Source organism: Boleophthalmus pectinirostris, unplaced genomic scaffold (genome assembly GCF_026225935.1).
Source record: "Boleophthalmus pectinirostris isolate CB_2022bp ecotype Guang Dong unplaced genomic scaffold, ASM2622593v1 HiC_scaffold_9, whole genome shotgun sequence".
In the NCBI taxonomy this organism is placed as follows: domain Eukaryota; kingdom Metazoa; phylum Chordata; class Actinopteri; order Gobiiformes; family Gobiidae; genus Boleophthalmus; species Boleophthalmus pectinirostris.
This window is the reverse complement of record NW_026571541.1, coordinates 16,760,457-17,005,700: the sequence shown is the minus strand read 5'-3', so window position 1 is coordinate 17,005,700 and position 245,244 is coordinate 16,760,457. Positions and strand designations below refer to the sequence as shown.

Genomic DNA, 245,244 nt, shown 5'->3' with positions numbered 1-245,244 from the left:
CCTCCAGCTCCTTCTGTACACGACTCACACTCTCCTCACACTTCTTTAAATTACTGCAAAAGAGAAAATGAAAAGAACATGGAGCCAAAGACAGGTTAGACTACAGAATCATTATACAGGAAACCCTAAAGTTATCCAGGTACAAGAAAATATTTTCTCACAAACAAAGCCACAACAACAACAAAAAAAAACACTATTCAATACCCATTTCAGGTTTTTAGAATAATATATATATTTTTTTCCAATAGCTAAACCAATAACCCTTGATAAATTGTGTAAAAATGTGAAATAAAATGATTGGGAATTGGGCAAAATCATAATACTTAAAGCTTTCCTTACAGACAAACGTTGAAATTTAAGGCCCCTTTTGTTGAGAACATGGATAGCGGACATATGTTGCTCAGATGGGGAGTTATCAAATGCAATTTTTACCCGCTGTATACTCCAAGAATACAGTAAAACCACTCTCACCGATCAGCCGTCTTAATGGCCACCTGGGCTTTGGTAATGATGGAGGAGCATTCATCCAGCTCATTGTTGACTTTGGTGAGTTTGTCCTGTTGAGCCTTCAGCTTGTGACTATTGATTTCCACAATCAAATTATGGAGCCGCTTCACTTCAGCATCTACCTTTCCAGCTTTACTGGATGCTGCCTCAAAATCTGAAACACCCACCATCAAAGTGTAAATAAATAAATAAATAATATCACATCATAATATGATATATTCACATTTCCTGATGAAAAGTCGCCAAACCTCCTAAACTGACTAATTTATTTCAGGATATTACCTTTTTTGAAAGCCTCCAGGCTCTTCTCCAGCTGCTTCTGTTTGGTTTTGTCAGGAGCAGCAGCCAACACATTGGCCTCAAGTTCTTTAATCTGAAGTTTTAGATGAGTCTCCTGATCTGCTAGACTCTGAAATAGTTGGATGAAAAATATTACATTCAGGAGTAAACAGAGGACCAAGTATTGTGTATTGTGACTGGTGGGTATCATACAGTCAGACTGTTGGCATATTTCTCCAGAGTGTTCTTCATGTCTCTGAGCTCTGGCTTAAGGCGCTGGATGCTCTCCTCCAGCTGCAGCTTCCTCTCCTGACAGCCCTGGAGCTTGGTCACCTTCTCGTTCAGTTTGCTTTCCATTCGGTTGAGCTAAGGAACAGTTGAGAAACTTGATTTTACTTCAAGAATGGCAGTACATTTTAAGTTGTACATAAAATGTACTAATCTATATTAGTGAAATCATCTATGATGCAACATTCAGATACAATATGATAGTTTTATAAACTAAAGTCACTGTCCAATGTTTCCCACAGACCAAGTAGCATTGTGTGGCACCCCCTCCCCCGATCAAACGGCAATGCATTTTGACTTCAAAAGTGACCTTTGAGAAACTAAAGTATACCTCTTCCTGAGAGACCTCTGTGCTGATAGAAGAACCCATTCGTCCCTTCATCACTCTTCCTCCTCCAGTCATAGTGCCTATGACACACAGCAATTGTCAAATCTTCAATATTTGAATATTGACAATGTAAAAACTAAATGGGGTGCCTACCAGCCATTTCAATGATTTGTCCCCTGAGTGTAACCACTCTCCAGCGCTTGTCTTTCTGGAAGGCCATTCGAGTGGCTTGCTCCATGTCGTTGGCCACGAGCGTGTCCCGAAGGGCAAAATAAAAGGCTGGCAGTACACTCTCGTCCTTTACTCGCACCATGTCAAACAGCCTCGGGCTGTCCTCTGGTGTCTTGATGGGTACCATATTCTTTTCCCAAACTTTCATCTAATAATCAAGTAAAAGGGCATCACTAATGGATATCCCAAAAACATCACATCTTTCAAATTATTCACCTTGTCAAGCCCAATGAAAGTAGCCACTCCAATGTTTTGTTCCTTAAGAAATGTGACACATTTTTGAGCAGTATCAATGGTGTCAACAACAATGTTGTCCAGAGCACCACAGCTGGATGAGATGGCCACATCGTATTTCTCCTCAATGGCACCGAGATCACCCTGCAACCACATGCATATTTAACAGTAACACACAAGGTTGCTTGACTGTGGGCCAACACCTTTACAATGACAAGACATATGCAACAATGGGATGAATCTCACCAGTCTGCCCAAGATGCCGGGGATTTTGCCACTCCTTTTTTGCTGCATAAGAGCATCCAAAACTTTCCCACGGCTGCGGTTTGAAGACAAGGAGCTTTTAGCCTCATCAACTTTTTGTCTCATTTCCCGAACACACTCTCGGGTCTCATTATCGACCTTCACAAGCTGCTCCAGCTCAGCCTCATCCTGGACAGTCATGACAAGAGAAACTCAAGTCTTCTCATCTTAACACCATTGTCCACAAGTGTATTTATGTTTTAACCTTTCTAAGAGCCTCTTCTTTCTGTGGTATTTTCACTTCCAGGTCTTTAATGGCCGCACGTCTCTCACGCAGTGTGCCAGAGGTGGTCTGGAGGGTCTGCTTGGCAGTATTCAGCTGGGTTACAGCAGTGTTGTGGCGGCTCAGATAGATATCCAGCTCTGACTGAGCAAGGTCCATGCGAGAACGGGTCTCATTTACAGCCTTATTCAGCTCCATAAGCTCCTTTTCTTTACACTGAGAGATGAAGAAGCATTACACACAGAGTCAAATGTGTTCTTTCAAGTAATAGTTCAGCATGTTTCACACCTCCTTGTCTTGTTGCAAACCACTGGTTTCTTCTTTCAGGCTCTCCATCACCTCCTTTAGTTTTTCCTCTTCTTTTGCCTTCTTCTTCTCTAGCTCCTCTTTACGAGCAGCTGCTTCAGAGATGGCCTTTTCACTGTTGGCTGGTACTTTACGCACTTCCTCCAACTAAAATGTTTTTAAACACGATTCATTATTGAATTTATGATCAACAAATACAACATTTCTTCTTTTGCATTTTGTGAATTTCTCAGCACAAATTACACATCCTTCACTATCAATAAGAACAGAATTGATAAAGTGCTATATACAGTATGTGATTATTAATTTTAAGTTAGTAGCAGCTTTAGTTGAAACATGATTTTGCTGGTATTCACAAATCAGACTCAGTAAGCCCATAACACCAGCAGTGCCTGTGCATTGTAAATGTATCTAGTGTTAGAGGGGAACCATCACATCGTTTGAGTGTGGTTGAAGCAAGCATTGGTAATATTAAGGGCATTTAATATTAGTGGCCACACACCAGTTAATAACCGTTACGTCACAGCCCCCTAGTGGTCTATTCAACCACCCCATCCAGCTAGTAAACTTAATGAATGTTGCTTATGAAGAAAAGTTAGAATAAAAAGGCCAGTAGAATAAAAATATATCAAATTAATAACATTGCATAATTAATTCTACAGTGACATAATGCACATTAAAAGTATTTAAGATGTATTGTCATAAAGATAATTTAAAAACCTAATGTAAAACTTTATATGAATTTAAAAAGCACACCAAAATCTGTGGTAATTCCTGGTAAAATAAATAAAACATGCTGCTGTAGCAGATTCGGAGTTTGCCTCTCCCTTGTAAAGAACAGATTCCTGTTACTGAAAACCATTGACATCATGTGTTGCTGACTGGGCATTGAAGGAAGGTGACAAACCTTTTCTGTGTCTTTCTCCAACTGCTTCTGTAGTTTCTTGTTCTTAATTTTGGAGTGTTTAATCTTTTCACGAACTTCTACATCCTGAAGGTCCAGCTGGGTGAACTTCTCCTTTTGAGCCTCAATGTACTTGTCAAGTTTATTTTGTTTTCTGAAAAAATACATTTAAAAATGTTTCGCTTTTTACCTATTTATATTTTTGCTAAATGATAAAATATATATATATATATGAATAAAAATAAAATACAATATATACTATTTTTGAAAATCTACAAACTTTTCAACATTCTTAAGCTCTTGATTCATTTTCTCAATCTCTTGAGATATCTTTGCATTCTTCTCTGTAAGTTCCTTCGTATCATCTTGAATCTTTACTTTTTCTTGCTCTTTATCCATCACACGCTTTTGCAGGTCATGTCTAAACAGAAATAAAATAAATACAAATAAAATATTATGATTTGATATCCATAAAGTAAATACAATCACAATAATTTTAAAACATTATAGAAGGATACGGATTTAAATATTAAATATTTTGTGTACTTACACATAGTACTGGCAAAGCTGGCCCTTGAGTTTGAATATGTCATTCTCCAAAGTAAGAAACTCAACTGCCTTGTTCTTTTCCCCTTCCAAAGCATTCTTCTCCTTTTCCACCAGCTTTACTCGATTAAGCTAAAGGGATTTTTTTTAAATGCATTAAAAATAACAATAAACTTGGTCAATTTTAATGTCATTACTGGGTTTAACTTAAATTCAGTGTATTTAATATAAAAATTAAAAAATTTACGCTGAGGGTACCTTCTCTCCTCTCTGCTCATTCAGCAGTTCAATGCGACGGGACAGGACTTGGATGGGCTCCTTAAGTCGACAAGAGCCAATAATGTCCTCCAGGTACTCGAGCATACCCTCATCATGCTCTGTCTGTCCTTTTGGCTTCATCATAGCAATCTGTTCCACCTCACCCTGATTCCAGCACCAACACACACAGTGCAGTCATTGAGGGGGGGGGGAGCATTATCATTTTAAATATAAAAAAGGATGCTTGATAGTGGAGTTTACATGAAAAGTCAATCAAATAAAAAATGTTTATGAATACTTTTCATCAATTATTGGTACTTGGGATGGAAAAAAAAAAAAAAAAAAAAAAAAAAAAACACACTGCTGTTCACAGTCCAGCATACATGCCAGAGGCTTACAAGAAAGGCTGGGTTAAAAAAAAAAAAAAAAAAAAATATATATATATATATATATATATATATACACACACACCTATCAGACCACCCCCTGCTTTTATTTATCATCACAGTTTTACTGGATTATATTTGAGGAAAAAAACATTTTATATTTCTTCATCCAAGTCTGAACTCTACTCCAAACCACTTGCTTTTAATGACAGGATGGCTGAGGATCTCTCAATTAAAATTACTCAATGACTGAATCTCAATTATAATTTGACATTCTCTACATACTCTTGCAAACAGGACAGACCTATGGCTGGCTACGTCCGTCAGTGACATTAAGCCTCTACATAAATACATCTGCACACTCAAGCTGGACACATGTAATACACAAACTAACTACAATAAAACTAATAACCAAATAACACAATAATAAAGTGGCTCTAAACTGGAACTTTATGAAAATCTCAATTTAACAGGTAATTTTGCTCAGCTTGAATATGACTGAATTTACTCCATCTGCCTCAAGTTTTTCAGTAATAACACACCACATGTATTTTACCAAAAACAGCTCATTTGCAAACATTCTCAAAATAAAATAAATAAATAAATAAATACAATAAAAAGAAAATATACATACATATAGTAAGAAAAAAGTCTTAATGACAAAGTTTCGAATGTCTTGAATGAAAATGAATGGTGTTTGATCCCACCACATTGAAGCAGCAATGCCAATATTGGGGTCTCACTTTTGCACACCAATATTTACGTGCTGCTACAGCGTGGGAGGAACTTTAAAGAAGGAGGGAAAATAAGATCAAATTGTTAAAACAATAGCACCCACACCCCTTAAAGTCACCAAAAGTTTTTCCTTAAAATTCTAAAGCAGCAAATAATGGTTCGCACCTTTTCCTCATTGTTTCAAACCATGATGCGCTGCTATAGCAGTCTAAGGGCTGGCAAAGGCACATCCTTTTCAATCCACAAAAAACGTGAAATAAAAACAAAGCAACATGTAGAAATTAAAGTGATCACAAGTGCAGTGATAAAAACAAATTGCAATTACCTGTAAGATCAAAAATCTGTTGTGGTCTAGGTCAATACCATGACTTCGAAGTAATGCGCCCACATCTTTAAATGTGGCCTTTTTTCCATTAATGTAATAGGAGGAAGAATTATCTTTGTTGGCAGTTCTGGAAACATAGAACTTGCTGTTGGGGATGACTTCGTAGTCATCTCCTTCCTGGCTCAAAAGGGGGGAGGGGCAGAAGACAGAGCAGCTTAGAGCACACCACTTCATATGAAACCCAATACAACTGTTCACACTAAATAAAATCGACATTGTCTCTTCAATATTCATAAGGTTAGGGATATTTTCTATTTTAAAACAAACATTAATATTTTTTTCCTGAAAAAGTAGTCACTAAATTTATATTAAAAACAAAAGTACATTAAATTACACCACTTACACCCTGTATATAATATTTAACTAAATGTTTTAGTTTTTAAAATAAAGTCAAGGAGATGAACCTTCTTACAGAAATAGCCACACTCTGCACTCACTCATCTACAAACACACACACACACACACACACACACACACTTACTACTCTAATCTCAAGTCTGTTAATGTGCCATTTCTTTTACACTGCATTTGCATTTTTTTTTTATTCATTTTAGCCTTTCAACAAAGTTGACATGACAATTTTAGTTTTTTTACAAGCAGCCTTGTAAAAACTTAAACTCAAACTGACTATACTTTCAAAACAATATACATCAAATACCACTTTGCTTAAATCAATTTCATATCAAGCAGTAATTTTTTTTTTTTGAGAGAGCGTGAAAATAAGTTCATAATTTTTTATTTATTTTTTTAACATCAATATTCAGTGTTAACTAACATGACATTTATTCTGCAAGTTTGTCAAAGCCCAAAGTGAACTGTGTGATTGAGTGTATTGTTTTCCAATACCTTATCAATAATCTTTTGGAAGTGCACCTCCACAGTGCAGCTTTGGACGTCTTTGTGTTTGTCAGAGCTGTGAATCAGTACTGACATCTTTTTGGACCGGATCTTTTGAGCTCTATATCCGAACACAAAGAGCATGGAGTCTATCACATTGGACTTGCCACTCCCATTTGGGCCAATGATGCAGGAAAAACGCTGAAGGAAAAATAGGTATAAGGTATATGGGATGAATAGTACAGCTTGAAATCACAGTAATTTACCAAAGTCATTTACTTTACATGATTTTGAATAAGCTTGTCAGCTAACAAATCCCAAATGAACATACTTACAGAACATCTATTGGTTGCAAAATATTGCTTTAAGTTGAACTTAAATAATAACTGGTGACCACAACTGACAAGTTACAGTGTAACAAATATAATTCCATATTTGGGATGTATGGTCATACCTTGTGAAAAGGTCCCAGTATCTGCTCGCCTGCATAAGACTTAAAGTTGCGATTGACTAAATGTGTTATCATGAGCCGAGGAGCGCCAGGTTCATTGGTCATTGCTGGGGGCGGGGGTGGAGAGATGCTACCAAGAATCTCCTCCAAACTCCGATTGTCAATCGCCTCGACAGGCTCTCCCTGAGAAGGGTCTGTGACACACACACACATACGCAGACACACACAGACACACACACACACAGTACAACTTTAGCCGTCACTTTCAGGTGGAGGGGGCGAGTGGTGCATGGGGGAGGGGTACAACGTGAAAACAAACAAACACCAGTGACAAAGTCACACAACGGCACTCGTACAATGACCTCCGAGAATTAGTTTTATCCTACTTCATAAAACAAGGGTTCAAAACAAAGACAGAATGCTATCCGCCTACGACACAGCGTGTTATGAACGCTCTCCCCAAGAAGACACGTAGAAGCGCCACTTTCATTCCCCTGGAGGAGAAATAATTAGATTATTTCAATCGCATGCGTTGCACTTCACCTGTGAAGTACCGCACTCAGAGCAAACAGAGGAAAGTTTTAGACACAGAACGTGGCACACAAACACTCGTCGAACTGTCCAAAATCTATTGTGCTCACGATCACACTAGTGTATAATTATGCAAACTAGCACTCCCAGATCAGAACCTAGTACTTTATTATAGCGTTTTCTTTCGATGTCTAAACTTAATGTTAATAACCAGTGGTCACAAATGAGTAAAGTATTCTCAAGCACACCAGCCGTTTACATCTTTACCTTATAGCCAGAGGTAGTCCATATAAGAATTTCATCCATAAAATAGTAGAATATGCAAAAAGATGAAAACGTATGTATTGAGGAGTGGTGCTTAAAAATACCGGACACTCATGAACGTACATATGGAGTTTTAGAGCCTCGCAATCCAATCCATTCAAGCGGACTATGTCAATGTGCAAGAAAAGACAGCACAGGACGTAATCTCCATTTCGAGAAGCAGACAGATCCAAAAGCATCATGACCGTGTGTTACTTGCCAGTTGTCGGTGCCTCCTCTTGGCCATTGGCGTTGGTTTGTGGAGGGGGTACATCCAGCTCGTCTTCGGAGTCATCCCGAGGCTGCGACCCTTTCCCTCTCGGCTTGGCAGAGGCAGTGGAGCTTTTCGCAGTTTTAGACGGCATGATTTTAAATCTGACGAGGATGGTAAAAAAGACCGTGAGTGTTTTTGCGCTTTATGTCTTACAAACTTGTATATTATAACAGCATTTTCTACAAAATCGTGTTGATAACATTGTAGTTATTTCCAAAACAAACAAAAAATATCAAAACAACAATTTGTGACCAAGTTTACCCACTAACCTGAACTACTTTTGCAACGTGGATGCATGTCACCAAGTATATTTGTAGTTTACACCACAGTCTATTAAGATTACGTTTGTATTTAATTGTTTTTAAAACAAAGAAAATATCTACCCTTTCTCACTCGTCTGATTTATTCTCCAGACTGTAAACAGCCTCTCTTTTCACATTTGCTCCAGTCTGACTTGTTCTGTTACGGTGCCCTGTGTTGGACTGACCAGATATGTGCACTGACGTTGTGACGCAGCCTGTGGATGTATGGCACGAGTCTATTATACTGCCATGGTCTACGGTGAGCATTAATAAAGTTCCAGTAAGACACCTTCAAGCTAAATTAAATGTATCTTAATTATACAAAAGGCTTGTGGTCGAGAACACAAAAGCTGTATCATTAGATATTTTTACTTTCTTACTTTTTTTTTAATCAAAAATATTTCTTAGACTTAAATTATGCCATGTCATCCTTCTGTTCTGAACACACGAATTTGTTCAGCAAATAAAATCCGATTGTTCATTCTGTAAAAAGTAATTTCAGTAGCATCATAAAAAATAGTAAGAACACATAAGGGAATAACAGTGCACCGTCTTGTTGTATCTTTATGTCTATTACATTGCAGGCATAGTACAGTAGTATCCTGAGAGCATCTTGTCTTTGTACTGACTCTTTGACTTCAACAGAACATCAATGTTGGCGCTTTTTAGCTGTGTTATTGCTTAAATCTAAGACAACTTCTAGTGTGAAATACCTCACTTTCAAAAATGTGATAAAACACAATCCAGTTTCCACGAAATGTATCTAAGTACCTTCTACGATGACCACAGGGCTTTCCGAAGTCTTCTTGTATAAATCCCGAGGAGTAAAAAGCTGTTATTCCAAATGCTCGTGACAATAATCCACAATATTTAGCTCCGTAGCATTCCGTCAAACACCCGCGCTCAAAAATCTTCTTCCTCTTGCTTTTAGTGGCGATAAGCAAAGATGAGATTCAAATAAGGGTGGCTCGAAAAGGTTTACTTGTAAATGGCGCCTAAACTCTGCCGTCAAACCAAATTCGTTACAAACTGACGCAAAGCACTATGGTACGTTCAAAGGACAAGCGGAAAAAAATTCAAAAGAGGGAACGAAGCCCTGCCCTTGTAGCTTCAACACAACATACACAGCAAGAAATGCGTAAATATGAAATCACTAAAAGCAATAATCAGAGGAAAACTCTACATGTATTTAAAATTGTATCTTGCTTTACGTATTTGCGTCGTTGCTTAGTTACTATAGAAAGACCCACCCACAAGTGCAACAGATCAGGCAACAGCGATGCTACATGCTATTTATTTCAAAATTTAAACTCATTTTTGTTAAGAAATTCCCCAAGTATATTTAGCTAAAGAGTTTTTTTTTTAATCGAGGTTAAAAATATCAGCGTTGGAATCTAGATTGAAAGTTTTAGTTGCAACAAATCTCCGCTTTAAACGATGACCTGGATTATAGCTACTTGGCATAGTTAGCTTAGCTGTCATCTTTGGTTTCATAAAAATAAGCTTGTTTCATGATAGCGTTACAAATTCATACGGATGCAGCTAACTGCATTTATTCTTCATGGAGTCATTTTTTTATGTGCGCTCTGTTAACTTGCCCTGTAGGTTTAGTTCAGGCGAGCTAGGGACACCTAAAGTTTTGCATTAGCAACCGATAAGGTACCGTAGCAACTGAGGACGCTCTTTGTTTCATCTTTCAGTACCTGAGCATGCCAACCACTGATTCTGTGATTACTGAAGGTACGTTGGAGTTTTGTTTATTTTTCGGGATATAGTTTGTGTAACGCGTTTCTCATAAACTCCACAGGATCCATCAGTATTCAACATGAGACTAAAAACATCACTGTTAAAGGAGCCAAAACATATCCTTTTACATCTTAATATTAGAAAATCATTGTAATTACGTAGATTTTAAGGTAAGTAATTAAGAATCAAGGGACAGCACAATAATAACTATAGTAACATTGCCTCCCTTAACGTTTACACACATAAAGAACTTGTGAGTTGTGTTGGCTGGACTTCAGCAGATGAAGTGTACTCCTGCAGTGAAGATCACCAGATTCTGAAGTGGAACCTGCTAACTAGTGAGACTAGTTTGGTTGCCAAGCTTCCAGATGACTTTTATCCGATTGAACTCCACTGGTTTCCTAAAACTCTGGGCTCCAAGAAACAGAACCAAGCTGACATATTCGTTCTTACTAGTACTGATGGCAAGTATTCTTTGTGACAGCATTTTTTAGCAGTTTTCATTTGCTTGTATCTATTAAAGTTACATTTTCATAATTACAAATTCATAATTTCCCCACAATCCTATTATATTTATAATGTTTCTGTTCATACATTACATTACATTATCGCACCACTAAGGCAAACCATGTGAAATTAATTATGTCCTTTTGCACATATTTAAAATAATTTTAAAAATACATTTTTTAAAAACGTTATTAAAACAGACTAGATTGGTATGTCACTATGCTTAAGCATAACTGTGCTTTGGCCTTTATTTTAGGAAAGTTCCACTTAGTTTCTAAAAGTGGGCTCATTGAAAAGAGTGTAGATGCACACAATGGAGCTGTGCTATCTGGAAGATGGAACTATGATGGTAGTGCTCTAATTACAGGTATGTTTAGTATGTTTACATTGAATATATACACTACAACATAAATAGTTCATAACAATGTGTTTACATCTTAATTTGTCCCTTTGTAGCTGGGGAGGATGGCCAAATCAAGATTTGGTCCAGGAGTGGAATGCTGCGATCTACACTTGCTAGCCAAGGTACAAATATTGTAAGAAAGACTGAACTGTAAAATAATAAATGTAATGTAAGAAAAGTTTAAGATTTAATGCTAAGATTGCAGTGCACTGAATGCTTGCATACATGGATCAGCTTTGAACTCTGATGAAAGCAATTTAAGTTTTGTAGTAATCTGTTTCCATTCATTTTGATTTTCATCAGTTATTTTTGAACTTTATGACCTTATACTTTACTTCATTAAATTAGATAATAATAAAACATTCATATTAATCTATGTTTAAGTTAACCTTGCTTGGTGCAATCCTACTTAAATATCGTGGTTCAAATGTCAAAAGTAACAACTAAAACCTAAAAGGAAGATGTGGATAGTGGATGGTGGCGTGAGTAGAAGGTATGTGCAAAACCTATGGCCCAAAGACAGATTTTTTTTTTTTTTTTAACGAAGGAACAAAAACAAATCACCATGTTCTCCCAACAGGGATTTCGTTTAGAATTTGTACAAACTTGTATTTTGGGCAATATTGATCCCTTGTACTTTATTTATCCAGGTACTTAAAAATTTAACATCAACATTGTTTATGACAGTTGAGATGCACTTTTAAAATTAAAACATTAAAAACATTTAAGGAACAAGTAATTCTAAGTATTTCTGACCATACTGTTATAGACTGTTAAACACTACAAAACTTCTCACACATAAATTTTGATGTACAAAGAAAAATGTTGAACTAGTGAGTGCCTCTTATTCGTAGTTTTTGTCAGTTTTAGATCATGTGACCACTTGGCATTTGTGAGAAACCGCATGCACCTGGAGTGGGGTTAAGTGTCACCCCCCACCCCTCCTTTAACACTCTAGCTCTGAGCACATACACTCTAAACACAGACTTATGCCTGTGTACAACTGCACTGCAGAGCTTATGCTGGTTAGCCAGGTGGTATCCCTGCAATTCCATAGGATGAATGAGTTGAAACCAATGAGGAAAAAGGAAACCTGTCCAAAGGATAGAATAAGTTGCTCAAACTGTTTCAATTAAGTATTCACACATTTTTTAAACTAAATTGTGAAGTTTTTCACAGTTGTATAATATTTGTTTTGTTTTGTTATTGTTAGGTTCAACAGTGTATTCTGTTGCTTGGGGCCCTGACTCAGACAGAATTCTGTACACATCAGGAAGGCAACTCATTATTAAGCCATTGCAGCCCAGTGCTAAAGTCATACAGGTACACCTGTCATCATGTTATTACGTTTATGTGTCTGTACATTTATACATTTATATTCATTTACATTAATTATATATATTTAATGGGCTTGACAAGCATCTGTTCCTGTACAACATTACCATATTAACCCTAATGGAATCTGCTTGACTTTTATTTCTTTTCACTTTTGATTTTTATATACTTTTTGCAGTGGAAAGCTCATGATGGCCTTATTTTAAAAGTTGATTGGAATTCAATCAATGACTTGATAATATCAGGGGGGGAAGATTGTAAATATAAGGTAAGGAATCCTTTTGATAAGTTTTGCAGTTGAGCGTGCATTTTAAAAAATCTTGCTTTTCCAATAGGTGTGGGACAGCTTTGGTCGGTTGCTTTACACATCATCTCCCCATGATTACCCAGTCACCTCTTTGTCCTGGGCTCCCGATGGAGAGGTGTTTGCCATGGGCTCCTTCAACACACTACGACTTTGTGATAAAACTGGAGTAAGAGAAAACCATATTCATTACATCTATGAAATCTACCATTAAAATCATCTTATATATTTTCAAAGATAGTAATAACATAGTAGAATTTGGTATTATAAGCATACACTGGACAATGTGTTCTTATTTGCTTGGCAGTCATTTTATTAATTAACAACATTGCCATATAGCAATTAACATTTCGAAAAGTAAAAGACAATATGTTGCAGTCTTTATTTTACTCTATTAGTGTTTTTGTGGCTAAACGCCTCTTAAAAACATGGACACGTACTGTTTGTATTCATTTAATATGTTTTATGCCACACTGTGGAACATTCCAGGCAAAGCAATAACATCTCCATGGAGAGTACACCCCCCCCACGGTCATTCACAACACTTATTTAAACTACATATGGCTCTAATGTATAATCATAAGATAAGCAATCATTTGTATTTTAATTTGCATATTTGTACTTTAGCCACCTTTGCTACTTACTACTTAGAAAGCTCAGTCTTGTTGGTAATGGATAAAGGGTTAACCAGTGCAGTAAGCAGTGAATCTTTTTCAGTTACTAGCATGACTAATGGGAAAGAGTTTCTTTCTGTATCTGCTACAATGAAACCGGCACTTTAACATATTGCTGCTGGCTCAGCAGGATCAGCCCTGTGCCTTTAACTCTTTCACCTCCAAACTCTGTGGATTTCTCAACTGGTCTTTGCTTTTTATTTTCTCTGTGTTTACCCTGACACCACTGGCCAAGTGCAGTTTGTCTGCATCTGCGTTCTCACAATGGAAATGGCAAATCCTAATGCATAAATGCACTAAAGTCCAAAGTTGTGAGTTTCTCTGACTAAGTTTTCTTCAACTTTCCATTCTGTGGATTTTTCAGTCTAGTACATACAGTATATAGTTTAACTCTATGATTAGATTTTACATTCACTTAGAGGACACAAAGAACTTCACTGTCCCTTTTACAAGATTTGAAAGAGACAATAAGTTACTGTCTGTCTGTGTGTCTAGTGTATGCATGTGCCCACATGCCTAAGTGTGCACTTGAGTGTGCAGCCAGTGCCGTGCAAATGTGGCTCGACACAGCAGTCTATTTACGAGGCGCTGCAGCTGGTGTCTAGCGTCTGGACCCTGTCACGATCCCTGACACTGTCACTAGCTAACAAGTAACAAGTAGGACCCATTGTGCTTGGCAAGTACCCTGTTGCTCTGCCCACTCGATCCCCGCCCCCTTTCACATATTCTTTTGTTTTCCATCACTGATGCGGAAAAATAAACTGTTCTTTACCAGTTACAGTTATCTTTTTACACCTCCCAGACCTTCAGTATTGAGGCTTTTCTGTCTGATTTCTATGATATCACAACATTGATCTCAAACACCTTGTGTCAGTGCAGTGGTGTTAAATCTTTTTCTTTTTCCTTATGAATGAATTTTTTTCTCCTATTGGCAAACTGATCGGACTTAAGATTGAAATTGCTGCAACTCGGAAAGCATACAATTACACAGGACTCATTTTGATCTCAATCACAGAGCATGAGAAAACAAATGTATTGGCTTTAGATAGAAGAGAATTGTACTGTACTGTTGTACAGATGTGAACAAACTAACAGTGTGTTGGAGCACTGTTGGTTGAAGCAGTTAAAAAGGAGGTGACTGTCAGAAAAAAAGCACACAGAGTTTGAGAGCGAGTGTGAGGGAGTATTGTTAAACAAAGAGAGTCCTGAGTCAGCAGCAAAGCAGTTTCTCTCCAGTCAATGGGCAGGGCTCCTCGGCCTGCCTCGGCTTCACTACCTCCTCCTTCTGCCCTGAGCCCCCCTCCACCCCACTCCTACTCTACGCTAAACTCTGCTTCTACCCACTCTTTCTTGCTTTTCTTTTACTGTCTTCTCCACAGAAATACACATTTGTTTGTGCCATCTATGTAGTGCGTGGGATTAAATTAAGATGCTTGTTGACAGGGTTTTAATTTGGCACATTGCTAGGTTTTGCGTTATTGAAAACCAGAAGGCGGGTTCAGAGAAAAGAAGCTAAAATGGTGGGGGCAAGCAGGGTAACATGGAACAGTCCTATATATCCTGTTAAGTTGGTTTAGACATTGAGTATTGGTATATTGGTCTTCATAAAAAACTTTCCTCTCTCCCCTTTAGTTATGACAGTGAGCCTGGTCTGTTTGTCTCTCTGGCAGAGTCATCACTGTTAGTAGTCCTAAATCACTGAATTCGTTCTCGAGTTAAATATGTCACATTCACAGAGTGATGAGGAGGTGGAGTAAGAAAAGAAAGGCAATGGACTGGAACTGCATGGAATTAGGATACTACTATGTGACTGGGGAAGTATTGTGAATTACTGGTCACTTTTGGTGTATTTTAGTGGTTTAGTGGTAATACTCAGCGTTACTTATGCCACAAATGCATATTTAAGGTTAGTAACTCTGCTTCAAATATGAAATCAATAGCAGTAAAAAGATCAGTTTCAGAGGACACAATCTGAACCTGCCAAAAGCACAGCTTTCTTTTGTCCATATTTGCGTACAGTCAGAGTGCCTTATACCCTGCAGCTTGCCCAAATCCCACAATAACCTGTGTGTTTGTGTGTACAATCACTGTATGTTTATGCACACATGGTTGGTGCTAATAGAATTCTGCTGTCCAGCGCACAGCTGTGTCCTGCTGATGAGTCCCAGGAGGCCCCAGCATGTGTCTATGGTTACTATGAGGAGGCTCCAGCATGAAACCATGTGTAGACCATTACTCTCTCACACACACACATGCACGCACACGCACGTGCACGCACACACCCCCACACACTTTATATTCCCGTTTGTCTTTCTCTCCCCTCCTCTCACACCCCTTGTGCTCTCACTTTTTTGTTTCCCTGTGTGTTGCCAAAGATTCAACTTGTGCCACTCCATACTCATCACTGGCAGAGACTCCACCAGTACCTCATCGTAGCTGATAAATCTAATTTGCTGCAACAGATTTTTTTTCATTTGTTTGAATGTTCTCATGTGACTACTGAAGAGATGAATAATATAATGTTGTTATGGTTACCTATATACCCAGTTTGTGTATTGTGTTAATAGTGTGAAGGGATTTACATTTTGTACCTGTGCTGCCAGGTCTTGTCCTGCACTCACAGGGAAACTGAAGCCAGCTGGCTCTGCACAGAGTCTGCCAGCTGTTCTGATTTATGCAAGACTGTTAACTCAGGACTTGGTTGGCGCTCTCTGTCCCTCTTGTGCACGTGCTTGTTTGAAAAAGATATGAGTGTATCTTTTTTACTCATTCAAGTGAGGACACTAATTTTAATCGCGTTGAATATTTTAGTGTTTGACTGAAACGGTTGATAGTTGTATATTTGGTATGTGATGTGATAAATGATGAATACTGACCACAGTAGGTGGATTTGCCCAAAACCATGTCAACCTTTTGAACCTACCATATTTATGTTAAAAAACTAAATACTACCTCCTCTTGATAGTTTGTGTTGTAATAAATAAGATGAATACGTAAAAGTCCACATTTAGAGTAGATCTTAGTAAAAGAGCAGAAAATAGTCATGGCAGATGTCTAGTATTTAATACTTGTGAAGTAATGCAGCTGAATCAGCAGATAGCTCCATAGGGAGCTATTAGTGCAGACATATGTCATTAACCCTTTCGCTGTTTAAAACTCTGCCCCCACAGTTCCCCAAGGCCCCGCCTACTTCTTAAGTCAGGTCCAAAGCCAAAGCTCTGTTTCAGGTGCATAGTGGGAGTTATTATTTAACCAAATACACTCACTATTCATTGTCTTGTATTCACAAGGAAACAAGTTCTTTCACATCAGTGTCAAAAATTGCACTAATGTATAGATGCACATTTTACGAGAGTTTAATCCTACCAATATGTAGCTAAGATCAAGACTATAGTATGGTCAGGTGCCATACTGCCAGTCATAGTGTTGTCTGAACAAGTTGTTATTTATTGGATCGACATATGCACAATCTATACGCTCATTGTACATTTTAAGGTCTCCCACTTTCCTTTCCGAGCTCAGCTGAAAAATATACGTCATGTCTGTCACCTACCTTCTGGTCACAAAGATGCCCATTATAGACAGGCAGGCTTTGGTGACCAGAAAGTAGACTCAAGCTTAATGAATGGCCAGACAGCTTCCTTAGTTTTAGACTTACTCATTGACTTCACTCATTAACTTCAGTCAGTGACGTCAAACCATAACATTGATCCAAGAGTCATTGACAACTACAGCACATGTTGCATACAGCATTTAAACTAAATGGTACACAGTACCTGTTAACCAAAGCGAGTACTCTTGCTGTGTGGCTCAGGTGTACTTATTATTTTGGTTCAATTCAAAATGCTGTATTCAAATAAAATTTACATGAAATACATTGGAGAAAAGCTCTTGATTTGACATTCCTGTTGGGTTCTTTTAGTAGCCAAAAGGCCAAGTGTGTTAAAGGCATCAGAGTAGGGTAGATCCAGCCTTACTCCTTGGGCTGATATCAAATGTCTTGCTTCATTACAGCTTGGTTTATATATTGGGTTGCAGTTGCTTGACCCTCCATGTAGTGTCTTTGACTCCCCCAAGCGTCCTTTTCTCCCATAGTGTAACACTGCAAAAAAAAAAAGTCAGTGGAAGAACTTAAGAAAGTTGTCAGAGATGCATATGGCAAAAAATGTTTGTTAATATTTCCATGTAAAAATACATGTTGTTTATTGGTGAACTTAACCCCTTGGTTATTGCAATTTGGTTATTTTTGTTTGTTTTTGTCTGGAGTGGTCCTATGCCTTGGAGAAGCCCAACACTGGAAGTGTGTTTAGCCTGGCCTGGTCTGCAGATGGCACCCAAATGGCTGGTTCCTGTGGTAATGGACATGTCATCTTTGCTCACATTGTGGAGCAGCACTGGGAGTGGAAGAATTTTGTGATCACCCTCACCAAGAGAAGAACCATGCAGGTAGATGGATTAACTAAACATTTTCCTGTGTGGTAGGTAAACGATAACTAAGGAAGATTGATTGGTCAATTAACAAATGTGTGCAAGGCATTTGACACTTTGTATTCAGTCTACAAATTAGGTTAGTAAAGTACCAGGTAATATATGAATTGTTCTTCCCTTTTATCTTCAGATCTGCAGCTTCATCTTGTTAACAAATTTATATAAAATATGTATGAGTGCCAACATATGCTCATCTTGCATATCTATACTTATGTCAATGTCTCTCCGTTTTCCTTCTCCTCCTTCCAGTCCTTTTGAAAGCGCACATCTGCCAGTGATTTGTGAATCAGCCAGCTAAATTTACCACCTTGTGGTCAAAGGGTTTTATTCTTGGTTGTGTTGCATGTAAATTTAGCTTACTGGAGGAGCAGAGGAGGCCGATTTGTAAAGCTGTAAAAATACCCCCACCTTTCACCTGGTACTTGAAAAGACCTGTACTGAGTTTCAGAGGCAGAGCTTTACAAACGTATTCATCAAAGCATAAGACCAGCATTCACATACGTATTAGTGTATCACAACATTATCTTGTTGCTCTACCAAAGCTATTAAACCATACTGCAGTATTTGATGTGAAAAGGTTTAAATGTCAAATTATTTTTCATCTGCCTCACACTCTGCAATCCACCTCTGCTGATCTGCTGAAATTATGTAATTTGAATTTACTTAAAACTTACCCACTGCTCTTTCTAACCACAGACCTATGTATAAGAGACCTGTGTAGTCAAGTTTTTTGTGCAGTTATTTGCATCTCTTTGCACTGAAGTGTGTAAATAAAGCTTTATGTGGATTCTTTACGCAGCTGGTTGGCCCAAATAAAATGTCGGCCTGTGTTGGAAATTTGAGGCCAATAGTCGATATGGTCAAATTCCAAATATACAGATGTGGACAAAATTGTTGGTACCCCTCTGGCAATGAAAGAAAAATCAACAATAAGCACTGAAATAACTTGAAACTGAGAAAAGCGATAATAAATAAAAAATTACTGAAAATTGTCCAACAAAAATTTTACCTGTGGTTCAACAGAATTATTAGAAAAAACTAAATAATGAAACTGGTCTGTATAAAAATTATGGTACCCTTAACTTAATATTTTAACAACCTTTTGAGGCAAACTCTGCAAGCAAACGATTTCTGTAACTGTCAATGAGACTTCTGCACTGGTCAACAGGTATTTTGACGCATTTCTCGTGAGCAAAACGCTCTAGTTGCCTTAGGTTTGAAGGGTTCCTTCTCCAGACAGCATCTTTCAGCTCCTTTCACAGATGTTCAATAGAATTGAGATCTGGGCTCACAGACCACTGCAGAACAGTTCAGTGTTTTGTTCTTAGCCATTGTTGGGTATTTTTAGCTGTATGTTTTGGGTCATTATCCTGTTGGAAGACCCATGACCTATGACTGAGACCAAGCTTTCTGACACTAGGCAACACATTTTGTTCCAAAATACCTTGATAGTTTTGAGATTCCATTGTATTTTGCACAGATTCAAGACACCCTGTGCCAGATGCAGCAAAACAGCGCCCGAAAACATAACCAAGCCTCCTCCATGCTTCACAGTAGGGACAGTGTTCTTTTCTTGGTGTGCTTCATTTTTGCGTCTGAACATAGAGCTGATGTGTCTTGCCAAAGAGCTCTAGTTTTGTCTCATCTGTCCAAAGGACATTCTCCCAGAAGCTTTGTGGCTTGTCCATATGCACTGTGGAAATTCCAGTCTCACTTTTTTATGATTTGTTCTCAACAGTGGTGTCCTCACATGAAGTCCACTTTAGCTCAAACAGTGACAGATAATGTGATCTGACACTGATGTACCTTGCCCTTCGAGTTCATATTTAAGATGTTTGTTGGTTGTTCTGGGCTCTTTGGTTACCATTCGTATGATCCATCTCTTCAAATTGTCATAAATCTCTTACAGCCATGTCCAGGGAGGTTGGCTACAGTCCTGTGGACCTTAAACTTCTGAAGAAGCAACTATAATCACAGGAACATCAAACTATTTGGAGATGGTCTTATTGTCTTTATCTTTAACCTGCTCGTCTATCATTTTCTTTCTAGTCTCTTGACACAGTTCTCTTCTTCTCTTTCACTGGTCCATGTTCAGTGTTATACCCATCATGTCTCCAAACAGCACAATGACAACATGTTCTCCTTTAAACAGGCAGGCTTGATTGAGGACAAGTTTGAAGACACGTGTAATGCAAATTAAAGGACACACCAAAGTTTAACATGTCCCTATTGTTCAGTTATTTACAATCTTTTCTAGGGTACCATAATTTTTGTCCAGGCCAGTTTCATGAGTTGTTGTTTTTTTAAAAAATTATTATTCTGTTGAACAACAATTCATAAAAAGTGTCTGATTTTCATTGGTTACTTTTTAGGAATTTTTTATTTATTATTGCTTTTCTCAGTTTCAAATTATTTTAGTGACCACTGTTGATTTTTCTTTCCTTACAAGAGGGGTACCAACAATTTTGTCCACGTCTGTATGAAATATCGAACAACCAATATCAGTCTATCTCTAAACCTGTCCCTGACTTAAAGGAGTAGTGAGTTGCCACATCCGCATTCCTAAATGTGGAGAGTCCAGACAATCTCTTAAAGTCTGGTAGAGCCAGGTTCTGTGTGGAGAAGAGTTCAACTTGCTCTAGCCTTCCACATGACCTCAGATTGGACTGTGAATGTCCCTGAATGGCACCTGGATCTCTCTGGACTGGCCACTTACAGCTGCTCTGGCAGATCCCACACCACTCCTGGGGTTGACAGACTGGCTCCAACCCCTGGGTATTCAAAGAGGGGCAGTTGGCTACGTCATACATCATTATATTTTAAAAATTAACATTCTCCATTGTGTTATTGTAGGTGCTAAATGTGATCGATGAGGCAGTGGATGTGTTAGAGTTCAGGGATCGGGTCATAAAAGCCTCACTGGCATTTGGGCATCTTGTCGTTGCCACCTCACTCCAGTGCTATGTTTACAGGTAATACGTCTACTTTTCACCTTTACTGCCCATCTCTTATAAGATTAGTTTGACGTGTTTTTATGTGCGTTTTCTCTATCAGTTCAAAAAACTGGAATACTCCTCTCATCTTTGACCTGAAAGAGGGAAATGTCAGCCTTATTGTTCAAACAGAGAAGTGAGTTGATCTCATTGCTTTGCTTATTTGGATTGATTCTCTGATTTGCAGTCTTATAACATTTCATTTTATGGCAGTGTTTAACCATTAGAATTCTGACAATTATCTAGATTGTAACAGAATGATAAAAATGAAATTGGATCTGGGGACAAGGAACAGTAGAGAATGCTACTAAAATGCAACTTTAGTTTATTTTTTAAATTTCTTTAAATCTTATTTTTATGTGAACCCTGAAAGGATTAAGCTGAAGATAAATTTGCAAATTAAGTAATTTCTTCTTGTTTCATAAACCCAGACATTTTCTGCTTGTGGATGGAGCGGGCTTGTATATATTCTCATATGAGGGTCGACTTATATGTTCTCCAAAATTTCCTGGGATGAGGGCTGATATTCTCAATGCTCAAGGCATCTCTCTTAGCAACGACACAATTGCTCTTCGAGATAAAAGTGATGAGAAAGGTTAGAGGAAGCCAAACTTATCATTAGTCTAAGTTCCTATAGCCTGACTCTGTCTTCTGTTTTTCTGTTAGTCATATATCTCTTTGATGCCCTGACGGGGAAAGCCTTTGGTGATGGTAAACCATTGACTCATAAGGTATGTGCTCAAAATGTTCTACAAGCTGTTTTTACAGTATAAAAATGGCTCATATCTGGGTGGGCTTTCTAATGGTGCTCTGGTGTTACCCTTGCAGCCTCATGTAAAACATGCATAATTAGCTTATCTTCCACCTTTTGTACTTCTAATATTCAAGTTCAGTTTTGAAACGGTTAAATCACCTTAATTGTCATGATGAGTGTCAGTGTTTTACTCATTTGCTCAGATTTTCTTTCTTAAAATTTGTTAAATTTTTTTACACAGAGTTTCATTTTGGCCTTCCAATATTATTTTTAAATGAAGGCTGTTTGTCTGTTTTTCTGTCAAGATGGAGGTGGTGGATGTTGCCCTGGACCAGTGCGGCCCCTTGAAGGAGCGCAAAATCGCTTTCATAGACAAGAACCGTGACCTTTACCTGACCTCTGTACATCATGGACGACAACCCAAAATTTGCAAAATCGGTAAATACTTTTTGCCAGTCTGTGACTTTTTCTGACTCTATAAAAATCTATGAAGATGTCTGACAGTGTTTTATGGTCTTCCAGGTAGCATGGTTCACTGTATGCAATGGAATGATTCTTCTAACATCTTGTGCGGTATTCAAGACAATCAGTTTACGGTGTGGTACTACCCAAGTGTGGTGTTTGTTGATAAGGACCTTTTACCGCACACACTTTATGTTAAAGATGGAAGGTGAGGAATGAATGACAAGGGTAAGGGCAATAAATCCAGTTTATTGTTACAGGTATCTTTTAATGCCAGAAAAATTGGACATAGAATGATTTATGATCATAAGTAACAAATAAAAGCAGCATTTATCCTGGCCTTTTAAACAAACTGTAAATGTAAACTTCTCACTCTATAAATTAATATTGCAAGTTTGAACACATTTTTTAAGCATAGCAAAGAATGCCATTGGTTTTATAGATTTATGATAAGTTAATAGCAAAATGTCACATGTTTTCTGTTTTTGTTAGTGAGTTTGCCCGGACACCACATATTTTGAGCTATGTGGGCACCAAGGTGACATTGCGCCAAGGGGATGGTTCTTTGGTGTACAGCACTGTTACACCTTATCCAGCCATTCTCCATGACTACAGCTCCTCTTCTCGCTGGGAGGATGCACTGCACTTGTGTCGCTTCGCCAAAGTAAGATTTGATAATTTTCTATGTTCATTATCTTATCCTTAAAACGAGTCTTTACTTTATCTTTCTGAACCAAACCTAAACTTTTACTAAAAACAGCGTATTTAACACATTAAAACTTTGTTGGCACTCCTCCACTGATTTACTTTTTAGAAAAGAAATTAAATGGCCAGCAGAGGACAGCAGAGTCTTGTTCTGTTGTGATGTTTCAAACATAAACAAAAAAAGTTGATCAAGATGAATGAAAGTGTTATCAGCTTTTAGTTACCAGAAAAAAACAATAGCAAAGATTAAAACACTCTTGACAATTCATCTCATATTGTCAGAGTTTATGAGACCAGTTCAACAAGAGCCCAGATACACTCTCTGTAAAATATGAACGGTAAGTAGCAGTGATGAGTAATGATGAGCTTGGGACTAAGGATTTCAGATTTTAGGGGAATAAATGTATTTTATGGTTGTTAAAGAACCGTGACTATGATCATGAGTTGTGATAGATCAATATGTGGGGAAAAAACTGTGATTCATTTAGTATCATAACACTTTTATATAATCTACCATTATCTCCATATTTATATTGCATTTCTTCCTTCGTTGAAACACTAAACGGCCAGTAAATGGCTAGTTCTTTATATAATCATGAAACATCCATCTTGGCCTGTTTTTTCCTGTTTTCTCCATTGTGTAGGACCAGTCTTTGTGGGCATGTCTTGCTGGAATGACTATGGCTAGTAAAGAGTTAACAACGGCGGAGATGGCCTATGCTGCTATTGGAGAGGTATGGGCATGAATCTTTTTAAAACCACACTTTAACTGGCTAAAGTACCAGTAGTGTGATGTGTTGTATTTCATGTATTTTATTTTCTGTTTCCATTCAGTTACCTCGTGTGCAGTACATTCACTTCATAAAGGAGCAGGCATCTAAAGAGTCCTCTCTTGCCCATATGCTGCTGTTCAGTGGTCAGGTCCAGGAGGCTGAAGCAGTTCTGTTACAAGCCGGGCTTATTTATCAGGCTATACAGATCAACATTGACCTGTTCAACTGGGAAAGGTACAGAACCTTGATTTGGGGAATGGGATGGTGGAGAGGGTTTTGGGAAAGGTTTTAGTCTGTGCATTATTATACTGTCTGTTGGCATTTTTAAGGGCACTGGAACTAGCAGTCAAACACAAGACCCATGTGGACACTGTGCTGGCATTCAGAGAGAAGTTTCTCCAGAAGTTTGGCAGAAAAGAATCTAACAAGAGATTTCTTCAGTACGCAGAAGGGGTAAGATAATGTTTTTATTTGGTCAGGACTGTGCATTTTAATAAGCATACATGTGTCATACATGTATACACACCAGATTGCAGCCATTTGTTCTCTGGTATTTATGCACACAAAGGCACTCTTATTACATTCAAATTACAATGAAGGTGCTGGAGAGACTCATCCTGGCTCAGCTCGACCCCTGGTTGCCCACTGCCCTGGACCCTCCACAAATTGAATATATCGGCCTCAAATTACCAGATGTGGACAGAGTAGCCGAAATTGTAATAAAGTAAGACTAATGTTACTTCAAAATAATTTTATGCAAATTTAAGTAAAAAATAGTGGTCCAAGAGTAAAAGTAATTGGGAAAACTACTACTCAGGTAGAGCAAGTTAAAGTTAACTGTCGGGAAGTGCCATCTGTACAATCTATACAAAAATGTATGTACTTTGAAGGACACAACATTAAATAATGAACAAAATCTGGTGTTTTCAAAGCATAGACAAAAAAATCTGAAAAAGTAAATTATATCTGAAGGAGCAGTTCAAGAAATACAACTGTTCAAATTATTTATATTGTCAGCATAAAGCTTTTGTCACTTGCTCACAGTGGGAAGAGTAACCAAACGTAAGCTGCTAGAAAAGTATTCTGGAAAGTAAATGTAATTTATCTTCTGCAGTGCCATTCTCACTTGAATAGTGCTGCGTGAGAAAATTATACTTTAATTTCTCCAGTGCGTTTAACACGATTCAGCCCCTCCTGATGAGAGAGAAGCTGCTCAGAATGGGCATCTGTCCATATACTGGCTCGGGGATTACTGACTACTTGCACTCTCCTCAGGGTTCTGTCTTTTTTGTTGTTTTAATCTTTAAAGCGCTTACTTCCAGTACAGCTCCAGGTCCAACTCTGATAACTGCGCTGGTAAGATGTAGATATGAACAGGAGCTGGAGTCCAGTGCAGTGACACTGAAAGCAAATGTGAACATGTGAACAACAAGCTGGACTGAAGGACAATAGCAATGCTGTGTAGAAGAAGAGCATGAATAAACTCTACTTACTGAGAAAGCGCTTTCAATGTCACCAATCTGTGGTGCCTACTGCCTTGTACGTTGATGTGGTCTGCTGAGGAGCAGCACCAGCTAAAGGGCTATATGTATCAACAATCTGATCTGTAAAGCTGATCATGGGATTGACTGTGAGCTGTAGACATTTGTTACAGTGAAGCAAAGAAGGACAAGCTGCTCTTCATTATGGATACTCCTGATAACCCACTCCAAACTCTAGGGCGCTGAGGAGCTTATTCTCCAACAAGCTAGTACTACTCCACTCCCAGAAAGATACAGGACCGCATTTCCCTGACTTCATACAACTGTACAAGAAGGGCATTGTTATTACTCCGTAAATTTCTCTTGTGGATCAATGGAGTCTAAGTCTAAATGTATTAAATACAGTAGTTGTGCAGATAACAAAGAAATGAGAAGCTCAAGAGAAATAAATGAAAATAATGTTGCTATAATGAAAATTGCGTATTTTGACTAAATACTTATAATAAGCATTATTTGTGCCTTGCAGGTTGAAGTGGACTGGGAGAAAATCCAAGTGAAGATTGAGATGGAGTTATCCAAAGAGCGTGAGAGGGCAGCTAATGCATCTGTCAGAGGCAGCATGGCCTCACGTCGATAATGTTTGTGGGACCTCAGCATAAACTGTGTAAAGCTGTGTGTCTCTGAAGGTTTGTTGATATTCAAGTTTGGCACTGGGTCATATATAGACTGGTGAGAGATTTAGCCACTTAGAAGCAGCTGATGAACAGAGCAGTAAGGGTAACCAAGCTTCTCAGAGAATACTGTATAATGAGTAATGTAATGTAATGAGTTCTAACCCTGAATGTCATTGAAAAGGAAAAGTACCATTTCTGCATCCTCAAAGGGCATATGACATGGTTTCAGATTTTCAAATTGCAACTGTTTGGTGGTATAATACATGGGGAAAAATGTTAACATAATTGTAAACCAGGCAAGTGGTAGTTTGTGAAGAACAGCTGAATTATTCAGCAAGTACAGCTGAGTTCTAAAATGCTGATCAGTAAATAACAAAATGATCCATTCCATTTTCTTCCGCTTATCCGGGGTCGGAAAATGAGCCAAGTTAGGTAAAATATACGTGCAGAAAAAACTGTTATGTTACTTTTGCTAAATCTTGATTATAATAATGTTAACTACGTTTTAGTGAAATTAGTAGTCTAACCTGTCATATGCACTTTAAGGCCTTTTGTCACAAGTCAGAATGTGTATGTAAACATGTCCTTTTTTATTTTTATTAGTTGTGTTGATTGTTTGTTTTTGATTTTCTGAAAGTGTTATGTAAAAATCTTTTTTTTTTTTCCACATATTTTTGCACCCTGCGTGTACATAAAAATACTAACTGATAGATTCTAAACAACACAACAACAAAATATATTTTTTTTATACAGTGTGTGAATATAATGATTTCATGCTCAGTTCTTATTTCAAGCTGTCCCTTAACCCACAGCTCCACCCCATGGTTGGCTATAGGCCAGCGCATGTAAGACCAATGTGGCACTTCTCTAAATCATGTGACCAAAGAAAGCGCTCAAAAGATTTGCAGTTATCCACACAGAAGCAAAACCTTATAGGTTTTACTTCACTTCACCTGAGGTGAGGTGAAGGTGGACCAAGTGTTTCTTTTTCTGAGGATTTTGTGGGTGGTATAAAACAACAGCAATGCCTCAGTCACTTTTAGAAAGGCCTCCTGATTGCTCACTGTTAATTTATGAGCACTCTCAGGACATGTGGGCTCAGGTTTCACAATTAGTGGCTACACTAACTACAATATTCATAATTTACCTTTGTGGCTGCTGCTAACTCTTCTATTATGTGAGCATTCTAGGGAATCTTACCAAAATTAAACCATATAAATAAATAAATACATTTAAAATGTGTGTTGTTAATATTCATTGTAAAATGTCCTGACTCTTGCTTATCATTTTTATTTTTACACTTTTATTGGTACTTATGAATTAATTGATTGTTGCTTCAGCCATTGCTTACATAACATTCATTAAAGTTAAGTGTGCAAAGTTAAGCTATTATGCGTTTGTGTAAGGCCTATATCTTATCCTCTGTACTTATGAGCACATTATTATATTGATGTTGACTGATTTATGCTTGCGACTAATGTTACTGCTCTTGCCAAAAGAAATCATCCTTTGTTGTTCTTTTGTCAGGGCATGTACACAGTCTTGGGGTCACTCGTCTTGTCTCACCTCTCCATCAATGGGTTTGAAACATGGATTTAAATGCTTTTAAGTGCACACTCCCTCCACTCCTGTGGGGATAGAGCAATCAGTGTTCAATACTGGCCTAGCCATCATGGAGTATTGGGTTGCAAAGCCACCACAATCGGAGTCAGAGCCAGTGGCATTTGAGCATGACGACTGGTTTCCATCAGGTAGACTGCTTTACATTTGACCCCATGTGGCATCTATTCCTAATCTACTCTCTTGGCAAAATGCATCAAATCCTTGTTCGTCTTATTTTCTTCAAGTTCAAGAGCGAAACAATATGTACAACATCTCCATTTGGATATTAACCATTTGAAGCTAGTAATGCCCTGAGAAGAGTTAAGTCTTCAAAAACTCTTCATGGCCACTGCGTGTGTTCAAAACGTTCGGCTCAAACTGAGTTTCGAGATGTCCGTGGGCTATGCTGCTGTCCCACCTCATACAGGACATCCCGTCTGCGCTCCATGCCGTCCCCGGCTCCGTCTCTGTCCCGGCTGCCCGCATCGCTCTCACAAAGTAGATGCTCATCAGAGTTGTCCCTGTGCATCTCCTGCATGCTCTCCTCGTAGGTGGGCAGGTATTTAACCTCCTCGTACGCAGGTAGATTCGGAGAGGCGATGTCCCCCAGGCTGTAGGATTCCGGGTATCGTTCCAAAAGAGAGTCTTGAGATGCAGAAGCGTGGCCGTAGAACAGGGAGGGCTCCTCGCTGCGGTCCTGTGGGGTTGGCTGTCTGCGTGGCCGCGGGCAAATGATGCGCTGGATGAAGTAGCCCATGGCAAAGAGTAGCAGCAGGATGAGAATCCCGGAGAGTTTGCGCGTGAACCAGCCCACGTTGTCGAAGAAGACATGGATAGGCAGTTTGCAGCAGCGCACGGTGGTGCCGGCGGTGGCGTTCCCGGCGCCTGTAGGGGAACAACACTGCTGTCCAGCGCCACACTGGACGTCACCGCACGTCCGCAACGCTTCACACGCGGATACCAGACACACATACACCACGGTACCGACTGTCCCGCCGCCAGGCAAGCGGGGCATGGTCAGGAAATGTCTAGCGACCTGGAGCTCAGCGTCTGATTCTCCGGGAGGTCAACAGGATGTCTGCTCAGGTATTACAGGTCTGCTTGGGCGTCCAACCGCTCACTGAAGAGACGCTGCAGCGCACCAGCGGGACAGCAGGTGCCCCCCCACCCGGCAAGGACCTGAACGCCAGGGCACTGAGCCGAGCGCACTCTTCATCTGCATCACTATTACGTGAAGTCTTGAGTCTTGAGGAATTTCCAGTAGCAATGTGTCGACTTGTAAAAAGTAAACAAGAGCTTTTACCCCATCATTATTCATTAACATTTCGAAATTCTCCTCAAAATGTTGCCTATAACAGAATGCTGAAACCCATAAATTGGGCCAACACAAAAATGATAATTTTCTAGTTAGAATGATGTTGTTTATTGAGGTAATCTTACTCTTAAGCATCCTACCCCATGGGGATCGCATATAGCCTACATTTGTGTTTGCACCTAAATAGACCCCGCCTCTCCTGATCATTTATAGGCCTGTTTTTTTTACCTTTCGTTTCATTATAGTCCATTTATTTGAAACTTTTAGAGCAGTCGCTCTCATTAAATTGCCTTGTGGCCTGCAGATAGAGCTCACAGTTTTTTCAGTGCCCTCATGGGGCTATGGGCTTTCCCAGCAGAGTGGCTATTCTGCCGCTTATTGACATTTACCGTGGAAATAATAGCTATTTTTGATCACAGCTTTGCAATCACTCAAACAGTAAAGGTTGCATTGTCATTAACGCATTTACACTAAACTGTGAGAAGCCGTGTAACTCATAATGTATGATATCCAAAATGATCCTATAGAATCATCATAAATTTGTCCAAATATCAATATGGTTTTGTCTGTGCTGCGCCACCACATCCTGTCTGCCTCATTCCTTGAAACCCACCACACAGAGCTCCTCTGATGTCAGTAGAATTATTAAATAACACTCAGCTCTAGCAGCGTCTTTATGAACGAATGAAGATAAGTCTGATATAAATGAATATGAGTATGAATGTTTACAGGCCTTCATTCATCTAATCATTTACTGAGGTTTGTTAATTTGGCTCAAATGTGTTTTCAGATGTTTCATGGCGCTCTTGGGTCCATTAGGCTGCATAATGGAATTTATACAGGCCTTTTCTCATACAAAATATAGATGCTAAATTTTCCATTGTTTTGTGAAACAGTAATTACAGGAAACATAATTTCATTCTGTTTTAATTTTTATTCCTCGCATTAACAATTTCCCTATTGAGTTAGTTCTAAATGCTGTAATGTACTACTGTATCAAAACTGTAATCTATAGCTGCAAGTCAGCAAGTACTGGCACTGGCAGATGTGAACCTGTTTAAGCCTATGTGTATTCTTATTATCTTGGACTCAATAAAAATCAGTGTCCACAGTCTGAAGAAGTGCCACACTACAGCTAAAGCACATCCACTCGCATCCTTGTCTCATCTTAAACAAAGCATGTTTATGGCTTGGTGCAAAAAAAAAAAAATCCATACTATTTTATATGGCAATTTACACATAGCAAATCTGTAATTTTTTTTTTTTTTTACTGTACTAAATGGCTTATTTTGACCTGATGCCACCAATTTCTCCTTTGTTGTATCTTTCAAACAAATAAATCTGCATACTTGGCTGCATTCAAAACCAACACTGAAAAAAATGCATCTTTTAGAAAAAAAAAATACATCTCATGGGAGTCTGGCAAAGCTTTTAATAATTTTGTTGAGTAGGAAAAATTTAGCTGATCTCTGCATTCTTACAGTATGGGTGGACAGTATAAGTTAGCCTTTTGACAGTCTTATGCAGTGCTATCACAGAGACAGGTTGGAAAGAGCACTAAGTGATTTGACTCAGCAGGCAGGCTTTCTATTGAAATGGGAACACCCAGGGATTAATGCAAATAATATATGCACCATCCCTTGTTAGCCACACTGATGTGTTCAGACTAAGACACAAAATATACCTAATGTTACTCTTTCAGATTCTGAATTATTTATATCCTTAAGCCTATTGTTGTACTCTTTAATATGTCCTAGCACAATTCACTACTGTACAAATTATGGGTAAGATTAAATAAAAATACATTATGTGTTGGTATTATGGTTTTTTAAGATATTAGGTGGATAACTTTAAAAAAGAAAGAATAAGAAATTAAAAATTATGACCACTGGAAAAGCCAGCCTATCTTGGTTGGAGGGTTCCTGTCAGAGGATATGCACAATAGCCATTTTAGCCTAATATATTCACCAAATGAATATAAAACTTTGAATCAAAGCTACAACCAATCTGTCACAGACTCCCCCAAACAATGCACTTCTGATCTAATAAGCTATAGTAAATCTAGTGCACTGGAATGCCAGGTTTACACAAAACTTGTAACTTGTCATGTCCTGTGAAGCTCATGCATGTTAAGATGAGCTACTAGTCGTCTTGGAATGTTAAAAAACAAGGGCTAAAGGAAGCAACATTTTCATATCCAGGGTGATCCTGTATTCCTTTCAGTTTTAGGGGCCCTGCCAGTATAGGCTAAATGTGAGAACATTGCTTTTGTGCTCAGAGCATTAACCAAAGATAATGTCAGGAAATTATGATGCTTAATGTTTAGATATTTATATATTTGAATGATAAGGATACATTTGATACTAGTGAATGCACATCATGCATAGTGCTAGGCGATGGTTCATATCATGCTTCATTGACTTAATAGAGTCTGTGAAAGATAATGAGAGCTCATGTTAAACTCTCTGGGGTCTATGACATCATCCTTTCCAAAACAGTTGCTTGGTTGGCTATAAAAAGACAGCAGTATTTGCTGCCAAATGTTTGAATACGTTTGATTTTAAATGAAAAGACAGGGACAGCCCATAATTATGTATGCATCCAATAATTTAATATTGTTAATACAGAAAGTGAATTAGACATCATGTTTAATAGAGTAAGTAGGCTTTTGCAAAGCTTGAATTAAATTGTCTAAATTGTGTCTATTTGACCTTTACTGTCCTCCATGTATTCTTGCCCATTTCCTGGGATTTGGGGGTATCGTTTAGCCACTCAAAATGATGACAATCTCTCCCTTCGGGCTGTGGCCCTTTCTCCACTCTGTCTCCTCTCTGCTGCATGACGAATATAGCCATTAGTTTAGCCCAGAATAATATTAGTCTTAGTCTGATTGTGTATGCATGCACACATACACACACACACACGGGGGCCGTCTCATTAATGTACTTATGGATCTTGGATGTTTCATCCTGGACAGTGGTTCCTACACTCACTAGTCTTCTGCTCGCATACAGTCTCAGAGTGCTGGATTTGGGATGGAACCCTCCATGTGTGGTCAGGAGCTTTCGTGTCTTAACATCTGTGGTCTGTCTCCATCTTATGATTCCTGCTGGGTATCTGATTATTGGTAGGGTTTATTGCCCAGAACTTGTTTTTGCCATTGAGCTGACTTCTTCGGAATCGCCACAAACAACAAGGAGAGTGGCTACGACCAAATACCTACAATGAGTGAGTGAAGTCATGGCAGGACAAGTCCCTACATGGGGCGTACCACTGAAACATAACTGAAGTGGCTGATATCAAGAAATCCTACCAATGGCTTGAGAGGGCTGGTCTGAAGGACAGCACAGAGGCACTCATTCTGGCTGCACAGTAGCAGGCCTTGATCACCCAGGCAATAGAGGCCCAGATACCACATTAGACAAGATCCACAGTGTAGGCTGTGCAAAGAGGCTCCTGAGACCATCCAGCACATAACTGCAGGGTGTAAGATGCTGGCAGGGAAAGCATACATGGAGCGACATAAACAAGTGGTGGGCATAGTGTACAGAAACATCTGTGCAGAGTACTGGCTGAAGACCCCAAGATCAAGGTGGGAAACATCTCCATAGGTTGTGGAGAATGACCGTGCCAAGATCCTCTGGTACTTCGAGGTATAGAATGGTGATGGTGAACCAACCGCACATAGTGGTGTTGGATAAGCAATAAAACAAAGCAATGGTAGTGGACATTGCAATACCAAGTGATGGGAATGTCAGGAAACAGGAACACGAGAAACTAGAGAAACACCAGAGGCTCAAAGAATAGCTGGAGAAGAGCTGGAATACAGAGGTGCCAGTGGTACCTGTGGTCATAGGAGCACTCGGGGCTTTAACCCCCGAAATGGAGAAGTGGCTACAGCAGATCCCAGGAAAAACAACAGATATCTCAGTCCAGAAAAGTGCAGTACTAAGAACAGAAAAGATACTGCACAAAACCCTCAAGCTCCCAAGCCTCTGGTAGAGGACTTGAGCTGGATGAAGATTTTTTTTCACATTTATAACAAAAAAAAAAAAGGATTATTATATTGTTCTAAATGAGGTAGACAAGGTAGATGGTAAATGGGTAGATTATTGTTAGATGTGTGCAGAGTGTATTCAAGTAAACTAAATGGTACTGGTCTGGTTCAGCATTCACTTTAATAATAGTATATCCAGTGTTGGGAAGTAACTAAATACAAGTACCAAAAATACGTATTCTGAATACTAATCTTTCATTTGGTAGTATTCAGAATACAGTAACTTACTTTTTATTATTTTTTTTTAATTAGTGGAATACCTGGAGGTATTTAATCACTTCATTTTGGCTTTTAACAGGCGCCTTATAATTGAGAAAACAAAATGATAGCGCTGCTCTTGAAATGCATGATTGCGATATTTTCGTCTTTAGTTAGAAATAAATGCATAACAAATATAACAAACAAATAAAATCAAGATGGCTGTGATTACATGTCATGTGTTTTACACTAGCCTATACTAAAATGTAACTGTGTGAAAGTATTCAAATATAATATTCAGAATACTCTGACTGAACCATGTGACAGAATAAGTTACAATGTTGCCACACGGTGGCTGAGTGGCTAGCACTCATGCCTCACAGCAAGAAGGTTCTGGGTTCAATCCCTGGGTTGCCTGGGCCTTTCTGTGTGGAGTTTGCATGTTTCTCTCCATGTCTGGATGGGTTTCCTCTGGGCACTCTGGTTTCCCCCATCAACCAAAAAAAACATAGGTCTCCAAGAACAGTTGATAGTCAAGGTCAATTAAAATACAATCAATTCAATCATTGTCTGTCCTTAGGCAAGACACTTCACCCACATTGCCTGGTATGAGTGATGGTGGTGGTCGGAGGGACTGATGGCGCCGAATGGCATGGCAGCCCTGCTTCTGTCAGTGTGCCCCAGGGCAGCTGTGGCTACAATAGTAGCTTACCATCACCAGGTATAGAGTGAATGAATAATGCTGAATAATGCTCTGTAAAGCATCTTTGGGGACAGAAATGTCTGTGAAAAGCGCTATATATATAAAGACTTACTTACAAAATACATATAATTTTTTTAAATATACATTTTCAAAGTATTCTTCCCATCACTGTAGCAGTCTGCATTGACTGTGACTGACTTGACCTGTTTTTTTTGTGTTTTTTTTTGTCTGTAGAGACCTCTGGTGGTTCTTTCCGAGCATTGCAACCTCCAAACTTTGGAAGGATAGCCTTTCGTTTCCCGCCCAGTTCGACTCAAAAGCATGTTTGCTTTAGACATTAATTAGGCTAGCTTCAATGGACGAAATTATCAATGTAACATTTGTAACAAACCTAACTGTGTCACAAACACTTCAGCTTTTTGTTTTCCTCGTGCTCACTGTTCACTATTTAAAGTTTTAGTTTCTTTTTAAATTGCACAGCGGAGAGATGGGCGGGATGTTGCGCAGACCCGATCCTCCCACGCACATGCGCGACGAGCATACCGGCCGCATCTCATTTCTCTTTCCTCGCCTCTTTCTCCTTGATTCCTCTCCTCGATTCCGCAGGAAATGGGTGAGGACGTCTCATTGACAGAAGAAACATAGAGAGGAGCGAGGAAAGAGAAGTGAGACGCACTCACGGTGATTCCCAGATGCAATGCCCTCGACTGCCTGGTCCCGCTTTTATTCTACGCATGCGCAGTTGTAGAAAAACAGATGGAATTTGGCTCGTGCAAAAAAAGGTCATTAGTTAGACTTCCTTTCTAGCAGCATTTCTGAAAATCAGATGGATTATGAATGCTTTTCAAAGGTGTGAAGATCATAGGTTACCAGCTTGTCTTCTTCTCAAAGCCTTTATGTGAAAAAGGCATGCATGCTCTGCACCAGCCTACATGAAATAGGTTCGATATTGCTTGGCCACTAGGTGAATGATTATCAAATTTATAGCAACAACAACACAACGGTATCTCCATACTGGGATCGAATATCATTCGAGGATTTTACGCGCACCCGCCACTGGATAAAGAGAGCAACGCGATTTGGTTACAGTCAGGATGGTGGCAGAGATGGCGAGCTGCGGCGCTGCTACTTCAAATGAAGACTGGTATGAGTTCCTCTTTTTTGACTTACCTAACCATCAACCATAAATCCTAAAAATACAATAATAACAGTGGTCATAATAGGTTAGGTTTTTACGCTTGGTGGATGCGCGCGTGGTGCCAAAACGAAGCACCAGCACCTTCCCGCGCCACTGAGGCTTTAACTGTGTAATATTAGTGAGCATTATTTTAAACGAATAGATATTCTTCTTATACTAGACTAGATACTGGAAGAGAAAGTGGAGTTAAGCTGTCTTAGTAGGGCTGTTACATACACGCTACAGTTGTGTGTGTCACTTCCACTATGACAACACAACAAAACCTTCGATCCAAATAATTATGATCACAGTGCTCATATCATAATGAACTTGACTTGAGTTGTTTCATTCACACGTTTGTGTAATCCTTTATTATTAGTCTGTCTACATTTCCAGGGTTTGTGTGTAAAACATGTCTGAATGAAACAAAACACCAGTCCAGACATATTTGTGATGAGAAAACATTATAACATAAACCAGACAATGGCCTAATATGTGCCCTTTAATTCAAATGTATTCTACTGTAACAGAATTATAAATATCACAGCTAACACACTTTTTATAGGCAGTTAAAACATTTTTAATAGAGGAAAAGCCACTATTGTTGCATGCAGCATTATTTACATTGTAAGCCACAGACAAGTGACCTGATACCAGTGGTGACTCATAACTCTAGTGAATACAAAGTCAGGTTGCCTGGTGTCAGTACACACGCCAGGAAAAGTCCCACACGCATTTACAAAAGTCAGGCACAAAGGGCAAACAGCTCATCAGGTGCAGCCTTTCTTTCTGTTCAGGTATATGTAGCGTATACGCATCTTGCTTTAATGTAAACAATATTGTGGAGACAGTAATTGTAGTCATGTGTGACTTCCTGTTGCAGACACAGAGCTGCAGAGACTCAAATGGAGGAGTGAAAACAAACCGCCAAATGTTCACAAAGAGAAACCACTGTCGTTATCATAACTCACAGACAATATAAAATGACTCCTCAATAACCCTTATCTACAAGTCTGCAATGAAGTTTTAATGATTATCGGCACACACACTTCTATCAACAGCCTGCTCATTTGTAACTCATGAAGGAAAAGCAGGAAAGGTTTGCATGTGACCTACTTTTAAGTCCTCTCTGGACTTGACAATAAAACGTGCTGCATCCTGTTCAGCCTGCATCAACAGGTCTCCCCAGTCCTCTGCCAACTGACAGCTATTGCCTCTCACCCAAATATTTATTTTTAGTTTGAAGTAGTCTAATTACAAAATATTATTAGACCTACATGAAGATGATGAATGTATCCAGAATCTTAATAAAGACTTTTTTTTATAAACAAATGTAACAACAAATCTCATAGTAAGCCAATATGTAGCCAGCTGCTTTATATTTCATGAAAGGTGTTTCCACATTTTATCAGTCACTTTAATGTATGTATCCTTACTCCATAAATAACTGTTAGCTTATCTCCCACAGCGATGGTGATATCCCTGCCCCTCAGGACCAAGGTAAACACCTCACCGTTTTCTGCTCATATTTCATAGGCCTCTAACTCTAGGTCTTTAGTTTTCATTCCATGTGCGTGTGTTGCTAGAATGAATTTCCCTATTTTGAATATTGTGGCAGTACTATTGCTTCTGCTATCTTCCTGTAAAAAGTAATTTGAGATTTTTTTTTAAATTACAACCTTGCCAAACCCATATTTTAAAAATATTTGTTGAACTGCCAACAAATGTACTGAAAAGTGCAAAGTTAATGTGTAAGTGTAGTATGTATTGTAGTGATTAATGGTTATTTTGAAAAAAAAAAAAAAAAAAAAAAAAAAAAAAATATATAATATATATATATATATATATATATATATATATATATATATATATATATATATATATATATATATATTATTTTTTTTCTTTTCTTTTCTTTAAACAAGTTAAAATATTGAGATAGGAAAATGAAAAATAGGAAATCTCTGATTGTTACTGCCTGTGCCATGGAGTGCCAGAAGATGGCAGTCTGCACCCTCCATACAGTGTTATACTGTAGTAGTGTTTGAATGAATCTGTTTGAACTGTCTTGGCTCTCTGTGCCAGAAGATTCTGGCTTATGGGTGCACAAAACTTAATGGAGAGAGCAGAATAAGGGAGGGTACAAACTGGTGAGGCTGTGGGTAGGAGCCAAGCCTTTGCTGCATTTGCTTTTACTTTAGCCTGTGGAGATGGGCTCTGTCCATTAGACAAACAGGCTCTCTGTTAGATGCTGTGGTCCACACTTTATTGCCGCTCAGAATGAAAGCATTAAAAGAACTACTTAAAATATTATGGCTTTATATTATGGTACAATGTTGCACTATGTAAGACTTCTGTACTTTTGTGAAAGCTAATCTCACTTCTTGGCTTAAATTTGAAATGTTTTATGAGTCTAGACTAAGATTTATTTTCACAGCCACAAAATAACTTCTCTATCTAACTTATCTGTATATATCTTGAATCATGTGAAATTATGTTTCAGATAACCAAGCAGACAGTGACAGCACCAGTGCAGGTGAGCCACTAAGTCCTATAAATACTTGTTCCCAAGTTCTAGACACATCTGCACTTTTGATTGAAAAATTAATAAGAACAACTAAATTTGTTGGTCTTTGAAGATAACACAGAGTCATCCAGTGAAGACAGTTCAGAGGACGAGGACAACGATGAAGAGGAAAAGGTGTCAGGTGAGAATTCAAGAGCTGTTCTCAAAAGCTGTCAAGTTAGGCTCATGAATGGAATCATAATTTCTAGAAATACACTGCAAAGATGTAGTAGTATTATTGTTTTGGATTCATGTTACCATGGCGTATGTGCATTTGCCATTTTGTGTTACAGTTATACTATTTTGTTATTGTTATATATTTCAATTCAAACAATTAGGGGAAGTGAAAAAAACCTTTCTTTCTGCCATTAATTAAGTTCTCTCACTTGTCACAGAAACTGAAGAGTGCTCTGATCAAACAACTGCTGAAATTTATGCTCAAATTTATGCATAAAAATCTTTACCTGTGTGTAGATATTGTAAACTATTGTGGAGTTATCATATCTTTTATATAAGCAAGCATGTATTTATCAATACATATTTTGGTCAATAAAATATGTATGGTGTAAAGTAGTTCATTGCACTGTATGAACAAGGTCTTTCTACATAATAGTCATGCTTCCCTTATATTCATCTTGAAAAATTTTATTCAGTGTTTGTGGTTCAACTGTAACTGTAACTTTTCATTTTGTTACAGGTTCAGCAGATGGTGATGATCTTTCTTCAGAAGCAAATGGAGACAAAGGCAAGAGAGTTCACACAATCCAAATTATGCTATACGCTAACTAATGACAAGATGCAGATTTTGATTTATTTATTTACTTATTTCAGAAGATCGACCTTTCAAGTTTTGCTGTGAAAAATGCAAGGCAATACAACAGGTGAACGAGCATGCATATGATAATGGATTCTGTATACATGCTTTGACAGCATACTTATTCATTGTTTGATTCTGCAGAGCCATGGAAAAGAACTTGTGACACCCATAAGGATAGCAAAGGGGAGATTACAGTATGTAGCACAACTCATGTATGCTCATTTTGTTCTTATTGGACATTTTTTATTTACTTACACTGTATGATCAGAGTCGAGCTGGATGGAGAGGGCACATATGAATGCAATGTGACTGGACTCGTGTTTGAGGCATCTGAACCAGTCGTGGTACGATACTCAGTCTTGTCCTGGACCAAATTTGGGGCGTTTCTGGAGAACTCCTGGAGGTTTGCTGGTCCCATCTTTAATGTGGACACGGTGAATAAAGATGCATCTGTGCTCAAGTCTATCCAGTTTCCGCACTCTGTCTGTCTTGCAGGTAAGATCTTGATGATAAATCATTTGTAAAAAAAAAAAAAAAAAAAAAAAAAGTGAAAACTACTGTCATGAATTTACCTTTGTAAAAGCTACACAGTCTAATGGTCAAGTATTTATTCAAACTGACACAGAAAAGTGAATACTCCTTTTGAATAAATGGAAACTGCATAATTTTAGTATGTTTATACAAATCATTTTTAATTGTGCAAATTAATATTATTATTTTACAAAACTTTTTTTTGTTAGATCCAGACAGTGACCGGACATTCAGTGTTCTGCACATAAAGAATCAGCGTCCCTTCATTGAGCCCACAGTGGACCACTCAGGCAGTCATGTAAAGTGGCATGTGACCTCACTGTCCCCCGTGGGTCCCATCATCCAGACCAGCCAGCCGGTGGAGCACCACGGGGTTGTGCTCATTTACAAACAGGTTGCCATCAGTGACAACTGCCACAGTTTCCACATCTATCTGGCCACCAACAGTCCCTCTGACATTAAGGTAGGAAGAGAAATTGTGGTTTCAATGGTTTCAGTCTTGCAGTGTTCAAATTGACTTTCCAGAATTTTCATGAACAGTTTGTCAACAGTCACATTGAGTGTTCTTGTACCTCAAACATAGGTTGGACTTGTAGGGCATTACTCAACTTTGTGTTTCACTCTAGTAATTGTCAGTCTAGTTATTTTGTTGTAGTTGCAGATCCCCATTCATTTTTTCATCTTGTGTAACATGTATTTTGTGAAAAAGCCAGGGCTTTTTTGCTTTTCTAAATGGATTTGTGTTTTTACATTATTACATTAATCCTCTAGATATTCATTTGCATTTTTGCAGACATTAAGTATAATTTTGTCCTGGAATGCTCAAACATTTCTTACAAATAATCATTTTTATTTGATTGAGAATATGAGCTAATGTGAGTAAAAGTAAAAATGTACATGATCATTAGGCAGGGAGCTATTTTGCTCAACTACATGTTGTGTTTATTTTGCTAGGACATTCGCAATCAGGTACGTGGTTACAAGAACCGTTACATCAGCATTGAGAAACCTCCCACTTGTAAACTGGATGAAGGCACTTACCGTCTTCTGTGTGAGCCAGAGGGAGAGGTCAAACCTCAGGTCAATTCATAGGTTTCATTTGATCATAATAATAAAATCGCATTGATTTCAAATAATCTTTACCTGATTCATGTTCAAACAGGAGCTGAAATTCACTCTTGCAGTGACAAAAATGAAGGGTTATTTTGAGGCTTTTTTTGAGCAGCCTCCTCCGTTTAAAATGTCTCTTATAGAGACGTCTACTGATGCAACAGTCTGGTCTGCTACCATCAGAGAAGGTATTTGCACGGCATACATTAACACTATGTCACTTCTATAATTATTTTAACAATTGAAAATATGCTCCAAAACTTACCTGTGCTAAACAATATATTCTTTAGGTGACTGTGTGGATACAGAAAAGAAGCCTCGAAAGAGAATATTCAGTAAGATTGTGTTTTCATTCATAATCTTGGTTCACTTTAATGGGTTCAACAAACATTCATGTTTGCTCAGGCCAACGGAGAAGCAGCAGTCCATCTGAAGAAGAAACTAATGGTAAAAAGTCACGATGGGAGGATGAGCCAGGTAAGCGCTTCATTTCTCAAACATTTTTCTCCCACACTGTCCCTCACTGTACATGTGTGTCCCACTACAGATGGATGTAAACCTACCAAGACTCAGGCCCAAGATATGTCAGAGAGGCAGCTGCTGCAGGTGGCCAAACAGCTGGGGAAGGAGTGGAAACAGGTGGCCATATATTTGGATTTGAGCTCTCGGGACCTGGATGATATTCAGACGGTGGAGAAGGATGTGACCATGCAGAAGCTGAAGATGCTGGTGGAGTGGAAGAGTAGGAGGGGTCCAGGACAGGCCACACCCTCCCATCTGTGGAGGAGCATCAAAGACCTGGACGACTTACCTATTGAATTCATACTGACACTGGAAGGTAATAGTACCAGTATTGAAAATGTCAATGTCAAAATACCATGCAGCACTTTTGATATCCTACAAAATTCAGTGCTGCCACCTGCTGTTTGAAAGTTGTTTTTGTTTTTGTTGTTAGTCTGTCTGAAATGCAAATGCTTTCCTCTGTATTGCCATTACAGATGAGAATGTAAAATAGACTTAAAGAGTTCAAAGTAGCATATTTCACAATCTATATGCATAAAACCAAAGACAAGCACATCCATTCAAGCAAGTGTACAGGGTTCAAGAAGGCAACACAAAATTTGAAAATATGTGGAGAATAAGTGGACCAACTTATTTTTTTTTGTTTTTTTTGTTCACAATGTGAACGTCAGAGTGAGATTTTTGTAATGATAACCATTGTTCTATTTTTCAGGTATGATGGACTGTCACACACAAAAATAGGGAGTTACAGTTGCTGGGATGTTACTGTTTCTCAATCAGGGATAAAAATCAGGAGGAAAAACTCCAGTGTTGGACCAAATGTTTTCCTTTTTGGCACTGTCTATGCTCCAATACAGAAACATGGTGTTAGTTTGATTTTTATAGTTTCTGTAAAAATGTTTTTTGTAAGGATTGTAGATTGACCAATAAATGGTATCTAGCGATAGGTACTGGGGGTAGTAATGACATTGCCACAGGGCAAATGCCATTGTGTAAGTAGCTCACTTTGTAGCCAGTATATTACATTCTAATTACTGCAGTGTTTTAAACTGCAAACTGTGGAAGCTATTTTGTTTTTGTTGATACAGTTTTTATTGTAAAATACTCCTTACCCTCCTCGCAATGTACTTAATTTTTTATTTATTTTTATACTTTTTTACATCATGTGGCATTTCTGTCTTTGTGTCAAACTCTGACTTAAGTACAAATGTAGATATCTATACTTAACTTAAGTACATTTTACAGTGGATACTTTTGACTTTTACTTAACTACATTTGAGAATGTGTATCTGTACTTTCTACTCCACCACATTTTACATCTGGACTGAAAAGTAAAAGGTTCTTGTTTCTATAGTTTGTGACCTGCTGAAATGGCCGCGACTTATTTTTTAGCACATTTAATTTGAGTTTCTGTCCCAACTTTGAACAAACCAAACACATAAATGACTAGAAAAATGGCTAGAAAAATGAAGAAACCACTGAATCAGTTAAAATCAGCAAAATTCTAAATGTTCTAAAAATAAAAAATTTAAAAAAAGTACATTTTTAAAATAGTACTTCAATACTTTTACTTAAGTAGTTTTTCATGTGATACTTTTACTTGAATAACCTTTTGCCCCAGTATCTGTACATTTACTTAAATAACAAAATTGAGTGCTTCATCCACCACTGCTTAAGTGTCGTTGGTTAGTGCAGCTACATGAGTAGTTACACAATGTGTAACTTTGCTCTTATGTGTCTTAATCTCAGTGGATCTTGGGGTGCTATAGCTGTCAAGTGGTTTTAGCTCTTTAGTTGTACGGTGTTTTATTCTATTCATTTACAAATAAAATATATGTATGTATCATGTATATGTTTTTAGTACTGCCTCTTGAGGCTTCTCATTTTCTTGTTCCATAGTCTGCACTCATTAAAATGTGAAGCTATTTGGAATATGGTTCTTTTATGTATGAATATAGTATATCGTTTACGTCAAATCCACTGGTTCCTTCTCAGTGCATTATTTCAGGTTAGTCCTTCCAAATCTTTGTAAATAAAATATATTGACTGAACAGATTTTTATTCTTGGTCTTTTCTTGCTCTCTTGGGTTAAGACATAGTAGAAGTTAAAGAATTAGAGCTATTACAACCATGAGGACATGTTAGGAAATAGTATGAAAAAAATATATATATATATATAAAATGCTTTATTTAATAAATAGAATAAATAATAAATAGTACATAAATATGTGATACATTCCTTATAGTCTTTCCAGTGTCACATTTAACTAGCTTATTCTGTCTCAGTGTATCTGAAGGTAAATGTAGTACTGTCAACAAGGGTCTTGGGTTCATTTGTGTTTTCCTGATGCCATATGGCCCACAGCCCGGTTAAATGTGATGGTTCGGATGTGGAAAGCCCTCATCATCATCAACATCTGCTGTCTGTTTGAGTATGAGTCCCTGGTCCACAAACGACTGACATCCTGAGACAAAATATAGAAACAACATAAACAAAAGCATTGACAATGAGAGAGATGCACTGACAGTTAGTTCTCACCTCCTCCACAGATGCGTCTTTAGTTGATGTACATGGACAGGACTGTAAGAATAAGAGCAACAATAGTTTAGGATGTGTGTATTTAAGTGCACTGTTTTTACATGTTGGATGCACACCTTGAGCAGATTTTGTATAATTTGCACTGTTTTTTCCAAAGGTGGAACCTCCTCCTGTGGACGTCTGAGGTTTTCTAGTTTAATATAAGAGCTGATCATGGCTTCATAGTGGGTCAAGTCCTTCACAATGTTCTTCCAACATTCATTCTAAACAGATTTTACACAGAAATTGAATTTTCAGTTAAATTATAATTTACTAGATTACAAGCATTTAAATTAGCTCACCTTATTAAATGATCCACTTCTTTGTGTGCGGCACATCGTGCTCTATTGAAATACGAACACTGGATTAAACAAGAAACGCGCGCGTACACACACACACACACACACACCCCCCCCCCACACACACACACACACACACACACACACACACACACACACACACACACACACACACACACACACACACACACACACACACACACACACACACACACACAGTATACAGAGTATGTTAAACCCTGGGCGTCAATCACCTCCTTCAAAGGCTCGGGCGCACAGGCCAACACGGTGTCAGAAAAATTCGTTGGATGGATTCTGTCTGAAATCACTCCATGCCACAGAACGTCCTGCAACAAAACATGCAGTTTTATGAAGGACCATTTTTATTCCTAAAAATCTAAATACATGTAAGCAAGAGGCGTCAGCCATCGGCTATTTCCTACTGTGTACGCTATTTGTACTCACGTTTTTTAGGAGACCGGAGACGTCAAGCAGTAAACTTCTGAAGAGCGTAGCGCACTGGTCACTGTCTCTTGTGCCATCAGTGCGCACTGGATGCGCGACAGATATGCGATAATTCCGCATCAGCAGGAGCAAGCAGCCTGTAAAGTCTAAACACAGGATGCAAACAATAAGTCTATTCACTGCCATGCAAAATACTTCTATTCCAATGAACAATGTGTGCTTAACTTACAGATATGAAGGTTAGCCATGTGTAAGATGCAAATATCGATTCCTCAGCTCAGTTCGCTATCCATGCCTGTCATCTCTTTTATACAACAGACACACCGCTGGGGCATTCCCTCTTCCAGCCCACTGAAGGATTTACTCTGAGCTAAAAACGTAACTAAAACGTAATATGTAATTTCCACTTCTGTCCAATCACAAGCACTCCCGCGCTAATTGAGAATTTTTGTGCCAATTGCAAAACGTCACCAGGGTGCTTTTTTAGACACTAGGCTACATTGTGACTGATTTGCAAACCAAGCTATACATTTATGCTTCCTTAAAGGAACTGTAGGTCAATGTAAGATTTAGATTTAACTGCCCCCAGATACGAGGTAACAAATTCAAATCAAATATAACTCGCTGCGAATACGTTTGAAATCTGAATATTGTCAGATTTTTTGAGTTATAAAACTATTACATTGATATTTTAAACAAAATCATGTATATTCTTTCTGATAATTTCCTCTGATTATTCACATCAGATTTTGCGATTTGCATGCCATTTACTCCAGCCTATAGGCTATAATCTTCAAGGTCCAGAAATCAGATTATAAGAAGATTCTGGTATGCATGTTAACAAAGCCACTGAAAACATTTGTAATGCTGATATACTCATTGAACTCGATGCCCCATTTATTTATGTGCTAATTTGGTTCTCAAGATAATTATGCAATCAGAAAGCAGAATGAGCATCACGGGTCTTTCATTTCGGTTGCCTGTTTTGACGCTGAAATCCAGCATTTTATGTTTAAATAAAAGGACTTCTCTGAACCGAATCCTCACTACCTAAATCCCAGCACCTGCAGCCAGTCATCAGTCAGTGCTAATGTAATACTCTGTAATGATTCATATTTAGTAATATATGCTGTCCATATACTGGGAATGAGAGAAACTCGCAGCAGAGGATTGTAAGGAAGTAAAAATAGTCAAGTACTGCACTTAAGTAAAGACTTTAGGTATCTGTACTTTACTTTAATAAATTTTAAAGTGGATACTATACACTTAGGATCGGATATCTCCACTATATTTGTAAAGAGGACTGAAAAGTAAAAGTATTTTTTTATTATAGTTTGATACCTGCTGAAAAGTTTGAAGGGGGTATTTTTTTAACACATTTGTAATTTGAGCAAACAAAAATATACAAATAAGAACAGCTAAAAAAAACAAACAATAAATGTAATTGTTTCTGTTGAACAAAATTTTGCACAAATCTTTATCAAAGTCAATACATTTGAAGTTTCATTAGGTCTGCACAAAATACTTTTACTTTTTACTCTTCAAGTAAATGTTTAAACAGGTACTTCAAAACTGTCACTTAAGATGATTTACTTTTACTTGATTATTTTTTGCCCCAGTATCTGTACTTTTACTTAAATAACAAAATTGAGTACTTCTTCCACCACTGGAAACTTATATAGTTCCTCCTCTATATGCTGGTTAAGGCACCGGCAACCCAGGTTCAGTATTGTGTGAATGAATGATACTGGCTATAACAACAATGTCAGTGCTTCGATGTTGCTATGATTAATTGCATGGTTAACTGCTGTTATTTGACTTTTCTTAGGGGATGAGATATTTCTGAAAGTGATTCACTCACTACAGTGACAGGAACTCACTGAAACTATGAGACAGAGTGGTTTATGGGTTTTTTCTGGCCTTTCTGTGGCTGCACATTGGTTCAGCATCAGGGTGACCAATGAATGAAACTTGACATGACTCTTGAATTAGCTTAGCCCAGTAGTCACCCAGTGCCCCTGGCACTACAGGGGGAGTTCTCACAATACATGTGGCTATCAGCCACTTATTAGTAATTTGAGTAATCCTAAGTGCTTTGTTAGTCAACATGAGACCAGTGCTGGGGGTCTACACTTTTCATCTTTGTTTGTAGTAATGTGTTTTGGTATATGACATAGTTTCACTTTATAAAAAGTATTGAGACAGTAGTGACTCAGGCTGTGTCCAGTGTGGTCATGATTTCTCTAGTGAAAGAGGAAGCTTATTGAAACCCAAGATTCCACTCAACAAACAACCAATGTATGAAACAAAGTTGATCTTTATTTTACATATCTGTACATAAACATCTCTTCCCTCAAATAAAATTTCTCAATACAGTAGGATGAAAACAATATTAACACACTTATTTGTTTCAAATGACTGGTGTCCGAAAATCAACATTCACAAAATGTTGAAGAGTGACTTACCAAAAGCTACGATTTCACTACAAGGCAGGCATTGTTCCTTTACACTCTTTTAGCACCTTCAAAAGAACATTTCTCAGTTGAAAACTACCATTTGTGCAGAATAAAAACAGATTGACTTGAGAATACTTGAAAGTTATTTTCCAACTGACCATGGTGTCAAAAAAATCATCTTTTATTTCTATACAATGTTGTTTTTTCGCATGACTTTCAACTAATTATTATTACACTAGTATTTTTTCCCACATATTTGCATTGACAGTTATAATTTAGTGGCAAATGTATACAGTTGAAAAATAAACTAGAGCAAAGCAAGGCTGATCACTGCACAGGAAGCTTGGAACATTATCCATGACGACACACGATTTCCTCTTCTCCCAGGAAGTAAGAAGTGCCCGACTGTCTTTAGCGGTGCTTGGATAGACCACAGAAGCAAATGAGAGGAGTGCTGTCTACCTGTGCTGCTTCTGCAATATAAGGAGCATTGGGCGGACAGGAAGGAGGAGTGGGGGACAGCAGTGAGATACTGAGGACAAGCCTGGAGGGTGGAGTGGATACACATGGGACAGTTGCAGACAGGGCGGGCCAGGGCACAGCTCAGATGAGGAGAAAGGGTCAGAGGGGCCAGTTATTTGGATAGGGTCCTTTCAGCCAAATGTTTCTGCTGACTCTCAGCATGCCTACAAGAGAAGACATGTCTTAGTTGCTTTGCTGAAATATTCTAAGTGAATCATTGTCATTTTGTTTATTCTGTTTACAGCTGATTGTACTTTCAAGGACAAATTTCCTTCTGGGACAATAAAGTTGGTTCGGATTCTGATAAGAGCAGGACTGTCTGATACATAGACTATGATGGTTGCATCTGACCCAGAGGTGCACAATGGCTTCACTTCACATTTGTCTAAAAGCCACAAAGGAACACTGGTTCTCCAATCATGACACAGGGCCCTAATTGAATTGATGTTGTTAAAAAAGTAGGACTGTCCTGTCACAGTTAACACTAGTGATGCACCAATCAGAAACTGGTATCTAATAACGGTGCAGATACTGAAAAATTTCCTGGATCAGATATCAACTTCCAAATATTGGTTCAGTTGATAACCTAGTTTGGCATAAAAAATCATATAATAAGACTGTTTACTGGTCATAATATTTATACTTTTATTTATAAAAAGTTGTTCTATAGTATCGTGAAAAATAGATAACAGCTATATAACACATTTGGATCAGTTTTGTCTTGTTTTATTTTTGGGCAAAGAAAATAAATACTGTTTTCAGTCTCTGCACTAGTAACAGTTGATAAAAGCCATATAATTGGGAATGGCCATATAATTACAGCTGTAGTATCAAAATCAGTTTTAGAACTGAAAAAGTTGGATTGGTGCAAACCTATTTAACACCTGATGGGTGATATTTCTTTTTGATACTTTCTGAAATCCCCATTTATATCACATTATAATCATACTAAGTCATGCATACAGGTAAGGTGGTTTCTAAACAGTCTTGTTATGGCTTGCTAACTGAGCAAAACATTTTTTGTTTGCTGTTCTGATCTAGGATTGGGGGCCTAAAATGGTGATAGAAGTTAGCTCTGGCTCTGATCAATATATCTTTAATTACAATAGATTCTATCATTTTGTTGACGTATTGGATGTGCATGAAATCACCTGGTAAGATCCTCTATGTCCACTAGCATTGCATCTTGCTCCATGTGCAGCTCATCTCGAATCAGCAGCAACTGTACAAGCTCTTCATTCAGACCTGGAATTAAAAAAAAAAAAGATAAGCATTTTCAAGTCAAACGTACCTGGTCCTTTGGTATCAGGTGTTTGATGACTTATACAATACAATAATACATAAACTTTAGAACAGTTTGTGGAATATACCTTAAGAAATTATCATTTTGATTTTTTATGTAGATTTAAGTTTAACAAAACAACAGTAGTTCAGCATAGTCATGACACACTTCTCTCAAACCACACACAAAATTTCCAACCTAATTACTGTCAAAGTGCTATCACCATATAGGGTTCATACTGAGAGAGTGAGAGAGTTTTTCTTGGCATTATCAGTGAACAATGATTGTGTCTTGGAAATATCAAACAATATAAACAAATGATAATAGTAGTAAAATATAATAAGAGGCGTGCATAAAATAGGAAAAAATAAAAATAAACTGACTGAAAACAACTACATTTACAAAATACTATACTCATGTATTTGCAGAGAGGGATAAAGGTGAGCTGGTGGATGTTTTGGACTCACTCTCGATCTGGGAGTGCAGGTCGTTGACTATGACCTGGAGCTGTCCCACAGTCATGTCCCTCAGGTCAGTGGGTTTCAGGCTCCTCTTCATCAGACACTCACTAATGTGGGGCATGTGTGGAAGCTGCACATACACAGAATTTAACATGCAAACATTAGATGTTTCATACAGCTTAGCATAACCTCTTTAAGTCTCAGTAAGTTGACTATCATGACTTAAGGTAGTGTACTAAATAGGATTTATTCAGTCTTCACATCCTGGCACACAAGATAGTGTAAATACATTTTAATAAACAGAATATCTCTTTCTTCAAAGTTACAGTCTAGTGTAACATGAAGGGATAAAATGATAACAGCTGCATTTGTTTTGTCACAACAAAAGGGGAATGAAATACACATTTTTCCCTCAGTGCAGCACAACAAAGTGTCCTGGAAACTTTGGAGATTTCACCACAAATTGTCTTGAAAATTTTATTAAATACTTTCACTTTCCAAAATGAAACAGTAGTCTCCTAATCACTGCATAACATTTGTTATTGTTTATTTCAAACCTCCCATCTGGTTGGTTCACATTCTTTTTCTGTGTCTCATCTCAGATCCTCCTCTCTTTCACTTTCATAGCCTTTGTGGTTCACCACAGCGCACGGAGCAGCAGGATGTTACAGTTACTGTGTGTAGGTGTTTACTATGTTGTGTTACTGTTCAGTCAGCTGAGGGGAGGGTGAGTTTCTGTTTGTTAACTCATACTACTACCATGAATCAAGCAGATACCAGGATTAAGTCACATCATCTCATGTAGATATTGCAAAAATCCCAATTTGTTCCATATATTCTGTTGACTACATTTTTTATAGTGAAACAAAAACTTAATTTGGCACGCATTTTTATTTTCTGTACATCAATTCAATTAATCAATCAATTAATTTTACATGGCTACCCGGTAAACCCATTTTGAAAACTTGTTGTTAAACGGTGGTATTTAGTTTCATTACAACTTCTGCAATTTCTGAGTGACTGAAATAGACAGTAACTGTGATGTCTTCTGACTGCTAACATCCCTAAACACTAGAGTTGATGCTTTACTCTGTATGAATTAATTAATTAGTTGTGTGACGTTGCTAGTGCTTACTAGGTCAGCCACGGGGGACTTCTTGCGGTTCTGCTTCTCCACCTCCACCTGCATTTTGGCCATGGGCTTGGCCATAGCCAGGGCCAGTTTAGCTTCAGCCTGAAGTTTCTTCTGCCTGCTCAGGAAGTCCATGTCCTCTAGAGACTCTGAGTCCTCCTCTGTGGTGTCCCTGTCCGAGTATGATGAACTCTGCTTGGACTGAACAGAAGAAGAGAATTACTGACACAGATAGGTTAATCTTTCTAATAATCCAATCCAATCCAATCCACTTTATTTATATAGCACATTTCACAAACAAACTGTTTCCAAAGTGCTGCACAAATACATAAAAAATAACAACAATAAGATGATAAAGTAAATTACTAAAATAATACTAGTCTTAAAGTAATAAAACTAGTAAATAATATAAAACCAGTAAAATAAAAATAAAACTATATCATAGAATAGAAATAAATAAACCAATAAATAAATTAAATCAGTAAAACCAATAAAAACACATAAAAATAAATAAAAGACACAGAGTCACAGTTTTAATAACTTAAAACTAATGTCAAACAAGTCATGTTGTAATGACATATTCAATACCATAATAACATAGCACCTCAGGAATGTAAACAAAAAAGGCTATTTCACCAATTTGTATTATTTTCTTTTTAAAATCCCTTTGAGCCAAAGATTGCTCTCTGCCCATACCATGGGGGACAGAGGAGTGTCCAGGCTGGTCTCTGTCTTGCTGTCATCTGCATCACTGTCCTTGTCGCTGCCGCTGTCATTCACAAAACATATCTGGAGGTTCATCCCACTCTGCAGCCTGTGGACACACACACACACACATCCACCCACCCACCCACACCCACACCCACACACACCCACACCCCACACACACACACACACACACACACACACACACACACCCACACACACACACACACACACACACACACACACACACACACACACACACACACACACACACACACACACACACACACACACACACCATGTGAGGAGAGGCACAAGTCAAAGCAGGTTAAATCATTATGGATGATGCACAGAAGATTGAGTATATACAGCATAGAGAGGCTAATGTAATCTTTTCTCCAATCACTGCCACAATTTTTAAGCATTAATAATACCATAACCTTTTCTGGTACCGTAGTGGTGCCTTTAACTGAACCCAGCCCAAATACTGTATGAGCGGTTATATGAGGAATAAAATGGTGTTCACATTATGCATCCAACTTCTACATGTGCCACTACAGTGATATTATCTGCATCACTCAGTTCACCTGTCAGTCATTACTGTTTTTTTACAATGTGTGAAATGACAAGTTCAATAACGACCAGACGACAACATTGCAATAGTTTGTAGTAGTAGTAGTTTTGTGAAACTACTTTTATCCACTCTACATCTGAGGGCAACATTGGCTACAGTGTTGTTTTTAATCATTACTCTTCTTGTCCCTGACCAGGATCAATGCATTTCACTGGCATGATCCAGCAGGATGCTGTAGGTGTGTATCCTGCCCACAGCTGCTCCAAAACCTGCTTATGCAACACTGCAATTACAAGCCAGGCTGATTGATTACAGTGCACAGATCCAATGTGCTGTGATTAAAAAGTGGTCGATTCAGTTTTCAGTTCAGAACCAGTGTTAAATATAGTACCTCCATTTTAAAACTATTGTGCAAATACAACAAAAATACTGTCCACTTTCATATTTTATCTGGTGTATTTTAATAACATTGATAACAGTAAATGACTATCGTAATATCCGGTACAGTTACAGTAATGTGTGATGTAGGATTCTGTTGTAGTATTACACAGAATGCATGTGACTTCTTTTAGGAAGTGAGAGGGCCTACATTCAGTGACAAACAAACTGTTTATTATTGGTCTTGTACTGATTCACACGTGCATCATTGATTCAGACAGATCCCAGCAGAAGCATACCAAATGTATACTTCCTTATCACTGTTAGAAATGATTGCAGCGTTTTATATAGCTGGGTTTTATATAGGCCATTAATCTTGCATACAGATGTGGGACAGCTAAAATTAATATGGTGACAATGCAGTAAGTTGTTGTAATAAAAGAAATTCTTGGATTTAGTCACTAACAGAAATCATCTGTGAATTTCCCTAGATATTCATTACAAAGTACAATGTTAGCAGTAAAATCTGCTCTTGGCCTCCATGTGAAAGTGTGACATCATCACATCCAAGAATCTGAGGCACTGATATTAAAGTCAACAAAACTACATAATAAATAATGGTCTGTACACCTATAGATCAATCAATAAACGTGATTAAACGTGTCACTGAATTATCAATTTAGAAATATAAAACAAGTTTAATTGAAAAAATAAAGTCATTTAAATTCAATCTCCAAAAAGCAACCCTAAATGTAAAGTACGTTATTGCTGTTTATGTCAAAATAACTTGTAGCCTAGGTACTGGACCATATGAATGAAAGATTTCAGTGTACTTTGGTTAGAATGCCAAGAATTGTGAATAACAAAATCTTGATGTTTATTCCTACAATACACAAACATTGATATTGTGACTTAAATCTGGTATCATGACTCCAGCTAAAGGTACACAAAGGGCATTATCCTGTCTTTTAGTAGGATCATAGTTCTCACCGTGAGGACAAGCTTGGTTTGCCGCTCTTGCTGCAGCTGGTGTAGATTCCCGGGCCATCGTCAAAGAAACTGCCCAGCGCCAACTTCTGCCTGATGGACTCTCTCTCATTCTTTTGGGCCTGCAACAAGAAACACAGCACACATTTTTATACAACTGAACCAATCAAGGACTAAGTCACTTGTCGTCACAGCAACCTAGAGCCAATGATCTAAATATACTTTAGCACATACTTCATAACAGTCTCTCTTGCAGACAGCAATGTGCAAAAATAGACAAGCGGTTACCTTGGGAACTCTGACATTTAAAAAGATGCCTGCATAAAAATAGCACTGGCCTCCTTTTATATCTCAGAAAGAGGCTCATTTGAACAAGCATTGGTAAAAAAATAAATGCTGAGTCAGCTGAAGATGGTAGATGCTATGCTTCGAGTTGTTATCTATGACATGACCACCAGGAGGTGGTGTTGTCTCAATGAATGTTCTACCACTGAGATACTAGATACATATTCAGGAGGTCTCTGGGTGTCATAGCTTGGGGGGACTGAAGTTAGTCAGAAATTAAAATATAAAGTGGAATTTTCCAGTACATTTTTGAGTACTTTTTAATCATTGGTTTTAAATAAATGAGCAAATGAATTAGTTGCAAAACAGGCTTGACAAAGTAGCAGTAAACATTTTTTTTTCTACAAATAAACCTACCTGTAGTTACATAAAACAAAACAAAAGACATTTGAGGATATTTAACAGACATTTTTTTGTTTTTAAGAGAGGGAACAAAGTGGTTCTTGGTTGGAATTAATAATGCTATAAGTTAAAGAATATCTTTGCTATAACTAAACAACTCCATTAATTTACAGATTAATGTTCTCTACCACTTGTGATGGCTGCTTTGTGACGATATTGGATTCTTCCCTAAAGTGTTGCTTGCACCTCCACTGTTACTCCCACTCATTACAGTCATCTCCTTCACTGAATCTTCTCACTGCTGGAGTGACTGCATCTCTGGACAATTGTGAGGGGGCATTTGGTGTTTGTGAGCAAGCATTTAGTGTTTGGAATACCTCCAAACAAGGACACATTTACATAATTCACCCCAACAATACTGGCTAAATTTAATTTAAAGGACTGTGTAGCCTTAATACTTTGTCATCTGTTTATAGTATACGATTACCATCACAAATACCCTGTGAGCACTTTTAACTGGCCTTTTATTATTCTGTGTTGTCCTTTTGATAATGTTTTAAAGTTGTCTTGTCCTGTATTACCTGTCTAGGGACAACAGATGGAAACTAGCATCGTTGCTATTCTCTGGCATATTTACACTATGATTATGGGTCTTATTAATATGCACTGTCCCTATACACTAAAAACCAATAGTGAATGACACCAGCATCCAAAAATATTTTGCATGGTTAGATCTATATAAATAAATATCCCTGATCTTGTGGAATGTAATGCCTGCTGCAAACACTGGCAGGTCTTGACAGTTGTTTTACACTACCTACACATTAGCATTGACATTAACATTACACACACGCACAAAAATCGAACTGGTATCACGCAGCAATTAAAGCAGCATAAACCTTCAGTCTGCTGCCTCTTGGATTTTAAGTCTAACCCCGAGTCAAAGCCATTAGATTATACGACACTGCATATGTCTCTGTAGTGATTAAAACACAACTGGTAATGGTTCATAAGGATTCTAAAACTGAGATCAAAAACACGTGACAAGTTTAAACTTGTGGTGGACAGGTATCAGAACATTTACCTGAGGAATGTTTTAAAGAAGTTTTCTGATGCCACTCTTGACAATATTTTTCAATAAAGTAACAGTTCTCTTACATGAGTAAAAGTTTTGGTTTTGGTTCCCACTGTGAGTAGGTGTATGAGATCCAAGCTTTATATTAACTAAAGGGTTTGAACAATTGAGATATGATTTATTTTATTCAGAAAATTGTTTGTGGTCATTTAAAAAATAAAATTAAATTAAAATATTCATAAATGTAAAATTTTCAAATTTTTACATTCAGATTTTATGTCCAAAACTGTAGGATTGTTGTAGCTTATATAAAAGTCTCTATTTTAAAACTATATTCTACATAAATAGTTCAGAGCTTCTTACATAATCCAAGATGGTGGAGTATGTGACACCTGCCTGACAACAGTGCTTCCTGTGTGTGTGTGTGCATGTGTAAACATCATCTGTTGTACTGTTAGCAGTTTGTGTGGAGAGCTGTGAGGTTAAAGCAGCTCTGATGGAAGTGCCATAAAACATTTATGAAGGCGCGAAAGACGACACACAGAATGAGGGCCAAACTAAAGTCAATGCAAATGGCTTGACTGGGATCGCACCAGTCAGTGAAATGTACAATATAGCTAACAGGACAGGAGGCATCTCATCAATGACCTGCTAGTTACTCAAACATCTGTCAATTTATATCTATTTCAAATTGCTATAGACTGAGACTTAGACAAACTTTACTGATCCACAAGGGAGCTCATACATCACAATAAGCATAATAATAAATAATATAATAATAAAGTGCAAAAATATATATAAACATCTAAAAAAGTATTGTAATTAATTGACTGATGCTGTCACAATAATAAAACTTGATTTAAATTCAGGATAAAGCTCAATAAGGCTTAATATGCTCAATACACTATATCACTTTAAATATCAGAGAGATATTTTAGACAATATAATGTAAACAAATTTATATTAGTTCCTTTAATATTACTATGTGGTCTTAGGCTAGTTGTGATTTAGATCAAGGTCTGTCTAAAACTCTTCAGGAAAGATCCAGATTTGTTCTAGTTCAATCTCAATCCAATATCATTTTTAGCTAGATCTTTTTCTTAGACAACCCTAGAAAGATGTTTACTTTTAATCGCCTGAATTACATTTTGCATGTAATAAGATCATACTCAACAGAGAGACCTCAAAGAAATAGACAGGGCTTTTTCATTTTCTGGCCTCAAACACCAGCGGCTGTTGATCTCCAAATTAGATTGGGGGCAACACAATTGGCCTAATTTGTGTTTTCCCACAAATTCACCAGGCAATTTCCTCATGTGAAAAGACCTCATTGACAAAGACATTTAGGCTATGCAGCACAAGTGCTCGTTTGCCGGCTCACGGGGGCCATTTGGTCCTGTCAATGTGTGGACGGGTGCTGCTTTTGAGCCCTCATATCATCCCCTTAGAAATCCATATTAGAGAAAAGATGGGTGTAATTATGTGTGTACTGTGTCCCAACCCCTCTTGTAAAGAAATATTTTTGGGTTTGAATGTGTAGCAAATAATTTCTGCCCCTAATTATGTTTCATGGTTTAGTTCAGTTTTGGTTTCAAGCTTTGTGATTTACAACATTTTGAAAAGGTCAATTTAGGTATGTCCAAACTTTGGACATACCTAAATTGGCTTTGAAATCGTAATTAAGCTGGTGCAAATATGAATTCGCAATGGCTGCAATTATTTAGATATGAATGTACTCTGCAAAAAATAAAATATCCTGTTTTTTTTTTATAGAAATATCTTGTTGTATCTATAGTTTGGACCTCTACAAACTTAGGATACTTGTATTTGTATTATCAGTTCGTATTTCAGTCTGCTCTCAATTGTAAATGTTCCTGGAGTTAATTAAATGTGCACTATATGCATGCTTAAAGGTGCACTGTGTAACTTTTCTGGTGGAGGGTCCATCAAATGCTTTTCTCTAAGGATACGATATTGCTTTGTCTGGAATACTACACAGTATGGGATTAAACATTTCTATCTTCATGGAGACCAAACCAGACCAAGTTAAAGGTCTGATGCTTGTTTTTCTAGGTATTTTTGAGCTCTAAAACTGCCTGTAACTGAATAAATATAAGGTAGAGCTGTTTAATGTCATACTGCGGAACATTCCAGACAAAGCAATGACATTTCCATAGAAACAAGCAGGTGATGGACCCCCAACCAAAAGTTACACAGTGCATCTAAGTAATGAAAAGAAAAACAATCGTTCTAACTACACCATTGCACCAGGGCTGGTTTGTAGCAGGCTGGAGGAGTGTGTTGTGGAAAACGTGGAGAGGACGGCTCAGATTTGTTTTCCAGTGTTGACAGCAAGCTGCAGTTGAGGGCACAGCTTTGCAAACAAGGTCAACGTGTCTTTGTTTTTCTGTTCTGTCTATCCTCACACTCCGAAAACCTACCCAGTTCTCCTAGGCATTTCGGACTGGACCAAATATATATCTCTTATTAAAAATCCTATTATTGTATTCACTCCTCCAATTGCAATCAAGTCAACGTGAAGTGCTCTATCTGGCAACATGTCTGTCTATGCAGCACCGCATTCCTTCCCAGATAAGGGGCCTGACCTTTGACCTCTGGGACGGTTCAGCGTCAGGTCATTGTAAGGCTGCTCCTGTCACTCACATTAAAAAAGAAAAACTGCATATTGCACCTGTGAGTTGTGTGTAGGAGAGGGGGGTGGGGCATACATAAGAAGCATGAAGTGGGTTTAGACAAGACAATGAGACTCCCCGTGACCAAATTTTCCCGAAGTGTGGGTGGAAGGAATGTCTATTGTCCCTTCAAAAATACAGACATTTTTGGGATAAGCTTACCACAGTGTGTCATGACATTGCTATCATAATGAGAATTGCATGAGGTTCCATACATAACTGCTCTGATCACACCAAAACCAATTACAAATTATGATGATCTAGTTAGGCAACTATGAAAAACAATGTTCTCTTCATATTCTTACTTGTATGTTGCTTTCCTGTCAGTTCTCCCAGTCAAGAAGTGTTAAAAAGTTTGTAAGTAAAATTGCTGTACCTCTTTGTAGTCATCGGTTAAGAAGAGCCCTGATGTTTGACTTATTACGTCGTCCACTCCACATGCCTCCTTCGTGTCCACAACCCTCATCTTACCCCTCCTCATTGGGTCCTGTCTGAACTTCAGCTTAAATCCACTTTACATCCAAACAGGCTACATTATATTCCATTCATTTGTTTCCATAGTCCAAAATTTGACCAACACATTCACTGGTATTTTGGCTTCTAGTTCATGTTGTGATCAAAATTCTCGTCCACTTGCATAGCTGGCTGGTCTGGCTGTGCTCTGTCTGCATGCCTCTCACAAGGCTGAGAAAGCACACAGTGACCAGAGGTAAGCCCCCTTTAGACCCTCCCAACCTTCCACCCTTAGCTCACAGCCGCCTCTCAGGTTGAGTTTTTACACAGTTTCCTGGTCTGACATGAGGGCAGCAGGTGTGCACTGACAGTTCAGGCACAGGGTCTGCACTCAGGTTAAGAGGCTTGAATACAGCCACAATACAATGCACTGTGCAGAAGCCAAGCATTATATGTTACATTCATTATAATTTTTATATTGTAAAAGAACTAGAGAAATGGAACATTTCCACAGTGCTAAAGACAGTGTCCAGACATTACACTGCCTAAAGCTTTCCAGTTCAGGGGTAAATGCTCCCAAAAAATACCTTAGATGTATAAAAACAAAGCAAAAAAAAAAAAAAAAAAAAAGTTTGTGTTAAAAGATCACTACAGATCATTTACAACTTAAGGATATGAATAATAGCACATATTTCCTCTTCTGTTGCACCCCAAAAATTAGCACAATGACTTATGACTCATTGTTTTTAAAATTTTATTTTAATTTATTTATCAAAGTTGTAATACACTTTCCAACGAGCACTACACCTTTGCACAGTCCTGCAGATATATTGCAAACATTTGTATTTTGTATTTGAGAACTGTAGAGCAGAGTTGGCATCAACTCAGTGTAAACCTTCATAACTTAGCAGTAACTGTGCTGCCTTCCTGTTCCTGACTAAAAGAATGCATTGACTCTAAAGACAAACCTGGGGCCAGTGTGAATAAACCAGTACAATGGTCCATTAGTCAGGGAGTCAGTGGGTTTCTCACATGCACACAACACCCGGCCCTTCATCACAGACTTACATTTTCAATCTGAGTTCTCCGCGCCGTGTAATGATCTCATCTTTGTGAGACGCTATCGACCCATGACTCATATATTTGTCATAGCCGCCCAGACGGAAAATTACCTCTACAAATGACCACCGAGTCAAAAAACATTACACACATCCACATCAACTGTGATTAGTTAATTTACAATAAATTAATGTATCAAAGTCATGACTATGACTAAGTATGAGATCTGTCCTAGTGATGGAACTAGAAATATTAGAAATGTAATCGCCAGACCTAGAATCACAACACAAAATTGTCCAATTCAGGTCCACCAAAATTCTGAAATAAATTATTAATATTAATATAAAATGAATATTGCGATCTCATCATAGCAGATGTGTTGTTGATGCACGCGACTATATTAAAGTTCTTAATTGTCCAAATATTTTTTTTCCAGAATGGTTCTTTAGTAAAAATCCACCCCTTTAACACCTACTGATACAAATTTCTTTTCTAGACACACAATTAAATAATTTCATACATAATTCATTTACTCTATTTCTGTATCCAGACTGTCAAAAATGACAACAGCAATGTTTGCCTGTACCTCCCTTACATAGAGCTGCATGTATAGTTTTGTCCAAGGACACAATGACAATAGAGGGAGGTATGCTAATACATGCTTCACCAAATGACTAATCAAAGCAAGAACAAATATTCTGACAATGATTTTCAAGTGTTCTTTTTATGCACCTCTAATGTATATACAACTATAATGTAGGCTATTACTCTAAAAAGCAAGTACGCAAATGGCTAGTCTTTTTAGCACACTGTTTCCCATTTTTACATTTACAGCGACACAGAACCACAAAGGCAATATAAAAACGCTTTCAACATCACCAACTTGCACTACATTTCATGCAATATGCAAAACTCCAACATCCATCAAGCCTTTAGAGACCGCAAGATTGACAGAGGAAAATAAAACAGAAATCTGATGGGAGCCGTATCAGATAAAGGGTATAAATAGGCTGCCAGGAACACAGGGCTACGAGGGAGATGAGAGAAGAAACATGAGAGGAAAAAGACTGCCAAGTGATCCTGATGGTGAGTCACATTCATCTGTTGGGAGAAGCAGCTAGAACAGAGCCCGCAAATAATAAGAAAAGATCCCATTTGCACAACAACTTCAAAGCTCTTGCCCCTCTTTACCACAAACATGGAAAGGCCCACGCATGAGGGGTTGCACCGAAGAGAGGAAGTAAGATGGATTGAGAGTTGATCCCACGGGATTATGGGTGGACTAGAGTGAATTGTCTAGTCGAGAGAGACTCTATAGGATGGGGAGCAATTTGTTATGGGGAGCAGAGCGGTCCATTTGGTGATGCAGGTTCATTACACAGGCTGATCTCATACATACAGTTAAATCAGGAGTTTTGAGATTTGGGATACTTGTAAAATATATGATGTCAAGTTGCATTCTCTGGTTACAAAGTTGGTTGAAAAAACAAGCAAACAAGCCAACTGCAGTGTTTCAATTTAGACATATGTATACACCAATTTGTTATTCACAAAATTATTGTCACTATCTTGAACTAGAAGCAAAATACTTTCAAATTTCAATTCAACAAATGCTCAGACTACAATAAACATTTTCAAATGGATTATTTATGTTTTCAATATGACACAGTTAAAAATATATCAGATACTGATCTATACTAAAACTAGAATTGCAATTAGATAGTAATTAAAACATTATGCATACACACACACACACACACACACATATATATATATATATATATAGAGAGAGAGATAGAGATAGATAGATAGATACATACACACACATATATTTAATTAATTTATATAATTAATTACATTCTAATTAATCAGAGTTAGAAATGACATTATATTATATTATATACAAACATTATATTATTGATATAAAGGTGGATTTCACAGTATAATAAGGTACATCAATGCATTGCATGATATGTTAATAAATTTATTTATTTATTTTTTATAGTGGCATATAAGTTTAGCTTTTTTGTTTTACCATATAATCAAGTATAGTGAAATTTAATTATCACAACAACTGTAATGGAGGGTATTTCTAGCTGAACATTACAAGTAGTATCTCAGAGAAACTGCACCAGGACAGTGGTGTATTGTTCCAAGTGAACAGAGGAAGACTGTGGGAGAGGGTTCCTGGCACCTCCTGTGAGGCAGCTCTGAGGCCAATGGGACTAACTCTGTGCCATGTTTACTTCTAATGCTCCTCTACTTATTCACTGTCCATAGACAGACGGCACAATATCTCCTGTTACATTCAAGTTATTTCCCAGTGCATACAAAAAGAAACATTTTTATTTTGGGTAATGGACAAAAAAAGAAATGGTGGTGCTACTATGGCAACGTGGTGAGAATTTTGCCATGGTGATGTCCTGTGTTCTAAACGAATTGGGTAGTAAAAGGAGCAGAGGGAGGGCAGACCACCAGGAGCACAGAGAGACAGGGGCTTTAGTCTGGAAAGCACAACACTGGCTCAAAGAGATGGAATTCCACTGTTACTTTTAGTCAGAATAGAGATTGGACAGTTCATGAAGTCATGACAAACTACTGAGAAGACTTAAACCCAGACATACTCATATTTATGTTGATCACAGTGGTCCATCAAAGTTTGGGAACTAAACTGAACAGTTATGAAGCACATCTTAATTTCATTTATATTATGATTTGCAAGTCATTATTTTGAGCACATTTTAGAAGCATTATGAGACAAACTAGACAAACTAAAATATGTTTTCTTTCCTAACGTACAGTTTATTTATTTATTTTTTTACACAAGATTACCATATTTGCAGATGACATTACTTAAATAATTATAACCTTTGTGACTATTCAAACTGCAATTTCACTTCTATATTATGATTAATATTAACAAAAAACCAACAGAAACGACAGCAACATTTTATTTTGTTATTCCATAGAAACTATTGACTCTTTCGATGTGGCCCTGCTGTTGTATCTAAGCTTATGCTCATTTATAATTCATAGGACCACACCTCACACACACAGCTCCAGCTCAGATCAGCACCCACGCACTCTCCTCGCTCCACATTCAGCTCCGGTAGGCTCCTGCTCTAATGTTCAGGCTCCCGCACATGACAAGGTGTGTCCAGGCCTGATAAATCTCCCCATCACTTCCAGACCTGCTGTACCACTGCAGCCCGCTACTCACAGATTTATACATTTACATGAGAATGTGAGAGAGGAACTGGCTGACATATGGAGGCCTGCAGGAACACACCAATTAATTACATCAAGTGCACAATGAAATATATGCCTGCCTCTTCATGGTTTATGCTCTTTTGTTAACACTCACCAGGAGTTTGACTTTTGGCACTGTTAGTAGCTGCTAGCATGATAGGTACATATCACTAATCTAATATGCCCTTTGTATGGGGCATTGGACTATGCAACTGAGTTGAATTATGACAATTATGTTGAACGAAATGTAACAGATCAAGTTACAGTTTAAGAACACACAGAATGAAATACTACCAAATATTTTTTATTTGTTTTCAGACTTTATAATAGATAGATAATATATACGTTTTATCCATCATATAACAACAATCTACAACCCGAGTATCTTTAACTAAATGTCATTTGTCTTCAAAAGATCAAGCTTCAATGTAATTAGCTAATTATACTGTATATACTATATAGATGGAAGCAAGGTGTAACCAAAAGTTAGAAGTCATATTTTATTTTTCTCTTTTACCTTTAAACATGAAAACCTATATTAAAGTACCACACTTATTTCATTTATTTTTCTCCTATATAAACCTCATATATCTACCTCGTTCCCCCTCTCTCCATCTCGGTGTGTGTATGATTTAGTCTTTGCGTGTGTGAGGGGCGCTGTCTACCCGTTGCCTAGATACTGCTCTAATTGAGGGCCTCCGGAGAGTCAGTGTTATCTCAGCTTCAGCCCTGCGTGCAGCTCTTTCTTCCACCCATTCTCCATGTTTCCAACAACTTGCTGCGCTCTCCAATACACTCAAACTTTATCTGCCATCAGCCCGTATTTCTATTCACCATAATTAAACTCATGTCAAAGATATTTTTACAATATCACAAAGTACAATGTAACCCAGGGTGCTAATTTATAAAGTGAGCAAATACAATGGGTACTTTTGCTCCTATTCTGAGCTTTCACAATCTTGCAGAGAAACATTCTCGTGACTGATATCTCTCTGCACTGGGATTTACATGAAAATTAAATCAGGAAATACTTATCTGGTGGCACACAACTATTGACAGATTTATTCCAGAACTACAGATTATAATTTGGATTTGGTAATTGGACAAAAATCTGTGAAACAAATTAATTTCTTCTCACCATTGATTATATCAGATTCCCGTCCTGACACCCTTCTCTCCCTGTAGATGTTTATAACTTTATATCAGAACATTTGTGCTTGTATTCTTGACAACTTCTGGATACTATAAAGGACATAATCAATATAATACAATAGTTTGCATTAATTATTTAAAGTTGTGTTTCTCAGTTTCAGCAATCTACTAGTCAATGATTTATTTAACTCAATACAGCTAGTTTATTTTTATTTTCTAATACTTTATTGTGCCAAATACAGCTAGTTTAAAGTCAATAACCATTTGTACCTGCCCCCAGCCTTGAAAAAGTAAAAACTAAACCAAAACAATAGGCCACATACTTGGATGATTTCCTGTGATAAAGGAAAAAGCAAAAAGGAAAGATATACAAAAATGAAGGGGCAACTTCATGGTCATAGACATTATTTTGACTAAATGCATGTTTAAGTTTGACACTCCAAGGATTCCATGCATCACTCCTTTCATGCTGTCTCGCTCTCTTGATGCAGTTTTTCCACGTTTCTTACAACATTCTGCTCATGTTTTCCTGCCCTTCATCACCAGAGCCTGTTTCCACACTCCCTCTGACTCTTCCACATTGGCTTCAGAGCTATAATCCAAACACACACAGCTCCATACTGTTGCAATATGGTTTAGTCACGACTTGAATTCACTACAGATTAAAAAAAAAAAAAGGAGGACGCTATCAGACATCGTTGGAAGAGCAAGGCAGCCACTGAAAACAGGATTTAATTTAACAAGATTTCAAAGTTTCTGATCCAATTGCATTACAGAGGTATGAGGTAGGACATAATTCTTCTAAGTGCTAGGTCAACCAATGCATCAAAGGAGCAAGCCAACTTTCTGACTAGAGAAACGAAGAAGACGAATTCCCAAAACCACAAGATAAAATTGCAACATATATCAAACATAGAAGCAACTACCTGATAGGAACAGTTTTCTTGGTGGACCATCGTTCACAGCATCCTAAAGCAGAGCTGGCAGAGCGTATGTAGATGGATTAGGACTCTGATAGAATTCCCAGCCCTGCGGTGGTATTCCGGCAGTGAGGAGGCGGGGGAGGAGGGAGGGAAGGAGAGAGGTTCCACCCAGTTCTTGATCTAACTCAAAATCACTTCTCCTATCTGTCAAGTAGTCCAAGTCCAATGCTGTGTTGTCTTTTTGGTTGTATTTTTGGTCTGCGCATTTGTCAAGAGGAAAGGGAGTGTTTCAGTGCAGCTTATCCCAAAAGCAGAGAGAGAGGGCGAGAGCGAAAGAGTGAGAGAGAGGGAGGGAGAGCAGTGGGATGTGGGCGGTCCTGTCTGGTGGTGGCTGGACAGGAGGCGGGGCTTATTAAGGGACTGTGTGTGTAGAGCAGAGGGGACAGGAAGGCTATGGAAAATAAAAGAAAAGGGTCTGGGAGGGGGGAGGAGCAGGTCAGGGTTAGGATGGGACTCTGGAATGCTGCCAGACAGAGCCTCTGGAAGCAAAAGGAAAAAGGACATTGTTTGATGCGAATCTTTCTGTGAAGGGATGCAGGGAAGTCTAGTATCCACGTTTGATATGAAATGACTCATAACTATTTCATATGATAAATACATAAAGAATTGGAAATATGAGGATATGAATAACAGAGACAATTATAGTGATGGAAAACCATTTGATTAAAGCAAAAAATTATATATATATATATATATATATATATATATACACATGTTGTAACCAGTCGTGCTGTTTAATTATAAAGCAGAGTTTAACTTTGATTGAATTACCAGGAAAAGTCATTCATAGCACAGCATTTCAGTCTTTTTGGCACATATAATGAATTTTACAAGCAGGTAATGCCTTGGTAGAAGTCTAGGCTTGGTGAGTTATTCCAGCATTTGTTTGGCTCACTCTCATGGGTTTGCTGGATTATCATCTGACTGGGCACAGATGGCTGGGTTACGTACAGTATAATCCACAGACAGCCAACCTCTACCATAATCTCTGCCAGCGTCCCTGTTATTGTTTGTGTCACAACACAAAAGTTCATCCCTCTATTGGAGCTGTATCACATTGCATTACTGCTATTTAAAATGTACCAGCAAACTTAAATCATTTGGAAAAAGCACTGCAAGTGTTTTATGGGCTCTTACTCTATGCCTGTGATTGGTTACACCTCAAATAATGCTAACTATTTACAGTCTTAATGAAGACCTAAAGAAAATGAATTGTTAATAAACTATTTGTTCATTGTGAATAAAGTCTTCCGTCATGCTTTTAGACTAATTAAGGTGTAGTTATATAAAGTGTTACACATTGTTATGATACACACAGAGAGTACAGAATTCGACTTTCTATTGCACACACAGATCAGATCTGCTGATGCCTTTTTGGCAAGATGGCCACCCGCCTCCTGTTTCCTGCTTTCTCCTCTTCTCTCCTCAGCCCAAATCCTTCTGTCCATTATTGATCTGCTCATGTGACGGAGCATTTCCGATAAGACCACTCCAGGGTTTAATGACCTGGAAGCTCTGATCCTGCCCTCACACACTACTTCTCTCCACTGTGTCTGTGAACCACCAAGATACCAAGGCTGTAAGACTAGAGTTTTTAAAGTAGATTGGGCATCACATAGGATTTCTGAAGCTTATCCGGAGCTTACTAATATACGGAGGATAGAGGTGAGAAATTGCAAATGCCTGAAGCAAAATAGATTCTCAGACAGCATGTAATGGTTGTCAGGACTCAATTGTTGTTTTTGTGTATACAACAGGAGGTGCGAGATTTCCGACTAGTGCACTGAGAAGAGAAGCAGAGTGGACTTTAAAAACATGGAGAAAAACTCTTAAATACCACAAAACCATACAGTGGAACAGTTCTGAGTTGTGTTAATGCACCAAAACCTAATTCAGTGTATGTCATTTATGACTCTAGCCTAAACCTGAGAAAGTGTAACATAGGGCCTTTTGGAATGGAAATTATTTGTTCCTGCTTACAATAGTACAATAAGATAATATAACTGGTTACAGAACAAACACTGCGTATGGGAGGTCTCTTCTTATGAATACAAATAGGACTAGCTCCTTAATCTCAGTGAAGCGCATTAACTCTCTATACACATACTGAGAAACTTTGATGTCCAACATCTGTGAGCCATGCTTTGATACAAGAAACCACATCATCCCCCTCCTCTGCTCCATCTCCATGGCAGCACTCAGTCAGAGACCCCCTGTGACCTTCACACAAATGTCAAGGTGACTATCTGAGTCAGAGGCCAGTACCTGCCTGTTTATGCACAAGCTCAACAGTCAAATACAAACAAGGCTGGACCATGACTGTTGTTTGTCAGAAATAACTTAAACAGACCAATCTTTTTGAGTCCAGTGAATTTACAGAAGTTCTGGTCCACAATGATAATCACATTGTAGGATTAATAACCACTACAATATAATGTCAAAAAATCCATACACGTCATAATGTTTTCTTTACAGACTCTAACATCACGTAAACATCAATTAAGAGTCACTGAACAATATTATAACCTACTACGAACCACTAGGAACACAACGATGCCAACCGCATAAAGTGATAATGCAAGTGTCCTAAAATCTGAAGCAATATTGAAGAAAGATAATAAAGTAGAGATGGTGTATGCCTCCTACATACAGCCCACAGTCAGTTCCTCTGCAGAGAGGCGGTGAAACCACTTCAAACTAACGTCATCTCAACATTCAGTGTAAAAATACGGTTGTTACGTGCCACTGTTACTCCGAGGGGGTTGTCGGCTCTGATCCTTCGCTGCACATCAGAACCGTACTCATGAGGGCCTGTGTGTATTTTGCTCAGTTTGTGCATATTTATGAAAGCAATAATGAATAGCGCATGAAAAGTCTAGAGATCAGAACATGGAGCAAAGGGATGGATTGAAACGAACCACATTTTAATTTGACAAAAGTACACAGCAAAAATATCTAAATTACTCATGAGAACCATTTTCTGACTATTGAGAGTCGACTAAAATTTAACACATGCCTCAGTATGCCTAATAATAAACTGTTTGTGTGGGAGTAAAACAAATTCTATACACGCAAATACTGACCACAAACAAATTGGGCCAGAAGACTAAGAAAAACAGTGCAGTTGGTTACAGATGCCACAGCTTCAATTGCACTCAAAACTTAAATTATAGTCCTTGAAAACAAAAATGAACTTAATTACAGTCATTTGAGTATTATTTCCTAATTATTATTTTCACCTCAAAATGCCAGTCACGCAGCGCCACCTCCCTCTAACACTGCCTCTTCTGCCAAGATGCTCTGCCTGTCCAATCTCCGTGCATGAGTCTGGTTCCTCCCCAGCCCCTCTCTGCCCCAGCAGGGCCCGTGGTGCACAGATGCTTTTAGTGAGGTGACATTTGCGCGCGCAGAGGAGCCGTGCATAGAAAAGCAGGTTGTGTCAGTATGAGACCGGAGCTCGCCAGTAATGAGCCAGGGCTGACAGGAGGGCTCCGAGAAGGGGACTGTTGAATATTCTGCCATCACAAATTGCATATTTACTTGGACAAATTTATCAAGCTTATTTTCTTCCATTCTTCAAACAATTGCCTGAAATAATAACCACTGTTATTTTGTAGTGAGAGAAAAACTGGCTGTTGTGAAAAATATTCAGGTCAAGTTTGATATGGAGTGAAAATAACTTTACTTTTCAATCCAGTTTCTGTGAATGTTTAAATTCTTGCACTACATAACTTTTTGGTGGAACACTTACTTCTCTCCATGGCAATGGCATTGCTTTGCATAGAATCTTCCACACTATGGCATTAAACACATCTATCTCCATGGAGGCAGCAAGGAGGTCAAGCCAAATCACTCATAGTAAAAATGCATGATTTGATTTTTTTTTTTTTTTAAGCAATTAGCAACCTGCAATTTCATAATTCAAGATACAGGGTTAATGATATAGTGTGGATGGAAGATTATAGGTAAAACAATAACAACTAAATGGAGAAAAGCAGGTTGTGTATGAAATGGCCCTTGGACATTTTAACGTTTTTATTTACTTTATTAAATAAAAAGGGCCTATATTATATATGTAAATAAAACAAAACACAACTCTGGGTACATTTTTGAGGAAGTAACAGCATTTTAACTTGGCTTAAAGCTCACAAAAATCTTTTTTTTTTTTTTTTTTTTACATAATACATATAATATAATTTACTAAAATCAAAGCCTTACGTCAAGACTTAAGTATCATAAATGTCCAAAAGAAGAGAGCCATTGTGTATCATATGAGGAAATATTTGAATTTTGTAATCAATGTAGCCCCTTTTGCTTGTCTTGTTAGCATCTGTCAGTTGTATTTTTGCAGTACTGGAATGCTTATCTTGTAATAATTGGTCATTTTTCTCATCAGAAACAGATGAAGCTCATATGAATTAGAACAGGTCCTATGTCTCTCTCTGTCTGTCTCTTTCCCCACACACTTACAATAAAACACACAAACCTCAGTCTCATGAAGCAGGCCTATGGACACAGCAGGACCCCTGTGGTGCTGCAGTGAACAGGTTTTGAACATGGTCTGTATTTAAAATGCAGGGCCCTCTTCTCAGGCTCCCTCACACCCAAGCACACTCTATAATTAGCAGGAGCAGAGATTTGTTTCATGTTTGTGGCCACAGTGCTCCACCCTGTAAATACACACGCACTTTCATATATACAAAAGGCATATGTTTCAGAAGGTTGCAAAAGGACAAATGTAAAAAGGAGAAACTATGGATTCTATCATGGTGATTTTAGAAACTCAAGGTTATAGTTAAAAAATCTTAAAATATCCTGAAACAACTGCATATAAAGTAGAGCCTTGTCTTTGTTATGGCTTGCAGCATATAGAGAGCAATGAGCAGTGGTTTTAATGAGGACAGAGGTTTACAGCATAGTCCAAAGTGGAAAGTGAGCATTATAACAGTTGCATAACCTATTGCAATACTACTACTATTCAATAATTAGTTGAGTAGTTTTTGCTGAATTTAGCGCAGAATAACTAAAATCTAACTATGATCAGTTTCCTTATTTTATTTTAGAATTTCATGTGCTTTGCCCATTTGTCCTGAAAAATTAATACAAAATAAAAATATAAAAAAAAATAGAAAGAAATGTGTAAAAAATATTTGGAATGTTTACATTGTGAAGGAAAGAAAGTTACAGCCACTACAACATGACACATGAACTGGAACTAGACCATCTATTTTGTTTTTGCCAATTTCCCAGCAACCTCCTTCTATGCCCCTTTCTCCTCGGCCATGGCCTTATTTATACAGCCGGACATGGCAGTGTGGCTATTGTGGGTGTGTGTTTTTATAGTGATGCTGGGCTTTGTAGACTGACAGAGCTTTAACATTATGGTCGCCTTGTTGCAGGCTTCGACATAAATCGTGATTTCATTCACAGCGTGCTCTGCCACTCACAGCCCTGCTCTTCTGTTTGAGAGTTTTCTTTTGGGCCAGAGGGGCGCCAAGAAAATAAGCCCCTGCTGTATTCTAGGTGTGAGAACATTAGAGCAATAATATTTTGTGACAGCATGAGGATAAGAACAATTAGCAAGTGGGGAAATGTAAATGGCATCAGCTATGTTATGACCGCCTGTCTGTTATTGGTGGTCAAAACATGCGTCTTTTTTCAACGTTCCATCAAACCTAACAAGAACTAGGCTAAAAATATGAAATTAAGAGGTAGCCAACTACCTGCAGCTCCAGAGAAATTACACTTCATGGTTAAAATCTACATGTCACTTATTAAAAACACAGGGTGACAAAAAGGAAGAGTGAGTTGAGAAAATTTTTAATCATAATATGACAATATTGCCAAAATATTTAGTCACAGGGATCAGATCACGATTCAGTTTGTATCACTATTTCACCCATCCTTACGACTTGGCATCTTATCTATTCACTGGTTCACAAAACCTTGATCCAATCCTTCACTACTGACTTTTTATACAGTAAATTTATAGTAAATTTGAGGGCAGTCTATGGTAATTTATTGGTCACCCATTAACAAGAGCCACTATAATAACAACAAAAAAAAGTCTTGTAAACTTATTCTGCCTGATTAGTACAGTCAGTCTCTGGGCATGTCTCAGGATGAATCAGCCGAAGGGCGTGCACACACAAATATAAGTATGTGTACCTGGAGGCTGTGTCTTTACTACTATCTAACAAGCAAATCCAGATTTCTGATTTTTAGTGTTAATTGTTAATGACAACATTCTACACAAATGATTTAAAACTTCTGGCAACATCATAGAAACTGCAAATCTTTACTCACATTCAGTATGACCTGTATATCACTGTAATTAGACACAAATGACTAAATTGTACTTTGACACATGATAAGAACACATGACTGGTTGTTTGGACAAACACTGCACTTCCTAGGATCTACTATAAGTTAAGATATACAGTAGTTTGCATAAAGTGCTCCAAACAATCCGACTTCAGCTTTCACAGTGAATAGTCCTTATTCTCTGTGACAGAAACTAACTTATAAGGCAAGAGCAAGAACCATACCTTGTGTTCATCCTCTGTGTGGGTATAGCCTTTTATGGGGCTACTCCTGCCTATAACGTTCAAGTTTATGAAACATGTTCATGAAAAATACTGAAGTTAAATGTGTGTTTTTGATGGTACCAATTTGTTTTGCCGTTTAGAGTTCCTTTATTAGATTTGATGCAGCTTTAGTAGTAACTTTTAACAATGGCACACGTAAACCTCATGTACACGTGTATTAAAATCTATATTCAAATGAACATTACCACAAGCCATAGTAATATGCATTTTGTCCCTGGACAAAGGACAACCAAACATGAGGTGATGAGATTTGTGCTAGCTCCAACCTGCACTACCTATGGGTCAAACAGAGAAAAACAACAACATATGCAGACAGATCCACAGCTGGTTCTACTCTGCTTTATGCATAACTTTTCTCTTGGACACAGCAGAAATATGCACTATAATCAGAATCTGCAAGAACTTTTAGAATTTCGCTTGTGGGCATAAATGTACTACAATACATTAAAGTAAGACAGTGCAATACCTGAGTTAGATGCCCAACTTGCTGTAAAGAATCCAACTTTAAGCTGAGTAGTCAACCCTCCACATAAAACCAAAAAGGAGATTTCCAAACATGAGTTCACTGTCCAAGCATCATGACTGTAAAAGAGTCTATGGTGAAGGCTGACTGGGCGTGTGGTGTTTAAACTTGTACCACACTCGCTCAGAGCCAAAGGGGCAGAACCAAAACAGCAAATGTCTACACCTGGTCCAAGCCCACACTGTAACTCCTCCTACTTCCTGATCATGAATACCTCCCATGTATTCACTTCCTGCCACCATTACAGAAGTGCATACCCCTTGTTTTTATTTCCAGACTTGCTTTTTTTAAAAGAATAGTTTTTCCTATTCTGTGCCCCTTTTGGAATCACTTGAGAGTGTATTTATAGCAGCAGTTCCCCTCCTCTTGGCCTCTCCTACGTGGCACAGTCTGAAGGTGGTAGTTATATTGTTAGACTTCAGTGGCTGGACTCATAATCACATAGTGCACAGTGACGTGTATCCTTCTGTCTCTCCTCTGAATCTCTTTCAGCGATCTTCCCTTTTACTGTATCTCCTCTGTTCTGTGGTCTTGTAAATGTTCAATCTAATAATTTCACTGATTGCTGAGGTCAGTTTGTATTGCATATAAATGCTGTTTGCTCCTTTGGACTTTGGGAAAATTCGGTGCTTGTGTACAACTAATTTTACTTTACATTTATGTTATGCAAGCCACATTTAGTGCGCTATGTAACATTTTGGGTGAAGAGTCAGTCACCTCCTTGTCTCCACGCAAATGTCAGTCATGTCCAGTCAAAGCAATTACCTCTATGGAGACAAGGAAGTGGCAGAAAAACAAGAAAAGTTACATAGTTCACCAAAACATGCCAGTAATATTTGGAACCTAGAACATACAGACTTTGCAGACTTCAAGCTTCTTAGAGCCTAAAATTACATTGACTTTTGTCAATACTGGCTTAATTATACATATAGATTGGTCTCCTCATTAGCTTAAAGTTTGGATATGGTAACCTCTGAGTGCCATGTCATGCTCAGATGTGCAGAAAACAGCCAGTGACAACAGCCTGTACAGAAGAATGAGTGAGCTCCGAGCCTACCTTTTAAGCACAGTTTATACCTACAGGCTGTTTTTGAATCTAGACGGGGCAAATCTGGGTGTGTGCTCTGTGAGACTGAAAAAAGAATACCCTGCAGCAATGGATTTAATCACTTCCCAGCATGCACCTCAGCAGGTTTAAGAACAGCCGTGCGTGGAAAGTGACCCTCCCTCATTCTCACCTCTGGACTGTCTTGAAGGAATAATGTTATTGTTTAGCTTTGGGGGTGCACAGTTAATGTGAGGTTAGGATCAGTGTTACCTCTGGAGTTTTTAAGATCCCCAAGGGCCCCTCTGTGCCACGTGCCTCCAGAGTTCATTAGGACAAAATTACACACAGGACTTTCCTCAGGTCCCCTCCCTGGCCTCCACCCACAGCCGGTATGCAGATGTTGAGATTGCACTAGAAAAACCCCCTTTCATAGAGCGACCTGCGCTGACATGTCTGACTCATAAATATAAATGGAGTTTCATATTTTAGAGCATTTTAACCCTGACCTTAAGCAGGCAGTGGAAATGTTTGATTAAGAACCCACACAAAAGTCACCTCTGTCATTCAAAGCACAGATGTTTTAGAAGTTCAAATCAACCATGAATATTTCTCCCTGGTACCCTGAGATCAGACAGACCCACCTCTCCATGCATCAGCACTCTCACCACAAAGCCCAAATGGACTTTTTAAATATTTAACAAGGTTTAAATCCATTAGTCGTGTTTCTCACAAGTACAAACTAAGTCTGAAAATATAAGAGTTAAGTCAAGCAGGCAAAAAACAAACAAGCATTGAAAGGCCTACTGGCTGCCACTGACCGGGTTAGCACAAGGTCAATCAAAAAATGGTTCTTCTGAACTGTGGTGAAGAGGTCATAGAGGAATAAATGCCAGGCAAGATCAGACATGGAGAAGTTAGATATAAAGGTAGGCATAAAAGAGATAACACAGTAATATCAGTCTGGAAAAAAACATTTTCACAACGGCCGGAAGTTTAGGTTTGCAGAACTTCTGGTTAAATGTTTTCTATGGTAAAATATCTGTGGAAATGTCTCGCATATTCTCTACCAGATTAATACATCTGCCTGCCCCATCACCAAATCTTCAACCAACAAGGTCCACAAACGGTATACACGCTTCCATGAAGAATTTATCTATCAAGGTAAGAAAGACGAAAACTTCAACACTAATAACAACTAGCATTACTAAACCACTGAGCAAAACTAGCTTTATGTTAATGAATAAAACATAAGTAACTTTTTAACTCAGACTGATTCTACAATAAAATTAAAAATTGATTTCATGATGTAGATATTAGCATAGATACATTTGTGCAGTTCAAATGCTAGACATCTCTAGCATACCACAACTCTAGTTAGTTGCTCAGTAGTTCGCTAATGCTAGTCGTTGTCAGCCTTTAAGTTTTCGTCTTTCTTACCTTGATAGTTGTGGATAAATTCTTCATGGAAGAATGTATATCCTTTGTGAACCTTGTTAATTGAAGATTTGGTGATGGGGCAGGCAGATTTATTAAGCTGGTGGAGAATATGCAAGACATTTCCACAGATATTTTGCCATGGAAAACATTTAACCGGAAGTTCCGCAAACCTACAGCATGGGACTTCTGGACGTTGTGAAAAAGGTCTATGGCTCCAGTTGAAATAATCTGTGAAGCATAGTATTTAAAGCTTTATAAGATGTGAACTTAACATTTACAGCAAAATGCATGAGGACTTATCATTAATCATCATCATTATCATAAGTGTTAGGTCCTTACATATGATATCTGTTAGTGTTCATTTCTGATGTTGGTTTGACAAACACAATGGCCAGTCTTTACTTCTTCCCCAGATATCACTCTATCTAAGCTGCACTACACTAACAGTGACACTGGCACATATGGCTTTATGGCCTAGAACTGTTTGTTTCTTAAGATATCTTCTTTCCTTCCGTGTGCCCTCCTCTCACCCCCCACTCCTCCGCTGCATTCCTGACATGCCTCAAGGAGACAGAGGGGGCCTCCAGGCACAAAACACACCAAACATTTACAATGACACCAAAATGCCCATTGTCTTTGTGCACAGAGCATGTTACTTGAATACAAAAGAATAGGCAGAATGGTGAGCAGTGAAACTGTTAATTTTTTCTCTTACCCTCTAGGAAAATCACAAAGACAAAGACTTAAAATCAAATGAAAAGCACAGAAGTAGTTATTGTATTATATATGACTTGTGGTGTCATCATATTACACAAGGTTTCAGGATACTGGGCTTTCATAGTACTGTTACTTAAAAGCAATGAAGGCCTGTGCCTCTACTTAAACTGGTGCAACAGTGACCTCTTCTGGTGGAAAAATTACATAGCCACAACCCTCCATATGTTCACTGTAATAAAATAAGTTAGTTTGTATGTGAATTGGAATTTATTTTTAAACCTTTCTCTACACTACAGTTTGCCTTATTGTTTGAATTCCTGTATACTTTGTACTTCCTGTTTGAGTCTTGCTTCATTGCAGTAAGAACAACTCAATCTATATCCTGTCTGCCCCCTGCTGTCTCCATTTCCCTCCAGCTGGGTCTCCAGGCCTCATGATGGTCAGGGTAATAGCTGTGCTATAGCTTAGAGCAACATTAACAGACTAATCCTCACTTATTTCAGCCAACATAACCTCATGTTTGCGGAGCTGTCTGACACAGATAACTGTAGGATTAACAGTCACCATAGCATCTGAACACTGATACACACATCCTCACAGAAGCTTACAGAAGGTGTACTGGAGCATGCAGACTTACTGAGGTGTAGTTGGTTTTGCCAGTGGTGTAGTTATAGTTGTGGTTGAGGTTCTGGTTTTCCTGCTCTCTGCACTGCAGACCAGCCAGATGTCTCTCCAGAGCGGCCCAGTCCATGGTGGGCAGAGGCTCCTCCTCCACCCCCGGGTCCTGCCTGTACCTCCCTGTGTGCCCCCCAGTCTCTGCTGCAGCCCTGGCATAGCGGCTCACTCGGGCCTGCCCAGAGCTGCGCTGTGAGGACGTCTCTGTGCCCTCCTGTCCTGCTCCAAGAGGCTGCAGCTGGCTCCTGCGTGGCACAATCGTATTTCCATTCTGTTTAAGTTCCTCTGGGCTGGAGTCGCCTGAGGCAGTATGTCCACTGGAGGTCAGGGAGTCTGGCACACTCTTCATACCATGCAGTTCGTCTACAAGGCTGTGACTGTTCACGGTCTTTCTGTAGCTCCCCTCCTGATCATTGGCCCGATCACCACCTCCTCCACCCTCCTCTGGACCAGGGTGCTGTGAGGAACTGTAGTTACCTCGGTACTCGCTCTCCCACTCCTCAATCACCTTCTTCTTGTAGTGCTGATAGTCCTCGTCCTCCTCGTAGTCCTCCAGAGCAGCCAGGTCAATGGAGGGGGAGCAGGGCGTCACCTTGTTGGAGTTTGACTCAGAGCTGGAGCGACTGGAGGCGTCGCTGCCCAGGTCCATGCCATCCTCCCGGTAATCCTGTAGCAAAGACAGAAGGACAACAGTTGGACAAGGCCTCACAAGAGTAGGTCTACAGCATGTAAAACAGAGATGGCAACTTATGTGGGGAGGTCAGAAATGGCCAATCCAACAACAAAGCACATCCTGTTGAAGAGGAAACTCAGCTTCCTTTAGCAATGATTTTATCCACATTGCCTTATTTCATTAATGTTATTACAGCTTGGCTCACTTTTCACAATAAAACAACAACTGCTTATTATAAACATTTGTATTTCATTTCTTTCTTTTAGTAAGAACACATCAATGAAATCCAAATTAGGTTGGATTCTTTAGCCAAAGAAACATGGACAAAACAGGCAGTCAAGTTGCTTGCATCAGTCCATCCATTTCTAACCTTGACTTGAGCTCAACCATAGTAAATGATTAGTTCACAGCTAATGAAAATGTCAGTAGTTTACTACCATCACAAATCTCCATATGACACTGGCCCCTTCTCAAAGAAATCTGTCATTATTTGGAGAGTGGACCATTACAAAGATTCATATCACTTTTGATGGAAAGCAAAGAGTACTCACATGCCTACAAGTAAAATTTACTTGTAGGCATGTGTGAATACTAGCAACAATATTCTAACTACATTAGAAAGCAGTGAGAAGCACACAATTTTGTTTTGCAATGTGAAAAATATTATTGTAATATCTACATCATAAACCAGCAGCAATTTTTACAGTGAATACACAAAAATACACAAATTTTGAGTCACATGACATAGCTGGCTGAACATATTACGGTCATTATATAGCTCTTTTTCCTATTATCCTACTCAGTCGAATAACATGCAGTTTTTTTTTTTTTTTTGTTCTTTTCATTTTTTTTATCTGGACTACTGTGTTTGCACTAGGCTAGACAGAATGAAAGGGTGGATTACAAATCCCTCCTGAGATTATTTTCAGGAGTATGATGGGGTATGTCTTTGACATAAAACCCCCACAAGCCCTCGAGGGAAAGAAGGGGGTTTAGGGGCATATTTAGCACACAACTACTCAAGTCCCAGTGTTTACAATCAGATGTCTTAATAAAGACACTTTAGACAGTAGTAGTAGTCTCCAAGTCCTCGTATCTTGATCTTTCACTGTGTGAAACTACAGCGTAAAACCATCTTACCCGAGTGTTCATGAACCGAGCCGGATCACTACGCGGTCACCAGTCTGTGTGGTACGTGCACCAGCCTTTCATTCCCCTGTCTTCCTCTCTCCTCAACCACTAAAAGTCAAATAAAGTGCATTCACGAGCGGGCTCGTCCCTCGTTAAGACTACGGATCGTTTCACGCACACTCCACACAATCTCGTCGTCAGAAATCCTGTTCTTTTCTGGATAGTTTTCACAGATTCCAACAACACAAGCAGCGCTAACGTTGTTCCAGATATTATCGTGTAAACACGGCGGTCGAACAAGGCCGATTAAAAACAGTCTAATCATTTCGAGTGAACTGGAGTTCGTGAGGAGAGGGGTGGCGAAGGCGCTGCAAAAGAAACCCCGGCAGGAGACTGCGCGGTGCGTTAAAGCTTATCCGCTGTGGGATTAGCCAGTGCGCAGGCAGGCAGACCATACAGGCAGAACTCGGCCAACAAAATACATGCAAATTGACAGCTGCGTGGTTCCCCACCCTTGCCCCTGCCCCTGCCGCTGGGGTGCTTCGGGTGAATTGGGGGGATGCTTAATTTATGTGACTGGCTGCCCCCTCAATAGGGTATCTGAAGGGACGTACATGCACACGCCCAGGAATTGCGTGCAAGTGGAATTTCTCTATTGACAGTTGCACGATTACATCTGGAGTGACTTACGGGTAGGCTACTTAAAGTATGTTAATGCACTGATTCCGTTTTTGGTTAATGTATCTGCCCAAAAACGCAGCGTTTTATCATATTGCAGAGTCATTCAAAGGCTACTCCTAATGATGTAATGTTTCTAAAAAAGTCCCAAAAGGGAGGACGCGCTCATATCCTCCGGCAACGAGAAACGCCCAGCTATAGCCTACACCTTTAAGCCGTGACTTGGCACACTAGAACCCGTGTGCGTAAAATCTGTTAATGCAAGCTAAAAGTGGCCGGTAACACCGGCGTATTTACTTACTGTCATCATGTTGGCACCTTTCCTCGTTTCAAGACATGGTAACGAGAACCCCAGCAGCTACCAGCTGTAACGAGTGGCTTCACAGCGTTGTTGAGTTGACTTAAAGACGTTTAAAGTGTTTGCAGAGGCTGGTTTTGCTCCTTAGACGGAGAAATGACAAGATGCCGGTGGATAACTCACTGGCACCATTGCTGTGAGTGTCCGTCTGCCCACCAAGGAAGAAACAACAGAATGATAAAAAATATATATATTAAACGATCGTGTTAAAATCCCAGCAGGTCACCTCTGCCTCTCCTCGGCTCTATACAGCGCACTGACGCGTCAGAGGGAAATAAATAGGATGTGAGTTAAGTGCGTCCTCTTATATTGTAGGCTAGTTCACGCTCCGTCGCTCTCATCCAACCAGACAGCCTTAATAACTCCGCTATTACACTGGAAAGGCGACTCAGAAGAAGTGGGCGCAAGGAAAAGCGCTGCTCCTTATAGCCGCTCGTGGTGGTGACTTATAAGCCGCTGGTGTGTCTCTGTCGCAGCCCGAGGGAAGAAGCAGAGGAGAAAGTGACGAGGACAAAACAACGAGAGCCCAGCCTCCCTGCACCCGCTGACCTTGTGAATGGCAGCGAGGAAAAAGGGAGGGAGATTGATGAGGAAAAAGAGGGAAATTGGTAAATTATTAAACACACCCCTGGTTCTGAATTTAGAAGATGGTCACGAGGACGTCCATCCGAGATGTGAGAAAATGAGCTCTGAAGGTGTTCACTTGATTAATGAAGGTGTTAGACCAGAATATGGTAGTTTATATATGGGCTTAACATTATAAAGAGAGCAATTTTATAAGCTTTACAAACTACAACCTATGAGTGCACAGCTTCACAAACAAGAGACACAAAGCAAAACATTATGACCACCTGGATCCTTTATGTCTACTGCTAAAACGAACTACCATCTTAACACAACTTTGTGTTCAAACTATTTGAAGCCATGCTTAAGTGTTAGTTTGAAGCATAGCAAACAAGTCCTTCAGTGTCACCTGTTGATCTGTCGCCCAGCAACGGTGCATATTTGCAGAGTAAAAAAATGTTGAAAACTTCTTTTGCTGTAGGCACCTGTTGATGTTTTTCAGACAGGAATTATCAGAACAGTCGGGAACATTTACAGTTACTTCCAACCTGAGACCAAAAATAATGCAAAATGTCTGTTTGGAAAAGCTCTGTGGTCATCACACATTCATGAGATTGAGCCACTAACTTTTGGATGTGAGAATGCTGCAACCACTCACCCTCTGCTGCCCCATCAATTCTGTATCTTCTTACTCTTTGTGGACATACAACATGTGTTTATGTGATCCATTATGAGTGTATTTCTGTCATCTGTTGGTGGTCACAATGTTTTGCTGGATCAGTGTACAACACCTTATACTGCATCTACAGCACATGGTCGCACACACATGTCACACACAAACACACAGATGGCAGCTGCAGAGCTTCAGCACAAGTGGGGTTAACACCAACATGCCTCATATCTTCATGTAGCTTTCTGCTTCCTCCTCGAGCAGCTGCTGATTTACATATTCTAAATACGACATCCATTTAAAGTCAGTCATAACCCAGACTCTGCTACAATAGCACTAAATGGACTCTAAAGAGCTCACAAGTGATTTTTAAACATTTGCAGAATCAGTGACTGTTGCTATTTGCCACAGTTGCGATGGAGGCTGGGATTTGTAGTGAGTCACAAGCATGTTCAGATGTGTATCTGATTGACTGGTGGGAGCTGTTTTCATACTGGTACACTGGATGTATTATAGATGCACAAAGGAGTTGAGCCATGTAATAAGAGAGCAGGACTTCAAAGACCCCCAACTGTGTAGCTCCTTACACTATAGAGTTGCTCCATGGGGCAGCACAATAGGAATCTCCCATAGAGGAGACAGCAGGAGCTACAGACTCTGCTACAGACCACATGCCCACAAATTCAACTGTTGAATTCACAATCTCTCCATACCAATATACTATATTAAACTGTTAGTATGGTCATCCTCATGCAATAGGGCTTCATGAAGTTGAAACCTATTACTAAAAGTCAACAATTCTACTGAAATCCCTACTGCCTATAGAATTATTAATGGCCGAATACTATAGTTACTCCTACTTATTTGGGAAAATATACTCTAACAAATATACTGAGACAAAAAAAAACAAAACCTCAAGAGTTTAAAAAACAATACAAAACAAAAACTCACGATCCATCAAAATTCCCGATGGAAGAGGTGGTTGCAGAGTTCATATCTCAATATGGTCCACTCCAGGCAGCTGACTGTATCATGACAGCAAGGGGTGGTGCTTGTCAACCTGTCAGTCACCATGAATAACCAGGCATAGAGAGGCTTAACAGGGAGGGAAACCTGGTCCGAATCCTCAGGCCAGACTGTGCATGAGGAGTCTGTAATAAACAATCACCTAACCTTTCCAGTGTCAGTTTGATCATATCTTCAGCTGAAGTAGTAGACCTGTAAGTAATATTAACTTCACATTCAAAAAGAAAACAAATAAACAAAACCAATGTGCAGAGCCGATTTAGGTGATTTTCCCCAAATTATCAAATTAAAATGTATTACAAACTAATACAAACAAAGCTTTATGCATATATTTTTCATGTACATTTAGACTGCTAGAGATTTATGACCCATATGCTAAAAATATTGGTCGATATATCAGTCTATTCCTACTATTTAGGCTTGCACACATGCAACTAAGTAAAAGTGATACAGTAACTGCATTTAGAGATACAGATACAGATTTTCACATATAACAACATATGCCACCACAACACACATTTTTGGTCAGTTTGAAGAGAATGATGGTCTTTAGACAGCAACACCAGCAGGAGGCATTGAGTGCAGAGATGAATAGAGATTTCAAATTGTCAGAGCAGAGGCCTGGTATTTAACTGCTTGTTTGACCTGTCACTCTTCATAATATTACTGACCAAACATTTAATTCTTTAATCAGTCGCCAGCAAAAATACTAAAACCAATTTCCCTGGTCAAGAAAACTAAGTAAAAACACAGTGGATGTTTTGTATTCATGCTGATTCTAGGCTCATATTGTGTGATAAATATTTACAAGATTATGTGATTATGTGTGCATGACATGTTCAAGCCCCATGTTTATATTGGATTTCTTTATTAATTCCTCCCTTTGGTGTATTGATCCTCCTCAATAGCATATATCCAATTTCAATCACTAACAAGTGTGAAATGAATTTAATGTCATTGTATACAGAGCATCAAGGTCCAATTAACAGCTCTATTTTGAGGTGTATGCAATGCTTTTAAGGAAAAAAATACATATTTGTTTAATCTTGATTATGATAATCCCTAGTTTGGAAGCAACAAAGAGATTTCTTCATTTGCAAGTCTTTTCTTGCAGGTGTGGAGTCACATCACAATTCAGGTTTTATGACGATTTATGTAAACTTAGTAGCTTTAAATCGCCTTGAAGAAGTAACTAAAGTAATCTGCATCTTCTGAAAGTTCAGAGCATTGCTGAGGCTGACCAATAAGAGGAGTGGGTAGGAAAAGGTGCATTTGTGAAATTAGTGACTCAAGATTTGGTGATTTTATCGAAAGAGCATATCCTAAAGATATCAGATTTTTAAATTTATAGTTAGCTTTTTATTGCTATCTCCCAGCTTTATACTCAACCTAAAATATTACTAGGGATGTAACAATATCTAAATCACTTACTAAGATATTTTCACAATATGCATCTCACAATATGATATTTATTGCAATATTTTATGGTGGTCCACCAAACTGTAAATATGCTTTTTCCTTTTAAAATGCATTGAAAAGCTTTTGGTACTGTCATAATCCAAAAAAATAAGGTTTAATAATAACTTAATAACAGTTATTTCTTCATGTACACTGCACTAAAAGAACAAAGGATCATGGTCTATGTAGGTCCCCATTTTTTTTTTTTTTTTTTTTAGCTATCGCTGCCCCATAACTTAAGCAAAGAAACTTGATATATTGTGATGGTCCCTGATATTATTATGGGACTTTTGATGATACAATATCATATTATATTTTGGTTACTGTTACATTCCTAAGCATTAAAAGCAATAATTCTAGCTACTCATGCAAAATCCCAGCTCAAATCTGGACAAGGGCCCACCATGTTGCCCTAATCACCACAAGGGTTTATGAATGACACATTTCCCCATGACAAAGACAATTAGTACTATTAGGAGTACTATGACCTTAAATTCTAATTTGAAAAACCATTAGGCACAAAAACAACAGGCAAGCAACATGCAATTACAGACCTCCAAATTAAACTCCCCTTAAGCAGTTGGAAAAAGTTCACCAACTTGTTAATAAAGTTTTGAGCAGAAGACCGCTGTGAAGATGGTAATGGTGCACAGGAGAAGAGGCCAGGGCTAACTCTAAGGCCATTTGGTTCACAGCACTGACTCTCATTAGAGCAGATAGGGAGGTGTGTAATCTGTTCAATTAGTCCAGTCTGAAGAGGGGTCCAGAGGGGAGCAGAGGTCCAGGTGCACTGTCCCACACACCATTTCTATAAAGCACATTTTAGATCCATGCTTGTCCCATCTCAACTATCTCACTATTCATTTGAACTTTCCACACTCCAAGGTGAATTTTGGGTCAGCCTTTTGTGATTTCAGGCATACTTTGAGTCTTTACGCTGTTTTTGCAACGCAGCAGAAGCACAGAAGTTAAATAGTCCGAAATAGATAGACTTGGAAACGTGTCATCCGCTAGTACCCTGAGTAGCCTCCCCGTGTGCCCTGTCAGCACTCTCCCCCAGCAGTGGAGATATGTATCCAGACTGTCCCATGAGCACCAGACACGCAATTTACTGCTCCCACCAAATTGGATCAGTTTTGTGGCTTTGTCCGCACCTGCGTCACCTTCTCTCATAAATGGCTAAACATCAAGGTCTGGGGGCTATAGGAGGAGTAAAACTGAAGGAGTTGATTTAGGGGCATATTAAAGCAGGAAAGGGAAGACTTGGCGTGTTTTGTTTTACTTTCGAACATAAACAGAGCAAAAGTGAGAAAAAAAAAAAACTGCTATTGGAGTTACAGGTTTCCATAAGCCCAGAATGCGTGCCGTTTGACCTCTCCACAGCCCTTTGGAATGTTGTGGGGGTTAAAGCCACTGTGACATGTGATCAGCTAAGATGTGGTTGAGGGACAATTTCTCTGTTTAAGGGAAGTAGAGCTGGATACATTTCAGACTTTGATATCTGAATGCCGCTCACCCGAAACCATGCACATATACCGTGGCAGGTGTCAGCACATTGTCAGGTTCTATTATTTATGCTCGCCTCACTGTCAGCTGTGAGGTACTCAAGCAGGCTGGATATGGTGCCCTATGGAGAGGGCAGGGGAATTTTACTGGATTGTTAGAGCTCGTATACTAATATATTCACCTAAATGCATTAATAAATTGAAAAAGATTGAAAAGATTGTGCTTAAAAGTTAACTCTTCTAACACATACCCAGAGTTGTGTTTTATTTCATTCACACATGTTTGAATACTCCTGCATTATTAGGCTATCTTCATCTCCAAAGCTCAAACTGCTCTGTTTCACCTTGTGATGTCATGAAGCGGTAGTTTTCAAGTTAGCCTCTACCTTCTACCTTTAGTTCAGTAGAGATGGCCAATTACAGAGGTGACATTTTCCTTATAGCGTGTTTTCAATTTGAGAGAAGAACTCAGGTTTTACATGTTGAACATGTGTGAATGAAACAAAACACAATTCCAGGTATGTTTTTGACAAGTAAACAACATTATAACTGATCAAAAGATAGTGTAATATGGGCCTTTAAATAGAAAACAAATTTCATGAGCTACTTTGTTTTAAAGATATAAATTTTATGCTGTATTATAAAACTGATAGGGACAGTGCATTTATATCAAGGTAAGTAATAAAATGTTATCTGATAACATGGAGAGGTGGGAAAGGGTTGTTTAGGCAAAAAACAGCCTTGGTACAAAAATGGACATCTTCAAGTGGTTGGCTGCAGGTTCCACAGTGACAAACCCCCATAAGGGCTTGTATCAGACCTCCCTCCATTATGGCAAATTCTCAATGAACCTTTTGTGTCATCCTTATCAGCACTGGAGCTATTCCCCCTCATTTTTCTGGGCTTTTTCTTCTTCTTTCTTCCCATCTCACAGGCTCCTGTATTTCAAATGCTCTGCACAGCTTCACAGACAGAGGCTGAGAGGCTAAATAGGCATGAGGGCATCGGGCCCAAAGCTCTGTGGCTGAAAGCAACCACCAGAGAGAGGAGAGGAGGGAACATCAATGGAATATTTAGAAAAGCAGCTCAACAAGAGGAATCAGACAGCAAATGGACTGTAGAGAGTGTTGAATCATTCACAAGGCAAACAACAGGCCCAGGCATCAATACAGCTGACAGGTGAAGAGACTGTGGAGGTGTTGTTAATGTGGCTCCACTGGTACTCCAGAGCCGACCATTAGGAAAAGAACATTTCACTTCATTTTGTTGCTGTGTCTGACACTGAGAACATTGTTGTGTAATTAAATCTGACAATGGCAGAAACAAAATTTTTATTATTTTTTGAATACTGCTTTTTAGTTAGGGGAAAAGACTACATGTCCTACACACTGAGCATGGCTGCTTAAAAAACTAGTTGCACCCAGTTGATGATAGGAATGCACCAATGCAGCTTTTTCTGTTTTGATACTGATATTGATACTTTTGACTTAACACAAACTGCATATGGTAAATAATTTTTTTTTGTCATTGTTAACATTTAAAGTAATTAGAACAGCCAGTAAAGAAGCAAAATATGCCAATTTACAGACCAAAACTACTGACACTGACTGAACCGTTATCTTGGGGCCAATACCCAATCTACCAAAATTTTGAATATTTGCACTGGTATCTGATACCGGTGTAGTATCAGTGCATCCCTAAGTGATAATGTCTGCAAGTATAATATGAACACACAATTAAGATAAATTTCAACACTTAACCTTTGCCTCCTTTATTTCTATGGAGGCTATACAGCCTATCTTGGCATGTCATCGTAATAAAAACAACAACATTCATTACAGACCTCATGTATTTTACAAAATATCTTTCACTTTAATCACAGCACTTCTTGACACTTTTATCGTCCAAATTAAAAAGCGCTGGATGTGTATGTGCGTGTGTCATGTAGGAGGGTGAGATGAGGTAGGAGGTAAATACAGCGTGAAAACGTCACTTTATGCAAACATAGTGCAATTTTAATGGCCTCCCTGGTACTTAGGCAGCTCCTATTAGGTAAGGAGAAGCAGCCAGGGGAGGGAGGGAGGGTGTAGGAGGCTTTTTAGACCACTTTACTCTTTGAAGCTGTCAATTTGAACCATGCTTCTGCCATCCTTCCTCTCTCTTCTGCATCCTATCTCCTTTCACCTCAGCTCTGCTCATGCATGTTATCACTAAGCTGGCAGCGACGGGAGGCTACAGAGAAATCTTTATGCCCAAAATGCTCCCCTGGTGGCATCCGAGAAGCCACCTATCCATCTCCATTTTCACCAGCACGCGCTCTGCAGCTGTCCTCCTCTCTCACTATACTGTTACCATTATGCCATTATCTGTACATCACCACATCCAAGCCAATGTGTGCGTGCCATAAGTAATGACTTCCTAGTGATGGGTAGCTGTGTCTCCTGAGTCATATAACCTGCCTGATAACACAGAGAGCTTCAGACAGGTTTTTGTCTTCGTCACTGACACCTTCACCTCAAGCCTAACAGAATTATTGTGACAGAACAATGTACAGGCCTGCTTTGGCCCTTACAGCACATAGGTGAGCAGAGTGTACAAAGCTGCTGGATTGTTTTGAACATGTTTTTGTAGCTTCTGTTGTCAAGCTTTACTAGATCACAACTTGTTTTTAAAGTTCCTGGTGTGCAATCATCTGCCAAACATGGTCCAATGAGGGACGGTAGTAAATTTTGTAGAAATCTGGTTACAAAGTCCTAGTTGGTTTGATGTCCACCAATATAAAAAACATATACCTTAATTCAATCCTGTTAACCCTAGTACATTTATGGCAGTACAAACAACTTTGTCCCCTTGTTTGGCTGCCACAGACAACAGTCCATTCTGCAAAGTATGTTTTTATAGTTTTCTAAACTATAATTTCAACACAATGTCTACTACAGTTCAGAAGTGAATACATGCTTGGTGCTGAAAACCTATTGTCCGTATCTCCTACTGTATATGAATATAGAGAGCACATGACCCTAAACAAAAGAGAATGTATCAGCATATTGGTTTGCTGAAAGCAAGAAGCTCTCAAAGATTCATGTGACTTTTTTACACAATACTGTACCCAGCAAGGGGTAAGAGATATTGTAGTACATGATTTAAGGAGGACATTGTCACAGTAGTGGTGATACAGACTTTTTTAAAGAAGGATGATGCAAACATGTTCTAGACAGAGAAACTTTGTTTTTAAACTTTTGGCTCTGACTTTTACTCAACATATTTCCAAGTCTTATTAAAGAGAGCTATAATCAGGACTAATTACAATCTGCATGAGAATCCCTCAAAAATAAAATAACTGCTGGGATTGGGCCAGAATAATAAAAAGATAGATGGTCCTGGAATGTCAAACAGGCAAATTACATCATCCAACCCACTACACAGTTGGAGATTTATCAAAAATTTAGTGAAATCCATTGAACGAGCTGAGTTTTCTTCTTAAAACCTTTCTCAGAATTGTAATCATGACAATAAGGTCACAAGAGTAATCCCTGCCTGCTAAAATGTCACGGCTCTGACACGACTCCCCACACGCTGCATCACAACAACACACCATCGATCACACACTAATTAGGCCTGTATACTCCAGAACATGCATGTGCAGAAGCACCACACTGACGCATGAAAACATCACTTTCAATTAGGCACTCAGCGGGAACTGGTATGAGAATTTGTATTTTGTCCAACCCCTGCTGTATGGAGAGCAACATAAAGACAGTGAAAGATTGGTGTGGGATAATCAGATGTAGTCATGTGGTACATTTTATTTAGCTCTTAAGTATGTTTCTGAACTAAAATAATCATGAACATTAAAATCCAGTGTGCCTTTAAACTCTTAAAATTTGAATTTTTTTGAAAAGTTGATGATTGTTTGGGGCTCCCTCTCCTTTTTTTTTTTGTTTTGTTTGTTTATTAATGTTTATACACCCACAGACAATACCTCACTCTTATTACTGGGGAAACATTTTAACATCTCCTCTAACAGTGTTTGTGTTAATAAGTGTTACAAGTCACCATGGAGAGGCAAAATTAAATCTCCACTTATTGTGTTTAACCTGTTCACTTATGTAATTGCTGTAATTAATGGATAAATTGGATGATGAGAAGCTCCACTAGTTCAAAAATTATCTTTCAATATTTGACCCTGTAGCATTTTACAAATCTCATAAATAGCAGTGTGTTATTTAGGCAAAGGTCGAAATAAGTGTGACTCCCCACTGTGTCTGTGTTCTTGTCAGCACTATAGGATCTCATAAGAAGGCATGATTGATGAAAGTGGCTGCAGTGACATTATTAAATGAGCCAAGTCATTAACATTTTAACTACCTGGGTCGTGAGGCTAAAATGAAGGCGACACTAATAAGAAGCTATATGTTCAATCTGCAAGATGGTATTTTCTTTCCTCCCTCGTAATACCCTATATCACCTGTCTCTCACCAGCCAATCACAGCCTGCCACCTTTGCCACTCAACCAATCACCTTTCAAGCTTTGGATACTTCAACATCTGAGCAACAGAGCCATGAAAATACAGAAAACACGGCGGATCTTATGCCCCTGATTGTATCGCTGACATCTCTACCTAACAGAATCTAAGCGCAAAAGTTTGTGTAACTAACAAAAGTGGTAACACCTGATAATAATGTTATATTTTAATAAGCTGTAATAATGCCAGACTAAAGAATTGAATCATAATGGACAAATAGTTTATGAAGAATGATTTTGTTGCTTCTCTAACCTAGTAGTTACTATGCCTGTATCATTTAATAAACTATTTGTTCATAATTTATTAAGGATAATTAATGTGTTGCTATTACAAAGTGCCACCCAAGAAACTATTAATGCACATCTCTCTCATTCTCTATTGGTTTTAAAGAAATATATTAAAAAACTTGATTCATTGTGCTATGAATGTGTTTCCTGCCCTTGTCACACCTTCTTTCACCCAATTACCTGGACAGTTTTCCAATATAGGCTTAGAGTGTGCTGACTTCGAAACACATTATCTATGCATCCACAGAGGATAACAAACAACAGCTTATTGCTCATAAAACTCACATAGCTTATAGCTTGGCACACATGCATTAAGCTGTACACACCCTCCTACACAGTACCAGGATTCTCATTCAATTATCGGCATGTATGTGCAATTCAAAACAGCTTAAGAGACAGAAAGCGCATTGTAAAAATGAGCTGTGAAATCTGGGCTCCATCACCGTAGCTATCCCTGTAACACCAAGCACAATTACCACCCCCGTCTGACTCTGCCACCCTCAGACAAATTGATAGGTAGATTAGTTTTGCACTTGGCTGGTTCTGGCTGGCAGGCAGGGTTCATGTCACTCGGCTCTGACAAGTCCATCGCTACATTTGGTCACCACCGTAGACGACCTCATTGGCTTGGTGGCAGGACTGGCATCATTCTGCCTTTTGCACAGTGGAAATACAGAAATGCATGGCTGGGCAGGAGAAATGTGTATGATGTGAGGGTGAGACAAAAGAGTGATAGATGGAAATAAGCATGTGAGAATGGAGAGAAGCAGGCAGCCATACAATAGATTTTAGCATGATATATGGAATGAAAAATCTAAATCATGCACCATCAACATAGTGCGTATAGTTAATAGTATTTTACCACAAGAAAGTGACAGTACAATTTACATGTGCACTGCGCAGCTTTTTTGGCAGAGAATTTGCTTGTCTATTTTTTTCATTATTTGTCTCCAAAACCAGAAAAAAAAAAAAAAAAAAAAAAAGGATAACGAGTCAGTTTTTGATTTTGTGCTTATATGAATAATGGAAAAAAACAGCTGTTTTCTGTTTCTGTGACTTCAACTGTGATTTTGGACTTTTGCGACATATATGGACTGAACCAGGACTAAACCAGGTCTAAACCAGGTCTAAACCAGGTTTAAACTGGTCTCAGTCCTGGTCTCAGTCCCAGTCTCAGTCCCGGTCTCAGTCCTAAACCAAGACTAAACCAGTACAAAACCAGAACTGAACCAGGACTAAATCAAGACTGAACCAGGAGTGTCGGGACAGGCAAGGAGGTGTGCCCGAGTAGACTGTCGGGTGATCAGGAAACCGGGACCAGACCGGGACCAGACGGGGACCAGACCGAGACCAGACCGGGACTGAGACCGGGACTGAGACCAGGACTGAGACCAGGACTGAGACCAGGACTGAGACCAGGACTGAGACCAGTTTAGACCTGGTTCAGTCCTGGTTTAAACCTAGTTTAGACTTAGTTTAGTCCTGTTTTAGTCTGTATGTGGTGCAAAAGTCTGGCATCGCAGTAACGGAAAAGGGAAGCTGCCGTTAACCGTTTTTTTCCATTATTCATTTAAACACAAAATCGAAAACTGAAAAAACAAATCATTATCCATTTTTTCATTTTGATTTTGGAGACAAATAATGAAGAAAATAGTTGTTTTTTCATTTTCTTATTTTTGGTTTAATTTAGAAAAATGAATGAACGAATGATACATGGATTATTCATTATGGGTGTTTCCATTGCTCAAAAATACAGTAATTCCTTCTGAGAACAGGGACGACTCTCCACAGATCTGAATTGTAATGTACTGTAGCGCTGTAACCTGCTTGTCTCTCTTGTGATAAGTAAGTTTAATCTATGTGAAACATTCTAAACAAATAACAGTAACATTTATGGAGAATAATATTATAGGTGGCGAACTTTGCACCTTACGCATTGCACCTTTAAGTGTATTATTATTATTATTATTATTCCTTGGTAGTAAAAATTATATTTAAAAGAGATTCCGTTTTTCCCACTGTCTTCAAGAACACATTGTGCTTTTGACTGCTATATAGTTATAATTTATGACACCCATAGATTTTTTTTATCATGTGGATGTTATAGTTTGAACATTTTAAATCACAATAATAATCTAAAACAACTTGCATTATCAATGTAAAAGTTGAAATGTGAAGCCATTCACTAAACAATCATATAAACTCAGTTCTTCCTTTAAATGCCTGTTTCTGTGTGCTGTGCTCTGGTCCCAGGACAGACAGGTGTAGCTGCAGTAGCTAGTATTTCACTGTTATGTCTCTGAGCTAAGAATAGTCACTGGAACACTGACTCCCTCAGAGAGACTAACCCCATGACCCCCACTCATATATGCACATCTAAATGTGTAAACAACATCTGTCACCACATACACCATACATTTTCTCTTGTCAAACCTCCTTATATTGATTACAGTTTTAATTAGTACCTATATGTACTACTGTCCTGTTTCTCCAGCAGCACCTTGGGGCCCTGGGGGACATCTTGCTGCTTGGTTGTCAGGCAAGAGCCCCCTAGAGATGGGACACATGACAACACCCTTCCCCTTGAAAGACTGTCCTGGGGAACAGGGAGATTTACGGGAGCAGGAGAGAGGGATAGTAAGGAAAAGAAATAAGAAAAGAAATACAGAGTTACAGACTTCAGGGTGATTCAAGCCCGCAAGGTAATAGACAGGAAAGTAAAGCAGGCCTCTCCCAAAATTTCTACCAACCCCAGTTCTTTTCTGTTCACAGTGATATATTCTCAGATCATCCCAATGGAAACAGAGCACACATAGAAGCTATATTGTTCACTTAATGTTATCTCTCCTCAGATACCCGGTTCAGAATGTGGGGCAATGAAACTTTATTGAGTGAAGACAAAGGAGTTTTTGTTTCAGGAGTCGGTTATGTTCTATAAAAACTGAAGGCACTGTTAAACTGATCAGGTAAAACATTATGACCACTGACAGGTAAGCTATCACAGGTAAATGAAATGACAAACACTACTGCTACAATGAATACAGAATGAGACTTGTTAGGAGATTTCCTTCTGCTACTTATTTTTTGCAGTTCATGTATTGTACATTTAGAATAGTTTTTTGGTATAAATTTGTTCTTGGGTTATTGTCAGTGGTATAAATTTCAGTTTCATCATTTATGGTCTATAGTTACTTCAGCAATATATTGTGCTTCAAAATTTGTTATCATGACAAGCCTAAGGTTACATTTATATGATGATGTCTGAACAGAAGACGCAAAAGTGGCGTCAAGTCTTCACTTTTTATTCCGTGTTTAGACGAGCATTTTTGGGAGGAAATCTGTGGGCATACAGTGACGCTGGTGATGGTGAACGTGAAGTGTGTGGAATTCGATTGGGTATGCTTGTACTTAAAGCAACAAGGGCATCTTTGGACATACGGAAGTTTTCATGCCACACATTTTCATCAGCTAATCCTTCTACAAAGTTGTCCCTCCATCGACTGGTTCTCCCAGGTCTCGCCCACAGTATCTCTGCATATTCTGTACATTTGTTGGGATGCCTCCTATAAGTTTATTAGAGCTGCCAGAGCAGCTTGAAGGTCTGACGCATGGAAATTATCTGACATGTTTGTTTCTGTGTATGTGAGTAGATCTGAACAGAGTTTGGCGTCTTGGGCAGTGTAGACGGAAATGCTACGGCAGAACGTATTCAACTTTTTGCATTCTGGAGGGTGCTTTCAGATTTTGTGTTTTTAAGCACCAAATAAAATATAAAATATTTTGTCATCTTTATCTGCAAGCAGGCTGTTCTGCTCATAATTTTTAAAAACCCAGTAGAAGTTAAAAGAAAGCAAAAAACATTTAATCTCATTTCATTCCCTCTTAATTTGTTTTTGTTGTTGTTGCATAGATTTTGCTAGTTCAGGTATATTATATGAAATGTCCCACACCTTTAACAAGGCCTCAAATCCCATATTTGTCAGAGTTGGTGGGACAGATCTTTGGGTGAACATGTGCCTGTCTGATGTGTGAGAGGTGCCTCCAGCCCAAGAAGCTTCTGGCTGGACCACTCTCTGGGGCCCATCTGTGTAACCATAGTGATTGAGCAGCCTCCATCACTGAGCTAATCCAGATCTCCCCGTGGGCACTGTGCATGTGTGACACTCATTCAGACCCAGCCCACTGGATGGCCATGCACTCATTATCGTAAAAGACTTAAAAAGCTGCTGCCAACTGGGGTCATTCAGGAAAAAAGTACAGAACTGATAACTACATAGTTTTCCAAATATTGGCATGGGATGTTAAGGTGTATCATCAAATTATTTATTTAAAAGAAAGAAAGAAAAATAGGTCAACCTTGTCATACAGACTAAGCACAAGTGGTCAAAAGTCAGTAAACTGTTTGCACCAACCCCATATGTGAATGTGTATTTATTTATATTCTTTCTGAAGAGCCCCTCGAGATGCATAATTTCTTTTCAAAGGTGTAAACACATGCCTTTCAACAAAGCTAAAGACAAATAACTCCAGTCTACGTACACATTCACCCAGAGAGGATTGAAAAACAGACAGGGAAAATACACAGCATTTATCAGATATTGTGAAATTTGACAGAGCGCCCTCCAGACAAGTCGGTTCAATGGGTCACAGGAGGCCCAGTGGGGTGCATTGGAGCTGGAGGAGCCATGTGACAAATCAGTCATCCTTAGTCTGCATGGAAGAGACCTCCGTGGCTCCTGGACCTGAGAGGCGGCCAACACACTGCCTGACATATCAATCACCCATATCCCACAAGACTCAGTCCCTATAGGAAGACACAGGTGGCTGAGAGACGTGGTCATTCAAGAGGCTCTGCTGCTTTCGCTGGAGGGACTTAACGCTTTCTATTAAACTGAAACTTCCAAACAGATTTAAACGTTGAGCGATACAGTTACACATAAAATGAAACAGGATGGCGGCCATATGCTTCCGGGCACTTCTTAGATAGTGGACTCAAGGGAAATTAAACTTCAGTTACTTCCCTCTTCCTGTTCTCAATCAAACTCCCATGACTGGATAGACAAGATTTAATATGTCTGTGAATTTGTAACAGTGAAAAATGGAAGACAAGATGGAGAAAGAAAAGGACGTGGGCAGAAGTACGCCTGCAGACACATTTGGAACTGTATACTGGATGAATATGTATTTTACTAACAGATGGGCTCAGAGCAGAGTCAGGGCCCGCATCATAATTTGACAATGACAAGTGTGTAGTCATGGTTTCAAAGTGGAAGTACATGTACTGTCTAATGCACACTGCAATTTTACACCACAAGTCAAGTATAGATAATACTTTCACTTAAGTAATATAGCGATTACTAGGCCTACAAGGAAACATTTACAGGAGATTTGAGGTATGTAAGTAATTGAATGACTAAAATAATTTGTTACAGTCGGTTGAAGTTCTAGTGATGACAGCAGTATTAATGCACTACCGACAGTAATAACTGAATTAATTACTTCACCAGACTGTTTGAATACAGCCTAGGTACTAGGGATGCACCAATTCAGTGTTTTCTGTCCCAATACTGATGCTAATACTTTGCAATTAAATATCTGCCAATACCCGATATCAACCGATACTACAGCAGAGTCTGAAAATATAGTTTTATTTCCTATGTGTGAACTGAAGAAGAAGCTTGGATGAGCTGCGAAAGATATTTGACCAAATAAACTTTTGTCCAATCCATAAATTTAATTTCTCCTTTGCCATTAATTTCCTATATTTTAATCTAATGTTTAATTTAAGATTTTTTGGGCCAGGAAAGTCTTTTTACACCAGTTTACAGACAAAATTGGGACTGACTGAAGTGATATCTTGGAACTGACTTCCAATCTATAAAAATGTTCAATACCCACGCCAATATCTGATACCAGTGTCGTATTGGCGCATCCCTTCAAGATATATCTCATATTTACTATATATTAAAAAAATATATATATATTATATTGTAATTTCTGAGCTACTTGTTAATTTTTGATCCACAAGTAACACTAAAACAGCTTAACATGCAGTGAATCCTTATAACCCAGGTGCGTAGCTGCGCTTTCCAAAACACACTGGTAATACACTGAGTCAAGTTAATAGCTGCTTTCATTCATTTGACTCTTTTTTAATGTGTCCAAATAAGAGTGGCACAGTGTTGGGGATTAGGGCTCAATAACAGGATGGCATTATAACTGCCTGTACAGCACCCACGTGAGGATTAGCTGGGCGTTAGCATTGTATCCCCATAAAATAGCCATCATACACAGAAGCATTTAGAGGCAATGAATAGCAATGAGTGAGTACAGAAGACATTGAACAAACTGGCAAATGAAAGCCATGCATCACAGTGACAGAGTATAATCCATCTGTGGGCAGACTGGAGCACAGCTAGAGTCCACACATAAGGCTTTCTTCACAATTCAATGAGGTGGACCACGTGTAGTTTTAAATAGAGGAGCGAAATGTTAATGCATTCATATTGTACACACCTCTGTTAATTGGTAAGATTAATTGGTGTAACCGCTGTCCAAATCCGTGAAAGGTCAAAGAGTGATAAATTAAAGACCACCAAGGTACGGAGAGCCACTTGTGAAGGAGATATTTGTTATTTACTCAGTGAGGTTTATGTGGCACTTGAGTAATGATGTAATGAGAAAAGTTTATGGAGAACTGGGGAGTGTACAAATGGGATCATATAGTAGGTGATTTCAAAGTATTTCCATATAATTACATTTTTTCTTTGGTTCAAGTGGTGGGTCAGCTGGTGTCCTTTATATCTTGATTTATAAAACAATGTCCAGATTCCTACCTTTAAAACTTATCATGGACCACTCCTTGACAAATGTGGCATTGCTTCACTAGTTTCTAAAAGATATGGGATAATATTATTATAGATAATAATAATATTATAGACAGCATTATTAGTATAACTTTTCTAGAATCCATTATCTGCTTCTCTCATGGAGATGCTGTTTTGCCCAGAATGTTCCAGAATATGGCATTAAAGAGTCTTCTATTGATTTGATTATCAGTGATTTTATTGCTCTGAAATACAGTATAAATACATGCTTTTTAAGATAAGTGGGCTTGCCTGACCTGACCTGTAACTTGGCCTGGTGGTGTCATGCACTTGTCTTTATAACAATAGTTATAAGGTTATATAATACATACTGTGCAACATCTTGATAAAAACAAGCAGATGGTAGACCCTCCATCAGAAAAGTTACACAGTGCACCTTTGAGAACACTACATTGACTTTACACAAGGGGTCTTTTGTAATATACTATATGACTTAATTAACCTCAGTCTGCTTAGATTTCAACTTTCAACAGCATGCTAATTAAGCCATTATGTATAAACCAGTGTCAATCAACATGTTATAGTTGAACAAAGATATAATACCACATCTCTTTCAAACCAGGGTGGTGCTGAGGGGTCTTGCCTGAGAAGAGACTTTAGAGGAACAGCAGAGTGTGTTGAGAGGAGATGTGTGAAACAGAGGGACAGTGATGAGTGTGGCTCAGCTCTCCTAATAGTTCTGCCCTGGCTGGCCATCTCTCCCTGCTATGCCAAGCCTAAATGATTTATGGGCTATTTGGATATGGCTGGGGTAGTGAATGTACACAATTCTTCAAATACTGCAGAGAAAGAAGCAAGACTTAGAGACTACAGGGAAAAGTGGGGATGAGATGGGCGTGGACCGCTGATCACCTAACAAAGAGAAATGTGCTTTATGAATTATGGAAAGTCAAATAATGTGTTTAGCCAAAATAATAACACAATACTTGGATGGCGACCAAACCACTTTTTAATACATTGCATATGCGCCTCATTTGGGCTTGTGGTGGAGTCAGAGACACTTTTTTGCAATCTCATTTGTTAAGAAGAAATACACATTCGCATATATTGTAGATAGATTCTTAACTGCTTTTCAAAAACAGTTTTAATGGGGTTTCCAGTCATTAAAAATGGGATAACACATTTAACATGAGCTGGGCTTTGTTCATGTAGTCTGAAATTATGACAGTATCATAAGCTTTCTTACTTGCTCTAATCTTCTATTTTCTAACTAGGGTGACATCATTAAGCAATACAGAGTTTTAGAAATTATGTGAACAATTTCTATAGACCTATAATGACCTATAAATCTGTGTGTACCATTCTACATGACAAATACATGTGTCTCACTTTGAATTCAGCATCTCAAATAAAGTTTGTTTTCCATTATATTCAAATTCATGTAAATGTGCACTTTATATTTCCTTTGTATCTTTTGTGTGAACGTAATTGTATTTTCTGTTTCATTTCTCTTAGCCTTGTCTGTTCCTTTATACCACAAGATGCTATCAGGAAAGCCTTGATTCTAACAATCGCAGTACATCACCATTGAGGCTGCCACAGTGTTTACCGACCATGGGCACTCTCTCTTCCTCCATTTCCTCCCAAATAACACTTTGCAGTTTACCTCGGCCGCTTTTGCCTCATGTCACTTCTTGAAACAATAACACCTCTCCTGCGCTGGCACCTTGGCACCACTTCTCTCAATAACACTACTTTCAGAGTTCGAATTTTGGCTTTGATTCAAACACTTCGACACAATATATATTATGCTGCATCAAATTGTATATTTTATGGACATCAAGGTGTGTTTGGATGTAAATGTCTTTCATTTGCTTCTGACTCACACAGAACTCTCATTTTGGCCGGTTGCCGTTTGTCCCTTACACAACAAAAGGAGCTTTACATTTATATGCTTTATATATTGTTTCACTTCATGAAACAAACACGTCCAAAAAAAACAAGAAAAAAAAACAACACTATTAATGATTTTATTAAATGGGATTTTGTTTTAAAGAGGACAATACCCTTATTAAAAGTGAACAAATTATAAGGTGAAGGGACTGTCATGTGTGTCTCAGGAATGTTTAACAGTCTGACATTAAACATATGTACCTTGCATTTACTCAATTATACATGTTTATTATTGATAAGGAAACACCTTGAAAAAGATGCACTCTTGATGTGAGAAGGTCTGTCCACAGATCTGACCCGTAACTAGGCCTCATGGAGTCACATGGTGTTGGCTGTTTTGATCACAACTACTACTTGTAGTCAAAATGAGTTGCAGTTAAGCTCAACAAATAAATATTGATCAGGAACTCGCTAAAAGCATGACATTACTGGTTATCTTGTATGCACATTAGAGTTGCACAAATTTCAGACCAGATATTTTATGACCTTCATAATGTTACCTATCTCATTCAGTCTTGAAAGCACTTGGATAAAAAATGTCAAAGGTTAAGTACTAAAAAAGTAAAGTAATTCAGAGCATTTCCATAAAAAAATAAATATGCAATATTAAAACCTGGTTGATTAACACTTGACTCAGCTTTGATTCACTGTATTTTATAATCTTCCATCATGATCAGGAGCTATTAGCAGTGGATCCTTACAAAGCATTTCTTCAAGTACCAGTGGGGCTGAGAGTGACGAATTGCACTCTGTCAGAACCTGTAGGGAACAACAAAACCCTCATCTTATGAAGACAAGCACTAAAGTAAATGATTTTGTACTGTTTTATAATGTTTTATGCAGCAGTCCAATTTATACTAGCCCCAAGTGATCCATTTCTCCACCTGCCATATTTGTTCTGTCTAATATAACACTACAAAATTTAAGGTGTAGGTGGTTTGAGAGTATGACTGATAGGAACATCAGTGACAGTGCTGAAACCCCTTTTAGTGTAACATTTTTTAGGCAACATTCGTGGGGCTATAAACATCCTTTGAAAAAACAAATAGTCCTGTGTTAGCAAGTCAGAAATATATGGTAAGATCCTATTTAGACATGGAAATACAACACAGTATATGAGGTGAGTTGGGGCCGGAGTCGATACTAGATAAAGGCATTTTACTACAGATTGACTAATCTAATACAATACAAGCACATACTGTATACTCCACACAAACAGCATTGGCACTCGTAAAGTGATTCAATCCAGTGCCAAAACCAACCAGGGCCTCAGAAACCTGTCATTTGACTCTAGGCTTCTTGCCATCTCATTGATTCCTATGTCACACAATTGCATAGAGCAAGTGCAGTGGACATGTGCCAGGCCAAACGGCACAATATAACGCTGTGGATATAATGAATGTCACAAACATCTCAGCTGTATGCGTTAGCCTGATGGAGGTGAGGACCAGTGGTCAGCCCCGTATTTGGGTGTTATACCAGCAGCCCTCTGTCAGCCTGTCACAAAACTGAATCCTGCCAGCATTGCCATGTGCACCTACTTTCAGAGCTCACATCAGCCTCTGTGTTTGTGCGTTTGATTTTGACATGGGTACAGCCTGTTCTGGTGCCAACAGCCTAGCGTTTGCCAAGTCTTGCCTCTCCATGTGACACCTGCTGGCCAAGGGCGAGAGCGTGGCACGCCAGGGATAGACCGACAAGGTGTGTGCGCATGTGTGTGTGTTTCGTGTTTGTGTGTATGTGTTTGTGTGAAGACAAATCTATCACACATGTACAGCTTCAGACATCAGGGAATGTATGAATGTTTAAGCAGCCACTGGAGGGTGTCTGCATGTGGAGCAGGAATCTGCATGTGGGATCCCAGGGAATTAGGAGAGTCCTGCACTAAGACAGAACAGAAGGAGGGCAGGTGAGAGGGAAGTCCCACATACTTCATGCCATACCCATTAGAAAAACACTGGACAGATTATAGACTAGACATATACTGACCTATAAAATATGTTATAGCAATCAAGTTTAAATTTAGAAACCAATTATAAAAGCATAAAAGAAAAGAGGTGAAATGTTTCAAAGTAAACAATATCACTCGGCTGACAAAAAATATCGAGTGACTGAAAAATAATGGCCATATATACCCAAAATTGACTTGGGCACAAAACAAGTTAATGTTTCAAAAAGCCATCCAAGTGATGAAAACTTCCCCATCAACATAAACATCAGCCTGATGCTGCTTCTCTAATCATATGCGACCTTTGCTAAAACCATTTACTCTGAGTCGAGAAGAGCTCTGGTCCTGTCCCTTGCTCCTACCTCCCTGTCCCAGTCATCAACTCATTTCCACTATCAGTCAATATTTCCCTCCCACCTTCATCATCCTCGTCTTTCCACTTTCTTCTCACGAGCAGCTCTCTCCCTGCTCTTGTCTCCAAGCTTGGCCATTGTTTCCTTTCTCCATGCTAATCTGCCAGCAGCAGACATGCCGCTACTCACACACCAACAGTCAAACTATACTATATGCACACACAGAGGACTGCCATGCTTAAACACCAGTTAATCCTTTAGCAATGGGGTTTGGTGTTCCACAAGGCAACGCTGGGCTCACAGCCATCCACCACAAGTGTGTCTTTATCTGCCAGACATTCCTCTAACACACACAACCCCAGCATCAATACATGCCTCTTCAGAGAGCCACAAGTCAGAGGATAACAAAAGCATGGAAAAGACTGACTTCAACATGCACAACAAAAAGTGCAACAGCCAAAGTAGAAAACGCTTCAGAAGTCCCTTGTATTTGATATATTTCTACCACTTTCCCAGTAATCTAATACAATTTAAAAGGCTGCTATTTAATGCTTTTCTCAGATTGCACAAAGAACTATATTTGTTACGAGTGACTCCAGGAACTATAACTCTAAAGTGGGGCACAGCCAGGGAATGGTAAACATGAGACACATACAGACAGGCAGCTTATTTCGCTCATTTAGATTGTATGGTACAAAGCAAATATAAAGTGGTGTATATGTTTAAGAATACAACATAGTAAAAAGCATTGATTTGATGACACCCGGTGATGAACCATACAACAAACATTTCAATCAGAACAAACACACCCAATGCAATTATTACAATGGGAGAAATGTGTGTAGCATAAACATAAAACCAGTGCCCACAATGTGTTTTAAATGCGCTTCTAACAGGCAGAGAATGAGGAGGGGAATCAGACACAGAGAAAGGACTTAACTCGGTAAACACGGCTCTTTGGAGTTCTGGCCAAGCAGACAGATTGGCTTCACATCAGAGAAACACCACATGAAAGACGGGATCTTGGTGATTTCTGTGTTTGCCATGGAGTGAGACCATCACAAATGTACCCCTATCAGCCCCACTGTTCAACTCGAGGAAGTTTCCTTTGAGTGTGCTGGGTTTATAATAGTCAGGTTACTCTTATTTCCTTATGTTAAACCAAATAAATCTGATGTGCTCTCTTTATTGGAGAGGGGACCATGATTGATGAAGAGAGACTGAGAAAGAGACACAGAGAGACACAGAGAGAGAAAGAGACACAGAGAGACACAGAGAGAGAAAGAGAGAGAGAGAGACACAGACAGAGAGTAAGAGAGAGAGAGAGAGAGAGAGACACACACACACACACACACACACAGCGACAGAGATAGAGACAGCGAGAGAGAGAGAAAGAGAGTGCTTTGCTCATTACATTTCATTTCAGCTGGCCAATTTGCCGAGCCTGACGGGAGGAACAGTTGGCGATGATCAATTGGCAAAAGCATATGCTTATATCTGAGAGTGGATCTAAGTAAACAGCAATATGTGGTAAGATGATCTTCTAAGCACTAATGGATGCAAGGGTTTAAAATGATTAGATGCACAGAAAATGCAACAAAGAAATATTTTATTTGTTAAAATAAATTCATTCTTTACAATTCATTATGTTATTTCAGTGACAAGTGACAACGAAGGAGCTCATTGGTCAAAAATTTTTATCACCTCAGGTTAATAGAGTTAACTGCAATCTGAAATCTGCAATGCTTTTCAGTCCCTTGTAATATTTTTCATTCTTTTTCCTCATAAGCAGCCTTTAGTTTTGACAGACAGACACAGCGTGCCCCTGATTGGCTAATCCACCTGTCAAACGCACCCACCTAAACTATGGGAGATTCACTGGTGACCTGGCTCATATCTTTATAAAGTACTGAAGAAGTGTGCATTTTGGATCCAAGGCAATTTGGCCATTACTTTTTCTACTCTAGATAGGAAAGAAGCTATTTTTGAAGACCACCGATTAACAATTTACAGACTCATTTACTTGTACCCATTGCAAAGAGAGCAACACAACCTTTAGGCACTTTAGACAGAAAAAAAACATTTTGAAAATATATGTGATTCCTATATTTGAGTCAAAATGTTCACCTCTTATTTGGGTGTAAGGCACCTTGTTAAATAGTATCTGACTGAGAAACAGTGCCCTGCACTTGACCCTTGAGACTCACACATAGCTCCTCACAGTCTAATTCATTTTTCATTTGTTTGGGTTTGATATCACAATGAAAGTACCAAAACTCTGCAGACTGATAAAAAAAGCACTATAAAGAAGCACTAAAAAGCAAAAGTAGCAAAGAACCAGGTACAAAAAAGAGTTGAAGTGAAGCATCAGTCAGAAAGATGAGAGGAGAGAAGGAGGGGATTAAGATGAGTTCATAAAGTCAGGTCCTCAGTGGCCTAAAACAGGGATTAACCCAGAGGTGAAAGCAGCAGAGGTCACCATTGATTGGCACATGGCTATATAGATAAGACAACTGTTTAGCATTAGCACCAGGCAGCAGCATTAACCTAAACAAAACTCAGACTATAATATAATGTAGAATGAATGTAGAAAACAGATCCTTGTAGAGACAGAGAGTGTTTTATGCAGGGTGATACAAGTTAATGGTATCAGAGTTTAACACAACTATGGTTTGTTTAAGACATGACTAAAACACTGACACTATTTGGCAGTGTTCATTAATAAGTGTAGTGTTGCTACAAGTGATTTCAATACTAAAGAAAAGGATTAAAACTTGATGCCAAGTTTTATACCCCCAGTGAAAATAACATAATATAAAACATTTTTTTTGGACAATACAGTGTCATTTTCTGTGTTATTTTATACCAGTTCTCATATTGAAAGAAAACTAAAGTACTAATACTGAAGTATTCAGGAAAGGTCCAATTTTGTAGTATCTTGTGATTTCCTTCAATATCAACAACCCAGGAACCCTTCGCCAAGATCCTGGACTGAGCTATGCTTTATCAGCTCAGCTAACTGGCACTAAACTGGCAGCGTCAAACTTACCATAAGCACAACAACCCTACTGTATCACTGCACTCTTTACCTTAGCAGCATCAGATAACTGTGTTTTATTAGAAATTAGTTAATGCAATTTCTGTTTCTTTCCACAGCACTGAATGTTCTTTTATGAGTCTCTTAGTCTGATAAGTCCGTCACATGCTGACATGCTGCAGCCAAAGGCATATTGCCTCTAACAGCACTTTGCTACAATATCCCTCCCTGTAAAGTTTTATAAGAGGGATCTGCACTATGGATTTTAATGAGCTGTTAATTTAACCGCGCTACTATCTGCTCACACCAGTGCCAAGATGGCTCTATAGCTCACACAGTAAATAACGCCACTACGTTAATGTGAGAGAGGAAGCCAATTTAATAACCGCGCTGCAGTGTACTTGGAGAAAGCTTTGTAAAACATAGATCTTAATTGTAATGAATTTTGTTTATTTTTAAATAAATAAAGTTTTCAGTATTAAAAAAGCTAGTCCAAATGATGACAAAGGTAATCATTTTAAATGCATAATACCTAATAATTGTTTCATTTTAAAAAATATGACAGTGACAAATAACATTGGCTCTAACCACATCCTTAAACTACCAGAAGAGCACAACAATGCTTACGCAATGTATAATTCCTGAAAAGACACAAAATAATCAAATAGCTTTATCTTGAGGGGCCCCGTAACAGCAATGTCCGTGTGATTCTGTGCCTCACGTGAAGGTGAAAATAATGACAGTGGCTGTAATCAATCATCAGGACAGATCAATGGTGAGAAGAGCAGCTATGGGAGCTGGGCTGTGCTGCACTAAACACACACACTATACACACATATACAAGGCTCTGGAGCAGTTATATTAGAGGTTAAAAGAATACTATTACAGCCTGTATCACACAGGCCTCCATATCAGATCATGTGCTCTGCCTCCAGAGAGCTGCATTTGACACAAATGATAGCCCAAGAGAAAGGGAGTTTTTGTTTTTTTTTAAGTATAGATATAACAGATTTTTTTTCACAAAAATAAACAATGATTAGAAGAAGAACTCTTTGCATGAAGTAAAAATTGTTTCTCCTAACCTTGTATTGTGAGATCCTAAGGCAAAATACTGTTAACACTGTGTAGTAAATAAATCCAAAAGAAAAATGATATATAATGTGTAATTTTTAAACCAGTAGGAGTGCATGTAAAGCCATTAAACTTAACCTCAATTTCTCACAAACTAACACTTATAAACAACACCTTCATATTTAACCAAGATTACCATACACACAACTGTCTTTACACTCCCTCTGGCTTTCTTCACTTTTTGCACTTTTCGAGGTATAGTACTTTGAAAAGCGGCAGCACCGCCTGAGGAAAATGACCAAGAGCAATTTCATCTCAGCTTTACGTTCTACCTCTGCACACACACAAGAAACACACTTAGAAAAACAGCAATTTACCAAGGGATTTTCATACTGCAATAGGCTGCCTCCAACGCTAACTTTAATTAGAAACCAGGCAAAGTTCAAAAAGAAACTCAAGCAATCAATAATTCAGAATGAAATCGCATTAAATCACTGACTTTAACGGCAGTTAATAGGAAAAGAGGAGGATTTTAGATGAAAGATAGATGAAAGTTTCAAGCACAATACAGCAAATATTAAGTTTTTTAAAAACAACAAAATTCTTACAAAATTAATAGCCACTTTACAAGACAGGTTTTTTGATTGCCATTGCTCTGCTTGCAATATTCCACAGTATGACATTAAACATCTCTACCTTTACATTTTACCTTACATGAAGATAGAAAGGTTTAATGCCATACTTTGAAACATTCTAGATATAGCAAAAACATCAGAAAAGCAATTGACCATCCACCACAAAAGTTACACAATGCACTTTAAGAAATAATGGTATGGTATGGTTTTAGTGCACAGTGTTACATTAACCAAAAAAGAAAAGACACCTTATGCCATGTTATAGCAAGACAATAATTTCCACGTGGTAACACATTATTAGCCATAATAAAGCATGAAGAAAGTTAATTCATAATGAACACATAGTTTAGTAACTACTTTAAGTCATCATCTGTAATCAGACTGGCTGACTTGCCCCTTTTATATTCTCTCTGTCTGATAGTGTGCCAGTTTTAGTCTGACAGAGGAAGACCAGAGCACAGGTGAGCCTGGACAAAGACCAGCGGAGGGGAGGGGGGAGGGGAGACCAGGTTTCACATCTGCCATCTACTGGTGCAAAAAAACAAACAAACAAAAAAAAATTTGAGTTTTAATTCTGCCCACAATACTAACCATAATCCCTTCATTAAGTAGTTACTAAGCCTGAATCATTCTTAATAATCCATTAATTCATTATAAATTTAATTTCTCTTTATGCCTTATCTAAACTGTAATGTAAATAGAATCTAAATATTATTATGTGCATGTGGAATTATGTATATAAATACTAAACACACTCAACCCTTTAGCATTCATCACCAGTGACGTCAAAATGAAGTAGCATCAGTCACCAAAATGTAATCAGCTAAGAGCATGGAGATAATGTCACATTCAATATGTGACATCAGTGTACCACTTTCGTGCCCTGTAGGCACCAACACTTTTGGCTCATAACTTCTCAGGACACTGGTGAAGATGCACACGAACATGGACAGCTTGAACACTTTTTCATCAAAGCCCTGGCACCTCTATACAGCAGAAGATGATGCCCACGCCCAACAGGGGGCTTTCAGAAGCCAGCTGAGACCCAACTGGTGTCTCCCAACATCCAGGACTCCTCAAACCCTGAGGGAAGAAGTCTGGTCCAGGAACTAACACCCCTGGAGGACAGTGCCCTGGTCAGAGAGCTGCGAGAAGAGTTGGAGGGACAAGGGCCCAGCTTGCAGATCAGGTCCAAAAAAACTTTGTTTTGGACTGCAAGTTTAAGACTGAGGGGAAGATGGCCAAAGAAAAGGCCCTGGAGTTCACTAATGCTCTTCAGAAATAGGACAAAGAATTCTAAGAGCTATTTACTACCTATGACATGCTCCAGTACCTGTATGAACAAGAAAATGAGCAACTTAAACAAGAGCTTTCCGACTCCAAAGAAGTCATGGGAAAGGAGTTGCAAAAACTAATTGATACTCTTCAGGAGAAGTACAAGCAACTACAAGAAGAAGTTAGCGCACATAAGGGGCTCCGTGACCTGCATAATTCTATAATACAGGCAAATGTGCAACTAAAGAAAAGTTTGCCAACTCCAAAAGATTCAGGGAAAAGATTAATGAAAAAAACTTGGAGTTGAAAGAGCTCAAAGCTAACCTCCTGAAAAGAGAAAAAGCAGGAAAACCAAGTTAGTGCGTACAAAGAAATAAGGTATCTGTATAACAAGACAGTGGCAGACACTGTTCAGCTCAAACAAGATCTGGCCAACACCAGGAAAGTCAATGAAAAGTTGAAAGAAACCAATAAAGAAAATGAGGAACTGTCCAGGAAGGTGCAGGAGCTGTCTTCTGAACTCTTCACAGCACAAGAGGAGCTGCATTTACTGAAGCTTCATAATGAACGTCAAAGAGCACAGCAATCCAGTCCCCCAAAACGAGCAGCTGTAGTGGAGCAGCAGTGGAGGAGGCCCAGGCATCAACAGTAGGGCTGTAATGATATCCAAGTCTCACGATACGATATCGTCACGGTATGAACCTCGCGGTACGATATTTATTGCAATATCGTGGGAAAGCTCATGATATGATGGGGAGGCTCATGATTACGGACATAACAATATCCAAATCTCTCTATATGATATTTTCGTGATAGATATCTCATGGTATGATATTTATTGTGATATTTAGATATTCACTAGATCTGTAGCTCATTAGATCTAAGATCTTCATAGTTAATATGGTCTGGTCCCGGTCTGGTCCCGGTCTGGTCCCGGTCTGGTCCCGGTCTGGTCCGGTCCCGGTCTCAGTCTGCTGGAGGATTGGGTGAACCCAAAAAAAGGCACTGAGCATGCACTGGTTCACGTCTTCTCCACATTAAATAAAGCACCGTAACCCCCGTAACACCATTCAGTTGATCCTTCTGGAGCAAACACAGCGAATAGAGTGGATTTACTTGTGCAACCACATTCCCAAACTCAAGCGTATTGGATGTGCAAATAAAGCAAATAACTCAAAAAAGTCAAGTGGCAAACTAGTGGAGTTTGATGCAATTTGTTCGCACCAGACGCTTCCTGCTTTAGAGGGGCAGAAAGCGCTTCTACTCCGACTTTCAAACTTACTTCAACCAAGAAATGGACACTAAACACGTGGACTATGAGAACAGAAGTTTCAGAAACAGGCAGGAGAGACTGTCAAAGCCAGAAGGGCAGCCTGATGAGCTAAGGCGACAGGAGATGGGGAGAGAAGTAGTTTACCATCACACTTTATTAATATCTACTCAAAGGTTGATGGTTTGTTGCCAAAGTGTCTTTGCAGAAGTCTGCAACTGAAAACAATACAGACACTTTATAATTTAGAATACTGCTTAAAGCTTGTAAAAAAACATGAATATTATTTTTATTAATTATTATTATCTTAAATAAAAAACAAGTCCAAAGTTCTCTGCATCTAAATGCTTGTTTAAATGCAGTGGAGGCCCACTGCATTTAAACAAGGAGCTACACTACCAAAGATTCCTATTAGTGATGCATAAATTATTGTGATTTTGATGCAGCAAAGGTAGACTTAGGACAAGTCTGATCAATATTCAACACAACATTTGCACAGCACATAAAATGACCCTCAAAAGGCCCATTGAGAATTACAGAACAAGATCAAGGTGAAAAAAGAACATATTGAAGTTATTAAATCAAATACAATCCACTAAACCCCATGGAGTGAGAAATGTGTTATAATATTCATAGCTCACAGACGTGATTAATGTAATAAAGCACATTAAGGTCAGAGATAAGTTAAGGAAACAGATGTTCAGCTTTGGAAAGGTCCTAGTGAAGAACATGGATTAGAAATGTTTTATGAACAATGTCCCAAGGCTTATTCCGACTGGTTAATCCTTTTAGTAAGATGAATAATGCACTCAATACAGTCAAATCTGAGAACAAGTACAGAATATTTAGAGGTATAATACAATAAATACTATATTGACTTAACGTTCAATATATATTAGACGGAACAATACATTTTGGGGTCAATGTTTATTTACTACTTACTTTATCTTAGCACTAGTCAGGAACATTTTATTATTTTTCCTGCTCTACGATTAGATTTGAGCTGTCAAGAGATTAAATAAATCACTTTTATCATACAAACAAACTACAACAAACAAAAGTGTTTAATTCTGTTATTGATTTATTGCAGTTAGTGTTTTAAACCATATTGTACATAAAGAATTTTTTTGTAGATAATTCAGCTTTAAGGTTATTGTGTCAGTGGCATAAATTAGTTTCAAAATGATTGTTTATTGTCTATATTTTATTCAGCTATACAGTATATCACAGTTCAAATTTTGTTATTGTGACAGGCCTAAATACATTCAGCAGAATAGTCCCGCAGTCACTACTAATGAATGAAGTGCACTTTACTTTACAACACAATGATGGCAGTAGTAGTTATAGTAATGAGATGGGAATAGCATAAAAGGATAAATGCATGTTACCAAACAAAAGAATGTCTATACACTTTTCATTATTTATACTTGGTTAGAGACAATTGGTCAAATCAATATAAAATAAAGTAGAATGAATGAGGGACGGGATGAGACAATTCCCACAAGAGAAAGAAAAGATACAAGATTGGCTCCAAGAGACAAGACAAAATTGGACAAAAAAGGGTTAACATATAGAAAAAAAAATCTCACTAGATAATTTTTTTCATGTGTGCACAATCTTGTAGCAATTTTGCCTCGTGAGATCTTGTGACACGAGATCTTGCCCCATCCCTAATGAGAACAATGTGATGATAACTATAATGACAGTAACACCATGCTGTTTTCATACCATGCTATTACACAATGGTGGAAGAAGTACTCAATTTGTTACTTAAATAAAAGTAAACAAAAATATTTTAAAGTAAAGGTAAAAGTATCACATGAAAAAATCTACATAAGTAAAAGTATTAAAGTGCCCATTTAAAAATTTACTTAAAGAGTAAGAAGTAAAAGTATTTTGTACATATTTTTGATTTTGAGAGTAATAAATCTTCAAATGACTGAGTGATGATGAGTGATTTTAATACAGGTTTGTGCTGAATCAGTCTTTTATTTTCCTAGAAGCTTTGATTTGTATAATTTTGTTTGCGCAAATTATGAGCTTGATAAAACAAACCCTTTTCAGCAGGTCTCAAACAATAATAAAAAAATATGTTTACTTTTCTGTCCAGTTCAATAATGTAGTGGAGTAGAAAGTACTGATGCCTGCTCTCAGATTTAATGAAGTAAAGGTAAAAAGTAAAAAATCTACTTTAAAATCAGAAGAGATACCTAAAATGTATACTTAAGTACAGACTTTACTACTTGTACTTTGTTACGTTCCACCACGGTGTTGTAAAGTCCAACCATGGAATTCTCTAGATTTTTTCCTCACCTTGCTCCAGTGTACTCCCTTGATAACACTCATAATCTGTATTTCCTCAGGATTATAAATGTGTATTTTGCTCATGGGCTTAAGAGGAATCGATATTAGGAGCCGTGGAGATGGAGCACATTTTCAGGGCTAACTTTCTCCTTTTCAAAGTGTTTCTTGGCCACTGTCAGTGAACAGACACACAATATTGATTTGGCTCTGACACATCAGCAGTGACTCACAGAGAGAGGGGGAGTGCGTGTACTTAGGGGTGTGTACAAGTAAACTTCTGGGGATAGGAGATTTACAATAGTACCCAATGTTGGTGTGCGCTAATATGTTTGTCAGAGATTCTCACAAAAACTATTATGATAGCACACTGGTATATCACATAATGTCTTTACAACACTGGTTTGGTTGTGGGTGATAAGTTGTCGAAAACTTGTAATCATTTGGTTTGAATGAGAATGGCACGGCAAAATTAAAACATCTAAAAGGGCAACAACTAGGCATGGGACAATATTGAAATTTGGTGTCACAGGGCCAAAATAATTATGATTAATGATTATATCAGGTTAATTATTAACGCTGCTGACAGTTTAAAGTGTTATGGATATGAATAATTAAATTTCAATATTATAAATAGGTTCCATATTCAAACAACTGTTATAGACTTGTATTTTGTTATAAGTGAAAACATTAATGAATAGAAGTTTTTTCAGCACATTCTGGTAATGTAATAATAATATATATATAATATTTATGTTGTAAAGTTATGTATTTATGTATAATATTTTTGTTGGTGATTATCACAATTATAAAAAATATCCCACAAACGATGATTGCCTACCCTTTATTATAATGATAAATAATATTATTTCTTGTCCCATCCCTACCAACAACATTTCTTGTGCGGTCTGTTTCCAGTCTCAAGTATCTATTAAAGGTTTAATGAAGAACCACTGTTGAACTGACGACAGCTAATGTGCATGGGGACACAAAGTTGTGGTCTAATCTTGTGCTTTTTCACCATAAAATAAATAACATACATCAGATAAAAGGTCATCCCGGTTTAAAGCCTTTATTTACATACAGAAAGATATGTCATGGTGATGGGAAAAGCCGCTTTGTTCTTCGAAAACAGCTTTATAACAGGAATTAAAAGCTTTTGCTGTAGACAAAGAGCTGGTGGAGAGAAAGGAAATGGAAAAAGTACGCATGGAAATTGGAAATGAGAAAAAGGAATAAAACCAAAAAGGGATGGGAGCAGTTATTTGAATGGTCTGGAGAGGAGGGGAGGGGGGCACACTCTTTATTCTCACGCAATTTAACAATGCAAGGTAGAGCTTGGGAGCAAATCACAGCCGTGCATACTAATAGATGGATAGACCAAGTGAGTGCAGCAACTATCAGCACAATTCTAAATATTCCCCTATAGTGTATCACAGATATAGTCCCCCACACAAACGTTGTTTGTGTATAGGCAAATATGTATGGAGTTAATTGGCTGCCATGGATAACAAAGCAGAGACATGTTCCGTTGAATAACCAGGTTTGAGAATAAGAATGTATATTCCAATTCAGAGTGGTAATATCATAGTCCACCAAGCAGCAATGTCAGAAAATTAGCAACAGATAAGGAAATTATAATTCTTCTACACAATCAGAAGAAGCATGGGTTTACATGTCAATTGAGAAAGCAATTTGGACTTTTGGGTGTTTTTCTTATTAAAATTGTGTGTTCTTACTATGAGTGGGCCCCCCCTCCACAAATCTGACTTGTATCTTGGCCTGCTCATGCCAACTGCAAGTCTTGTATTTTTAATGCCAGATTGTTGAATATTCCCAGTAGAGCAATAGCATTACCATGGACAACAAGAAGCAGATAATGGTCCCCCTACTAGAAAAATGACATGGTGCTTGTTAAAGGGCAAAAGAGGATTTTCTCTGAATAAAAAGAATCACAACAACGATCAGCGCACCCCTCACCTAACACTTCACTCAGCCATCACTGCTTGTTTTCATTCATGAATATTACATAGAAATGCAATTGGCTGCCAGATCATTACACTGATGAGGGAGAGCAAGCCATCTGCTGGTGGTGAGAGGGCTATCACGACTAACTAACTGCCCACACTAGTGCCTACACCATTTAACATGCAAGTCCATTTGGGCCTGTGGATTCTGATAAGAAAATGAGCACCAGGCCCTCCGATTCACAAAGTCTATAAACTGTGGAGCAAAAGAGGTGCTTTCAGAGTATTTTTATCGGCATTCTGGCCCTCTTCTCTGGAACTAGCCTCTCACACAAGTGTTGGGCTGAGGTGGTCTAAAGCTGGAGAGGAAAGTTGGCAGGCAAGTTGAGGAGAAGTAGGCGAAACAAGATAGTGGGTGGTGAAACTGTAGCTAGAGAAAACTAGAGAGGTATGGGGTAGTAACAAAAAGTTCATTGACTATAGACAGCTGTGGAGTAAATGGTCCCAACTTAAATGTCCTATAAGCAATAAAACTAACTTCAAGACCCAGCATGACTTGATGTTGACTGCACAAGAAGTTAGCTTAATTGAAAAACAAAATGCCCATGCCCATGAAGTAAATAGCTGCAAGTAAAGAGCTGTAAAAGTATGCATTCATTTGCCTTCTGATTATTCTTGTTAGAGTCAAGTTAGTGATGGAGAGGACAGCATTTCCCAGTAACCTCTGGGAGGTCACTCTGGTGGTGAGGTCTAATGACAGCTAATGTCCTGGACAATTCTCCATTAGCTTCTTTCACTGTTTACTGCTGACACTGGCCTGTGGTTGTTTCATAGTTTGATTTGCAAAGCATTTATCCGTTTGATCAAATCAAATATTTCTCAAAAGCCACGCAAGACTGCTGCTGTAATGTTGAACTGATAAGCCTGAGGTGAAACACTGAATAACGGCAACAATTTCAGCATTGTTCACTACAGAGTATATTAGACTGAACATCAGTTTACCAGTTACCAGTATATTGTATATAATACAGGCTATATTGTCCTGAGAAATTATTTAACAAAATTCTAAATATGTTGTTGTTTATAATGAAATAATACCCTATATCAAAATTAGAACAATTTTCTACAGAACTCACCCTGCTTTACCCATAAGATTCCTCTGCCTTTCTCTCAGTTCTGCCCCCCTCACTCTAAAACAGGGCTGTGTGTCTCTTGGGAACAAAGAAATGAGAAGTACTATGCGTCTGTCCTGCTTTCACATCCCGCATGCACGCTAACCCTCTGCACACTCATTCACTATTTAACAAACTCCAGGGTAGAGGAATAACAACAACTGCTTTCTCCAGCCATTTGGATTTACACTCCCACACAGCGCTGCCATCTTATCAGCCTGGGCTTACTTGACCATTCCACTAAAATGTGTTTTTAATTGAGCCTGAAATGAAAATGGTGATAGCATATGTTGAAATATCTAAGCCAATATAAGAGTGTTTGTTGACAAAGCGTAAATACTAGAAACTCCCTTTGGAGAAAGTGTTATCGCTAAGTGGGAAACACAATAAGCACGCTCACTCCCATGATAATTTAGCTGAAGGGCAGTTTTAGTTCTATTAAATAAACAGTAATCAGTGCGACTTGTCAAATGATTACTATTTATGAATGTTTAGTGAGCAAAAACACATCAGTTAACCAAATTACTTTATTGTACAAGAGCCAGATTTTTACATTAGGGACGTAACATCATGTTCACCTACTAAATACCTAGTGTATGCAGTGCTATTGATGGTCAAACTACAGGTGCATTATTTATTCTTCAGTCATATGGTCAACTACACCTCTTTGGTATAATAGCCAAAAGTGGCCCGAGAGTGGTCAGCACTTTAACTTACAACAAGAAGGTTTTATGGTAAATTATCCAATTGTGTGGGGTTTCCGTGGGTGTTTTGCAGTCACTCGCTGCTACTTAGAGTGGCACTGAAATATTATGATAAGTTAAGAGTCTTGAGAAATATGTTTTCACTTCTATGATCAGTGGTCATCATGTTACCAGATCAGTGTATTGCTAGTAGCTTAGGGAATGCTAGAGAGTGCATCAGTTGTTTCAAAACCCCAAGTTTCCAATGATTTTCCAATGATTTTTTTTATCCCAGTCCAAGAGGAGAGCAGTAAGGCCCCGCTCATGTGCCACTGTTTTCGCATGATTCCCTCATAGCCTCAAGGATGGTCACCTAATCTACAAAGCCCCCACACTCATCCTCATGGATCAGTGGATCACCCAGCAAATATTAGCGCACATCTCCCCTCAGTGCATCTGCCTGTCATGCTATCACAGCCTCCATCTGTACAGAGGAATTTAATCTGCTCAGGAACTGCGTCCATGTCCAGCAGCTGCACGCCAGTTAACCCAGACTCACAGTGCTATAGCATCTGGCTTCATCCAGACAGCACCAGGAGGCATAAGGCAAATCCTATAATTTCCTACATAATATGTGCAGTAACTACCTTATGCATGCTTCACTGGTTGTACTGAGCAATACAAAGGTAGGCTTTTGACCTGCCATTTCACCAGCAACTATCAACTACTTCTAATAACTATATGGAAACAGTTAGGATTGATTCTGAGAAATAATGCACTATTTTAATGATACTGTGATACAGATAATGGCATGTGTGGGCGACAGTAGCTCAGTTGGTAAAGCGTTTGTCCACTGATCCAAAGGTTGGCGGTGGGATTCTAGCTCCCACAGATGAATGCTATGGTTGTGTCCTTGGGCAAGGCACTTAACCCACCTCACACCCAGTATCTGTGTACATGGATGTATGAACGTGTGCGACCATTTACCTTGTTGTTATGGTTATCATAACATTTCATTTTTTTTTACATGTAGACCCCACAACTCTCTGTACATTAAGTTACGTGCTGAATAAACTCCAAATGTACTAATATATAAAGGTAGTTTCATTATACTCCTGGTATTACACACTAAACTAAAGCAACATAACACTCATTATATTTATAATGCAGAATCACATATTTGTCCGTAAATTGTGTATAACTATATAGCGTCTAGTCTAGTCTCTCCATCTCAAAAGCTACAAATAAAGTTGAGCTGGAACAATGTAAAAGAAATCCCCCAAACACGAACTTAAATGTAAATCTTGTTTTTGAAAATAAATGAAACTGATTTAAATAAACAAAATGTGTTTTGCTTAACCCAAAGTGCCAGTTCTGTCAGAGTTTTATTGTTTTGTTCATATTTATTCAAGTGGTTGTTCTGAATGTAATACACAAATTATAAATGAACAACACAACCTACGTTAAAAGTTAGTTTTTTATCTTCATTTTATTCCTAAACCCCTGCTTTAATGTTTAATGTCTTTTGGGAGACATATCATATTTCTTTGTTTGGGTGCATTGGTTTCTTGTGTGTTCCATGTTTTTACTGGCTTCAGGGGGTGTCACAAATATGGGCAGAGGAAGACAAATGGCTTTACTTTACTCGGATCGTTTTTGTACCATCTTTCTCCTTCTCTCCATCTCTTTCTTTTCTCTCTCTCTCCCTCTCTCTCTGTACGCATGGTTAGAACGGCTGTCTTCTTCACCCAGCCCTGTGGTGTGATATCGAACATGTTGTAAAAATATAAAATCACAAAATCACGCCCCTCACATTACAGCCCCTAACACACACTGGCATAGGGAAGGTGTGAGTGTACGAGCTGTGTGACTGCAGGGCTGTCCAGGGCACTGGTGCAGAGAGGCCAGAGGAGAGGATCGCGAAGCTTTTCTATCCTGCTTTAATTTTCCAAGGGGAGGATTTGAGGGGAGGGGGCCATCAGAGCACACTAATCAATAGCAACGTTTGTCTCTGTCAACACAAGGTAAACAGGAAGAGCAAATAAAAAGTTTCAAAAGTTCAACTAATTTAAAGGTGCACTGTGAAACTTTTCTGGTGGAGGGTCCACCACCTGCATGTCTCCATAGAGATATTACTGTTTTGCCTTTATTATTCTACAGTATCGAAGGCTTGAAAAAGCAAGCCTGCACATGGAAAAAAAAAATCATGTTTTGAAGGTATTTTTGAGCTATAAAACACCAGTAAGTGAACAAATACAAGGAAGATATGTTCAATACCCTACTGTGGAACATTCCAGGCAAAGAAATAATATCTCCATGGAGACAAGCAAGTAGCGGAATCTCCACCTTAGAAGTTACACAGTGCACCTTTACAGAGGAAAATCCTATAAAAATATTCATGTTGAAATGAGACTAGCCCGAGTAAAAGAAAGCAATGACTTAGAGTTCATTTCCGGAGTTAATAGTACAAGATTTTGTTCTACCTTAGAAATGCATTACCCGATTCTCAAACTGTGTAAGGAAGAAAATGTATTTGCATACATCTAACTAACTAGTTCCTAGCTCTCACAAACCCTTTGGCACATCGTTGATATTCATGCATGAATTTTTGGGCTCGGTTTTAGAACAGCTTTTTTCATACGGAGAAGTGAAACAGAGGTGAACTGCCAAAACGCAGTCAATCCTAGCGCTGCTCACAGCTCTACTTCCAGCGAGCGATTTCTAAAATAATTTATTAATAGATGCAGACAGTGCACAGCAGTCTGATTTTGTCACAAAGCGATGCTTTTACAATATACCCTTGAGGGGAAAACTCACAATTTACTCATTTACAAGAATAAAGTCAGATCCCTAGCTTTAAAATATGGTTGCAAATTAGGGTGACACACATCATACTTTAACTGTACCTGAGTGTACTCAATCAACTACAGCCTGCATAGTTATAGTTATAGTTAAAATTAACTAAAGGCTTTTTCCATGTACAGTAAGTATTAAAGGTCCAATATTGCTCAGAAAATACTTTTGTGAGCTTTAATGTTGTTATCTCATCAGAAACACACCTGGACTTGTGTTTCATTCACACGTTTGAGTAATCCTTTATTATGAATCTGTCTATGCTCTGTTCCACCTTGTGATGTCATGAAGCAGTAATTTTCAAGTTAACAGCTACCTTTTACTTTTAGCTCAGCAGAGATTGGCAATTCCAGAGCTAAAATAATCCAAATGATTCTAGTAAATGTGTATGGAGTTTAAAAACACAGTATTACCACATGATATCACAAGGTGGAAGAGAGTGTTTTCTGTTTAAGAGAAACACATCTCAAATATTCAGGGTTTGCATGTTAAAGATGTGTGAAACAAAATGAAACTCCAGGTATGTTTTTCATGAAGAAACATTATAATCTACAGCAGATCAGAAAATATCATAATTAATAGTTGTCCTGCTGCATTTTCAAAGTAAGTGAAAAAGTCAAGTTGTTCATGCTAAGAAAGAGCCTGAATAAACAGAGTCTTCCCTCCCTGTCGTGCTGGTTTCTTTTTACGCTGCTCACACTGAACGTCTCACCACCCACTACAGCCTCCAGTCTCTGTGTGAACTCTGGCGTGGTGCATCTCATTACTGTCATGTCACTGAGGTGCACAGACAATCAAATGATACAAATTCAATTTACATAACGCAACCTGGAGGTGAAATGTAGCAGCTGATTGTACAAGTGAGTGAGTGCCATTATTCACTCCCCTCTGTGGCATTCTTAATCTGGCAAATTTAAGGATTAAGGGATGGGTGATCCAGTAATAACGAATGGCACAAGGAAAAGATATTCACCCTGATGTCTCTATCCCTCATTTGTGTCAATGGGCTGTTTTGCAATCAACAAAAATTCTCAGAGGACCATTAGTTTTGAGCCACAGACAAATATTTGGATCCTATGTCCCGTACAAACTAAAATGCATTGTATACTGAGCAAAATATCTAGCAGAAACACTTGTAACGCCTGATTTGGATCCAGTATTGCCTTGACAACTTCCAGACAAATTGTGGAGTATTTCTAGCCTTTATTGTCCCTGTTGGGGAAAAAAGCCCTTTAACCAATGTAAACAGTCAGGAGCAGTGCTTGAGGTCCCATTCTTCAGATTTTGGCCCAGGATTTAGGACCTACATACAAGTATTTCCAAATAGGAGAGCAAATGAGAATGCACTTCCTAAAAACCAGTGAACCGCTATTTGTCCCGGGCATCAGGGTATAGAAAGAAGGGGATCCTGAACTCCACCACACCTATAAGAAATGGAAATGTTTGTGAAATTGAACAGCCAAATGGAACCTACAGTTTGAAAATGTGACTCTGAGGTATAATAATAGATATTGTGAAGCCAGTGCCTGCATGTCTTTTCAAATGAAATAAAAGAAGACCTGAGAGAGACATAGCGTTACAGAGACGGTTGCCGGGAAACTGCTTTTATGTGGCCTGGTTGCCCTGTCGACAGCAGCATGTCCTATATAACAAAAAGATGTATCACTTGCCCTTATCAAAAAGCCATCTGCCAAGGTGAGTGTGATCTGTGCTGTCAGGACGACTCTCCCAACTGACAAGTACAAGCACAAGGAATTAAGTGTCCAAGAGGAGAAGAGAAAAACAAACCAAACTAATTAACTGTCACTAGAAAATGCACAATAGGTTATCTTAAAAAAAAGTTATTATATATTGCTGCAACACTCCATATTGTTCATTGTGGGACAAATGCAGGTTCTTATCTAATTGTTAAAAAACAAAACAAAAAACATTTCAAAGTGGAGATTAGAACCTATGCACAATCCATCATTTTAAACTTGATTTGGAGATCTAAACTATTTCTGCTTGTTATCCACTCAAAGATCCAAGCATTATGTGAGTGCTAGTAAAGTGCCCATCCATGAACAGACGAGAGGGCAAATCCAATCAGTTAAAAAGCCACCACTTCAGGTCAGTCTACCACAATCCTGCACTTGACCCAAATATGGTTTCAAAATGGCAGGGATGGAAGAAGCTTTCCTTCAGGGACACGCAGGTTTAAAGGGAAAAAGAATATGTTATATCATATCCCAGTAAAAACAAGCAATATTGAGAGAGTGGAATTTCCCCAGTTCAGGGCTGAATATGTTGAGGTGATGACCTGGGGTGGGGTATTTATTATATCAGAGAGGAAAGCTAGGGATGTAGTGTCAAAGTTAGTGCGTTTGACAAAAAAGGATTGAGTGACCAGCCAGGATTCTGTCTGAATCCAGAAGGGTCTGAAATTGAACCACAGAGCCTGAAAAAGCTCCATCCAAACTTGAGATGATCCAACCACAGCTGCTAATTTGCGTCATGTTTCTTTCAAATGCAAAAAACATCTTTTGAAAATTCTCGTACTCTCTTAAGATTAAGATCAAAATATATTACTCAGTCCTTTATGTTGCTGGGGGGCACATGGTCAGTTTGTTTTTGATGTAAACTGACCATGTGTCTCTCTGATTGGTTAATCCACCAGTCAATCACTTTTTCTGAAATAGCTCCAGATCCACTTGTCTTTGCAAAGTTTTGTCAACACATGTGGTTCTGGCTGGCCAGGTAAAAAAGAGAATGCAAAAGAAAAAGGAAGCAGAGGTCTCTTTTTTGAGCAACACAGCGAAGACAAATACAAAAAAATAAGTTGCTTTACTTTCACTACAGTTAAAACACTTCATGGGTTTATTTGTTTTGCATTTTAGAAACTAAATTCCAAGGGAGAAAACATCTTCACTTGTCTCATCCCTGCTCTTTCTTCAATGATAGTGCCTCTTGCCTGACCCAGTCACAGGAAGTTTACCTCTTTCATGCTTCATATGTGGTACTTATGACTGACAGGTGATGATGTCTGCGACCCGGTGAACTCTGGTGGCCCCCGGAGGTACAGACAGGTAGTGCGGTGATCAAAGCCCTCCTTAAACGGGTGAACTTTTGTACCCGCATACATCAGTGTCTACCCTCGCCGTCACCTACTTGCTAACTTTGCGTCCCTCTCTGTGGAAGTGGCAGCGTGGCACGGCTTGTTTGAGTCTGACGAAAGCTTTTATCAGTTCAAATACAGACGGAGGGAAGGTGGGAGAGATGAGAGTGAACCAAAATCCAGCAGAGAGCCAGACAGAAAGGAGACATAAGAAGGAGAAACAATGGCATTTCTCAAGTCCATTGTGAATTAAAAATGCATAGAGTAAAGGTAAAGGCAGGTTTCTTTGGCTTTTATCGCTGCAGTGTCTCAAAGCTTATCTTCTCTGGGACTTGTGGTGGCTGTGGGATTTTAGCTTTAGAGTAATAACTTCTTCTGCTGCATTCTTTCAGTGTATGGTGCAATAGGCATGCAGAACTTTTAGTGTTTGTTTGAATGACGCTTACATGCTGTCCTATAGTCTTTTCCTGGGACACAAGTCTTAACTCCAGATCTAAAGAAGGGTCCCTCCAGAGGACAAATTTGTAATTGGACAAAAATATAAACAAAATGATAAATTAGAAAATTATATTTAAACAAATATAATTGCATAATGGGACACTTGTTCTTCTCAGTCATTTTGATAACACAGCAAAAAGTATGATATTTATAGCGATATCATGGGAAAGCTCATGATATGGTGGGGAGGCTCACGATTAAGGATGTATCAATATCCAAATCTCTTGGTACGATATTTTCAGGCTATACATCTCACGGTATGATATTTATTGCGATATTTTGTGGAGGCTAATAAAAGTGTTAATATGCTTCTTTTTCCTCTTAAAATGCCTTGACAAGACTTAATCCAAAGAACTAAGACTTAAAAGTGCTTAGTTATTTCTTCATGTAGTCTACACTGAATTGGAGCAAATCATGGTCTATGTAGATCCCTCTGTCTTTTTTTTTTAGTTATTGCTGCACCATAACATAATTTAAGCAAAGAGACTTGTAATTTGATATATTGTGAGGGGCCACAATATTAATGTGAGAACTTTAATGATATGATATCATGATATTTTGGTTATTGTTACTAGTTTTGAATCAGTTTTTTCCATGTTTTTTTCCAACATACTTTAACTACTTCCTGCTAATTTTAAGAGAGCTAACAGTTCGTTAATTTGACTAGAAGCACAGGAACATACGTCCTGATACTTCTAATTGTGTTTACTTTTGCACAGTCACGTCAGTGTTTCAGTGCAATCCATGAATTCTCCTCTCTTGTCGTCCATCTATAAACTAACTTTGTGAACAGCGGGCCAAGGGTAAACGAGAGCGCGTAGGTATGTGGCATAAGATATTGGCTGGCTGGCATCTCTGACACTGAACTGCAGTCTGTTTGGATTACATCACATCAATCTCCCGGAGCCATTACCTCTTGGACTGGGCGATGGCAGGAGACAGCTATCCAAGGGACTGAGTGGGCGAGCACACATAGGAGGAGATAGAGGAGAGAGAGAGAGAGGGTAGCAGGAAGTAGGGCAAAGTGGCACAGCACATTTATTATGGTTCCCTATTCACTTGGAGAGAGCCCAGAAGCGAATCGCAACGTGAAATATTCAGAGCGGGACCTATGAACAGAAACATGGAGCTTACAATGACGTAACAGAGTAGCAATACTGGAACAACGCCCACAGAGTTATCAGCATGCTGTTTATATCTGTGTGTGGCTTACTGATCTATTTTGAAAGTGATCAAACAATGAGACTAAATCAGATGCAGGAGCCACAGAGAAATGTGGTCCAAAAATATCTCATCTGAATAAACAGTTAATGAAAATTCATGATGTCTTCAATTCAAGATACAAAAACATTTCAGAAGATTTTGACTGCTGTGAAAAATATTAACAAGTATTGAATACAGGCCTACAGGGCACTTGAGGAATTATAGTGCTTGTTATAGCCCAGGTTGTAACCACATAGAACAATGGGGACGTGTCTGTTTGGAATCAACTATCAACCTGCTGCTCCTTATAGGTTCACCAAGTTCAGCTGGATAGAATATTTGGTCAGTCGTACAACAATAAATCTCAGCTAAACTTCACTCACTCGCAACCATACACCGATAAGACCTGAGAGAGACATAGTGTTACACTGATACATACTGCTAAGATACTCAATAATAGATGGAGCTTTCTGGAATTAAACTTGATTATATATGTTAAGTTTGTGATCTTGGGGACTAAACTTTTGTGTGCAAAGAGCCATGTTGAGTATGTTTTATCCCTACATACACAAGTAAGAATTACTATTAAATTGAAAAAAAGATGACTCCAGATCTTTTAGTTCTGGGATGAAATCCTTCCACTCTCTCTTGCTCAGTAGCATATAGTTTCTTCCTTCTTTCCTTTCTCGGGCACAGTGCTGCCTCATCTTTCAATCTTTAATCAAACTCTACCTATCCATCCTTTGTCCCCTTCTTTTGCCCAAGGTCACTCACTCAATCTCCTCTCTCCTTATCCAGTCAAATTTACCTTTCAGCACCTGCATCCCAGTGGACTCCCACTAACAATATGTCCTGGGGCAAACAGAGGAGAATGCCAGGACCAATATGTGTGTGTGTGTGTGTGTGTGTATGGGCCAAGAATATGGATGACTTCATTTAAACTGGGCTATTAACGGAGCATGTCCCTGGGCTGGGAACCTTTCACAGGAGCCCTCCCTGGAGAATGTTGCTGTGGAGAATAGAAGAATACAAAGAACAGAGAGGTTCAGAGATGGATGTCGTCCAATGAGTGTTTGTATACAATTTAAAAGTCAGATTTGATAAGCGTGCAGTGAATAATGGACAATTTTTATCCACTTACAGAAAATTGTGACATGGAAAATCCCAAGACTCTGACTGAAAGCATATTGTGTGGAATAAACAATAAAACCTGGGGCCTATAAGTCTGCAGCGTAGCATGTATAAGTAACTTATGAGATACAGTCTATTGCTAATATCTCAGCATTATTCTGTTTCCAGGCAGCTCTGTATCTGACAGTTAGTCCTCCTCATATGAGTGATAGATCTCATAATGGGACACTGATGTTGTGTGGCCATCAATCATGTGACCCACATGAGGAAACAAGATCAACCCCTCCCTTCTCTTCACATGTGATCATTTGTTGGCATTGTTGGGGTTAATATGCAGCAAGAGTGACATTAACACATATTTTATTGCTGGCAATTGTGCATATACAGTGAATGTCTTTGTATTTGATCTGTTCAAACATTTCATGTATTTTGCTCCAGATGTGATGTAAAATGTTCAGAATTGAGTGATAATTAGAGTTAGATTACTATAAATGTAAATAGATCTTAATTGTATAGCATGTTCACACATTTGAGGGATCATGTAAGTAACAAAACAAGACTAACATAATAGAATAACATTAAGTCAAGATGTCTATTCATAGGGCAGTGGGAGAATTTGATTGGCAGCTGGAATAGTGTGCCCATGACTCCATGCATTATAAATCAATGGAATAATCATGTTGTGCAAAGGTTTTGCTGTGGATGTACAAAATGTGTGTGGAATGGACTATGTTGCCTTGACTCCTGCATGACGCATGTACCTAAAGGGGTAAATAAATATATCTGCTATATTTATGAGCATAAAAAATCTCCACTCAAACGCGTCAAGTGAAATATTGTACAAAATAAACCCCACAAGTTAGCTAAAATGTATTTATTTATTGGATCTTCATTGGTCTTTACAAAAGTAAAGACTATTCTTCCTGAGGTTGAAGTTGGCATTCATTAAAGATGATATCAATAGAAGATAGAACAGATTCAGAGCAGGACAGGAGACAAGGCAAGAGGAAGCATGTGAACAATAAGATATGTGTAGAAATGGTGTCTGCACGCATGCTGGGGCTCTTTTTATTATGCCGGCGGGGTGGATGACAGTGCATGGGCGTGGGTAAATGAGAATCGATAAAACCAAAGAAGAATGGTGCAAAAAGCAAAGAAGCGCATTGATTGGTGACTCCTCTGGGTAATGGCCCAAATGTTGTAGGCTCTGACCTCACACACAGCAACTTTAATTAAGACTGAGACTTCACCGTCTTATAGAAAGCTCTAATCTAATCTTTATGCATCTACTAGCCTGAAGCAAATGAGAGAGAACATGTCTGCAAGCTTAAGTACCAGGGATCCTAGCATTACTTTAAACTCTTTGCAGAAGAATGCTAATTGAATAGTACCCAATATAATATTTATAAGAAAATTTCTCCTCTGCATTTGACCCAATGTCACTGGGGCAACCTGGGTTAAAATAAAATTGTGCGCTGTCCCTGTCTCAAATAAATAAACAAATAAACCTATGAACATTGGGTGCCGCAGTGCAGAGACCAGTGGCCCATCTTCAGATCTTGGCCCAGGATTGGACAAGATCTCCAAGCTGAAGCTGCAGGATTTGACCTATTGGTGTTGATGAAAAAAAAACAACAACAGAGTGCTTGAAGGAAACCCACCCAGATACAGAGAAAAACATGCAAACGCCACACAAAAAAGCCTGTGTAGTTGGTAATCAATCTGCCACTAGAATAGTATTAGATAATGCTCACTAGTACCACAATTCTTTGAGTATTTTCCACCATTACTACTAATGCAACTGTAGCTGACTTCTCACTGTTATCATGGTCAAAAATATATTACAACTAGCAATTTATAGACTAAAGATGTCCTTGAGAAAAGTAATTTGGTTAAATGCCCATCAGTGCTTATAAAAAGTCCCTATTCAAAATGGTACAAACGTCAATGGGCACAGATGCAAAAGGATCCAAGCCAATCTTGTTTCAACAGCATGTCCACTCTTGCTTTTATGAGGCAGTAGCTTTAGCTTGCAGTTGGCACAATCCTCATAACCCCTGACCCAAACTACAAATGGATATCGGTCCCTCTTTTTTGGGAGGAAATTAGACAGACATATTGTGTTAAAAGCAATTGACCTCTGCAACTGGCAAATACACAAAACCTCTACAGCACTAAGATAAAATGGAGGTTATCCAACACAGTTTCTCTTTAGGTCTGAGGTAGATAATGTCATCCCAATTAAAAGTGTGCTGAGGCCTGTCACTACACAAATTTTGAAGTGTGCGTATTGCTGAAGAAAATTATAAATGATAAACGATAATACTGAAACTAATTTAAAGTAGAATTATCCCCAAAAATATTCTATATGTAAAATACAGAAAAAAAACACAAACAGCAATAAATAAATAGCAAAATGAAACTCTCTAGTCCTTAGTTTGCATCTGTAATGGACCATCATAGTTATGAATTCAACCTTCTATGGTTTATATACTTATCTCCCCGCAGTGCAAAGAAAATAAACAAACTGTTCACAATGACCCCAAAAAATATTGTTCCATATATTGAATGCTAACTCGATACAGTCATCATCATGACAGGCCTAGGTGTGCCATATGAGATTTACACATATTGTTGCAGCAGTCAGTTTAAATACGAAGCTCCGTGCATACATTCCTCAGATGACTAAACTAATGTTGACAGTGAGGTATAGAGTGCTCCTATAGACCGCCTCCTGTGCAGTAAATGAGTGCAAATGAGAAGCAATAAAAAGATGAGGTGAAATAACATTCAAAGGTTATGTTTATTTTCCCGCTATTTTTATCATTAAGTGCGCTACAAAAGCCGTGAAAACAAAGAAAGTTAATGTGGCTTTAATAAAGTTTCTAATATAGACAAAAATAACACCTCAGCAGTAGAGGTGTGAGAAGTAGGTTGATCCATATGTTTAATCAAATACATTTACTTGGCAATGTACAGGTTTTCACTATTACTTCTTTTTATCTGGAAGAACAGTGGCACATAGTTGTACCACTACTGTTGCGCAGTCCAATCTTACAAAACATACACAAACAAATGTGTCTGTTTAGAGGTTTAAAACATCAAATACTATATAATACAAAATGTCCTTTCCTTTTTTTTTTTTTTTAAACTGATATTTCCCACCACATTCTTTTGCACAGAATTTAGATTTTAATGGAGTGCATTTGTGTGCAGTTAGCAACACATGTAGCACTGACATCTTCACAAGGGGAGGAGCTGCTGGTGCTAAATATCACATGACACCCTCTGACCCAGCCCTCACTGCAAATAGGCCAATTTACATAGAAACCTTTGATACAACCTTTACCTGGGCTCTCAAGGCCACACAAGGCCACACAAGGCCACACCATTCCCCCTATTAACTGCAGTAATGGATACAGCCGTTTTCTCTAAAAGATTTCTTTATATGATCCAGTCTGGTCCAATTATTTTCCACATGTGAAGCATTGCTGAATCTTAGAACAGCTTGTTACAACTGACCTTTGGGTAGAACAAATAGACCACAAGGGACATTTTCAAATGTTCTTATTGCCTTTTTATACGCCTCTGTTGAGTGCATAGTTTTGGCAAATAATTGCAGTATTTGTCTGTATTCCAACACAATAATGATAAAAGAATGTTATTAAAAAGAAATCTAACAGCATAAAGGACAAAAGAGCTGATATCAACAACTGCAACTCCCAACTGTATTGTTTTAATTGAAAGTGCCACATGGAGGAAAGGTATAAATATTAATTTGCTATTAAGCCTAAATGTGGTCTGGAGAAAAATAAAGCGATATTACACCAGCTCTGTGAGATTTTATGTTACCATAATTAGTTGTTAATTTGTTTGGAAAATAAGGAAATGCCACACATACAAATGCGGCTCTGCTGATATCGACTTCTCTGTTCTCATTCGAAAAGATTCAGGAGACACTTGATAAGAAATACAATAGTAGTTAAAGTCAAACAGTCACATTATGCCAATACAATGAATTATTCCTCTTATTAACACAGTGAAAGTGCTCACTGGAAGACAATGTTTTTGACTACAGTTTGTGTTGGCATAAAACATCTTTAGAAATTGACAGTGACTAAAATTACTATTCTTTCTTGCAACAGTACCACAAATACTTTTACATTTTTCCTACGTACAGTAATGCTAGTATGGCTATGCTAAACAGTAAGTCCTTATAGGCTCAGGGGTGAATAGGCTAAACCCAATCTTCCAATTCTCTCTCCTTGGTCATTTTCCCCTCTCACCGCCCTCGCCCAGCACCAGCTCATTCTTATTCCAAGGCCTTCTAACAAGTTTCCTCACTGTAATTAGCTTGGGATGAGGACATGATCTTCAGTTTCTGCCCCATTTGAGTCCGAATGTCAGAGCGCTCACTTCACAGACCGCTGCATTTACCCCTAATTCACACGCGCCCCTACTCTAGACAGGCCCATTGATTTATCGCACTCATAATTCCCCACCTCATTTACTTGCATATGTGTACAGTGAGCACTTGGTTGTAAAAACACTATTTATTATGATGACTTTGTGCTTGACATATTGTCCAACAGTCGATTGAAAACTCGGTCGATAATTGTCGCTTCTTAACAAGAAGCATCTGCAGAGAGGCATCTCCACATTGATTTCTCTGTGTTGTATAGTATGCAGCTTTTTTCTTTTACACAAATATCGGATCTTCCTCAAGGGCCGAGGTGTCTAGGCAACATTAAGCAGCATTGTAAAAATAGCAAGTTAATTTAATAAAATGGGAAAACAGATTGCACCACGTTTTACTATCTATTTAACTCAAAATATTTATCATCATCAGAATCTGACACGAAATTTGGATTCATAATTCAATTGTATCTTCAAGTTCAATTTAATTAACTCAAGTTGTCTTTAGTTATAATGTAAGAATATATGGATATAATATGAGTCCCTGGAAGGGGTACTAGACAGTGCACCAACCGGGGACTCCGTTGTTCTACTGGGGGACTTCAACGCCCACGTGGGCAACGACAGTGACACTTGGAGAGGGGTGATTGGGAGGAACGGCCTCCCTGATCTGAACCCGTGCGGTGTTCTGTTATTGGACTTCTGTGCTAGTCACAGTTTGTCCATAACGAACACCATGTTCGAGCACAAGGGTGTCCATAAGTGCACGTGGCACCAGGACACCCTAGGTCGGAGGACGATGATCGACTTTGTAGTCGTGTCATCTGATCTCCGGCCGCGTGTCTTGGACACTCGGGTGAAGAGAGGGGCTGAGCTGTCAACTGATCACCACCTGGTTGGGAGTTGGGTTCGCTGGCGGAGGAGGAAGCCGGAAAGACCTGGCAGGCCCAAGTGTGTAGTGAGGGTCTGTTGGGAACGTCTGGCAGAGCCCTCTGTCAGAGGGGCTTTCAACTCGCACCTCTGGGAGGACTTCTCCCGGATTCCGGGGGAGGCTGGAGATATGGAGTCCGAGTGGGCCTCATTCTCAGCCTCTATTGTCAATGCGGCCACTCGTAGCTGTGGGCGTAAGGTCACGGCGGCAATCCCCGAACCCGGTGGTGGACACCGGAAGTAAAGGATGCTGTCAAGCTGAAGAAGGAGTCCTATCGGGTCTTGTTGGCTTGTGGGACTCCTGAGGCAGCTGATGGGTACCGGCGGGCCAAGCGTGCTGCAGCTCGTGCGGTTGCGGAGGCAAAAACTCGGAGCTGGGAGGAGTTCGGAGAGGCCATGGAGGAGAACTATCGGACGGCCTCAAAGAGATTCTGGCAAACCGTCCGGCGCCTCAGGAGGGGGAAGCAGTCCTTCACCAACACTGTTTACAGTGTGGGGGGAGAGCTGTTGACCTCGACTGGGGACGTTGTCCGGCGGTGGAAGGAATACTTTGAGGATCTCCTCAATCCCACCGTCACGTCTTCCGAGGAGGAAGCCGAGGCTGGGGACTCGGAGGCGGACTCATTCATCACCCTGGCTGAAGTTATTGAGGTGGTTGACAAACTCCTTGGTGGCAAGGCTCCGGGGTTGGATGAGATCCGTCCTGAGTACCTGAAGTCTCTGGATGTTGTGGGGCTGTCTTGGCTGACACGCCTCTTCAACATCGCGTGGCGGTCGGGGACAGTACCCTTGGACTGGCAAACCGGGGTGGTGGTCCCTCTGTATAAGAAGGGGGACCGGAGGGTGTGTTCCAATTATAGGGGAATCACACTCCTCAGCCTTCCCGGTAAGGTCTATGCCAGGGTACTGGAGAGGAGAATCCGGCCGATAGTTGAACCTCGGATCCAGGAGGAGCAATGTGGTTTTCGTCCTGGCCGTGGAACACTGGACCAGCTCTATACTCTCCATCGGGTGCTCGAGGGTTCATGGGAGTTTGCCCAACCAGTCCACATGTGCTTTGTGGACTTGGAGAAGGCATTCGACCGTGTCCCTCGTGGTGTCCTGTGGCGGGTGCTCTGGGAGTATGGGGTTCGGGGCCCTTTGCTAAGGGCTGTCCGGTCCCTGTATGACCGGAGCAGGAGCTGTGTTCGCATTGCCGGCAGTAAGTCAGACCTGTTCCCGGTGCATGTTGGACTCCGCCAGGGCTGCCCTTTGTCACCGGTTCTGTTCATTGTATTTATGGACAGAATTTCTAGGCGCAGTCAGGGGCCGGAGGGGCCCGGTTTGGGGACCACAGGATTTCATCTCTGTTGTTCGCAGATGATGTTGTCCTGTTGGCTCCATCGAACCAGGACCTGCAATGTGCACTGGGGCGGTTTGCAGCCGAGTGTGAAGCGGTTGGGATGAGGATCAGCTCTTCTAAGTCTGAGGCCATGGTTCTCGAATGGAAAAAGGTGGCTTGCCCTCTCCGGGTGGGTGGGGAGTCTTTGCCTCAAGTGGAGGAGTTCAAGTATCTCGGGGTCTTGTTCATGAGTGAGGGAGATTGACCGAAGACGAGATCGCGGATACAAGCGCTCATCGCGTCCTGGGCGCAGGGTGAGGAGCTCAGTCACACGGGAGGAGCTCGGAGTAGAGCCGCTGCTCCTCCACGTCGAGAGGAGCCAGCTGAGGTGGCTCAGGCATCTGTTCCGGCTCCTGAAGGGAGGTGTTCCAGGCATGTCCCACCGGGAGGAGGCCCCGGGGAAGACCCAGGACACACTGGAGGGACTATGTCTCTCGGCTGGCCTGGGAACGCCTCGGGGTTCCCCCGGAGGAGCTGGAGGACGTGTCTGGGGTGAAGGAAGTTTGGGAGTCCCTGGTTAGACTGCTGCCCCCGCGACCCGGCCCTGGATAAGCGGAAGAAAATGGATGGATGGATGTTCCACAGTATGGCATAAAACTTCCATGGAGACAAACAAGTAAACAGGTGATGCCACCACGCCAAGTTGGAGGTCAGATCTGTGGAGGAGCAAACCTGTTGACAGTAAGCAATAAAAACACATGAAACTAATGCTGTGCTGTCATAAATTGCTTGCAAAGAAATAACATCTTCGTGGAGACAACCAGTTAGCAAACCCTCCACCCAGAGTTACATAGTGCGCCCTTAATAACATGTAAAATGTAATACATAGAGAGTGCAACAGAGCTTATTAGGGAGCATACGTCTTGGCTGGGGCCCACGGTCACACAGCCTTTCACACATGCACATCTTTATTTAGCAAAATTAGAAATGCATGGGTGCTTAATGTGTCCTAATACTTTTACTCTTTACACTTAATTTTACCTTTGGATCAAGTACTTTAATATGAAGCAATTTTTCCTATTCTAACAAATGACACACATCTCACACATTTAAGCGCTCAATAGTCTTTCACAAATGCTGGTTGACATATTTCTTTATCCCATAGATAATGTTATTACAAATCGACTGTATGTTTGGAGGAAGGAGAGCCATAAATCAATGTGTCAAGACGCATATGGAATACAACAGAGGGCAGCTTGGCCTGTGTATTTATTATTGCAACTTGAATGTGCAAATAGCTCTCCACACGGAAGTTAACCCCAGCCCCTTCCCTCTTTGACTTACTCACACAGAGCTGAGAGGTCATTAGTCATGGAGCCACTTCTAATTGGCCTTTTCGCTCTCATCCAAGTCCTGGCTGTCCTCTGTGCCTGCCACAAGCTAACACAATGTGATGTTTTTGCCACAGAGAATATGTATTTAAAGAGAACAATGTAATGTGACGTTAGGAGTTAGAGCAGATGAAAGTTTAATGATCCCCGAGGAGAAAGTGGGTCAGTGCAGAGGAAGATGGAAGATAGATTATAGACCAAGCAGCCATTTGAATTATGATGTGTGCAGTACTAATGCATGTGTCACCTTAAAATAAATGATACATTGTACTAGAATTTACATAAAACAAAATGAGCCAAATAAAATGATTCGAACTCACTCCTCTAGAGAGCGCTGTAAACAATAAAATACAGTTTTGGAGAACATCAGTGGTCTGTCATTTTCAAATTGTATTTCAAGTAAAATCTTTCTAAAAAGAAGGGTTAAAGTAGTTAAACTTCATAATATAACATTTATTCAACTTTTTTCTATTTTCTAATAGTATGTAAATAAGGAATGCAAAAATTGTAGTATGCAAATTTACAGTGCTATTCAAATGACATATTCCAATTCCAATTTTAATATTTTACAAAACAAAAACAAACATTAAGGGAAGACTGAATTATGAAGTGTCACAATATCAAATGCATTTAGGTCAAATTGCAGCCTGCTTTTTGTAGCTATTGAATGTAGAATTTTGATTCAAATGTGGTTTATTGCAATTTTCTGTAAATATAAAATTCTATTAGTGTCACGTAAAATGACAAATCCTGCTATTGCTTTACACAAAACATGATAAAGACATTGCAGTGTGCAATGAGGAAAAAAAATAAAACAAAATGTATTAAAAAGGAGGCTAGAGGGCTGACAGGACACAGATGAAGAGAGACAGCAGTCATGTGTTAAATAACCTCTTGAGTTTTCTCTGCTCTCTGCCAACACACACAAACCTAAAATGTGATGGACAGGTAAGGGCTGAGAACTCTCTTCTTCTTAACTTCAAACTACATGAAATCCATCCCCCACCTCGGCCATTTTTCCTCTGTCCCTTTGGGGAATACACCTGATACATTGGAAAGTCAAACAGTGTGAATAAAAAATAGGATTTGAAAAAAAACTACATCTCTCTCGGTCTCACTGCTGATCCCAAAGAAGTGCCTGCCAAGCTCATTTCACAGCTACAAAGCCAAGTCCAATATGAAGCTTTTCCACAGAAAGATTTCATTCTCATTAATTTCCATTTGTCAACATTTTACACACCTGCTTCGTGGCTCTAGATGTGTGTGTGTATACGTGAGTGTGTGTGTGTGTGTGTGTGTGTGCGTATGTGAACTAATCTTGTTCAGCTGAAAGGAACACTAAGGCTTTCAGTGCAGTAGCAAATTTTCAATTAAAGGTGACGACTACTATTGCAGATTCTCAATCGGAATTTTTCTCTTGAGTGACAGAACCTTTTTTCAGTGATTCTTTAAGAGAGAATCATTCAGTGCAGATTTGTGCAATTTGGGGCATTTTTTTAAAACTGAAAATTATGCCAGATTAAACATGAAGCACATGAAAAAGTTTCAACTGTATACCTCTAATTTTACGATTTTTTTCTAGTTAACCTCTAGTGTCCTTCTTTAAAAAAAAAAAAAAAAAAAAAAAGCTTAGACGTGGATTGATCCACAAGGGAAATTATTTGAATACAGTAGCTCACACATCACAATAACTATAATAACAAAGAACAAATATAAATGCTAATATAATACATTCAAAATAAGTAGCAAAAATAGCAAGAGACTGGTGTCAAAAAAGGCATAATTATAGCATTTAAGGCATAAAAATATATTAAATCTATTTCGACTATATACAAGAGGCCAGAAGGAGAACCAGTGCAAAGATTAAATAGTGATTGACATAGGGTTATCTGTTAACTAATATTGAGTTGTAGTACAATAATATGGAGTATGGCTTTTGATAGTCCAATAAGACCCGATAAAATTCCTCTTTAATGTACTGACAAACTAATTATATGGATGTTTTAATGAACAATATGTATTATTTATGAATTTGCAATAACTATAAGACTCTCTGTAGTCACATGGTCATCTCATCCGAACTCATATCTTGAAATCATGGAAAATACAGATGGAGATGGGACACAATACTATACTATTTGCACAGTGTATGATTTATGTTGATATAGCCCCTGTAGGATATGCATTTGGGACGATAGCAGAGGCAGACTGAGAATACATGCACCGACCACTGCTACTGCATCATACCTGATATTTGTAGGTCACAAGAGTAATGAAAACAAAATAGAAGAATCCACACACATCATGAAGCACACATGAACAGCTTTACCCCTCCTCTCTCTCTTTTTTTGTATTATTGCCATTACTTATCCGCCACAATATTCTTTTATAACCTCTGCTTCCAGCTCTCCATCATTTTAACGACCTGTAAAAGCAAATGGGCTGTATGTGCCACTTACAAGAAGGAATGGGTAAAATGAGGAGGGGGAGAGGGCATTCATTAATTGATTACATGATCAATTATCTGCGTCTGTGGGCAAGTGTAATTAAAGCCTGCCATATGCGCTAGGCTGATGTGACCAGATCCTTCACTCAGATGGCTTCACTAATGCCCATACAGAGTAATCTTTAAAAGGGGAAAAATATTTATGCAGATCTTTCATTTCTTTTTTCCGTGAGCAACACATCATTAACAGATCACTAACAAGGCAACATTTAGCATCACAATTTTGTTCAACTGATCAAAGTTGTTTATTTACCATCTATTTTTCAGACAGATGACACTGTGTGGTGCTTTAGACCATGAATTAATTAACTCATGAAGTGCTAATTATTATAATACTAGATGCACCGCTGCTTAACAAAATGAGAATAATGAGTCCCTCCCCAAGCACTGGAATATGGGGTCATAGATTTAGGCTAATTCAGAGGAAAAAGCACTGGCCATCCTAATGATACAAAAATAATTGGATTTTTTTTTGTGGCAGTTTGTGGTTGATTTTTTGGTTGATAGGTTGAAGATTGTTTTTTTTTTTTTTTTTTTTTTTTTTCACTTTTGATTAAGATTTGAAGGCTGAGTAACTTTACTGATAGAGGGTCACCTCTATCAGTATCTCTGTTTGCATCTATGGAGATTAGTTGTTTTATTCCTTTGGGTAGGAATGTTTTACTAAAGTATGGCAATAATAGCCCGATTCATTAGCCAGATTCACTTTGTGGAAACCGTCTAACCTCACAGCATTAGGATTCGTTCGCTCGAGGGTAGGCGGATACTTTCTTTTTAATTTAACCAAGTGCTGCTATTTGGTTGTGACGTATGTAATGCACCGCTAATGGAGCTAACTGGAATATTAACCTTTTCCCAAATCCCATAGGAAGAAGGGCAGTAACGTCTTTCCTCTTGATAAAATTCACCAAACGTTGTCTTTGTTCAGGCTTTAAATCCTCAATTTTGGGAATCGTTGCCAACACATAATATATGGCTCTTTGCTGATTGTCTGATGCCTGGACTCGCATTTCCGGGGTTCTTGCAAACCATCATAGTGTATTCTGATTCCTGACCTAGTTGCTGGAGAGAAATTAAATTGAGCAGAGGCACTAGATGGCGTCAGACTGGCTATGACAATACAAACAACCACAGTAACAGAAAGAATTAATGTTTTCAAGGAATCTTTTTCCATTATAAGAGATAATTAAATAAATGCTACTCAGACATTTAATGCTATACTGTGTAACATTCCAGGCAAAACAATAACATCTCCATGGAGACAGGCAGGTGACAGACCATAAAACTTAACCAGTGCACCATTATGTTAAAAACATGAACAATGATTTTCTGTGCCTATGCCTTCTCTAACCATTGACACAGACCACATTCGCACAGGTCAAAGGAGTTTTGACAGCACTGACTAGAGCTGGGATTGAACCACCAACCTTATGGCTACAAGATAATCGCTGTACCACCTGAGCCATTGTTTGCAAATACTTACTGCAATGTACATTTATCAATGTTACCTACTTATGTTTTAATTTCAGTTTGTCTATTGGATTTGCTGTGTATTGGTTTTAATCTATGCAAGGCTGATAAAGACTTAAAGGTCAGGTGTGGCCTCTTATTTCTCTCTCTCCATGTAATTACTGCTCTGTTCAAACCACAGGCTCCACAGCTGCATGAGGAGCACACTGCTTTAGAGACACACAATGCAGTCTGAACACATGGGTGAATAAGAGAAGTCTGCCCATCTCCTCTATGCATGTTCTGTGCCAGGGAGAGTAAAATGCCTTTTGGTTAATAGTCAAGGCTGTAAAAAATATTCCATCCAAGCATCCTGGCTCCTGGGATTCACAATGCGGAGGAGCTGATCAATACTTCAGAGGCAGGGCACTGCAGTGAGGACACATGATAAAAAATGAACAATAAAGCAGGACTTATAGGCATGAACTGTAGGTCATTAGAATAACTAAAGGCTGGAATACATCAGGCCTGTTTCAAGGCTAGATAAATAAACAACATTCTCACATCTACAAACTTGTGGGTGGTATTACTTTTTTGGTTGGTGAACTTGCTTGTAATTTGTGCTAATAAATCCTTCTTCTCAAATGACTGTGCTCTTTTGAGTGAGGTTAACTGAATAGTTAGTTATTCAGTTTTTACATGAATTCCAATTCCATGCTCCTGGCTAATACACATGTTTTATGTATCCTTTAAAAAGCACTTCAATGCTATACATTTTGCACATGGACGTCTGCTACAAGATGATGTTATAACAAATGATCTATCTATATGCAACTTCAACCACCAAAAAATACAACCGGGGAGCTATAATTTACTCTTTGTAAAACTTTCAGACAAGTTGTCCGAAGTGCTCCTGGTTGGAGTTGCTCATGTGACCTACTCTAAATCCTATGAAATTTTCAAGGACAGAAGGCGGACATGATGAGAAGGTGAAGCACCACACCCTGATATGAGTGTGACATCTCTCTGGCAGCTCCTTGTCATCCTGAAGTATCATCAGAGCCTCACTGCCCAATTAACCCTGTTAATCATTGTTATGGCTGACACGTGCAAATACTCCACACCTCTCCTCAGTCCGTGCATGTGCTGTCAGAGCATCTGTCAGCAGGACAACCTGTCTGCACAGAAGTGGCCATGCATGAAGCCAGTCTCACATGTGAGAGCAGAGGGAGACAAATCAGGCACAAAGTACAACCAGTGAACTCATGACAGAAAAAGCTTTGCTTCTGACAGTTTCAGGGCTGGGTGGGTCAAATGATGGATGTGTTAGAGAGCTATTTGAGAACCAAATAAAAAGCAGCTACAATTTGAAATGTGCCATATTTAGTCATAAGAACCATTCCTGTAATCTGGTCCTAATCCCCCATTCATGAATATGAAGGCACAAAGATGGTGTCATCTCAAGTCCCGCCCGGTTCCTGTTCTATCAGCGCTCACACTTAACTGAATATTTGGCAGTCGAGTCAGCAGCACACACTGATGTCTCAGAACAGTGCAGAACTACTTACCAGTATGGTACTCAAGTGTCACATATGACCCAGCAACGACAAAAACAACAGAATAACAAAAATATTACCACAAAATAAAGGTCCAAATGTTATGAAAAACTCTGTGCAAAGACAGGCAAATGCTGTTTTTGTTGAGGGAACAGGTGCACAGCTTTATCCGAGCAGAGGGTTTAAACTGCACACAAGTACATTACATGAAAATAACAGAATCCATCTATTTTAGAAGTTGGAGGTGGTCTGTTTGCTGCACACCTGCGTTTCCTCTGTCATGGGCCAGGAAGATAAAGAATAGAATATCTTTATTGTCTACTCGGTAGGAATTCATCTATGGCTCACTGCCACTTAAAAAAACATCACAAGGACAACATGAGAAGACTTAGTGGTAGTAGCCATAGTAATTAAGTACATGTAAAACATCAGCTCATTTCTGTGGCTCACACGTTTCCATTGGACCTGCATTTAGCATGTCCACAATACATGTCATTTAAAAAAATTTTTTTTTTTTGCAGTGGAACTCTATAGCTCCCCCAGAGTGCAGAAGAGCAAACCGCAGTCTGTGTCTCTACCTGGACTGTCTGCTTTGCTACTGCGCAAATTTACCTAATGTTAATCTATGAAATTGTTTTATCTTATTGTTATCCTTCTTTTAAAGGGGGCTTTTGTACATCTTGCACTATAGATGTTAATATGGTAAGTCTTTATTTATATAGCGCTTTCACAGACATTTTCTGTCCCCAAAGACACTTTACAGCTTTACATTGCTTTACATTCAGGATTATTCATTCTCTCTATACCCTGGTGATGGTAAGCTTCTATTGTAGTCACAGCTGCCCTGGGGCACACTTACAGAAGCGCAGCTGCCATGCCACTTGGCGCCATCACTCACACACTAGGCAATGTGGGCAAAGTGTCTTGCCTAAGGACACAATGATTGAATTGATTGTATTTAACTGACCATGACTATGGGGGAAACCGGGGTGCCTGGAGGAAACCCATCCAGACACGGGGAGAAACATGCAAACTCCACACAGAAAGGCCCGGGCGACCCGGGGATCGAACCCAGAACCTTCTTGCTGTGAGCCATGAGTGCTAGCCACTCAGCCACCGTGCCGCCATTATGTATATTATGCAGTTGTCCTGTTGGTTAACATACACTGTCCTTGTTATAAATAAAACATACAGAAAGACTTTTGTTACTTTTCTTCAGCTCACTACATTTAAAGGTTTTCCACTGATAAACATTTCTGTTCTTCATTTATTGTCTTCCTGTGAGTTCACCAAAATATACTGCAATAAAAAAAAAAGAATTCAGAGTTGATCTAATTCAATAATAAATATGGGTCAATGATACTGCAACAACATTTCTGTGGAGTTTTCGATGTAACTAAAATTGTAATCCATCACTTTACTAGTTATACATTACATTTGTGCCCACTAAGGAGTAAACCAATACACCATTAGCTGTGTAATTAGCCGAGGACTAGCAGAGGATTCTGCAGCATACAAAAACACTATCACAGCCACAATTAGCCAGTAAACTTTAATTAGCAGTGTGAGTGAAGACAGAGAGGCAGAAAATCCTTTAGCAAATTCCTCCAGCACTTGCTCCCGCCCAGACTCCTGACAAGAGTGTCCGAGTCGCTGCGTCTGCGTTTTACTAAACAAATATGTGTGGAGGCCTGTGGTCTATATGGACTTAAACCAACACAACTCAGCACTTACTGCACTCCGAGATAGGAGATTCCGATAAGTGGAGAGAGGGCTGGATACAAGACTATATAGACAAAGAACGGATAAAGAAAGAAGTATCAAATTCACGTAAAATTACTGTTTACATCTGCTCTACCACCAGCACTGTTACTTCTTCATCACCATCATCGCAAATATTACAAATACTAGTTATTATTCTACTGCTATCATTACAGTTATTGTGTCCTCTGATACTATACACAATTTGTCACTGATTGCAAGCCCTGTACGTGTTTAACTTCAACATACCAAAACACTGAGAGATTTACTTAAAGTGTAAAAATCCTTCTGAACAAAGTTATCTTGGACAGAACAACTGAAGCCACCCGATGACACAGCCCTGTCTGCCGTCACCGCTGCAGGCGCAATGATTCATGGGAGAATTCATCCCAAGATGGGCTGGTGGGCCATAAATCACCTTCACTGCACGACACGAGCACGTGCCCAAACCCGGCCGGCTCTCCTCCTCCTCCTTTGTGTGTGTCTGTGTGTGTGTGTGTGCTGCCAGGGCCAGAGAGGGGCGTGGCTCTCCATATATCTCACTGTGTTTATCTGAATATTTAAACCTTTAGGCATCTTTTCTGCTGGTTTGGGTCCAGGTATTGATTTGTGTCATACTTGAAATATCACCTAGCCTATTAGAAAATATTTATGCTGGATAATAGTGTGATGTGTTCCATGTAAATGAGACACCTTATTTTCAGTCACAATTTGCTTTAAAAATAATTGTTAAATAAATGTATAAAAATATTTACAACAAATAGACAGTTTGTGAGTGTTATACAGTTTTGGGGGTCACAGTGGCTCAGTGGTTAGAGCAGTGGTCCCCAAATTGAAGGTCAGAGGATCGATTCAAACTCAGAAGTTCTGTAGTTGTGTCCTTCACTTCACCCACCTACCGCCAGAAAGTGGTGTGTGATGGTCGTTGGAAGGGGTCAAATATGGAGAGACTGACAGTGTGTAAGTGAATATGATGCTGCTCTTCTCCCCATGATGTCTACCTGACTGCACTGTGGACTGTCCATCATCAGCGGGCGCCATTTAAAGCTGCATGTTTATCTATCTGGGACATCTCTGTTTATCTGCATACTGGGACATGAGCAGTGAGCACAGACATGGAGGGAAAAAGAGGCAGCATAACCATCGGCATTCACTTACGGTAAAATCATGGGATGATTTTAGTCAGGTAATATATGGTTTTAATCAAAATAAAACCCCTCTCAAAGTTTTCACCCCAAATACCAAAGACTACTTTCTGAGTACCACCAGAGCTAAACCAGGTCTAAAATAGCACTGTAACATTGCTAGTAGTAATCAGTGAGAGAAAAAGATCTCTAAAATGCATGTTAATTCCGAAATGAAATACCCGCCAAAAGAAAAACATGTCAAAACAAAATATTCTTTTGTATTTGCAACAGATTTTTTTAAAATGTAATTATAGAAGAAGTCCTGTCATAATTCTCTTGTTTCTCAAGTTAACAGTCTCTTATTTAGCAGTCATCTTTTGTCTCCATCTTCTTAGTAATAGCAACTGTATTTTTGGGAGCCTAACAGACTTACTGAGAAAGTAGCACATTTTTCTTGTATAACGTTGAACAATGTTCAAAGTTAATATTAATGTTTGTCTTTTTAATAGAAAACCTCAAAATAACCACTCATGAACTTAATAAATACATAATTACATTATATATATAAATATTATATTATATATATAATATTATTATATATATATATATATATATATATATATATATATATATACACATACAATTAAAAAAAAAGACTCATATGAACTATATTCACCCTCATGACATGAAACTGTTAGAATTGCCAATAGTGGATTTACCAGATGGAAAGAGGAAAATTCAACCCTAATGTGGACATTCATAAACAAAACAAAAAAAGATACTTTTTGGTTGTTATGGTTCCATCAACTGATGATGATCCTGATCCTGATTAATATTTATTCATGAAACACCGCAACATAATTCCTTTGGGCATTGTGAGATAAAAGTAACACACTGACTTGTAACTATTCCTAGATTCTCAAGTCAATAGCCAAATATATTTCATTTTGCTCTAAAAAGTCTTATCAGGCCAAGTGTTTATCTGCCACTCTGGCAGTCTGTTTGTATTTTGCGTTCTTATCTCCTGAGGTGTTGTCTGTCAGTCCTAAAAGATAAGAACAGATATCTCTGTTCAGTTGGAAAAGGAGAGTCTGGACTTCTCTATTACTGTGAGAACAAATGGGGTTATGAGTTTATGCCCTTATCTCTCAAAATGGAGCAGTGGGCAGAGCAGATTAGTTGTATCACAAATATTAGCAGTCTGAACATGTGTCTATGGTCCAGTGTCAGTAAAAGTCCAAAATATAGTTCTTCCAATTATTTTTGTCAACATGAAATAAGCCAACAAATTGGGCAACACTGGGACTGTGAGGAAATAAACCCAATATAGACAGAGACACATTCATGCAAGTGACGTTTAGCCCCAACCAAGAAGCTAGCGAAGGGCAGTGTTGCCAATAAGTGGTTTTCCTGTAGAATTGGGCAGCTTTTTAAAAGCTGCTGTGAGTGAAAAATATTGTCTGTGGATCTGGCCCGAGCTATTTTTCGTGTAAATCATACAGATTTTAGAATAATCCTATTGAAAGTCCGGAATTTATGTGGAAAATCTTCATATCCAAGGCCATCAGTGCTCTGTGGAACTTAAATTTGTAAGAGGAGAGAAGAGAGGGCGGGTCTATGTCACCGCAGGAGTTTTCATAAATAAGCTTTCAGATGCTCTTGTACTGGATCATTGAAATCTGGCAACCCTGGGGAAAGGTAGTAGCAGTCTATGCTCATAGACTAATTGTCAGTTCCTTACTGATCCAATGTAACTTTTATCTTTGACCTTTGATCTTGCAATGTTCTTAGACGAATACTTACCCTGCTTCTCTGGCTCATAATTCTTAAATAAAGGGTAGATTATCATGCTAAGATTGCTAAAACTCTAACAATAAAATTCTTCACAATTATGAAAACATGATGGTTGAAGTAATGATCACAAACTCTTCTTTATCCTCAGTATCATATATATAAAATTGAAAACCAACGTGCATATACCCTATACCTTCTGTACATCCTAAGTGCTGTAATCTCACTAAACATGTTAACGAGTTTCTGTTTAATGACAGCTCATAGGAGTATGGTTTCCATCATGTATGTTAACCTTTACAAGCTCTGGTCCTGCTATGTGCTTGTGGGGCATTACACATTACATCGCACCTCGCACTCATTCTCCATTAGGCTCCTCACGGGCTTCTCTCTGTCCCACATACGCCATCATCATCAGTCAGCACCGGCTTAAGCACCCATATAGAAGCAGTGTTTTGTCTCCTGGCCAATTAAGTCCCCGTTATGAGCCAGGCAACACTGCTCTGATGGGACAAATGATGGAGAATCAGACATGTCCTGACCAAAATGAGCAGGCCGAATGGAGGGACATGCTGAGAGGCACTTGGAACAGAAGAGGACGTTAAGGGGCTGTTACACTCAGACACACAATATAGTTACTGGAATAAGCAGGAGGCTCGACTAGATGGGAAATTCATGTTAATTGGGGTTTATTAGTGAAGCTGAGGTTGTGAGTGCTTAGTTGTGAAAAGTTTGCTTTAGTTCAGTCTCAAAGCAATAGCACACTTTCACAGACTAGTGTTTCGGAGGACTTCAGAGGAAATCTCTTTTTTCAACTTACACAAAAGAAGCAAATGTCTAGAGCTGGGTACATTTTTTATTTATTGAAAATTTGTTTTCGAATATATTTGCAATGGGATAATGGGATTTGAAAATGACTCAAAACAGTATTATAATATATACTATTTTTACATAACTTACTGAATGTAACACAGTGCTTGTTTTCTTCATGCATTTCAATGAGGAGAACAGAATGACAGAAACTGTGTTTTCTGATGGCTTCAGACACATTTTAAGCACTTGGTGCAAAACAGTCTTTCTCTTTGGGGTACTTGGTTGGCATGGTAGAAAATAAACAGCTTTTACAGCTCTTTTGTGTGTCCTTGAATGGCTTACGAGTAGCACCTCCAAATACGAACTCTTATCAACATGAGGTGTGATTTGGATAAGAGCCAATGAACTTTACTTGAGTGAGGTGCACACGTAGAAGGCCAAAGGGAGTAGAGAGAAACTCAGAGTGTGAGGGAACTGAACATTTCATCATCAAACCTCCAACAAGCAGCAGTTTGAAAAAAGAAAAAACTCCCTGAACCCTGTCGATTTGTTTGGGAGTGAGAGAAGCCCGTTGGTGAGATCAAACAGGCCTTTGATATTTGTGTCATGTAGAAAGAAGAGCGTACACTTGGGAGGATACGCCACTGAACACGCCTTTCTTATTTTTACTGTTTATCTTATACTGTCTGCAAAATGTATACACACACCAGTATTATTGTGTGCTTCAGAATACACAAAGCTTATCTTTTACATATATGCATGGTTGGGTGCTTTGGTGAGATTGTGTTTCTGTGCAGGCTCTGTGAGAGGTATTACAACTCTACAACTATTCTATTGCTTTCTTCTTACAGTGTTTAGGGGATGCCTCGAGGGCTCAATAGTAGCACGAGAAGCACGATAAAGCCAACTTTATTTCAAATACTTTGTTACTATGAAGATTTATAACCAGATTTAACTTGGAAACTGTCTAGTTCTGGGGTAAATGCTGCTTTAAAACAATGGTGTATGCAACGTTCCTTTGAAAACATAAATTACAACAGATTGTAAACCACGTTTGAGTCATTCCAGAATCTACAGGAATTGGCCTCTGACTGTGCACATCTATGTAGAGCTGTTGTTACTAGATTGCGACCTTTATATACATTTTTAATTACTATAAAAACTTGAATGAATGCATCAAAGGTATACACCACATTTTCCTGCTGAAGTTCTACTTTTAAGGTTTTTAAGGAGCGCTTATTATGCTATTTCTTGACATATGTTATAATGGTGTTTCCTTATCAAAAACATACCTAGAGTTGTATGTTGTTTCATTCATCTTAAGCTGAAAACACTGTTCCACATTGTGATGTCATGTAGTAATCATAGACTGTATATATAAATGTACATAGCTAACGTGCTAGCTGCCGCCTTCCAAATAGGAAGTTTGCATGTGACTCTTCTGGCTCCTGCTGACTGTGGCTCCCATTGACTTACACTGGAATATTGTGGCCCCTCTCTCTGTAACTGCTGGTGTGAGCCTTGTCATTTTGGTCTTAAAATGTTTGTATTAACCCGCTCTACATGATCATGATGTTTCTTATGCTATTTTGTTCATTAAAGATATCCTATTCATAATATAGAGCCTGGCTCCAAATTCGTAACCACTCCATATAGTCTATAGTGGTAATACAGGAAGTGCTCCACTGTGTTTTTAAACTCCATACACCTTCACGAGAATCATTTGGATATTTTCAGATCTGGAATTTCCAATCTCTGCTAAACAAAAGGTAAAAGGTAGCAACTACGTCATGACGTCACAAGGAGGAATAGAGCATTTTGAGCTTTGGAGATGTAAACAGACTTATAAGCAGGATTACTAAAACACGTAGAATGAAACAAAACACAAGTATGTTTCTGATGAGGTAACAATATTATGAAATAGCTTAAAGCTCACAAGAGTCAATTCTGCATAATATAGGACCTTTAAATTCTCAATTCATCGCACTACAATTTTCACAGAAGCCATTGAATGCATTCATAGTTCAGTTAATTCCCATTGCTGCTGGCAAGACTTTAAATAAGATCCATCTAAACGCAATTGAGAGGTAAAGGAGACAAAGTACTGTGTCATATCATTTGCTATAAAAATAATTAGCACTGATGTGATATTGATGGAGGTTTACGCCAGGCTTTCTGCATTCCTCTGTTCTTCAATATTTCTCTTACAAAGCTGATAATGAAGAAGAAGCACTTCAAACAAAATCTATCATGGCATCCTTCAACTTTGAAATCAAATGGAAATAAGGATATAAAAAATACATGACTGTCAAATAAGTTTCAACAATGTTATTTAGTCTAAATGTAATCACTTCTGCCCATTCCACCCAGCCAATGCCCAATCTCATCAGATCTCAAAAGTTAAACAGGGTTGGGCCTGATCACTACATGGATGGGAGACCACTGGGAATGCCCAGGTGTCAACAGTGAGGCAGCAATGGCTCTAGTGGAAACTGTTGTTGTGTCCCTAGGCAAGACACTTCATCCTAAAATAAATGTGGTGTGTGTGAGTGTGGGTGTGTGAGTGTGAGATTGTTTTTGGTGGTTAGATGGTGCAGATTGGCAACCTTGCTTCCGTCAGTCTATCTCAGTTGATCTGTGGCTCAATAGAAGCTTAACATCATCAGGTGTGGAGTGAATGATTAATGCAATGGAAAGTGCATTGTAATTCAATGCATTAGTACTTATGGGATATAGCATGATATTAAATTTATTTTTTTATTTAATCACAAACTTTCTAAAAGTGCATTTCCTATCAAGTTCTTCTACCAGAGCAGCAAGACCATCAGTAATCTCAGCCTCTCCATTTACTCCTCTTTACTCTCACCCGTGTCTAGGCTGCGCGAGGTGATATTATCTCAAATTATATTGCTCTACCTGTCACTTTCTTCAATTATTAAGCTATTGGGTCACTCCAAATTGAAGTAAACCTGTTGGCTAAGTTTCTGTTTATATATGGAGTATTTCTAGCTTGGGTATTTGAACGGAACCACACTTTCTGTAGTAAAGGTCATATATATAAATAGAACCAGTTGGAGGCAAAAATCTCACAGTGCTAAAACGACTGTTAGAAATAGGGCCCTGTCATTGCTATATATCAGTATATGAGACTCACTCTGCCCAAACGTCACCCAGGATTAATTGATTTGAGCTACACACCATCATCCAGATTTCATTTCCTTCTAAGAGAGATGTGCATTCTAGCAACAATACACACACACACACACACACACACACACACACACGGCCATCTTTCAGCAGCAAGAACCAGGAAACTCCAATCAACATCATATCCACCAATACCATCCGTTTAAGCATTAGAATTCACTTTGCACTTCCAGGACAATGACAGACTCAAATACCCAGCTGAAGGCCCATGATCGGATATTACATAAATGCAGTGATTTATGAGAACCGTCAGAGGGAGAGTGAGTCATCAGCCAGTCCTGTTCATTTGCAGCATAATATTCCTTTAGTATTGTAATGCATTCCAAATCATTTACATAAAGCAAGACAATAATGCATAGTTATTGCCATGCATCTTATTCAAAACTGTATATACAGTATATTACATGTCAAAAAAAGTTTATTTGTTTTCAGAGACTGGGGCCAATATAAGGAACTACATGCCTAAGGGGGGATATATCCTGAGTTGAAAATGTGTGGATGATTACTCAAGCATTATTTTATACAACTGACAGTTCAAAAGAATGACATATTGTTACCTCTTCAAAAACAAAGTTGGAGTTGTGTTTTGTTTCAGTCAGATATGTTTGAGTAACTTTTTATTATTATCCTGTCTACATCTCCAAAGCTCAAAACACTCTGTTCCACCTTGTGATGTCATGAAGCAGTTTTAGTTAACAGCTACAATTTATATTTTGATCAGTAAAGATGGGCATTCCAAATTATTTCAGTAAAGGTGTACACTTCCTGTATTACCACATGACATCACAAGGTGGAACAGAGTGTTGTCTGTCAGCGTAAATACTGTATGCCAGGTTTGTGTGTTTAACGTGAGAATGAAACAAAACAACTCTGGCTGTTTTTGATGAGGAAACAACATTATAGCATAGATCAGGAAATAGTCAGTATCTCTGCCATTAATTGGTTTATCCAAATGTGAAAAAATAAATAAAAAAATTTAATCTGGCATAAATTTCTATGTCTGCTTATTCAGCACAAGTATTGCTGAACTTATTTTTGTCTAGTGTATAGATTTCAATTTGGTAATAACTTACAAAAACAGTGAGTTAGCCTTTATCCATTCATTTTTGGGTGGTGAGAAATTTGCACCTTTGCCATAGAAATTAGCAAGTCAAAAGTGAATTTTATCTCATTTGAATGGTGCTCAAAATGGCCCCTATAAACACAAACCTAAAGCCCACAAATAGACCACTGCCCTCCATGTAAAATTATCATCCAATTCTTGAACGCTAATGGCAAAATAAATTCACATATAACTGCGGTCTCTTTCGCCCAGGCCACACTTTTCCTTACATGCTTTATCCTCTTCTAAATATATGGTCCAGACAAAGTGCAGAGGGGGGCTGTCTCTTGTGGTAGGAGGCCTGATTACATCTCAGACCCATTTGGCTTGAGCTGAAAGTGTCTGTGTAAATCCACTAACTCCTGCTCTGTCCTCACGGAGCTCATTTGGTTCTGCTAAAGGATGCGTTCATGTCACGTTAAAGCCAGGGAGTCTGCAGCTGTAGCTCTCTTCTGCGTCCTGACAAAATGGGCTGGGCATTCTGGGTTGCTCTACTTGCGCTGATCCTGGGAAAAACTGGACCTGTGGGAGACATTGACGGTCTTACAGCCGACTGCCTCCATTCTGTACGTACACAGCTCTTGTTGTGGTTTAATTGGAGAGGAAAGTATGATGTCTGTAGACTGAAGTGAAACATGATGATTCTCCTCTTTTCTATTGTAAAGCTTTTCTCTCCCTTTGGTTTGTTATCTTCTTTTACTCCTTACTGTCTGGGGTAGTTTTTGATGGCAGGTACAAGAAGGCAATGGTGCAAAACATTTTAAACATACTTTTAAGACAACAAAATGTGGATCAATGTACAAGAAAACATATAGACAAAAACAACACACTGCCTCTGCCAAGGTAATGAGTAGGGGTGTGCAAACATATCAAGATATCGATATATTGCATTGTTTAATGTGATGATACAGTATCTATATCGCGGGCTGCTGTATCGATATATCAGCAAGAGTATTTATTTTTTTTGGTGTATTTTACTAAATTATTTTGTTAAAGTGCTACAGTTTTGTTTCTTGTTCAGAGGAAGGAAATGTGTTTATGCAACATATTTTTGATGATTAAAATGGGCGTGTTTCATGTTAACTTTTGCACAAGACATGGTTTACAAAGACTTTTTGTATCATATAAATGATTTTTTATTGAACCATATCGATTCGATGTGAAATATATCGTATTGAATTCAAAGCTCACTGTATCGAGGTATGTATCGTATCGGCAACTTCTTAACGATACCCAGTCCTAGTAATGTGGCAATGATGGTGTTCAATAAATTCTGGACACATGCATTTTTTTGTTCAGCATTCCTTCCTAGAGTCTTTGCTGAAAATTAATTACATTTCTCTTAATTGGCAACCTTTCAATACTAAAACTTTTACACATAATTGAAAAAAAAAACAAAAAAATTACATCTCAATAAGCACATGTGTAAGAATGAAAAAACAGAGCACACAGCGCATTGGGTTTCACTGTATACTCAAGTAAGCTTAGGAATCCACCAAGGAGCTTATTATTTGAAACAAGGACTCATCTGTATAGCGTTTAGACATAATTGCCAGAGGCGCAGTGCCAGCAATATTGCAGCTGCATATAGAATATATTAGAGTCTGCCAAATTACCACATTATTTATTCCATATAATGGCCTCCTTCAGTGCAACAAAGAAAACAATAGCATATATACACCGTCTGTATGTTACTGATATAAGGACAGCAAACATTTACTAATTAATATTACCTGTGGATTATACACCAACTAATTATCCTGCTTTGTTACATGATACTGTGGAGATTTGGAAGACCTTGTAGCCAATATCCAGGAGAAGTCCCTGGATAAATAAGATGCTATGCTTTGTTTTTATTCTGACAGATAATACTTTTTAATTATCATCAATGTAATTTATTATAATAGGATTACAATGACAGCTGCTTCTACAAACCAGACACGATTAATGACAGTGGTGGGTGGGATTAATTAGGGCCCAATTGAACATTTCCTACTCAAAACGGATGTCTTAGAAGCATCCTATTGTAAATCAAAATGCTGAAAAAGTTAGCACAAATAAATATCTCAACATTTTTGGAGTATCCCAATAACAATAATCACCAGATGGCAATTCAACAGAAATATGCTGAAATGTCTTTTTAACATATTTGTTGATGTATCAGACAAATGTGAAAGAATTACCCACTGAAGAGCAGAAAGGCAACTTTATGCTATTGATTGAGCACTTACAACATAAGTTTGTTCCATTTACCTTTTTAATGATGGATAGATTCGACAGATAGAAAGACAACATATCTCCACTACCAAGCTGATACTTTGTGGTCACGATAATTACTATACCGAGATATTGTTCAATATTTGATAGCTGGAACAATAATTTTTGGGGGTCAGAATATAATGTGGGTACTTTTTCTTTGTACTAGTGGGGAACCTTTAATTATTATTCTGTACTACAAGATTAGACTTAGATTTGAGCTGTGGAGTTTTGAATTCTGAACTTCTGTCACTCATTGTAGATACAAACCACCTACTAAAGTGTTTCATTCAGACATTTTATTTTTTGCAGTTTGTGTTTTTTAACCATATTATACATTTAGAATACTTATTTTGGGTTCATTTTGGTTCAGATTTACTGTGTCAGTGGCATAAATTAGTTTTAATATTATCGTTTATCGTCTATATTTTCTTCAACAATATATCATAATTCAAAAACTGTAATTGTAGCCTATGTAATACCTGATTGTTGTTTAGCATCATTGCATGAAGTGGTGAATGGTCAGAAGAGAACATAAGCGGACAGTATTGATCTGTTCTGCGAGGAATAAAGTATGTGTTTAAAATGAATGGAGAGAAAATAAGTATCGACACCTATTGTCCTTGGCCTTCTCCAGGACAAGCACGTCGTATCCTGAGAAGACCACGCTCCACCAGACAAGGACAGGCTCAAAGGGATGCGTCTCCTTTGGGTGCTTCTCTGAGTGGATGTCCATCAGGCTAAATGAGAGATGAGAGCTCTGGCATACTTGAATGGGATCCTAATGACTGGAGACCTGGCTGTTGCACAGAGAGACGCATGCACAAAACAAAAGGGCAAAAATCCATGACTATTGGCAGCTGTCAGCTTCAATCAAAACAGTTTAGGCAGGTCCGAGGAGACACTGAGATGACGACTTCAAAAAGTGACCTCAGCTCTCCTCTGCACCAAAGAGCACAGAGCTTTGGATGTAAGTCACACAAGCAGAATGACTCACAGACTCCAGCCAACAACATGATTTTCACAACTGTTGTACCAGGTGTGGAAACAATAAAAAGTGGCATTTCCAAACACTCCACAAACAAGAAAAGACTGGAATTTGATTTGTATGATTCTAGCAGATGAATAAACAACACGAGCTCTCCTCTAAGCCTTGCAAAAGAATAGCCTATTTCCTGTTTAGTGTTATGTGCATATTTAAACTGGAATCGCAGGTGCATTATGGGAAGGAAGGACTCACTCTGGATTGTATGGGCTGAGTTTCCATGTGCAAGTTTAACATCAATAATTAAAGGTCCTATCATATGTAAATTTGATTCTTGTGAGCTTTAAGTTACAATGTTGCTATCTCCTCAATATATCTGGAGTTGTGTTTTGTTTCATTCACACGTGATTAAGGAAATCTTTATTATTAGTCTGTCTACATCTCCAAAGCTCAGAATGCTCTGTTCCACCTTGTGGTGTCAAGTAGTGGTAGTTTTCAAGTTAACAGCTCCTTTTACATTTAGTGAAATTATCCAAATAATTCTAGTAAAGATGTATGGAGTTTAAAAACACAGTGGAGCTCATCCTGTATTACAACACCTTTAATATGGAAACCTTTTAGGACAAGAAACTTGGTTCAGCGTTCAGGCCAAAACAGCTTTAGAGACAAAGGAATCATGGACATCTAGCTCATTGTGAAAGTTAAACATTTTGTTCTGTTACCAATGCATTATTTTACATTACAAACTAAAAACTGAGATTATTAAAAGGGTTTTGCATAATGATGATGTTTAGACTTTGACTATAATCAGACAGTGTATTATTAGTTAACATCTTTTAGTTATATGTAGAACATAATGCAATGGCTGCTAATGAAATATTAAATATTCTCAAAATTATTCAGCTGAAATTACAGTCAACCAAAGCCAAATTGGAACTCTAGTCATTTGTCTTTATGCTCAATTGGCCCCTCTCTGACTAGCTCTGCCAGCAGTAATCATTATTTAGAAAATGATTGAAAAAAGCAAATCATTAGAGTAAAATTACAGTTATTAGAATGACATTGGTTTCATTTGAATTGATATTTCTTTCAAATTACTATTATAGATCTGTTTAATTTTGTTGGACAACTTCAGAATAATTTTCCTTAATGGCCCTTCTAGAGAAAAATGCAATAAGTTTACAAACAAAAACGATTTAAACATTTGTAGGTAAAATATGACATGAGGGCTACCAATTATGATCATGGGTTTTTAGTCCATTTCATAAAGCAGTGAGTAAAAGCTGTTTAGTTTGAATGCTAATTTCTTTATTATACTGCATAGCTCCAAGCACTCTGTAACCATGAGACCATTTTCACAAAGTGCTGATTCCTCTCTTAAAAGGTGACTGCATCAAAAGCACGCTCAGGCGTTAAACAAATAGGGAGCGAAAATGAGACACTCTTAGAGGAGTAAAAACCAGAGGGCACATCATCACTGGGTTTAGAGACGTGACATTTGAAGTCATTGAGAAGAGATGGAGGCTGATGGGAAGACTGGGAATTTTCCAAAGGGTCAGAAGGTGTATTTAGTATCCAGGACAGAGCTCAGGACACGAGGAAAGAAAGGGTGAATGCCTCTGCCTTTCGCTCACTAATTATCTCCACTTGTATTGACCTCCTATGGGGATCTTCATTTTTCATGCTCTGTTCTGATGCAATTAAAGTCGACTAGAACAGTGCTCTGCCTCTTCACACACATATTACTACAGACTAACATACTGAGACTGTTAAACACATATTTTCAGGGTTGCTGATCCACCTTAAGTGAATGATTAGTGCTTTGGAAGATTAATTAGGGGTTATCCATTCTCTGTTCCAGGGTTAAGGTCTATAGAGGTGTAATAGTCTTGACCGAAGAGTAGCCACCACAAACCAGTAGGCCAACATTTAGGCAGGGAAAAGGAAACTTTTCTGAATGCTACAATTTCTAGTTCTTTTTAGACAATTTCAAATGTTTCAGTTGATACAAAACAATAGCATTGCAGTTAAAAATTCTTGACTTTTTTTCTTTCTCTTTGTAAAATATTGAAATCTTTGGTGTCACTTAAAGTTCATGATAATTCTTAAATGTGTGGTGACTAAGAAAAGTTTGTTTTTCTGGAGAAATACAGTTCTTTTTACAACATAATATTTTGTGATTCTCTATACTTTGTTGATTGTTTCAATCAGTTCAATCACTTTTTGTAAAAAAAAAATAAAAATAAAAATCTAGTTAAATAAAAGATGTAAAACTATACACCGCCTACACAACGCGTCTGCACCAAGCACTTTCTCATCCTCATTTATCAAGTTTTTTTTTTGTTTTACTACTTTTTACTTTAGATACACAAGGTATCAGCTATATGATGGAAGATATATGGAATTGTGATTAAATTCCTCAAAGTAGCCATTTGCTTTGTTTACAGTGCTGCTAATGATTTTCACTTCATATAATGCGTTGTTCTACTGGGGGACTTCAACACCCACGTGGACAACGTCAGTGACACCTGGAGAGGGGTGATTGGGAGGAACGGCCTCCCTGATCTGAACTCGAGCGGTGTTCTGTTATTGGACTTCTGTGCTAGTCACAGTTTGTCCATAAAGAACATCATGTTCGAGCACAAGGGTGCCCATAAGTGCACGTGGCACCAGGACACCTTAGGCCGGAGGTCGATGATCGACTTTGTCGTCGTGTTACCTGACCTCCGGCCGTGTGTCTTGGACACTCGGGTGAAGAGAGGGGCTGAGCTGTCAACTGATCACCACCTGGTGGTGAGTTGGATCCGCTGGCGGTGGAGGAAGCCGGAAAGACCTGGCAGACCCGAGTGTATCGTGAGGGTCTGTTGGGAACGTCTGGCGGAACCCTCTTTCAGCAGGATTTTCAACTCGCACCTCCGGGAGAGCTTCTCCCAGATCCCGGGGGAGGTTGGGGACATGGAGTCCGAGTGGGCTCTGTTCTCCACCTCCATTGTCTGTGTGGCCGCTCGTAGCTGTGGTCTTAAGGTCTGTGGTGCCTGTCGCGGCGGCAATCCCTGAACCCAGTGGTGGACACCGGAAGTAAGGGATGCCATCAAGCTGAAGAAGGAGTCCTATCGGGTCTTGTTGGCTCGTGGGACTCCTGAGGCAGCTGATGGGTACCGATGGGCCAAGCGTGCGGAAGCTCATGCAGTCACAGAGGCAAAAACTCGGAGCTGGGAGGAGTTCGGAGAGGCCATGGAGAAGGACTATCGGATGGCCTCAAAGAGATTCTGGCAAACCGTCCGGCGCCTCAGGAGGGGGAAGCAGTCCTTCACCAACACTGTTTACAGTGCGGGGGGAGAGCTGTTGACCTCGACTGGGGATGTTGTCGGATGGTGGAAAGAATACTTTGAGGATCTCCTCAATCCCACCGTCACGTCTTCCGAGGAGGAAGCAGAGACTGGAGACCCAGAGGCGGACTCATCCATCACCCTGGCTGAAGTCACTGAGGTGGTTGGCAAGCTCCTTGGTGGCAAGGCTCCGAGGATGGATGAGATCCGTCCTGAGTATCTTAAGTCTCTGGATGTTGTGGGGCTGTCTTGGCTGACACGTCTTTTCAACATCGCGTGGCGGTTGGGGACAGTACCTCTGGCCTGGCAAACCAGGGTGGTGGTCCCTCTGTATAAGAAGGGGGACCGGAGGGTGTGTTCCAATTATAGGGGAATCACACTCCTCAGCCTCTCCGGTAAGGTCTATGCCAGGGTACTAGAGAGGAGAATCTGGCCGATAGTCGAACCTCGGATTCAGGAGGAAGAGTGTGGTTTTCGTCCTGGCCGCGGAACACTGGACCAGCTCTACACTCTCCATCGGGTGCTCAAGGGTTCATGGGTGTCTGCCCAACCAGTCCACATGTGCTTTGTGGACTTGGAGAAGGCATTTGACCGTGTCCCTCGTGGTGTCCTGTGGGGGGTGCTCCGGGAGTATGGGGTTCGGGGCCCTTTGCTAAGGGCTGTCCGGTCCCTGTATGACCGGAGCAGGAGCTGTGTTCGCATTGCCGGCAGTAAGTCAGACCTGTTCCCGGTGCATGTTGGACTCTGCCAGGGCTGCCCTTTGTCACTGGTTTTGTTCATTGTTTTTATGGACAGAATTTCTCGGTACAGTCAGGGGCCGGAGGGGGTCCGGTTTGGGGACCACAGGATCTCATCTCTGCTGTTTGCAGATGATGTTGTCCTGTTGGCTTCATCGAACCAGGACCTGCAATGTGCACTGGGGTGGTTTGCAGCAAAGTGTGAAGCGGCTGGGATGAAAATCAGCTCCTCCAAATCCGAGGCCATGGTTCTCGACTGGAAAAAAGGTGGTTTGCCCTCTCTGGGTGGGTGGAGAGTACCTGCCTCAAGTGGAGGAGTTCAAGTATCTCGGGATCTTGTTCACGAGTGAGGGGAGGATGAAGCGTGAGATTGACAGGCGGATCGTTGCAGCTTCGTTGTATGGGACCGTTGTGGTGAAGAGGGAGCTGAACCGAAAGGCAAAGCTCTTGATTTACCGGTCAGTCTATGTTACCACCCTAATCTATGGTCATGAGCTCTGGGTAATGACCGAAAGGATGAGATCGCCGATACAAGCGGCCGAAATGAGTTTCCTCTGCAGGATGGCTGGGCGCTCCCTTAGAGATACGGTGAGGAGCTCAGTCACACGGGAGGAGCCGCTGCTCCTTCACGTTGAGAGGAGCCAGTTGAGGTGGCTCGGGCATCTGTTCCGGATGCCTCCTGGGGCGTCTCCCTCGGGTGGTGTTCTGGGCATGTCCCACCGGGAGGAGGCCCAGGGGAAGACCCAGGACACGCTGGAGGGACTATGTCTCTCGGCTGGCCTGGGAACGCCTTGGGGTTCCCCCAGAAGAGCTGGAGGAAGTGTGCGTGGAAAGGGAAGTTTGGGAGTCCCTGCTTAGAATGCTGCCTCCGCGACCCGGCCCCGGATAAGCGGAAGAAAATGGAATGGAATAGTGCCTTGAAAGAAATGCAAAGTAATGATCACAGCAAAGGGTATCTAGTTAAAAAGGGTAACTAGTTAAAAAAGTTAAAGTTAAAAGTTATTTTTACTATATTCCGTACGTGCTCAATGTAAATCAGTCATGGAAATGAAATAAAAATCTAAAATTTGTCCAAACTTTTAAGTGGTAGTGTATATAATAGTACGTACTACTGGAGACACATTTTAGTCTAAGTAATAATGAGACAATTTAAAGTGAAATACAACCACCTTTCACCTTCTTTTTAAACAGGTCATGTCTCCATTGTTTTTGTAGCCTACTGTTCACTGCACCGTGCACTAGGCGATCCTTCTGTTATGACGACGTGTGGGCACATGTGAACAGTTCATAAAGACACAGATTCTCAGCACCTCCCATTATAATCTTTCTGCCTGTGTCTCTCCCTCTTATTTCATTAGATCGCACTCATCTGATGCCGCTCAGACAGGAGGCCAGATCGCACACCAGATATACTGTAATTAAGTCCACACTCACTCAAGTCCTTCTGTATTCATATCTCCGCCAGAGGGACTAGCCTATCATTTTTTTCTTTTTTTCCTTTTTTCTTTTTAGTGATGGATTGGGCTTAACTATGCAATCTGGCAGCTACTGGTGTCACTGAGATTATTCATAACATATTCCATAACTCATTTTTTCTCCCAGGCTTCTATTTTTTTGAATAAGCTTTATTCATTTTGGTATCGTGACCCTCTTTGAACATTTGTTTTCATCTTTGTCGCACGTGTAGTTTTAGACAGTCTATCTTCTTAATTTAGTACATTTACGTCTCTTTTGTGACGTAACGCAATCTTACTTTCCGCATTTGTCAGGTGTACTGTTTGAATAAAGCATACACAGGAACAAGAATAGGATGGACTGCATTGAAAGATAAGCGCTGCTACCAGGAGCACAGGGATTATATTGAGCTTGTAAATGATAAATGTAATTCTTTGACACCATTCAGAGCAGGCTAATCCCAGTAACATGTGATAGTGCCATTTTAAACAATAGTATTAGGGCTTTTGCAGGTTAGCAGCAATGCAAAGCTGTAGCTAATCCTGTAGCCTTTGTGACTTGTGTTGTCTAAACCCACCAGTGACAGAGAAATATCTGGTTTTAGACAGCGATTATAAATGGTGTGTTGATATAATCGTAAACCAATAATACATTTACATTAAAGCTGCATTATATAACTTTTCAGATGGGGTTAGTCATCTTCTTGTCATTGCTCTGCTTTGAATGTTCCACAATTTGATATGAAACTGGTACCTTACATGTATTCAATTACAGGTGGCTTTATTGCTCAAAAATACATAGAACGACAGGACTGCTGGCAGAGGTTGCGTCTACAGACATCTGACCAGTAACTTGGTTTGGTTTGATCTCCATGATAAAAAGACTTAAAGCCACAGTGGGAAACATTTCTAACAAACAATAATATGTCCACTGAGAAAAGCATTTGATGGACCCTCCACCAGAAAAGTTACACAATACACCTTTAAATTAAAAAGTCAAGCTCTTGCAGTTCCATTTAGAAGTTATTAAAATGGTGATATGTACTGCATCAGAGCAAACTGTTCAGTAAAAAAGTTAAAAAGCATCCCAATTTGTGGTGTTTTGGAACACAACTTTTAATCTAATTGCACACACTTTCAAGGTTATGTAATGTCTTACTTAATCTGAATGCATTTCATGATCTTTATTTGAATTCAAATAAGATCTGAGGCTGTTACATTTGATCAGAATTAACTATGGCCTCCAACAGAGCAGTGAGCTACAAGTTTGTACACAGTATCTCACACTGCAATATAGTAGATTGCATCAAGAATCTGCATTCTCATTTGTCATTTAATTACAGATCTGAAATATGACATTGATTCGAACCACAGAAACTTCAAACTGTGAGAATAAGATGGATCTTTATTGGAAGCCCACACAGCTGAGATGAACAAAGCATGAGGTCTGCACAGAATAATCCCACATTGTACAATGAAAGAGACTCAGCATTGAATTTGTACAGTACTTTGAAATGTATGCAAATCAGGCATAATAGTAGAGAAATACAGAATGATAGATGGTCTGCGGTTGGAATAGTGCACCAACGAGAACTTGGTCATTTTCATTTTCCTATTTTTATAGCAGGGAGACAGCTGTCTACTACTGGGAAATGGAAATTATCTGATGAAATATGTATTCATATTCAAAAGCTACACAGCTGCTGTGCACACAAGAAATAGACAATAAATTAATAGCACAAATGTATGCGAGACACCACACACAAGATGGTTTGCAACAATTACAGGCAAAACATACCAAATAGAAGATAAGTACTTCATCTTTGCAAGTTTCTGCCTATTGGTACCCACTGAACTTTTTACCCATACTCCCATGTGACTCCGCCTTACTACTACGAGTTTAAATGACTATTTTAAGAGTGACAGGATGTTCTTTCTCAGCTAAAGCTCAGCCCTCTTCCCTACAGGAGCCGTTGAAAAAATGTCCCCCGATCAAAGCTTTACTGGAAGCATCTTTTCATCTTACCTCTCATGTTCCTGCCAACATATAGCATCTACCCATCATCCATTGCTTTTTTTCCATATATCTCTCTTGCCTCTAGTTTCCTCAGAGTTCGTGAACCCTAGAAGTGGTTTTGAGAATGCAGAGGAGGAAAGCTGTCAAATCAAAGCAGTGAATACAGCGTGCGTATTTTTGATGAGAATATGCGTAGTAGTCTGGTTTGGTGTCATTCATGAAGTTGTAAGAAAACACAATTGTCAGCATTAGAAGCAACATGTGCCACAGAAGGGAACTTAAAGTGAACCAAAACGTAATAAAAGAAACTGATATTGTGATGAGGTGTAAAGTTTAGTGTGATACTCTGCCCAGCCTAATGAATATTACATCTCCAGCTCTGGTGTAGATGATGAAACAACTTTATGGCCATTTGGAAGATATATTTTGTGGTGCTATGGGGCGTTTTAAAGACACCTTGTCCCATTTACATTAATGAAGAGAGACCAGGCCGAGTTTTGTGGGACAGTTTCGTGTTGCCCGTAAGGTAAAGCTAAAGAATTATTGAAATGCGGAGGGTTTACTTTAGTGATGATGCTGAAAGTGATGAATATACAGTATTTGACATATGAATACAACAATAATAACCTTATGGAAATCCTACAATAAAAGTATAAGTAGAAATGAATGATGACTCTGATCTCATATGTGTGTGTGTATTTGTGGTGTATAAGAGAAATGGTACGTCTCACCTTAGAATTATCAAAATAGCTGTATAAGAAGCTTTTTGATTGATTATAAATAAACAATATCGGACTGCAATGAAGCGTGTGATGAGCAAGAAACAATAATTAAAAAAAGCACAAGTTTGCGTTATGTTAGCATATGGCCATGACCTATAGGCTACATGTAATTTCTTACCTGTAACCTGTATCAGCCTTCATCTTGGCATAGCTATAGTAGAGAAGAATCTGACACACCAACCATTCTCACTTTAAATTTGTGCTTCATTCACCTTATTTTTATTACTGTTGCTGTTGAGAAGCACACAGTGACCTGTGCGAGCGCTGTATTTCCATATATGTGTGTTTGTGTGCTCAAGAGCTCTAGGTATAAGGACACTTCAGATGATATCAGTTTACCAACCTCATGAGCCATAAAGGAGAAAAAATGTCCCTCTTTGCCTCCCATACGTCTCCTTAAAATGCTCACAAACGATGCACCATCAGCACTTCTGCACCCATATCACAGCGCTATTACAGGCTCAAGTTAAAGCGTTTTTTTAAGTGTACTTGGCAAAGGGAGGTGGCTGCAACTTTGTAAGTGGTTTACTTAGCGATACCATGTTATCGGGCCTGGCCCATAGTGCTTATGTGATTACAATACTGTGTGTTGCTGATTCTTGTGTTTATCCGCCCCATAATCGTTCCCTACACATTATGAAGATGGATTTTGCTCTGAGAAAGTTGGCTTAGAGAGAGGACGGGGACATCTTTTCATTAATCACAAATCACTTTATTTCTCTCCGGAGAAAAGAGCACTCAGTGGGAAGGATAATAGGCTTTTCCTACGTTTATTTCACCAATCCTCAGTACAACATTCAAGTTTACTCCTAGTTTGATCCTCACTGCTTGTGCCATTATTACCATCATTATCATTTTCCAGATCAGTAAAACATCTAGATGAAGGACCCATCTCTGGTCTGGTCTCCCATGTGAAGCGCCATTCTATTTCTCAGTGGGACTTTCCCAGGATAAATACAGGTCTGGTAAGAAATATTGCTACTGGTTTTATGAAAAACTCCAAAATGTTAAATAGCAGGACAAAGGTGAAAAAAACCAAACAAACTTAAAACATCGACCATTTCTGGTTGCCATGTTTGAAAAGGAAGATTAATCAGAGAAATTGGTGTCAAAACAAACATGGAGAGAAAAGAGGAGTGAGAGAAAAGCATAGATTTGTAATTAACAAGCAAAGCACTACACTCTATAAGACTGATTTTTAAAAAAAGTTTCTGAATGTTACAAGTATATTTGAGAAGATATGTCTTCATGTCTTTTGCATTCGCAAGACACGTACTACAAATCAACCACTGTGATTGGCACGTTCCAAATATGGTCTAGTTCCAGCACCTTATTCATTTGAACAGAAAGCTTTGCCAGACAAAAGAGTCCACTATGTTGGCTCCAAACTCCCCAAAAATTGATGTGTCACCCTAAAAATAAGAAAAAAAAAGAAAATATGAAATGAAATGGATTGCTCTACATCATCCTGCAACATAAATTACTGGTTATTGTACAGTTTTTGCCTGTCTGAAACTATAATAAAACAAAAGGTTTGCTCAAGGACATGCTAAATCAATGCTCACATCCTACACCCTAGAAAGCTTTGCAATAGTGATGCTGGAAGGGAAAAGCTGACAGAATCTCCTAAAGTCTAAATACCAAACCAATAAACCGAGAAACAAAATCCCAATCTGGTCCCTGTGGAAGTCCAAAAGACTGCCTGTTCAGTGTTTAATCAGACGCAGGGCTTAGATGGTTACATCCGAGAGCACAGTGTGTGTGAGAGGCACTTCAGTGTAACACAGAGCTCCACGCCCCAGCAGCTCCTCTCACTATTAGCACGGCCTCACAGGGGTGAATAGGCACTAGCACTGTTCGACTTGAATGACAACATGGACAGTTTTGCTCAAATGTTACTGAAGCCAAGCAGGGGCAATGGCTAAATAGAGACTCTGACATGAACCAAGAGTTGTTAAATGTTAAGTAGCCGCTGCAGACCGAAGTATAAGTTATGTGTGGGTACAAAATTATAGAAAATCAAATTTAAGATATGCTAATTATGAATGTACAGAATAATAGAAACAAGAACAACAAGAACAATTGTGACCAAAAAGGAGTGGGGAGAAAAAAACTCAATTTAATCCCACCCCTCTTCAAATTTACATAATGAACTTTCTTTTGCATTCTTCAGACATTTCACATTAGACAATGAGTAACTGTAACTATCATTATACTCCAATAATACAAAGGACAATGGTAACAGACAGCAGATGCAAATGTCTATACTGTAGACTTTTTATTGTTGGTTATAAAAGTTAAAGTAAATAATAATCTTATAAAAGCCAAAATGCAAGTAAACTAATAAAAATAATACTGATACCATCACTGGCTTCACTAATACTGTAACCACCTAACATCTGAGAACAAATATTTTAAATTGTAGAGAGAACAGTAGAATTTCTTTCCAAAAGGCTAAGATTAAGGTATACTTTATTGTCCCCATGATGAAACTTGTCCTTTTCATTTGACCCACACTTCAATTCTTCTGGGGCAGGAACAGGGAGCACCACAGCACTTTGTTGGGTCAGGACTACCTTAGCTGAAGGACATTACATATTTTGCATGTAAGAAGTACTTTTTAAAGAAAGTATTGATGTACGAGTGCACTAAAATACTTCAGTAAAATAAGTGTTTTGAATTTTGAACTCAACCACTTGAAATACAACATTCAACTTCACCACCTCATAGGATATTTGTTATTATGTATTTCAAGAATTCCCAAAAAGTTAGATTACATGCACCATACTTATGTTTTTGAGTTCTACTTTTATGTACTGCATATTGTACGAGTGCCAAGCATGTGTTGATATTTTGGTGACTCTAAGAAGACGAAGACAGCCAGGGCAGGGAATAATGATGGTGCTGATAATAGAGACTGGAGCCTGTTAAATGAAGCTGGATATGCGCTGTGCTGCAGGCTGTTCCTTTGCACCCTCCACCACAGACATGAAAATCCTACCGGTTGTGTGCCATACATGTTCACAATCTTGTCACATATAAATCTGACACACACTCCCGGTGCCTCTGTTGTTGGCATGTTCTGTATGTATGTGTAGCCATATGCCGGGTTTGTTTATTTGAGCAAACTGACAGCTAAACATGATTGCTGCTGAGCTTATTTTAAAAAGGTACCACTTGTTACATAGGAACAAAACACCTTTTCTGTTCAGCATCTACTCAGGTGGGATCCTACAGCAAGTCGACACAGAATTAATGAGCCATAGTGACTCCCTTCTTGTTCATTTGTGGAGTCATGTAGATGGGACAAATTCCACTCCAGTACCTAACATGAATATTCAATACAGCAATTAGCAAACCAGAGTAATGTAGACTCCATACTAATTGTGATGTTGTTGGTAAACACGCCAAGCCGACAATCAGATCAGGCAGATGTTCGCTTAGCTCAGGAACCACTACAATTTTAATCATTTTAATAACACACTTTTGTTTTCTGCTGGATTGTATGTCATCCAATTTTTGTGTGTTGATGAGTAGTTTGAGCAGCTACAAAGATGTTCAATATAGAACCTTTTTTAACCCCAAACCGTCTTTCCCATCTGTTTAACACTGAATGATTGCATTGTTTTCTTTGAATGACAACCATGTCGACAAGAGTTTAATATGATGAGGTTCAGACTGCATCCAATCAAATTTGATTACACATAAAAGTACATTAAATATGGCAGCGGTCATTCCATCTGGAAGGTTTCATAACGATATGGCAGTGCCTTAATTAGGTTGTGCATATATACTTGGTTTTCTCTCAGAGAAAGATAAAATATAACGTTATAGTGACAATACTTTTGAATGAATGCTAAATTTAGAAATTAATATCTTAAAATCTCTATTAGGTTAACATAAGGAGAGATGAAAATTTTATATAAAAAAATATGACAACAGTTCCAAGCTCTTTTAAAGGTCCTTTATGTTAAAATGTTGTTACCTAATCAAAAACATACCTGGAGTTGTGTTTTATTTCATTCACACATATTATTAGTCTGTCTACATCTCCAGAGCTCAAAATACCGTTGCCCCTTGTGAAGATATGAAGCAGAAGTTTTCATGTTAACAGCTTCCTTTTACCTTTGGTTCAGTAAAGCTGGGCATTTCCAGAGCTGAAATTCTCCAAATGATTCTAGTGAAGGTGTATGGAATTAAAAACAAAGTGGAGCACTTCCTCTGTCACCATATGACATCACAAGGTTGAACAGCGTGTTTTCTGTCTGTGAGAAGAACTCAGCCTAAATTAGCTGGATTTTTGTATAAAACATGTGAATGAAACAAAACACAAATCAGGTATGTTTGTGATAAGGAAATGCCATTATAATATAATAGATAAGAAAATAGGGTAATATGGGCCCCCATTAACTGATGAAATTAAAATAAAACTCAACTACTCATTGCTTAAGAATAATAGTTTTTCAGTATGGCATACTTAAAATCAAATCTTTATCATTTCTATTGTCTGGTGGTGGTTTAAAGCAGGTCCTACTCTCTGAATCTGCTGATGTGTAAGTACATGCACACTGCAGGAGTACGCACTGCACTATTTATGAGACATCTTGTAGTTAACACAGTTTGCAGCAGGATGAGGTAGGGCAGGGAGGTAGGGACTTCAGTATAAAACCATGCTCATTCAAATGCAACTTTTAAGTTTTTGTTGTTGTTTTAAATATATAAAATATATGAATGATACACTGTATGTGTGATAATGTACAGACTCAGTACTAGTTATTTCTACATAGGATGCGTGCTAAAGACCCCAGCAGATTCAGCTCTCTAGTCTGACGTAATCCTCCAACACTTTAATATTTAATTGAAGTGCTGTGAAATTAAAAGGCACAAGGAGGAGAGGTAGATGGAGAGAAGAAAAAGACTCAGGAGGTGCAGTGTACTAGACAAACCACTACAATCAAATACATCACTTTGTTAATTACAAATAGATTGATAATGAATTACTTTAAGAGCAGAAGAGGCCCTCGACTAAAATGATCAGAGATTGAAGTAGGCTTGGCTTCCTCTTTTAATAACACCAAAGTCCCCTTAGCATTAAGGTACTTAAAATGTTAATAAAATAATAATACCAATAATACCATAATGTGTATTACTGTACTGTGTGTAAAAAGTAGCTGTCCTTACAAAAGCAAAACAGCGCCCCCGTCTGATTACTCATAGGTAGTGCAAAGAAAAGATGACGTCACATATAGAAAGAGCTGGACCCTTTTAAAAGGTTTTCTGAGGTAACAATTAAGGCAGCGTACTGACACTTCAATGCTATGGAATATAATTTTGCAATATACTTTTGGAGGACATTCTAGGACCTTTGCATAAATTGCTTGCCTTAAAAATAGGGCATGGACTTCAATGACTTTTGCATAAATTACACATTTTTAAGTTTAAGGCAAGATGGCACACTTCTGTTATCAGTCTATACTGTTTCAGAGTTTAAGCATGTTTAAAAGCATGAAGGATTTTGCATTCTCTTGCATAGATATAGATTATATCTATATCTAATACATTCTCTCTCTGTCTATATATATATATATAGATAGAGAGAATATATATAAAATTTTGCAATATGTGTTATATATATATATTTATATCATACATAATAGTTAGGGGGCCCACCAAAGGACATATGACATGGCTGGTCCCAAGTGTGAACGGGCCCATGTAGGACCTGACAGGTGCTGGCAGTTGATTAGCACCGAGTCAGAGCCCACTGCCCCAACACACATCACCAGACAAAGCCCCTCATTCATACATAATTATGATAGTCACCGATGTCCTTCACATGTCCGCAGGCTGCTCCATGCACAGATATAGAGAAAGGCATTTAAGTTAAGGTAGAAACCATATAATTAGCAATTTGAGACATTTTAATTACTTTCTAATGAGAGGTGGTGAGTTTTGTGGGTTTTGGATCGCGTTGGCTCACATAGGAAAAGGTGACAGGGCGCAGAGGCTAATGATTCTGTCAATCAATACGCTGGCTGCTCTGTCATTGCGGTCCTCCTCCATCTTGCCAAAGCTGTCAGTCTGAATGGCCTATCTTATACGCAGGAGAGAACAAGAACTTTCAAACTCAATACTGTTATGAAGGATACAGGCAAACACCCAACAATATAGTATTTTATTTTTATAGTGACACTTTCTGGAGTCACTGTTCAGATTTGGACCACTGGTTAAACTCAGCCACAGAACATGCCTCTGAATTACTCTAAATGAGGGGTCTGTAGTTTTTTTTAGCATACAAAAAGTAACCATCAATTCATAAAATAATCAATTTGCATCTAACAAGACTTAATGAATAAAGACTTAAGACTCACGATCATCCATAAAGCTTCACTAAACCAATTCAAGGAAATCCCTAATCGCCCGCCCAAGGTTTTTACATTTTCTGGACGTATTACTGTAACAGGATTGTAAGACGTATCCAGCTACACCCATCCTCGTCGTGAATAGATTGGTGGGGTTAGCATTAATCTGCAAAGCCTTATGTTGCATTTGCATAATTACCATAAATCATTGCAGGGATATTTTGGTCCACGGTAGAGACTGGAAATGCCTCTTTAAAAATGTCTGGGGCAGCACAGCAAAGCAAGCTGAGCAAAGTTAAAGTTTGCCGTTGTAATGATTGGATACTCTCAGTTTTAGTCAATAAAAACACATTTAGGTGCAATTAGGCCTAGAAGCAAGACCAGTTACAGGAAACAAATGCAATGTGTTTTCCAGAACATTTATGATATTGACATCATGCTGAGGGTGTTCTACGTGTATCTCTATTAGCGGAATATTCTGCGGTTACCATGTTGACACAATGCCCACATTAGCAAACACAGACAAAAAAAAATGTAGATCATCTGAAAACTCGCAGGCTACTGAATTTAACTGTGTGAGACACTTGTTTAACAGCACAAATCAGCTCACTTGTTATACTTGTCCTAACCAGGTCAGCTCTTTCTGGTCAGATTGTGTAGAAATAAAGCTCAGATGACGTCTAAGTAACAGACCTCCTAACAGTAGTGCTGTCAGTGATCTTAGCCAAGGAACGTTAATGACATCAACTGCAAAGTATCAAAACAAGTACACCAGTAAATCAAAATATAATATTTGGCAAACTTGGTTACAGCCACATCACCACAGTTTCTTCTTTGCGGAACACAGAGCACTTTGATTCATTTGATCATTTACCTCACCAGCAATGCCTGGTATAAAAATTTATAATCTCTTGTTATTCAAATTACCAACTGAAGTAAGGTGATCAGTCTGTGTATTTACATTCACGAACAAAAAAAAGTCTACTAATCTCTAAATAAAACGCAGCCTAGATTTGAATTAGATTAAAAATGCCAGCTCCGTGACAGTTGGTGCCGGATTACAAAGATATAATGGAATTCGAGGGAGAACATTCTGTGCATCCTTCTGGTTATAATCAGTTACAGTGGGAAAGCCTTGATCAAGTTGAATTTGTACTGCATTTAGTGGGTTACTTAAGGACAACCCTGTTAACAGAGAGATTTACAAGCAATTAAAATGACATTATCACAAAAGAAAGTAGTATTTTATCATGTCCTGTTTTCATGTTTACTGGGGTACTTAAAATACACTTACTTTCTAACCTCCTTTATCTTCTGGGCCACATTCTTACCACTACCGCAGCTGCATGACCTGATAAAGTCAAGTCGATGGTACATGGCTGGAAACAAAATGAGCTTTAACTGTGCCAAGTGGAGAGGGTGGGTGAGCAGAGCAGAAAATGGGTGTGAAATATTGCAGTCATTGATGAAGTTATTATGGAGGAGACACCTGACAGCTGGCAGACAGAAGACTGGCCAGGCTCACCGGGTCTCACAGCACCTATGAGCACCAGATGGTCAGACCTGATCTGTCCATTTCACTTACCAAAACATTAGCACTGTGGATACTTAGACTTAATCAGATATGCCAGCCTAATAAAAATGTACAAAAATTATTAGATGTAATTGATAGTTACAAGGTGACTCAAGAAACTGTACTTTTAGAGTAAAATTGTGAAGGCTGCCTTAGGTTAGCTCAGTTTAAATCGCATATGTGAGAAGATATAGATATATAGATATAGATATAGCTATATCTAATTCTATAATATATCTAATTATTTAAATTATGTATTATTATTATTTATGTATTATTATTTTTTTTGCTTGAAAAGACTGTAATAGCCCATTTTTTACTATCACTTGATTATATATAAAAAAAAAGAATTATGAAGATATTGAGTATGTTAAACAATAACAATATTGACATGTAACTCACTGAATAGACTACTACAGCACAACACCTCCCTCTGGTGGTCTTTCTCCATCACTACCACAGAAAACAACCCAAATCAGCACCACTTTCATGGACAGCTCCTGAAAACAACCACAACGGCATCTACAAGACTATGCAAATGAAAGTCATAATTTCATATCAGAATTTACTATTAAAACACTATTTACTATTAAACAGAGCAAAATTAAAACCCATCCTTAGTGTAATATATGTTGGTTTTTATTGTGTGTCTCCAGGTTATTTATTGGCAATCTGTCAAGAAAACACAGCATTTGAGCAGCCCCTGAACAGTATGGATTGATGTCTGGTTATAAAAACATCTATCATGTGGACAGAGTGAAATTGAAGCTTCAGTCTTGTGTGTGCATGTGTGTGTGCATGTGTGTGTGTGTGTGTGCATGTGTGTGTGCATGTGTGTGTGCATGTGTGTGTGCATGTGTGTGTGCATGTGTGTGTGCATGTGTATGTGCATGTGTATGTGCATGCATGTTTGTGTGTATGTATGTGGGTGGTCGCAGGGGCAGGAGACCTGATCTGCTGCAGTATTATGAAACAATAAAATAGAGATGGCTGATTCAGTCTGACATAAACGCAGGAGTTTTCCTCCTAATGAAATCCATGTGATTTCAGTCATGCTGTCATTTCTCACAGACAATAAGAACATAGTGCCTATATCAGTCTATAAGTACCAAAATTACTTAAAGGGCAAGGTCCCTTTAAAAAGATATGTTATAATACTGAAATTCACCATTTCTGTTTAGCTGTTTAGCAGGGATACCATTAAAAACAATCAGGTGCTTTAACTTGTTTTTCAAATTTATAATTCTCTTAGTCCGTAAACTGAGAGACAATAATAATTTAAACATGTTTCATTATATATACATTGTGCAGCCATAGAATATAGATCCTGTCAAGCAGAACTTGCTGTGTGACAATCCATCCATAGATTTGTGTATGGCGAGTGTCATGACTGATGCTACAGGTGCAAAGGTTACCAATTCAATCACTTTAGAGCCGGTTACCATGTCAGATTCATTCTCAAAAATATGGCTCACTCCCCTCATGTGTAAACAGAGCACCCATGGACAAAATATACATCGCATTGGTTGACAGAAATAAAAGTGATCGAAATTCAAACAGGGTGAAGCTGTCAGGTTCAATAAATGCACCACTTTACACCAGAAGAAATAACAGCTAATATGACAGAAAGACAAAAAAGAAGGAGAGACTTAAGATAATAGAGAAGATATCACATGCGCCGCCACGATCAATCACCGAAAACAAAAAGGTCAAAAAGTGATTGGAGAGGAGCGGCTGGCTGGAGAGAATCTACAGTATCAGCAATTCAAGCCACAAACCAACATCTGTTTTTCATCCTTCCCTTGCTCACTCCTCTCACTCTCTCCTCCATCTCCCTTGACCTTAAGGTCTTGAGTACACATACACTCATACACACACACGCATACACAAACACACACACACTTTACTCAGCTCTCAGTAATGATGATCTGCCACTGTCAGCAGGACTGAGGCACTGAGCTAAGCATTTCCTGGTCATCCCCAAGGATCTTCTTCAACACCAACCATGACACAACCTGGTTTACTGTTATACTACTATGGCCCTATATATCAAAATAGGACAGGCTGACGACTTTATACACATCCAGGACAAATCTCCTCTTGTGTTCCTAGCTCTTGTCATGTCTGAGTAGTGGTCTGTATTGTACACCCTATTTTGAGGTCATGTGCAACTGGGAGGGCATCTGGCATAAAAATCAACTTACTACGCTTCCAGTTAGAAAGTCTGAAAGATGAACACATCCCCCCGTCACCTGAGGATTGGGTCTGCTCATCAGCGCTAATCACAAATTTCTGTCCAGCTAGCTCAATTTTTTATTATTATTATTTTTTAATCAAAGCCTCTTTTTTAAACATATTTGATAACTGATGCTTTTTAATAATTCTTGTTTATGTTCCCATTTTGTTGAGGCCGCTGAAAAACTGTGATCAGAAGGCTCCATTATATTCAAACACAAAATACAAACTAGATTGAGAAAAGTACTATAACTTTTATGTTTCTTGTTCCCTTAAATGGCCCTGAACAGGAATCTTATTTGATATTCTCACTATATCCTTTGTGCTTATCACTCATCTGACCTTTGAATCTGCAAGAATCCAAATCAAACAGTCTCTTTTGGAGTTAAAAGCATTTCTTTGTAAAACCTGAAAGGTACTATCAGAGCTGTCTCCCAGATTTAACCTGCCTGTTGACTCTGGTCTCACAGATTAGTAGAAAAGTGTACACACTCTTGCTATTCATCCAGCAAGCAGAAGACAACGTCAGAGCTGAATTATAATGACCGGAACAGAAAATCCCTGGGCTTTACTGTGGTCTGGTTAAATGAAGGGAGAGGGTGCAGAATAAGAATGGCTGATTTCAATTCTCAGTGTGAGTGGTGATAGATGTGTGGGAGAGAGAGAATCCGCCAAGCCAAATCCTCCTGTATTTACTCTGTGTTACAAGAAAAGAGGAGGGATTTGAAGCTGCATATGGAGAAAAGGCCCTGGGTCATGCTGCCCTCTTCTGGACAGGAAAAGAAGTGTCTGTGTAGTACTTTCCAAACTTTTTCAAACTTCAGCCTCAGAATATGCAATTATTACACTGTGAATAAACACTAAGGAGAACAAAAGCAAATCCAACGAGTGGTATGCATTACTCACAAACAACAAATGTGACTAGCACTATTCAAATGTATGTAACCAGTAAGGGTATATCTACAACTTTTTTTCCCATAAATTTCGAATTCATCCCATATACTGCGAATATAATTACCTCCAGATCTTGTCAGCGCAAATAGTAATTGTGTGATGATTGCATATTTTAAGCAAAATACAATGGGAAAACAGCTGAAAAGCGAAACATGACTTACTGGGGTGCTGCCATCTGACAGGGTTGTCATGCTGATGGACATGCTCATCTTGTCAGAGGAGGAGAGGGATGGAGGAGAGGGGCTTCTCTTCTCCACTTCCTGTCTCTGGAGGAAGTCACGCCAGGCCCTCTGAATACTACACAAATATACAATACAAACAATCAAGCACCAAACATAGGATAAACATCTGTGCTATGAAAATACTCACATCAACACCTTGGTCTCAACAGGCTGTAGATTCATATTGACATTGTCCAGGTCCCCAGTCAGGTGACCACTGCATCAATGAAGGAAAGATGGAGAGAAGGGTCATTTAAAGGACACATATGCTCACCAATGCACAGAAGCAATCAGTGCAGGCTATCAGTAATTAAACAGCCTGGCCCCATCTACAGGGGATTGGCTTATTTCAGCACACAAGGCCAGGTGCTGTGAGCGTGTCTGTGTTCGGGGCATTATGGGTAGAAAACACACCTCTGCCGCTGGAAATGGCCACTGTCCACCTGCTCCAAACCACTCTGGAGAGTCTTCAGCTGCTCCTAGGGAAGACAGAGAAAATGTAGAGGGTAAGTGCATAATGCCAATCAATGAATAAATTTGACATTGTTCGCACATTTATCGAGCAATGCATTTTGTTGGATTTGGACTTGCTCTATTGAGTTTCCAATGTTGACCAAGCAAATAATCTCTTCTCAAGTGTTCATAATTTTGGAATTTCTCTGTACCCTTTTATGAGGAAAACATAAAAAAGAGAAAATATTCCAAATGTAATCAATGTCATACAACAAAAGGCAAACCAAGGCAAAATGAAAAGGAGCAAAGTGCAGAGTTAAAAATGACATTTAATAAAGCACAACATCTTCCAGTGTTCAATGCATACAATTACCTATATCAGCATAATGTCATTGTGAGGGAGTGAATACTGATAAATAAGTGCAAAGCTGTTGAAATCATTGTGATGGTGGTGTATCTGAATATGTGTTGTCTGTTGTGTACTAGTATGAGTGCGTGCTGATCACAGTGATTGAGAGTGCTGAGCTCAGGGCTCCACAGCCACTGGCAGATTATTGGCATGAGCCGTGTTCCCCTGAAGTTAGCAAAGTAAACCTCGGTGCAAACTCCAGTCTGTTCTGCTGCAACAGCATTTTTCAGGTGTTAGGGAGTCAAAAGAGGAAGGGAAACCAAAGGAGTCAGCCAAGATACAAAATAAAACCAAAATTCACCAACCACAGAGCACCTATTAAACACTGCTATCATACAGACTACTCTGCTCAGTTCACCTTTATTGTCAGATTCAAAGTAAAATATATTGAAGTTAGAGGTGGGATGACCACAATAGGTAAAATCCACCAGTGAAGGTAGTCCTGACGAAGCTGTGCTCAAGATGTGGAGTTGGGTCCCTGAATGCTGTATGGCAGTAGCTCACTGCTCTTGATGGGTTACACCAGTGGCACTGGTTGAAGGATGGGTCAAATGCAGAGAATACATTTCCCCAACAAGAGATAAAGAAGTATATTTTGCCTTATGTTAGTTTTAATTTAAAATAGAAAAAGAGTTTAAAAAACTTTGCTCAGACATAAAAACAGGGATATTCAGTGAAGACTTAATCCTAACTCTTCACACTCCTAAACTGTTGTGGTAGTTCTCTTCGTACCGGCTGCTCACTTCCCTCCATGTTTAATAGTGCTGCATAATGAGGACAGGCCTTCCTCTACATAATTGAGCAGACTAATTCAATTACAAGGGAGCAACAAAGTTTAAGTGGAGCAGTTCTTCCTGACGAGCACACAGGGTCACATCAGGCCACAGACTCCTTCACTGGTTTTATTGGATCTTTTATAAGGCACCATTTTGCATGTGCGCTGATATGTGAATAGGATTTACTGTATATTCTCCCTATTAAAACACCAACAACTGTACAACATATGGAGCCACTTATATAGTAGCAAGAATTATAGGGGCTTTGATAGTTATTGCTTTTTATCTACACACCACTGCATGTATGCTTTAATGTTGCTAATAAATGCAGCAGTAAGCTGCAAAAGGTTTTAAGGATGTGAACAAAATGCATAGAATTTTAAATCAAATAAATGAAATGATCAAATTCAGGATTAAATCCTTAATTCAGCCTGAAAGCTCTATATACCATTTTCTACTTCAGGTGCGGAAAGCTACTGTAGCCGCAACTGCCCTGGACCAACTGAAAAAAACATGGTGTCCAATCTGTGACCACCTAGCCGGTTTCACTTCGTGGAAACTGTCTGACCTCGCAGCATTAAGATTTGTTTGCTCGACGGTAGACAGGTACTTGTTTTATTTAACCCACCTCTGTTATTTGGTTGTGACGTATGTAATGCGCTGGAATGCCCAGTGGTGTCCAAGTAATTGCCGGCACAACAGCAAACAAAGCAGAGAGTGAAAATCGTTAATCTTGGGAACTGACCGCTTTGTTTACTGTTGTGCTGTACCACAAAACAGACCCAGACAGGTGCTTGAGTTTGACGTCATGCTTTCACAGCTCTTTGCTGATTGGCTGGTGCAGGGTCTAGAACTTCTGCAAACCGTCTACTGTATTCTGATTCCTGACCTAGTCGCTGGAGAGAAATGAAATTGAGCAGAGGCACTATGTGACGCCAGCCTGGCTAGTGACCACCAGCAATTCTCACAAAATTTCACACAAAGGCAAGGTGAATGAAGAGTCGATTTTTGAGACAACACACTGCCGAGTGCGCCACTGCCATAATAGGTCTTCTTTAAGCATGTATACTTTATTAAAGGTCCTATATTATGCAAAATTAACTGTTCTGAGCTTCAAGTCATGTTGTTACCACCTCAAAAAAACATAAGCAGAGTTGTGTTTTGATTCATTCACATATGGTTGAGTAACTCTTTATTATTACTCTGTTTACATCTCCAAAGCTCAAAATGCTCTGTTACACCTTGTGATGTCAGGTAGTGGTAGTTTTCAAATTAACAGCCATCTTTTATCTTTTGTTCACTAGAGATAGCAATTCTGGGGCTGAAATCATCAAATTGATCTTAGTGAAAGTGAATGGAGTTTAAAAACACAGTGGAGCACTTCCTGTATTACCACATGACATCACAAGGTGGAACAGCGTGTTTTCTGTTTAGGAGAAGAACTAAACAAGCTTGGATTGTGTGTTAAACATGTATGAATGAAACAAAACATTATTGTAGGTATGGTCTGTGATGAGGAAACAACATACTGTAGATCAGAAAAAAGTGTAATATGGGCCCTTTAACCAAAAAGGCGTAACAAATACTAACACATGCCTACACCAATACAAAGATAACAAATATTATAAGGACCATTCATAACATTCACACTTACTGCAATTTAATACTTTCACCACTGCAAATGTACTGTATGCTCTGGTGCTACTAAAAAATACAACAGCAGCATATTAATGTGGCTTATATGCATGAATCACTCTTAATAAATGCTTTTCACATTCAAAATATCTATGTGGTTTGGCTTTTAGCCCAGTCCCACGGAGGCTGGCAATGTTTTCCTCATTACAACTCCTCCCTAAAGGAACAAGCGGCTCATTAGGAAGAATCAGGGCCTTTGACGAGTGATCAATGGTGCCTCTAAAGAAGTGTTTTTCTTTACTTTGTGTCTTCAACTTCTTTTGATTTCCATGTTAAAAATGGCAACCAGCACACTATGTCTACAAAGTCTGGGTCTGGATTCACCCTGCATCTGCCAAATGTTATATTAGCTAAGCATCAACTGTTTTCATTTCCTACACAAACTGATTTGGCCATTGGAATCTCAGCATACAGCTCCTCTGGGTAACGTTTGAAGAAATGTGAAGTGGAAGTAGACAGATAACTCATCCTCAAATTGCCTCTTGAGAGACAAATAAAGTCAAACTTAACAGAACAGATCCGTCGTTCAATCAGTCACTAGCATATACACACTCTGCTGCAGACATTTTAACTTAGTTTGTAGAAGTTATAAAAGTCACTATGGTGCAGAGAGAAGATTTGTGTTGTCAAAGAGATTAAAGAAGGGAGTGAGTGTGCGCTGGTATATAGCAAAGAAGAAAAGATTCAGTGTCTAAGACTATGTGAATCAGAGTGTTTTGGGGTATTAAACTCAATATAGGAAGGCTGAGTGCCATTTGCAATCCAAGTTTACTGTTCACCCAAAGTTAGCAGTTCAGGCTGTTCCCCATCTTGTGTCCTTGTGCAAGACACTTTATCAACTTGTCTAATCGGTGTGTAAGAATAAAATTAGAGCCTGCATCACAATATGGAGTTTATCAAGATCCGTGCACTTAGTATGGCCCTAAATCAAGCCATTAAATAAACGTATAACAAATAAAATGAACATGAGAAACCATAACTCCACTCTGATTCTATGTCAGTAATAAAATTATTACTGATCTCATTTACTTAGGCATTATTATTTGACTTATTTCAGTTGTATTGATTTCAATTAACAGACCGTACATGTGTTTAAAACAAATTACCCAAGCTTTTAATCAGTTAAACATTATTTACCACTGAACAAACCGTTGACATCAGCAGGACATTCACAAGCATAATGGGAGATATTGATCCCACTGCAGTACACATTTTACTGTTAAAGTATATGTACTAAAAAAACCTTAAACACTGCACAAGGCATTTGTGATCGACTGTGAACTCTATGTCATCATTCAAAATGAGGAAAGACATTATCTGAAGTCTTGAGTAAAATCACCCAAATTTGACCCAATAAAAACTAGATGTATACATAATTTAGTGGCAGAGTGGACAGGAAATCTATAGTCATTTTGGGCTATGGCAGTACCAAGCAGGTCTGTATTGATTGTATAAGAACAGGTGTTGAATTTATAGCAAAGCCAAAAGAGAAGAGAAGACAGTTGAATGATACCAGACACACAGGACCAGTGTGTTCCTAACCCTGCTTTTATTCCCTGAAAAAATATACCCAGAAACTACTTAAAACAAGACAGATTGAATTTGGCCCAAGTGAGGAATTATATGAGCAGTTTCAACTGAGCATCTTAAAATGGCCAGAAGCACTGCGGGCCTTGGAAGAAATACAACAAGCTCCTGGACACAATAACTGTCTGTATACAAAGTCCATATACTCTGTGTTATTGCTGTTGTAAATGGGTTACTGAAGGCAAAGACATTAGATACAGAAATGATTATAGACTAACTGTAACAATAAAAGAAAATCATATATAGTCATGAGAATAATGCTTTCGCCATATTTAAAATGGTAAACAAAAATTGTACTGAATCTGACCATTATATTGTTTGCTTGCTCCTAATGCAATGCAACTAACAAGACCTTACCTCTTAAGTAAAGGTAAACAGGTCAAAGTTCAAGGGGGGCATTCAAATAACATTAGCCATGTCAGGTCAGTACAGTAATGCGTGGAGTGCCTTCAGGCTGCAGCTGTAGATCACCTGCTTATAGCACCAAGCCCTGTCTCTACACACTGGATATTGATATGCTGAACATGAGCTGCACATTAAAAAACGCCTCCTGCCCTTTATTTTCACTCTAACAGCACTTCAGGGTCCTGATATCATCTCAGCGTTTTATTCGCCTTATTGTTTTTATATTGTTTTTGCAGCATTATTGATGTTTGCCATGTCCTGTATGTGGGGCCTATATGGTTCTGTCGTGTTGATGGAATGTTTTAGATGCCAACGTGCATTCAATTTGCCACCAAAACTGGAAAAGAAATTCAGGCATCTTGATGCAATTTGGAGCTTTTAGTGTTAGCCCAGCAAACATTTGTGGATATTGTTTTGCTGTACAATATGTGTACACTATGTAACCACAAGTCCTTGTATGCAGTTAGTCCTCAACAGATACAAAAGGCAAACCATGAGGACTGATTCAGATAAGACACTTGGAGTAAAGTCTATAGTGATTCCAAAACAATGATTTGTTCAACCCACAAGAAACTTAAATTTGACCATTAAAATGTTATTTACAATTCTATTGGTACTGAATTTGCTAGCAATTGAGTAGCTTTTTTGGTCAAAACAAAGAAAAAAGTTAAGAACTAGTTAAGAATTTTTGTGTTTGGTGCCCCAGGAAATGAAAGGACTGTATACTGTGCTGTCAGTTCTAAAATGCATCTTATCACTAACTATAGAAAAACAGATCTGAGTTAGAGCTAAGGATGTAGAAGTCTTTAGACCTCAAAACAAACACTTTCTCAAGTCATCAAGTGAGCTGAAGACCAAACTGGACAGGAGTGAAGTGAGCCGCTGTGAAATTGACTTACATGGTCCAGCTCGCAGCTACAATGGACAGGGGACACATTAAGGTGGTGCATTTTGCGCTAGACCAAAAGTGATATGGCTTAAAGTGGTCAGGGGAGATAAAGTATGGCTCCTGAGGTGGCTGTGGGGAAGAGGAGAGAGGGAGAGAAGGAGGGAAGATGAAAAGAACAGGGCTCTGGGCTCTGAAGAAATTAAACTGGACCAATGCCAGCCAGCTACAAAGCCCCGGACTGAGAGCAATGGCCTGCCTTCATCCTGCTGTACATGTGCTGTAAATCTGCCACTGCACCTCTGGACTCTGCCACACACATGCAACTCTCACATGGTCTAAATGAAGACTATACAGAGAATAAACTAGTTTCACCAGCGCTGCTCTACTTTACTTTCTTAACTAACTGCACATCTTCCAGAATGTTTAAGTTCCTGTCTGATACTTTCCTGAAGCTGAATCCAGCCCACCACTTTGTATCGTCTGCCTCTACTGCTCACGGGCTGGACAGCTGTGTTTGTTTTGCAGATCAATTAACTCAAGTGCATAGCTTCTAAAGAATAGCAAATACATCCAGTAATATGAGTGGAAGACTAATGAAAAATATACATTTTACATCCCAAATTTGGTATATAATATCCCAGTATCCCATAAGCCACATTCATGTATGTATCTACAATCGGGATCTGACAAGACAACAGGAGTAGAGATAGACCGATATATCGATATTTGCACTTTGCACTCTGCCTTAAATCTCCAGCAGGGACCGATATTGTGTTTGACCCGACCAGCTGCCTAAACATGCATGAAAAATACATGCTTTAAGTTTTGAAGTTTTGAAGAATGGTTGCAGATAAATCTGTCCTGAATTCAAATTAGATAATTTGGGGAAAATGACCAAAATTGGTTCCACATATTGGCCAAAAAATATTGGCAAAAGTCATAGGCCATTGATTCCTCTGGATTCTAAATGATCCGCAACATATCGCTCAATCTATAAACAGGAGGACCAAATTGTGGACAAGCAATTTTGAAATATACAATGTATAAAAGCATTTTAGGCACCTTAGCAATCTTAGCACACAGATGCACAAATAAATGTTATGGCTATCCTTGGAACTTTAAATGATCATATCTACTTTCTTTCTAAGATGTATTATGCATTGTTTTCCTAGACCATTTGTGCTTCAGGTTTTTGTTCAGTATTGCCTTGAGAGCAGACAATTCCCTTCCAAAATTTGCCATGACAGAAGCCCATAATGACAGTGTCCTTACAGTCTCAACACCATCATACCATCTGCTATATTACATACTGTACCCCTTCCCTTTCGCACACAGAGCCGAGCAGGCAGTCACTATCAGTCAGCCATTCCCCGGAGTGCTTTGGCCAGCCAGCCGTCGCCATCGCTGCCATCCGCCCTGGCTTCCTCATTGCTCTGCTCTGCCACAGGGACACACGACCTGCCACAGTACTGAGTGCGTGCATGTGAGTGTGTGTGTATGGGCAGCGCGAGATAGCACAAGCTTCTGTTATCTAGTTTGTCCTGGCCAGACTCTCCCTCCACCTGGCTGCACGAGATCTGGGCATATTTGTGCAATGGGCTCCAGTGTCCAGACGGGTGCAGTGCCGCCCCTGAATGTCCCTGAAATCTACACCCACTGCTTTTTGTCTATGGCTCATATTGGCAATCCGCTCTTGGGCTGGCTAATCACCAACAGTGTCACCAGTATAACAGGGAGCAGGTACAGGGCCAAGGAATAAGTAGTGCAAAGAGTATGCCTATAGATCACATAGATACAAAAGGTATTGAGGTACAGCATTAACACTGTGATGCAATTGATGATTTAAGGGCCCATATTATGGTATTTCTTATCTGTTATCATGTTGTTTCCTCAATGCAAACATACTAAGAGTTGTGTTTTGTTTCATTTACACATGTTTAACACAAAAACCCTGCATCCTTAGACTTAGTATTTCTCTCAAACAGAAAACACTCTGTTCCACATTGTGATGTCATGTGGTAATACAGGAAGTGCTCCACTGTATTTTTAAACTCCATACATCTTCACTAGAATTATTCCAGGGCTAGAATTGCCAGGCTCCAATGAACTGCGTCAAATGTACCTGTTAAGTTGAAAATTACTGAGTCATGACATCACGAGGTGGACTCAAACATGTGTGAATGAAACAAAACACTGACACAAAGCAGGAGAATCCCAGTAAACCAATTTTTAAACATACAGTATCTTCAAAAGACTTGAGCTGCAACAAATAAACAGCAAAATGAATCTATGATTAACAATAGCAGTTATTTATTCTACAAAATATAACAATAGCAGTTATTTAAAAATTGTCACTCAACCTTTTAGCATTCATCACCAGTGATGTCAAAATGAAGTAGCGTCAGTCACCAAAATGTAGTTATTTTAACCAATGATGAGCAACTGACAAATCACTAATAGAATAAAATATATAAAAAAAACAGCCATATTCATATATATGTACATTACGTACATACATACATACATACATACATACATACAGACATGATGTATTTTGTAATATGTATATTACATATGTATATTACATACAACACACAGATATAACACACAGCTCGAACAAAAGCTGGCCAACAGCAGGAAAACCCATAAGAATTTGAAAAAAAAAACCAACAATGAAAATGAGAAACTGTTCAGGAAGGTACAGGAGCTATCTTCTGAACTCTTCTCAGCACGAGAGGAGCTGCATTTCCTGAAGCTTCATCATGAACATGAAAAGAGCACAGCGATCCAGCCACCCAAAAAGAGCAGCCGTAGTGGAGTAGCAGTGGAGGGGGCCCAGGCGTCAACACTACTAAAGTACCTCCAAACATTACCCTTTACAAGCATTTATTTAAAAAAAATAAAATAAAATACAAAAAAATATTGTAATTGTGTGCTTTGGCCTTTATTTAGTACCGTACTTACTCATGTTTTATTGTTTGATTGTTTTTTTCACATTGTTTAATTCACAGGCCAGCCACACAGCATACTGTGGTGTCTTGTTATTTATGCAGAAATGAGTAATGTGAATGTACAAAAAATAATATAATACATGATAAAAGAAAGCAAAAAATTAAAATGGGAATGTGAATTTGAAAACAATGCCAGCTTCCCTCTTTAACACCTCACAACTGCCTGACTGCTGCAGTGTCCTTCAGTACATTGGCTGATTGTAATTTTGCTGTCCAAATTCTCTGTAATTGTCCTACATCCACCCTTCTAATTTTTTTTTTTTAATTAAAATTTGGGTATCCCTTCTGGAGGCCCACAGATGAGGCACCTGAGATCATTTGTACTGGCCCACAAGATGATTTCAAATTTCCATTGATAGTGGCCCGCCAATAAAACGCATAAATAAAACGGTCTCAGTCCCGGGTCTCAGCCCCGGGTCTCAGTCCTAGTCCTGGTCCCGGTCTCAATCCCGGTCTAGGTCCTGGTCTGGTCCTGGTCTCAGTCCTGGTCCCTGTCTGATCCCAGTCTCAGTCCGCTGGAGGATTGGGTGAACCCAAAAATGGCAATAAATTATGACAACATGTTAAATACAAATGTAATTAATTTAATTTAATTATTAAGGATAAAATCAAAAAACAAAATACTACTACTACTTTTGTTACATTGTTTCTTGTGTATTTCTCCAGAGGTCTTGACTTAATACACCTTTTTATTCTCCAGTGAATAAAAGAATTGCTATGAATGTGTGAATGCCCTAACTCAGCTGGTATAGCCTTAAGCCCCTTGTGACCCTGAGCGAGGATGGGATGATAAAATATGAATGAATGTACACAGTAGTAGTGTGTAGTTATTATTGACAGAATGGTACAAGGACACATGTGACGGCAGTGAGGGGACTTCTTTCTTCAATACAACCTCCTGAACAGTGCGCTATGTTGGATTCAGAACCACAGACACTGATACATTAATTATGAATAAATAACAATGGTGCACTCTAGTGTTGTCACAACACAAAATGCAAGAAAGGTCCAGTTTAATGGCTAATGTAGATGAGTGCATAATGAGCACAGCCTTTATGTTATGATCTATATATGATAAAGGCCTCTTTTATACAGGTTGATTAAAGTATACAGTTACATTTGACCACTGATGAAGCTTTATGCAGCCCATCTCCCATACATTTGGTCTCTTATGGAACATCCATTGCCGGTAGCACTTTCTGCCCTCTCGCCTTGAGCATTTCCCTGTATAGCTTCCATCATCCTCTGGTGGGGTATAATCCGTGCCGTAAAGCCTGTCGTTAACATGCCAGAACAAACACACAGTAAAGTAGCTCCTTTTACAGCACTACTCAATACTACCTGTCCTCCCTGGCACCCGCGCGGAACGCCACCGCACCGGCCACTGCACAGGACGTCCCAAGAGCAGTGTGTATGCAAGAAGCTGAAGGTAAATGTATGCAACTATAAAGCCCTTTTTATTGGGCTTTAAAATAAAAGGGGAGGCATTGTTGGCTAATAAGACAGTAAACTCCACAGGGGAAGTAGTAAAAGACATGCAGACTAAGGGAAACAAGCTCCCTCAGGACTTCTCTGCGCTTTTGGACTTTATTTCACAAGTTTAGTTAAAGATGACTTGCAAGACCTGCATTAAACTTTGAAACCCAAGCTACTATGTTTAATTAGTTTTGCAATAGGTCGACATTTTGTCCATAACCTCCCTGAAAAATGACTAAAATATAAAATCATTTAAGGTTTAAAGGTGCAACGTTACATAGAAAATTTCTGATGGGAAGTTCAAACCTATGCTTGTCTCCATGGAGATGTTACTGCTTTGCCTGAAATGTTCCACAGTATGGCATAAAAGTTTGCTTATATCCATTGAGGTAAGCAGGTGACCCCACCAGGCCAAGTTACAAGTGAGATCTGTGCAGGTGAGCACATTTATATTTGGACTGCCTATTTGTCAGTGTACTGTATTATAAATGCTTGATTGGTAGATGTATTCAATGCCATACTGTGGATAACATCTCTATGGAGGCCCCATCTGAAAAGTTACATAGTGCACCTATAAATTCCATGGCAACAATCGCCCCTGAAACACAAATGGCTACAGTCTTGCATGAGTTGTGGGATTGAGCTAAGACTGTCTATTAGCAGTGGTTGATTGTAGCTTTGGGGGTTAATGAAGTGGAAAGGAAAAAGCTGGAGAAAGCGTGTAAACCTGATTAAGGGAAGAAGGACTGAAGCAAAGACAGAGAGACAAAGATGGGGTTAAAGACAGACAAACGTGAAAGAAGAGGTGCGTAATTAGAGCCGATATAGTAGCAAAGAAATCTCAGTTGAATTTCAATTGACTGACATGACTTTACTCGAGGAAATTGCTTATGGACTTGTTTGTGTCTTCTTATTCATTTAATTCCCAGAGGTGAAGCACTAATGTAAAAGTTTTGTTACTTCCAAATGATGCAGTACTGTCACATAGTATGCACAAAGGTGGTAAAAATAATCTACTTGTGACTCTGTGATATTTGCTGTACAACATCTATTATTCGATCATGTCTGAAAAATCTTGAGCCCAGTAGTTTGCTATTTTACTTCCCTTGTATGTAATAAAATGTACTTCAGTTAATTATAGATGAACAAAATCTAGAAACTTTTTATCTGTGTCCCATAATGTGTTTTGTGTATCTGTGACAGTAGATTCACACTGATAGCCCGGTTCGCTTCTCAGCCCAGCTGGAAATGATTAAAGTCATGGTCCAGTTAACTGCTGGTCGCCCTCGGCCCTGTTGGCACAGTGTGCACCCCCCACCAGCCCTCGGAGTTTAGAAAAACACACACTTGCATATGCACACGCACACACACCCACACACACATATACCAGTCATCATTACACTGGTGCATGCACTCACCTGTGAACCTCCATTAGCCACGGCACACTCTAGCTCAAAGTTGGCAGTGCTCTACAAGGCAGCAGCAGGAACAGCACGGTAGGCTGATGAGGCGCACAGAAAAAGCCAGCATGGGTGTTCATTAAAGAACCCTGCCCCATTCACGGGGAGAAACAAGGCCATAAAGGCAATTAATCTGCCCATAAACAAGCCATTCTGTCTGTCCGCTGCACCCGCAAACACTGCCACACAACTGTGGGTGCAGTGAGGAGGGGTATGTTACCTTCTTATTCTCATTATCTCACACTATCTATTTGATTCTGTGGCAGCACGCAGATAAATCCACACATCTTGAGCTGGTTGATCTGAAAAGAGCAGCTATCTGAAGCCTGCATCACTCTGTAGTAGCGATAACATAAAGAGTCCCACAGCACAGACTGACAGAAGGCAAGGGAATCCACACACTGAGCCTAAGATCTGCGGACACTTTCTACATGTCTTATCCATACGTTGTCTGCCTGCATGTACAAAGTCAAATTGTGGATTCTGGGGTATTAAAACTCTATATGACTTGTAAGAATGAATAAATATTATGGTACATTGCTAAAGTATATATTTATTCATTGTTTACTAAAAAGGGGGACTGGGATAGAGATAGGACCTCAAAGTTTGTCACAATGAGTAAATTAACAAAATATAACTAAGATACAAGTAGTAGTTTTCCCACTACACTATAATGTCAATGGCTTTGCAGAGGCTAACTCTTTGTCCTTAAATACATTTACAGGTCATTTGTAGCTTAAGGATAATTATGACCTGTCCTTCCCACATTTTAACAATTGCCCAGGGTTGTTTCCCTGTGCTGGGTCAGAAAAACAATGTGACACTTGTGTATTGAGAACATCACATAGAAAAGCATTGGAGAAGTCATTGCCATGGGCAGCTCACAGGACAAGATGCATCCTACAGAGTGCTAATGGTTGGCTTAGCTGGGCTGCTCTAACTCCAACAGTAGATCTCCTCCAGTATCTACAGTACATATATTGAAGAAAATGAGGAGGTGTTTTGGTACTTTTTGATACTTAGTTCATTAATTGAATTGTTTGGATGCACCTGTCAGTAAAATGCATATGAAATACTTCAGATAATTGCCAGGATAGGGTGGTTGATACTGTGTTATTATTTAAGATAAGACAATGATGTTAAGATAAGACAAAAAATTGCAAAGAAAAGAAAAAGAAAATTTGTTAATTTTTTATGAGACAATATTACTCCTGAACTACATGATCCTTTTTGTTAAATCTGGACTATACAGCCTTGGGACTGTTATGTGAGAGCGCCAATGTTTTCTATTTACTCATAAATATATAAAGAGCTTCTTGTTCAATAAAGCACAGTATATAATTAGAAGTATAGCAAGTCTAATTCTATATTTTCTCTCTCTTCTTGTGAATGGCTATTGGGCAGACTCAGCCTTGTGGAAAATGAAAACTCTGAATATTGGGGCTTGGGGAGCTTAGGGAATGCTATGAGCTTTGAGCATCGCTTCACCTGCCATGTTTACCACAGCATACTGAGCTATGGCCCCACATACTTCTCTCTTTTACACTGCAAGGATAGAAGTGGAAATAAGTTATATAGTGTAATAATACGAACATACCAACAAACTCTAATGCTGAATACTATCAGTGTATCTAACAACTCAAAATAATTTCCTTTATATTACCATGTGGTCTTATACAAGTTCTCATACAGGTCAAGACCATTCAAAATCTATTCAGGAAAGGTCCAATTTGGTCTTGTTTATTATTGATTTTTTGCAACCTTGGTATACAGTATATTTTGTATGAAACAGTTGTACATAGTACATAGTGAAATAAACAGCACTTCAATTAGACTCTGACTGTGGGCTGTTAGGGACAGGATAAGTCATGTTTAGCACACCTGTCTGAAGCCTAAATTAAAATAGGAGCTTGGGAACATTGAGCAGTGGTCATAAACCGGAGTGGGGTCCATCTTGTTTACACGATGCCAGTGAGACGCAATAAATAAATCATTTCGATCCTCAAGCAGTGCATTCATAACAACTTGAATGCGTAGAAAAACAAAAACGCACAAGTATTCCTATCCGTGGGCAAAATAAATCACAGAATCTTTTGGAATTGTGTGTGCGCAGTCTACAACTAGGCAGTATCCACCTGAGTCCTTGACTGACAGGTACATGGGTAACTGTCACTGCTACACGTCTAATGAATATGCACATTGGGACTGCATTATTTATTCTCACGCAAACATACATTACCAAACCTGCAGGCACGCTTTTTAAATGACTCAAACCTGCACAATCGGATCCAAAGGCAGACAAATACACATTAAAGCCAGGCAGAGACAGGGGTAGTGTTTTTTTTCCCATTGTGGTAGCTGTCACTGCGGGCTGACAATAGCAGTGATATGCAACCCACTGGGGTCACCTTGACTTTAAACACACAGTAGTTAACTTGATGTCAAACTTGCTATTATTTCCTGACTTTTTGCCTGTTCAGAAAGACGGTCTGCATGTACGTGACTAATGCAGCTTCTCAGTGAAAACAGGAAGCAGCCATTTGGACCTGTCAATCACTCCCTTTGCACACGATGCATGTATGTGTGTGTGAATGCTGAATGCCATAGTGATTTTAATGCAGGGGGCTCTGGAGAGAGGTAGAAAACGAACAAGCGCTTCCTCCCACCACTGAATAAAACATCCCATTTAAAGCCAACAACTATAGAACATAAATCACCTTTTCTATAACTTGGGCATTATACAACAAGAATGAACTGTGGGTAATAAAGGCAGAGTATAATACAGAGAATCAATGACATGTTTAGTAACAGCTAGTGAAGACAACAGTGCAAATGCATGTTCCTTACTAATCGGACAATCTGTCTATTTACTTGTGAAGAGAGATACAAGGAAGCAAGATGAATCTAGAGCCAACAAATGCACAAGTCTTGTCCAGCCTTTCCTAATAGCCTCTTGGTTATTTACTGCTAACTGGTACAGCCACACAGTATATCAGGCTCAGTATGTCAGGCACTGGACACACAGAAATTTACACCTAGTATATGGTTCAGAATATGGGGAGGATCCAAGCGGAACAGTGAGCCTACAGACAGAAAGTGCAGAAAGCATATAAAGAGACCATAGCAATAGTTACTGAGTGAAAATAACTTGAGGTGATGTGGAAAAAATGAATATGGTATGTGCAATAAGGTACGGGTTTCAAGCAGAATAAGATGGTGCAGGAGTGAGTCAATAATATATAGTTTACAAACAGCGGCATTAATGAAGTTAGGAGGAAGCAGTTGGGAAATCAGATATTGAAGTTTGTTTTTGGAAGTAATAAAATCAGTTTGAATTGAAATTGAGTTTCAGTCATTTTGGATTGTCAATTATATGTTTGGATAGTTTTAAAAAAGACATAATGCTGTGCCTTTGTCTGCTATATAGTTATAATCTATGACACCCATGGATGATTGTGTCATATTTTGAACATTTGAAATTACTGATCTAAAACAACTTGACAGACAGACAGAAAGAAAAAGTTTATGCAAGAGAATAAAGATTACGTAAACATGAATCACTCTAAATACAACTTTGAGTGGAGAAGGGGATACAATTATAACTACGGGTGTAACGATAAGTCCAACGATACGATATTGTCACGGTATGAACCTCACGGTACGATATTTATTGAGATATTGTAGGAAAGTTCACAATATTGTGGGGAGGCTCACGATTAGGGATGTAACAATATGCAAATCTCCAAATATCCAAATATTTTCACAATATACATCTCATGGTACAATATTTATTGCGATTTTTGTGGAGACTAACAAAACTGTTAATATGCTACTTTTTCCTCTTAAAATGCCTTGACAAGATTTAATCCAAAGAACTAAGACTTAAAACGATATCGATATCATGGTATTTCAGTTATTGTTACAACCCTAATTATAACATGGTAAAACCACCAGAAAGTTTATTTTGCAAAATCTCTTTTAATATAGAGGTCCAAAGACAACCCTATGTCAGCAAAAAAAGTGGGATTTGGCCCAAGATTCATATTTTTGAGTAAAAAAGTTTATTATAGTTTTAAATGTCAGTCAAAGAGTGGAGAAATAAAAATGTGATTACTTTTGGCATAAAGCCCAGCCCTGGCATGGAATGAGTTCAGAAGAACAGCTCAGGATAGATATTTTGGAGATAATGTTAAGCCAGAGTGAGGACAGGGTGAGACAAGGGGACTTTTTACTACTGTCTATGTTGTATTTGCTAAACTGACAAATTTGTGATTGATTATGTACACCAAACCAAAGCAAATCATAAGCGAACCAAGCCGTTAAGAGACAGACATCACTGAGGGATATCATTTTCTTGCAATGATATTTTCATGCTAAAAAATAAGATCTCCACACCTTGTAGAATGGGTAATGGAGTCTGTAATCACTTAGCAACAGGCTCCACCACCTGTCTACCCTGGTGCCCACTGATAGTTAGCATACGCACTGTGTGAGAGAAATCAATAGCTTAACTACATTTGCACAAAAAAAACAAACATTAAAAAGCACTTCTAAATCTTCTGTTTAAATCATTGCTATGCTGTCCTATGCAGCTGCCAGCAGGTGTGGCCATGGACTTGTCAGGTTCAGATGAGGAGGCTTTCAACTACCTCAAAGACAGAGGCAGTGATCTTTTGCCCTCAAGCAAGGTGTGTGTGACAATCCAACGCTTTTATGTGCTATGTTTTCATCAGCTGCCCTCGTCTCTGTCCTGGTTGCCATATCATGTAACTATGTGAAACTCAACTTCAAACATAAAAGACAACTGGAACTCAAGTTTATGATGAATTTCAAAGAGAGATCGCAGATTGTAGGATTTAATATGTTTGAATAAATGGATGTAGGAGGCAGGGAAGATGGGACCTTTCTCAAACTGATTCCTGGAAAATCATAAGCCTGCCATTTTGTATTTGCCTATAGACAGAAAAGAGCCATGGAGTCCAAATGAGATACAGGAGAGTGTGGCGGCAGCACTGAATAATATGTGCATTTCATATTCATGATCCTGGGAGAATTTCATGAATAGCCGGCTAGATGACAGCGCAGCTCAGGTTAGAAGTGACAGCTATTGTTTGGCAAACATCAGGAAGGAAAGAACACAGAAGGAAATGTTCTTAAGTTCATACCCACAGACCTGCACAGCTAATGGCTACATACGCTGTTACAGGGTTTACTGAATCACATAGGCCTACTGTAATATAAAAGTGGCTGAAGTGAAGTGGGTATATTTTATGTACCAGTTCACACAACAACACAGCTATTTAAAAATATATATATATCTATATCAACCCAGATTCCCAAGTGGCACTACAGAACAAATTACTATGACTGTGAAGAATATTGTGACCTGAAACTTTTAGTTCATTAGCTACTGTAGAAGTGCAACATAATAAACCTTGAGCCTACAAGACATTTTGCAATTGCAATTAGCATTTTTAATGGAAATGAAAGAGCAATGAAGCTGTGGCTGTTTACACAATCATCGTAAAAAGTACTATATCATATATTCTACTCATGAATATTTAAGTATTTATTAAATGTATTTTGCTCTTACAAAAGAAAAAGATTAATTTGTGGACTTAAATACAACTTAACTTCAGTTTGTGGGCCTTGTCAGGAAAGTTAAAATATTGATTGTTAAATTGATGGTAATATTGTTCAAATATTTATCAGTAATAATAAATATTAGTTATCAGCCATAAAAGCAAGACACATATGGCTGTAAAAATTGTGTATCATCCCCAGGAAAAACATGCAGATTGGAGTGGTTTATATATGTTAAAAAGTTACATTATCCCTAAATGTCTAAAAACTGTAAAAAATACATTTGTTCAGATGTGCAGTCTGATCAGAGTTTGCAGGATTACATCATTGTGTAAACTTGAACAGTGCTTACACCAGGCCCGACACCACAGCAGAGTGTCAAAGGTGTGAACGCTCCTCTTCTCACTGCTCTCAGTTTTAAAGCACTGGTGCACACGGCACATTCCAGCAGGAGGTCTGTGTGTAGAGCAGAGAAAATGAGCTCATATCCACTGTACACATCAAGTCTGCACGCTCAGAGTGGTCCAGCTGTCGGTTGGTCTGCATTAATATGAATGAAGAAACTTCCCACTGCCTCGGTCTATCATCCCTCCTTCTCCTCCTCTGCTGCATTCACTTTCTTTAGATATTCCACTTTTTCATTGTTTGCCTTTGGGTGAAGTGTCACACGGCACAATGTGGAGTCTGGCCACCCCCAGGGAATACTAAAAGAGTGGAACATGAGTCAGTGAGCCGCTGAGGCTGAGGCAGAGCATAGAGCCAGACTGAAACAAAGGGAAGAGAGATAGTCATCAAAGGGATTAAAAGGCAATCTGAGTGACAGGCACACACACAGTGATAGAAATCTAAATTAAATGTAGGAGCACTGGACCATGCAGGGCTAAAACTGAAGGACAACGAGGACACACACAGAGGACACGGAAGATCCCTAATTTGTGTTTACTCAAAGAAGATTCTGTAAGCTTTATAGAAGTCACAGTTCTTCTGTATACATGTAATATTCAGATACCAAAATTCAGGCACCTCTTTAAAAAGTAAAGATATCCACTTTTCACAGAAAATGCAAGTTCTGAATGCGGCGTGTCTCGAATGCAAACTATACAATTTAAAGTTTTTCAAAAGAGTCGTTCTCTATTCTCACAACACTGTTTGTATCTTCCAGGGAGATGCACTTGGGGCACTGCAGCAGATTCTAACCTGACTTTCATTTAAATCTCTCCATCTCTAGGGCCACCCGCTGCTTCACACCACTGCCCATTTTCTAAGATCTGTAACTATAGCAACACTCCCCACCCAATCAAGACAAGCAAAGGCCAAGGAGATACACAGAATGACCTCAAGGTGGGAAAGCTAAGATCAAGGTGATCAGGTGGTCAAATTAAGCTAAATGTAAAAAAAAATAAAATAAATAAATAACAAGTAAGAAAATGTTATCCAGTGCAATATTTTGACTCCTAATTTCTTCAATTGGAATTCTGCCAACTTCCATGAAAACTAAACCAAGAGTGAGCTGCACGGAGAAGCAGTCAGATAGATCCCCAAGCCGATACTTTTCTTGCAGTGTAAAGAAGTCTATTGAAAGAAATGCACGCTTGTATATATGCTCAGCTGTATTGATGTAAGCCTTGCAGTATCCACAGTAAATATTGAGTTTGGGAAATGTTTGAAAATGCAACGTTGCATGATTGCTGATCTTCTCATCTGTATTGTTTATTTCTCTCTCTGTCTGTCTTTTCCCTGGCACAACCCAGTTTTGGTTTATCTCTTAACATAAATCTGATATACTGTATAGCGCACATAAACAGGTCAGGCCTTGTTCCACCAGTAATCAAAACAGCACACCTGAGCACAGATCAGGCAATAGGATAGTATCTAGGCATTGAATGTTTGGGAAAAATACTCTGATTAATACTAAAACTAGTATCAAAGCTATATCAATACCAAAAACAAATCACAATAATGGGACAAAACAGGCCCTTTCTTGACCAGTTTTACAATTGTCTTGAATCAATACCAATAATATTCTGTTTTGAAAATAACATTCTGTTGTCTAGATCACTTGGTATCAATATAAAGTTTACATTTTTTTTATTGTTACAACATCTACTTCGGCCCAGCAAATCAACAGTGTTATTCTATGTAGACAATTTTATCGACTATTCCTTTGATACTTGAAATGGAGAGGGTTGGCACACCAAGCCAATTTATACGAGCTAGTTATAAAAATGCACTAAAAACTATGCCACCAGCTGTCTTGTTTGTTTCCCTGTTTGTCAGTAATTTCAATGTGTTTAAAATGTCAACCCCAAAAAATGTAATCCTATGGTGCTGGAGACTTACTGAAAAGGCCAACTCCACTTTGGGACACTGATCTAATTAAATGGCCTTGCTGAACTGGAACTTCCTGATCTAGACTTGTACATCCATCAGTGTGAACTAAAAACCCCAAAACTTCCTCCAGGTCTCATCCCTCTTTGGTCCTATCTCCTCATCTTAAGTCACCAGTCTCTCAGCTGTCCTCTGTCTCCTCTATCAGTGTAGTGTTTGTTCGAGGTGTGCCCTGAGTCCCTCTCTGCACCTCTCTGTCTTTTGGCCTGTCAAACAGCTCTCCTCACTCCATTCCTCTCTTCTCACAGCTCCTCCCATCATTCTACTGCCCCTCCAAAATTACTGTGCTCCTGTTTCCCCTGATCCAACTGATTGATGTAGCTCTTCTACTCTGAAGACTTTACTGGTCTCACACTTTTTTTTATCCAACCAAAAGTTTTGTCGATACCCAATATCAGCCAATATCAGAGCAGAAACTGAAAAAAGCATTAATTTGATCTACAACACCAACAGAACAGCTTTTATGAAGGAAAGTTAAAAACTTATGAAACATTCTGAACCAACAACGGCCTGTGTTCAACAAAGATATTGACTGAACTAATATCAAAATTCAAGATTTAAGGATTTATCGTTATTATCACAAGTAGCAACAAAATTATCCAGCAGCATTGGTATTGGTGTTACCTAAATAAATTACCTTAGTAACCTAAGTAGTTAAATGTTAGTGTTGATGCAAAACATGTCACTAAATTAATTAACTATATCAATGAAGCCATTGTATCTTTAAAGATTTAGACATTTAGAAAAGATAAACAAATGAACAAAATCTGTAGAATGAGCCTTAAGTGGATAGCGGAGAATTGGAAATTGGCACTGTCCATGGTCCTGAAGTTTGATACAAATGCAACAGCTAATATTTTTTATTCTATTAAGCAAATTGAGATGTAGGAAATGATACAAATACAAATACAACAAACCTTATAATGCAAAAATGATAAATATTATGGAGAAAGAATATATAATCTGTTAAAACACAGTGATTATACTTTTCATTTCTTAAAAGAGATGATGTAGTTAGCATATGAGTAAGCAATCATGGACAGCTAAAATGGTGGTGGGAAACAAAGAGACAGTAAAAAGTGTCTGACTGTGAGGAGGGCAGGCGTGTGGCTGGTGGGTAAATGGAAAGCAGGACTCAAGAGAGGGTTAGTCCGTGAGAAGAGGGATGAGCTGGCCCAGCAATGAGAGGCTGTGCAATGAGCCACAGCGCAGCATATGAAAAGCCCATCTTATTCCTGGTAGGAGATCTTACAGCTCACAGGTGTAGAGCTGCACTCACCTCCTATAGCCTCTTACCAGTGTGTGCACTAAACACCATTCTGTACACTGCAGATACGGATTTCAATATGTATACACTTCAGCCAGGGATGAGTTATTCATTCATTTTTTTAAAATTTAATTTTAACAAGCAAGATTTTAAAAAGTAGGAAAGGCAAAGCAAGTTTATTTGTATAGCACAATTCGTACACAAAGTAATTCAAAGTGCTTTACAGAATAAGAAATACATTAAAATCATAATAAAAACAAATCAAAACATAAATAATCATGAAGATTAAAATTAAAAAAAGAGAGACATAAATTAGAGAGAAGAGTGCAGAGAGACTTGTACACAAGCAGAGCTGCTTTAAAGTCTATTCTCTGAGGCACAGGAAGCCAGTGCAGAGACCTGAGCACAGGACTTATGTGCTCGTACTTCCTAGTTCGAGTAAGGACCCGAGCTGCAGCGTTCTGGATGTTCTGCAGCTGTCTCACAGCTCGTTTGGAGAGACCAGTGAGCAGACCATCACAGTAGTCTAACCTACTGGAGACAAACGCATGGATAAGTTTCTCCAAGTCTGCTTTAGACAGTAAACCTTTGATTTTTGCTATGTTTTTTAGATGGTAAAAGGCTGCAGATGTTATTAATTTGATGTGGCTGTTAAAGTTCAAGTCTGAGTCCATTATTACCCCTAGATTTCTTGCCTGATTTGAAGGTTTTAGAGAGAGAGGCTGGAGGTGACTGCTGACACTGTCCCTTTGTTTCTGTGGGCCAAACACTATGACTTCAGTCTTGTCAGAGTTTAGCTAGAGAAAGTTGTTTTGCATCCACACACTGATCTGTTGGATACAGTGACAAAGTGAGTCCACTGGTCCATAGTCTCCTGCTACCAGAGACACATAGATCTGAGTGTCATCTGCATAATTGTGGTAGGACACGTTATTGCTGCTTATTAACTGGCCTAATAGCAGCATGTAGAGATTGAACAACAGGGGGCCCAGGATTGACCCCTGAGGCACCCCACAGGTCAGGGCCATGTCATCTGAGACACAGTTTCCAATTTCAACAAAAATACTTCCTGTCTTCTAGATAGGGCTTGGACCAGTTTAGTACAGTACCAGAGATGCCCACCCAGTCCTCTAGTCTCTGTAAGAGGATCCCATGATCGACAGTGTCAAAAGCAGCACTCAGATCTAACAGGATCAAGACTGAGACTTTGCCTGCATCAGTGTTCAGGCAGATGTCATTTGTCACCTTGATAAGAGCAGTCTCAGTGCTGTGGTGGGCTCTAAAACCTGACTGGAAAACATCAAAGGAATTGTTCATTTGGAGAAAGTTCGTAAGCTGTTGGTAAACAGCTTTTTCAAGAACTTTGCCAAAAAACAGCAGATTTGAGATGGGTCGGAAATTGTTCAGGACTGTGGCATCAAGACTGCTCTTCTTTAGGAGAGGCTTAATGACCGCAGTTTTCAATGCGTTTGGGAATGTTCCAGATTGAAGTGACATGTTAACTATGTGAGTGAGTGGTGAAAGTAAACTGTTGAGGACGGACTTTAGAAATCTAGTGGATAACATGTCCAGGCAGCAAGTAGATGAACTCAGACTGGTAACGATCTCTAAAACAGTTTTGTCAGTTACAGGTGCAAAGTGATTCAGCTCTAAGTGTCTCTGTGGTTTCATGCTTGTTATTTGTGTTGTGGAATTGATTGCATTTTTGATGCCCTGAACTTTGTCATTAAAGAAAACTGCAAACTCATTACATTTAGATGTGGAAATTAGTTCTAGTGGCAGTGGAGCGGGAGGGTTTGTTAATCTGTTCACTGTTGTACATATGCATTTTTCCTCTGTAAATCTCATAATGAACCTGGAGGTTTAACTTACGCCATTTCTGCTCAGCCTTCCGGCACTCCCTTTTCTGTGCTCTGACTGAGTCATCATTCCTCCACGGAGCTTTTTGCCTATCTTTAACCATTTTAACCTTTATCGGGGCGATGGCATCCAGAACATTCAAAACACTCAAAGTCACAGAGTTCAACACATCATCAACATTAGAACATGAGGCAATTTCAAAATTTATAATTTCCATGAACAGTGCACCTGTGTTATCATTTATGTGCCTTCTTTGAACAACTGTAGGAGCAGCCGGGGGTTTGGGAATAACAGACAGGTCAAAGAAGACACAGAAATGATCAGACAGAGCAACATCAACCACATTGACATTTGAAATATTTACACCCTTTGTAATGAGCAGGTCCAGAGTGTGCCCTCTCTTGTGAGTGGGCTCACTGACATGCTGAGTCAGACCAAAAGTTTCAAGGACAACACTAAGCTCTTTGGCATTTTTGTCACACACATTATCCACTTGTACATTAAAATCACCTGTATGTCCTGGGACAGCAGAGACCCTGTGCGTCCTAGCTCTTGTAAAAGTAGAAATATGCTAAACGTAGCATATTTATAGTATAGTGTATATATACGAGTAGTATTATCGTGGTGTATGTGTTATTTTCTCCTTCCCAAGCACTTTTTTGCACCATTGTTTGGGCTTACAAGTTCAATCTAAATATGAATATGAAAAATTTAAAAAAGAAAGAATATCAAACCATTAGTCCTATGATAATTGAAATCCCCATTTGACAATTACGTATGCACTGTCTAAACTTAATCTGATGAGGAAAAACATACTTCTTATTAGACACTTTATCATGTTTTGTAGATTAGATCAGTCTCTTGGCTACAGGTTTTGTGGGACAGAATGAATGCTCATATCAGTTAAAGCTGAATTTAATAAAGCCTTCTCAACAATTACAGTTGAACAATTGAATAAAAAACACAATTATGAAATCCTGTCTAGTGAATTTTACCAACTGTGTAGTTTGACATCTGAAAGGGAATTCTTGGATTTTATGTTAATCCTCCTGAATGTGTTTAAAAAGATCACAGTGAACTGAATTTTACTTCAATGTTACTTTTAATTATAATCTAATTGCATAATACTTAATACTATAAATTGCAACAAGCAAAACCAGCAAAACACACTACAATATATTATTTTACAGTCCCAATTTGGTTTTAGCTTCATAAATTGCTTGGATAATTCAGTACAGATGACGCAACTCCAAGAGCCGAAATTGTCAGGGCGGGTGTGTTCCATTTTACAGCACAACTTTCATATGTAAAATATCTAGCTACAGGATGATGTGTTATGAAGCACTGTGCTATTGCCAGTGTATTTCTGAACTGCACCCACCTCCACAACCTCTTTCCATCACAATTACAGGCCCTGTGCCAATGCCACCTGCCATCCTTAAGTGTCTCATACTCAGCTGCGTCGCCGTAAAGAATTTAATCTTGCCTCTAATTGCTCACACCACTGACTAAAGCTACTAAAAGCTCCTCTTGGAACATTTACAAGCCTTAATTGGGAGAACACTGGACAGGAATATGAATTTGGAGTTATCTGTCAGACTGTGTTAATGGTCCATTGGTCAGCGGCGGATTGGCTTGGAATGGGAGGCGGGCGACTTTATGTTCAAGTGCATGTCATGGTTGTCCATAGGGAGCGGGCAGGTTATTTGGCTGCAGTGTCCGAGCCTGTGGTAGCAGTGATAAGCTTCAGTGCTTATCTCAATAACCGAGTCTGTGTGTGAGATGAGGACACACTGCGAGCCAATTAGAATTTTAAACTGTTATTTCAAATGTGTGGAAAATATCCGGCCAGGAGAAAAGATTCTGAAAACAATACTCAATCATCATGCTCTCAGTGTTAGCAATTTGGTGGCCCAATGACAATGGTTACATGGTACAATGGTTATCAAATAATGTATTACTAACTAACCCAAAATGTAGGTATATACAGTACATATAATTTGGGATTTGTTAGCTATGTAAATGGTATTGATGAAGCAGTAAAGAATATAAGATGAATAAGTTGCAATATTACCAACTAAACTGTTTAGCCAAAAATAAATACCTTTTTTTTTTTTTTTTTTTAATGTTTTTTCCATTTTATTTTCTTTCCTTTTCAGTGTAGTCATGCAGGTGGTGTGCTATGTCCATCCAAGTGGCGTTGCTTTAAAGATAATATTGTATTTCATGACACTTATTTACTTATTTAAATATTGATCTAAAACAACTTAATAAAAGAAACAATTCCGCTGACATCTGGTGGAAAACTGCAGTGGTGATTTCTGCCTGCCTATTTAAGGTGTTTCATGCGTCACATGCTACTGATAGTAAGTTGTTTTTGTTTTAAGTTCAATTATGTAAGTTTCAATAACAGATTCACTAGTTCTGAATAGAACTGTTCAAGGAATTGAGGCCACTAAAACAAGCAATCAGCTCTCAGCTATCAGTGGTGTTTTGAAATTGTCACTAGGCTGGGCAAATATGAGGCTGGCATTTGTTGATCTGATGACTAATTCCACAGAGTTAATGGAAAGATTTCCCTGGTCCTTATCAGCACAACAGCAATGGGGCAGTCCGGCTGGAAATTACCTCACCCAATTACCATCACTGACGGGATGTTATCGCTCCAATATTAGTGTTAGTCATGCAGTCTGAATCTAGAGGTAATGAAGCGGTGGACAGAGCCAATACAACACACACAATCACATTTACACACACCATGTCACAAACAGGGCTGCACTATATCAGAAAAGTTTTATGTGTTGAATATTTCTATGGTAACATTGGCCAATGTTTATGACTTTAAAAGCCTTAATTAAAATCAATTCCCACCAACGTATCAAGTCAGATTTCTCTTTAGACTAGTTTCCAAACTGAAAAGCAACAATTAACATCCAACAGAAGATAAGTATAGGAAAGGTAAATCCTAAAAGAAATAAGAAGTTTATATTTTAATAAAGGAAGAGATACAAGACCATGATTTTGGTGAATCAAATCGGGACAACTAAACCAATTTTTATTCTGACCCTGGTCAGATGTGGGATATTTTTGTTGAGTGTGATCAGAAACTACAAAAAAGTTAAGTGCATGATAGGTCTCCTTTAAAGGTCCTACTGTATATTAAGCAAAATTGACTCTTAGGCCATGTTATAATGCTGTTACGTCATCAAATACATACCTCGAGTTATCTTTTTTTTTCATTCACACATGGTTGAGTATTCCTTTATTATTAGTCTGTCTACATATCCAAAACAAGCTGTTCCACCTTGTGATGACACGAAGAGGTAGTTTTTAAGTTAACAGCTACCTTTTGTTCATTAGAGATTGCCAATTCCAAGTCTGAAATGATCCAAACACACCTCCAGGTATGTTTGTGATGAGGAAACAAGAAAGTCAGAAAAAGCCAAACAGAAAATAGTGCAATATGGCCCGTTTAATGTCATTTATACAAAGCTAAAACAAGAAAAGTGATACAATTCAAAGTGGCAAGTTTACAAGCCACCTTTTTCCTTTACTTTCAGTCAAGATGACAGACCATACAATTTAGTCTGTGTCAAAACAAACATTAATTCAATTCATAATGACAACAGTAGCAACTGCAATCAAATATAGTTCAACATGACTGAGACCATCACGCGCACTGCAGCCAGCGGTGGTGTCTAATTGTGTAGAAGCAGCGCCAGGAGGTAGAGAGCCTTGTCACAGGAGCAGTGGATAGGAGAGCTCGCCCACAGCGACATTTCAGCGTTTGAATGCACTCTTGTTGGTGGAAAATCATGCAGCCACGCACACACAGCATGCACAGGGCTTCTGGGTTTCAGTATTCTGGGCCCACTGTCCCACCTGGATGCTTGGTCTGCTGAAGGGGCTCACAGCAGAGGAGGCAGCGAGCAGAGAAAAGCATTTCACCTCACAGTGGGAGGGGGGGCAGGGCTCTGCTGGTGCACACCATGAGTCTGTCACAAATGCATGGCCACACACACAGACACTGAACCTGTATTAAGAGCCACTCAAGTCAAAGTCAAAGGAAGAGGGGATCTGTGGCTTCATGTTCATATATATATATTGTATGACAAGTAAATAATTGTAATACTAGCAGTCGGTTATCATTATGGTTTGGTTGTAGTTTCGCAGTATGCTTGTTAATTACATGCATTTGTATTTAACATCAAAAGTAGATGAACAATTAACTAACTTCTTATACTACGCTAATACCATAATTGCACTTTTTCTTTCTTTTTTTTACGTGATTTACTAAAACTTAACTTAATGTTTTGTAGAACGCAATAACCACATATAAGCACTACAAAGCCCATATTTAAAGGTTACAGTCGATGCATCATTGAGTTTCTGGTTCAACTTAACAGAAAATTATTCTATATTTTTTTCCAATTCCAAACAAATTTCAGCCTGTCGAAATGTAAAATGGTGCAGCAGATGGAAACAATAAAACAACCTGAGTGAGGAAAAACAATATCAGGAGGAAATTAAACAAACATGAGATTCAAGCATGATGAATTTGAAATGCCTTTTGTACACATTTGTATTATCCCTAACTTAATTTGGCTCTTTCAGTCTGTAATGCTGAAAAAATGGTCAGCTGTTGCCTTGGTAACAATTGGACAAGGACAGATGTAAGGAGAGAGATGGGGTAAAGAAGAGGTGACAGTAAAGAGAAATTGAGAACTAATGCAAAATCAATTTAGTTTGACTTTTTTTTTTTTTTTTAACAGATATCCTTCACCAAGCACACAACTGAGAAATCTGTGGACCATTCAACCACAATGAACTGAAGAGCTAAAGTCCAGCATCATCTGCTCCTGTATCCTCTAACCAGAGAGACTCACTAAAGAACTTCCCAAAGAACCAACTTATTTAGGCTAAAACATGTGTTTGAAATAACATGATAAAAGTAATGTAGAATACTAAGTCATGACACATTATTTCAGCAGCCTGACAGGACAGACGAAAAAAGGAATGCTAGCTCTCATCCTTTTCTTTTGGCCAAAGCAATAGTACATTAGCACAAATGTGAAAGAAAGAAAAAAAAAATGGTTTAGGTGAGTATTTTTGCTTTGACACATTCCTTTCCATTTTCAGCGCACACGGCCTCAAATGGATCCTTCAGAAAACACAAAGCTCCTTCATGCTCACTCTTCAAGGATACAGAGCAACAGATGGAGGAGGGGAATGATATGTGTCTCGGTTTTATAATACATGCAGTAGCAAAGTCCCAAGAATATAAAACCACAATTTAACCTTTTTATTTTATGTATTTATTTTAGGTATGTATTTATGTCAATTTAAGAATGTGACCAATACATTTTCCCCATATATATTTTAAAGCAAAAGTAACAAATAAGTATGCAGTATTCATAAGGTGCAGTCAAAGATTTGGACACACCTTCTCAGCAATGTTTTTTTTTTTTTAATACTTTCTAGAAAACCCCTTAAATGAAAAATTGTGTCCAAACTTTTGACTGATATTGTAAAATTGTTCAAAATAAGGTGCTGTTATCAGTTTAAATGAATTTAATAATAATTTAAAACAGATCACTTAAGAATTTCTACAACTTCTAGACGCAATATCAAAACTGAACCTTCTAGTAAACTTGCATAATCATGCGCCCTATAAAAGTCCAAGCTCCAGTTTACATTAAAATACTCCTTAATTATAACCTTCAAAGTACAATGTTTCTTTTTCCATGACTTACAGAACAGGTTGTGCCTGTGACCACACTTCAGTAACTACAAATAAAATGTCCCGGAAACAGAGAGGGAGATTTAAATCATGATGGCGAATTTATGTCTGGGCCATATTTACTGCTTTAATAAGAGTTGGGTAAGCAAAGAGGAGCGCTGCAGGGCAATGGGCTTGTGTCAGCAGATCCACACAGACACACAGACACACACACACGTCCTTGTCTACGTGACCTGCTTTACATATCAGTCAATGTATAAGCAGCAGTAATTTACACTCTGCAGCAGATGAAATGTTTATGCACATACTTACACTTACGCCTAACACTCTTTGGAGGTTAATAAGATAAAAGAAAATAAAAGAATATGTATGTACACATGTGCATTGTAGTGTATGAGATACAGATCAGATGAAGTGATATTGGAATATATGTCTGAGGGTGGTAGGAGCAAGTGAGAAAATTAGTCTGTTTAATTAAATGCCCTTCAGTTATGAACAGTAATAAATTCAGATTCTGACTACTTCCTACTGTAAACAAATCCTTAACAATTCAATATACTAAATATAAAATAAAATAAAAATCTTTTTTTTTAGCCAATACACTGATAGTTGGTTGTACAGCAGAGGTGCTAGGAGCTTGGATGAACATGCCTGGCTGAGAAGCAGGCTGTGATAACCAAGAGAGGTCAGAGCAAGGGGGGTATATGGTATAAGAGATATAAGATAAAAGTTCACTGATAAAAGCAGCGATGCACAGATAGAGGCTTGGTACAGAATATCAATCAGTTCATAATAACACTAAAGAGAGGCTCATACAGCTGAATATATGTGTAAATGTATTTGATCTTTCTGATGCAAAGTGGGGGTTCAGACATTTGCTGGATTCTACAGAACATAACCTTTGAAAATCTCAAGGTGTATTTTACATTAATTGCACACCAACAAGAGGGCACATCTATGGATTATAAAATGGTTTGATGCTATTTTTTGTTGGATCAAGGCAACCAAAATATTTAAATCTATGCAATGTGAACAGCCTTAGCAACAATTTGCCAACAAATTTTTGGTTGAAATGGTTGAAATGCCACTTTGAGGATGCTTATAAATTAATCACTAAAAGAAATAAAAGAACCAAAACAAGTCAAATAATTGTAAACTTGCCAATGCAACCATCTTGATAAATAATACGTGGCATATTGCATGTCAGATGTTTTCCACCACTGCATTATTCCACACAATCACACCAGGTTGTTTCTGCCAGACGATCACCAACACTGCATTTACCCAAACAGACAAGCATGAAGTTCACCTTGACTTTTCAATGTCCATTGCAGTGGAAAGCTTATACGGATGGGGTACATTTTATGGCTGAAATGAAACATCAGAATGGAGTCTTAATTTGTCTTGTGTTGTGCAGCTTTAAACCAGATGCCCTTCCCTCACACCACAGAGCATTTATTTAGGCTTATACAGTAGATTTTTTATGCCATAAGGCTTAAAACAAACTGAGACACTTTTTATTCCACATTTACAAGAAGCAGGTATGTTTATGTTTGGTTCAAACCAAAATAAAATAATCCTATATAGATATCTAGAGGTCGTACCATCGTCACACACACCTATATACACACATACGGTTCAATGCCATTTTCAGACCTGATAGCCTACTCTATATCCATGATTACAAATACCAGGTGGTGACCACAGTCTCAAGGGGCAGGGTGAAGAGGCGCAGCTGAAATGGAGGTGGGTTTGACCTGTGGCTAGAGCTGCCCCCTGGAGGCCAGACTGACAGATGGGACAGACAGAAGAGAGTGAAGAAGGTATATAACAGAGTAGTAGAATGATCTGTCCATTCTCCTTGACATTCACATTGTACAGGGTGACTGATGTAGATACAGGCTGGCCGGGAGGCATGCCTGACTATGATGATACTCTACAAAACAGTCAATGGTGTAAGCTACAGCATGAGAACAACTGAGTAGAGTGGCACTAAAAATACAAATCAAACATAACATGTATTTGTTTTTTGTTTTTTTCTAGAAGGACCCATTGAGTCCCATCTCTTGTCTTAGTATGACATTATCCTTGTGTATCACTGGTGTTGAGTGTTGTTAAATAACTCACATGCTACAAATTGCTGCACTGCTTGATCCTGGAGATGTTCTGGTTCAGTCATCTAGTTAGTGTTTCATTTTTCAAGTACAAGCAAGACTAGCTCAATTATAAATCAGGCCAGTCTCAAACAATCAAACTGGCCTAAACCAGTACTAAATGACAACTAAACTGGATGAGGACAATCCACAACTATAATACATTACTAAAGCATACACTGTTGCCCTCAATACCACCAGAAGAACCCGTAAGCCCCACAGTTTGAGAACCACTGATCTAGCAATCATTGTGTCATTCATCAGTGGTAATAACATTACACCTGATGGAAGAATGTAGAGAAGACTATCCAAATGAATGTCTTGTCATTTTACTCCATAACATACCACATTAATGAAAAAGAACTCCTCTTGGGGGTGGACACAGAGTGAAGAGGTTTTCTTTCTCAGTTTCCTTCTCCATTTGGTGTGAGTGGCCTCGGACCAGGCACTGTCAAAGCTCAGGTGGAGAAAATGAAATGAGAGAAGAGGGGGAGAGGAACGGGAGAGGAGGGAGAGAGGAGCAGTAGTGGTCAGCTGGGCTAAAGGTTATACAAAGCTGTTAAAAACACCTGATCTACCCATTCACTGCTCGCTTTGCCACCAGGAGAAGCAGCCAGCCATAGCCAAGACATGATGTTTTTATAACGTGTGTACTCCAGTTTCTGTCTGTACATATCAACTAACCCACATAATTTATCAAGGCACAGGGTATTCATATAATTCATAACTGTTATGTAATCAAAAACAGGTTTAATAGGATTTGCTGTATAATGAAATATGATTACGGAGTCAATTAACAAGGAAGAAGGGTTGTCTTGGGACCTTGGCTTCTTAATTGATTAGATAAAATTTCACTCATTCCAGTTGTGTAACCCAATTCTGGAGGTCTTTTTCTATTATATATGCAGTCTAAAAAACACAGTCTGCAGGTACAGTAGTGGTGGTAGTGTATTTAGCAGTCAAACAAATTATAATTACATCAGTCACGATTTTTGATACATATGTTAAATAAACATCCCTCAACTAGTTAAATGTCCTACAGTACATGACACAGAAATCAACTCTTGTGAGCTTTAAGCCTTGTTTTAATGTTGTTACCTGATAAAAAACAAACCTGGCATTGTGTTTTGTTTAATTCTATTCAAACATTTTTGAGTAATTCTTTATTATTGATCTGTCTATATATCCTAAGCTCAAAATACTCGATTCTGGTAGTATAAGTTAACAGCTACTATTTAACTTTTATTCAGAAGAGATTGGTAATTCCAGGGCTGAAATCATCCAAGTGATTCTAGTGAAAGTGTATGGAGTTTAAAAACAGTGGATCACACCTGTATTACCACTGTAACACTCACAATGTGGAACACAGTGTTTTCTGTGTTTTCTGCAAGCCAGGGTTTATGTGTTAAAGATGTGTGAATTAAATAAAACACAACTCCAAATATGTTTGTGATGAGGAAACGGCATTATAACAGATCCAAAAATGGCATAATATGGCCCTTTAAGATGTTTTGGAATGCAGCAAAGATTACCACTAGCATAAGTGGATCTTTTGTATCCAGATACATAAACATCCATGTATGCCTTTTTCATGTCTGCTCAAGAGGAGTCCGTCACTCCTCACAGCTAGCCAAGGCACTGGGGGCAGCATGGAGAGTCTGATGTAATGCCACTTAAAACATTGGGATGGATCAGAGACAACATCACACACTGTCACAAAACACAAAGCCCAATCCCTTCCTTTGGTCTGTCAGGCATTACTGAGGGGAAACTAGGTAGGACAGCAAAGCCATTGAAGAAAATGGAGAAATATTTGGTAAGCTGCAAGCAGTCATTTAAAATACAAGAAGAGGAAATAAAAAAACCAAAAAAAAAAACAGAGCTAGTATGGGCATTACGTGTTCCCAGTTTCCACCATACTCACCAGAATAGACTGCTGTGCCAGGCAACTGTGCACACAGAGAGCCGTCTGGGAGATAAGGAGCTAAATATAACCATTACACAGGCTTGCATCGTGCTCCTCCAGCCACCAGGCCGGCTGTCGCACTGAGACCTGCGCCTTCCAGCAGGCAGACAAATGATCTGGATCTGACCCCATTGACGTAAACTGGCACAATGACATGGAAAAATTATGGAGATGAGTTTCTGTATTTGAAAAGTTGTCTGTTGAAGATGTAAATATTGATATTTGTTTATTAGCCTCATTCTCAAGTTTAGAGCTCAGGATAATGCAGACAATGCTATTCTACTTGATATTCCACTAAAAATAGAAAATATTTTTCTTTAAAAATGTAGAAGAATGATAATTATGTGCATATTATGGGGTAGGTTCTAATGCTTATTAGAATTTTTAGATTTGCCCAAACTAAGAATATGTTTTTCCCTTTCCATATCCATTGCATATTTTGTATGTTTAACAACTGTATAATTGCAGATTACTTTTAAATAGCATTACTAGGGAAAGCTCCAGCAAAATAAAAAGTTGAGTATTTTTGGTGGTGACAGACAACCCAATTAACAGCCAACACACCAAGGCTGTGAACAAAGACAAGAATAGATAGAAGACACAGTACATGAGAGAGAATTAAAGCAGGGCTGTATTAAGAAATAGGACTTTCCTCTGTCAAATACCATATTTTAAAACCACAACACTAGCCATTTTTCCCAACCTTTAAGAACTACACTAACCCCAATTAAACATGCAGCCTTTATGGGTAAAAAGCTGTAGTTAGAGTCTTAAAAAAGTCATTCAAATAGTCTTCAATGCAGAGCAAATAAAACTCCACGAGCGCTGGAAGAGGCTGCCATCTGGGGTTAGCAATTATCCACTGAAGTAATGATCCTTTATTGCGCTATAGTTTTTTAGTAAAGCTGAGCCATTGTATTCTGACTTGAGCTTCTGCGCCTGTAAATGGGAAAAAGCATAATTATTTTATAAGCCATTTTTCTTCTTGAAAGCTGAATATTACTCGTATTAAAGATTCATGGGCATAATTTTGCATGTTAGATTTTTATCTTATCTGTTTGAAGACACAGGACAGAGTTCTCTAATTATGTGTCTACTACATATATGAAGTCAAAACCACAAAGGAAATTGCCTGATAATATGTTTAATTTTTTGAAGGAATCAGACAGCGAACCCAATCTTTTGAATGACAATGGATGACAGTTTTCAACCTTTCTTGCACTAAAAAATACTTTTGGCACGTAGTACCTCTGAGAGGAATTTAGTGAATAAATTATTCATAATTCTATTACAGCTTTTGTTGACCCAGCAAAATGAGACAAAATAAAGGTCACTTGCACTTTTTCCACTTAAGTTTGACAGATTCAAACTCTATAGAGCACCATTATCAGATAGATACTTTGAGAGAACCTTTGCTCTCTTATTAAGTGTTTAAACAGTGAATGTGCTAGAATATATATGTTGCAATGGCGCTAGAAACAAAAGGCATAAACAAATCTACACTCATTGTGTAAACCTTATGCTCTGTCTAATGCAATCCGATCAACCTCTGAGTACACTGGTTCATGACAATATAGTTCAGGCTACATTCTGAGTAAAGGCTATATTGTGAGATGATAAATTGTGGCACTGATATTATCCAGTTGTTTTGCTTCCCAAACTCCATTGGATAATGACTAAATATTTTATTGTTCTCCTAACAAGACAGACATCTGTATATACGCTGTATACAGTAGATTGTCTGTATTCACATCATTTTCCCATTTTTCCCTGTAGACTATCTGACATAAAATGCAATTTGCCGCTGAGGGAAAAGCAGAAAAAATTGAGGAAATGCTTTACAGTAAACAGCTCTGAGTCCAGCACCATAATCATCACCATGATGATACAATCATTTCTACATAAAGTAGACTACTGGAGTCACATTATATATCTAATATTACACTAAGAAATAGAACTGTGCAGATGCACACTACATGGGATACAGCTCTGCTTCACTGGGTTGGCTGCTTTTCAGATACAGTAATCAGAGACATACACGGGGCATGAACACAGATGTTTTTAGCACATCAGACATCTCAAAACCTTAACCAAAAACATCAGAAAAATATCACGGTATTCTTCCTAACTGATCACACCATTAATATTAAGTAATAAATACACATTCTGACTACAAAGTTGCAGTTGTGAAATAGTTATAACTCCAAAACTTCCATACTTTTAGACAAACTTTGGACCAAGTGCAGCACAGTGACTGTTATATAAGACATACCTGACAGGTTTTACCTTCTACAGTAGGTTATTGGCTGTGATTGACAGGTCTGAAAGTGCCAGATATCTTTTGCATCAGTAAATACATAAGGACACCCTGAGAAAGTTCACCGTTACCATGGGAATGACAGAACATAAGGGTTGAGTGAGTTCTTGTTTAAACTTCTGGAGGGACACACGACAGGTAATGTGTGTTGTACACGCAACTTGGCGCTAAAATGTTAATGTGTATGCAAATGTGCTTTTGCAGTGGCTTCAAAGATCCCATCTATCATGGACAAAGGAGAAACTTCAAAGACAAGATGCAAGGATAAGAAGATTCCAACACACCAAGGCATACTAACTGCTCACAATAGGATTACACCTACAAGCCTGGAGAAGGTATTCATCAACTTCTGTTTCAATGTGTTTATGTCCAGCAAAATACTATTACTATTAGATGTAAAAACTAAATGCTTCTTTGAAACGTATGAGGAGATCAAAAAGCGAAAGTGTGAAAGGGCACACACAGATCAAATAGGCCTATAAGAAATCCACCCACGGGACATGAGCCTCTGCAGGCATTAGCAGTGAGGAGTCCTACTCAAAGCACTCACACCAGGAGAATGGAAAATATAGAAAAAGACAGAACAATCTTATTTTGTATTATGAAAACTTTGAAACGTACAAAAATGGAAATTGTACTACTAGGACTAAGGATTTTATAGTGAGAAGAAACATCATAGTTACACTTTCTGAATGAAAAAGATATAATATTGTGACTTTTTTCATCACTTGCAGGGTTAGTTTTTTGGAATATAGATAAACTGAGGTAATACCCTCCAGCTAAGGCAGCCCTGACCAAGCCTAGCTCAAGATCTGGTGATGGGTCTTAGTCCCCGGGCGCTGTAGTGCAGCAGCTTACTGCTCCTGATAGGTTGGCCCAGCGGCATTGAAGGTTGAGTCAATTGCAGAGGACAAATTTCCCTACAGGGGCAATAAAGTGTACCTTCACCTTAATCATATCTTTTTTTAAAATATATTTTTTCATAATTATTTTCACAATTTTATTATGACCTGTATAATCATGATTTGACATGCCAAACTATAAGTATTTATAACAACATTTCAAAATGTAAACTTCTAATCTTCACCTGCAATTCACCAGCAGGACAGAAGACCTAAGATCTTATCAAACAAGTATGTCCCAATTGGGATTTCTACATTCTTTGCTTACTCCTGCCTTTGACTTCCCTCTCCCACACCAGCTCCCCTGAGATTGCGCGCAGTGGGTATGTTGTCAGTGGAAGATTAGGGGGTCTCTGATCTGCTTAATGGCCAGTAATGGTGCAGGGCTGACAAACTGAAGACATGTTGGAGATCTGGAGAAGAACGGTATCTCCTCCCTCCATGATCATGTCCTATACTGATTTTATGCAACTCTGCTCTCCTCTAGGGACCTCATTATACTAGCCATAGCCACTCTGTAAACATCTGTGTAAATGTAAAGAGCAACTGAGAATATCCAGATGAATTAAATAAAAATTGTAAAGAAAAAATTTGAAATGAAAAAATATCCGTGAGGGATGTTTTTATGTTCAGGTGATATAAAGATGCTGTGTGTAGCCTAAGGTTCCAGATTGTTATTACTCTACAGATGGTTGGGAGCTTCCTAGCAGATTTATGAGTTGCTGTATAGCTGCTATAAGAACTTATACATGTTGTACATCCATGTGGCCATATGTGAGCCATTCTTGTTTTGTCTGAGTAATGTCATAATTTGTTTTCAAGGTAAATAAGCAAATAGAAGCACCAAGGATGTGCCGAGAAACAGCATCTAATTGCAAACCGGATGTATAGGATTGCGTTTAAATTCATGCAAACAGTTGTAAATATCAAATCATGTCAAGATCACATTGACATTGAAGGTAAAATTACAACTGTCTCTTCTTGTTCATTTACTCTTTAGCCTATGTAAGTACTTTAAATTCCATAAACATGAACTATATGTGCCCATGTTCAAATCAAATATAATATTTGCTTGCGCTAGTGTTGATTTATATTGATGCCCCATTTATTTTTGTTATAATTTGGTGTTTTGGTCCTTAAGATTATTTGAAACCAAAGGGAGCTTCACAACTGTGTCATTTGGTTTGCCAGTTCCAATGCTGGAAATGAGATATGAACCATCACTACCTAAACCCCAGCATCTGCATCATCATTACTCAGGGCTAGTGGAGCCTATGCAGCTCAGTGAGTGAATTCTGGAGACTTGGAGCCTTCATATGAGGCATGTGCATATTGAGAATGAAAAAAAAAATGTGTAGGAGTCTTCTATATGCAAGTTAAGGCAATGGCAACCCAGGTTCATTTGTGATTGTAATACTTTAACACTACAAAGAGTGCAGGCTTCATACAGTTAATTTCTCAGGTGTCTCTGCTCCAATGTTCTGATAGCAGAGTTTCTTGGCATATCTTAGGTTAAAATTGGGTCTGTTGACTCCTCTCTCCAGTTAGGACATGAATGTCATTGTCTCCTCTCAGTGCTTTCCTGGTTCTGGTTTTCACGATTGGGTCCGGACCTGCCCTGTTTCTTGAGGAAAGGACCATGTTCATTCCTGGGCCTTTAGCTGGATGAAGGTCCCTTGGCTCTGCATTCTCCAGCTTTTTCTTGTTACTTCTCCTTTTTGAGTAAGTTTCCCATCTCACATCTTTGGCTCCATTGTCCACATTTGGACCCATGACAACAATCTAGAGACTGGGCCATGCTCTCCTGCTCTGTTGAGGTTGAGGAAACTGCACAGAATCTAAACTAGTTTGAAGGCCTCCCACCATTGTTTCAGGTCAATTGCCTAAAGCATGACAACTGGATTTTCTCTGTTTTGGTTTGTTATTCATAATAATAATGATAATAATGATAATGATAATAATAATGATAATGATAATAATAATGATATTATTATTATTATTATTATTATTATTATTCAGTAATTCTGAGTAGGGTAGCAATTGTGAATTAGTAAACTGTACCCAGTTTTTATTTTTTGAAACCAGATGTGATGGAGTAGATATTTTTTGAAACCAGATGTGATGGAGTAGAGCTCCATTCTGCAGCCATTGGTGCCAAACCTCCACAGCAGCTGCAGCTATTCTCTCTTGGTAATTCCAGGAATGGACCATTCAATTTTTATTTTATTTTTTTATTTTTTGTCCATTTCATGTATATTGTCCCTCATAAACAAATAAATCATCACTCTTTAAAACTCAAAGTATCCTGCAATCAAAAAACTAGATTCATATAATAATTATATGTCACTATTTTAAAATGGTTAAGATATTGATTATAAATTACAGTATTGTTATTGGTTGTGGATTAATGTGGTTGAGTATTGGCTAAATACTGTTCGAGTACTTTGATGTAATCCAGCCAATCCCAAAGTGTTCTGTGCCATGGTTTCCCTGTCAGTGCAAAGATCACACCAGACCCCTAAATAATCATTTACATTACATTAATATAATATGTAATGTTTTTTTTCCTTAGACTGAAATGTTGAACATTATAGTATGCCTGTAGGCTTAATACTAATATAAAGCAATACATTTAAACTAATATCTTCAGTAAGGTTGATTTCAAACAAAATTTTCTTTTTATGCTTGTTTTATGAAACAACTTTTGGGGGTCGTGCAATGCCTCTGAGGTGCCCTAGGGAGCCACGGACCCCTTTTTAAATGCACTGCTTTAAACAAGCTGAGAAGGTACTGTCATTTATGCACAAAATACACACAAACTTTAGCTAAAGTTTGGAAATGTTCCCACAGAGACAATGTTTTGCAAAAGCCCTTCTATTTTGAGTAACTATCCATCTCCAGTCAGCAGAGCCTGGGCCCATTTTGACAGTAAATAACCCAATAGGCAAATGTCATGGCTATTAACTGAATTAAGTCTGATCGATGTCAGCTCCAGAGCACAGGAATATAAATTTATTTGAAATGAGACACAAAACGAATGGCAATAAAACAAGTCATCTGTTTATATCCGTCTGATCTAGTGTGTGCTTCCTCTGTGTGTTGTGTGCTGGTCTGTAAGGAGTGGGTGGAAAGGTGAGGTGACAGTGTGAAGAAGGAATTATGGAGGGTTAAGGTACAGGCTTTGTAGAACTACTGCAGCTAAAAAAAAATGAGAAAATGATCTTCCACACCACCACAGAAACGCTTACATACAGAGTTTTGCACAACCACTGAAAAAATGAGCAACTCACAAAGACAAGTAAAGATCAATGTCAGACAGTCAATTTTTCTGAATGCATTCTTTGTTTTTCCACCGGCTCTCCATCTGAAATCATTCCATTAGTGATCAGGCAGAAACTGAGTAGTGTCTTTGTAAAGCCAGCTACAGGACTGGAGCAGCACACAGCTTTGATCATTGATTTGTCTCTGAATACAACTCACCAGACCCTCCCATAGAGTCACACTGAACTGTGAATCATGGAGATCCAGTAAAACAATGAAGAACTCATACAATGTACTACTTATGTCATGGAAGTACAAATAGGCCTGCTCTGTATAGTTTAAACCAAAAACATGGTAATAGGTGTAAATCCTTTATATAATCATCTAATCAATCTAACCATTAAATTTAATTGACTAAACAAAAACTTCTAAATACATATGAACTTAAGTGATGTAGTACTTGCATAACACCACAGTGCATTTAGAAGTGAATATACAGAATGAAGCATTTTTCAATTCAACAAGCAAACATATCACAGCTGCAAATAAAACTTTTAAAATTTTACATCTGTGGATATTTATACTAGATTGAATAGGAATATGATTTTAAACATAACAAATATTCATTACTTACAAATACCCAATTATCAGAGAGTGGTTTATGTAAATGCCTCTTACATAAAAACTTATGCTACAGTACAGATGTAAAAATATAATATATACATACAGTATATCAAAAATCAGTCCTTGGTTTAGATTTGTTTATGCTGCTTTGACAGTCTCTACAGGAGCCCCTATGGTTCTGCCAATACACTGCAGAGCTGTGTCCAGAACAGTCAGACCTATTGATTTACAATCAGTGGGCAGGACATGTAGGGTCCGGCCCCAAGGTGTATAAATAATACATTTGGACCTTGGGCTTTGGCAGGTTTGAGACCACCACGGCTGCCATGTGCTACAGCCATAAAACATAAGGAGCAGCAGTCAGTGTTGATATAAGGAGTGGAGATGTGGATGTTTTTCAGTTGGAGTTGAAGATGTAGAGCTGCTGTGCCTCATCTACGACTATGCGTTTGTGTACTCTTCAATATGAGGTCCTATGAAATATGCATGAAGTGTGCTGAACCCCCACCCCTCTCCTACGGGGCAGCAGCAGGGTCCTTCAGGCACATGAGCTCATATCAGTACTCCCACACAGTAACACACATACACAGTAACATAGTACGACAGATGTATGGAAGTGTCCAGGCCTCAGACTGATGAATGCCCGTCCTTCACATCGCTCATGCAACATCCTCAAGAGGGCGATATGTCGGAATCAGGACAGATGGAGAACAGAAGATGGAAATATACAGAGAAAGGGCTGGTGCAATGTACAGGGGAGTGAAAAGTAATTTATAACTATAAACGATGTCTGTGTAATCAATCAGTTGTTCAGGTAGGATCACACTACTGTAGATCAATACAAATAAGCTAACAAACTGAAACTGTAAACAAGTGTGTTAGTTTCAGTGTAGTTTCAGTGTGGTGGGCATTTAATTCTGTGATATTGTGTTTTAATACTGTTATGTAAAATGATCCACAATGTAATGTATTGATGTTGACATTATAAATTTCAAACATTAAAATAATGCATTTTGAAATTGTTTAAATTTTGTATATTTTACTTAGAAAACTAAAGTAATGTGTGTGTGTGTGTGTGTGTGTGTGTGTGTGTGTGTGTGTGTGTGTGTGTGTGTGTGTGTGTGCGTGTGTGTGTGTGTGTGTGTGTGTGCGTGCGTGCGTGTGTGTGTGTGTAGTTTAATTTATTACAGTGATTTCTACAAGCAAGACACATGTATTTGTAGTTTTTTGTTGTTCGTTTTTGTTTTCACTTGCAGGTAGAAAGGCTTCAGTGCAAATGAGAAAAATGCAAAGGTATGAGACTATACCTTACAATCCCGAAATGAACATGATTAGCTATACTATACTCATTAACTAAAGTCCCCAAATAACGTTACACATCATTTCAGTAATCCAAAATGGCACAGAGAGCTATTGTTTGTCATCTTGCCTTAAAAGTTACAGTAAGTTGTAATTAAGAAGACATTTGCTGTAGCACTAATGATGAAGTCTTTGGAGCAGAACAAACAACCACAAGTATAATGCACACACACTGACAGTCCCGGTCCATCTGTTTACTGGAGGAGTCGTGGTGCTCTGTGACTGGTTTAAGTGAGTGGAAAATAGTCCCTCTCCCACATGCACAGACATGACATCAGATTTCGTGTGCCCAGCAGTGTGGGTAGTCTTTGAATATTTGGTCTGCCACTTGAAAACTCGAGCCATCTTTTAGATTCATCTGCTCATCTATGGCTTCGCTGTTGCATGTTAACTTTGTTCTTTCTGCTCTGTTCACGGTTTATCGACAGACTTTGTTTTTGGGCCTTTTGTTTGGCTGCCATGCCCTGTGAGCTCTGTTTAATTTCTCCACTGCTTTCCCTTGGGAGACAAAGGCGGGCGGGCTGGTTCGACGGGGAGGACGGGGGCAGAGGCACTTCATTAATCAATCAACTAGCTAAGAAAATTTACCTAATTAACTGCTAATTACAGATCTGGGCATAGTGCCAGCTGGCATCCCTTTCACCTCCGCCAACTCGACCCCCTCAGTTGCCCAGATGACACGAGAGGTAAACAGCCCGCCCTAATCTTCCCCAGTCTTTGCTTTTGCCTTTAGAGGACTCATTAGCACAGCTACTTAGCCATTACATCATTTACAAAAGCATCAACTGACAATAGATAACTTCAGTCTTCACTTTTTACTACTGTGTTAGTAAGATATTTGCCCTACCACAGAAACATTAGTAGTCATCAGGAGGCTGGATGGTGCCGTCAAGCTCTGGAGATTCTTCTCTTGGCAGGTCCACTTGCCCCGTTTAGCACGCCAGGCCCTCTGAATCCTAGAGGAATTAGCGAACAGAAAGTCTTAGAGACCATTTGTATCTTGTTTTACTTACCTAATATTAGAGTAACGTTAGAAAATGATACATAGAAAAGACCTGTTGAGTGCACGGCCTTCTGAACCCTTGAATCCTTGACTAGCAAGCAAATAATAATTGTACATTTTTACTGAATTGTATTCTATGTTTATTCTTAGAAATGCCTTCCTTCAAACTCTACAAGAAACCAACAATAACTTAAAAGTTTCCCTGAAACTACAATATTTCAATATACAAGTCCAAAAGTTCAAGAAGTGTCTTTCATCTTTACAGTGGACCTAACAATAAGGCCCAGACTGCAGTCCAGGAGTCAGATCAATTACTCAATGAAGAAACACATTCACCTCCAGTGGAGCAGAGAGACAGTCGGGCCAAATGGAACAAATTGAATTAAGCCATAACTTGGAGCTCCAAAACCAATACCTTTCCCCTGGCCTTTGTCTATCTATGCTCTCCTCACTTTTATTCAATACTCCTTTCTTCTACATCTTTGTTCTGCCATGCTTCTTGGTCCACTGCAGACTTTCAAGTTTATTCAGACTTTTTTTTTTTTTTTTTTAAACCATGTTACCTTTACACATTCCCAACATGTTAACTCTACTCAGAAAAATTGAGTTTTTTTTTTCAGTTCTCAACTTTCTTCGAAACAAGAGCTCCAGGCAAACACTGTCCTTCCCCGATTGCACCTATTCCCATTTAGACAGTTTCCAGGAGAGTTAGATAGTAATCTGCTGGGGTCATGCACTCTGAGGTGACCTCTTATTCTGACAGTGAAACTTAATCAGCAGCAAGATTGAATTAAGCCAAAACACATTTGATGTCTTTCTAATAAAGTAATAAAAGTGCTGTGAGGTCACCAAGGACCACTGCTGCATGTACTTTCATTAATAATGAAAAACCATAGCAGGGATGATAACATATTAAGAAATAACTACAGAATTCTTTAGACAAATATTTGACCTTAATTTGGAGCATAAACATGAAAGTACGGGAGACTCACACAGTGGCCTTGATTTCCAAGTGCTGCTGTTCAGAGCGACGAATTTTATTGTCGACATCGTCCTCTTTGCGACGTGAGCTGCTCCTATGACATGGCAAGAAGAAAGATTAAATTGAAAGTAAACAAATGACTATTACAAGATTTGACAAATATAAGGTGGAAATAGGGAGGAATATTGAAATTATAAATCAGAACTGTGTGCCCTTACAGGGGTATTTCATGTTGTACAAATTAAATTAATGAAAATATGAATAAAAAATAAGAATTACAAGCAACTCTTGCTTTTTGTACAATAAACACCACTGCTCAGCAAAGGATGCAAGGATCTCAACAGGTGCACTGAGAGGTAATGAGGTTTAAATTTGGATAAAAAGTAGCTAAAACTAAAACAAAGTTTTGCATAATATCACAGCTTTAAACAAAGACATTTCATGTCAGTGCGCATGGCTCACCTCTCCTGCTTCACTACTTGTCCTCCACTGTGGTTGCAATATCGATGATACCTCTTCACTTCCTCCTGTACACAAGAAGAAAAACAACAATATCAGCTTTGAGTCAATAGCACTCAATATACAAAGAATAAAACACAGGCCCTTTTGCATTTGTGGCAATATGTTGTAGAGAAGAGTAGAGTATTTTAATATCTGATTCTGAACAGCTACCTTTGTTAGGGTGACTTTTCCTGTGTGCCTCCTTACAACCATGTTTTAAGTCAATTAGTGTAATGCACACATAATTAACAAACCACAACAACATGGAGAGCAGGGCAGTTCATATTGTGTTGTATTGTGTTGTTGGTTTGTGTAGCAGTGGAGCAGGATACCAGCATGTGTGCTCTCTGCAGGTGCCAGCAGTCACACAGCGGCTGTGCTCAGGTTGGGGGAAGAGGGGGGGCAATGAGGACACTGCTGTTCAGCTCAGTGGGTCCAGACAGATGGATGGGCTCTTATAGCAACTCTAATACAAACAATGTCATCGCGCTCACACACACACAAACTTTATATGTAATGTTTTCAAGGGATGTAATAGTTATAGGATCAATGATATCAAGATTGCAATTCTCACATATTCCAAAACTACAGTTGTTTGTTTGGTTGTTTGTTTGACAAGTGGGGCTGAATTTGTGGCCATATTTGATACTCTTTATATTGGCTTCACCAGTCTACCACACTAGTGTTGGTGAAGTCTAATTTGTTAGTAATTAGTAATTATTTACTATATAATTATTGATTCAGTTTTTTTATGCTCTTGCTTTTATAAGTACAACAGCAAGTGCTCTGAGCACTCTGCAAAAGGCCAAATGGGGTTGAGAAATAACTATATTTACAAGTGTTATACTGTGTGAACTCGACACAGATGGTGAGGCTAAAACAGGCATTTGGAGGAACATACTCAGGGTTTGTCTGTACTTCCTGCAGCTGTTGGCATCATTTTGTTGTATTTCATAACAGGAGACTTGGACAGCAGGAACTATCCATAATATAATCAATCATCCAAAATATGAGCTGCCTCTGACATATACGAAAATGATATACAAAATCAGGTGACCTCTGTATAAAAAATAGCTTAAAAAGATGAAATGGAAAACAGTGGCCTCCTCTGCCCTTTAATTGATGAGTTATTAAAATCTTAATTTCTTCGAGACCTAGTTCTATCGGAGAGATGGATGACCAGGATATTAACAGTCACATTCACATACAGCAAAATTAAAAGACAAAAGCTGAATCAGTCTGTGCTCTTGCAGAGAGCATTTGCTGTGCTTTAGAGAAACTTTACTCATTTGATAAGAACAAACATGTCTGTCAAAGAGCCCACACGTGTCAGTGAGATCTAAGACTGTACAGGTACCAGATAATCAGTCAAAGGAAATGTCCACTCTGAGGTAGAACCAAACCAGTAGAGATGCTCATTAATCGTACCATTGGAAATCAATTTACATGAGCAGAGCATGGCCAGAGTCAACATTTACTTTCACTTGACTCACTTAGTACAAAAAGACCCTGCAGAGAGAGGTACGAAGAGAAAAGTGATCTCATCCACTAGACATGTAAATAATTAGTAACAGGTCATTTTGTATGTACTTCAAATATCATTCCCATAAAACAAAAATGTCATACCTTGATAAAGCAATGATAATTGGTTATACATTTTATACATTTTGAATAAAAAAATATATATATATATATATCATCTGGTGTAATACAGAGCAAGATCTAAATTTTTTATTTATTTTTTTAACAAGTCTAACCCAAAACACTTAAATAGAAATGTCAAGACTTCAGCATGTGCTCAAAGGAAAAGGTCAGCTGATTACTGCACCATTTAATTTCATTTATTCAAATTTTCTTGCCGGATGGGCCAGGCTAGGCAAGGTATACTCCAACTAATACACCAAGATGACGATGCCATGTTCAGGAGGCTCAAATCGTGAATTTGTGGTTTAGTGAAAATTAGTCTTAATTTTCATAGACATTGACCACTACAAAGCTGGAAGACATTGCCTGGCTCTAAATTATTTTGTTGTAGCAAATCATAAGATTCAGCAAAATTAGCATTGATATTCATCCTAAATTGCAGTTATTTTTTACCATTTTGTATTGCTGATGCCTGAACTACTGCAATTGTCTTCCCCAGCACATTCTAAAGTTTCTCAGTGGGGTTGGAGTCTGACAATGGACACCAGACACGTTCAAACGTTTCTGAGAATGCAGTAATTATCCAAAAGGGAGCATTTTACTCTTTGCTTTGTGAACTGTATGCATTTTTATTGTCCAGAAACATTAAGGATTTAAATGAAACCATGAACCATCTACATTTTTGTTTATACATTTAAAAAAAAAAGACTAAAAACAAGTGAAAAAGCAGGTAATGGGAGGATATGTTGGGACTTGTAAGACACCTATATGATAATGCACCTCATCTCACTCCTACACAGGTTATTACGCCTCAATTGCAAAGTGTTTGAGTGAGCACTCAGCTCTGTCCCACCGGAGGAGAGGAGATCATGTGCATCTGGTACAACCCCCATGCATCACACATTAATGCACCTTATCTGAGCTGAGGTTTTGTAAGGGAACTACATAGTCTTCAGTTTCATTGGAGACATGCAATGCTCTGCAAAGTAAAACATTTCTTCAGATGCAAAAGAACCAAATTAAATGACAGAAAATTAAACACCAAAACTCATTTGGACTTCATGGCACAAAAAAAATGACAGGTTTTAGAAAAAATATGAATCGCAAATTACACCCAGAAATAGAGTTTTTGCAATCTATTTGGAAAAGGTTAAGATAAAAAGGGGGGAAAAAACATTGTAGATTATTCAATTGTGTTTATTTAAACTTTAAGACCAAACTTCTATATTGACTTTTATAAACTAACTGGCAAACAGTTTATAAGACTGACTAAAAGCCCTAGCATTTGAAGACAAACCCAAAAAGAATATATAATTGTATCTATACATACAGCAATTTGCAGGTGCTTCTTTAGACTAGTGGACTGATGGAAGAGCACGCTGGTTTGATCCACAGCTCTCGGCCTCACAGAGCAAGTGCTTTGGCAACAATGTCACCTGTGCCATATATTTCATCCATAACCTCATTAAAACGTTGCTCCTCCTTCCCCTCTCATTGGCATGCTGTTTAAATAAACACTGTGTAAAATGTCTAACAACATGGACCCCGGGCCATAAAGCACCCCGCTCTCATTGATTATGGCGTAATAGCCGCATAGATTAATGCGCTTCTCGGGGGTTCACGCCTCAATAATGAATCTGAATCACTCAGAGAGACACAGTAAGTACAACAGCCTGTATATAACCTGCATTTATACATGGACTCATTTTTCACACACCAATTACCGGTTAGTCCAACAAATGCAATGCAGGCGGGTGCTTTTGTGCTGGTCAATTTCTTCAAAGTGCAAAAATATTATTCAAGCCAAATTCTGACATTTACATTAGAACATATTTTACAAGCAAGTATATGTATAATAAGTAAGTATGCTTTTGTGGAAATGAGGTACAAACACAATTACAGCTGCTTACTGCTCAGTAGCACCAAATAGAACAAGAATACTGTGTAACTAATGCAACTGTTATTGTAGTAATAACAATAGCGTTAAGGAGTAGTAAGAAGTAGTAGTTTCTAGACACACTGTAGGGAGGATGAATCAAATTTTAATTACTTCTACAAGAAAAGTTTATTTAAAATGAACATTCGTTTTACTCAAACTGATAATTGAGGGACACATCTGTATACATGTTCTGCTGCTTCTTCCCCCCATTCTGAGATGCCTGACACTGGGGATGGATCAGTCAAACTTGTCATATTGTAAGGATGTAAGATGAAGCGAGAGAGGCAGATTGGGACAGTGCAATGGTCCAAACAGAGAGGAGGAATGAATTACTGTCTACTATGTATGTGTGTGTGTTGGAGGGATGCATCAGGAGGATATATTGCACGGTAAGACGGAAGCGGTGATGGAGCAGGGCTTTCAGAGCTCACACACTCAATATCTCCCACCACGGGTAATGTGCAACACTTTGCCATTAAATATTCACAATCTGCATTCAACCAGGTGAACTTGCGCACCTATGATCAGACACGCACATAGTTTGTGTTATGAAAATCTGTACAAATACTTGCTTGGCTATTTTAGATACTAATGAAAGATTACATCATAAGGGCAGGTCCCAATCTCAGCCTATTGAGTCATGATATAATGATGTAGCTACAGCTCAGATTCTCCATAAGAGTAGTTTGTGACTTGTTCCATAGAATTAAGCCTATAATAGTGGGCAATAACATGTCCCACATGCACAATCATTCAGTGTTTATGAGGCTGACAGTTGTGCCTTCAGTTGAAAACCTCTGGGAAATAAAACGCAACAGTGCAAGAGCAATTTTATTGTAATCCATTAGTTGTGAATCTACGATCAATTTACATATAACGCCAGCTAAACGATGACCTAATGTTGTGACCGTGTGTGACTTACCTGGCTGTTAATGCACAGGGCAAGGTGCTTCCTTTCCCGGGATGCAGCCACGTTCCCACTGCGCAGCCTCGCCTCCTCTCCCTGGTACATGCTTCTGGAAACGACACAGCTCAAGTTAGACACTCATCCAAAATGCCAAATAATGTGTGAGCGCGCGAACTGCGTGTGCTTACGGTAATGCTTGTAGCCTAATAGCACCACACAGGACATGCAGCTGTACTGTAGCAGGCAATCAGGAACATATAAGTCTGTCCCTTGAAGAATAAACGCGTTGGACTTGCAATTGTGGCATAGGATGATGTGCAGATGTCTCACTTACCTGTATGCGCCGTTTCGCAGCATGACAAGCTCCGTCTCCTCGCTCAGACAAGGATGAAGCGAGCAGTCCTCAGCAGCCGGAGAGGGGAGCTCACTCTCGAGCGTTCTGCAGCCAATGGGAAGCGGAGCGTGCGCGCGTTTTTTAGGTGTCGTCAAACTTAGTAACGCTGTAGTAGTGTCTATGGATTGGATTCTAGATACCAGTAACACAATATTACCTTTTAAACCACGTAAAGTAAGAACTAGTTTCATTTGCATTTTTGCTCCTCAACATTTAAGTCATTTCCGTCCTTCGGGGCTATGATGATATGTAGCCAATAGAAACGCAGCCATTGAAAGCATGTCTTGTTTGTCTGCATATTTACTTTTACTTTGTATGGCAAATATGATTATATAATGGCTGACATTAAACAGGTGTGAGCAGGGGTGCATGGGAGCCATGGGACAGAAGGAGAGGCCATTTGGAATTCTAGTCCTTTCTTTGTGGTTCCTCCCCAGTGCGTACACGCACTGTTCCACTTTGATTAAACCAGCATTGTTGGATTTAAAACAGAACTCTTTGTGGTATTTTAGAGGTACTCTGATCGACTCATGAATGGAGGATCCCCGAATATGCCCCGTGAAAAGCTTTTACCAGCGAATCCTTCTCCCTGTGGCCTACAGTATGGTTTTCTTTTTGGGGTTTGGTTTGAATGTGAGGCTGCTGTGGTGCGTATTTTTGCAGAATCGTCGCAGAAGCAATATGATTATTTACTTAAGTAATCTGGCCGTTGCTGACTTATTGTACGTGCTATCCTTACCCCCACTCATCAGTAACTCCATGGGGGACCTATGGCCATTTGGAGACATCTCATGTAAGGCAACGCGCTTTTTATTTTTCGTCAACCTGCACAGCAGCATGCTGTTCCTGGCCTGCGTCAGCGCGCACCGCTTTATTGGAGTCTGCTATCCGCTGAAAGCTGTCCGCACCAAGACCAGAAAGTTTGCCTTTTTTGCGTCAGCCTCTCTCTGGGTTTTGGCGATTGTGGAGATTTTACCCACTTTTTACTTTTCTCACACTGGCAGCATTAATAACATAACTGTGTGCTTTGAGATGGTGAGCCCGGGACAATTTCAAATGTATTTTCCTTATGGGCTTTTTCTGGTCATAGTGGCCTTTCTAATTCCATTTATGGTTGTTGTTGTCTGCTACTGCTCTGTGTTAAGAGTTCTTTACAAAGGAGCAACTCAACACCTAAATGGTATCTCCAAGACCGTAGACAGGGATTGGCGCAACAAGTCTTTGCGCACATTGCTTCTTGTGTGTCTCCTTTTTTTGATTTGCTTCCTTCCTTATCACGTTGCTCGAACGATCTACATGTTTGTGAGGGTCTTCCAACCTGGAAACTGTCAGCTTCTCAACACTGTCATGATCTCCTATAAGGTATGGAAGCCCGTGGTCAGTCTGAACTGCTGCATAAACCCTCTGCTCTACTTCTGGAGCTCTGGATGCAATCGAAAATGCCTGAGGGCCTGCCTGTGGAGGGACGGAAGAGTGCAACCTGGCGTGTGCGTGCTGGACACTGGTATCAGATCTTAGGAAAAAAAAAAAAAGTGTTATATTTATTTATTCAGATATTCAGTCTATTAAAAAAGCCGTTTAAAGTGTTTCTCGTCTTAAATCAAATATTTACCCATCTATTTAAAACCCAACAAAAATCAATATTGTGTCCAGGAGTGAATCATTCAAGGCAAATGCTGCCCTCTTTCGTTTAACTGTGGTAGTGCACCTCTTCGCGGAAAGCCTTTGTGAAATTATGTAAAGTGCACATGATAAATAAAATGTCTTTTGGGTAAAATACTAAACAATGTCTTTCACATAAGTGGGCTTTAAAAAGGTAAATGTAAAAAAAATAAAAATAAAATGTGTGGTGCCTGTGCTTCTGATGTGCCAAAGACCTCATTTGAGAACACTTCTGTGGGCAAGTGATGACAGGTGAGTAGAACAGTGGTCTGGGATCTGGGAAAACAAAGAAACAAACACATTATTGCCATGGAGGTCACAGCAATCATGCATACATGTATTTAAAAAAGTGTTGTCAACACAAATTAAAATTTATTATTTATTTATTTGTAAACTAAAGAGATATTCATTTGTGTGCATGTACAGTGTATACCTCAGCTCCCAGTCTGGAGAGGTAGCGATTCCGTAAGCGACAAGCTGTCATGGGAGTCAGCCTGGCAGATTCACCTAATGTCAGCTTACTCGGACGCCTTTTAATTCTAAACACAATGATGCCGAATAAAAGCAACATTACCATTAAAAAACAATACATGATTATGCAAAAATGTAAGGGGTTTATAAATAAAAATGCCATTGCAATTTAAATGTTTGCAAAGAACAATGCAAAAAAACACAGTTAAAAAGTACAACATTTAATAACACAGCATATTGTTCTTTTTTTAACAACGCATTTAAATGTCTATTTAAAAAGAAAAAAAAAAACACATAGCAAAAGTGACAACACACAGTGTGTGACCATACCCATAGTGTAGAAACGACGTATAATAATTTGATAGATAATACACTGTCCAAATGAGGTAGTAAACTGGCATTCTCAGTGAGTGTCAAAAACTCTGTTACTGGAATGATGAAGCCCCAGCTCTACTATGGGGGCAGTGCTTAACACACATGGGTTACCTGAGCTAAAAAGGGGAAATCTGTGCAATAAAGGCTATGCTGACATTTGAAGATTTTCATTCTCTCCAAATATATCATCAATGCAACAGAGAATTTCATAAAAAACTTAATATAAAAAAAAATCATGGCATTAGCTCCTAATGAAATGAATTCTTAATGTTAAAAACTGAGAATCAAAAGCAAAAACTTGTAAGACTACATAGTGGTCATTTAATTAATAACATAAAATGCTGATTGTTCAGCAATATTAGATTAAAAAAAAAAATTATATTGCTTAGAATAAGGCATATAAAGTGAACCACCAAGTACTAAAAGCTGCTAGCTTACAAAAACTTCAAGTGGGTAGTTGGCCCCTTCAGTTATGTAATGTAATTTGTAGCAGTGACAGTAAATTCCTTTGTCAAGTAAATCTGACGCAATATAGAAATCAATAAAATGTTTAAATTATCATAAAAGTACATAAAAAAAAAAAGAATGGGACAGTGATCAGAGTCGGTGGAAAAAGGTGATGTCAGAACTGAGTGCAGTCAGTGGTGCAATCCAGCCCCATGAGAGTAAATAGACCATGGGCTGGACACTGCTGCAGGCTGGCTCTGACACCCTGAAGCTAGTGTGTTCCCCCATCATCATCTAGAAGACATAACAACAGATGAGAAATTAGACTTCAGAAAATATCTACAAAAAAGAATAATAACAACTTACACCAACAATATGTATGTGCTTTTTCCCAAATATAAATAAAAATGCACACCACCATGTGAGCCCGAGACAAAAAGAGAAAAGAAAAAAACAAACAAAACAAAAAACAACAAAAAGTATACCTCTTGAGCTGATGATGTTGCCAAAATAAAAGTTCAAGGAAATATTTCCCATTCTCAGATTAGAGATTTTTATCAAACAGTAGTTTGATTTCATTCACACATTCATGTTTCCTCACTTCCACTGATAAGTGGTGATGTGTGACATGTGATTTACTGGTATTGATAATGTGGTCTTCCTATGCCAGACCCAAGGACGACAGCACCAGCACTCTGGAGACAGAAGTTGGACTGGAGCTAGGTGTAGGAAGACCACACCAAAACTTTATACACATAAGTGCTACAGAGTAATCCAACTTTATCCAATCCAATCCAATCCACTTTATTTATATAGCACAATTCATAAACAAACAGTTTCTAAAGTGATGCACAAATAAATAATAATAGTAATAATAAAATGACAACTATAATAAAATTATAAAATAAATGTTCAGATTTAATTATGCTAGTCTTAAAACAATAAAGCCAGTAAAATAAAATAAAAATAAATAAAAGACACAGAGGACCACACAACTCACGCAGTGTTAAAAGCCAGAGAATAAAAGTAGGTCTTAAAACGAGACTTAAAACATTCCACTGCGGGGGCTGTTCAGACGTGGGAGGGCAGAGCGTTCCAGAGCTTGGGTCCGGCCACAGAGAAGGCCCTGTCCCCCCTGGTTTTAAGTCTCGTTTTAGGCACCACAAGCTGTAACTGGCCCTCGGACCTCAAAGCATACATGTTATACATGTTATAGTAATCCACTACAGAGTTAGAGGAAGGTGTACTCACTCAGAGTGTGAAGTAGCTTCTTTCTGAAGTCTGGCTCTGTCAGCAGCTGAGCGGTTTAAATCTCCCCCTTTTGAACAAATTATTTAGGAATTATCAAAACTAAAGTTGCCATTTTAAGTATTTTTACTAACAGATCTCATTCAGATTTAACTTACCTTTGAGGTAATCCACAAAGTACAACATCACCACAGCCATTAGTGCAACTATAAAATAAAGGGACTTTAAAAACAGATCTATTGTTATTAACAACCAATGTATCATAAACAAAAATTAAACACTAACTGCATATGCAGGCACAGAAAAATACTTCTAAAACCAGGTAGCCTCTGTTGTCAAGTATGGCCCCTGCTGCCATGGCAATGAGAGCCAGTCCCAGATTCTGGATCGACTGCATACTAAAAATAGAAATTGATGAACATATAGTGAATGACAATAGTACTGCTATGTTCATTTAAAGTGGCAATGAAAAACTTCTCACAAGCCATAAGCTGTACCCAGCTGATGCTCAGGGACCACAAATGCCACCATAGGCCACAGAGCACATGCCAGTAATGAGTAGGACACTCCCAATAAGGACTGCAAAACAAAGGCACTTCACATTAGGTCAGGTTGATGGTTGAAAAATAAAGTTATATATTTTGTTTATAGCTGTATAGCAAATAATACATAATCTACAGCCATCATTCACATTGGCTTTATCTAATTATAAAAATGAAAGGTCTAAAATCTAAGATTAGTTGTAACTACCATGGCGATCCATGGATTCCAAAAAGTGAAGGCCAGCATCATGTGGGCAGCTAGTGTTGTCACTACAGCACACATCACCCATATCACGTTCCTCCCAATCTTATCGACCATAAAGCCCAGTACTGGTGACGCTGGAGCCGAAATGATGTACACAATACTAGAGGAGAAAAATTATAATTCATCTAATAACCATCAGACAAATTTCACCAATACACAGTGCATATTTAATAAAGGGATGTTATTAGGCAAGTCACCTGTTGACGGCTCTGGCATTAGCTGGAGAAAAGTTGAATTTTTCAATAAAGAATACTCTGAAGAGAAAAAGAGAATGTACAATGTGACTCATAGATAAATATTGATTAAAAAAAGTTACTGGTAAAGTCAGAGGGTTTGTAGATACGGATTTGTAGCAGGTGGCTGTGTATGTCAGTATTTACACAATTATTAGCTAAGCAGGAATGGAAAAATACCCCAGTCACTAAGTGACATAAAAATGTCTTTTATCAAAGCAAAACATATCATGATATGTCAAATGTATTTAATTTCCTTCCACTCATTTTAAGGCATTCTGAGTGCCCCTGCTTAATACAGTGTTATAGGGAATATTAGTGTTCAGCAGTTGAACCTTTAACTTAACATTCTATAGATATAAGTATACAGGATGGTAGGAATGGTCAATCAAATGACAGCGGCTTAGTTCACATGCTCACCAAAATCTGACTTATCTGATTTCCGGACATTCAAGATTGTTTAAATGACGCATAAATTACAAAATCTGATGTGCAATAGCGGGGGGGCATGATTTTTAAAAAATGATGATTTCGTGGTTTACATGTGATTTTAATAATCGAATAAGTGTAGAGTGACTGCTTCATAACCTTTTCCAGACTTAAAACAGAGCCAATTTTAAGCCAAAGAGTCAGATTTCTAAACCTAAGTACAGTACAAATGAGTGTACCACTCCTCAATACTTACTGTCCCAGTCCAATAAAGGGGAATATTGCCACGTAGTATCCCACACAAATAATGAAGATGAGCCACAGGCAGAGAGGGAAGTCTTTAACATCTGTCAGTTTAATGACCTCTCCTAAGAAACAAATGGGTAGATGCTAATAGTAAGATACCAGTATAAAAGGAATATGGACGGTAGTGAAAGGTAGTGAAAGTAGAAGTTAAGACATAGTTTATGAAAATATGTCACCTGTCTTGCCCTGCTCCTTGTGGAGGATTTTCTCTGCTCGTTTGTCGAGGAATCCCAAAACCAACGCACAGATTAGAGAGAACAGGCATGTTGAAGCAGCTTGAAAAAAACAAAAATTTGGTTGTTATGCACATTAAAACTGAGGCAGCCAGTGGAACAAATGTCAGCATATTTGAAAAAAACCCAATAATATTTTGAAGAAGTGATTCTCATCTTTGTGAGTGAGTCAGCTGCCACAGCTCACAACACTTCTGTTGGTTATCTGAGCTCATTTGTTTCAAATATAGAAAGCACTACAGTGCTACTGATGCAGTCATGAATCATATTCTATTTCATTTCTCACAGATTTGCATGAATACGAAACCCTACTGTATATTTTGCATAGCATATCAAGTCATATATATATATATATATATATATATATATATATATATATATAATAATGTTGCACCAAAAGGTCATCGTTTGTGAATTTTGTTCACCGACAATGGCAACAAATCCGATTCTGAAAAACTGCTATATTATATTATGCTGTACATTAATAGAGCCATTTGAGGCAGATATAGCTTTATGACAATGACTTACCGATCATCAATGAGACTCCCAGTGTAGTGTGTCCAGCAGCAACAGATTCACCAACTTTATTATAGACTGAGCCCATGATGTTCATGTTCACTGTGCTGCCCTTGAGACAAAAGACTAAGTTGGTATTTTGCTAGCATACAGTCCAATTGCTATCAGGTCTATGACTGCGATATCGTTATTTTTTTCTGATTCCTTACTTACAAGTCTAGCCATACTAAGCTGCAGGCCAAACACTAGATTAAGCTCCTTTCCTTTAAACCAGTTCACTGCATATGTGTTCTGAGCCACAGCCAGGGACTCGCCTCCAATCCTATAAAAAATCATTATAAAGACATTACTGTTCTGTTCCTTGTTTATAAAACCAGTATAACATTAATGAGGAACTTAAGAGCCTTGCTTGCTTACCCAAATATAAAACGCCCTGCTTCCATAAGCCAGAACTGTTTAACCAATCCTCCAATTGCAAATATTATCTGTGCAGGTGTAGAGACAAATCAAGTTGACACATCACCTATGGATTAAATTGCAACAGATGACTGGATGATTCATGCCTACCTGCCCACCAAAGACAAAGAGTGAAAATAGTATAGTCCCAAGTCTACAAGGAAAAACAAATATTATTATTAATTATATTCATCTCAATTTCAGTCTCTGCATGTTTTTGATGTAAATGCCTTACCTAATACCAAAAACCCTATCAAGAAGAAATCCTCCTAGAAAGCAAAGGACCACATTTGGCCAGGAGTACCATGCATAAAGCTGCATAAAGTCTGCGGTGTTCAGATCCATATCCTATTTTCAGAACAAATGTTAAGCCAAAGAGTGCTAAAAAACAAACAGGAAACGAGAGCATATTCAAAGGTTTTGTTGGTGAATGAAATATGAATTAGCCAACCTGAAGAAATTCGGTCTGAAGTGCTGCGGGGTTGTCATAACAGAAATAACTGCCTAAAACACATGATCAAGCAGAGATCGCACTTAATCTGATTTCATACACAATACAACAAAAGTTAGTGTTCCTCTGCTGAAGTTAATCTCACCAAATCCCAGGAAGCACATAAAGACCAAAACGACAATGCGATGCTGGAGACGGCTGGGGTCGCAGATAGCGGGAAGCGGGGTCCTCGTTTCCCCCTCGCCTTGTGTGTCTGGAGCCGGGTACTCTTCATCTTCTGCTCCCAACAGGCCCCGCTGTTCCTCCTCACACTCCGCCATGTTCGTTTTGTTTGGGATGTGCTCGGAGCGGTGAGGAAATCATATGACCCGCAGTCACGTGCACATGCAGCCAATAATGACGGAGAACTTGGCGGCATCATCGAGTGTGGGATGTGCAGATTATGCAGCGATAAAGTGAGTAAATAAACTAGTTCAACTGGGATTTTTTGCCTTGCCATTTAATAATCAAAGTTGGGTTTTGATATTTCTTTTTTCCCCCAGAAAATAAAGAGTTTGCCCATCACGGGTTTAATTAATAGACATATTTTATGGCAAATAACTTTCCAAACATACCATTGATCGTGGATCAAACGTGTATGTATAGTTTTTGTTCGTTATTACTATTTTTGGTCGAGTTACTGTACATGTAATTTTTACAAAACACTGCCGTATACTCGCTTATCCACTAGAGGGCCTTCTAGTGTTTCTATATGTCTTTTTTTAAATGTATTTATTTTTTTATTTTTTTTTTTTTTAATTTACATAATGAAATGTACATAACTCTCGATGGGAGATATCATTGCATTACATTTCCAATACAATAAAACTTAGAGCAAGGCCAGTCTATATAAGCCATTACATTCAGTGCACACACTGTCATTGCACAGTTTTAAGATTCAAAACATAAATATTTGGAGACACCATCACAAAGTAATTGTATGTCCTTGTCAGAGGAGTGACATAGTAGCAAAAATATGACTGTAATTCAAATTTAAACAACAAAAGAGACAGATTTTTTCCATCTACTTTAATGTATGTCATATTTACCAATAATTATTATTATATTGCAAAGTCTCAATATATTGTTTGGACATTTGTTTATACCATATAGTATTTGCTCCAATTTTAATTGAACAGTTACGACCATCTTAATATTCAACCAATTTATTATATTGTTCCAGAAATATTTTGTCCTGTCACAGGAGAAAAAGAGATGTTTGATTGTTTCCTCCTCTTGAGAGCAAAAGACACATGGCTCCACCTCAAAACCAAACCTTTTTTTTAAGCATCGTTGCTTTTGGATAGTAGCCATTTATGATTTTAATCTGCATTTCTTTTACTTTGGGGGGTATCAGCTATTTCATACATATTATATATGTATTGGTTATATTACCATCACCATGAACAATTTTTGAATTTCTGTCAAAATGATTAAATAATTTACCTTTTAATATTTTATTCATAGTTTTATAATTACATTTTTTATTATCTAAGGGAATCTGAGGCAATTTTAATTTAGGCAACATTAACTGTTCTTTTGAATAATGTAAATAGTTTTGTATCAAGTTTAATAATGCCGTGGGTATCGATTTGCCAACCTTTTTATACTCCCTATTAGAACTTTGTATATTAATTAATATGACAAAAATTTAATTTTTTCCATACCATTTTTGTATGAATAATGTTTTCCTATTTGATGTAATTGCTCTGTTGTTCCATAAGGTTGAGCCATGTGGCATAAAATTATGGGTAAATACCATCTTCCAATAATGGAGAATCTGTGGTATTCAGACAGTTTTATAGGTAACTTGGATACTTCAAAATCTAATTTTAAAAGAAATTCCAGACTACCTACTTGCTTAAAAACATTCTTGGGGATATTAAACCAAATAAATTCAGGTTGGGTTAAGAAAGCTTTTATCCAGTTTATTCTGAAAACACCCACCATAGATTAGAGTCAATTGTTTTTAACCCACCTTTGTTGTAGCCTTTGACAAGTTGTGATTTTTTTAATGTAATGAGTTTTATTGCCCACTCTGAATTGGTATATTACAGTATATATATATATATATTTTTTTTTTGATTAACCGTTAGTCCCACTATGCCTGGCAACTTACCATTCTTCATTTGTTTTAGAGCAGATTCAATTTCTGTTAGATTTAAATCCTCTTTTAGTAATAATTTATCTTCTTCTGACAATTTGGTTATGTTGTCTTTTATTGTATCCATAAAAGCATCACATTTGTCTTTTTGGTATTTTTTCTTGTGTAAATTCCCATAGAATTTACTTATTTCTTCCATTATTTGGGTTTGGTTCTGAGTAATGGTACAATTTTTACTTAATTTGGTTATATTTTTTCTTGATTGTCTTCTTTTTTCAAGACTGTAGAAATAAGATTTGAGTTTTTCTCCCCTCATTCAATCCATTTAGCTTTAGACCTTATCAAGGCGCCCTTTGCTTTCTCTAGATAGAGGTCGTCTAAATTGATTTTGAAGAGAGTGTAATACTTCTGTGTCTTTCCCAGTTAAATTGGGTTTCCAACAAAGTGATCTTATTTTTTCAACCAATTCTATTTGTTTAAGTTTTTGTGTATCAACAATTTTCTTTCCAGTTTCAATAGCTTGTTGCCTCACTTTAAGTTTAAACTAGAGCCCGACCGATATGGATTTTGTTGTGGCCGATATGATATACCGATATTATGGGAGTTGGAGCTGCCGATATAATCACTGATATATTTAGTGATGTAAAAATTCACTGTAAATCTTGAATTATTAAAAAAAAAACTAGGTTTGGCTCTGGTGGATTTTAAACTGGGTTTATTTAGGCAACATTTATTGTTATTCTGCCTCTTTACATGATATGTCTTAGGACTAAAGCAGGTCTAAAGCAGGACTAAACTAGAACTGAACCAGGACTGAAAAAGGACTAAACCAGGACTAAAACAGATCTAAACCATGTGTAAAACAGGACTAAACCAGAACTTAACCAGGACTGAGTGTTGGGACTCGGTCTCTATCTCTCTCCCTCTCTCGACCCCAAGATTAGTCCTGGTTTATATATTTTATGCTGAAAATATTTAAGCACCTTTTTTTTACTCTATGCACACGCATATTTTTGAAAGTTTCGTTTTCAACTGCTGCCGCTGTCAAACTACCACAGGCGGCGTGAAGAGAAAAAAAGTGAGAGAAAGAGAAAACAGGACTCCCAATCCCAATAAGGATCAGGCTCCCGTTGTTCGCTTCAAAGAGCCGCTTCGTTCGCGATCAACCCATCACTACTAGCCTAGCTAGTAAATAAACGATCGCTATTAGCCTTTAGGCGTAAATGCTGCGTGCCGCGGTAATTAATTATATGCGCAAATTTCATCATTCACACGTCTATTCACAGCTCATTTACATATCAGTACAGGTCCAGTAACAAATATACGGCCAATATAGTCACTTTACAATAGGCCAATAGAAAACAGCCTGTTTATGTGTGAGAGCGACAGCAGCTAATCGCTAACCTATCAGAACGAACCAAAACTAGCTTCGACATATTTCCAACACTTACCGCTCACACAGGCTCCTCCTCACATCACAAGTCTGCACTAATAAATGTCCTTTTAATCCAGACTCAAACCGATTGTCTGTAAAAAGAAAGTAATCTCAGTGTTGCACACATCGATCTTCGGGTGTAAACAAACACATGTGAGTGACGCGACTCTGCCGGTGTGTTCAGGGACGGACACACACACTGACAAATGACTCCACAGATAAATACTGATGTGGAGCCACATATTAGGACATTTATCTGTCTGTAAATTGGATTAAATGAACAGAATGTAGAGAGTCTAAGCTTTAAAACTAGGTATAACATGCCCACGTGAAATATCGGCCCCTATCAGCAAGCATATCGGCTGATAGCCGATGCTCATATCGGCCGATAATATCGACCAACCGATATATTGATCGGGCTTTAGTTTAAACCATTTCCTTTATATGTCTATCTGATATGCTGACAATGTGGCACCCATAAGTACTCTTGGTTACTAGACTGTGATTAATAATAAGAAACTAGAGTAGACTAGAGTTTAAATACAAATTGTATGTGGAAAAACAACACATAGAATGCACTAAACAACGAGAGAAGGGAAGATCAACAACAGTGAACATGAGGGTTTAACCCTGACAATTAAAACACCACATGTCATTACCACTTGTCACACGTACTAATGACACACATACATATACATATAAATATACATATACATATTCATATGCATATGCATGTACATGTACATGTACATGTACATATACAAATAAATATTCTTCATGTCATTTGTGATGACACGTGGTAACCCCAGATGGTCACAAAACAATAGGTTACAAGGTTCCTGTGGTTTGTTTGGTGTTTGTTTCACTTTCTGCACTGCATTAGGTGCATGCTCTGTCTTTTGTGCTATTTTGATCAGATAGGTATGATTAATGATTAATGAATATCTTATTAGATTATAGCTTCATTTAAGCCTGTTGTTTGTTCATAATTGTTGGCCATGTCCAAAGGAAACTCAAGTTTAACTAAGATTAGACAGAAGGAAGTAAAATAGCCATATCTGCAAGATATAGGAACAGGATGACTTGGAAAATGTGCAGAAGTGCTTTGTCAGTAGTCTTAATTTGTTCTGGTTAATACAAGTAATACTTAGCATAATTAAATTTCTGATACATTTACAAGATTAATTCTTTCAACTTTAAAATGTATACACTCTTATTTAAATGCACTGTGCAATAATATAATATTGCAAAACATGTTTGCAAGTTCATGACCTGCTCCATCAGAGTTGGTTTGTGTGTCTGTGGGCTGTTTGTGACATCTCCTGCTGAGTGGATGTGGCAGTGACTGAGTCCATGGTGCTTTGCTGCAGTGGCTTCTGGCGCAGAGTGGCCGTCAGTCTTCGTCTGAACATCTTACACAGAAACACATAGATGAGAGGGTCCAAACAGACATTTGTGGCTGAAAGCCACAGTGTCGTTTCCTTTGCAATATATAGGTAATTCTGTGCTTTACATGGACTCACGCTCTTACGTGTTTGGGTCAAAGTATATGGGACTCTTGCAAAGTGAAAGGGGGCAAAGCAAATAAAAAACACCCCCACAACCACAAAAACCTTTGCCTTGGTTCTGCGACTGGCTGCATGGCACCTGCTCTTTGATGCTTTGTAGGACTCATACACCTTTTTGCTGATGAACGTGTAGCACACCACCATCAGAGCAAGTGTGCCCCAGAAAATCACCTAAAACCAAGAGAACAATATAAAAAAAAGTTTGTCTCTCAAAATGTTCAGTTTAAAATTTAAAATTACATTTTTTGTCTTTTTTTTACCTGACAGAAGTAGTTAAAGCCCTCATGCCAAAGCAGCCCAGCCTTGCTCTTCATAGAGGTACACTTGAGCTTTCCTTCAAATATCTTGGGTGGCTGGTCACTTAGAATGACATTGGGCAGCGCTAGTGACAGCATCACTACCCACACCACTACACTGACTCCCTGGCCCACCCTGACCCGTTGCAGGGGGCACTTCCCAAACGGCCGCACAATCTTCAAGTAGCGGTCCAGGCTGATGAGACCCAGCAGGAGGATGCTGATGTACATGGTGATGTAGAAGAGAACAGCCGAGTATCTGCAGTGGAAAGCCCGCAGCTGCCAAGAGCCCACACCCGCGTCACTCAACACTCTCAGAGGAATGGTCAGTGTCATCAGCAGGTCAGCCACCACCTGCTCATACGGACACATAACAACCCTTTAGCTAGAATCTCTATCACACTTCAAAGCATTGGGCTTTCTACAGTATACAGAATAAGACTAAATATAATAGAAAATCTAGAGCAGGATTGAGATCTGAACTAAGAATAAAACTACAATACTGTAACGTTACTAATGTAATGTATAATTTGGATAAATCACATAAGTCTTTGTCCATTCAAATGATTTTCTCTCACCACATTTTTTAGAAAGACCACAAATGTAGATGTGCTGGGGATGCCAAAGAAGATCCAAGCAGCCAAGGAATTTAAGACCAAGGCAACGATGAAGAGGAGGCTATACAGGCAGGGAAACACCACGGCCGTCACACTGGTGTCCCGGTCACATTTGATGGACAGGTTGGAAAGAGAGGTATTCATCTTTGGAATCTTCAAACACAAAACAGGAAATTTAGACTGCTTGATTATGTAAAATTTGTAATAATAACAATTAGTTTTGTCATAATCAATAATAAATTTTTTGTAACAATTTTCTACATACTGTCAAAAGTGTAAGTAAAGATAAAGAATTATTATCAATTATCAGTAATATTTTGTGTTTCATGTTTTAATAGCCACCGCTGATTAGACGTGGCTTAGCTCCAGATCTTATGGGGCACAAAAAGCGCAGATAGTATTCAGATAGTAAATGTTTTGAGACGTTTTCTGATACCAACTGGCTATTAATATTTGGATGATAAAAATGTCACTAATGAAAAAAAAAATAAAAAATATATATATATCTATATCTATCTATATATATATATCTATATATCTATCTATCTATCTATCTATATATATATATATATATATTATATATATATATATATATATATATATATATATATATATATATATATATAATTTTTTTATTTAAAAAATGAAAAATATCTGTAAGGATAAAATTATAGACTAAAGTTTGCAGTGTTGAATTCAATGCATTAACTAGCTTTACTTTTTTACTCTCCTTGTGGTTATTTGCTAATTAGGTCCACTGCACAGGATGTAAACAGAGACTGAATACACAGGAGGTAGGTCTAAAGCATGTTGTGCATCTTGAATCTTAAGTGTAAATAAACAGCCTCAATATTACCAAATAGGAAAGAGTGTAAACGGAAGACGTAAAGTGCAAAACCTCCAAAAATATTAGAAAAATGTTAAGAAACTACTACTACTACTATTATTACTACTACTACTACTACTACTACTACTACTACTAAACTAAATAAATTCCCATGTGGATCATTAAAGTTTGTCTGTAGTAGTATGTCTAAACTACTACTACTGTATGCCAAGATGTGGACTTTTTAAATTCAAAACATTAAAGGGTAATTTAGTCTCAAAACTAACAGATCACATTGTAAATCTCAAATAAATTTCATCTTGTGGTTAGAAAAGCAATTGTTGCCACTAAACACTTATATTTTGTTGAAATTTATTGCAATTATTAAAGCATTTCTTACCTTCTTGCTGTTCTCTTGGTTTGTCCAATGTTATGCTAATAAAAAGTACAGTATTTCAAAAGCAGGAACTGTTTGAAGTGAACCACATCCACTTTCCACTGCAGCTCTTCTCACACTAACGGTAGTGCTCTTAATCTTTCACTAGCTCACTTTCACCCTCCCTTATTAAAATGTGTGTGTGTGCGTCTGTCTGTGTGTGTGTGTTTGATGCCCTTACAATAGCTGGTCTCTGGAGTTACTGTGTGGCTGTCTTGTCACAATCCCAAGGCGTTTGCCAGTCTTCCTCCACCGGTCAATGGTTCTTTCCTTCCTTGCTTCCTGTTCCAATTGTCTGCCGAGGGGCTTGTTCTGCTCCGTGCCAGTCCCCCTGCCTCCGCTCGTCTAATGTCAGTTTGTGTGTGAACCCATCAAACACTTCTGTTTTTCATGCCCTTCTTTTTATTAAGAAATAAAAATTGCAAGATGGTTGTGTCAGCTCACAGGTGGTTTCTAGTTCCTCATAGTAGGAACTGAACTCTAGCATATAAAATAAAAGTAAAATAAGCAATTATAAAAGGGGGCTGCCAAGTACTTTTTTGGGATGGGCAGATGTGAAATAATGTCTCTATAGTCCATATCATTCACAGTCTAATTGGTAAATGGTTGTTTTTTTGTTCATGTATTCCCATTGGTGAATTTTTGCTAAAAATACATCCATCTGAGAACAGCCCCATATAACTTCCTGTGTGATTTTGTTCAGTGTTGATGTGGCAATTTTGACATATGGGAATAAACAAAATAGAGAAATATACCATATCCCTGTGTAGCCCTTTTTAAATCACTTTTACATGACAATTAACATGACAGAAATAAATCTCAATATAAGTGAAGATGAATATATCATTTTTATTTACTACAAAACTTCACAAATACAAGACTTGCTCTTGAATGAATTTTAATATATCCAAGTCATCACAAAGCAGTGCTAAATTGTTTTGATATGTATTTTCTACAGTCTGCGCATCTTATATTCATATATTCATATTATATTAACATTCTTTTTGTGTATTTGTTACAGTGAGCTACCATAGGTTCCATTCTGATGACACCTTCATTTATCCATGCTGCGGATCTGCATAAGGATAACACTTGCTTGTCTGACCCCATGTGGCTGGACATCAATCTTCAAGACAAAAATAGGTACTTTTTGCCATGTAAATGGATAGGCTCACAGATAATGGGTTAAGATTTTCTAATAGGAAGTTATTATAAAATGAATTAGTGCTAATGTGATCATGAAACACATTTCCTAAAGGCATTTCCTATATCCATGTCTTGATCATGCATGGTCTGGCTTTGTAATGCAATAAGATAATAACAGCAAGACAAGCACATTTAACATAATCTTTTCTTTCCCTCTATCAAATTAACACAAATAACATAACAAATTTTACACACACCCAACAGTAATCTTATTTATATTCAACAACATGCACTGGAATTTAAAATGTAAATTGTATGTGTATTACAAGGAGACACTGTAAAGATGTCAAATATATTTTTCTTCTAATTACACTAGTCATACATTAATTTAATGTTGTTAATGTTCTCCTATTCACCAGCAGTATCTGGGAATATCCTCCTGAGTATGTTGTACAGGCAAGGCACATTGCTCAATAAAGACAACAATTTCTCATTGAACTCACGGCATAGAAACACATAGAGAAGTGGATCCAGGCAGATGTTGTTAGTGGCCAACCATAAACCAAATTCTTTGATAAACCATATATACGAACAGCCATAGTCAGAGTTTACCTGCTCAAAAGTATATGGGATCCTTATTATGTGATATGGGCCGAATGACACAAAAAAGACTACAAGCACCAAGAAGACCCGCAGCTTTATCTTCTGCTTCCCCTTGCTGTTGTTACTACCGGAGTTTCTAAATGACTGTATGACCTTATTTGTTATGCAAATGTAGCAAATGGCAACAATAACACTGACAACCCAGAAATAGACATTCAAGGATATGGTTAGATATGTATGGAAAACTAACCCAGCTGGAACTTTTGTGTCCATGCATGTCTCAATCACGGTTTCATTCCCGTCTTTGCTGCTCAAAATCATTGTTGATAATGCAGGGAAAACAAAAACTATCAGCCACACTGCTACTGATACAACTGAGGTCAGTATTACACTTTGACCGAACTTGTTCTGCGGAGTGACAATCTTGGTGAAACGATCCAAACTTATGAGACCTAAGAATGTGATGCTGGTGTATAATGCACCATAAAAAATGACACTGAAAAAGCGGCAGGAGAGGACGAATATTCGGTGTGATGCATTGGGAAGGTCACTCGCCGCTATGGCCGGGAGAGCGAGGGTCAGTATGAGGTCGGCACCAATGAGGTTTTTGAGATAGACTATGAATGTAGTGGTGGATTTGAGGTGTATAGAGACCCAGGCGGCCACACTGTTAAGCAGTAGAGCCACGGGGAACATAAAGAGGTAGAGGACAGAGAAGGGGTTATATTCTATGGTCTGACAGCTGGTGCGATTGAAGGTGTGGGTCAGTGACAGGGAGGCATCTAAAGGAGAGAACAGAGTATAAAGATAAACAATTACAGTTGCATGCTTATTTGGAGATGAATTTGTACTCACTTTGCTTGATGTGGTTGTCCATTTATTCTGACTCCTGGCTTTTGATCATGCAGTGAGCTGCAAAAATTTTAAAGATACACTAAGGATATGTCACTATTGAGTAGTAGTCTTAAAAGCAACAATAAAACTTTCTGACCCATTTTCAGATTCTTTACCTGCCAATGTTTTCATTATTTTTTCCCATTAACAGATGTCATATTTAAATCTGAATTATTCACTTTACGAGCCTAATACCTAAAGCCTATGAAGATACAGAATTATACACTTAATTTATACACTCCAGTCAAAGAAACCCTTAATGTAATCAAGTCCAAAAATTGTGTATTTACTATTAATATATACTGTTTGCTATTGGGAGTACAGATGTATATCATGAAAATTTATTAACTTACAGTTGAAGTCTCTATTGTGGCGTCCAAGTGCCCAGTGGCTGTGGCACTACAGTAATAGTCATGAGGAGGTATTTAAAACACAGTTGATTTTCATAGCAGACCCATCAGCTTTTCTGATTGTGTTAAATTCAGTGATAGATCACGACCTATGCAAACATAGGAAAAATCATGTTTATTGTAGGTGGCATGAGTAATGCCAGGGTTTTTTAGGTATTAGACATTTAGTGCCATATTATTCTGATGTGTTTCAGGAACAGTTGAAGGAACGTTCCTGTTTTAATTTGTTTTCTGTCATCACTGGAATTTTTTTATTATAATAATTTCAGTTAATGCAACTTTTAATTGAGATTATAATTTGGTCATTCTTAATTGTAAATGATTATCTTGGATCTTTTTAATCAAAAGGTAAACAGCCAATCCTCATTCAGTAGAAGCATGAGGTTTGGGGGCAGAATTCACTTTGGAGCAATACTTTTTATAAAGTTTTAATTATTAGAAGTAATTAGACTAGGCTAAATAGGCTAAAAGTGCACATTATTGCATCCAGACACTTGGCTGTGTTCAGCTGAGATATATTTTGGAATAAGAGCAACACCTACTTGTGCTCACTAGATGGCAGTAAAAGACAGAATGAACTACAAACTGTGAAACATGGGCTGATCAAAGACAGGACTCACGTTTCTGTATTTCAGAGAACATATGTTTCTGCTGCGGGCTGTTGCCTTTTTCTTCTATGCACCAGCCAAGAGAGATTCCCCCTCACCTTCATCATGTCAGCCAGTTTGTTTTTGTACTTCCTGCATAGGAAAATGTAGAGGAGGGGGTCCAGACACGCATTAGTGGTTGTGAGCCACAAGGACAGTGTGTAGACCAATTTTAACCAAACTTGAGTGCACACTCTCACCTCATAGACCTCCTGTAGAGTGAAGGACCTACGCATAACGTGGAGAGGCACAAAGCAGACAAAAAACACCAGTAAGACCAGAAACACCCTCAGCTTAGTTTTCTTCTTTCCTTGGCTGTTGTTGCTTCCAGAATTTCTGAACACTTTCACTGTGATGAATATGTAGCAAAAGACAATCAATGAACACATGAACCAGAATACAGTCTGCATTGTTGCCACTACGTAGCCATGGAGGATCAACCCATCTGGGCTTTTCAGTTCCATGCAGCAGTCCTTTGACATGTTAGCAGGTGGGGTTTGACTTGTTAGGATCATACTTGGAAAGCATGTGCCCCCGAAGAGGAGAAACCAGACCAAATAGGACATGACTTTGCTGAATACAACATTTTTCCCTACGCTTTTTCCACAGAGTTTCACTATTTTAAAAAAGCGATCAAGGCTTATCAGACCCATCAGTATTATGCTTGTGTACAGCAAACAGTAGAATACCACATCAGAGTAACGACAAGTAAAGACCCGAAGTCCCACTGTGATCCCAGGCTGTGAGCTCGCCGCCATCAATGGAAGGGACAAGGTTATCAGGAAGTCAGCAGCCACCAGGTTTTTCAGATAAACTATGAAGGTAGATGTAGATTTCAGGTGTAAGGAGATCCAAAAGGCGATCCCATTCAAGACAAGTGCACAGGGAAACACAAGTAAAAACAGGTTGGACAATGCGATGTTCAAAGTAGTGTCCTCAGAGTTGGTACATTGGGGTGCAGGAGAAAAGGAGTTGGAAGATGTTGGGTGAATGGTAGAAGTATTAAAGGATGCCATTGTGAAATCTAAAAACAGATTAGGGAGCTATGTCAGATTAAAGATGGTACTGGACTCACAATAGTGTAGGACTGTGATTGTTGTATTATATGGTTAAATAATATGAAAAGTGCCTCTCACTGAAAATGGGGCTAATGCAAATGTATCTGACATTAAAGGCTAAAGTTTTCAAAAGCTATATGTTTTGTTAGATGTTGATGAGTTTACCTGATCCTGATATTTGTTTGTGTCATTTGTAACTTTGACGTAGTTTTGAATTGACTAGCACCAGAGCATTTGCATACACCTGAAACTGAGTGGTGAATTTGACACTTCCAGGCATTGGTAAATGACATGTTATGTAAATGTTATGTGAAGTTATGTAAATGTTGCCATTTCTCTTTACTTCTGGCAGTTAAAAAGAAACAATTTCCCAGATTATTTCAGCACATTTTGAACTATCTAAAAGTTGTCATCAACTTCTGCATTTCACTTCAACAAAATGTGAGCAGATTCATCATTAACATAACTCCTCTATATATGCTCCTCAGTAAAGACATTTTTTTTTTACTAAGGTTAAGTACAGGTAGATGTTACTTTAAATTTAACAAATATAAAATAAACCAGAAACATGTTAAGTGCCTCATTGACATGCAGATTCACATGATAAAGCTTTGTATATTCAAGTCTGATGAAATGTATGTGAATTAAAGTAAACCATTAAACAAATGCTAGACCACTCACTAATTGTCTATAGTCAGTCAATATGAATTGATATCTACTCACCAAAATAGGTTCGATGTCACACCATGCGGACGACTGAAGGATCAGACACTGCGGTGTAATGGGCTCTTAAACCAGGGAGATGCAAATGTGACAATGAGTGATGGCAGCAGGGACCTGTGTCTTTGTGAGTGTTTTTTTCCTTTGAAACTGAGAAAAAACAAACATGCTTGCTGTAGTTTTATTGATGTTGGCTGGAGACATCACAGTCTGATTTTATAATTGCACAAGTCAAATTTGTTTGGATTGATTTGGCTCAGGATTTTATAATGTAAAAACTCAGCACAACAAAATCTGTCTGTAGAAGTTTATTTTCCATTTCAGATTTCATAAAAGATGATTGGTGAAAGACAAAGCCTGTTTCTGTTCCATATCGTATTAAGTTCTTTCCATTACTGACAACCTCTGCAGTAGATCAATAATCTTGGCAGCCAAACCTGACCTGCCAAGGCAAGACTTAGACATAGAGCTCCAGTGCACATGTTGTGAATTATTATTCATATCAGTTTTTTTTATGTTCATAAGCCATTTCATATACAGCATGTATTTTATAGTGGTAAAGCATAAAGTGATAGCAAAAGATGAACTCTTCCTTTAGGTAAAACAAAGTGAAAAAAACTTCATGCCTTGTGTACAATAACTCCCACTTATTCTACAAACTTATCATACATTTGCATAGTGCATGGTGAGAGCAACATTCTAACCACCTGTTCATTCCTATTAGTTATGCTCCCACCTTCTGTTATGTATTACTGGAAATCTGACCCCACCTCCACAGTTCTTGCTTGGGACACATTTGATAATAACATTTCCAACATCTGAAGACTAAGAGCTTCCCACAGAGAAGCATATTTGGAGATGCTCTAACACACTTAGATTGCCATCACAATGTGGCACTTACACAATTAGCTTGTGTAATATTGACAAGCTAAACTTAACATAACATTTCCCCTGTCAGAGCTCATACACCTGATTAGTGTAAATCTCACAGGTGACTCTATGTTTGATTAATAGGTGCCTTTTAGCAATAGATTTACGGTTAAAGGAAACCTGAATTAACAGTCTCTTACATGACTGCACTTGAATCCATGTAAGCAGAACTTCTTCCTGTGAGCCTGCTACATGTACCGAGAGGCAAACGCAAGCTTTTGAACAACTTAGTTCTGAATGATTTGCACAGAAAGAAGTAGAGGAGGGGGTCCAGAACAGAGTTAAGAGATGACAGGAAAAGCATACTCTCCTTCAGCTGATAAAGTTGAAGTTTCTGTTGGCAATCAAACTTATCCACCCTTGTTTGGCTGATTGTGTATGGCACCCTGGCAAAGTGGAATGGCACAAAGCACACGAAGAATACTACCAAGACTAAGAACACTTTTGGATTCATTATTCTTTTGGTGCGATGAGATTTGGGAGCCATGCCACTGAGACCCTGTGCATTCTCTCCTTCACTTTGTTGGTGACTCTTGGTGCGAGCGTACGACCTGTACAACTCTTTGGAGATGAGGGTATAGCAAATCATCACTGTGGCTAAGTTGCCCCAGAATATCACCTGACAGATATGGTTAACCACCTCGTGCCAATATAGACCAGCTGGTGTCTTGAGGTCACTGCATTTGAAGTAATGAGATTTTGGAGTTTTCTTAGTTAGAATGACATTGGGTAGGCAGAGAATCAATAATGCAGTCCATATGAAGCCTGACAGAATTTTGCGCCTGGCTAAGCGGGCTGTATTTGTGCCCCGAAATGGTGTCAGTGTTTTTCTGCAGCGGTCGATGCTGATGAGGCCGAAGAACAGGATGCTGATGTACATCGTGAGGTAAAAGAGGACAGATGAGACACGACATACGAAAACCCGAAGCCCAGTGGAGGCCATGTTGGAGTCAGACAGCACCTGCATGGACAAAAGGGATACACTCTTTTTGTAAACTTATTATTGGCCTATGACTGCACAATGGAAACTGATATGTGATACTGGAAATATTAACATTTGACCAAGATAACGTAATGCATTACTATAGTTTTATAAATAAATTTCAGAGAGTCAGAGGTTTACTCATCCATGTTGCCTCCTATCCAGCCCCCCGATATAAAATAAAATAAAACTACTTAATTGTGTCCCTAATCAAGATTTACAATAAACAAACATTTTTCATTCATTAAAAGACTTCTGCTAATGCCTTGGCATTGCTAAAACTTGTGCAATCTATATTTATGTTCTTACCTTAAAGGGAAAAGTGAAAGTCATGATGACATCTGCTACCACAATATTTTTGAGATAAATATTTTTGAGATAAATGATGAAATGAGACATGGAGGGGATACGAAGGAACACCCACATGGCCACGCCATTGAGTGTAAGTCCCACCAGGAACAGGAGCGAATACAGGACAGGTAAAATTACAGTCTTCAGGACGTTGTCACGGGAACAGGTGTAGTTCATGTGGCTATGGTTACCAGGGGAAATAGGGAAAGTTGTGTTCGTGTCCATGATAAGAGCTGCATGGAAAATAAATGTGTTCTAACAAGTAATTTAAACAGACAAAACAGTAATGTCTTTATATTAATTAGTAATTTATTACAGTAAAGTCTGTCGATAGCATATTTATTCCCGCTGAATGTTCATACCATCAGTTTTTGATATATTTATGAACTTTTTATTTCTACTTTTAGCCAACCTGAACCATAGATATTGATTTTTTACTATAAATATTAAACTATAATTGCGCCTACATTACAATTACTATATAGATTAAAATAAACTTAATTGAGAATGTTCCCTTACCTGCTATTGTGAACTCTCCTGCTGTTCTGAGTGCACTTCTGTGAACTGTTGGTTTTAGTAGGCTGAAGTGCAGGGACATGGCAGCAGCCTATTGCTTAAATTTGATCTTCTCCTTTCTCTTTCCTGACTTGACTAAGTCTGCACCCTCACTCAGATTTGTTCTTGAGTTCATTCATAAAGCATTTAGGATTGGATAACACATGATACAGTTTACATGTGCAAAAATTTCAACAATAAAAAAAAATCTTGATGATATTGAAACTGAATTGAATTAAAGAGACATATTATGCAAAATCAACTTTTATGAGATTTTAACCACATTATAATGGTTTGTCCTTATTAGCTCACAGAGTTATTTTTTGAGTGATCCATTTTTAGTTTTAGTAATTTTGCATGGCCCTGCATTTGTGTCTTGAGTACCCAGAATATTTCTGTGTTCACCTGTCTCCACTCACAGGTGCAGCAACTTTATAATTTACAATAAAAACACAAATTAAATTTGTTGCTTACTACAGCAGAAAAAAAAAAAAAAAAAAAAAAAAAAACTACTATGAGGAGGGGGAGCCTAAGTCCTAAATTCTGCAACTTGAACATGAAGTCACTATCATGAAGCCTATCTCTATTATTAAGCCAGTTGGCATCAATATTGTGGTTTAGGTTTACAATAAACAAGCTGTGAAATAATGATCTACATAGTTCAATCCCAAGCAACTGAAATAAAGCATAATATGACTTCTTTAAGAATGATATACAATAGGTTCAACTAACAACAGCCTAAATAGTCACATTATTACTGCTTCTGCTACTATACATTACAAGCATTGTTTGCTGCATGATTGATTTCTGAAACTCTGTTTTCAGTTCATCTTTTATATGAAATATACTGTCACTTCTCAACTCCTACATGTTGTGCCATTTTGACTGACAGCAGTTTTGTGTCTGTGACAGAGGCACCGCCAGTGTCAGCAAGATTCACTTCCCAGCTGTCTGCCAGCATGTTTACAGATTATGCAGGAGCTGGGATGTTGTTACAGTAAATACAGTGAGTGCAGTGCCTTGGTTAGGGATTTGGTTTTCCTCAGAACCATATGGTTATTGGAATTGTGAAGTTGTGTGACTGAAAAGAGAAGTAGTTAGTTGTGTTTGTGTCTGTGGATGTTTAGGGGTTTTCTACTAAAAAAGAGAACAAAAAACAAAAACAAATTTTCAACAGTGGTGAAGCTACAAAATAAAAGAAATGTACTAAAAAAACTATCAGATTAAAGTAACACTGTTAATGAGAAGGAAAAAAATGTAAATAATAGAAGAATAATCCAATCTTCAGCAGTGTCTGAAACAGTATTGTAATGTCTTTGCTCAAATGACTCCCCGATCTCACCCAATAAGTGCTTATGGATCTTCTTCATCCATCCTCACACCACCCTTTGACCTTTTAGTTTTCACTGTCACTTCAGCTAAATTTGAGAGAGTCTGAGCACCTTCACATCCTGTCAGCAAATGGCTCTCAGCACTCAGGTTGTGCTTTAGGCAACATAATAGGTCTTTGAAAAGCTTTTATCACAACACCGAGCACAGGGTTAAGGAAAGGGTGACGCCATGTTTGAGGGTCAAGCTAAAACAGTCACTCTAACAGCTGAGTGGGCTCAAGAATGAACTTTGACCCCTGGGACCACAGATCATGTTGTGGCAGGTCGCATGCACTTATTTACAGAGATGGATATCCAAATACAACATCCAGGGTGGCCTTTGCATGTTGCTTGTTTGTGGCTGTCTTCACTTGTGATTGATCATGTCTGGGCTGTACAAGCTGTTTGGAAGTCTTTTGAGTTCCTAATAGTGCAGCCGTTTGCTAAAATGTGCCCGCCACTTTGTTTTCACAGTGTAAGGTTTCTGTAGCTACTTCTGTCTGCCCAATGCAGCCTACTGTAAGAGCCATGGTCTGTCTCCCATACGCTGTAGACATAAATCTGACAAATAGAAAACAGACTGTAGTTTGGAAAAGTGGAAATAAGGAAAGAAAGGAGCTGCTTTGAACTTTGAGGTTACATTAAAGATAATCTGCTATCCTTTTATTTAGATGTATGTTCACCAGAAACACAGTACAATTATTTCAACTTATTTTTTATTAATCTTGTAGCCTAGATTTTAGTCTTGAGTCTTGATATTTTTGTTAACTGCAAGGCTATTATCTGCACACAAAAAATAAAAAACATTGGCTACAAGAAGGCACTACAAACATTCCTAACTCAAATGTTCCCAAATGGCTATATAATAAACTGTTTTTGAAACCCATATTATGTGAAAAGATTGTGAAAATCACTTGCTCCTGTCTCCTACATTGAGCAAGCTCCAAGCAGGGTATCTTGTGTTTGAATTGGAAAAATGTGTTTGTTTTTGTGCTTTGCTGACTCATGTAAAAGCAGTTTTCCCTCATTTGCCCCACGTGTCCAGAAGTGGAGTGCTTTTTATCGTCTGCATCTAATCTGCCCACGTCCAACAGGCTCCTGAAACTGAGAACAGTGTTTTTCATTTCATCTTTAACGTCGCCCTAGTAACTGCATCTGTTTGGGATACTGCTCTGAATCAGCTTTCATCTGGTCTACACATTAGCAGACAACCTCTCAAACTCTGCCTCCACCTACTCACAAAGGCCCTGTTCCATGACGCGAGGCTGTCTTTCACTCAAGATTTTTTTGTAACAGGCTGCAAAGTAATCACACTGGGGAAACATATTTTTGGTTTTATTTCCAATGCTCCTGACATGTGCCAACAGCAACATTCTTCACAGGTAGTGTTGATGTTTGTCTGATATTCCCTCATCTCTCTGTTGGAGGGAGCAGAGTGCTGAGAGGTGGCATAATAAATGGAAACTCGAAGGACAACAGCATCTTTGAAAGTTCTTCAGGTGGCAGGATACCATACATATTTGACATGGCATTGCTGTATGCTCAGTGGAGCAAATATGATAGGCAAGAAGTGTCAATCTGCACTGAGGCCAGATTGACACCTCTTGGCTATAATGTGAGGGCTGTTCAAACTGTAACACATTTGGAAATCAATATACAATTTATCATGACAGGCCTAGTTGATCATGTGTTTAATACAAAGCACAGGCATTTTGATTTCAAAACATTCCTTTCTGATAATGATGTTAACATTAGGGCCGGGCACGTTAACTCGTTAATTTTGTGTTAACTAATTAATTCATTATCACCAACAATTATTTTAAAACCATTAACACAGTTTTTATTATTTATTTATTTTGTATTGTAAACATCTGTTTCTCACTGGCTTTTGTTTTTAAAAAGTCCACCGCGAGTGTTTCTTTAAGTTTCGTGTCTTTTCTTTACACTTTTTTCACTTTTTTCTGACCACGTGAGATGCAAAGTGTCCGAGCCTCCGTGTGCCGCGGCTTGGACTGGACCAGCCAAGGGCTCTGAGCTTCCGTGGGCTCCTAGCTCCGAACGGGCCATGGACTCTGTTTCACGGGTCTTTCTCTGTCTTCTTCTTCTTCCAGACACCCCTGAGGTGTCCAAATAGAGGTGTCCAGTGTGTTTTTTTTGTCGCTGCGGTCTCACTTACATGATGCTATTACAGGGTATTCGCAAAGACCCGGAAGATTTCATGATATGATCTCACCCATAACTCAGTCACTGATTTATCCAGATTCCATTGGAAGAAAAATTGTGATTGGTCCATTTCCATTCCATTATATTAACCCTTTGTTTCCCAAGAAATATCAGTCCAAGTTTATAACAATGATCTAGAAATTATTACTAGTGAATAAAAAATATTGAAAAAAATATATTAGTAGTACAAAAATTCATTCAAAATTTTGTCTTGAGCCTTCAGAATACCTTGAAGGCTCTGAGGGTTCCCCTCTGAAAGAAATGCTGTTTGCACAACAAATGTATGGCTCTTTCATTTACATTTCCAATAAAAGTGCACTATACGCTACTTTTTAATTCATTAATTGGTTTTGTGTATAACATGCGATTAACTCAAACTCATGCGATTAATGCGATTAAAATTTTTGATTTTTGTCCAGCCCTAATATTAACACAAGACAGCAATGTAACCCTTTTTGCTGGGTCACACTGGTCAAACTGTTGCTGCTTTCAAAAGATGACATTACCCTCAAGACTGTCTAAGCAGGGCTCTTGGTTGTTGTTGTAAAGGAGTCTGTATTTCTTTTTATAGCATTTTCTAATTAATATTTACAAATTCCTCTAGTGTAAAACCATACAGGGCACCATATTTTGTAAAGTCAAACATCTTAATTTGTGCACTGAATCCAATTCAAATGGCCAGCTGTATTTGCTGACGGTGTATTTTGGCTCACTGACCTCCTTTGGACTATTTCCCCTTTTGCAGCTCCCCTGGCACATCCATAACACTTATTTTTACTGCCTCATCAGCGTAGTTGAAAACAGACTCCTGCAGAAGCTCAACTTGCTAAAAGAGCAATGCCACATTGTTTTTGCTGGTTAATTGGGTGAGCTGGCTTGTTTTAAACCATACCACCCTTAGGGATGTGGCCAATTACAAGCACTTTGATGTCAGAAGCTTGACATTAGTTTTGATGGAGGTTAGGTATACAGTAGTGGGCTAGAACTGTCCACCCAAAGACTCCTCAAGACCCATGACCACATCTGCTGCCAATTACTTTAGGGCTCCCCCGCTGCCACAGTTCCACTGGCCCCAAAGCACAAACCGAAAAATATTGCCCTATAAAATGTATATTCTAAAGCCTTTTTATGTAGCGATAATCCATATAATATGTCTGCTCTGTGATATTTGTACTCTTCAAGTTTTCCTTAATGCTAATGCATTTTTATGAACGGTCTGGGCTAATGCATGCAGTGCAATGGATTTAATCTTTGCTTATATGACTATTTTTATTGCTTCAAATTAGCAATAATAATGGCATTATTTAGATTCTGTTCAAGGAACTTGAGAATCTCTCCTGGTAGGGATGTGCAAAGATGAATGTATTTTACTTGCGGTTGGAAGGTCAAGGTGAGGATTCTGTAACTGTAGTGTAAAATTTCAACATTCCCGCAGACACCAGGCACGATCTACTGTATTTAGAGTATTAGAAGAAGTGGTGTATGATATTCAAAACAATCTCCCCATTGAACTACTTGCATCCTGTGGATCTTACATGTTCCCAAGGTTGTAACTTTTTAAAACAAGAATGCCTCTTAGGGCTATAGCCTAATGCCGCATTATTCTTCACTATGGTGGTCAAGTTTAGAAACATACCACAGACCAAAACTATGTCTCACCTTTCACTGGTTTCCTCTGTCTGACCACATGCACAGACTTAATTTCCTCTGTTTTTCCTCTTTTCAGTTCCCTTTCATGGATCTGTTATATATGCAAAGGGTCTGTGTGGTTGTCACATAGAAAAAAATATGCATCCAATCTAGACTGGCAGTGTTGATCTCTAGAGAACAATAGAATGATTCAACTTTGAAACCAAAATGTTTTTATTTGTTGAAGTAAAATATGTTTTTCATTGAGTGTGAATGTAACTATCAAATGAAAGAAATGTAATGGCCTATGTGAGCTATACTCACACCCAATGTCAGTTAAGCTCATTTTCATAACAAGAACAAAAAGACTGAAGACAGAAGCAGCATTGTGGCCATAATTAGTCAATAAAGAGGTGTATTTGTCAAGGCAATTAAATCACTTTTAAGTGGTGTACACTGGGGATTCGACTGTTGGACTGATTTGGTCTGGTGCACATGTTGTTTTTACAGTCCCGGGCCAGGTTAGTATGACATGATTCTGACAGAACAACCCTGTGTCAGCCTTGTAGTACCATTTGTAATGAAATGAAGTAGGCTAAACAATGCAGTTACTTTTACTACTACCATTTATCACAAAATCAAAACCTACAAAATTAAGCTTTGGGGAAAACGTTTTTCAGTGAAAGGCCATA

The 245,244-nt window shown here is 38.6% G+C and overlaps 10 protein-coding genes and 1 pseudogene across 19 annotated transcripts; 3 read left to right on the top strand and 8 right to left on the bottom strand.

Annotated features, from left to right (window-relative positions):
- Position 1: 1 nt before the first annotated feature.
- Positions 2-8,827, bottom strand: smc4 (structural maintenance of chromosomes 4; the record flags this gene model as incomplete). Its single annotated transcript, XM_055166676.1, has 19 exons — positions 8,693-8,827; positions 8,256-8,410; positions 7,205-7,395; positions 6,760-6,951; positions 5,854-6,030; positions 4,408-4,572; positions 4,154-4,281; positions 3,884-4,024; positions 3,607-3,757; positions 2,682-2,846; positions 2,376-2,609; positions 2,114-2,299; positions 1,850-2,011; positions 1,556-1,781; positions 1,406-1,482; positions 1,000-1,152; positions 790-916; positions 472-661; positions 2-53 (listed from the first exon to the last, which is right to left on the bottom strand). Coding segments are annotated over exons 2-19 (2,862 nt in total), but the record flags the coding sequence as incomplete, so codon positions are not given.
- A 1,776-nt stretch (positions 8,828-10,603) lies between these two features.
- ift80 (intraflagellar transport 80 homolog (Chlamydomonas)) lies at positions 10,604-27,295 on the top strand. 2 transcript variants are annotated; one of them, XM_020928649.2, is made up of 18 exons: positions 10,604-10,821; positions 11,121-11,231; positions 11,321-11,389; positions 12,481-12,590; positions 12,781-12,870; positions 12,938-13,075; positions 17,847-18,026; positions 20,922-21,040; positions 21,123-21,197; positions 21,493-21,656; positions 21,728-21,792; positions 22,121-22,253; positions 22,338-22,485; positions 22,770-22,941; positions 23,627-23,716; positions 23,817-23,989; positions 24,085-24,208; positions 25,763-27,295. In XM_020928649.2, the coding sequence occupies exons 3-18, from the start codon at positions 11,362-11,364 to the stop codon at positions 25,871-25,873; spliced, it is 1,920 nt and encodes a 639-aa protein (XP_020784308.2). In that variant the 5' UTR covers positions 10,604-10,821; positions 11,121-11,231; positions 11,321-11,361; the 3' UTR covers positions 25,874-27,295. The 2 variants fall into 2 exon arrangements, with proteins under 2 accessions (XP_020784308.2, XP_055022871.1); XM_055166896.1 differs by lacking the exons at positions 10,604-10,821; positions 17,847-18,026 and having other exon boundaries at positions 11,127-11,231.
- A 7,005-nt stretch (positions 27,296-34,300) lies between these two features.
- Positions 34,301-42,048, top strand: si:dkeyp-97b10.3 (uncharacterized). 2 transcript variants are annotated; one of them, XM_055147990.1, is made up of 15 exons: positions 34,301-34,929; positions 36,431-36,462; positions 37,466-37,498; positions 37,602-37,670; positions 38,226-38,273; positions 38,363-38,409; positions 38,487-38,539; positions 38,614-38,840; positions 39,086-39,339; positions 39,831-39,956; positions 40,039-40,174; positions 40,277-40,321; positions 40,392-40,463; positions 40,534-40,824; positions 41,221-42,048. In XM_055147990.1, the coding sequence occupies exons 1-15, from the start codon at positions 34,880-34,882 to the stop codon at positions 41,247-41,249; spliced, it is 1,512 nt and encodes a 503-aa protein (XP_055003965.1). In that variant the 5' UTR covers positions 34,301-34,879; the 3' UTR covers positions 41,250-42,048. The 2 variants fall into 2 exon arrangements, with proteins under 2 accessions (XP_055003965.1, XP_055003964.1); XM_055147989.1 differs by having other exon boundaries at positions 34,302-34,929; positions 38,360-38,409.
- Positions 42,049-42,677: 629 nt separating this feature from the next.
- On the bottom strand, positions 42,678-44,195 carry il12a (interleukin 12a). Its single transcript, XM_020928479.2, has 7 exons — positions 44,080-44,195; positions 43,851-43,996; positions 43,640-43,732; positions 43,389-43,430; positions 43,164-43,310; positions 43,048-43,089; positions 42,678-42,973 (listed from the first exon to the last, which is right to left on the bottom strand). The coding sequence occupies exons 1-7, from the start codon at positions 44,096-44,098 to the stop codon at positions 42,839-42,841; spliced, it is 624 nt and encodes a 207-aa protein (XP_020784138.1). The 5' UTR covers positions 44,099-44,195; the 3' UTR covers positions 42,678-42,838.
- Positions 44,196-46,151: 1,956 nt separating this feature from the next.
- On the bottom strand, positions 46,152-216,276 carry schip1 (schwannomin interacting protein 1). 4 transcript variants are annotated; one of them, XM_020928709.2, is made up of 15 exons: positions 216,020-216,276; positions 215,701-215,794; positions 211,157-211,221; positions 210,705-210,788; positions 209,557-209,665; positions 167,543-167,607; positions 167,277-167,345; positions 167,069-167,204; positions 74,669-75,373; positions 52,351-52,469; positions 50,400-50,517; positions 49,707-49,904; positions 48,578-48,701; positions 47,980-48,073; positions 46,152-46,992 (listed from the first exon to the last, which is right to left on the bottom strand). In XM_020928709.2, exons 1-15 carry the CDS (start codon positions 216,274-216,276, stop codon positions 46,941-46,943), a joined length of 2,289 nt encoding a protein of 762 aa, XP_020784368.2. In that variant the 3' UTR covers positions 46,152-46,940. The 4 variants fall into 4 exon arrangements, with proteins under 4 accessions (XP_020784368.2, XP_055022549.1, XP_055022548.1 ...); XM_055166574.1 differs by lacking the exons at positions 167,069-167,204; positions 167,277-167,345; positions 167,543-167,607; ... (3 more) ...; positions 215,701-215,794; positions 216,020-216,276 and adding an exon at positions 77,490-78,004; XM_055166573.1 differs by lacking the exons at positions 167,069-167,204; positions 167,277-167,345; positions 167,543-167,607; ... (3 more) ...; positions 215,701-215,794; positions 216,020-216,276 and adding an exon at positions 76,520-76,920.
- A 337-nt stretch (positions 216,277-216,613) lies between these two features.
- Positions 216,614-217,597, top strand: LOC110163700 (P2Y purinoceptor 3-like). Its single transcript, XM_020928710.2, has one exon. The coding sequence runs from the start codon at positions 216,614-216,616 to the stop codon at positions 217,595-217,597; it is 984 nt and encodes a 327-aa protein (XP_020784369.2).
- A 360-nt stretch (positions 217,598-217,957) lies between these two features.
- mfsd1 (major facilitator superfamily domain containing 1) lies at positions 217,958-224,083 on the bottom strand. Of its 2 annotated transcripts, XM_055166577.1 has the most exons (17): positions 223,859-224,083; positions 223,714-223,766; positions 223,498-223,610; positions 223,374-223,416; positions 223,224-223,291; positions 223,020-223,128; positions 222,819-222,918; positions 222,234-222,332; positions 222,008-222,119; positions 221,287-221,343; positions 221,033-221,189; positions 220,764-220,861; positions 220,568-220,680; positions 220,441-220,488; positions 220,286-220,352; positions 218,175-218,280; positions 217,958-218,017 (listed from the first exon to the last, which is right to left on the bottom strand). In XM_055166577.1, the coding sequence occupies exons 1-17, from the start codon at positions 224,031-224,033 to the stop codon at positions 217,958-217,960; spliced, it is 1,578 nt and encodes a 525-aa protein (XP_055022552.1). In that variant the 5' UTR covers positions 224,034-224,083. The 2 variants fall into 2 exon arrangements, with proteins under 2 accessions (XP_055022552.1, XP_020784239.1); XM_020928580.2 differs by lacking the exons at positions 217,958-218,017; positions 218,175-218,280 and adding an exon at positions 218,418-219,328 and having other exon boundaries at positions 223,859-224,076.
- A 152-nt stretch (positions 224,084-224,235) lies between these two features.
- On the bottom strand, positions 224,236-231,400 carry LOC110163591 (P2Y purinoceptor 13-like). 3 transcript variants are annotated; one of them, XM_055166579.1, is made up of 5 exons: positions 230,999-231,166; positions 229,734-229,925; positions 229,120-229,509; positions 228,564-229,030; positions 224,236-227,383 (listed from the first exon to the last, which is right to left on the bottom strand). In XM_055166579.1, exons 2-4 carry the CDS (start codon positions 229,914-229,916, stop codon positions 228,572-228,574), a joined length of 1,032 nt encoding a protein of 343 aa, XP_055022554.1. In that variant the 5' UTR covers positions 229,917-229,925; positions 230,999-231,166; the 3' UTR covers positions 224,236-227,383; positions 228,564-228,571. The 3 variants fall into 3 exon arrangements, with proteins under 3 accessions (XP_055022554.1, XP_020784241.2, XP_020784240.2); XM_020928582.2 differs by lacking the exon at positions 230,999-231,166 and adding an exon at positions 231,216-231,400 and having other exon boundaries at positions 224,236-229,030; XM_020928581.2 differs by having other exon boundaries at positions 224,236-229,030.
- A 1,188-nt stretch (positions 231,401-232,588) lies between these two features.
- On the bottom strand, positions 232,589-234,138 carry LOC129412605 (P2Y purinoceptor 13-like). The gene is made up of 3 exons (XM_055166675.1): positions 234,031-234,138; positions 233,639-233,695; positions 232,589-233,565 (listed from the first exon to the last, which is right to left on the bottom strand). Exons 2-3 carry the CDS (start codon positions 233,658-233,660, stop codon positions 232,589-232,591), a joined length of 999 nt encoding a protein of 332 aa, XP_055022650.1. The 5' UTR covers positions 233,661-233,695; positions 234,031-234,138.
- A 552-nt stretch (positions 234,139-234,690) lies between these two features.
- Positions 234,691-235,750, bottom strand: LOC110163701 (P2Y purinoceptor 13-like; annotated as a pseudogene).
- A 1,082-nt stretch (positions 235,751-236,832) lies between these two features.
- p2ry12 (purinergic receptor P2Y12) lies at positions 236,833-239,417 on the bottom strand. 2 transcript variants are annotated; one of them, XM_055166578.1, is made up of 3 exons: positions 239,295-239,417; positions 238,734-239,008; positions 236,833-238,403 (listed from the first exon to the last, which is right to left on the bottom strand). In XM_055166578.1, the coding sequence occupies exons 1-3, from the start codon at positions 239,371-239,373 to the stop codon at positions 237,579-237,581; spliced, it is 1,179 nt and encodes a 392-aa protein (XP_055022553.1). In that variant the 5' UTR covers positions 239,374-239,417; the 3' UTR covers positions 236,833-237,578. The 2 variants fall into 2 exon arrangements, with proteins under 2 accessions (XP_055022553.1, XP_020784371.2); XM_020928712.2 differs by having other exon boundaries at positions 238,734-238,956; positions 239,295-239,323.
- Positions 239,418-245,244: the final 5,827 nt, after the last annotated feature.

Coding starts and splice junctions, on each gene's coding strand:
- ift80 (XM_020928649.2), top strand. CDS start 11,362: ATGCTGCGATCTACACTTGCTAGCCAAG. Junction 21,198..21,492: donor CTTATTGTTCAAACAGAGAA/GTGAGTTGATCT, acceptor TCATAAACCCAG/ACATTTTCTGCTTGTGGATG. Junction 22,942..23,626: donor ACTTGTGTCGCTTCGCCAAA/GTAAGATTTGAT, acceptor TCCATTGTGTAG/GACCAGTCTTTGTGGGCATG.
- si:dkeyp-97b10.3 (XM_055147989.1), top strand. CDS start 34,880: ATGGTGGCAGAGATGGCGAGCTGCGGCGCTGCTACTTCAAATGAAGAC. Junction 37,499..37,601: donor CAGTGACAGCACCAGTGCAG/GTGAGCCACTAA, acceptor TGGTCTTTGAAG/ATAACACAGAGTCATCCAGT. Junction 37,671..38,225: donor TGAAGAGGAAAAGGTGTCAG/GTGAGAATTCAA, acceptor ATTTTGTTACAG/GTTCAGCAGATGGTGATGAT.
- il12a (XM_020928479.2), bottom strand. Junction 43,311..43,388: donor GAAGTGGATCATTTAATAAG/GTGAGCTAATTT, acceptor AAATCTGTTTAG/AATGAATGTTGGAAGAACAT. Junction 43,090..43,163: donor TTATACAAAATCTGCTCAAG/GTGTGCATCCAA, acceptor TTATTCTTACAG/TCCTGTCCATGTACATCAAC.
- schip1 (XM_020928709.2), bottom strand. CDS start 216,276: ATGCAAATGAAACTAGTTCTTACTTTACGTGGTTTAAAAGGTAATATT. Junction 75,374..167,068: donor TGTCAGATGGCAGCACCCCA/GTAAGTCATGTT, acceptor TCTTTGCTACAG/GATTACCGGGAGGATGGCAT. Junction 52,470..74,668: donor GCAAAACCAACTACACCTCA/GTAAGTCTGCAT, acceptor TTCTTGTTGCAG/GCCCAAAAGAATGAGAGAGA.
- LOC110163700 (XM_020928710.2), top strand. CDS start 216,614: ATGGAGGATCCCCGAATATGCCCCGTGAAAAGCTTTTACCAGCGAATC.
- mfsd1 (XM_055166577.1), bottom strand. CDS start 224,033: ATGGCGGAGTGTGAGGAGGAACAGCGGGGCCTGTTGGGAGCAGAAGAT. Junction 223,129..223,223: donor GCAGGGCGTTTTATATTTGG/GTAAGCAAGCAA, acceptor GATTTTTTATAG/GATTGGAGGCGAGTCCCTGG. Junction 220,353..220,440: donor CTTTGTGGATTACCTCAAAG/GTAAGTTAAATC, acceptor TTTGTTCAAAAG/GGGGAGATTTAAACCGCTCA.
- LOC110163591 (XM_020928582.2), bottom strand. CDS start 229,916: ATGAATACCTCTCTTTCCAACCTGTCCATCAAATGTGACCGGGACACC. Junction 229,510..229,733: donor TGGTCTTTCTAAAAAATGTG/GTGAGAGAAAAT, acceptor CCGTATGAGCAG/GTGGTGGCTGACCTGCTGAT. Junction 229,031..229,119: donor GCTTTAACTACTTCTGTCAG/GTAAAAAAAAGA, acceptor TCTTGGTTTTAG/GTGATTTTCTGGGGCACACT.
- LOC129412605 (XM_055166675.1), bottom strand. CDS start 233,660: ATGGACAACCACATCAAGCAAA. Junction 233,566..233,638: donor GGACAACCACATCAAGCAAA/GTGAGTACAAAT, acceptor TCTCTCCTTTAG/ATGCCTCCCTGTCACTGACC.
- p2ry12 (XM_055166578.1), bottom strand. CDS start 239,373: ATGTCCCTGCACTTCAGCCTACTAAAACCAACAGTTCACAGAAGTGCA. Junction 239,009..239,294: donor AGGAGAGTTCACAATAGCAG/GTAAGGGAACAT, acceptor TTTTCCATGCAG/CTCTTATCATGGACACGAAC. Junction 238,404..238,733: donor CTTTCACTTTTCCCTTTAAG/GTAAGAACATAA, acceptor TTGTCCATGCAG/GTGCTGTCTGACTCCAACAT.